The sequence below is a fragment of the Bos indicus x Bos taurus genome, chromosome 10 (genome assembly GCF_003369695.1).
Source record: "Bos indicus x Bos taurus breed Angus x Brahman F1 hybrid chromosome 10, Bos_hybrid_MaternalHap_v2.0, whole genome shotgun sequence".
Taxonomy (NCBI): Eukaryota; Metazoa; Chordata; class Mammalia; order Artiodactyla; family Bovidae; genus Bos; species Bos indicus x Bos taurus.
In genome coordinates this window covers 85,825,541-86,066,574 of record NC_040085.1, presented here as the reverse complement: position 1 = coordinate 86,066,574, position 241,034 = coordinate 85,825,541, and the positions used below count along the sequence as shown (strand labels likewise).

The 241,034-nt window shown below is 38.3% G+C and overlaps 2 protein-coding genes across 6 annotated transcripts; one reads left to right on the top strand and one right to left on the bottom strand.

The window, feature by feature from the left end:
* Nucleotides 1–19,344: 19,344 nt before the first annotated feature.
* CEP128 (centrosomal protein 128) lies at nucleotides 19,345–233,535 on the top strand. 5 transcript variants are annotated; one of them, XM_027552577.1, is made up of 20 exons: nucleotides 19,345–19,546; nucleotides 21,331–21,486; nucleotides 37,086–37,227; nucleotides 41,048–41,209; nucleotides 42,865–42,951; nucleotides 63,777–63,903; nucleotides 65,106–65,224; nucleotides 69,768–69,859; nucleotides 72,638–72,710; nucleotides 98,709–98,825; nucleotides 130,708–130,794; nucleotides 134,124–134,198; nucleotides 135,839–135,971; nucleotides 143,958–144,103; nucleotides 180,889–181,239; nucleotides 189,013–189,663; nucleotides 196,365–196,529; nucleotides 217,276–217,452; nucleotides 221,611–221,670; nucleotides 233,031–233,534. In XM_027552577.1, the coding sequence occupies exons 4-20, from the start codon at nucleotides 41,063–41,065 to the stop codon at nucleotides 233,388–233,390; spliced, it is 2,967 nt and encodes a 988-aa protein (XP_027408378.1). In that variant the 5' UTR covers nucleotides 19,345–19,546; nucleotides 21,331–21,486; nucleotides 37,086–37,227; nucleotides 41,048–41,062; the 3' UTR covers nucleotides 233,391–233,534. The 5 variants fall into 5 exon arrangements, with proteins under 5 accessions (XP_027408378.1, XP_027408379.1, XP_027408381.1 ...); XM_027552578.1 differs by lacking the exon at nucleotides 37,086–37,227; XM_027552580.1 differs by lacking the exon at nucleotides 196,365–196,529.
* Nucleotides 99,574–100,512, bottom strand: LOC113899187 (securin-like). Its single transcript, XM_027552582.1, has one exon. The coding sequence runs from the start codon at nucleotides 100,242–100,244 to the stop codon at nucleotides 99,636–99,638; it is 609 nt and encodes a 202-aa protein (XP_027408383.1). The 5' UTR covers nucleotides 100,245–100,512; the 3' UTR covers nucleotides 99,574–99,635.
* Nucleotides 233,536–241,034: the final 7,499 nt, after the last annotated feature.

Sequence of the window (241,034 nt, the reverse complement as noted above, 5' to 3'; positions counted from 1 at the left end):
CAACTAACACACACATACACACACACACTGCATGTAAGTAAATAAGCAGGGTGACAATATACAGCCTTGATGTACTCCTTTCCCTATTTGGAACCAGTCTGTTGTTCCATGTCCTGTTCTGACTGTTGCTTCTTGACCTGCATACACATTTCTCAAGAGGCAGGTCAGGTGGTCTGGTATTCCTGTCTCTTGAAGAATTTTCCATAGTTTGCTGTGATTCACACAGTCAAAGGCTTTGGCATAGTCAATAAAGCAGAAGCAGATGCTTTTATGGAACTCTTTTTTTTTTTTTCAGTGATCCAATGGATGTTGGCAATTTGATCTTTGGTTCCTCTGCCTTTACTAAATCCAACTTGCCCATCACAAGCAATGCTTATATTAGTAATCTGTTGCAGCATAATCAATAGCCCTAAAATGTATTGGCTTAAAACAACACTTATTATCTCAGAGTTTCTGTGGGGCAATTTGGGAGTGGCCTAACTGGATGTTCTGGTTTAAGGTCTAGTGTGAGGTTGCAAACAAAATGACAGCAAGGGCTGCCGATATCTGATAGCTTGGCTGTAATATTGCTAAATTCATGTATTAATTCTGGAAGCTGTTTCATAGATTACATCCAATTATCTACATAGATGAATTGTGTGGTCTGAGAATAGACAGTCTACTTTTTTCAAAGCTGGAGTCTTCTCATTTCTTTTTCTTATCTGACTGCACAGGCTAAAAACTCCAGTACAATTTTTAGTGGAAAGAATAAGGGCAGATATCATCTTGTTCCTAATCACATGGGAGAGATCATTCTTTCATCACGAAATATGATGTCACCTATGCAGTTTCCATTGCTGCTTTTTATCAAATTGAGAAGTCTCCTTCTATTTCTCCTTTTCTTAGAGTTTTTTTTAAAAATCAAGAATTGATATTAGATTTTATCAAATGCTTTTTCTTTGTCTGTTGAGATGAGTCAGCATTTTTCTTTTTTTAGTTTGTTGATGTGGTGAATCATAGAGATTGATTTTTGAATGTTTAACTCATCTTGCATTCCAGGGAAGAACCCCACTTGATCTTAATGTATCAAGTTTACTTATATTTTGATTAAATTTTCGGAAAATTGGTTATCATTTTTCCATATACGTTAACCAGTGATAATGGTCTGTTATTTTCTTTCTTTATAATGTTTTTGTTTAGTTTTGGTATAAGGATAATTTTGCCATGATAGGATAAGTTTGAAAATATTCCCTCCTCTTCAGATTTGCATGAGTTTGTGTGGAATTGATATTACTTCTTTCTTAATTATGTGGTAGAATTCACCAGTGAAGCTATCTGGAGATTGAGTTTCACCTGTTGGAAGATTTTTAACCACAAGTTAAATTTCTAAAACTAGATGTAGGGCTGTTCAGATCATCTAATTCTTCCTGAAGTAGCTTTAACAGTTTGTGTCTTACGATGGATTTGTCCATTTTATCTAAATTTTTGAATTTATGTCATAAATGTGTTCACAATATTCTTTTAACCTCTTTGTATTTGTATAATCTGGTGTAATGTCAGCACTCTCATACCTGATACCAGTATTTGTGTCTTTTCTCTTTCTTGACAATTATGTCTAGAGGTTTATCAATTTTATAAATATTCCCAAGGAGGCAAATTTTTGTTTCATGGGGTTCTCTATTTCTTTCTCTATGTTCTATTCATTGATATATGCTCAGATCTTTATTAACTCTTTTCTTTTGCATCTATTGGGTTTAATTTGCTCTTCTTAGTTTCTTAAGATGAAGGCTGGGTCATTGATTTGAGACCGTTAAAAAAATCATATTTACTGTTCTGTAGGTTTTCTCTGTAAGTACTGCTTTAGAGACATCTCATAAGTTCTGATCTCTTGTAATTCTGTTTTCATTCAGCTTACAATACTTTCTTTGTTGTCGTTGTGCTCAGTCGTGTCCGACTCTTTGCGACCCCATGGACTGTAGGCCACCAGGCCCCTCCATCCAAGGGATTTCCCAGGCAAGAATACTGGAGTGAGCTGTCATTTTCTTCTTCAGGGGATCTTCCTGACCCAATACTTCCTAATTTTTTGTTTGTTTCTTCTTTGATTTCTGAGTCATTTAGAAAGGTGTTATTTAAATTCCAAATATTTAGGTATTTTCCACATATTGTTCAGTTATTGGTTTCTGAATTTATTTCATTGTAGAGAGAGAACATAGGTTATATGACTTGACAGCTTTTCAATTTAGTGAGACTCAGAGTAAGGTATATTTTGATAAATGTTCAGTATGCATTTGAAGAAAACGTATATTCTGAATGGGTCCTACAAATGTCAACACGTCAAGTTGTTGACAGTATTGTTCAAGTCTATATTTTTGGTGATTTTCCTGTCTACTTGTTATGTTAATTATTGAGACATGGTTAGTAAAATCTTTTTAACTGCAATTAGGGATTTGTCTTTTTTTCTGTTGTATTTCTATTTTAATTTTTGATTAATATATTTTGAAGTCCTATTATTAAATATAGAAATGTTTAGAACGCTTTTATTTTCTAGGTGAATCAATGCCTTTATCATTATTAAATGCACTTTTTAATCCCTCGTGAATGCCTTTTCTCTTTACTTTTTTTCTTGTTATTGATAGAGCTAATCTAACTTTCTTTTGTTTAGTGTTACCATGTTATTCTTTTTCTATACTTTTACTTCAACCTCTTTGCATCCTTATATTTAAGGCACATTTCTTATAAAGAGCAGAGTTGGGTTTTGCTTTTAATCTTTGCCTTTTATTTGGATGGTATAGATCATTTCCCTGGAGGAGGAAATGGCAACCCACTCCAGTATTCTTGCCTGGAGAATTCCATAGACAAAGGAGACTGATGGGCTAGACTCCCCAGGGTCCTAGAGAGTCGGGCATGACTGAGCGACTAAGCACCACACAGCACAGCAGCAGGGAGCTCTGTGCTCTGTGACTACCTAGAGGGGTGGGATGGGGTGGATCATTGGAGATCATTTACATTCCCATGGGATTCTCCAGGCCAGAACACTGGCGCGGGTAGCCATTCCCTTCTCCAGGGGATCTTCCCAAACTAGGGATGGAACCCTGGGGAAGCCAATGATCCACTTCCCATCCCATAGATTATGTACATTTGATATCACTATTGATATTAGGTTTAAGTTTGTAACCTTGTTTCTTGCTTTCTATTTTTCCCCATCTGTTCTTTGATCCCTTTTTCCCTTTCTTTAACCTCTTTGGATTAATTCAGGAATTTTTTAGAATTAATTCATTTTTAATTGGAGGATAATTGCTTTACAATATTGTGTTGGTTTCTGTTACATCATCATGAATCAGCCATAGGCATACATATGTCCCCTCTGTCTTGAACCTGTTTCCCACTTCCCACCCCTTCCCACCTCTCTAGGTAGTCACAGAGCACTGGGTTTGAGCTCCCTGCTGCTGTGCTGTGCTTAGTTGCTCAGTTGTGTCCAACTCTGCAGCCCCAGGGAGAAGGCAATGGCACCCCACTCCAGTACTCTTGCCTGGAAAATCCTATGGATGGAGGAGCCTGGTAGGATACAGTCCACGGGGTTTCGAAGAGTCAGACATGACTGAGCGACTTCACTTTCACTTTTCACTTTCATGCATTGGAAAAGGAAATGGCAACCCATTCCAGTGTTCTTGCCTGGAGAATCCCAGGGACAGGGGAGCCGAGTGGGCTGCCATCTATGGGGTCACACAGAGTTGGACACGACTGAAGCGACTTAGCAGCAGCAGCAGCAGCAGCAGCAGCTGCTGCAACCCCATGGACTGTGGCCCACCGGGCTTCTCTTTCCATGGAATTCTCCAGGCCAGAATACTGGAGTGAGTTGCTGTGCCCTCTTCCAGGGGATCTTCCCAACCCACGGATTGAAACCAGGTCTCCCACATTGCAGGCAGAGTCTTTACCATCTGAGCCACCAGGGAAGCCCAAGAATACTGGAGTGGGTAGCCTATCCCTTCTCCAGGGGATCTTCCCAATCCAGGAATTGAACCAGGGTCTCCTGCTTTGCAGGCGAATTTTTTACCAGCTGATCCACTGGGAAAGCCTGCATCACAGAGCAAATTTCCACTGCCGATCTATTTTACACATGGCAATATACATGTTTCAATGTTACTCTCTCTATTTGTCCCACCCTCTTCTTCCCCCATTGTGTAATTCAGGAGTTTTTATTATTCCATTTTATCTTCTTTGTTGACTTTTAGCTATAACTCTTTGCTTGGTTATTATAGTTGCTTTAGGGCTTAGAGTGTACACCTTTAAGTTATCAGAGTTTACTAGTAAGTGATATTACACTACTTTAAATAGGGTTTAAAAACCCCACAACAGTATTAGGGCTTCCCTGGTGGCTCAGATATTAAAGAATCTGCCTGCAATGCAGGATATCCAGGTTTGATTCCTGGGTCAGGAAGATCCCCAGGAGAAGGGAATGGTTACCCACTTCAGTATTCTTGTCAGGAGGACTCCATGGACAGAGGAGCCTGGTGGACAGTCCATGGATTATTGCCGAGGTCCAGCCCTGGCTGATCCAGGGTATTTGAAGGAGAGACGGCTTCGGCGACCTATTTATTTATTTATTTATTTATCAAAGATATAAAGAGTAATAGAATGAGGATAGCTCAGTAGGAAAATTCAGTGGAGAAAAGAAGCTGAGTAGCTTGGTTTACGCAGAAAATCAATATAACCTGTCACACCAGGTTAGCTCTGACCATGGAGGCCACAGGCGCCCTCTCGAATAGCGGAAGGTGCCCCACCTTAGACACCTTTTCCAGTGGGTCTTAGAAGCCCAGGCAAATAAATGGTCGCAGAGGATATCCGCGCTCCAGATGGAGACTCAGCTGGAAATTGAGGGGAAGAATGACATGGGGAGACCAACCTTTGGTGAGCAAGGCCCGTAGCTTTATTTTCAACAGGGGCTTATATACCCTAAGTTACATATAGAGGATAATAGGGGATGCAAAGTCAGCAGTCTTTGATCCTTATCAAAAACCAGGGTTTCTTTCCTGCAAATTTATCATATACAAATGGTTTAGGTGATTTACATCATCTTCTGGCCAGAAGGCTTATTAACATTTTATGACTCTTGACAAAGACTTATCAACATAGACTTATTTTCTCTAAGAGTAATTATTTTAAGGTTTGGCGCCATCTTCCGAAGATAAAATTGCATTCCTATAGGGCGGATGTGTAATGGGTTTACAACAAAGGAAAGCGTTTATTACCTTAAGGGTCTAAAGTTACTAACACCAAGGCCACTACTTATTTTTTCTACATACCAACTATATTAATTAATACACATTCAAGGATACAATTCAGGGGATGTGAAAACTTGGCAACAGGCATTGGTTCATCAATGAAATCTTTTACTAGTTTTATTCTGACAGTTTCTAACTCTCTGAGAGGCTCTAAGCTATTTGAATATCTTAAGCTTCCCGTGCCTCTCGAGGCTGGGAGACTGTAAACAATCGTATGCATAGCTGTAGGAGTCTGGGTAAACTTGTCAGGCGAGTTAGACAGCCATCTGAGGGGTTTGGATTTAAACACTCCTAATTGCCCAGGAACTTTTATTAATTGGAGCTGTATGTTAACTCTGACAGAGAGAGCGAGATGGTGGTGGGGGACAGCCCCCAGTAAAGTCAGAGGTGAGAGCACAAAGCAATAAAGTAGGCAGACTCTGGTTTTTTGGGGGTAGATGCTCGAGAATATCTGAGGGGACTCCTGAGACTCGATCCCGCCTTTTCGTATGCCGAGCCTCCTTCCTCATGATCTTTGTCACGAGTGGAATGTCTCGCGCCGGCTCCCGGCAGATTATAGCATCTGGTCCCATCACTTCATGGCAAATAGATGGGGAAACAGTGGAAACAGTGACAAACTTTATTTTCTTGGGCTCCAAAATCACTGTAGATGGTGACTGCAGACATGAAATTAAAAGATACTTGCTCCTTGGAAGAAATGCTATGACAAACCTAGACAGCATATTGAAAAGCAGAGACATCACTTTGCCGACAAAAGATCCATATGGTCAAAGCTATGGTTTTTCAGTAGTCATGTATGGATGTGAGAGTTGGATCATAAAGAAGGCTGAGTGCTGAAACATTGATGCTTTTGAACTGCGGTGCTGGAGAAGACTCTTGAGAGTCCCTTGGACTGCAAGGAGATCCAACCAGTCAATCATAAGGAAATCAGTCCTGAATATTCATTGGAAGGACTGATGCTGAAGTTCCAATACTTTGGCCACCTGATGTGAAGAACTGACCCATTAGAAAAGCCCCTGAAGCTGAGGAAGATTGAAGGCAGGAGGAGCAGGGGACGACAGAGGGCGAGATGATTGGATAGCATCAGCGACTCAATGGACATGAGTTGGAGCAAGCTCCAGGAGGTGGTGATGGACAGCGAGGCCTGGCGTGCTGCAGTCTGTGGGGTCGCAAAGAGTCGGACACAAAAAAGTGACTGAACAACAACAACACCCATTCCAGTATTCTCCTTTCCTGGCCTTTATGCTTCTCTTGCCATACATTTTACCTATGCATAAGCTGTAAACTCTACAATACATTGTTATTATCTTTGTTAACATAACCAATTATTTTTCAAGGAAATTTAAGTCATGAGAAAAGACTCATTTAGTTACCTTTGCTGGTCTTCATCTCTGAGTGTATATAGATCCATATTTTCCACTGATGTCACTTTGATTTTGCTTGAAAGACTTTAACATTTACTGCAGTGCAGATCTGCTCGTTATAAATTATTCCAGCTTTTGAGTGTCTGAGAAGTGCTGATATTGCTTTCATTTTTAAAGGATATAATTTCTTGGTATAGGATTATAGAATGACAGTATTTTTTCATCTCAGTACTTAAGAAATATTGCTTCATTGTATTCTTGCTTGCAATATTTCCAAGGGAAAATCTTCTGTCATAATTTTCTTCTTTTGCAACATACTTTTTTTTTTCCGTTAAGATGCTTTTAAGACTTTTGTTATCACTGGTTGAGAGTCATTTGATTATCATGCTCCTTGATGTATTTTTCTTCTTATTTCTTTGCAGTATTTTTTGGGTCTTGGATTTGTGCATTTTATGTTTTTTTTTTTTAATCTGAAAACATTTCAGGCATTATTTCTTCATATACTTCCTCTATCCCCTTATCTCTCTCTCTTTTTTTTGGAGACTCCAATTATTACACTTATATTAGGCTGAAGTGTGCCACAAAGAGCTCATTGATGCTTTTTAAATCTTTTTCTATTTTTTTATTTAGACAGCTTCTTTTACTATGTTTACAAACTCAGTATTATTTTAAAAATATTTTTGTTTCTGTATTTGTCAGTACAGGGTCTTTGTCACGGCATGAGGCCGCTTGGTTGTGTCATGGCCCCTGCTTTGGGAGCATGGTGTCTTAGCCACTCGACCACCAGGGACATCTCAAATTGGTATTCTTTTTCTCTTTTGCTGAAAGAGTTAATCTGCCACTAGTCTTGCCAGTGTATTTTTCATATCAGGTAAAGTTTTCATATCTAGAAGTTCAGTTTGGGGTTTAATGTATTTTTTTCCCCTGTGTCTGTGTAACTTTCTGAACATCTGAAACACAGTAACTGCTTTGATGTCTGAATTAGTTTCTTGGGGCTGCTGAAACAAAAGCACCATGAACTTGGAGGCTTAAAACAACAAGAATTAATTCACTCCCAGTTCTGGAGGCTTGAAGTCTAAAGTCAAGGTGTTGGCAGGGGTATTCCCTCTTTGAAGCCTCCTGGGGAGGATCCTTCATTGTCTCTTCTAGCTCGTGATGGTTGCCAATAATCCTTGGTATCTCTTGACTTTCATCACTTCGATTTCCCTCTGTCATCACAAGATGTTCTGTGTGTTTCTGTGTCCAAATTTCTCTTTTCCTGTGGAGGACAACAGTCATTAGATTATGGTCTACCGTAATCCACTGTAACTTCAATTTAACTGCAAAGATTCTATTTCCACATGAAGTCACATTCACAGGTACCAGGTGTTTGAATTTCAAGATATGGAATTCAACCGATGGCAATGTTTGACAATTCTGACATGTTTGTCTGTTCTGAATCAGTTTAGCTTTCCTCTTTAAATGGGTTGCACTTTCATTTTTTTTTATATGCCTGATGACTTTATTTGGATGGCTAGTGTAAATTGTAACACTATTGGTGCTGAATTATGTGATTTCACATAAACTTGAGATTTGTCATCAGATATTATTTCCAGGTGATGCTAGTGATAAAGAATCCGCCTGCCAGTACCTGAAACATAAGAGACACAGGTTTGAACCCTGGGTCAGGAAGATTCTCTGGAGGAGGAAATGGCAACCCACTCTGGTATTCTTGCTTGGGGAATCCTCATGGACAGAGGAGCCTGGAGGGCTTTACTCCATAGGGTCTCAAAGAATCAGACACAATTGAAGTGACTTAGCATGCACACACAGGACTGAATTATTTGGAAACTTTGGTATTTTTGGATCTTGCTTTCAAAGTTTGTTAGGTGGGACCAGAGTACCATTTAATCTGTTGCTAATTACTTCCCAGCCCTGAGACAAGACTCTTCTGAGTATTTTCTACCTAATGCTCCATGGATTATGTGGTGTTTCAACCTGACAGGTGGGATTAGTCACTGCTCCTGGTCCTGTGAGTGACAAGAACATTTCCCTCCAGACTGGTAAGGTACTTCTTTCTCTAGCCTCAGTTTCTTCCCATAAATGGGATGATTCATCCTCTGCTGAACACTCCATAGGATTCTCTGGAGTTTACCCTTTATGTAGCTCTCTCCACTCTGATTTGTTCTGCAAACTCCAGCTACATTGATTCTCTCTGACCCTCAGCTCTGGTTTCCTCACTTCAGAGCATCTACTGGGTTATTTCTGAGTTCCTTCCCCTTGTACCATGGCCTGGAAATGCTCCCAAGGCAGTGAGTTGTGGCAATTGAAGGGATTACTGTGTTTCCTTGTTCCTCTGTCCTTCTTTGTCTGATATCTACTGTCTTGAAAAGCTTTGTTCATATGTTTTGCCTGTGTTTTTGTTTGATTCAGGTGTAAATCTGGTCTCTGCTACTCCTTTGCTGGGAATAGAAATGATATGCTGAAATCTGTAACATTTTGATGAAGATTTAGACAGCATAAAATTGGCTTACTGGTGATTATAATGCAGGTAAAATTTTGTATGTCAATTGGTTTCAATTTACTAAACTAGAACAAGCCTTCAGTGAATGGCTATATTCTAATAGCTTGCTTGACAAATTGCTATGACAATCAATAATGCAATTTTCTTTCCTTAGCATAGCTTTTAAACTGGGCAAATAAAAACATAGGATGATACGACGAATCAGTTTAAAGAAAGGGATGTGTTTATACTCACATTGATTAAACACACAAAAAATTCTTTAAAATATAACAGATAAATGAAAATGGCTATGGAACATTATATTTTTCCTTTTGTAGGAAAACCATTAGCATGGTCTGAATATCAGACAGTGGGATTTGGCAATGAGTTCCTCTGTGTATTTTGTCTTTTTTGGAAAGATGCCTATTAAAGTGGAACATAGGGTATATTATTTAGCACCCAAAAAAGTCTTAGAATTTTGGTTTTGTGCATTAATCGTTGTTCATTTGATCTAAATACATAAATATTGTTGTTTTATATTTGTGATGTCCTTGACAAATACTATAATTAGGAAGTATGTGACTAGAAAGACTATTATGGGATCAATGGTGCATCTATACAATGAATGGTTGAAAATGATTCTTTGAGTAGTGGGCAATACCACTATTGCAACATCTTATATTTTATTTCAATTCTTATTAGACTTTCAGTTATCTTGAACACTTGATGCATACAGAGTCAACAACCATTTATGTCATCTCATGCTGGTGTAAAGGGAGTGGTTTTCATCACTGTGTTGGTACAGAGAGAGTTTTGAGTAGTTCCCTTTAGTCCTAACAAATCAGGATGTTAGAGATTTCCTTTTTACCTTATGCATAGCATTCCACTTTGGTGCTCCATCTTCCTTCTTATGACGTATAATTGTTCTCTGGCATTATGATGTCCTCTGGGCTTCCCTGGTGGCTCAGAAGGTAAAGAATCCACCTGCAATGTAGAAGACTTGATTTGATCCCTGGATCGGGAAGATCCCTTGGAGGAGGAAATGGCAACCCACTCCAGTATTCCTGCCTGGAGAATCCCCATGGACGGAGGAGCCTGGCAGGCTATATATAGTCCATGTGGTCAAAAGAGTCAGACACGACTGAGCAGCTAATCACATTATGATGGAGCTTGACCATCTGTGATGGCTGGACAAAACCAAGCGAAATATAGTGGTAAAGATGGCCATTACTTGGGCTGGAAAATCACTAGGCGAGATGCAAGCTGTTTTTGAAGGGACATCTTCCCCTAACATCAATGGGCAGGACAGCTAGGTTCAGGCTGTGAACTGTACTTGCTTGAGTACAGCTGAGTGCTCTATGGATGAGGGCTTTCTTCCTACACCATCAGGTCAGCCCACCTTCAACCTCCCATTCTAGGGCTTTCTTCTGTTTCTTATGACATTTCCAGATAGGAATCACTTTTTTCTGGAGGGCACTGCTCTTGTCCATGATATTTGTGTCCAGATTTTTTGCTTATACCGTAACACCTTTCTGAAAACAGGGCTAGTAGCTTCATGAGTTTGTAATTTGTGTAATTGCACAGGGTCCTGCTTTCAGAAAGACCTGGATCTTAGTTTAATCCTCTGCTCTTGCCATTTTGACCTCCTTATTTAGTTCTGAAAGGGCCTCATACTGTCATTTTGCACTGGGCCCCACAACTTATCAGCCAGTCTTATCTGAGAATCTCTAGGCTGAAGTCTCAAAAGTCAAGAAGAGACTATCCTTTTTTTTTTTCCTCCTTCTTTTTCTCTTTCATTTGCTCTCCCTTTCTGCTTCCTGTGGTCACATGCCTTCTCTGAGCCATGAGCACCACACTGCTTAGCTGGCTGTGTGAGTGAGGGAGCCAAATGGACAAGAAAATACGTGGGGAAAATTTGGTTAGTAGTTTAAATATATTTTCTTGTCACATAGGAATGTTTTCTGCTGTTGTTCCAGAGTAGTGTGAATTTCAAGGTATGGGTGGCATGCAGCTTCTGCATTTCAAGCTTCCACTTGAAATAGCACTACCTGTGTCTGTCACACAACAGCTTATGGAATAGCTGTCTTCCTTTCTGTAGGGTTATCCATTCCAGGTGAGTTAGGTTATGAGGATTGTACCAATGCTTTCAGATCTAACATCATCCCAGAACCTCTTTATTGATTATCCCATCTTGATGTTTAGTGTTTGGCATGGTTCAAAAGTGTTTTTGATGAAACTGTTCAAAAAACTCGATGTGACATTAATACCTTAGGTCTCACAGCCTGGAGAGGCTTCATCAGTGTAATCTTCATCAAGGTTCTTTGAATTTCAATCAATAGAACTTATCTTAAGCTTCAAAAGGGAAGTCATCACAAGGCAGCATTACCTATTCTTTATTCGAAGCACCTGGTTAGTCACTCAGTCGTGTCCTGCTCTTTGTGACCCCGTGGACTGTAGCTTGCCAGGCTCCTCCTTCCATGGAATTTTCCAGGCAAGACTACTGGAGTGGGTTGCCATTTCCTTCTCCAGGGGATCTTCCAGACCCAGGGCTTGAACCCAGGTCTCTCACATTGCAGGCAGACTCTTTACCACTTTCAGGAAAGCCCTAGACAAAGCAATAAACAAGGTCCCAATGTTCATGGAACTGGCATTTTAGGATATCTTACTATCTATCACCTACTCTGTACTGACTGCTTACTATGGGCTAGGCACTGGGCTAAATCCTTCACACACATTAATTGATTTTTATCCTCACAACAACCCTACTCGTTAGGTACTATTCTTAGCATCAAGGTCAAACTGTAGATAGGTATTATTGCTAAGATTTGAACTTGAGTGATCCGGCTCTAGAATCTGTGCGTTTAACCACCTTTAGCTGCCTCTAATGTATCCTGAATCGGGAATATAGGATATACATATGGGGATAACACGTAATAATACACGTGGGGTTGGAACCAGGAACTTAGTTGCCAGGAAGCAAGGCTGTCTTTTCTCAGGCCTGTTTCCTCTGGGACTGCACAGTTTATTCCTGCTTTATTCGTTTGTTTCTCTCTTTCTCTGCACATGAGATTTTGTCAATCTCTCCTTGAACATTGTTGAAGATGGTCACCTCACTGTGACAACCTCAGCTTATACCTGTACATCAAGACTATTCAGGCAATGAATGAAATTCTTGTGTCCTAGTTTTAAAGGATAAGGAGAATAAATTGGCCCAAATTATTTCAGACATCTTCCCCTTGTTCAGCCATCTACAGTCAGAAAGGTAGGGACTTTGTATAATATAAACAAAGTCTTCAGGGTCCCAGTGTTGTGGGTAGGATCATTCCCAATAAGGGGGCAATGTGGGTGAAGTAAGAGCTTCCCAGGTGATGCTAGTGGTAAAGAGTCTGTCTGCCAATGCAGGAGACATAAGAGACTTGGGTTCAATTCCCGGGTCAGGAAGATCCCTGAAGGAGGGAATGGCAATTCACTCCAGTATCTTGCCTGGAGAATTCCATGGACAGAAGAGCCTGGTGGGTAACAGTCCACAGGGTTGCAGAGAATCAGACACGAGTGAAGTGACTTAGCATTGCACGTGGGTGAGGTATGTGAAAAATGAAAGGTTGCTGATGAAAGTGTGTGTTATGCCAGGATTCTGACCCCTGGAGGAGGGGATTTTGATCCAGGGTCAGAGAAGAGGCTTGAGTACTTGGAGATTTTTGTGTAGCAAAGCTTTTTTTAAGAGTATACCGGAGATAGGGAAAGCTTCTGACATAGACAGCAGAAGGGGACAGAAAAGTGCCCCCTTGCTAGTTTTTAGTGGGGTGTTCTATTTCTGTTAGAAAACTATTAATCAGATAAGAGAGACCCCTCAAGGCTGAGGGAGTTTCACCAGGCCCCTCTCCCACAATGTGCATTTTTGAGATAGGATGGCACGAGGTGTGTCATCCCCTGGCCATGAAACAATTGACATGAATACTGGTTTGTGGAGCCATTATCAGCCCAGTTCAGTTCAGTCGCTCAGTCATGTCCGACTCTGCGACCCATGGACTGCAGCACGCCAGGCTTCCCGGTCCATCACCAACTCCTGGAGCTTACTCAAACTCGTGTCCATTGAGTTGGTGATGCCATCCAACCATCTCATCCTCTGTCATCCCCTTCTCTTCCTGCCTTTAACCTTTCTCAGCATCGGGGTCTTTTCAAATGAGTCAGTTCTTCACATCAGGTGGCCAAAGTATTGGAGTTTCAGCTTCAGCATCAGTCCTTCCAATGAATATTCAGGACTGACTTCCTTTAGGATGGACTGGTTGGATCTCCTTGCAGTCCAAGGGACTCTCAAGAGTCTCCTCCAACACCACAGTTCAAAAGCATCAATTCTTCAGCACTCAGCTTTCTTATAGTTCAACTCTCACATCCATACATGACTACTGGAAAAACCATAGCCTTGCCTAGATGGACCTTCGTTGGCAAAGCAATGTCTCTGCTTTTAATACTGTGTCTGAGTTGGTCATAGCTTTTCTTCCAAAGAGCAAGCGTCCTTTAAGTTCATGTCTGCAGTCACCATCTGCAGTAATTTTGGAGCCCCCCAAAATAAGTCAGTCACTGTTTCCATTGTTTCCCCATCTATTTGCCATGAAATGATGAGAGCAGATACCATGATCTTTGTTTTCTGAATGTTGAGTTTTAAGCCAACTTCTTCACTCTCCTCTTTCACTTTCATCAAGAGGCCCTTTAGTTCTTCACTTTCTGTCATAAGCGTGGTGTCATCTGTATATCTAAGGTTATTGATATTTCTCCCAGCAATCTTGATTCCAGCTTGTGCTTCCTCCAGCCCAGCGTTTCTCATGATGTACTTTGCATATAAGTTAAATAAGCAGGGTGACAATATACATGCTTGACATACTCCTTTTCCTGTTTGGAACAGTCTGTTGTTTCATGTCCAGTTCTAACTGTTGCTTTCTGACCTGCATATAGATTTCTCAAGAGGCAGATCAGGTGGTCTGCTATTCCCATCTCTTTAAGAATTTTCCACAGTTTACTGGGATCCACACAGTCAAAGGCTTTGGCATAGTCAATAAAGCAGAAATAGATGCTTTCCTGGAACTCTCTTGCTTTTTGGATGATCCATAGTGAAGTGCAGTTGCTCAGTCTTGTCCGACTCTTTGCGACCCCATGGACTGTAGCCTACCAGGCTCCTCCATTCATGGGATTTTCCAGGCAAGAGTATTGGAGTAGGTTGCCATTTCGATGATCCATAGAACGTTGGCAATTTGATCTCTGGTTCCTCTGCCTTTTCTAAATCCAGCTTGAACATCTGGAAGTTCACGCTTTGAGAAAAGAAAAAAGTTAGTCTTTTTTCTTTTTGAACCGTTTTGAAGAAAAGCAGATTCCAAAGCAAATACATAGTTTCATTAACATAGCTTAAGAAAAACATTTCCATAAGAAAAACACATTGGTTAGCTCAAGGCAGAACCATGTGTTTTTAACACAGAATTAAAAGAAGCCTCTTTTAATTTTGTGTAGAGACGGAAAAAAAAAAATCTTCCATCTACAGTTTATTTCCTTCTGCTGCTTGGGGACCTCTGGCCTTCCTACCTGTTACCCTCTCAAGATTATCCACCACATCTAATTTTATCAAGATATTGGGTGGTGGGAGGGTCACTGATGCCAGTAATACTGCAGAGGTACAGTTTTAGAGAAATGTGTTATGCACTGAATTGTGCTTTCTTCCTTCCCTTGTCCCATATATTGAAGTGGTAACTAATCAGTCCATCCTAAAGGAAATCAGTCCTGAATATTCATCGTTAAGGACTGATACAGAAGCTGAAACTCCAATACTTTGGCCATCTGATGCAAAGAACTGACTTATTGGAAAAGACCCCGATGCTGAGAAAGGTTGAAGGCAGGAAGAGAAGGGGATGACAGAGGATGAGATAGTTGGATAGCATCACCGACTCAATGGACATGAGTTTGAGCAGGCTCCGGGAGTTGGTGATGGACAGGGAAGCCTGGTGTGCTGCATCCTGTGGGGTTGCAAAGAGTCAACTTTTTCTTCTTATAAAAAAAGTCACGACTGAGTGACTGAACTGAAGTGAACCTTCAGTGTTATGATCTTTGAAGACAGGGCCTTTGAGGAGGTAATTAAGGTTGGTGTGTATTAATTGCTCATTAAACCACCCAGGGATGGTTTAATGAGGATATAGGGGTGGGGCCCTAGTCCAGGGCAACTGGTGTCTTTATAAGAAGAAAGGCTCCAGGTTACTAACTGCCTGCACAGTGAAAAGGCACGTGAGGACAGACAGACAGGAAAATACCTGCAGGCCAAGGAAAGAGGCTTCGGGAGGACCTGAACCTGCGGACACCTTGATCTTGGACTTGAAGCTGTTAGAAATCAATTTCTGCTGCTTCAGCCATTCATTCTGTGGTGTTTTATTATGGCAGTCTAGCAAACCCAATACATCAGGTAACGTCTTTGTGCGTCTATTAACATTGCGAAAGAAAACTATGTACTGCAGGTGATAATTCTTGCGGGTTTTTCCAATTCTAAATTCAGATGGTTCAGCTTAACTGTAGTTTTGAGATTGTGTGTGTGGGATAATGTGTGCCTGTCATATCAATTAAAAGCACTAAAGGTCATTTGGGAGTTACAAGGCACATTTTGTATAAAATCGTCTTTTTTTTTTATTAGCTTTATTTTATTTCATGTCTTTTGCTGAGAATGAGAAAGAGTCTATGATCTGACTATTTTTTCTGGATAGCATATAGCATACTGCTGTATTGAGAGCACACCATATGATAGAAAGCTGTGATAAATTTAACAATGTATTTAAAAATTTCTTTGTCATAATGAACTCACTGCTGATTCTTTATCCGTAGGTCCAAGTTATATCCTCTGAATTTGCTTTATTTTGTTAATATCACTTTAAAAATGGGGTCCCCAGAATTTTGTCCCATTTTCTAAATATGATTGAACCAGAGAAGAGAAGTTGTGGAAAAATAAGTTTTTATTAATGCATCTCAAGATTTCATTAGCTTTTTTGGTAGTCAGTCTTCCTGTAGTTGATCAGACATCAGTTCATCAGGAAGTGTCTTTTTTATGTCTATGCCAGCATCTGTTGGATCATCGAAAAAGCGAAAGAGTTCCAGAAAAACATCTATTTCTGCTTTATTGACTATGCCAAAGCCTTTGACTATGTGGATCACAACAAACTGTGGGAAATTCTTCAAGAGATGGGAATACCAGACCACCTGACCTGCCTCCTGAGAAATTTGTATGCAGGTCAAGAAACAACAGCTAGAACTGGACGTGGAACAGCAGACTGGATCCAAATCGGGAAAGGAGTACATCAAGGATGTATATTGTCACCCTGCTTATTTAACTTATATGCAGAGTACATCATGAGAAATGCTGGGCTGGAGGAAGCACAAGCTAGAATCAAGATTGCTGGGAGAAATATCAATAACCTCAGATATGCAGATGACACCACGCTTATGGCAGAAAGCAAAGAAGAATTAAAGAGTTTCTTGATGAAAGTGAAAGACGAGAGTGAAAAAGTTGGCTTAAAACTCAACATTCAGAAAACTAAGATCATGGCATCTGGTCCCATCACTTCATGGCAAATAGACGGGGAAACAGTAAGAGAATTTATTTTTTGGGGCTCCAAAATCACTGCAGATGGTGATTTAATTAACCTTTAAATTAAAAGATGCTTGCTCCTTGGAAGAAAAGTTATGACCAATTTAGACAGCATGTTAAAAAGCAGAGACATTACTTTGTCAACAAAGGTCCATCTAGTCAAAGCTATGGTTTTTCCAGTAGTCATGTATGGATGTGAGAGTTGGACTATAAAGAAAGTTGAGTGCTGAAGAATTGATGCTTTTGAACTGTGGTGTTGGAGGAGACATTTGAGAGTCCCTTGGACTGCAAGGAGATCCAACCAGTCCATCCTAAAGGAAATCAGTCCTGAATATTCATTGAAAGGACTGATGCTGAGGCTGAAACTCCAATATTTTGGCCACCTGATGTGAAGAACTGACTCATTTGAAAAGACCCTGATGCTGGGAAAGATTGAAGGTGGGAAGAGAAGGGGACGACAGAGGATGAGATGGTTGGATGGCATCACCGACTTGATGGACATGAGTTTGAGTAAACTCCGGGAGTTGGTTATGGATAGGGAGGCCTGGCATGCTGCAGTCCATGGGGTCACAAAGAGTCAGACATGACTGAGCGACTGAACTGAACTGATAGAAACTTATGCATTATTCTCACCTGGGTTTGTAATAATTTGTTTCATAATCTATTTCCCTCACTTCACTGTGAACAACATGTGGGCAGAGATGATGTTGTTTATCCTCTCATTTTTTTTTTTACTGCATCTTCAGGGCCTAGTACAATGTCTGTTTCATAGAAAGATTCAGCATATATTTGCTGAGTTAAATGAATACACTTGTTTTGAAAAATTAAAATGTTAGTCAATAAATGGAGTTATTATTATGCTTCCACGTGCATTTGGGGAAAGCTTAAGGCTGTTCTGAATTACCTTAATTTCAGGATCAGGTGGAGCACATTCTTGAATACAGAATGTGTTCAGTATTGAACAGCTTGAAGATAGAAGCAAATATATAGGTAGATCTTTAGAAGAATTATTTTATATCCAAACTGAATATAAACTTTACCTCTCAGTGTGGGCCAGAGAAAATATTTGAATAATTGTAATATATAGTATGACTTTGTGTGCTTGTGTATACACACACAAGCATGAGGTTGGGGGGGATGCGGGAAAGAGAGAGAGACAAAGGGAGAATGTGCAGTGAGGAAAGGCTGAGAAGAGAGAGAAAAATTTAAAAAGGTTAGGACCCCATGTTTGAAGGTCTTAGAATCTAGTGAAAGTGACAGTCGTTCAGTCGTGTCCAACACTTTGCAACCCCAAGACTTTACAGTCCATGGAATTCTCCAGGCCAGAATACTGGAGTGGGTAGCTTTTCCCTTCTCCAGGGGATCTTCCCAACCCATAAATCGAATCAAGGTCTCCCACATTGCAGGCAGATTCTTTACCAGCTGAGCCACCAGGGGAGCCATAGAGTCTAGTGGAGGAGACCAACTGGGATCGGATTACAGTACAAAATTATTAGAATAAGGAAACTGTGTAGTTTAGAAATGTGATTTAGCTTTACTGGAGGTAGCCCGGAAAACTTTCACAGATAAAATAAGATTTGATTTTAGCCTTGAGGAGGGAAGAATTAATGGTCTTCTTCAATAGCTTTTCCTGCAGCAGGAAACGGCAACCCACTCCAGTACTCTTGCTTGGAAAATCCCACGGATGGAGGAGCCTGGTAGGCTACAGTCCATAGGGTCGCGAAGAGTCGGACAAGACTCAGCGACTTCACTTTCACTTTTCCCTTTCATGTATTGGAGAAGGAAATGGCAACCTACTCCAGTGTTGCCTGGAGAATCCCAGGGACGGGGGAGCCTGGTGGGCTGCCGTCTATGGGGTCGCACAGAGTCCGACACGACTGAAGCGACTTAGCAGCAGCAGCAATGGCATGTCCAGGGTTCAATTATTTGTTGAAGGTTTTATCATCACCTTTTCATTACTGAAACCGACATCTGTAGTGGAATATGTCTCTTTCATGTTCTAGAACGACTGAGGAGATGACAGCCTGCACTGAAGGTAGCAGCTGCCATGACGTGACAGCCACATCCACTTGGGGTTTGCCATTTGTGAACTGTGCGGCTTCAGTCGCGTCATTTGCTCTTTCCAGGCCAAAGGATTTGATTAGTTAATCTTCACTGTTCCCTTGCAGTTCTGAGAATTTGTGAGCCTTCAGAAACAGACTTTGGGGCCTGGTATAAAGGGGATCTTCCCATCTCACTGTTGGAAATTACACTTCCCTGTTCCCCACAGAGTGAAAGAAACATAGTTTGTGTATTACAACTACTTAGATTTTTTTGTTTATTATTTTAAATGAATAATTTAGACAGTTCTGATGATGCTAGAGTGAGGGCAAAAGCAGCCCTCTTAATTCTTTATCTGGGGGTTGTCTCTTACAGCTGCTACTGGCACTTTAACAAAAAGAACAGAACAAGAGGGCGCCGCCTAAGCACTCAGGTGCCCGCTAATCCGGCCTCTTCCGGGAAAGTCACCCGCAAGACCAGTCATCGGGTATCATGGGAAATGCAGTTTCTCCTGGAGTCGCTCTCTCCTAGTAACTCCTTGCTCTTGAGCATGAGGTAGACTACAACTCCCAGAGGGCCAAGCGGGAGAAGCGGGGCCCTGTACCTTCGCCGCGGCTGGGCGGCTAGTTCAAGTTGCCATAGCTGCGAGTCTGGGGAGAGCGGAGTCGGTTGCTTCGCCGCGTCTGGTCAGTTATACCTCCTGGGGTTGCCGGTGGCCGCGGGAGCCGGGTGGGGCCTCGGCAATGACCCGGCGTTAAGGACCTGGGGTCCTCTTCTAGTTCAGGTAGCTTCCCTCAGCCGCCCCTCGCCCTTTCCGTACCACTTCCCTGTCGTGTCTTGACGTTTTGGGTCCCGTTTCCCCTGGTCCCGGGGGTCGGGACGCCGGAGCTGCGCGGAAGCCCTGGGCTGGGGCCGGGGGCGGGGCGGGTCTGTGGCGAAGCTGGGGAGCCGGCGTGCCCGGTACCCCCACGCCCCCCTTCCCTCGGCATGCGTGTCCACAGTCAGGTCCTGGTCAAGGTATACGGGGAGTTTGAACTTGGTTGCCCTCTTTTCGAGGGCACAGCGCGTCCCGTCGCTAGCAGCTGTGAAGCCTGAGCTGTCAAGGAGGTCGGCCTCCTGGCGTGTGCGTTGCCTGGCCTGGCATATAATTGCTTCGTACCTGTTTTGGAGTCACAAAAACTTGCTACCCTCGGGAGCGCTGTTTATATCAGTGCCTTGTCTTCCTTTGCCAACATGGAAGTTGCCTCAGCGTCAGCTGTTAACAGTCCCTTCCAGGAGTTTATTTCCTGTCAACACCTGGACATTGAATTCCAGCTGCTCCCTCAGCGGTTTGATGGAGCTCAGTCGCTTCTGCGGACATTCTATAAAACCGCTTTGCAGCCTTATGCCAAGTATTATGTAAAGTATCTAACCCAGGGCCTATCCCCCAGGGAGGGCTCAGTGTTTGTTACTTTTTTTTTTTTATTATACAGAGCTGTGCCCGTAGACACACAGTGCAAGTTTAAGTTTTTTTTAGTACCTATACTAAAGTAGAAAGGAGCTGGTGAAATTACTCAAGTAATTTTTTTGACACATCCAAAATGTTTTCACTCTCAACATGAAGTCAGAATGAAACTGGAGATATTTCACATCCTAAAATAACTTTAAAAAATGGACTAAATGTTATGTGTATTTTATGTGTATAGCACTTTAGCCACTTTTGGCTAGTGACTGCTCTAGTAGACACGATAGCTAGAAGATTAACATTTTGGTAGTTTCATGTTGGCACAGAAATTTGTGTGTGTCCATGACTCATAGAATGAAGGTTGCTGTTTTGTTGAAAGAGTTGGCTATGCATCTTGCCTACGTCCTGTCCCATGGCATGACCTCTGGGTCACTTTGGACTCTGTCTTGACTGTTTATTTTGACTAAGAGAATACTTTTTTTTTTTTTTTTCCTTTTGGAGTGATTTATAGATGTATTCTGATCTGCTTTTTATGTGGACAATTACCAATTTTCTTGATAATTTTTTGTAGATTCTTACAGACTGCTTTGAAAGGAGTCGCAAAGAATTGAGAATATTTCTATCCACAGATCTTACAACCAAAGGCATTTTATTTTTACTTATTGCTGTACTAAGTGTTGGAAGAGCTGGGCAGTTTATAAAGTATTTCCTTTAGGATTGCTCGCATGTGGTTCATTTACTGGCTTAGAAGTATGTTTGGTCCATTAAATTCAGAAGTAACATGTTAAATTCATTACCTGCCTTAGTTAATTTACCCACTAATAGACTTAGGGATAGTACCTTTGGCTAGACTTGGGCTACAGTTCACACTAAGGGATGACCGGGGATGGGTGGAAGTCCCCAGCGAGGAGTATGCTGGCTGGGGATTGGATGTGAAGAACTCCTGTGACTTCAGTGGGGTGTTTGCATGATCCAAGAAACAGTTTCTCTGTTCTCTGATTTGATGTGATTTATTCTCTGCCATGCACACAAACTGTCCATAGGGTGAGCTTACTTTATCATTAATTGCTTAAAAAATTTTAAGGTTGTAGGTGTGTTTTACTCCTTGTTTCATTTATCTGTAGGTGGTTTGGGGAAAGTGTAGGGGCAACCAAAGATCCTCCACTTGACTAGGCCTCTTGCCCTGAACCTCATGAAGAAATGTTAAGAGTCAGACATACGTGCCTAAGAAGAGCTCTGAGCTCAGAGGACAGCAGCCCGGAGTTTGGGGGGTATGCTTTGTAAGTATGCTTCCTCCCTCCTTGAGTTTTTGAGATGACACATTTTTGTATATTTATAGTGGAAAGGAATATGTCAGCAAGTAGAACTTTAAGGGGCCGGAAACCCCTTTCAAACATGCAATATCAAGATTAAATAGGATGGTTGTACATGCAATATTACAAAAATTAAGGGGAACAGACTGGATACCTTAATGAAAGCGATAGCGATGCACCTGTTTCCATTAGACAAGTATTTGAGAACCTTTTTTGTCTCAGGCACTATATTAGGCACATTTTACATGTTTTATAGGTTTATTTCCGTGGTGGTTTAGACAGTAACGAATCCACCTATAATATAGGAGACCTGGGTTTGATCCCTGGGTTGGGAAGATCCCCTGGAGAAGGGAAAGGCTACCTACTCCAATATTCTGGCCTGGAGAATTACATGGACAGAGGAGCCTGTAGGCTACAGTCCATAAAGCAGCAAAGAGTCAGACACGACTGAGCATGCATGTACATGTGTGTATATATATGTATATACACACACACACCATATACGTATATAGTACATTTATTATACCTCTGTTCATTTTATAAATGAGATTTAGATAGGCTATTAGATTCACTTGGATTCTGGAGCCAAAAAAATGGTCTTCATCCCCAGGTCCTCTGACTCCAAATCCCAGCTGCGCCCACTACAGGAGGCTACATTGTGGTCTCTGATTGTCCTCCAATAGAGTTTGATTTATATTTAGTATTTTTAGATTGTGTATCATATAAGCAAAATTTGTTGTTATTCATCTCTTTAAATGTTCAAGGGGTTCTAGTATCTTTCTTAGTTTTTTATCCCCAAGGTTTAATGGTCTTTATGGTATTATTGAGGTAAGAGGTAATTGTGTTTATGATTTTGATTGAATATAAATGTATGTATGCAGCATGAATTGTCATTGATGGTCAGTAGGATAGTGTTAACTCAGGCTTTTCATCATGGATTTAGAATTCTGGACACTTTAGCATTTTCACGTTGCATTTTGATAGAGGGCACTTAAACATGTAGGGAAGACCCATTGGGGCCTTGTAAGAACACTTTGTTTAAGCTGTATGTGTGAAAGGTTCTTAGAATTAAAGAATATTAGAGCTGGAGTGGCCTGATAGAATAATTTAGTCCCAAAGTTTTCAGCCACAGTCATGACACATTTGGAAATAATATAAAAATAACCTAGAGTGGATTCACTGTTAACCATGTAATAATGTCACTGGCTTGATTCTAGTATGAAATGTTTCAATATATTCATACTATTCTAATAGTGTTTTTCTTTCTTGTAATAATGTATTATTATGTTAGCACAAGTTTTTCCTTATCTCTTTTAGCTGCTACATAGTTTCCCAAATGGCTAGATACATTTATTGTGTCCCTAATCAGTGGACTTGTGTTTTTTTTTTTTTTTTTTTACTATTATAAATAATTCTGCAATGAAGCTCTTTTACCTGATGGCTCAGTGGTATAGAATCTGCCTTCTAATAAAGGAGACGTTCTTTGGGTCGGAACGATCCCTTGGAGAAGAAAATGGCATCCCACTCCAGTATTCTTGCCTGGGAAATCCTGTAGACAGAGGAGCCTGTTGGGCTACAGTCCGTGGGGTTGCAAAGTCTTGGACATGACTTAGTGACTGAAAATAACACATAAGATGTATACATATATTTTGTAATACATCTTGTGTTTTCCTAGGATACTAGTCATAGAAGTAGACTCTGGATCAAAAGGTGTATATTACTTATTGTTACTTTGCCAGATTGTTCCCTAGAAAAACTGTCTTAGTTAATATCTTACAGCAAGGTATGTCCTTGTGAACACTGGTGGTGAGAGCTTTTGTTCATAGGTACAGAACAGATAAAAAGGAATATCATTATTTTAATTAGCTTTTTTTAATTAGTGAAGTATAGTATCTTACACTTTTTTTTAGAGCCATTTATGTTCTTTGAATTGTCTATCTTTTGTACCTTTTACTATTGGAATGTTCTTTTCTTCCTTTTTTGAAAAATGATAAATTCTTTGGTTTCCATATAATGCAAATATTTTTCTAAGTTTTAACTTTCATTTTCTAATCTGTTCTGGTGTCTTAATAATAATTATGAATGATCTTGAGTCTTATTAGGCCTTTATCGGATATTAACACCTTCTGAAATTTATAAAACTCTTATCTTAAAGTGAAAGGTGCTCAGTCATGTCTGACTCTTTCCATGGACTGTACAGTCCATGCAATTCTCCAGGCCAGAATACTGGAGTGGGTAGCCTTTCCCTTCTCCAGGGGATCTTCCCAACCCAGGGATTGAACCCAGGTGTCCTGCATTGCAGGCAGATTCTTTACCAGCTGAGCCATGCGTAGTGTTTGCCATGAGACAGGTGCTCATGAATGAATGAACTCATAAATGTATGAATTAAAGCTAAACCTGAATTAGGCTTTTAATGAAGAGAGACTTGTGGAAGAAATGGACTATAATTATTATTTAGAAAATATAAGATAATTTTATAGATTGTAGGAGGAAGAAAAGAGCTTGATCGTGGAAGAGTGAAGGTCTTAAAATGACAAAAATAGGTTGGCTTATTAACAGCAATTGATACAGTAAAACAATACTGAGAATGCACACTGATGGTAAAGAGTCCAGGTAACTTGGAGTGTGTACAACTTTGTAGTACAGATAAATAGTAATTGAGGAATGTAGGTAGCTGCAAATAGCAATGAGAAAATGATTTGTAATAATTCAAGCAAACCTTGTAGGTTTGATTCAGTTATAAGTTTTAACCATTGAAATGAATTTTAAATTATTATCCTTGTTTATGAGACATTGTCAAGTATTCACATTTGTACTATTTTGCAGTTTAGTCCATATTGTTTGAGAACTCAGTTAATATAGCCCATGTACCATAAGAATTATTTCATCCAACAGTTATTTAATTAGAATCACCAATTGCAAAGTCCTGTACTTTGAAGTTTGTCTCTGGGTTAATCAGTGTAATAAGGGAAGTTTAACTGTAAATTCATTAAAATTGTTCCAGCCACATGCCAGGTACTATGTTAGATGTTGAAATACATCTGTGAGCAAAGTTAATGGAGTCTGTGATGAGATTTAGTCTAAAAGGGAGACAGACAAGTAAACAGCCAGTTAGCTCTTCTGGGCTGTGAGGAGGTGGTCCAAGGTGGGGGCAGTGAAGAAATGTTCTCCAGAGAAAGTCTCCTCTGAACTGAGACTTGAAGGACAAGTAAGAGTTAGCCAAAGGAGATGGAGTGAGGAGAATGTTCCAGGTGGTGAATACAGCAGAGGTATGATGGTGAGATGAGCATAACGTATTTGAGAAATTGAAAAAAAAAAACTTTCTGTGGCATGAATAATTACATTTCATGGACATATTTAGTAATTGTATTGCTATAAATATAGAATTATAGTAATACAGAGGGTGAAAAGATTATTTCTGGCTGGAAACGGAAGGCTTCTCTGAGATTGTGTTTGACTTATACCTGCAGTGGTCGACAGCAGACGGCATTTTCACGGCATTTCAGTCAGAACTAATGATGCCAGTGAGGGATGGAAGTGGTAGGAGAACGTGGTGTACATAGTAGCTAAATGTAGGCCTTACGTTTCTATGGTTCATTTGTTAAGAAAAGGGTGTCTTGATGAGGGTCTTGAATTTCTGATTTGAGAACCTAGACTCAGCCACGTGGGCAGTGGAGTGTCAGTGCAGGTTGAAATGTATGGAAAAGGACTCACAGTTGGAGAAACCATTATAGTGGCTAGTCACGCGATAAGAAAAGTCCTGAATTCTGGATGGTGCCCGTGGTAAGAGAAGGGAGACATGATAGGAATTTGGGCCTTGAAGACAGGCTTGTGACTTGGCTCTGCCATTGGAAGCTGTGTCACCTTGGGTGCCTTGCTTAGCTTCTTTAAGCCTCTCAGGTGTAGGTCATGAGGACAGCAGTACTTACCTTGTAGGGTTATTGTCATACAACAATCTGTGATATTAAAGCATTAGCTAGTCAGCATTATTATTTCAACTTTTGTTTTTTGAAGGTTTTTGAAATTGAGATTCTTAACTGGCGTTTATATCCATACAATTGTGGTAGTTTACTGTTTAAGTGTAATTGGTCTTATATGATATTGAGCTGTTTTTCATTATAGTTGGATTCCTTTCTAATCCTATATCTTTAAAAATTTTTATGTGTACATATAAAAACATTACAAGAAAAAGTTTATGGTACACAGTTCATTCCAATCACCTTTTAAATAATTTTAGAAGTTTTTTTTTTTAAATAGTATCTTGGAAAGAACAAATCATTCTTGTTACCTCCTTTAAAAAATAAGAATAAAAAATAAACTTTTGAATAAGCATATTTATAAGTACAATGAAAGTGTATTTTAGTTAATTATTATAGAAAAGTTAAAGAGAGATCTAAAGATATAAAGTAAAAGTAGAGTTGGGGAAGAAAGAAATATGGGACTTGAGGAAGAGTGGAAGACAAGAAAATACTTTTTTTTTTTTTTTAAAGTTTAAGTCTTTAGGATATGGTTTCTGAAAAAAAAAGGATGCCTGAAAGAGGTTGTAAAGATTCCTAGTAAGAGATAGAATTATTTAAAAGTCATCTTAAAAGAGCTATAGAAAATTGGATTTATAGCAGAACATAATTAATACTTTATTATCTTAGGCTGTATTCATGATATAAACCATTAGTTTTGAGTAAGTGGGTACACTTGGAATAGTCAGGCCTTAAATGCTCTGGTTGTATGTATATGGTGGGAGAATTGTATCGTAAGAGATATGGTGAGGAAAGACACACATACACAGCCCAACATTTCAATGTGTTTGGAATTTAAATGGTGTTTTCGCATCTAAGAATGTAGTTGGAAGAGGCGGTGGCTAAGAGGAGATGTAGGTTCTAGATCTCTTAGTGTAGCTTTTTATGAAAGCACTTGTGGATAAGTGTTTTACTCAAACTTTTTGTTCCTTTAGGAACAAAAGTAAAGGGTTGAAATTATATCAGCTTTACAGGCTTCAGATAGAGATCAAAAGAGAAAATGCTGGTGAAAATCCTTGTAAGCTATAAAGCAGTATGCAAATTTGAGGTATAAATAGCAATAAGAAATATTTCCTTTCCTAAAAATTTGTAGTGTTGTTTTGTTCACTAGGAAAGTCAAGAGGAATTTCTGTTTCTGCTTTAAAAACTAGGAGGAAGAAAACAAACACGCTTTATAATACACTAAAGAAATAGCATGTTTATTATGAAAAACTTAATTTTACATGAACAAATAAATAGCCCCAAATGATATTTATGATTACTCTCTCAAAAATTGGTGGCCTGTCCCTTGTTATATCAATTGTTAATGCTTATTTTGTGCACCCTAATATGAATTTATCCTTTTTTGCTTCTACTGTTAGATGACAGTCTGAAACCAACTTGTTTTCTTAAGGAGAGCAGGCCTGAGAGGAAGCCTCAGGAAATTAACCATCTTCTGAACCAAATCAAATGACTTATTAGTAAACTATGTGTGTATATATCAATTAGCCTTTGCATAATAAATAAATCCTGGCAGGCATACAGCAATGTGCTTTTATTGTCTACCTATCTTGGCTGGACATGTTAGTCTGGGCTCAACTGACTGGTCCGCTGATCTAAGCTGGAAGTCGTTGCGGCAGCAGCCATGTATCCCACACCATCCAGTGGGATCGTCTTTGCATGTCCTGATGGTGACGCAAGAGTCACGAGGGGAGCAGGTTCCAATGTGTAGTCCCATTTCAGGTATCTGTTTGTGCCCTGTCAGCTGAAATCCTGTTGGCCAACTTAGGTCAAATAGCTGAGCCCAGAGGCAGGGAGGGTAATTCCACCCATAGTGGGAGGACTTACATCTTGGGGAGGTGAAGAGTTGGAGCCAGATTACGCAAGCAGCACTTTGTTCTGCATTTAATTTCTTTTATATACCAGAGTGGGAAAACATCCTGAGTGGTCTGCCGAAAATCAAGGCTTACTTCTCGTTCTGGTTTTGTAGTATGTAGGCTAATATGAAAGCTGTGTTACCCGATTTCCCTCCTGGTCTGTAGAGGGGAGCATTGTCTCTCGAGCATTTAACCTTGATTGATTCTTTCACAGTAGAATTTTCATTTTTAACTGGGGAATGAGGCCAATAAACTTCCTTTGTCTTGGTTCTTGATTCAAAGTAGGATTCCAAAATCAGCTGCTAATGGGGTCCTATGCCCAGTGGGGATTGCAAGGGCAAGCAGGAAGGTGCAAGACCCACTCAGGGCAGCCACTGTTTACAGCTGTGTTGCCATGGAAACAGTCTTCCCCAGTGTTGCCAGATCTTTGGCCTTTTCAAGAGAAACTGGAAATTAGATTTTTTTGGTGAAGTCTCTTTGTTTTCAAATTAAGGTTTTAAGATAACACAATGAGGGCTCTGTTAAATATGTATCGCTTGGCTGGATTTGGTCCGTAGTTCTCTACTTTTCATCCCCTGATTTAAAGAGAATGGTGTTAGGAACTCAGGGATTCTAGCTCTGTCTTTGTCCAGGCTCACCTCATGTCCATTTTCTGACAGTTTGGGCCATTATTAGGGGGTTGTGTCTACACCTGGAGGGCTTCATTATTGTCTACTTTGGGAATAGCGTAGCTTGTATTTATTCTGTTTATCTGTTAGCAAATAGCATGCCATTCTAGGGCTTAGCTCCAAGTAAGAAATCCATCTTCTGTTTGTTAGTATCCATTTCTGTCTGTTATCTTTTTTTTCCCCCTTCTTGGGTTTTTGTTGATTGTTTTTTATCTTGACATGTTTTACTTTTAATTTAATTTTGTAAACTGCCTCATTTATTTTAGAAGTGCATGTAGGTGTATGAGTCTAAAATATTTGTGTCATTCTTCTGGTGAGACAGGGAAAGAGTTATTAAGTAGCTTTATTTTCTTTTAAAGCCTTGCTAATTTTTAACAACTGGCATACATATAATTAAACAGCTATTAGTTTTGTCTCCATGCCTGAGGAAACAGTAATTTTTCATGCCATGCAGGCTTTTCCAGAAATACCCCTGCCACCTGCTTGATGGGTGCTGATCCACGTGACTCTGCCCTCTTACTCCCGCAAGGGGAGCAAAATGGAGCCTGGGGGCTGAGTCTGTCTGGTGTCATCCATGGAATAGAGGGGTGGGTGTGTGCATGTGTGTGAGAGAGAGAGGAAGGGAGGGGAAGTAGGAGGGGGAAGGCAGAGAGAGGAAAGAAGGAAATGGGTGGTAGCAACAGGAGTAAGTGGAATATCCAAAAAAAAAAAAAGAAATCTAGAATATTTGCAATATACATATGTATATATGTATGTATATGTGTATGCATGTGTTCATGCTTGATCATGTCCCACTCCATGTGACCCCATGGCCTGTAGCCCACCAGGCTCCTCTGTTCATGGGATTTTTCAGGCGAGGATACTGGAGCGGGTTGCCATTTCCTTCTCCACGGGATCTTCCCGACCCAGGGATGGAACCTGAGTCTTCTGCCTTGATTGGCAGGTGGTTTCTTTACTGCTGACCCCCCTGGGAAGCCCATATATATGAATATATGTACATATATACATAATATATATTTAATGTTAATTCTCTAGGTCAGAAGTTCTCAACTGAGAATGATTGTAGCCACGCACTTCATCTCTGCCCGAGGGGACATTTAGGAATATCTGGAGACAGCTTTAAATCTCTGCTCTGGTTGAAGGATGGGAGAGCTCTGAATATTTGTCTCTTCCCTAGTTCCTCTGAAACGATGCTTTTTAATGGACTCTCTCTGCTTTGTCTCATCCATCTGTCAAACTTCTCATCCTTCTGATGGGTGGAAAGATCTGACCTGGCTCCCCTGGCGTGTTGTCACAGCACCGAGCTCATTGTGTGCAGACTTCCAGAGGTCTTTCTCTCCCGTCGAGGACTGTGACTTAATCACTTTCCTCTTTCATTTCTAATATGGTGACAGTTCAGTGGATGGTGAGCGCATGAATCTGTTGTCTCTCTTCGATTCTATTCCTGTTACATTCCTCTTGACTTAACTGAGAACTGACTCCTGGACAGTGGACTTGATCTCTCTCTTTATTTTATTTGTTTATTTTTTTTGTGGGGAGACTAACAGCCCTTGTTATGTTTAATTTTGTTCCTGAGCGAAGGATAATAAATTCAAGTAGTAACATCACAATAAAATATTTAATTCTTCAGGAGCAGTCCAAGACGCACTGGAATTAGCTCCCTCTTATGTGTCTTCACTTAGGTGGTAATAGATGCAACTGAGTAGCCTAGACATCCTTAAGCTAAAGGTTTGATGTGAGATCTCAACCCCTCTGTCACCTGGGAAAAGGTCCCCACCACAGGGAGCTTGCCTTGGGTAGTGGGCAGGTGATGACTTGAGGTTTGGTATGAGGTGAGTCAATGGACATGAATTTGAGCAAACTCTGGGAGATAGTGAAGGACAGGGAAGCCTGGCGTCCTGCAGTCCATGGGGCTGCAAAGAGTCAGGCACGACTTAGACACTGGACAACACTCTCAGTCCGTTGGATCTCTGCTGAGTGCCAACTATGTTATTAATAGAGTTCTGGGCCTTGGGGTGCCAACATTGAATAAGTAGAGTAAGTGTCTCCCCTCATGAAACTTACGTGAGGGCTGGAATAAAATCCATACTTCTCTTAGCCTGAACCTCTCCGTGAGCTGTCTCCAGCCTTCTTCTCAGAGTTCGTCCCGTGACACCCTCCTCCTTGGTCACTGTGCTCCTGCCTTTTGCTGTTTCTTAAACACAGCAAATGCCTTCCTACTTCATGTGCTATGCATCTGTTCCTCCACCTGTCTAGGATTTGTTCCCTCCTCATGTCTATGTGAAGTTCCTTCTCATCATTAAGCTCTCTGATTAAAAGAGCCCTGTCCTGACCACTTTTCTCTAAAAAACTCTCCCAAACCAAGTTATTCTTATTTTTAAATTTTTTAATTGTAATTTTATTGGCTTACAGTGTTGTGGTTAATTGCAGGTATGCAACAAAGTGATTTAGTTATACATATATTCATTCTTTTTTAGATTCTTTGCTCATGTGGTTTATCATAGAATATTGAGTTCTCTGTGCTGTCCAGTAGGTTAGGTCTTTGTTGGTTATCCATTTTTTTTTTTTTTTGGTTACAGCTCAGAATTTTATTTGGTAAACAGATAGTACACCCCCTGCTAAGGTGTGAGGGTGGGCTAATCCCAAAGGAGAAGCCGGTTGTCTATCTTATATGTTATGGTGAATGATATGTGGTGAATTAACCATACGCCATGGTGTGTGTGTGTGTGTGTATGTGTGTGTTCATCCCGAACTCCAGACTTATCCTCCCCAACACATTTACCTGTTGGTAATCAGCCATAAGTTTGTTTTTGCTATCTGTAAGCCTGTTTCTGTTTTGTTCGTTTGTATCTTCTGAAGAAGTGAGACTCCACAGTGAATGATGCCGTACGTATTTGTCTTTCTCCGTCTGACTTCACTCAGTGTGGTGACTTCTGGGTCCCTCCACATTGCTGCAAATGGCGCTGCTTCATTCTGTTTTAAATGGTGAGTGATATTTCATTGTGCATACGTACAGCATCTTTGTCCATTCCTTGGCAGTGGACATTGAGGTTGCTTCCATGTCTTGGCTGTTTTAAAGAGTGCTGCAGTGAACTCTGGGGTGCGTGTTCCCTTTTGGATTATGGTTTTCTCTGGATTTGTGTCCAGGAGTAGGATTATTGGATCATATGGTAGTTCTGTTTTCAGTTTTGTAAGGAATCTCCATGCTGTTCTCCACAGTGGTTGTACCAATTTACATTTCTATCAACAGTGCAGGAGGGTTTCTTTTTCTCCAGTATTTATTGTTTGTAGACTTGTTGATGATGGCCATTCTGGCTGGTATGAATTGATAACTTCATGATATTTTTGATTTGCATTTCTCTAATGAATAGCAATATTTGAGCATTTTCTCATGTGCCTGTTGGCCATCTGTTTGTCTTCTTTGGAGAAATATCTATTTAGATCTTTTGCCTGTTTGATTGAGTTGTTTGTTTTTCTGATGTACAGCTGCATAAACTGTTTGTATATTTTGGAGATTAATCCCTTGTTGCTCCCTTCATTTGCAAATATTTTCTCCCATTCTGTGGGTTGTCTTTTCATTTTGTTCATGGTTACCTTTGCTGTGCAGAAGCTCTTAAGTTTGATTAAGTTGCATTTGTTTATTTTCGTTATTTTCATTACTCTAGAAGGTGGATCCCAGAAGGTAATGCTGAAAATAATATTAAAGAGTGTTCCACTTTCCTGTAAGAGTTTTATAGTGTCTGGCTGTACATTTAGGTCTTTGATCCATTTTGAGTTTATTTTTGTGTAAGATGTTAGAGAATGTTCTAATTTCATTCTTTTACACATAGCTGTCCAGTGTTCCCAGCACCACTTATTGAGGAGACTGTCTTTTCTCCATTGAATATTCTTACCTCCCTTGTCATAGACTAATTGGCCCTGGGTGTGTGAGTTTACCTCTGGGCTTTCTGTCCTGTTCATTGGTCTATATTTCTATCTTTGTACCCATACTACCTAATTTTGATGACTGTTCAGTTCAGTTCAGTTGCTTAGTCGTTTCCGACTCTTTGCGACCCTATAAACCGCAGCACGCCAGGCCTCCCTGTCCATCACCAACTCCCGGAGTCCACCCAAACTCATGTCCATCGAGTCGGTGATGCCATCCAGCCATCTCATCCTCTGTCGTCCCTTTCTCTTCCTGCCCCCAGTCCCTCCCAGCATCAGGGTCTTTTCCAGTGAGTCAGCTCTTCACATCAGGTGGCCAAAGTATTGGAGTTTCAGCTTCAACATCAGTCCTTCCAGTGAACACCCAGGACTGATCTCCTTTAGGATGGACTGGTTGGATCTCCTTGCAGTCCAAGGGACTCTCAAGAGTCTTCTCCAACACCACAGTTCAAAAGCATCAATTCTTCAGCGCTCAGCTTTCTTCATAGTCCAACTCTCACATCCATACATGACCACTGGGAAAACCGTAGCCTTGACTAGACAGACCTTTGTTGGCAAAGTAATGTCTCTGCTTTTGAATATGCTATCTAGGTTGGTCATAAGTTTCCTTCCAAGGAGTAAGCGTCTTTGAATTTCATGGCTGCGGTCACCATCTGCAGTGATTTTGGAGCCCAGAATCCAGTGATGACTGTAGCTTGTAGTATAGTCTGAAATCAGGGAGTCTGATTTCTCCAGCTTCATTTTTCTTTCTCAGTACTTTTTGGCTATTTGGAGTCTTTTGTGTCTCCATATAAATTAAAAAAAATTTTTTGTTCTAGTTCTATGAGAAATGTCATTGGGAATTTGAAAGGGATTGCAGTGAATGTGTCAAAGCTATGGTTTTTCCAGTAGTCGTGTATAGATGTGAGAGTTATAAAGAAAGCTGAGCACTGAAGAATTGATGCTTTTGAACTGTGGTATTGGAGAAGACTCTTGGGAGTCTGTTGGACAGCAAGAAGATCCAACCAGTCCATCTTAAAGGAAATCAGTCCTGAATATTCATTAGAAGACTGATGCTGAAGCTGAAACTCCAGTACTTTGGTTTTTAAACTGTGGTGTTGGAGAAGACTCTTGGGAGTCTGTTGGACAGCAAGAAGATCCAATCAGTCCATCTTAAAGGAAATCAGTCCTGAATATTCATTAGAAGACTGATGCTAAAGCTGAAACTCCAGTACTTTGGCTTTTGAATTGTGGTGTTGGAGAAGACTCTTGGGAGTCTGTTGGACAGCAAGAAGATCCAACCAGTCCATCTTAAAGAAAATAAGTCCTGAATATTCATTAGAAGACTGATGCTGAAGCTGAAACTCCAGTACTTTGGCCACCTGATGCGAAGAACTGACTCATTTGAAAAGACCCTGATGCTGGAAAAAATTGAAGGTGGGAGGAGAAGGGGGCAACAGAGGATGACATGGTTGGATGGTTGGATGGAATCACCATCCAAGTCAATAGACATGAGTTTGAGTAAACTCTGGGAGTTGGTGGTGGACAAGGAGGCCTTGCATCCTGCAGTCCATGGGGTTGCAAAGAGTCAGACATGACTGGGTGACTGAGCTGAACTGCATTGAATCTGTAGAATGCCTTGGGTAGTATAGTGATTTTGACAATATTGATTCTTCCAATCCAGCTTTGATCTTATATGAATTGGCTAAAAGGGTTTGAGGAGATGATGTTACAGAGGAGGACTGATGTAAAGAAGACAGGTGCAGGTGATAATTCTTTGTGCATGGTAGCCTCTGCTGGTGTGTTAACTTTTTCTCTTGAAGGATGTGGCAGTCGCTATTGAAGCAGTGAGAAATACATTAAAATTTTTGAACTTGGTTCATGGCTCAGCTTAAAATACATTCCCTAGCTTTCCCAATCCCCTTTAAATATCAGCGTCATTACCTTAAGGACAGCTGCCTTGGACAGGGACGGCTGAGGCTCTTGGAGGCCCCAGAAGCAATCAACCTACTTAACATGCACCAGTCAGCCTTTGTGAAATATCACCCCTGATGCTGGGTGCTTATCTTTTATGGAACAGCTTGCAAATCCTAATTGTTTTAAACTGGCTTTGAGGAAAAGAGACTTGAGAATCAATAAATTACAGCTCTCATACATACAAATGTGCATCATTATAATGAAGACAGTCTGATGGCTCTTTAGGTCAAATAACAAAAGAGGTGGACTTGAGTTTGTAGACTCACTGCCAGTCCTCTTACTGCAGGGTTGAAATTACAGGGCTGAATGCAGTTTTTATTCTCTCACAATATTCAGGTTTGCATATGGGCATTCATTTTTGATGGATAGATCCTCAGTGGGAGCGAATTGATGAGGGGTTCATTACTTGCTCTGGAGGCCGTATGTCTTCTTTATAAGGTTCATTAAAGCAGAAGCAACAATATTTATGCCTTTAAATACTGATGTGTTGGGAACAGCCAAATAAACTATTCCAAGAATGGTACCATCTGTTTTCAGACCCAGAGCTTTCTCTGTGACTCTGGAGACTTTCGCCCAAGGTCACCCGTTTTAGATCTCTCTAGATTCTTGGGAGAAGCTTAGAATCTGAAAAGCAGACAGTGTGAGTAGTCCTGCTTTCTCATCAGTGATAAACTGTACCTGGAGGTTTAAGCTGCAGAGAGTATCTGCTGCTCTTTGGTGGCTCAGACGGTAAAGAGTCTGCCTGCAGTGCAGGAGATGGGGGTTCGATCCCTGGGTCGGGAAGATCCCCTGGAGAAGGAGATGTCAACCCAATCCAGTATTCTGGCCTGGAAAATCCCATGGACAGAGGAGCCTGGCAGGCTCCAGTCCATGGGGTCGCAAAGAGTTGGACTGAGCAACTTCACTTTCTTTCTTTCTGCAGTTAAAGGAAATGCTGGTCACACATTTAACCAGGATTTAGGTGATTCAGCTCCTTTAAACTGTTCTTTAATCATTCTTCAAATTTAGCAATTCTTTCTTCTTTGTCTACAAACATCATGCTGAGATTTCTTATGCTAATGAGAATGAATTTCTAGTCCACCTGAATTTTTTTTCTTTTAACTCTTTAAAAATAATGAAGATTTTTTTCTTGAGCATGCTAGGTGTTTAAATTCTTCTTTGGAATTCAAATTGCAGTAGTGATTATTATTCATGGGCCACTTTAAATGTGTTTTATTTAGACACATTTTCCAGGTTATCAGTCTGTTCTTAATCTGCTGTCTCTGAAGGGGATCTTTATATATATATATATATTTTTTTTTTTTTTCTTTCAAGCATTGATTTTCTTTTTCTTTCTTATTATTCAATCATTGTAAGAAAATCCAGGAAGTATAGGAATGTTTAAAGAATAGAAATCGACTATAAACTTAACGTGGTAAATATACTTTTATTTTCTTCTCCCTTTGTCATCATCCTTTCCTGTTCCTCTGAATGTGTGTGTGTGCATGTGTGTGAAGTCACTTGAGTCGTGTCCTACTCCTACCCTGTGGACCATCGCCCGCCAGGCTCGTCTGTCCAAGGGATTCTCCAGGCAAGAATACTGGAGTGGGTTGCCAGGCCCTCCTCAAAGGGATCTTCCCTACCCAGCGATTGACCCCGCTTCTCTTATGTCTCCTACATAGGCAGGCGGGTTCTTTACCACTGGCACCACCTGGGAAACCCCTGAATATGTATACTGGCAATGTATATTCATATACAGACATCATGTAATGTTTATTACAAAATTGGGATTCATGCTTTGATCCCTTGCGTTGCTATTAAATATCTCCAGAAATAGGGATTTAATGTCTGTGTATTATTCCATTACATTAATGTACTGTATTTTAACTCTTATAATTTGAGATTTCAGTGCTTTTTGTTTTCCGTTATATAGTTGTGATATTTATTCTCAGCAAATATTCTTATATATAAATTTCTGTGTATATTCCAATGATTTTGTTAGGAGAAACTTTGGAAGTATTGTTAGTAGGTCAAAGGTACAAACTGCTTTTGATACACATTGCCTGCTGACATCTAGACAATTTGTATCAACTTACACATATCCACTGGGACAGCATAGGAATGTTCCTTCCCCTACAACCTGGCTAAGATAGACAGAATTATTTAAGGGAGAACAGTGGGCTATAAAAGCATCTCATTGACGATTTATATTTCCTAGGTTATTAGATAGAACAGTTTTGCATGGCCATATTTGTTGTTGTTGTTGTTTTTTAATGTGACTGCTCTCAGTATGCTTTTATCAACATGGACTGAGTCTAATGCTTTGGGTACGATCTCACTGGGGAGAAGATTTTCAGAGTCCTAAAAAAAAATCTTATTTTCATTAATGCCACTGATACTAGGATAAACAATACTTTTTAAAAACTATTTAATTGTATGAAGTAGTAATGGTCAGTGAAGAGTGTAGCATTGGCACTTACTGTTTTGTGCTTCTCCGTCAGTTATCTTAAGGGGCTCTTGGAACTATCTTCATGCCTTTGGTTGAATTCCTGGATTGGGAAGATCCCCTGGAGAAGGAAATGGCAACCCACTCCAGTATTCTTGCCTGGGAAGTCCCATGGACAGAGGAGCCTGGCAGGCTACAGTCCATGGGGTCGCAAAGAGTTGGGCCCGGCTGCGTGACTGACACTTTTTTCTGATAGTGGGGCAGCAGCCTTCTGGCGACCCTCGAGGCCACTCCTTTCTCATTTGGTTCTCTCTTCCTCCATCAGCTCCGTGTCTGGGGAGTGGAAGTGTTGACTGTTAGTAGACTGACATCTTCTGGTAAGGTTGGAACTCTGCCACTGTACCTGCCTTCTGCATTTGCCACTTAGGTTCAGGCGCTCTGTTAGCTGTGAGAGGTGTGTTTGAACTTTTGAATTGTTGGTAGTAGGTGTAGACAGTGCTAAGTTTTTTTTTTTTTTTAATCAGCAATGAAATAGTAATTGAACTTCTATTTTTTTATTATAATCAGATTCTTTAATGTCTTTAGTGTTTTAAATTCAACACTTATGACATTTATGTAATTAAAGTTCTTTCATATGCTATAAAAGCAAATGTTTTGTATGCTGTAATATGATATAAAAATCTTCACCTATATCTCACGTTGAATCTTGATATTTCTACAGGAGTTCCATCAGATGCAGGAGTTTGTACGTCTTTTATTGCTCAACGTAATTGCAATTAAAAGCTGAGGACTTTGTGAACTAGTGAAATTCATGCTGAAAAGTGTGGTTTTATCTTATTAAAAGTATGTAATCCTTAATAGGGGTAAGTGAGAGGTCTTGTGTGTGTGTGTGTGATGTGACAGTTACACATAGTTAAGCTAATGCTGTTTGCATAGTTTTAACAACAGTGCTGTATGTGTGAGCAGCTAATGCTGCTATGATTTTCTCTTTTAGATTCAGATACCCTGTATCTTCACTTGTTAATATGTTTTCAACTAACTACAGTGTGTGTTCCATTAAGAAAGACTGCGAAGTACATATGTACCTGTGGTAAAAGTATAAGAGTGCGGTGTGGAGAGTTAAACACAAAATCATCCAGGAGTTAACCCGGGGATGGGGTGGGGTGGAGCAGCGGGAGTAGTCGGGTGAGGATAGGGCGGGCAGCCGTGTGCATGCATGCGTGACTGTGTCCTACTCTGCAGCCCCATGGACAGGCTCCCCTGTCAGGCTCCTCTGTCCATGGAATTTTTCAAGAATACTGGAGTGGGTTGCCATTTCCTTCTCCAACGGATATTCCCAACCCGGGGATTGAATCTGTGTCTCCTACATTGGCAGGAGGATTCTTTACCGCTGTGCCAGTACTAGGACTTTATTTACAGTGTTCTGAATATTGGGTTGGCCAAAAAGTTGGTCAGGTTTTTCTATACCAACTAATGGAAAAACCCAAATAAATTTTTTGGCCAACCTAATATTTTATCCAAAATATTAGAAGCACACGTGTCAGAATGGGAAATAATAATATTAAGAATAGATTCTTAAAAATAATAGGGAAATAGATGATAGAAGCAGAAGAATATAATAGAAAATAGAAATAGAAAATGATAACATTCTGGTAGTAGATACATGCTTGCTTACTGTCTTAGTCTCTGTACTATTTTATATTTTACACATTTTCCCCAAATTATTTTAAAAAACATAAAAATTTCAGTTTTCACTCTTTGTAGTCAAGTTGATACTAAATAGCTCATTAGATGACTCTGATATGCCATTTATATTCATTGACAGTGCGTACATGCTAAGTTGCTTCATTTGTGTCCAACTCTATGCAACCTCATGGACTGTAGCCCACCAGACTCTTCTGTCCCTGGGATTTCCCAGGCAAGAACACTGGCGTAGGTTGCTATGCCCACCTCCAGCAGATCTTCCCAACCCAGGAGTTGAACCCGTGTCTCCTATGTCTACCTGCATTGACAGGCGGGTTCTTTACCACTAGCATCATCTGGGAAGCTCCCTCTCCCTTCACTGACATTATGTATAATTGATTATTATTAAAATTTTGATATTCAAAAAAAAATCAGGTTGTCTCAAAGATGGTTATCTTGTTTCTTGTTCTCACCAACAGCCATTATGATTGACGTCTGATTTTTCAGTGTTACCTTTTTATTCTGCCTGGTGATATCTTAATTCCAGTTTAGTTTCCAGAATTATGACTGGTTAAAATGAAACTTATTCTTTCAGATACAGAATTCTGACAGATCCAGGCATAATTATTATTTTCCATCATATAAGAGAAGGAATAAGGACATAAAAGCCTTTTTACTGTGAGGCCAGAGGTTTGATTTGTTTTATTATATGCAGCATAGATATGTTGCTGTTTTTTCCCCTAAGTGACTAATAGAGATTTCATATTGCTACTTGCTTCCCACTCTCCCTTCCTTTGGTATTTTTATGCTTAAGTGAAATGACAGGGCATTGAGGAGGCTGTAGACACATGTGAGCCATGGCCTGATGCTACCTTTAATGATTTTTACTAGTTGTTCAGACTGTTCACAAGTAGTGTTTAGGAGACAGCAGAGCAGAGCAGAATGAAGAGAACACTGAAGGTGAAGAAGCCTGGCTGAACCCTAGGTCTGCCTCCTGGGTCTCTTACTTATAATTACTGTCTGGAGTTTGACTTGTTACTTAACGTCTCTGCCTTCAGTATCCTCTATAGGTTAACTGCCCATTTTAGTAAGTTATTACTCTTTGCGACCCCACGGACTGCAGCCTCCAGGCTCCTCCGTCCATGGGATTTTCCTGGTAAGAGTACTGGAGTGGGTAGCCTATCCTTTCTCCAGGGGATCTTCCTGACTCAGGGATTGAACCCAAGTCTCCCGTATTGCAGGTGGACGCTTTACCCTCTAAGCCACCAGGGAAGCCCTAAATTGGATTGTCTATGTGAGCATTTATAGAGTACCTGGCATTGTAGTAGGCTCTCAGAAAATGTTGAAGTTTTTTTTTTCCCTCCTGTTTTCACGAAAGGAAAGTGTTGGAAAAGTCCTCTAACTTACAGTAAATGATTGTAGGTCAAGTGGCATAGACTTATGTCTGTGCTCACATGTGTGCATGGGTGTGCAGAGACACACAAGTGATTTCCTAAGTTTAAAGGTGAAGTTCGATCTAAGATTTCTTCTCAAGTTTATTCTTTTGGACTTAAGTGTGATCCTGCAAAAGTGTAGCCATACAGTTGCATCCGCCTTTGTTCCTTGTTCATGTTTCCTGATGTCAGAGGGAGCTAGGTTGTCGGCACTGTGCCTTTATGCTTGTAGACAGGAGGGGGGGGGGGGGGGCGAGAACTGAGGAGAGAGGCCAGGAAGGAAGTTGAGAGGCCTGGGCAGAGGAGAGGCTGCAGTCTGACAGCTCCTCTCTAGCACTGTCTCAGATGGGTCGAAGAAGTTGGATGTTTGTTGATTTCTTTTTTCTGATGCTACAAGTACAGACTGTATTTCACTTTGAAAAACCTGAACTCACAGCAAGCTCCCTTGCTTATCTTTTTTATTTAAATATTTAAAAAACATGAATACTTGCATTAAATGTGCTAGAATCTATACATATTTAGCAAATTCCCTCTATCCCTATGGTCATGTACTTCCCATATTCATTCACAATAAAGATCCAAAAATTTCAGAGTATTTTAGATTACGAAAGCGAGGTTTCCTCATACTGTTTTTAAAACGCCAGAAAACTGGCCATATAGATTTTAAGAAGATTGTAACAATTAATGTTAAAATAAAGATCATTAACTCTCTATTAAGAAGAAAATGAAATTATTGGAATACTCAAACTTTCACTTTTGATAATTGAATTTTCTCTGATGTTTCTTTGTTAAAAATATATTTCATTTCTTCAATTTCTATAAAAATTTTCTGAAATTGAGATTGTCTTGCGTGAAATTGTTTTTCATTAGATTGAAAATTGAGGTAAGGATGGGAAGAAAGCATATTCAGAGATGTTTCTTCTTAGGAGATTATAGTCAGGCTGCTTGACCTGTTTTGATGGAGATGTTGAAGATGTCATCTTCTCACATATTTGTTGTCATGGAATTTGTACTTCTGTGATGGCATTTAATTCGACTATATTTTAAATTAAGAGGTTTGAGAGTATTTGCTGTATAATAAATGGAATTCTCTTAGTTTATTCTGTGTGTGTTGTATTTTTATTTAAAGATGCACATGTTCTCATAGCTTAGCAGAATGGAAGTCAGACAAATATTGAGACCTTCAGGTCCTACCTTAGAGAATATCTGTGTTATTTTTTTCTTTCATTGTAGAGATACCAATCTGTATGTCTCATATACCTTAGAGTGTTGTTGGTAGGGTTGTATGAGATACTATATGCTTTGAAAATTTAGGATCATTGCACAAAACTAAGTGATTATTATTATTTTGAGTTGTAAATGTCTGAGGAATTGCTCATAAAGCAGAAAAGACAAAGGAGAGAGAGTTGCATGTGGAAATGACTTGTGTTTTCAAGCTCTGTGTTAGAAATTATGATATGGCAAAAGACTAATGTAATAAATACTTAAAAGCAAATAAAATTTAATTAACCTCTTATTTCTATGCTCTTTACCATTTGATTGACCTTGAGCTGGATTTATTTTTAAGGATTTTTATACATCAATGGCAGAATCCTCCAGCGATTCAGACCACTTCCGCTCTCGTGACCGGTTGAGGCGGTGGGCTGCCAGTTCAGTACACAGGGAAGTTCGACATCGTCCTACTGTGGATGTCACTGAGAAGGTCAACACGATAACCAGCACTTTACAGGTTAGTTTAGCAGTGGTAGCATGTGGTAGATGTGAACTAGGTTAAACTAAGAAATGGTTTAAGTCAGTGTATTAGTTTTTTATGGCACGGTAACAAATTACCATAAAACTATTGTCTAAAAAACCCAGAAATTTATTTTCTTATATTTCTAAAGGTCAGCTAAAAGCAGTATATCTGGAGGTCTGCATTCCTTTCTGGAGGCCCTAGGGAAATATCTGTTCCTTTTCCAGCCTTTTCTAGAGGCTGCCGAAATTCCTGGTCCTATAGCCCCTCCCTTACTCTTCACAGCCATAAAGGTGGGTTGGACCCTTCTTACATCATGTTACTATGCCTATTCTTGCTTCCCTTTAAGGTTCCTTGTGAGTACCTTGGGTCCACCCCATAATCCAGAATAATCTCCCCATCTCAAGGTCCTTAATTTAGTTATATCTGCAAAATCCCTTTTGCCATATAAGGGAACGTATACACAGGTTTGAGAGATTAGGACCTAGACATTTTTAGGACCATTATTCTGCTTAACACAGTCAGTAAAGATACTTGAGATATCTGATAGGTTGCGGAAATGTCTTGGGATAAGATAGTATTTCCAAATACTTTAAATACTCTGGGAGTGAAGCCAGTAGGAATTACCATAGTTTAGCTTCTTGTGGCCGTGTCTTTAGAGAAGTTGTTCCTATTTTGGGTAGGTAAATTATTCATGGATGAATGATATTGAGATGCCATTTCTGTTTAGAGGCTAGTTTTTGACAGTGTTTGGAAATTTGAGTGGGAATTTTACATGCCCTTCCTAGAAAGGGTTTGATAATGAGGTGGGGGAAGGGTATCATGTTGGGGAAAAAGAAAACTCAAATAGAATTATTTTTTTCCTACCCTTTAATCTGTTACTTCTGTTTTGCCTAAATAACCATGGATTTTGGCTTTCAGTTGGTTTGAGTTATTATGCTTAGATAAAAAGAGGCTAATTTCTGGTGGAGAAACCATAATATGCTTTAAAACTCAGAAACCTATTTCTTTTGAAACTTATTTAAATTAACATAATATTGGATTTTTGCAGTGCAGATTCTTGTACTTTTCCACTAATGAAACATATTAATAACTATATATTTGGAAAGAAATGCCTTCATTCAACTTTCAGGTGAAACCTAGCAAATTTCGTGGAAACCATTTTTATTGTAATTAGGAACAAATTTGTTTATAGCTAAAAGTTAAGGGCTACTTTATTTTCTTTTCTCTTAATCAAGTTCTAAGGTAAATAATTGAAATAACATTGATCCTCGTGATTTGCTTGTCTTGAACACAATCTACCACATTTTTCTCAAGATTTCTCTTCTATAAAGAGGGGTTGAAGTGTACAAATTGTTGACATGTACAAATTGCTGATGAGGGTTCTTATCCAATTTATGGTTTTGTTTCCAGCTTGTTATGGATAAGGACTGAAACCATTTGCTTCAGATTTCACATGAGTAAATTGCAGATGGGCTTGAGTTTATCAGTGTTAATAAGATTTATTTGATATTTATGAAGTATATTGATGTCCAACTTAATTATTGTATCAGTTGTACTTTTTGCAAACAGTTGACCTAGTTATTTGATATACTGCTAAGATTGGGGAAAACGTCATTTGGAGCAATTAGTAAAGCCCACTTTTTTTTTAGGACACCAGTCGGAACCTGCGACAAGTCGACCAGATGCTTGGACGTTATCGAGAGTATAGTAATGGACAGGCGGGGGCTATAGAACATGTAAGAATGTTTACAAATGTTTGCATTTTCTCTTACTAACCTTTTTGGAAGTTTAGTTGTTGAATATGGATATGAGATAAAGGAGATGACCATCATGAATAGCTTTAGCTTTTTTACTGGGTTACTATTTTGTAGTTTAAATTTAGGTTAGCTTATCAGATGGATCGCCAACTAGTGTGTATAGATAAGATTCTATTGAATTTGAAAGCTTTATTTATTAATTTTTTTTGGCTGTGTCACATGACATGTAGGATTTGTTCCCTGACGAGGATCAAACCATTGCAGTGGAAGCATGGAGTCTTAACCACTGGACTACCAGGGAAGTCTGAATTTGAGAGCATTAAATCAGAGGGGAAGAATTTAGGATATGAATTAAACTGAAACTTACTAAATTTGGACCATGGATATCCCTCATGGGGAATTAAGAATTTTAAGGATGGTTTAATTTAGTAAGACATGCTCATTATTTAAATAAATACTAAAACTCCATGGCCCTTTTTAGTGCTACTCCAGAGGTAACTGTTGTGACAGCTTCTTGTATATCCTTTCAAACATTTTCTGTGCATGCATAAGTATACATGTAATTGCTTTGAAAACCAGCATCCTGTAAAAAGTGTTATTTAACTTTTGTATAATAAGTGTTATGTAATTTTAATTCATTTAATGTATATCATTTTTCAGATGACACAGTAGCTCTTCCTCATTCTTTTGAACAGTTATAATATTCCATAGTATAGATGTATTTAGGTTATTGTTTGTTATTATAAACTGTGCAGCCATGACCGTTACTGTACACATTTGTTGTGTATAATCATGTATGATTCTTGGAAGTATAGGATTCCTGGGTTAAAGGACATGTGCAATTAAAAATTCTCCAGACATTTCAAAATGCCCTTTCAAGTATATGCCAATTTAAACACATGGGGATTTAATATAATTCACATGGGGATGGAAGCCGGAAAGATACCCCAGAATTCTGGGATAAAATGAATATTCTTATTTGTTTGTTTGATTTTGGCCATGCCATATGGCTGGTGGGGGGGAGGGGGGTTTAATTCCCGGAGGAGAAATTGAACTTGGTCCCTAGGCAGTGAGAGTGTGAAGTCTTAAACATTGGGCCACCAGAGAATTCCCTAAAATGAATATTTTTTATTAATATTTTGCTAATTCCATTTCTTATTTCTTTCTTTTGGAATTTGCTAACTCATCTTCTGCAAACTCTTGGGAAACCAATTAAATTTATTCCTTCATGTTTCTAATTATGAGTGTACACTCTAAGACAACAGGTACTACATGTGTGCTGTAAAACTGATTATTTTATATATATCTGTGCTGTATGGCTTAATTGATGATTTATTTTCTTTTTACAAAGCAGAAATGTAGTCATCTCATTTGCTTGTAATTGGAGGCTAATTGCTTGAGTGCAGGGAACATATTTTCTCTTGTAAGGTTTTTTTTACTACTTTCATTTAGAAATTAAACTTGGACTTTTTTGCATCTACCAGGTTTTTATGATTTATGATGTATTTGCAGATGGTGCCATAGACTTTATATATTTAAGTAGCTCATGAGATGTTTTTGATTTAATTACCATATTAATAATGGTAGTTAATTTTTTGCTCCATAATTTATTAGTAAAAAATTAAAACATTAACTAGTGGCAGAGAACTAACCTACTTTGAAAGGGAGAATATTAGATGAATTTCCCTTGGATTGAGTTATTGGGAAATAAAACTATATATTAGGGAAATTTCTGTATGGGTAAGCTTTTAAAACACAGTATGCCTTCTACTAGAATTGGGAGGCCTAGAATTGAATTGAGTTGAATTGAGTTCTAGAATTGAATTGAATTGAGTTCTGGGGGAATGGTTTTATACATGAGAAATAAACTCAACAGGTATTTCATTTCCATCTGAATTACCCGTACATAAAATGTAGAGCTGCTCATATTTAAAATAGGACATAGGAGAACAAGATTTTTTTACCTTGCACATGTGCCAAGTTGCTTTGGTCATGTCCGACTCTGCAACCCTATGGACTGTAGCGCTCCAGGCTTCTCTGTCCATGGGATTCTCCAGGCTAGAATGCCAGAGTGGGTTGCCATTTCCTCCTCTAGGAGATCTTTCAGACCTAGGGATCGAACCCAAGTCTCTTATGTCTCCTGTATTGGCTGGCAGGTTCTTTACCACTAGCACCACCTGGGAAGCCCTCCTTTTATTTTAGGCCATTCTTTGTCTGGTCTAAATTCTCCTCCTCAGTTTCTCCAAATTCTTGTTCTGTTAAAGTAGTTGGTTCTCAGTGATTACCCACTCACCCTCATACCAGAGGGGATGTCTCTCATTGCTTTATATTACAGTCCCTCGATGGAGCAGTGATTTCCAGTCTACCACCTGTAAGTTACCTGGGGGCACACCTGCCTTAATCTATGGGAAGATGTGCAACTCGGAGTATTTCTCACAAGTCAGTCTGATGGGCTTCTCAGTATAAATTGCTTTCTTATCATTAAAATATTTACTGTTATGAAATATAGCAGTAAAATGAGCATAACCTAAAAATGAGTGTATGTAACTATCAGGTGATTCATTTGAATCTTTTTATTTATATTCTTTAAGTCTTGTAAGTATATGATAGTGTTATCCTCTATTTTTAAAATTTTAATCATTGTGTGTTCTGTTTAGGAAGGGACTCTGGAAATTGATTTTTGTTTTTTGTTTCTTTTTGAGCCTGTGCTCCAGCTCATGCAAGTTCTCTTGCTGTGGAACCTAGTTTCTTTTCAATATTGTGTAGCAGATTAATTCATTTTGAAATTATTATTATTATTTTATTGAGGTATAGTTAATTTATAATATTGTATTAGTTTCTGGTATACAGCAAAGTGATTCAGTTATACACACATATTTATTAATATTCTTTTCCATTATGGTTTATTATAGGATATAGGATATCAAATACAATTCCCTGTGCTAAACAGTAGGACCCTGCTTATCTGTTTTATATAGAATAGTTTGTGTCTGCTCATCTCAAACACCTAATTTATCCCCCATCTGCCCCCTTTCCCCTTGGTAACCATGGTTTGTTTTCTTTATCTATGAGTCTGTTTCTGTTTTATAAATAACTTTGCTTGTGTCACATTTTATTTTCACATATAAGTGATATCATATTTGTCTTCCTCGTTCTAACTTACTTCATTTAGTATGATAATCTCTATATCCATCCATATTGCTGCAAATGGAATTACTTCATTTTTAATGACTGAGTAGTATTCCATTGTATATATGTATATACCACATCTTTATCCATTCATCTGTTGACATTTAGGTTGCTTCCATGTCTTGTCTATTGAAAATAGTGCAGCTATGAACTTTGGGGTATATGCATTTTTTTGAATTAAGAGTTTTTTCCAGATATATGCCCAGGGGTGGATTGCTGGATCTTATGGCAATTTTTAGTTTTTCAAAGAACATCCATAACGCTTTCTGTAGTGCTGCACCAATTTACATTCCATCCAACAGTGTAGGAGGGTTCCCTTTTCTCCATACTCTCAATAACATTTATTATTTGTAGGCTTTTGATGATGGCCATTCTAACTAATGTGAGGTGATACCTCATTGTAATTTTGATTTGCATTTCTCTAGTAATTAGTGATGTTGAGTATCTTTTCATGTGCCTATTGGCCATCTGTATGTCTTCTTTGGAGAAATGTCAATTTAGGTCTTTTGCCCCCTTTTTGGGGGGCATTGTTGGATGTTTGTTGTTGTTGCTGTTATTGACTTGTATTAGTTATTTATCTACTTCTGCTTTATTGACTGTGCCAAAGCCTTTGACTGTGGATCATAATGAACTGTGGAAAGTGCTTACAGAGATGGGAATACTTGACCACCTTACCTACCTCCCAAGAAATCTGTATACAGATTACGAAGCCACAGCTAGAACCAGACATGGAACAATGGACTGGTTCCAAATTGGGAAAAAGGAGTACGTCAAGGCTGTATATTGTCACTGTGCTTATTTAACTTTATATTCAGAGTACATCATGCGAAATGCTGGGCTGGATGAAGCACAAGATGGAATCACATTTCTGGGAGAAACATCAATAACCTCAGATATGCAGATGACACCACCCTTATGGCAGAAAGCAAACAGGAACTAAAGAGCCTCTTGATGAACGTGAAAGAGGAGAGTGAAAAAACTGGCTTAAAACTCAACATTCAAAAAACTAAGATCATGGCATCTGGTCCCATCACTTGTTGGCAAATAGATGGGGAAACAATGGAAAAATTGAGAGACTTTATTTTCTTGGGCTCCAAAATTGCTGCAGATGGTGACTTCAGTCACGAAATTAAAAGATGCTTGCCCCTTGAAAGAAAAGCTATGACCAAGCTAGACAGCATATTAAAATATAGAGACATTACTTTGCCAACAAAGGTCCATCTAGTCAAAGCAATGTTTTTTCCAGTAGTCATGTATGGATGTGAGAGTTAGACCATAAAGAAGACTGAGTGTGGAAACGTTGATGCTTTTGACCTGTGGTGCTGGAGAAGACTCTTGAGAGTCCCTTGGACTCTCAAGGAGATCCAACCAGTCCATCCTAAAGGAAATCAACCATGAATATTCATTGGAAGGACTGATGCTGAAGCTGAAACTCCAGTACTTTGGCCACCTGATGAGAAGAACTGACCCCTTGGAAAAGACCCTGATGCTGGGAAAGATTGAAGGCGGGAGGAGAAGGAGACGACAGAGATGGTTGGATGGCATCACCGACTTGATGGACGTGAGTTTGTGCAAGCTCTGGGAGTTGGTGATGGACAGGGAAGCCTGGCGTGCTGCAGTCCATAGGATTGCAAAGAGTCAGACACGACAGAGCGACTGAACTGAACTGTACTGAGCTGTTTATTTTGGAAATCCTCTGTTGGTCTTGTTGTTTGAAAATATTTTCTCCCATTTTGTAGGTTGTCCTTTTGTTCTACCTATGATTTCCTTTGCTGTGCAAAAGCTTATGAATTTGGTGTCTCATTTGTTTATTTTTGCTTTTATTTGTATTGCTTTGGTAGACTAACCTAAGAAAACATTGCTTTGATTTATGTTGGTACAGATTTTACATATGTTCTCTTCTGGGAGTTTTGTGGTTTTGTGTCTTATATTTAAACGTTTAAGCCATTGAGTTTATTTTGTGTATGGTGTGAGGGAGTGTTCTAACTTGATTGATTTACATGTGACTTTTCAGCCTTCCCAACACCACTTGCTGTTGTGTGGTGCTGTGTCAAAGGAGGCTGGGTATGACTCTGGGTATGTGGGTTTATTTCTGGGCTCTCTGCTCTGTTCCATTGCTTGATATATCTTTTTTTTTTTTTTTTTTTAAACCAATACCATGCTTCTTGATGTAGCTTTTTGTAGTATTGTCTGAAGTCTGGGAGGGTTATACCTCCAGCTTTGTTCTTTTTCCTCACGATCGCTTTGGCAGTTCTGGGTTTTTTGTGGTTCCATATAAATTTTAGGATTATTTGTTCTAGTTCTGTGAATAATGTCATGGGTAATTTGATGGGATTTGCATTAAACCTGTAGATTGCTTTCAGTTGTATGGCCATTTTAACAATATTAATTATTCCAGTGCAAGAGCATGGTATATCTTTCCATTTCTTTGTCATCTTCAATTCTTTATCAATGTTTTATAGTTCTCAGCATATAAATCTTTCACCTCCTTGGTCAGGTTTATTCCTGAGTATTTCTTTGTTTTAGAGGTGATTTTATTTTTTAAAATTTTATTTATTTATTTTTGGCTGTGGTCTTCGTTGCTGTGTGGGATTTCTCTGGATGGGGAGAGTGAGGTCTACTCTCTGGTTGCATAGCATGGGCTTCTCATTGTGGTGGTTTCTTTTGTTACAGAGCATGGGCTTAGGGTGCGTGGAGTTTTTATCATGAATAGATGTTGAATTTTGGTTAATCCATTTTAACCATTGTTCAACTGTTAAAAGAATTTTCTCCATGTTAAATATCCATTGTCTAATTGAAATTAGCATTTCTCTTTTAACATATAAGAGATTTCCTAGGAAATGAGATCAGCTATTCTTCGTGGATTCAGCCAACCTTGGATCATGCGATACTGTGCTATTTACTATTGAAAAAAATCTGCATATAGGTAGACTAGTGTAGTTCACACCCATGTTGTTCAAAGGTCAACTGTATATAAACTTATATATTTATTTTATTGAGATTTAGTTTTGTGAACATAATTTGTCAGTGAGTGAGAGACAATATAAATATTCAGTGCAATGTTTTCCTCCTGAGATGATTTCTTCAAACAAGAGAATTGTGGGAATTATTTCTGTTGGTTTTGTAAGGGTCAAGAGTCATGATCAGTCAATTTTTGGACTACTTTTTCTTGAAATGTACATGATTTTGCTATTGTTTTCTTGAATCTTTATTCCAACGCTAAATGTAATTCTTTGCTTATTATATGTGAAGGTCTTGCTCTGTGAAGAGTTGAGCAGTGTTAGAGGATTGGCAATGGGTGTGTGGTGTTTCATAGGAAAACAGCACCTACCTCTTTGGGAATTTCTGCCTAAGTTTAGTTTACAGGCTTTCTTTTTTTTTTTTTTTGGTAGAAACTCATTTAATTGTTTCAGTAGTCCTAGTGGGTAGATGCTGTTGGGGCATGGAATGGTCACTAACTTGCATAGTCTCACAGTAAGTCAGTGACAGAGCCAAGGATAGGACATTATCCCCAAACCCAGCACCAGGGTTTGTTCCTGTCATTCATTTGTGGTTACCCATGTTTTCATGATGCTGTGAATTTTTTTTTTTTTCTGAAAATTGGGATTTTGGATTCCAAGTTTGAAGAGTAATATAATTTACATTGATAAACTAGATTTTGGAGGTTATCTTAACTGATTGAAGATCCAAAGCCCATCGTCATACAAGTCATTAAGGTTACCTCTGGTACAATGTCCAGAATGAGAGTTAGATGGAACAAATGTGGAAACAGAATGGGAGGGAGTCTGGTGCTGAGCTTGGATTGGCATTGAAGGCTTGTCAAAGTTGGCAGTTCTAGCTGCCACTTAAGGCAATGTGGTGGATTCTGCAAGTTTCCTTCCCCCTTCTTCCTAAGTGATAACTGTTGATTTTTTTTTTTTTTTTCTAACTAGCCTTTCTTGTAGCCATAGCAGCTAACAAGCCATATTAAATTGGATGATATGATTTAGGATCTTTGGGTTCAGTGAACTTTATGAACTTAAGGAGGTGTCATCCTGTGTTATTTCTCATGCTGTAAATTTTTTTGGAAGTCTGAGAACATTTGGTCCAAAAAGAACCTATGTTATGAAAGTGTTAGTTGCTCAGTCGTGTCTGACTCTATGCAACCCCATGGACTGTAGCCTCCTAGGCTCCTCTGTCTATGGAATTCTCTGGGTAAAAATATTGGAGTGGGTTGCCATGCCCTCCTCCAGGGGATCTTCCCAACCCAGGGATCAAACCCGGGTCTCCTGCATAGCAGACAGATTATTTACCTTCTGAGCCACTAGGGAAGCCCTATGGCAAAGTTTTATTTGCAAGTTTACTGGGAAGATTTGGAATATATTGTACTCCTGGGTTAAATAGTACAGTTGAATTGCCTAGTGTTTAGGATATTTCTAGGACTGTATGTTACTATTCATGAGAGAACAGGTCTGTTTTTTATGTTAATGTTATAGAAATGGAATGCCCTTAAGGAATGTTCAACATGGAAAGTTAATACATTCTGCAGTAGAAATTTGGACTGTAGCTGATGAGGCTGAAGTAGTTAATACTCCATATAAAGGAAAGATACAGTTCTCTTAATTCAAATCATTAGATTCACTAAGTACATTTTTAAGGTAAAGATTGGTTAAAATATAATACTGTCAAATTAGACCTTAGAGGCATGTATTAACAGGTCATTTTTCTTCAAATTAAGCACTCTGATTCAAATTTCCCTTTGGGAATAATAGACTGTTACCATCTGGCATATGAACTTTGGAAAAATTTGAATGTTACGTAACAAAGTCCAGGTTTTTCTTCTTTTTAGTGGGTTTCAGTTGTCAGATATACATAGTGACAGCCCAGATGGATAATGTTAGATTTTTGGAGCCAGACATGAGCTACTTGTAATATTCCAGAGCCAAAGGTACTCATACCTTTCTCTCTGGCTGAGTTCTGATAATTGCCCTAAAGGTGAGAACTGTACCAACTTTTAACGACTTTAGTGTTAAGTAGTAAGAGTTTCTGGATAAGAAATTGTAATGGAACAACTGAATTCTGTTAGAACCCTCTTTTTGTTAATATATTTCAGATCTTAGGAGTTAGGTTCTTAGACCCTTATGTTTAAAATTTTATTGCCAAGTTTCCCGTGAAACTACTAGACAGAATTTTTTTTTTTTTTTACAAAATTTTGCTTTGAAACTAGTGGAAAACTGTAGACTTTGGAGTCAGACTTATTACTGAATCCTGAACTTTTTCCACTAGAAACCACTTCAGTGATTTTGGGCAAGTTAATAAACCTTTCTGAACTTGAGTTTAATCATCTGAAAACTGAACATAATTATATATGCCTTATAGAGCTAACATTTATTGAAGTAGTCATGCTGTTTTAGACTCTTGTTAAACCTTTATGTTCTTGTTACTTCTTTAATTCATCAAGTAATCCCTATCTTCAAGTGTTGGCTGTGTTCTTAATATAGCACTTGGTATTTTAGGCAGGCCTTCCCTGGTGGCCCAGTGGTAAAGAACCAACCTGCCAAGGCAGGAGATGTGAGTTCATCCCTGGGTCGAGAAGATCCCCTGGAGAAGGAAATGGCAACCCTCTCCAGTGTTCTTGCTTGTGAAATCCCATGGACAGAGGAGCCTGGCAGTTTGCAGTCCATGTGGTCACAAGAGTCAGACACGACTGAGTGACTAAATCACCACAGCACATTATAGGCATTCAGTACTTTCCTGGAATTCATTGGGTCTAACTTAAGTTTCTTTTGTATATTATTGTGACTATAAACAACATAATGTGTTATAACATTCACAGCGATAAGTGTACCTGATTATTTTGACTTCAATATGCTAAATAGGCAGCATACGTAATATTGCTTTTGCCCCATGATTATATTGCCTGTCCACCCAAAATACAATAAGGTACAATTAAAAGTACATTCCATTTTTCATGCATGCTTATTTAATAACATTACAAATATTTTATGGAAGTACTTTTAAAAAATTAAAAAAAACTGTGGTTAGAATATGTGTTCTGTATGGGCTTTGAATATATGAGATTTCATTTAAAAATAAAATAGTTACATAAATAAAGGGGATTTCTAAATTTGAAAAGTATTTGTGTGGACTTATATTTCCATAAATCAGCATGTGCAGAGAGGTTAGGGATAGCAGAGATAATGATCTTTTTGATAAATGAAAAAGATAGCAGCAGCCATTTAAAAAATACATTTCAGCAACAGATGGTGGGACTGGAAAAATATGGAATCCATAAATTTGCACTCTTAATTTTATAAAATGCCTCACCTCCTCCACCTCTTCTTGCTGCCCTCCTCCTTCTCTTTGTTCTAGTGTTAATAGTAGAAGATAAATAGGCTGTAAGGGACCAAAGGAGAGCTGATAAAATTAACTCTACAGCCAATCTGTTTTGCAGTCTATTGCCAGGTCAACCTTGACATTCTGTGGGGAAACAGTCAGTGAAGGAAAGTCAAGTAGAAAGCACTTAATTGGTGTGCCCATGGCTGTCATTATTATGTTGGACAAAATTTTTGACATCACCTCTTCTCTGCCTCTACTTCTGCCCTGGATTTTGCCAAGTTGACCTTACACTTGTAAATCAAGTACTTCAATCTTTCTTTTTTATACAACATGAATGAACTGCCTCCATAGTCACCTGTGCTGTATTCGTTGTGAATGTTTGCTAAATACTGACTTTACTTTCAGGTGAAACCAGGGTAAATGGTTAGATGAAATATTCACATGCTTCCAGTTTCTGCTCATCCATGCAGCCAAGTGGATGCAGTTAACCTATACATGACTAGATTTGCATGCATTTCTGTATAATCTGTGTTAGGGGATGTGTGTTTTCCTAGTAGGAAAATAAAGGATAATTTGGAGTAAGAAAGTATCTGAAGAAACTAAATAGGATCTTTAATGGTTTCCACAGTTTAAGCCTACTTGGAATTGCAACGGGCTTCCCTTGTGGCTCAGCTGGTAAAGAATCCGCCTGCAGTGCGGGAGACCTGGGTTCAATCCCTGGGTTGGGAAGGTGCCCTGGAGAAAGGAAAGCCTACCCACTCCAGTATTCTGGCCTAGAGAATTGTATAGTATAGTATAGAATTGTATAGGACTGTATAGTCCATGGGGTCGCAAAGAGTCGGACATGACCGAGCGTCTTTCACTTCACTTGAATTGCAACATTTAGAATTTTTACCAAGGTCGTTGTTGATTTTTTTTTTTTAGTTGTGTTTTTCATTTGTATGTAAGCTAATTATTTGAATATTTGTTACCTATTGTGTTTATGTGTGAGTAATTACTGTTCCTATTTTATTTTTGTTTTATTCCTACTTTATTATGGAAATTCCTCTTTGTGAAAGTAATGGTAGATAGTTTTTTTTCCCCTCTCGTTCAATGAGCTTAATTTTGTTGAGAATGTGAGTATGTGAGATACACTGCTTATTAGTATCAATAACTATAAGTTGACCATGGAAGTTAATCCTTGTGGCTCTTTGCCTTTTCTCATCTTGTCTTACTGAGGGCAAATTTTACTTAATATGATTTATTTCATAGGCATTTTTGATACTGTGTGTGGAGTTGGTGCCTAGTTTCTTAGCTGTTTACTGTTGCTTGGAAACCTTACCTTCCCAAAGACTGGTCAAGAGGTTTAGTTATTAATGAATTTTGGAAAGTCAGTATATATATATTTTTTTCACTGAAAGAAACAAACCAGAGTCCCAGTCCCAGGTGAGGTGAAGTTTAGCGTAACTCTTCCACTGAATACAGCTGTAACACCTTCACTGAATGCATGGAGTAGCTTTTTGAGGACTCTGAAAAGTAAAGACAGTCCTTGTTGCATGGTTTTGATGTGCATGAATTTTATTACTCCTATGTGGTCAAAATAACACCCGTCCTTAAACAATACAATTCAAGTTTCAATTAACACAACATTGTATTAATGATGAGTAACTGCAAAAAAAGGAGAAACTTTGCTGCTAGCTCTTCAGGCCACACCTTACTGTGTAAATAACAAATTGCTGCTTTTGAAGTTTGTTGCTGATTGGTTGCAGACAATGAAAAGTATGATTGTGATACTTCCCTTCTATTCCAGTGACAAACCTTGCTATTTATAAAAATAAATAATAATAATAAAGGAATTGGTCAAAAAGGTGAAAGTGTTGCAAAGAAACGAAAATTGATAATGCTAAAATGAAATTTGAATTATATTATGGAGGAGTTACACATGGGGTTATAAAGATATAGGAAGGGTGGTGGGGAGGAATAGTTAGGGAGTTTGGGATTGACATGTACACACTGCTATTAATATATTTAAAATAGTTAACCAACAAGGACCTACTGTATAGTACAGGAAATTCTGCTCAATGTTATTAACAACCTAAGTGGGAAAAGAATTTGAAAAATAATGGATACATGTATATGTATAACCGAGTCACTTCACTGATAACCGAATCACTTCGCTGTACACCTGAAACTAACACAACATTGTTAATCAGCTATACTCCAGTATAAAATAAAAAGTTAAAAAGAAATAGCTGAGAGTGAGAATAGTGGCAGTTTTGCTGTTTAAGAGTCTGTAGATGTACAGAGGAATTCAGTGAGTCTTTAGGGAATGATCTTTTTCTGAAGAGTTTCTTTAGATTAAAACATCCCATTTCTTCACTCATGTTTGCTCTTACATTCAGCATCTGTAATCATCACAATGAAAACTGCCATTTACTGGACAAACTAATCTTCCCTAGTAGTAGTAGCTAGTAGATCAGTTGTGTCTGACTCTTTGCGACCCCATGGACTGTAGCCTATCAGGCTCCTCCGTCCATGGGATTTTCCAGTCAAGAGTGCTGGAGTGGATTGCCATTTCCTTCTCCAGGGGATCTTCCCGACCCAGGAATTGAACCCCGGTCTCCAGCATTGCAGGCAGACACTTTACTGTCTGAGCCTCCCTAGGCATTGCTCTAATTATTCTACATACATTATGTTATTTCATTCTCAAAATAAAATGTTAGTCTGTGAAATAGGTCAACAGGAGCAGATGCAGAAGTAGTACAGTTGAGGCAAGTACGGGCTTTCTTCTGGTTCTTCTGAATCATGATGTTTTTAATGATTACACCCCTTATATGGAGTGCGACTGCTGCCTAGGTGATTTCTCTTCATATATTTGATTTGCAGTATACTCAGTCTTTCTGAGTTTTATATATATGTGCAATATATATATATATTTCAATTCACTGAGCTTGACTTATATTTTGTCTCAAATTAGACCTTCAAATAGAGATGTCAGAGGCCTTTCAGAGATGTTGATGAGAGTTTTTAAAATTTGCTCTTATATTGTTAATCTGAAAGCTTATAATTTATTTACTCCTTTCCAAAATGATGAGTTATTTCCCTAGCGTTCCCTACTGGTGACCAATGACGTTTTTTTTTTTCTTTTTGAGTATCATTAACTTATGAACTTAGGTGTATTGGAACAGCTTTATTCCATTGTAGTTAGTATTTTTATCGATGCCCAAATTATTTCATCTGTCACTAGAAAGAGATTTTTCAACTTGAATTGTTTGTTTAAAAGAATGTCTTAACAATTTGAATAAACTACCTTGTAAACAAATATTGCCATTCAATTTCAGTGGCTGAGTTTTATTTTTATTTCTACTGGGTCAGTTCAGTTCAGTTGCTCAGTTGTGTCTGACTCTTTCTGACCCCATGGACTGTAGCATGCCAGGCTTCCCCGTCCATCAACAACTTCGGGAGCTTACTCAGACTCATGTCCATTGAGTTGGTGATGCCATCCAACCATCTCATCCTCTGTCGTCCCCTTCTCCTCCTGCCTTCAATATTTCCCAGCATCAGGGTCTTTTCCAATGAGTCAGTCCTTCACATCAGGAGGCCAAAGTATTAGAGTATCAGCTTCAGCATCAGTCCTTCCAATGAACACCCAGGACTGATCTCCTTTAGGATGGACTGGTTGGATCTCCTTGCAGTCCAAGGGCCTCTCAAGAGTCTTCTTCAACATCACGGTTCAAAAGCATTAATTCTTCAGTGCTCATCTTTCTTTATAGTCCAACTCTCACACCTATACATGACTGCTGGAAAAACCATAGCTTTGACTACGTAGACCTTTGATATGCTGTCTATATAGACCTTTGATATGCTGTCTAGGTTGGTCATAGCTTTTCTTCCAAGGAGCAAGCGTCTTTTAATTTCATGACTGTAGTCACCATCTGCAGTGGTTTTGGAGCCCCCCAAAATAAACAATTCTATTGTTTTCCCATCTATTTGCCATGAAATGATGGGACTGGATGCCATGATCTTAGTTTTCTGAATGTTGAGTTTTAAGCCAACTTTTTTACTCTCCTCTTTCACTTTCATCAAGAGGCTCTTTAGTTCTTCTTCGCTTTCTGCCGTGAGGCTGGTGTCATCTGTGTATCTGAGGTTATTGATATTTCTCCAAGCAGTCTTGATTCCAGCTTGTGCTTCCTCCAACCCAGCGTTTCTCATGATGTACTCTGCATATAAGTTAAATAAGCAGGGTGACAATATATAGCCTTGATGTACTCCTTTTCCTATTTGGGACCAGTCTGTTGTTCCATGTCCAGTTCTAACTGTTGCTTCTTGACCTACATACATATTTCTCAAGAGGCAGGTCAGGTGGTCTGATATTCCCAATCTCTTTCAGAATTTTCCACAGTTTATTGTGATCCACACAGTCAAAGGCTTTGGCGTAGTCAATAAAGCAAAAATAGATGTTTTTCTGGAACTCTCTTGCTTTTTCTATGATCCATCAGATGTTGGCAATTTGATCTCTGGTTCCTTTGCCTTTTTAAAATCCAGCTTGAACATCTGGAAGTTCATGGTTCATGTACTATTGAAGCCTGGCTTGGAGGATTTTGAGCATTACTTTGCTAGTGTGTGAGATGAGTGCAATTGTGCAGCAGTTTGAACATTCTTTGGCATTGCTGTTCTTTGGGATTGGGATGAAAACTGACCTTTTCCAGTCCTGTGGCCACTGCTGAGTTTTCCAAATTTGCTGGCATATTGAGTGCAGCACTTTCACATCATCATCTTTTAGGATTTGAAATAGCTCAACTGGAATTCCATCACCTTCACTAGTTTGTTCATAGTGATGCTTCCTAAGGCCCACTTGATTTGCATTCCAGGATGTCCGGCTCTAGGTGAGTGATCATACCATTATAGTTATGTGGGTTATGAAGATCTTTTTTGTATAGTTCTTCTGTATATTGTTGCCATCTCTTCTTAATATCTCCTGCTTCTGTTGGGTCCATACTGTTTCTGTCCTTTATTGTGCCCATCTTCACATGAAATGTTCCCTTGATATCTCTAACTTTCTTGAAGAGATCGCTGCTGCTGCTGCTAAGACACGTCAGTTGTGTCTGACTCTGTGTGACCTCATAGACAGCAGCCTACCAGGCTCCTCCGTCCATGGGATTTTCCAGGCAAGAACACTGGAGTGGGTTGCCAATGCCTTCTAGTCTTTCCCATTTTATTGTTTTCCTTGATTTCTTTGCATTGACCATTGAGGAAGGCTTTCTTATCTCTCCTTGCTACTCTTTGGAACTCTGCATTCAAATGGGTATATCTTTCCTTTTGTCCTTTGCCTTTAGCGTCTCTTCTTTTCTCAGCTATTTGTAAGGCCTCCTCAGACAACAATTTTGCCTTTTGGTATTGCTTTTTCTTGGGGATGATCTTGATCCCTGACTCCTGTTTAGTGTCATGAACCTCCATCCATAGTTCTTCAGGCAGTCTGTCTATCAGACATAATCCCTTGAATCTATTTGTCACTTGCACTGTGTAATTGTAAGGGATTTGATTTAGGTCATATCTGAATGTTCTAATAGTTTTCCCTACTTTCTTCAATTTAAATCTGAATTTGGCAATAAGGCGTTCATGATCTGAGCCATAGTCAGTTCCCAGTTTTTCCTGACTGTATAGAGCTTCTCCATCTTTGTCTGCAAGGAATATAATCAATCTGATATTGGTATTGACCATCTGGTGATGTCCATGTGTAGAGTCATCTCTTGTGTTGTTGGAAGAGGGTGTTTGCTGTGACCAGTGCGTTCTCTTGGCAAAACTCTTTAGCCTTTGCCCTGCTTCATTCTATACTCCAAGGCCAAAGTTGCCTGTTACTGCAGGTATCTCTTGACTTCCTACTTTTGCATTCTACTCTCCTATATGAAAAGGACATCTTTTTTGGTTATTATTTCTAGAAGGTCTTGTAGGTCTTCATAGAACCGTTCAACTTCAGCTTCTTCAGCATTACTGGTTGGGGTGTAGACCTGGATTACTGTGGTACTGAGTGGTTTATCTTGGGAATGAACAGAGATCATTCTTTCATTTTTGAGATTGCATCGAAATACTGCATTTTGGACTCTTCTGTTGACTATGATGGCTACTCCATTTCTTCTAAGGGATTCCTGCCCACAATGGTAGATATAATGGTCATCTGAGTTAAATTCACCCATTCCAGTCCATTTTAGTTCACTGATTCCTAAAATGCATTCACTAAATCCTAAATCCTAAAATGTTCACTCTTGCCATTTCCTGTGTGACCACTTCCAATTTGCCTTAATTCATGGACCTAACATTCCAGGTTCCTATGCAGTATTGCTTTTTACAGCATCAGACCTTGCTTCTATCACCAGTCACGTCCACAACTGGGTGGTGGTGTTGCTTTGGCTCCATCTCTTCATTCTTTCTGGAGTTATTTCTCCACTGATTTCCAGTAGCATATTGGGCACCTACTGACCTGGGGAGTTCATCTTTCAGTGTCCTATCTTTTTGCTTTTTCATACTCTTCATGGGGTTCTCAAGGCAAGAATACTGAAGTGTTTTGCCATTCCTTTCTCCAATGGACCACATTTTGTCAGAACTCTTCACCATGACCCCTCCGTCTTGCTTCAGTTGTTTTTGCCTGATTTCAATTGAATGGAGATGAAAGAAGACCTAATATGTAAATAGTGTATTTATGTCAAGTTAAAGTGAAAAAATGTCATGTTCTATGATGCCGGTTCTGCAATGGGGGAAATAGAATCAACATTGGTATGTGGTGAGGTTTCCAAGATAAACTTTTAGAATCTGGACCATAGCGGTCAGTACAGTAGTCTGTGTGGAACACTGATTTAGTTTCTGCAAAACAGCATCATCCATCATAGTAAATTAATGTTAAATAGAATTTTTTTAGTGTTTTGCTTTTATGTAATTTTGAGTTTTATCTGCTTTTGCACATAATTAGAAGTTATAATTCTAAGGAATTTAAAAGAAATTTTATATCTTTTTATCTTTTTGTTTTTTATTCTAGGAGTTAGCAAATTGGTTTTGTACATCATGACTAGATTTTGTGTGGTGTCTGTTGTTTTATTGCTACTTTAAGTGTAGTTGTAAATTTTATTACATTTAGTTTGTGTCTTAGGTGGAGGACTTGTTTTTGCTGTGATGTTTGCAGGAGTGATTAAAAAAAATCTTTAACCTCTTTACCTTTTACAGTTCATTTTTTGATCTTTATATATTAGCTAGTTCATCTGTTCAATGGCATATGGCATATCTCTTGAGAGTTTTAAAATGAGGTTGCCAAATACTTTGTCTTAACTTTTTATTTTATTTCTGAAATGATCAACTTTACAACATCTGTTATTCTTCCTAGATTTTGGGAGTAATGTATCATTTCTCTTGTTCTGCAATATTTTCCCATATGTTCCATGGTGAGTTTTTGTTGTTAGCAGGGATTGTGTGTGTGTTTGTGTGTGTGTGTAAATTCATCATCTTAATCAGCTTTTAGTTACAGCTCAGGATTTGTTAGCAAATAAACCCACATAATGGGTTTCCCACGTGGCTCAGTGGATAAAGAATCTGCCTGTGATGCAGTAGACACATGAGACATAGGTTGGATTCCTGGGTTGGGAAGATCCCCTGGAGAATGGCATGGCAGCCCACTCCAGTATTCTTTCCTGGAGAATCTCATGGACAGAGGAGCCTGGTGGTCTGAGGTCCATAGGGTTGCAAAGAGTTGGACACGACTGAAGGGACTAAGCACAGCAAGCGTAAAAAGGATGCTGGCAAATTCTGCTTCTGGCATTTGTTGATGAGATTATTTTAGATCAACTCTCCCATGCAGAACAACTGAAAAGGTTAAAAAGTGTAAAAAATTTTACTAAACTATTAGAAAACTACCAATATAGTGGGGAATATAATAGTCAAGATCTGGCAAAAAATGAAGTCTGGAAGGAAGAGTCCTGCATTTGGGACTCCTCCTCTGTCAAGGCAGTAGCTGATCCGAAACGAGGTGGCTTAGAAGTGGATAGGATTAGAGCTATAGATAGACCTAAAGAGGCTGGAGGGACCAGAATTGGAGTTCAGGAACCCTCCAGCTTTTGACTGAGACCCCAAAGGGCGATAACCTAGGAAAATGGTGAACTGAAAATAAGAGCAGTGATAAATTGAAAATAATTGACAGTGCTGATGGGGTCGGAAGCCCAGCTTTGAACCATCTCAGTTCAGTTCAGTCGCTCAGTCGTGTCCGACTCTTTGCAACCCCATGAACCGCAGCATGCCAGTCCTCCTTGTCCATCACCAATTCCCGGAGTCCACCCAAACCCATGTCCATTGAGTTGGTGATGCCATCCAACCATCTCATCCTCTGTCGTCCCCTTCTCGTCCTGCCCTCAATCTTTCCCAGCATCAGGGTCTTTTCAAATGAGTCAGCTCTTCGCATCAGGTGGCCAAAGTATTGGAGTTTCAGCTTCAACATCAGTCCTTCCAATGAACACCCAGGACTGATCTCCTTTAGGATGGACTGGTTGGATCTCCTTGCAGTCCAAGGGCCTCTCAAGAGTCTTCTCCAACACCACAGTTCAAAAGCATCAATTCTTTGGCCATCTCAGTTCTAACAAATTAAGGCGCTTTGGGTTTCCTGGTGACCTAGGCTGATTCTCTGATAGAAGCAGAACCAAATCCCTTCTGACAGAAGGTGTCATCAATCCAGAGCTTTAAATTAACTCCACAGTTTTTCTTGTGTCTGTCACATGATTAAAAAATACTCAGGCATAAGAAAGTGCAAGAGATGACTGAAAAGCAAGGGAAAAAGAGGACCTGTAATGAACTATAAGATAACTATGATTAACCTGTTCAAGAAATTGAGAATGTTGACATAGAATTGAAAACTCTAAAAGACAAAAAATCAAATGAAAATCACAAGGATTTCCCTGATAGTTAAGTGGCCAAGACTCCATATTCTCAATGTAGAGGGCCTGAGTTCAATCCCTGCTCAGAGGACTAGATCCCACATGCTGTGACTAAAGGTCCCTCATGCCTCACATGGAGATCCTGCATGCTGCAGCAAAGATCAGAGGTCCTGTGTACCCAACTACGACTTGGTGTAACCAGAAAAAAATTAATGGAAACTGAAAAATATAACTAAAATAAGCAAACAAGTAAATTAGGAAAAAGAAAACATCAACAGATGGATTAAGTAGTGGCTTGTATACAGTTGAAGAGAGAATTAATAAATTGAGAGATAGACCAGCAAAATATATTCAAAAAGAAAAATGGGGAAATGAAAGGAGGAGAGGAGAGCATGGATGACCCATGGGATTTGTTAAAATGGTATCACTTGAATGCAGCTGGTTGGAGAGGAAGAGGAGAAGGGAAGGGGGCCGGAAAGAAAGGGGCAGGAGAAATGAGGAGACGTGACTGAAGACTTACAACACATGAAAGACATCAGGTTACAGATTCCATTTTCTCTATGAGTCAGAAGTGGAATAACCACAAATAAGACTACACATAGTCATATCATTGTAAAACTATTGACACTCAAAGTCAAAGAGAAAAATCTTAAAGACAGCCAGAGCTATAAAAGGCAGGTTACCTTCCAAAAGATGCAGTGATTAGAAATGTCAGCTGATTCTGCTTCCAAAAATATAATCAACTTTACTTCAATTAAAAAAAATAAGCTATGAAAAAAGAGGATACTGACATCAGGCTTAGCTTGTAAAGATACAGATAATAAACACAGGAAACCTTGGTAGAACTGATTCCATCACTAATTTGTGTGATCTAAAGACATTTTACCTTTTCAGTTCCTTTTTTCGTATCATAATTTGGATTTGAAGTTTTTCATTTTAACATTGTACAATTTTATTCTTGTCCTGGATTACTGATACGCTATTCTAAGTTCTCTATGTAAGACCTCTCATCTACCTGTATGTTAAACTTAGTTTCATTTTATATGTGTGTTAATTACTCTCCAGGTAGACCTTAGTTCTCCCAGGCTTCATCAGTATATTTCCCTGGATTGATAGTCTGGGCCCTTGAACTGGTGAATGTTCAGGCAGGATGGTGTCGTACACACCCCAGTGTAGAGAAGCAGGGAGCAGAGGGTATGGAAATACTAGCTTTATCTTTTTTTTTTTTTCCAGAAATGAGAGTGGCAATACAAATACATTCTTGAAATTCTAGCACTGTTCCTTTTAATCCAGGCTATTTTAACCTTGATTCTCCAGAAGAGCTATAGCCGAACAAGCAAAATGGAAAAGGATTTGCTCATTTGTGACTCATATTCTGTTTCAGCTGTACTCTTCCTTCAGCCGAAGCTACTTTCTTTCTGCACAGTTTCTCAAGGAAACCAACTTATCCCTCCATAAGTGATGTTCTACCTTTAATTTTGGCTGGATTTGGGAAGCCCTTTCCTTTCCATCACTTGTTTTATTTTGACATTCTCTTTAAAGAGTTATAGATAACTTGTTTTCTGGATTCATACATTATTTTTATGAATATTATTTTTTTATTCACCGTTGGCTAAAATGCCTGGACCAGAAGTTTCTCAGCAATTCATGGGATGTGGATCTTCCTTAGGTTTAGTCTTTTTCCTTCAGATTTTAGTTGAATCCTCTTTTTAGGTCGATAGCTCTGTAAAGCTCTGGATGTTATTCTCAGTATTAAGTGTGTTTTTGTTTGTCGTAGCTCTTTAGGTCTAAAAAGATGCCATCTTATTTCCCCTGCTGGTTAACTCTCTGCTGGTCTGAAGAGAGCATTTGGACAACTGTGATCCTAGTTCGTACTAATAGTCTAACATCTGACCACGTGGTTTTCTGGGATTTGAAGTCTTTGAATGAGTGAAAGAGATGTTCTGGTGCAGAGTTGGGCAGTGCACATTTTTTCATAACGGCAGTCACTCTTGACAACTGTTCATTTTCCTGTTTGTTACAGATCTGGGGCTTCTGAGGGAGTGTTTAGAACGGAAGAAAACTTTCTCTTTTTCAGATGTTGGCCTTTTTATGTTTCTAAGCATGGGTGGAACATCCATCTGATTTTGTAAACCCTCAGTTAGTAGACATGTCTTTTGTATTCTGGTAATACAAAGATGGAATAGGTAGGGACAGATGGTATTTAAAACCACATTAGAGTTGGCTCTTAAAATATTTATGTTTACTGTTTTTATATTTCTATTGACATAATTTAGTTCAGAATTTTCTGTGATATAAATTCTCTTTAGGAACACCAGTAGTTCAGAAATAGCTTTAAAAATCTGTAGGGTATTTGTATTTAGAAGTTTAAGAAGAATAAATCTCCTTTCGTTATATTCTTTAATTTAGTTAAAAGAAAGCTTGGAACAATCAATAGGCCAACTGCGGAGTCAACGGTTGTCGAGAAACTCAGGAGGGAGAAGTATTTCTGTTACAAGTCTGAGTACAAGTGACCTCGATGGTGTCACTGTGACAGGTAAATTTTTCAGATGTTCTGAAAACTTTTTCTTTCTTTTCTTTGTCTTAAAAATCTTCCTGAAGTACATATTGAGGACATGTAGTATTTAGACAAATGTAACCCATATTTAAAATCCTACAAATAAGGTGCTAGAAGATACAAAGTTTTACAGTGAATATTTTGAAACATGTTCAATGGGACTTTGATATTCTGAGTCTGTTACTTTGGTTCTTCTCAGGCTCTGTAGACCATGTAAAGCTTTACCTGACAAAACTTTGATTTAATTGTCTGCCTCCAGTCAAAAGAAACACAAATAGGATTTTCTGTGTGGTGTACTTTCTGGATTGTAAGTCTTCTCTTGGCTTCATAGTTCTTCAGATGTCTCATTATGAAATGCCCCGTGACAGTGGTAAGAACAGGGGAGTTGTAGCTTTTCTGTGCAGCTAGATTTCAGTGGCTGCACAAAAGGTGGTAACGCTGAGTTTGCCTGTAATTAACCTTACTTATACTTTGCTATAAGTGGCAACCCACTCCAGTATTCTTGCCTGGAAAATCCCATGGACAGAGGAGCCTGGTGGGTTACAGTCCATGGGGTCTCAAGTTGTCGGAGACAGCTGAGCGACTGAGCATACACATCCTTTCCTACAGCTCTGAGGTTCATGTTTGAATAGCGAAAACTTGTAAAAGTTTGCAGTGAAGAGAGGCAATTAGAGTGAACTTTAGTAGCTTGCACTGTTAATATTGTTACTGGTCATGATAATGACTAAAAATCACAGTTGGCTATTTTTCTTTATGTAGTTTAGTTCATTTATACTGATTTGTAAACACCATTCAGATTTTAGATAATTTGTTGTTTGAAAATTTCTATTTTTTTAGTATTATTTTGGGGAATCATAGAAGTTATTTTTATAGCAACTTACTGTTTTTATGTAAGAGAAAATATTCTATTGCTTCCTTGAAAATTATAGCCAGTTAGAATTTTTGATATGTTCTATTTTCAGGTCACTTCAGTTTTCATTTTATCGGCTTTAAGAGCAACATAAGTGCCAATTTTGTGGAATGTTACGGCCACAGCAAGATTTGTTTGTGATTGTCTGTGGGAAATAGTGTGGGTTAAGGGCACATGTGCATATCCAGGTCTGTTACGTATTTCCTGAGTGAAAGTTTAGATTGTTGCTTCTTACTTTTTTAATCCTTTCTCTTTTCTTTCTTCTGTAAAGAGAGCTACCGTTTTCCGCCTACCTCACCTCTCAAGGACTATGGGGATCAACAGGGTGTTAAACGAAATAGGTCCAAAACTGGTGTCCGATTTGTTCCGGAGACTGATGACGTGGGCCAGGTACTTTGTTCCCATTCTGTAGTCTGTATTCTTCCTATTTCTGTTTAAATGACTAACACTTGAATTTTGTGGCTGTGTTTTAACTGTTTGATCGTCACTAACTATGTACTGATTTTTTTAACGAAGTAAACTATTTTATTTTCAGTCTGTTGATTACCATCATACATTTATTTTGAGCTTTGTTATGGAGGATTATATTTTGTTTTGTTCCCTTGCTCAGGTGGCTCATTCTGGAAGCTCTGCTATGTCAGCTACTTTCTAATTTGCTTAGTTTAGTTTACTATGAGCAAATTAGGCTTTATGTGGTTAGCCTATTGATATTTTTCATAATTTTTTTCTTATTGTTGAATCGTTGATGGAGCCACCTTCTATGAAGCAGAAATTCTAAACTTTCTCTATGTATTCATGAAAGATTTTGAAAGTATTAGTTCTCTGGATATACTTTTTTTGCTTTAAACTTCTCTGCAAGATCTGAAAGTTTTTGTTGTTATTGCTTTGGGTTGCTAAATTAATAATGGCTAGGAGCAACAGACTGGTTCCAAAAAGGAAAAGGACTACGTCAAGGCTGTATATTGTATATTGTCACCCTGCTTATTTAACTTATATGCAGACTGCATGATGAGAAATGCTGGGCTGGAAGAAGCACTAGCTGGAATCAAGATTGCTGGGAGAAATATCAATAACCTCAGATATGCAGATGACACCACCCTTACGGCAGAAAGTGAAGAGGAACTAAAAAGCCTCTTGATGAAAGTGACAGAGGAGAGTGAAAAAGTTGGCTTAAAGCTCAACATTCAGAAAAGGAAGATCATGGCATCTGGTCCCATCACTGCATGGGAAATAGATGGGGAAACAGTGGAAACAGTGTCAGACTTTATTTTTTTGGGCTCCAAAATCACTGCAGATGGTAACTGTAGCCGTGAAATTAAAAGACGCTTACTCCTTGGAAGGAAAGTTATGACAAACCTAGATAGCATATTCAAAAGCAGAGATACTACTTTGCCAATAAAGGTCCATTTAGTCAAGGCTATATTTTTTCCAGTAGTCATGTATGGATGTGAGAGTTGGACTGTGAAGAAAGCTGAGCGCTGAAGAATTGATGCTTTTGAACTGTGTTGTTGGAGAAGACTCTTGAAAGTCCCTTGGACTGCAAGGAGATCCAACCAGTCCATCCTAAAGGAGATCAGTCCTGGGTGTTCATTGGAAGAACTGATGCTGAAGCTGAAACTCCAATACTTTGGCCACCTCATGCGAAGAGTTGACTCATTGGAAAAGACCCTGCTGCTGGCAGGGATTGGGGGCAGGAGGAGAAGGGGATGACAGAGGATGAGATGGCTGGATGGCATCACTGACTCGATGGACATGAGTTTGAGTGAACTCTGGGAGTTGGTAATGGACAGGGAGGCCTGGTGTGCTGCGATTCATGGGGATCGCAAAGAGTCGGACACGACTGAGCCACTGAACTGAACTGAGCAGATACTGTTGACTTTGACATCTTTGGTAGTTTTAAGATTGAGAGCTCACAGTTTGTTAGGATACTTGTTTGTATTTTGTGCTTATTATAGCATAAGATAAAAAGATAAAAGGACTAAGTCCTTTAGAAGACACCTTGTAGAAACTTTTCCTTGACTATTAATTTTTGGTAGTTGCAATTGACTAGTAGTGTTGATTATGTGATTAAACCTAGAGCAGAGAACAATATCCTAACATTACTCTTTCATTTTTTTTTTATTTAGTGCTTCTGTCCTGGGACAGTGCTTATACTTGGAAACAGTGATGAGCAAAAAACCTTGCCTTTTCATGGAGCTTACAATTTAGAGGGGGAGCTAGATACTAATCAAAAAGTATATAAATACACCCAAAATTATGATCTGAGATGTATGCTATAACAGAAAAAAGCCTAGGGTTGTGGGAGTGTTCTGTAGAGGGACTTATTCCAATTGGGAAAGCCTTCCCAAAGAAAGGCTGATTAAGCTGAGATCTGAAAGTTGATTAAGAGTCATTTGAGGTACAACCAATAGCTTGGCAGGAGGGAAGAGAGCAGCTATATGTAGTTTATAGAAGGCCATGTGGGTAAAGTATGAAACTGATACTGTGCACAGCCATGTAAGAGGGTGGCAATAACTTTAAAGAAATCACCCTGGCTCTAGTGTAGAAAATGAAGTCAGTGTGGACCAACCAGTAGGAAGGATGCCACTGTGTTCTGAGCCGATGGTCACTTGGATGAAGGTAGATTGCCGAGGTCCAGCCCCGGCTGATCCAGGGAGTTCGAAGGGGAGACAGCTTCGGCGAGTTCACTGGATACAATAGCTTTATTTAAATATTCATCAAAGATATAAAGAGTAGTAGAATGAGGATAGCTCAGTAGGAAAATTCAGTGGAGAAAAGAGGCTGAGTAGCTTGGTTTACGCAGAAAATCAATATAACCTGTGACATCAGGTTAGCTCTGACCACAGAGGCTGCAGGCGCCCTCTCAAATAGCGGAAGGTGCCCCACCTTAGGCACCTTCTCTAGTGGGTCTTAGAAGCCCGGGCAGAAGTGCAGTGGGTTTACAACAAAGGAAAGAATTTATTACCTTAAGGGTCTAAAGTTGCTAACACCAAGGCCACTACTTATTTTTTCTACATACCAACTATATTAATTAATACACTTCCAAGGATACAATACAGGGGATGAGGAAACTTGGCAGCAAGCATTGGCTCATCAATGAAATCTTTTACTAGTTTTATTCTGACAGTTTCTAACTCTCCGAGAGGCTCTAAGCTATTTGAATATCTTAAACTTCCCGTGCCTCTCGAGGCTGAGAGACTGTAAACAATCGTATGCATAGCTGTAGGAGTCCAGGTAAACTTGTCAGGCCAGTTAGAGAGCTATCTGAGGGGTTTGGATTTAAACACTCCTAATGCCCAGGAACTTATTAATTGGAGCTGTAAGTTAACTCTTTATCAGAGAGAGCGAGATGGTGGTGGGGGACAGCCCCCAGTAAAGTCAGAGGTGAGAGCACAAAGCAGTAAAGTAGGCAGACTCTGGTTTTTGGGGGTAAATGCTCGAAAATATCCAGGGGGACTCCTGAGGCTCGATCCCGCCTTTGCGTATGCCGAGCCTCCTTCCTCATGACCTTTGCCACGGGTGGAGCTCCTCACGCCGGCTCCCGGCAGTAGATGGAGTTGGAAAGAGGGCTGTAGATTTAAAAACTATTTGGTGGATAAAATGAAAGATCTTGAAATCAGATGACCATTTGGGAAGGGTGGAAATGAGTGTAAAGGAGGGGTCAAAGATGGGTCCCTTGGATTCTGCTTTGCAAAACTGGAAAATCCTGATGGCAAAACCTCAGTGAATGGTCTATTGCTCGTCTGCTGTGTTAGCTCTGCTCCTTTCTCTGGTTCTGCCTTGTTTCAGTCCGTGTCTTAGACGACCTGTAGCTCCATGTGACTGTGTACTTTCCCAGTGCCCCAGTGCCGTATTTGTGCTTCTGTTTACATATCTGTTTCTTATATAAATTCTGAGCCATTTTTACCCCAGCACAGTTTCTGGCACTCATTATCTGCTCAGTGTACGTTTGTTGAAAGAATCAATTTGGTATTTCTGCAAGTCTGCATAGCTTACTTATTTGTTATAAAGTATAGCCTACACATATGTGTATAGCATACCTATTTACCATTAAAAGTACAATAATATAAAAAATCCATGTAACCACCACCCAGACCAAGAAATAGAGGATTATAGTACACCCGAAACCTCTTAACACTCCTTGCTTCCCCAAGGGCTTTCTATATTAATCATTCTCTTGATTTGTTTAAATACCATTTTTACTACTTGTATCTTACTTAGTATTGCCTGCATTAAGGTTTATATAGGTGGAATAATGCAGTATGTATTTTCTGACTTGCCTTTTTCACTTGATGTTTTGATTTTGAAGTGTAGCTAGCTTTGATCATTTCATTTTCAGTGCTGTGTGATGCTCCACTGGAAGACTATATTGCAGTTTGTCTCCATTCCATTCTTAACGGACTTTTGTTTTCAGTGTTTCCACCATGAACAGTGCTGCGCCACACATTCTTGTCCTTGGGTCCTGGTGCATGTGGGCAAGGCTTTCTTGGCAACATGGGTTGGCACACTGAGCACATGGTCTAGTTGAATGAAACTTTACTGTAGCACAGTCACGCTCATGTGTTTAATGGCTACTTCGGTGCTGTAATGGCAGAGTTGAGTCATTGTGACAGATGCCATTTAGCCCGAGAGCCTGAAATATTTGCTACTGTACTGTTTACAGAAAAAGTTTCTGAACCACTTTTCTAGAGTGTTTGTCAAGAGTGAAATATTGCATGTAATGGTTAATGTTACATATGGTTTTAAAAACTTTTCTTTGGGAAAGAATATTTTGTATCTTTTAGAACAGACATTTGTTTTATTATGTCTTGATAACATTATAAAAATTTGTGTATTGTTGCAAAGAACAAGTTCTCCTCTCTTACTTTCAATGAATCTTCATGGAAGAATTCAAGAGACTCCTAAATAGATGACTTTGCTTTGCTTTTTTTAGTTTCATGCTTTTCATCAGTCCCTCCGAGACCTCAGCAGTGAACAAGTTCGCCTTGGAGATGATTTCAACCGGGAACTTGCCAGAAGAAGCCGGTAAAAGCTGAAAATGATTTTTGTTGAGGAATTAATTGTTAGAAGAATAAAACAGGTTCTCTAGTTGACATGTTTACAAGAGTTTACAAAAAAAATACTGTGTTTTTATACTCATATTTTAAAGTATACTAATAGAACAGTTCAAGACCCTTTGAATTTGCAATATATCATGACTCAGTATTAGAGAAGTTAATTTCATACTTTTAAAAACATTTTGTTACAATGGAATGCTGGCATTATGGAAAGAGATGTTGTTAGATATTAGTAAAGAGGTAAATATGCAAATATTGGGTTAGCTAAAATGTTCATTTGGGTTTCTCTGTAGTATTTTATGGAAAAACTCAAATGAACTTTTTGGCTAACCCAGTGCATTGGAGAGAGAGCCCGAGACCAGCTGACCGACACTGGAGCAAACATAATGTAGAATTCATCAGTGGACATGAGTCGTTGTAGAATCAGACATTTTATCTTTCAGTTGAAATCTTCAAAGGCCAGTTGTTTACATCTGTCCAGTTTTTGCAGTTGAATTTGAGCTCCCTGCATCATACAGCAAATTCCCACTGGCTATCTAGAGGCCATAGTTTTCCAGGGACATTTTATCCCATTGTAAAAGTCACAATCTGTATACAGCAATGATTAGGGAGAAAAAGGTTAATTGAAATTCATTTACCAAATTCCCTTGCTAATTCCTATTCTAGCTAATGAAATCATTCCACATGCCAGTTTTATGTTGCTATAGCAAAAAGAGTCAAGCTATAAAGGTTAAATCTATGAATATCAACGGTAGTCTGTGTAACTTTTCTTCTTCTCTATAAGGAAGGCAGGACATTTAGTAATAATTAAAGACCTTACTGTTAGCTTATTACTACTGCCACCAGTAAATAGTATTGCACACTTATTTCATGTCAGGTAGATTTAGGTTTATTTCTTAAAACAATTTTATTGAAGTGGTAATTATTGTTTTCCTCATTTTGAAATATGGAAGACTGGTAGGGTAGGTGAAAGTGTTAGCTGCTCAGTCATGTCCGACTATTTTGTGACTCCAAGGACTGTAGCCCACCAGGCTCCTCTGTCCATGGGATTCTCCAGGCAAGAATACTAGAGTGGGTTGCCATTCCCTTCTCCAGGGGATCTTTCCAACCCAGGGATTGGGTCCCTGATCTCCTGCATTGCAGGCAGATTCTTTACCGTCTAAGCCACCAGGGAAGCCCAGGGTTAAGTGAGGCATAGAAACTCAGAGTTTGACCTTGGATACATTTGATTTCAGATACCTGTGAGACATCCAAGTGGAAATGTATTTCCATGCAGCCAGACATTTACTCTGGAACCCCAAGGAAAAGTCTCCATTAGAGAAATTTACGAGTGGTCAGCATATGGAAGTGGTATTTGGAACTATGATAATGGATGATATCCAGAGGGAAACTGTAGGGAGAGCATCAAGGACAGGGAGTCCTAGGAGTTCCAATATTTAGAAGTCATATAAAAAGAAGAGCTGGCCTGAGGGCAAGAGCTAGTCAGGGATGGGAAATCCAGCAGCACATGGAACCACAAAAGCCCAGAAAGAAGTACAGTGAAGGAAGTCTATCACTTAAGATAGCTTCTTTCTGAGGAATTACTAAGGGCATACAAATGAAATAAAATGACCATTAAGAAAAAGGAAGATATAGGTTGTAAGAAATAATAAAACTTACCAAGGACTTCAGTGAAAGTAATTCCCAGCATGATAGCCATATAGCAGGTCCAGGAATTAATCACTGAATTAGAGCAGGAAATAAGTAGCCTTTGAGATGAATGTAGTTAGGAAGAATGGCATAGATTCTTAAAAGATGATTCAGTAATAAGTGGGAGAAAAATATCAGTGATGTGTTAATAAGGTCAAAAAATAGTGGTAAAGTAGAAAAAGCAAAAGCGCAGGGAAGTTAGTGATCCGGGTAGGAAGCTGACTAAAATGCGAGCATGATAGAATGTAAGGAGAAAGGATTAATTCTCTATAGTGAAGTAGTTCAGAATGGGCATAAATATATTAAGTAGGTTATACAGGTGACTAATAAAAGAACTGAAAATAGTAATAAATTTATCTCAAATTGGAGGGCAGTGTTAGTGAGTTAAATATTTCAAAACAGAGTTGAAAATATCTAGAGTTGAAAATGATGGCGGTAACCAGCAAAGTAATTAAAATGTATTAGGCGAGCATGGTTGCCAGCGGGGATTGGAACCAGATAAATGTGAGAGAGGAAGGTCTCTGCTTTTCTTTGTAAGTTTCCTGTACTAGTCGATTATTTGTCATGTGTGTTATTAATTTGATGGGAAAAAGGTAATGGGAGATAAATCAGTGGGGACAGAGTTTGTACAGTAACCTCAGATGTAATTTGATGATGAATTGCTGGAGAGGATGTGAGATCGAGAGTTTTGTCCTCCTTACCTCTTTCATTCTTCTTCATTTAAATTGAGAATTATAGTCTTTTTTTTTTTTTTTTTAAGTGAAGGTGATGATGTAGTATAGCATTATTTCTCAGAATGTAGTCTCCAGACGGGCAGTATCAGCATCACCTAGGAATCTGTAGGAATGCCTTCTTGGGCTCCAATGCAGATCTCCTGACAGAGTCTGTGTAACACGTCCTCCAGGTGTTTCATATGTGTACTCACCTCTGAGACCCACTGCAGCAGAGCATTATGTAATAACATATTGTGATATTGTAAGTATCATGAATTATGTATATTTTCTCAAATAGCTGACTTAAAATTTTTGTTGTTGTTGTTGTTTGTTTGTTTGCCTAGGTCGGATGCTGCAACAAGAAGGGCTTTGGAAGAATTGACTGAAAAACTTAATGAAGCCCAAAAACAAGATGTGGTGAGATCTCCTTGTTCATAGAAAGTTTTATTTCATACTCAGGTGCTAGGGTAATTGAGCTGGTCATAATCACAATCAGTATAGTAGATTTTAACTTTTTGTGTACTATATACCATTTTGTCTAAAATATTCATGAATTTTAGGCATTGAGGCTTGAAATATTTATAGTGGTATTATGTTAAAGATAGAATTAATTTTTAGAGTTTGGTTATGAATATTTTAAAGATATTTTAAATTTTATTGACTCAGTGATGTTGTGCTTTTATTAAATGATATTTGAGAAATACAGAATTTTTGGTAGTGACTCTGTAGCACTCTGTGAAGTATTTTTAAGTCATCTCCCAGAAGCATGTGGTCACCACTACTGCAAAGGCCTCCTTGCTCTGTTTTTTGTTTGACATGGTGCTGACTGAAAAAAAAAAAAAGCCCTAATCTTGAGTTTTATTTCAAACTCAGATTGTTGACACTCATTATTCAGTGATTTCTTTTTGTGAAATCACTATTCTTGCTGGAATTAAGATTAAAAATGAAGTATATACGGTGTCCATTTCTTTGCATCATCAAGTTGTTTTTTTTTTTTCTTTTTTCTGGAGAAAAAGTTATCAGTTGAAATGGTCACTAAACTGTTCAGTTGCAAACTTATCCATTTCAGGAGCACTGTGTATTAATTCACTCATTTACCACAAAGACTTTGAGAATAGTGGCAAAATTTTCTTTTCTTGTTTTATTGAAATTAAGAGGTTCCTAATAAAAGCAGATAATTTTTCTGTAGTTGTAATTTTTTTCCAGATGTTACTATGTGTACAGGTTCTTACATAATATGCTGAACTTATTTTGAAGTTTGAATTTATTGGCCACATATGCTAAGAGATGGATATGCTCTGTTTTCAAAGATAACAACTTAATTTCTCTTATTTTTAGTTTAAAAAGTTTGGAGGTATAATGTACTTACAGGAAAGTGCACTTATTAGTGTATAGCTTGGTGAATCTTTACAAGGTAAGCACAGTCATGAAACCACAACCCAGATCTAGAAAACAGAACATTGTCAGTGCATAAAAAGCCTCTTTATTTCCCCTCCCAATCATAATTTCTCCTTTTCTGACCATGATTTTGACTTTTGAATCCATAGATTAATTTTGCATGTTTTAGCTGTTTATATAAATGGAACCATGTAGGCATTTGTGTGTGTGTGTGTGTGTCTGACTTTTGCTGATCACGATTGTGATATTTTTGGGTGGTATGTCATGAACTTGTAGTTTGTTCATGTTTATTGGTCCTTAGTATTGCATTGTATGGATATACTGCAGTTATTTTAACATTTTGTGATAGATATTTAAGTTATCTCAAATTTGGGGCCATTACAAACAAAAACAAGACCAGGAGCTGACTGTGGCTCAGATCATGAACTCCTTATTACCAAATTCAGACTTAAATTGAAGAAAGTAGGGAAAACCATCAGACCATTCAGGTATGACCTAGATCAAATCCCTTATGATTATACAGTGGAAGTGAGAAATAGATTTAAGGGCCTAGATCTGATAGATAGAGTGCCCGATGAACTATGGAATGAGGTTCGTGACATTGTACCGGAGACAGGGATCAAGACCATCCCCATGGAAAAGAAATGCAAAAAAGCAAAATGGCTGTCTGGGGAGGCCTTATAAATAGCTGTGAAAAGAAGAGAAGCAAAAAGCAAAGGAGAAAAGGAAAGATATAAGCATCTGAATGCAGAGTTCCAAAGAATAGCAAGAAGAGATAAGAAAGCCTTCCTCAGTGATCAATGCAAAGAAATAGAGGAAAACAACCGAATGGGAAATACTAGAGATCTCTTCAAGAAAATTAGAGATACCAAGGGGACATTTCATGCAAAGATGGGCTCGATAAAGGACAGAAATGGTATGGACCTAACAGAAGCACAAGATATTAAGAAGAGGTGGCAAGAATACACAGAAGAACTGTACAAAAAAGATCTTCACGACCCAGATAATCACAATGGTGTGATCACTGACCTAGAGCTAGACATCCTGGAATGTGAAGTCAAGAGGGCCTTAGAAAGCATCACTACGAACAAAGCTAGTGGAGGTGATGGAATTCCAGTTGAGCTATTTCAAATCCTGGAAGATGATGCTGTGAAAGTGCTGCACTCAATATGCCAGCAAATTTGGAAAACTCAGCAGTGGCCACAGGACTGGAAAAGGTCAGTTTTCATTCCAATCCCAAAGGCAATGCTAAACAATGCTCAAACTACCGCACAATTGCGCTCATCTCACACACTAGTAAAGCAATGCTCAAAATTCTCCAAGCCAGGCTTCAGCAATATGTGAACTGTGAACTTCCAGATGTTCAAGCTGGTTTTAGAAAAGGCAGAGAAAAAAAAAAAAAGAAAAGGCAGAGGAACCAGAGATCAAATTGCCAACATCCTCTGGATCATTGAAAAAGCAAGAGAGTTCCAGAAAAGCATCTATTTCTGCTTTATTGACTAAGCCAAAGCCTTTGACTGTGTGGATCACAATAAACTGTGGAAAATTCTGAAAGAGATGGGAATACCAGACCACCTGACCTGCCTATTGAGAAATCTGTATGCAGGTCAGGAAGCAACAGTTAGAACTGGACACGGAACAACAGACTGGTTCCAAATAGGAAAAGGAATACGTCAAGGCTGTATGTTATCACCCTGCTTATTTAACTTATATGCAGAGTACATCATGAGAAATGCTGGACTGGAAGAAACACAAGCTGGAATCAAGATTGCCGGGAGAAATATCAATAACCTCAGATATGCAGATGACACCACCCTTATGGCAGAAAGTGAAGAGGAACTCAAAAGCCTCCTAAGAAAAGTGAAAGAGGAGAGTGGAAAAGTTGGCTTAAAACTCAACATTCAGAAAACGAAGATCATGGCATCCGGTCCCATCACTTCATGGGAAATAGATGGGGAAAGAGTGGAAACAGTGTCAGACTTTATTTTTCTGGGCTCCAAAATCACTACAGATGGTGACTGCAGCCATGAAATTAAAAGACACTTACTCCTTGGAAGGAAAGTTATGACCAACCTAGATAGCCTATTCAAAAGCAGAGACATTACTTTGCCAACAAAGATCCGTCTTGTCAAGGGTATGGTTTTCCTGTGGTCCTGTATGGATGTGAGAGTTGGACTGTGAAGAAAGCTGAGCGCCGAAGAAATGATGCTTTTGAACTGTGGTGTTGGAGAAGACTCTTGAGAGTCCCTTGGACTGCAAGGAGATCCAACCAGTCCATTCTGAAGGAGATCAGCCCTGGGATTTCTTTGGAGGGAATGATGCTGAGGCTGAAACTCCAGTACTTTGGCCACCTCATGCGAGGAGTTGACTCATTGGAAAAGACTCTGATGCTGGGAGGGATTGTGGGCAGGAGGAGAAGGGGATGACAGAGGATGAGATGGCTGGATGGCATCACTGACTCGATGGATGTGAGTCTGAGTGAATTCTGGGAGTTGGTGATGGTCAGGGAGGCCTGGCGTGCTGCGATTCATGGGGTCGCAAAGAGTCGGACATGACTGAGCAAGTGAACTGAACTGAACTGAACAAATACTCTACTGTTACCAATCTTTTTTAGTGCACATGTGCATGTATTTCTTTTGGTATATACCATGGAGTGCAGTTGCTAGGTGCCTTCCAACTTAGTAGATACTGATAGACAGATGTCCAAAGTAGCTTCACTAATTTACACTCCCGGTAGCAGTGTGTGAGAAACTGTGTTGCTTTTCAAAGACTTGATATTATTAGTCTTTCATTAGCAGCCATTGTGTTAGGTACTTACAGTATCTCATCATGGTTCTAATTGGCATTTTCATGATTAATGGTGATCAGCATCTTTTCATGTTTGGCTACTGGCTATTTTCTTTCGTGAAATGCCAGTTTTTCTTTTGCCCACTGTTTTTATTGGGTTGATTGTCTTTTTGTTATTGATTTGTGGGAGGTTTTAATAAGTTTTTACATGAGCACTTTGTCAGTTATCTCTTTTGCATCTATTGTCTCCCATTCCACAGCTGTTTCTTTGGGGTTTTTTTTTGTTGTTGTTGTTCTTAAACTCTCTTAATTTGAGTCTTTTGTTAAAATCTAATTTAATTCATTTTCCATCTTTTTTGGTTAGTGCTTTTTTGACCTATTTAAGGAATTGGTCCTTATTTTAAAACCATGAAAATATTCCCTTATATAATCTTTTAAGAGCATAGTGTTTTACCTCTCACATTAAAATCTATTATGTACTTGAAATAGATATTTGTTTCTGATGTGAAGCAGAGGTCATACATTTTATATGGATATCCAGTTGATTCAGTCTCGTTTACTGAAAGGACTACATTTCTCCACCACTTTACAGTCCTGTCCTGGTCATAAATAAAGTGTTCATACGTGCAGTCATCTGTTACTGGACTCTCTGTTCAATCCTCTGGTTAATTTGTCTATCCCAGTGCTCATATCGTACTTTCTTTTTGAATAGAGTTCCTTGTGCTATACCGTGGGTCCTTGTGGATTGTTTTATAAATCGTAGTTTTAAGTTTGTATGAACCAGCTGATTCCTCCCTGCCCAACTCATTTTTTTTTTTTTGTAACCATAAATTTCAATTCTAAATCTGTGAAGCTGTTTCTCTTTGGAAAAAAGTTCATCGGATTCCACCTAGAAGTGATATCGTATGATACTTGTCTTTCCCTGTATCCCTACATCAGTTAATATTATGTGATCATTTCTATTAGGTTGGTGCAGATGTATAATAATTGTGGTTTTTGCATTGTTGAAATTTGCCCTTTGATATTGGAATACATTCTTAAATGTGGTTATGTCATATATCATTTTAATGCACATTTATTGCTTTATGTTTCTGTGCTAATAACTTCTTGCTATTTATTTTATATGTATTTTAGACTATGGAAATGATGTTAGACAAAAAGCAAGTTTGAGCGATTTTCTTATTTGAGTTCAAAATGATAATAAAACAGTGGAGACAACTTGCAACATCAACAACGCATTTGGCCCAGGAACTGCTAATGAGCATACAGTGCACTGGTGGTTCAAGAAGTTTTGCGAAGGAGATGAGAGCCTGGAAGACGAGGAGCATAGTGGCCGACCATTGGAAGTTGACAGTGACCAACTGAGAGCAATCACTGAAGCTGATCCTCTTTCAACTGCATCAGAAGCTGCCGAAGAATTCAGTGTCGACCATTCTGTGGTTGTTTGACATTTGAAGCAAATTGGAAAGGTGAAAAAGCTTGATAAGTGGGTGCTTCATGAGCTGACCAAAAATCCACAAAATCATCATTTTGAAGTGTTGTCTTTCCTTATTCTATGCAACAATATTTTGCTCCTTGGAAGAAAAGCTATGACCAACCTGGACAGCATATTAAAAAGCAGAGACATTACTTTGCCAACAAAGGTCAACCTAGTCAAACCTATGGTTTTTCCAGTGGTCATGTATGGATGTGAGAGTTGGACCATAAAGAAAGCTGAGTGTCTAAGAATTGATGCTTTTGACCTGTGGTCTTAGAGAAGGCTCTTGAGAGTCCCTTGGACTGCAAGGAGATCCAACCAGTCAGTCCTAAAGGAAATCAATCCTGAATATTCATTGGAAGGACTGATGCTGAAGCTGAAACTCCAATACTTTGGCCACCTGAGGCAAAGAACTGACTTGTTGGAAAAGACCCTGATGCTGGGAAAGACTGAAAGCAGGAGGAGAAGGGGATGACAGAGGATGAGATGGTTGGATGGCATCACCGACTCAATGGACATGAGTTTGAGCAAGCTCTGGGAGTTGGTGATGGACAGGGAAGCCTGGCGTGCTTCAATCCTTGGGGTTACAAAGAGTCGGACATGACTGAGCAACTGAACTGAATGCAACAATAATGAACCATTTCTTGATTAGGTTGTGATGTGTGATGAAAAGTGGATTTTTTATAACAACCAGCAGTGATCAGCTCAGTGGTTGGACTGACAAGAAGCTCCAAAGCATTTCCCAAAGTCAAATGCGTACCAAAAAAAAGGTCATGGTCACTGTTTGGTAGTCTGCTGCTGGTCTGATCCACTACAGCTTTCTGAATCCCAGCAAAACCACTACATCTGAGAAGTATGCTCAGCAAATCGATGACATGCTCCCAAAACTGTAATGCCTGCAGCTGGCATTGGTCAACAGAAAGGGCCCAGTTCTTCTCCAAGACAATGCCTGACTGTACATCACACAACCAACACTTCAAAAGTTGAACAAATTGGACACAAAGTTTGCTTCATCCATCATCTTCACCTGACTTCTCACCAACCAACTACCACTTCTTGCAAGCATCTCAACAACTTTTTGCAGGGAAGATGCTTCCACAACCAGCAGGAGGTAGAAAGTACTTTTCAAGAGTTCATTGAATTCTGATGCATGGATTTTTTATACTATAGGAATAAAGAAATTAATTTCTCATTGGCAAAAATGTGTTGATTGTAATGGTTCCTATCTTGATTAATAAAGATGTGTTTGAGACTAGTTATAATGATTTAATATTCACGGTCCGAAACCACAATTACTTTTGCACCAACCTAATACTTTTCTTCTCTGTGGCTGGAAATGGATTTATGTCATCTTTATGTCTGAATAATAGTGATTAATATTACACTGTCTTGATATTCCTTTGTGAAAGGTTGTGATATGATAGAGTAAGTCCTTTTACTTTGTTCTTCAAGATTGTCTGGTGTTTTTTACTCTTTGTGTTTAGCTTAGAATCAATGTGAAATTGTTTAAAAACGTGCCGATCTTGATTGTATTACATTGTTTCTATATCAGCTTGGAGAGAATAGTGTATTAGTCAAACTAATACACTGTTTATAAGATTTATGCCTTAATTTTATTACTGGACATGGAACAACAGACTGGTTCCAAATAGGAGAAGGAGTACGTCAAGGCTGTATATTGTCACCCTGCTTATTTAACTTATATGCAGAATACATCATGAGAAACGCTGGGGTGGAAGAAGCACAAGTTGGAATCAAGATTGCTGGGAGAAATATCAATAACCTCAGATATGCAGATGACACCACCCTTATGGCAAAAAGTGAAGAGGAATTAAAAAGCCTCTTGATGAAAGTGAAAGAGGAGAGTGAAAAAGTTGGCTTAAAACTCAACATTCAGAAAACGAAGATCATGGCATCTTGTCCCATCACTTCATGGGAAATAGATGGGGAAACAGTATCAGACTTTATTTTTTTGGGCTCCAAAACACTGCAGATGGTGACTGCAGCCATGAAATTAAAAGACGCCTACTCCTTGGAAGGAAAGTTATGACTAACCTAGATAGCATATTGAAAAGCAGAGACATTACTTTGCCAACAAAGGTCCGTCTAGTCAAGGCTAAGGTTTTTCCAGTGGTCAGGTGTGGATGTGAGAGTTGGACTGTGAAGAAAGCAGAGTGCCAAAGAATTGATGCTTTTGAACTGTGGTGTTGGAGAAGACTCTTGAGAGTCCCTTGGACTGCAAGGAGATCCAACCAGTCCATTCTAAAGGAGATCAGTCCTGGCCACCTCTTGCTAAGAGTTGACTCATTGGCAAAGACTCTGATGCTGGGAGAGATTGAGGGCAGGAGGAGAAGGGGACGACAGAGGATGAGATGGCTGGATGGTATCACTGACTCGATGGATGTGAGTTTGAGTGAACTCCGGGAGTTGGTGATGGACAGGGAGGCCTGGCGTGCTGCGATTCATGTGGTCGCAAAGAGTTGGACACGACTGAGTGACTGAACCGAACTGAACTTGGTATTTTTATGCTATTTTATACTGTGTCATTTAACGTTTAAAAATGTGACAATCTTTGTCATTAGGAGAATTTTCCCTATTCAGTTCAGTTCAGTCACTCAGTCATGTCTGACTCTTTCCAACCTCATGAACTGCAGCACGCCAGGTTTCCCTGTCCATCACCAACTCCCGGAGTTTACCCAGACTCATGTCCATTGAGTCGGTGATGCCATCCAACCATCTTATCCTCTGTTGTCCCCTTCTCCTGCTCTCAATCTTAACCAGCATCATGGTCTTTTCCAGTGAGTCAGCTCTTTGCATCAGGTGGCCAAAGTATTGGAGTTTCAGCTTCAACATCAGTCCTTGCAATGAACACCCAGGACTCATCTACTTTAGGATGGACTAGTTGAATCTCCTTGCAGTCCATGGGACTCTCAAGAGTCTTCTCCATCACCGCAGTTCAAAACCATCAATTCTTTGGCGCTCAGCTTTCTTTAGAGTCCAACTCTAATATCCATTCATGACTACTGGAAAAACCATAGCCTTGACTAGATGGACCTTTGTTGGCAAAGTAATGTCTGCTATTTAATATGCTGTTTAGTTTGGTCATAACTTTCCTTCCAATTTCATGGCTGCAGTCACCATCTGCAGTGATTTTGGAGCCCCCAAAAATAAAGTCAGCCACTGTTTCCACTGTTTCCCCATCTATTTGCCGTGAAGTGATAGGACCAGCATATTTAAAAGCAGAGACATTACTTTGCCAACAAAGGTCCGTCTAGTCAAGGCTATGGTTTTTCCTGTGGTCATGTATGGATGTGAGAGTTGGACTGTGAAGAAGGCTGAGCACCGAAGAATTGATGCTTTTGAACTGTGGTGCTGGGGAAGACTCTTGAGAGTCCCTTGGACTGCAAGGAGATCCAACCAGTCCATTCTGAAGGAGATCAGCCCTGGGGTATCTTTGGAAGGAATGATGCTAAAGCTGAAGCTCCGGTACTTCGGCCACCTCATACGAAGAGTTGACTCATTGGCAAAGACTCTGATGCTGGGAGGGATTGGGGTCAGGAGGAGAAGGGGACGGCAGAGCATGAGATGGCTGGATGGCATCACTGACTCGACGGACGTGAGTCTCAGTGAACTCCGGGAGTTGGTGATGGACAGGGAGGCCTGGTGTGCTGTGATTCATGGGGTCACAAAGAGTCAGACACGACTGAGCGACTGATTTGATCTGATCTGATCTGATGGAACTAGATGCCATGATCTTAGTTTTCTGAATGTTTAAGCCAACTTTCTCACTCTCCTGTTTCACTTTCATCAAGAGGCTCTTTAGTTCTTCTTCACTTTCTGCCATAAGGGTGGTGTCATCTGCATATCTGAGGTTATTGATATTTCTCCTGGCAATCTTGATTCCAGCTTGTGTTTCTTACAGCCCAGCGTTTCTCATGATGTACTCTGCATATAAGTTAAATAAGTAGGGTGACAATGTAAAGCCTTTATGTACTCCTTTTCCTATTTGGAACCAGTCTGTTGTTGCATGTCCAGTTCTAACAGTTGATTCCTGACATGCATACAAGTTTCTCAAGAGGCAGGTCAGGTGGTCTGGTATTTCCATCCTTTTCAGAATTTTCCACAGTTTATTGTGATCCACACAGTCAAAGGCTTTGGCTTAGTCAATAAAGCAGAAATAGATGTTTTTCTGGAACTCTGTTGCTTTTTCGGTGATCCAGAGGATGTTGGCAGTTTGATCTCTGGTTCCTCTGCCTTTTCTAAAACCAGCTTGAACATCTGGAAGTTCATGTTTCACGTATTGCTGAAGCCTGGCTTGGAGAATTTTGAGCATTGCTTTACTAGTATGTGAGATGAGTGCAATTGTTCGATAGTTTGAGCATTCTTTGGCATTGCCTTTCTTTGGGATTGGAGTGAAAATTGACCGTTTCCAGTCCTGTGGCCACTGCTGAGTTTTCCAAATTTGCTGACATATTGAGTGCAGAACTTACACAGCATCATCTTTTAGGATTTGAAATAGCTCAACTGGAATTCCATCACCTCCACTAGCTTTTTTCGTAGTGATGCTTCCTAAGGCCCTCTTGACTTCACATTCCAGGATGTCTGACTCTAGATGAGTGATCACACCATTGTGATTATCTTGGTCATGAGGATCTTTTTTGTAGAGTTCTTCCGTGTATTATTGCCACCTCTTCTTAATATCTCCTGCTTCTGTTAGGTCCATACCATTTCTGTCCTTTATTGAGCCCATCTTTGCAAGAAATGTTCCCTTGGTATCTCTAATTTTCTTCAAGTGATCCCTAGTCTTTCCCATTCTATTGTTTTCCTCTATTTCTTGCCACTGATAATTGAAGAAGGCTTTCTTATCTCTTTTTGCTATTCTTTGGAACTCTGCATTCAGATGGGTATATATTTCCTTTTCTCCTTTGCTTTTCGCTTCTCTTCTTATCAGAGCTATTTGTAAGACCTCCTCAGACAGCTAGTTTGCTTTTTTGCATTTCTTTTTCTTGTGGATGGTCTTGCTCTCTGTCTCCTGTACAATGTCACGAACCTCCATCCATAGTTCATCAGGTACTCTGTCTATCAGATCTATTCCCGTAAGTTTTATTTCTTACTTCTACTGTATAACCATATGGGATTTGATTTGGGTCATACCTGAATGATCTAGTCGTTTCCCCCCTTTCTTCAATTTCAGTCTGAATTTGGCAATAAGGAGTTCATGATCTCAGCCACAGTCAGCTCCCGGTCTTGTTTTTGCTGACTATATAGAGCTTCTCCATCTTTGGCTGCAAAGAATATAATCAGTTTGTTTTCAGTGTTGACCATCTGTTGATGTCCATGTGTAGAGTCTTCTCTTGTGTTGTTGGAAGAGGGTGTTTACTATGATCAGTGCGTTCTCCTGACAAAACTCTATTAGCCTTTGCCCTGCTTCATTCTGTACTCCAAGGCCAAATTTGCCTGTTATTCCAGGTGGTTCTTGACTTTCTACTTTTGCATTCCAGTCCCCTATAATGAGAAAGACATCTTTTTTAGGTGTTAGTTCTAAAAGGTCTTGTAGTTCTTCATAGAAGCGTTCAACTTCAGCTTCTTCAGCATTACTGGTTGGGGCATAGACTGGATTACTGTGATATTGAATGATTTGCCTTGAAACTGAACAGAGAACATTCTGTTGTTTTTGAGACTGCATCCAAGTACTGCATTTCTGACTCTTTTGTTGACTATTAGGGCCATTCCATTTCTTCCAAGGGATTCTTGCCCACAGTAGTAGATATAATGGTCATTTAAGTTAAATTCACCTACTGCAGTCCATCTTAGTTCACTGATTCCTAAAATCGACGTTCACTCTTGCCATAACTTGTTTGACCACTTCCAATTTACCCTGATTCATGGACCTAACATTCCATGTTCCTATGCAGTATTGCTCTGTACAGCATCAGACTTTGCTTCCCTATTATTATTTAAAATTTTCCCTATTACATTTAATGTAAATATTGATTTAGTTTGTATAAATCTACCATCTTAGTATTTGCTTTCTATTGGTTCCACTTCTGATATTTAAAAAGGTTTTTTTCTGTCCTTTGGATTCATTAGTTTTCATTTTCCATATTATCTTGCTAATTGTACCTTGTTTGTTACTCTTTTTATAATTAATGAAAGGATTAAAACATGCATCCTAAATTTATCAAATTTATATAAATTAGCACTTTAAGGTCTTCCTAGGAAATGCAGGACCTAGGAAATCCTAACCCCATTAATCTTACTCTCCACTTTTCTGTTACTATCATGTAGTTTAATTTTGTATTCATTGAGCTACATCAGTCAGTTCAGCTCAGTCGCTCAGTTGAGTCTGAGTCTTTGCGACCCCATGGACTGCAGCTCGCCAGGCCTCCCTGTCTGTCCATCACCAACTCCCGGAGTTGACCCAAACTCATGACCATTGAGTTGGTGATGCTATCCAACCATCTCATCCTCTATCATCCCCTTCTCCCACCCTCAGTCTTTCCCAGCATCAGGGTGAGTCAGTTCTTTGCATCTGGTGGCCAGAGTATTGGAGTTTCAGCTTCAGCATCAGTTCTTCCAGTGAATATTCAGGACTGATTTCCTTTAGGATGGACTGGTTGGATCTCTTTGCAGTCCACGGAACTCTCAAGAGTCTTCTCCAAACCACAGTTAAAAAGCATCAATGCTTTGGTGGTCAGCTTTCTTTGTAGTCCAACACTCACGTCCATACATGACTACTGGAAAAACCATAGGTTTGACTAGACGGACCTTTGTTGGCAAAGTAACGTCTCTGCTTTTTAATATGCTATCTAGGTTGGTCATAACTTTCCTTTCAAGGAGTAAGTGTCTTTTAATTATTATTTTATATAGATTGTTCTTTTAGATTTACCCTTATATTTATTCTTCTTTGATTTACATTTCTTTTTGTGTTCTTTATTCCTTTCTGCATCTCTGAGATTCCACATGTGCCTTAGGAGCATACTTTAAAATTTCCTTTAGAGTGAATCTGCATATGCCAAACAGAATTCCATTTAGAATTTTATTAGAGTGCGTCATTTGGAGACAGGTCCTGTCTATATTTGTCTGAAAGTGTCTTTAGTTCACTTTCTTTGTTGAAAGGAATTTTCACTAGATATAAAATTGTAAATAGGCGGTTGTTTCTCCATTCTGTACTTTGCAGATAACGTTTTATCATTTTTTGAGTTTTGTTTCTGTTGAGAAGTCAGCCGTTTGTCTTAGTGGTGCTTTTTTTGGAGGATAATACATGTTTTTTCTTTAATTGCTTTTGAATTTTTAGTGTTTTTGGTTTTCTACAATTTTACTAGTCATGTTCTATCGATTTGTTGTTTGATGTTTATAGTTGTGTGGCTTCCCTGGCGGCTCAGACAATCATGCGTCTGTCTACAACGCGGGAGACCTGTATTCAATCCCTGGGTCGGGAAGGTCACCTGGAGAAGGAAATGGCAACCCCCTCTGGTATTCTTGGCTGGAAAATCTCATGGGCAGAGGCACTTGGTAGGCTATAGTCCATGAGGTCGCAGAGAGTCAGACACGACTGAGCGACTTCACTTATCTTTTTAAAAGTTATTTTTGCCTTACTCTCTGTCTCTTCTTTTTAGACCTCACATTTCATGTAATGTTAGAGTTTTTCAGTCTATCCTTTTTGTCTCTTAGGTTCATTTTCTATAATTTTAGAAATTTATTTCTCCATTCTTTATTTTGAATGTTTTCTGCTGATCTTTCATTTAGTTCCTTTCTTTGGTTAAATCAAATCTGTCAGAGTCATCTATTGATTTTTATTTTTAGTCATTACAGAACATTTCATTTCTAGAATTTTTATTTGTTTTCTCTTTACTTTGTAGTTTTTTTTTTTTTTTTGGCCAGAATCCTAAAACTATATACTTTTGTCTCATAACTCCCTTATTTGGACCTTTTATAGGTCTGTTTCTATTACCTCTTGTTTTCCTTGGATTTTAATCACGTTGTTTTTGCCTTCTTTTTGGTTTTGATTGGTTATTTGTGATGACAGAAATATTCATCTCTTCAGAGAAATCTTGCACAGGTAGTTTGATAATTATTATGTATGAAAGGACATGTTTCCTTTTTGTTAGATTAGACTAGGGACCATAGCAATCATGAATTACCTTATCATTTATCTTTGAGATATTTCAGTGTTACACTTCAGCACTAGGTTTTAGCTATTTTTGATTCATCCTACTGCTGGTATATAGTCCTTTAGGATTCCAGTCCAAAGTTCTGGGATGTGGGGATGGGGGAAATTTAACCCTTCCTTGAAAGGATTATCAACTTGTTTTTCTTCATTTTCAGAAATGGGCTGATATTTAAGAGAGAGAAGATAGACTGATGTCTTTGGGTTTCTTTATCTTGCATCTCGGTCTCATCTGACTTTATCTTTTAAGCTTTCTAGTGCCTTAAAACAGATATTAAAGTATTATTTTTTGCTATTTAAGTTATTTTCAGTGGGAGGATTGGTCTGAATTAGTCTATCAGGCTTCCCCGGTGGCCCAGGTGGTAAAGAAACTGCCTTCAATGTAGGACACGCAAGTTGAATCCCTGAGTCGGGAACATTCCCTGGAGAAGGGGAGGGCAACCCACTCCAGTATTCTTGCCTGGGAAATCCCACGGAAGAGGAGTCTGGTGGGCTATAGTCCATGGGGTCGCAAAGAGTCGGACATGACTGGACAACTAACACACACGTCTAGTCTGTCATTTTTAGAAGTGAAACTCCCGGAATCTTTTTATTTCTATCAAGTTCCATTACTATGTTTGCTGTTTTTATTGTACATGATTTTACCAAGTTTTTCAGCTGAGTCTTCCTTTACTTGCTACATAGGTGTATAACTTGTGAGCATGCTTTTTACAAGGACTTTGATGCAAACTCAAATATTCTTATTGTTCTGGGATCCTTGTAGATCTGAGTAAGCCATGGACATACCTAGTTGCCATGCTGGTTTTTGATGTTGTTAGACAGGTGCGATAGTTTGGAGTTTGAAATGCTAATTTGCATGATGCATATTACATTTGCTAAGTTTCACCTTTCGCCATTTTATAAAAGAAGCCATGATGAACCAAGTTACTGTGTTTATATTCCTTTCATACAGCAAATAAAATTAGCAAGTAGTATCTATATAGTGTAGAATGTTACTGTGGATCTAAACTATAAGCACCGAGTTTGAAGTTAACAGCTGAATTCAAAGAATGTCTTGAGTTCTCTCATTATTACCATGTATTAAGAATTACTCCATGTTAGATAAAAGTTATAACTGGGCAGCTAGATGTCACACCTCACTAGTGCTTAGCTCATTGGTGTGATTGGTTTATACAACTTGACTGTTTGCCGAGCTACCCAGTGGGCCCACCTCATCAGGGCACATCCTTTTATGTTGTCAAAACCTAGGAAATTGTACATACCTAATTGTGCACTTTGTTGAATTGTTTATCTACCATTTCCTCCCATCAAGTTATGATGTTACAGCTTGTTTTGTGCTTTCTGTAATTTGCTTTCAAAGCAGATTTGTCTCATAACTGTGCAGATCCTCTCAAACTTCACTTGGTTGTATGTAGTTCTCATTAAGAAACAGTTGTCTAATGCAAAGCTTAAAAAATAATATTGTTGAATTTTAGAAGGTCTTCTGAAGGCCACATGAGGTTTACTTTCAGTTTGTGCAAGGCTTAGTGTAGATTTTGTTACTCATTCCAGTTGAAGTCAGTGATTACATTTTGTAACAGTCTGACACATTGTGTTGTATTGTGAGTTAATGATAGTCTGTCTCAGGGAAGATGCAGTTTTGTTGTCTGAGCATTAAACTTCTCAGAGGCTGCAACTGTGTCCCCACCTCCAGATTTAAGTTTAAAATAAGATTACCAAAATGATGCACATTCACTGTGGAAACCTTTTAAATATTGTACAAGTACATAAAGAAAAATGACTGACTGTTCCTGTCCTCTACCAATTTCAATTTCTTTTGGTAACTGCTTTTAATCACATTTGTTGTGCATTATTCTGAGGCTACAGTTGTTTATCATGCATTTTTCTCAGTAACTGAAATATATCTTGAAAGTTTATAGAACACATTTTTCTTTGAGAGGCAGAAAGTATTAGTTCCTATCGCACATGCCAAGATCTAATTTGTTAATCCTTTGGGTGTCATAAATTTTTGTTTGTTTGTTTTCAAACTGCCCATTGGAAGGGGAATATTATTTTAGCATGATGTTTTGGGAAATATTTTCTGTCAACACTTAATCGTGATAATAAACAATATTTTGTGTGCATCATACCATAGGAGAAATTTTAGTCCATTAGTTATCTGGGCTTTATCTGGCTGAGTGTGATAGGAGTGCATATTAAGTTTGATTATTTAAAAACATTTTTATTTTGATTTCTGTAGGAAGGCCACTAAATTCGAAATGTAAACATGGATCCAGCAGCTTATGAGTTGATTATTAATCAAAGAACTCCCCCAATACTGCATTTAGAATAAAATAGTTATTGCAGAGATTACAATGGCAGCGTGTATAACTAATACTTACTGAAGTGGATTTTAAGCCAGCAGATATTATTAAAGATCTGAGGAATCAACACATTGAAACGCCAGAATACAATCCTGTGAACAGAATGCTTTTGCTTTTGTTTCATCTCTCTTCATTAAAATGCTGACTTTAAAAGCTGTCCTAACGTTCATTGTTATTCTGCTTTTTTTACAACTAAATTTAGAGATTCAGGACATTTTGATATCTTGGCAGTGAATTTGACTGATTAATATGGACTCTGGTAAAAAAGAATTTTTCAGTATTAGGCTTTTCCCTTAGGTCTCAGAAATAGAAAATAAATGTGGGGTGGCAATAATGTGTGAAGTCCTTATAATCTTATTATTGGGAATTATCTTTCAAAAGTTATAAATATGTGCTGTGTCATTAGGTACAAAGCCTGTGCCATTCTGTTTAGAACTGTTTATATTTGCTGTTCCTTTGGTCTTCTCAGTCTCAGGAAAGTGTGTAACAGTCTACCCAGCAGTCACCTAGGTTTCACTCCAGATCTTGTTTTTCATACCACACTTCCAGTCCATTATCAAATTTTGTCCTTTTTATTTCTTGCAGTCTTGCTTAATTCCTAATTCCAGTCTTGCTTAATGTCTATATCATCTAATACTTCTGTTCGGTCACTTTTATTGAGTTTACTGCAGTGGAATGCATTGAACTTGGTCTCTTGCCTCTTACAATTGTCCATATCTGTGCTGACAGTTCCCAGGTGATTTTTATTTTATTTTTTGGCCATGTCTAGAAGCTTGTGAGATTTTAGTTCCCCAAGCAGGGATTGAACCTGGGCCCACAGTAGTGAGAGCACAATGTCCTGACCGCTGGACTGCCAGGGAATTCTCCCAAGTGATTTTTAAAAGAAGTCATCACAGTGAATTTCTCTAATGGTTTTTAAAACCCTCCCTGAGATTATTCTGTTTCAAATTATTTACCATAGGCTATACTGCCTACATTATCTGGCTTTCTCTAGGTTCCTTGGTTTTGCCAAACTCATTCCTACATTTTGGTCTTTGTATTGGCTTCTGTTTTCCCATTTTTTTGCATGGCTGGCTCCCTTTTGTCACTCAAGTCTTCTGTTGATAGCCACCACCTCTAGAGTGGCCGCTCTTACTCTCCCTTTGTTGTTATTGTTAGCAATTAGCATAGTAAAAACACTTTTGTATATTGCCTTTTTCACTTAATATATTTTTGATATTGTTCCATATTAATATTTCATGAGCTTCCTAATTCCTTTCTTTTAATATTTAAAGCATTCCATTGAATGTCCCATAATTTATTTAACCAGTCTTATATTGATGGACATTTAGGTGGTTTAAATCTTTTGCTTTTATCCACAGCACTGCAGTTATTGATCTTGATCATGCACCGTTTTTCACATGGGGAAGTAAATTGGTAGAATAAATTTCTAAGAGTGGATTTGTAAGATTAAAATTTATGTGCGTTTGTAATTTGTTGCATATTGCTCAACTTTATAATTAGTATTTTAAATGTCCTCTTCTAATACTTTCATCTGAGAATTAACATTTATCGTACTCTTTTCCAAAAAGGATGAAATGTGTCTTACCTTAAAACTGCAATATGCATGAAGATAGGTTTTTCTAATTGGCCCGTTGTATTGAGTTCCTTCTTTCCTTTACCATCAGATCCCTATCTTCCTCCTCTTATGAGCCTGTTCCCCACCCCCAGCAGTTTTATCCAGGCCTGTGATGACTCAGGTACAGATGACATATCTTAGATTTCCTACGTGTCTAAGTTGTGACCATGTGACTGATTGCTGCTGCTGCTGCTGCTAAGTCGCTTCAGTCGTGTCCGACTCTGTGCGACCCCACAGACGGCAGCCCACCAGGCTCCCCTGTCCCGGGGATTCTCCAGGCAAGAACACTGGAGTGGGTTGCCATTTCCTTCTCCAATGCATGAAGGTGAAAAGTGAAAGTGAAGTCGCTCAGTTGTGCCTGACCCTCAGCGACCCCATGGACTGCAGCCTTCCAGGCTCCTCTGTCCATGGGATTTTCCAGGCAAGAGTACTGGAGTGGTGTGAGTAAAAGTGGTACATGCACCTTTTGGGTTGTCTCCTTGAAAACAAAGCCACTTGACTGAAACTTCCTCTGTCTGTATGTGGGTTGAAATGGGGTTGTAGCACTGACCCAGCTTAAACCATGCAGGTGAGGATAACAGTCTGGGGGTGATGGAACAACAGATGGAAGGAACCTGGATCTCTGAATGACCTTAGGGAAGAGAGTGGCCTGCCAGCTTATCTTACTTTCTTGTGGGCAGTAAGATGAGAGAGAAAGAAACCCTTATCTTATCTGATGTGTATTTGATCCTTTTGGAAGAGCCTAGACTGTACCCTAACTGATACAGAATATAACATAGAAAGAGAAGAGAAAGAATAGACAAAGAGAAAACTGGAGCTATCCAAATGTATGTTTTAGGTCCTTGATTATTGCTGACTTAGTTGGAGTTGAGTGACTCAATACAAATATTAACAGTAGAAAAAGGAAAATATTTTGAGCATATTAATCTCTCTGGATGATTAGATCTAGATACTTTGGTAGCCCTATAGGATGATTATATTTGTTGTTGTTCAGTCACTCAGTCATGTCCAACTATTTGCGACCCTGTGGACTGCAGCATGCCGGGCTTCCCTGTCCTTCACCATCTCCTAAAGATTGCTCAAACTCATATCCATTGAGTCAGTGATGCCATCCAGCCATCCCATCCTCTTGTCATCCCACTCCCCTCTTGCCTTCAATCTTTCCCAGCATCAGGGTCTTTTCTAATGACTGCTCATTCCATCAGGTGGCCAAAGTATTGGAGTTTCAGCTTTAGCATCAGTCCTTCTAATGAATATTCAGGACTACTTTCCTTTAGGATTGACTGGTTTGATCTCCTTGCAGTCCAAAGGGCTCCCAAGAGTCTTCTCCAACACCACAGTTCAAAAACATCAATTCTTTGGCACGCAGCCTTCTTTATGGTCCAGCTCTCATATCTGTACATGAACACAGGAAAAACCATAGCTTCGACTATACAGATTTTGTTGGCAAAGTGATGTCTCTGCTTTTTAATGTGCTAAGTTTGTCATAGCTTTTCTTCCAAGGAGCGTGTGTCTTTTAATTTCATGGCTGCAGTCGCCATCTGCAGTGATTTTGGAGCCCAAGAAAATAGTCTGTCACTGTTTCCATTGTTCCCCCATCTATTTGCCATAAAGTGATGGACCAGATGCCATGATTTTAGGTTTTTGAATGCTGAGTTTTAAGCCAGCCTTTTTCACTTTCTTCTCTCACCTTCATCAAGAAGCATTTAGTTCCTCTTCACTTTCTGCCATTCGGGTGGTGTCATCTGCATTTCTGAGGTTGTTGACATTTCTCCCGGCAGTCTTGATTCCAGCTTGTGTTTCATCCAGCATGACATTTTGCATGATGTACTCTGCATATAAGTGAAATAAGCAGGGTGACAATATACAGACTTGACGTACTCCTTTCCTGATTTGGAACCAGTCAGTTGTTCCATGTCCGGTTCTAACTGTTGCTTCTTGACCTGCATGAAGGTTTCATAGGAGGCAGGTAAGGTGATCTGGCCGGGAGAAATATCAGTAACCTCAGATATGCAGATGACACTACCCTTATGGCAGAAAGTGAAGAGGAACTAAAAAGTCTCTTGATGAAAGTGAAAGAGGAGAGTGAAAAAGTTGGCTTAAAGCTCAACATTCAGAAAACTAAAATCATGGCATCTTGTCCCATCACTTCATGGGAAATAGATTGGGAAACAGTGGAAACAGTGTCAGACTTTATTTTTTTGGGGCTCCAAAATCACAGCAGATGGTGATTGCAGCCATGAAATTAAAAGCCGATTACTCCTTGGAAGGAAACTTATGACCAACCTAGATAGCATATTGAAAAGCAGAGACATTACTTTGCCAACAAAGGTCTGTCTAGTCAAGGCAATGGTTTTTCCAGTGGTCATGTATGGGTGTGAGAGTTGGACTGTGAAGAAAGCTGAGCACTGAAGAATTGATGCTTTTGAACTGTGGTGTTGGAGAAGACTCTTGAGAGTCCCTTGGACTGCAAGGAGATCCAACCAGTCCATCCTAAAGGAGATCAACCCTGGGTGTTCTTTGGAAGGACTGATGCTAAAGCTGAAACTCCAATACTTTGGCCACCTCATGCGAAGAGTTGACTCATTGGCAAAGACTCTGATGCTGGGAGGGATTGGGGGCAGGCAGAGAAGGGGCTGACAGGATGAGATGGCTGGATGGCATCACTGACTCAATGGACATGAGTTTGAGTGAACTCTGGGAGTTGGTGATGGACAGGGAGGCCTGGAGTGCCGCAGTTCATGGGGTCACAAAGAGTAGGACATGACTGAGGGACTGAACTGAACTGAAGGTGATCCGGTATTCCAATCTCTTGAATAATTTTCTACAGTTTGGTGTGATCCACACAGTCAATGAAATTCATAAAATAGTTTATGTGTTTATTCATTTTCAATCATGCTAGTTTGTGTATGTTTTTATTTTTTTCTCAGTACTGTTTAGCAATTTCTCAATACTGACCAGCTACCTGTCTATTTAAAAATCCCTCTACCATGGATGAAATGGAGGTCTTAATAGTTAGAAATGGAGAAGAAAATTATGTGAAATGGATAGAAATTTTGTGGATGAAGTGGAATAAACATACATATTTTCTTCTTCATCAGACTCTCTAGTTTATTTCTTGGGTGAGGACTTATTTGAAAATCAATTAAAAAGTTACATTAGTTAACTATCTATGGCTGCATAACAAATCTCCCAAAACGTAGTGGCTTTAAACCTTTATTATTTCACAGTTAATGTGGATTAGGAATTCAGGTGTGGCTCTGGGTCTTTCACAGGCTACGGTCACCTGAAGGCTTCACTAGAATTGATCTTCTTCCTTGCTCATTCGGTTCCTTTTAGGTTATTGGATTGAAGTTTCAGGCCTCATGAACTGTTGGTCAGAGACCTCTTGTTTCTTTGACATGTGGTCTCTACACAAAGCATTTCAGAACATGGCAGCTTGCCTCTCTAGAGCGAGCAAGTGAGAAGTGAAAACATGCTATTAAGATGAAAGTTAGAGTTTATTGTTCCCTAATCATCGAAATGACACATCATCACTCTCATCATATTCTTTTCACTAGAAGGAAGTACTAGGGCCAGCCCGCACTCAAGGGGAAGAGATTATTACCAGTGTATGAACACAGGAAGCAGAGCCTGTTGAAACCCTGTCAGAAACAGCCTAACACAACAATTAGTTAAACGGAAAGTCCTTCAAATATGGTAACTCAGTCTCATTTCATGTACCAGTTATGGTGGTAAGGTAGATAATGGCTAAATAATCTTGGGTTTTGATTTCGGTATTTAGTTACTTGAATTGCTTACATTTTGATAGGATGCTAATAATAGGCACAGCCTGCTTTCCTGAAGTATATCAGTTGTTCAACTCATTGAATTTAATTAGAAAATTTCTAATTACTCATTCAGTGTCCAGGGGATAAAAGTTATTGAAAGGTAGGGTCTGTGGATACATCCGTGTATTGCTGTATCTCTAGCTTCTGCCTAGCATTAAGCTGGAACAAATTAGTGTCTGTATTCTTACTGAATGAATGAGTGTGTGAAAATGGAGTTGAGAATTACAAATGCTGCTGAAAAAAGGAGACTTGTATTGGGATCAGTTTTCTCATTAGTTTGTTTTGTGATTCATGGTTAATACCTTGCTTCATCTCAGTCTTTTTACAATTAAAAATTTGAGTAAAAGTTCAAAATTCTGTCAAGTCCATATTTAAAAAAATTTTTTTGACTCATACCTTTTGCCTTAATAATTATACTTAAAGATTGTATTTTGAGTTTACAAAAATAATCTTATACAGGAGTATCTGTCACAACATATGCTAGTAAAAATAAATTACAGTTATCCCATTATAAACAGGGAATTATTTTAATCAGTGGACAGAAAACTATACCTTTGCTAAAAATCAGGATATAGATTTGTTGTCATGGAAATTTATCCATGAAATGTGAACTGCAAAAAGAAAAAAATATGTATATATGTATATATGCACTGTATGTATATATATATATATATATATATATATATATATATAAACTGAAAAAATTTACAAAGCTCTAATATCCCAATTTTTGTTTAAAAATTTAAATGAAATGGATATATGTTTGACTAGTCATACACATATGCATAGAAAGATTTCTTGGGCATATACAACAAAATACTTAATGTTATTTTTTCTTCTGATAGATGATATTAACAGATTAAAAACTTTTTTTATCATTCTGTATTTATTTTTAATTGTGAAGTATATATAACATAAAATTTATCTTCTTACCCATTTTTAAGTGTTCAGTTTGTTAGTGTTATGTACCTTCACATTGTTGTCCAACCAAATACAGAAGTCTCTTCATCTTACAAAACTGGAGCTGCACCCGTTAAACAGCAGCTACTTATTCCTCCTTCCCCAGGCCCCTGCACCCACCATTGTACATGGAGACTTGAGTTGCTTCTGCCTTTTGGCTGTTGTGGGTAATGCTGCCATGAACATGGGTATACAAATAATGTCTTTGAGACGCGGATTTCGGTTCTTGTAGGTGTATGCCTAGAAATGCAGTTGCTGAGTCACGTGGTAACTCTGCTCCTTCTTTTTTAAGCAGCCACTGGACTGTTTTCCATAGTGGCCCCACACTTGTGCACCCCACCAGCGATGCATCAGGGTTTCCGTTTCCCTGCAGCCTCCCCGACATTGTTTTCTGGTTTTTGTCGATCATCGCCATCCTAATATGTTTGAGATCATTCCCTATTATTTATTTTTAATAAGTGTTGGTATTACTTTTCATATTGAGTGAGCAATGAAGGTATTACCACTTTGTAAAAATAGAATGAATTAGCTTTATTTTTTAAATTTATTTTTAATATTGTTTCTGTAACAGCAAACACTGCCTTTATTTCAGATACATTAGTAAATTGTTGGGATATTAGGGTTGATTGCTAGAATAAATTAGAAGCCTGATGCTAAAGGTGTTTTGAGGTTTTAGTAAAGTACTCAATATCATAGTAAATATCTTAATTGCTCTTGAGCACTCAAAGTTGGAAACCCAAAACTTACCAGTCTTAGTAAATGTTAACTACTAATTTTTGATGGAATATTTTTGCTTAACCTTTATTGACTAATTGAACTTATGTTTACCAATGTCTTTTCAAAAAATAACCTTATTTGAGGCATAGTTTACCATAAAATTAATCTGCTTTAAGTGTGCAATTCAACAATTTTTAGTAAATATACTGAGTTATGCACCTGTCACCATAATCTAGTTTTGTGTCTGTTTGTTCAGCCGCTAAGTTGTGTCCAACTCTTTGTGACCCTGTAGATTGTAGCACGTCAGGTTTCTCTGTCCTTCACTGCCTCCTAGAGTTTGTATAAACTCATGTCCATTGAGTCCTTGATGCTCTCTAACCATCCTATCCCCTGCCACTCCCTTTGCCTTCAGTCTTTGCTGGCATCAGGGTCTTTTCCGTTGAGGCAGCTCTTCGCATCAGGTGGCCAAAGTATTGGAGCTTCAGCTTCAGCATCAGTCCTTTTAGCAACTTTTGAGGGTTGATTTCCTTTAGGATTGACTGGTTTGATCTCCTTGCAGTCCAAGGGACTCTCAAGAGTGTTCCCCAACACCACAGTTCAAAAGCATCAGTTTTTTGGTGTTCAGCCTTCTCTATGGTCCAACTCGCCCATCCGTAAATGACTACTGGAAAAGCCACAGCTTTGACTGTACAGACCTTTTGTCAGCAAAGTGATGGCTCTGCTTTTTAATACACTGTTCAGGTTAGTCATAGCTTTTCTTCCAAGGAGCAAGTATCATTTAATTTCATGGCTGCAGTCACCATCCACAGTGATTTTGGAGCCTAAGAAAATAAAATCTGTCACTGTGTCCACTGTTTCCCCATCTATTTGCCATAAAGTGATGGGGCCAGATGCCATGATCTTAGTTTTTTGAATGCTGAATTTTAAACCAGCTTTTTCACTCTCTTCTTCCAACTTCATCAAGAGGCTCTTTAGTTCCTCTTTGCTTTCTGCCATTAGAATGGTATCATCTGCATATCTGAGGTTGTTGATATTTCTCCTGCCAGTCTTAATTCCAGCTTGTGATTTATTCAACCCAGCATTTTGCATGGTGTACTCTGTAAGTTAAATAAGTAGGGTGATAGTATACAGCCTTGATTTTCTCTTTTCCCAATTTTTAATCAGTCTGTTGTTCCTTGTCTGGTTCTAATTATTGCTTCTTAACCAGCATACAGGTTTCTCAGAAGGCAGGTAAAATGGTCTGGTATTCCCATCTCTTGAATTTTCCAGTTTGTTGTGATCCACAGTCAAAGACATTTGAATAGTCAATGAAGCAGATGTTTTGCTCCAGTTGTCTTGCTTTTTCAATGAGCCAGTGGTTGTTGGCAGTTTGTTCTCTGGTTCCTCTGCCTTTTCTAAATCCAGCTTGAACATCTGGAAGTTCTTGGTTCACGTTCTGTTGAAGCCTGGCTTAGAGAATTTTGAGCATTACTTTGCTAGTGTGTGAGATGAGTGCAGTTGTGAGATAGTTTGAACATTCTTTGGCGTTGTCTTTCTTTGAATGAAAACTGACCTCTTCTAGTCCTGTGGCCACTGCTGAGTTTTCCAAATTTACTATTGTGGTTATTCAGATCATTAAGACCTTCTTTGTATAGTTCTTCTCTGTGTATTTGCCACCTCTTAATCTCTTCTGCTTTTTTTAGGTCCTTACTGTTTCTGTCCTTTATCATGTCCATCCTTTCATGAAATGTTCCCTTGGTATCTCCAATTTTCTTGAAGAGGTTTCTACTTTTTCCCATTCTGTTATTTTCCTTTACTTCTTTGCATTGTTCATTGAAGAAGGCCTTCCTATCTTTCCTTTCTAGTCTCTAGAACTCTTCATTCAGTTGGGTATATCTTTCTCTTTCTCCTTTGCCTTTCACTTCTCTTCTTTTCTCAGCTATTTGTAAAGCCTCCTCAGATAACCCCTTTGCCTTCTTGTGTTTCTTTTTCTTTGGGATGGTTTTGGTCACTGCTTCCTTCCTGTACAATACAATGAACCTTTGTCCATAGTTCTTCAGGCACTCCATCTGCCAGATCTAATCCCTTGAATCTATTCATTGCCTCCACTGTCTAATCATAAGGGGTTTGATTTAGGTCATACCTGAATGACCTAGTGGTTTCCCCTGCTTTCTTCTATTTAAGCCTGAATTTGCAGTAAGGAGCGCACATTCTGAGCCACAGTCAGCACCAGGTCTTGTTTTAATAATCTAGTTTGGAATATTTCTGTTGCCCCAGTAAGATCCCTTGTGACCAAGACCTTTATTGACTCTATGGAATTTGTGGCAAAAGACTTCTTGTGACAGGGCTGTATATATTGCTTCTCTTAAATGAATACAAATGTCTTTTATCGTATCCTCCTATACCAAATATATGTAAATAGTCAAGTAGTGTATATTTTATTTAGGGGACTGTATAATAATACACATGAAGTGTGTTTGAATGTGAATAACTTTTAGCAAGGAAAAATCTTACATCAGAGAATAAATTCTTTCATGTTTATTTTAGAGAGTCCCAATTAAACATTTTTCCATGTGACTTGATTTTTTGATTTTTTACAGCTGGTTTATTTTTAGCACATCATAGTAGCAAAGGTTGACAAGCCCTTTCAATTATTTGCTGCATATAAACATCAAAACCTTCCAAGGCAGGTCATGGTTTTAGATAATTAAAATGAAAAAATAACTAAATAGAACAATTTATCATTCATAAAGTAATAAATACAGTTGTAGGCAAAATTGGTAATTGTCTTCTAACTCACCAGAGGGCACTCTTTTCTAGTTTATTACCTTTCACTCTGATCTTTAGACACACATTATATTTTGAAACATTTCAGTCTTTTCTGGGGTCTAGGTTTGGATTAATTGGAGACTAATGATTGTTTTCTGTTGCAACTTTTAGTGAGTATTTTTGTGACCTGCTTTATAAATGTCATTAAAAATGGTTCTACAAATAAGCCGCAGTCTTAAATGCTTTAGGCAGTAGTGTGTCTGGCATAAGCTATCTCTTCAGTTTAGTCTTTTTTTTTTTTTGCCTAGCAGCTCTATAATGGCACTTTTTTCTTTGTTTATGTTAAGGTTTCAGATCGAGTGGAGCGGCGGCTTCAGGAAATAGAGAAGGAGATGCGAACAGAAAGAGAGCTGGTGGAAAGACGGCAGGATCAACTGGGAGTTATTTCTCAGCAGCTACAGGAGGTTTGTGAAAAGTGGCTTTTCGTAATGTAAATCCTGAGGTTAGGTGGTTGTTTAGCTATTGTTAAAATGGTTTTAGTTCCTGGGTGTTGCATGTGACAGTTCAGTCCGTGTGAGAAGTGCGGCATATTGTTACAGTTCGTTGTATGTAAATGACCCTTCCTGGTTCAAACCCAGAGCCTACCCTTTTCTGGATGTATGACCTTGGGCAAGTTCCTTAACTTCTCTAGACTCGTTTCCTTTGCTGTTGTTCAGTCGCTCAGTGTCTGGCTCTTTGTGACCCCATGGACTGCAGCATGCTAGGACTCCCTGTCCATCACCAACTCTGGGAGCTTGCTCAAACTCATGTCCTTCGAGTCGGTGATGCCATCCAACCATCTCATCCTCTGTTGTCCCCTTCTCCTCCTGCCTCAGTCTTTCCCAGCAACAGGGTCTTTTCTAATGAGTCAAGTCTTCACATCATTTCCTCTGTAGAAAATGGAAATAATCATAGCATTTATTTAATCATGTTGGTGCAGGAGTAAATAAGTTGATGTGGATAAAACAGTTAACAGATTGTCTAGCTTGTGCTCCGTACATGTGAACTGAAGGCATAATTATTCAGATTCATTTTCTTTGGTGTGAACTAGGCCAGGGATCAGCACACTGGCCTGTGGACTGGATCTAGCCCACTGCTGATTTTTGTAATGAAATTTTATTGAAACATAGCCACCCCCATTCATTTTCAGTACTTTTTTTTTTTTTTTTAAACAAAGAATTGCTTTATTAATACAAACCATTAATACATAGCCAAACTATAAAGTGCTAAGAAATTTAAATATCTAAGTCACAGCAAACAGGTGGCAATTCAACATCCAGAGTCGACAGAATGCTTGAGGGAGACTGCAACAGATTAGACTCCCACAGCAGAGGAGGCATCTTCAGAGGTGAAGGGGGGCCCACGTGTAACAGCTGCTCAAGCTCCCTCTCCTCATCAAGGATCATGAGAGGCACTCCACTCAAGGGGAGGTGGGCAATCTGGTGCTCCTCAGGCAGGTCAAAACTCTCAAAATCTAATGGATTGAAGGGAAAGAATTTTTCTATTTCTGGATAGGTGTCATCTGAGGCAGGAACCGAACTTTTTGCTTTAACAGTCTTCTCAGTAATCTTTTTGGTAGAGAAAGTTGTCTGTTTCTGTTTGAGCAGTCCATTCGTCTTAACTGATTTTTCTATAGCTCTGTTGACAGTTCCCAAAGCCTTTCTTGCAGTTTTTGGCAAAGCTGGTGGAGCATCAAACATTTTGCCAACATGTGGTGTTGAAACCTGAGATCTCCCATCCAAAGCTTTGACTGAAGGCACAGACCCCAGCTTCAGCCCGTCCTTAGGAGCCACACGGATGCCTGGTTCTCCATTTTCCTTATCAACATAGATCAGAGTAGACATTCTGGATCAATGCTTGGTTCACCCACGTTCGGAGTAACCCATTTTCAGTACTTTTGTGACACAACAGGAGAGTTGAGATGTTGTGAAAAAGACTGCATGGCTCACAAAGCTTAAAATGCGTATTGACTGACTGGCTCTGTATAGAAAAAGTTTACAGATCCCTGGACTAGACTGTCGTCAAATTCAAACTGGAGGTTACTTATCCATTAGGTAATATTTTTCTTTTGTAAATGATTTTATTTATGGCTGTGCTGGCCCTTCATTGCTGCATGTGGGCTTTCTCTGGTTGCGGCTAGCAGAGGCTACTCTTCGCTGCAGTGTGCAGGTGTCTCCCTGAGGTGGCTTCTCTTGTTGGGGAGCATAGGCTCTGGGGCGCACGGCCTTCAGTAGTTGTGGCTCATGGGCTCAGCAGTTGCAGTTCTCGGGCTCTGGAGCACGGGCTCACTAGTTGTGGTGTGTGGGTTTAGTTGCTCCATGGCATGTGGGATCTTCCTGACCCAGGGATCTTCTGTTTTGGCTGGTGGATTCTTTACCACTGAGGCAATGGCTTACCAGGGAAGCCCAGGGTAATATTTTTGTTTTGAAACTGCAGACTTATAAAGAAATTGAGTGATTAGAACAAAGGAATAATGTATATCCTTTGCCTCAATTCCCCTAATACTCATATTTGCCAGACTTGCTTTATTATTTTATTTATTTATCTCCATGTGTATGTATATCTATTTTTTTGAGGCTAGTTGCTGACATAATGTAGATGCTTTTAAATCTAAATAATAGGGTGTGTACATTCTCTTCTGTTATCACAGGAGATTAACATTGGATCAATACTGTGAACCTATAGGTTTTATTAAAATTTTGCCGCTTAAAGTCTGGACCAGAAAAGTCTGGTCCAGAGTACAATATAGGATTACATAAAGCATTTGACCATCCTGTCTCTTTAGTCTCCTTTAATCTGGAATAGTTTTTCAGTCTTTTTTTTTCTAGCCAGTTATTCTGTAGAATGTCTTTTGTTTTAGGTTTGTTGATTTTTTTTTTCCTCATCACTAGATTCAGATCTTGGACTTCTGGCAGGAAACCCAGAGAACTGTTGTTGTGTTTTTCCTAGGTTATCAGATCAGGAGCCATGTAATGTTGATTTGTTCCATCACTGATTAAAACTAAACATTGATTAAGGTGTTACTTGCCAGGTTTCTCTACTGTAAAGTTACTATATTATGCTTTTTAATTATTTGTGTTATGGGGAAACTCTTTGAAACTTGAAAATAGCCTATATTTCATCATATTTTCACCTGCAAATTTTAGCATCTATTGATTCTTTCATGAAATAGTTACTGCTGTAAGTGATACTAAACAGTGATTTAAAAAATATTCTGTCATATCTATTACAGTTATCAGTTGGAATCCTACTGTCAGGAGGTGCTTTGTCATTTTCTCCACTCATTCATTCATTCGTTAATATTAGTGTAGATTTATGAATTATCATTTTATCATCTTGGTTATGTTTTATGATTGTTATTATAGGAAACTTGTGAGATTACCTTTAAATGTTTCTTAGATATATAAAGCATAAAAAAAAATTAGAAACAAGGAAACCAAAAGGTTTAAAAACAAAAGGAATGCTTTATTTTTTCTTTTACAAAATGTTTTTCTTTAAAAGTGATGTTCTTCAGATATACTTGTGTGTTCTTAAAGATCATTAGCCCTTTTAGATTGACAGATTAAATTTTTTTTTAAGTTTTAGGAAACGTGCCCATTGAAAATTAGGAATGAAAATTGCAAACCTGAAATTATAATGTAAGCTGATAGAAAAATCTGCTTTTGTTTTCTAAAAATCCATTTTTCCTCCATTTCACAAAAGGACGCATACCCTTGTTAGTTGGTAATTACTTTAAAGAGGATACTTTGTTGAATAATTAGATACAGATATGGGTAGCCTTTTTAAAAAAAAAAAAAACAACCTTGATTTTTATACATTTGTTCTCAAAGCAAATTGCATCTGGTGAGCATAGAACAGCACTGAAGAGACAATTGTTCTTTTTTGTGAGAGAAGATTAGAGAAATTTCCCGTGCTTATTTTCTACTCTCTTTACAGAATGCAGAAAATTACAAAGAAAGAGGGAGAGAAAGATTGCTTCCCACCCCTATTCTTAAGAAACCAGAGCCTGAGTATTTGCACTGTAATTGTCATTTTGACTAAAAGCTTGAACAGTCCTTTGGAATTCCATCTCTGACAGTACAATAGAGGATCACTATTGATAAGAAATGTTTAATTTCATATTTTGTCACTTTAATATATGTGGTAACCTATGTGCTTTTAATAGGTGATTTTGGATTAAACAGTGCAGTGGAAACTGGAGAGGATTAATTTAGCCTGATGCGTTTTCCTACTCCCAAGTTAAGTGGCTTAGAGTGTTCTGGAAAGATCATGTTTAAGGAGAGACAACACTTTGCTTTCTATTTGATATTAATACTTATGGATATACCTGTACTGTATGACAGTAGTAATTTATGAATTTTGTTTGTGACCATGGTGAAAATTGAATCTCCAGGTGGGTAAGTATGCCTGGACTTTTAGCCACTATATTCTTCTGCCTCCCTAAAATGTTTGATTCAATGTTAGTTCAAATTATGACAGTCAAAAGTTGTGAAGAGATTGGGAGTTGTCATTAAAAATTTCAGAATGTCAGAGATTTCTGGGTATTGATATAGTGTGTTATAGGGAGGCAGTCTGTGGTTTTGGCTAAAACCTGCTTCATTTTGGTGATCTAATGAGGTTTTAAGGTCCTCAGAGCTTTATCTGTTCCCACCTAATGAAGATCACAATATTAGTCATTGGAAATGGATTGAGGGAGAGCCACTCTCCTTTTCTTATTTAGAGTTTTTAAAAATTTTCTGCTCTTCTGTTCTTTTTTTCCCATTCCTCCTGGTCTAAGCAATAGGGCTATGTGCACACTCTGGAATTCACTTGCTTTGGTGAGCCTCAGCTGCTCATGTGCTACTGCACACAAATGTCAGATTTTCTTAACTTGGTAAGGGCCTTCCCTGGCCTTCAGGCCTCATAAGTCACATTTCAGACAACATTGTTCTCGTAGCTCAGTTGATTCTCTCTGGAGAGATGAATGTTTCATTAGTTGTGCAATAATTTTCTTTTCATATAGCTTTTAAAAATATTTATATGTTTTAAATGAAAGTATAGTTGATTTACATTGCTGTGTTAGTTTCTGGTGTACAGCAAAGTGATTGTTATTATGTTATATATACATATAGTTTTTTTTTTCAGATTCTTTTCCTTTGTAGGTTATTATAAGATATTGAAAACAGTTCCCTGGGCTGTATAGTAGGACCTTATTGTTCATCCTTTGTTTATAGTAGTATTATCCGTTCATCCCAAACTCCTAATTTATCCCTCCCCACCACCTTTTCCCTTTGGTAACCATGTTTCTGGGTCTATTTCTGTTTTGTAAGTAAGTTCATTTGTAATTGTTTTTTTAGATTCCACATATAAGTGATATCATATGATATTTGTCTTTGGCTTAGTTCTCCAGTTCCATCCATGTTGCTGTAAATGGCATTATTTCATTCTTTTTTATGGACATGGAACAACAGACTGGTTCCAAATAGGAAAAGGAGTACGTCAAGGCTGTATATTGTCACCCTGCTTATTTAACTTATAAGCAGAGTACATCATGAGAAACGCTGGGCTGGAAGAAGCACAAGCTGGAATCAAGATTGCCAGAAGAAATATCAATAACCTCAGATATGCAGATGACACCACCCTTATGGCAGAAAGTGAAGAGGAACTAAAAAGCCTCTTGATGACAGTGAAAGCGGAGAGTGAAAAAGTTGGCTTAAAGCTCAACATTCAGAAAACGAAGATCATGGCATCTGGTCCCATCACTTCATGGGAAATAGACGGGGAAACAGTGTCAGACTTTATTTTGGGGGGCTCCAAAATCACTGCAGATGGTGACTGCAGCCATGAAATTAAAAGACGCTTACTCCTTGGAAGGAAAGTTATGACCAACCTAGATAGCATATTGAAAAGCAGAGACATTACTTTGCCAACAAAGGTTCGTCTAGTCAAGGCTATGGTTTTTCCAGTGGTCAGGTGTGGATGTGAGAGTTGGATTGTGAAGAAGGCTGAGTGCCGAAGAATTGATGCTTTTGAACTGTGGTGTTGGAGAAGACTCTTGAGAGTCCCTTGGACTGCAAGGAGATCCAACCAGTCCATTCTAAAGGAGATCGGTCCTGGGTGTTCTTTGAAAGGAATGATGCTAAAGCTGAAACTCCAGTACTTTGGCCACCTCATGCGAAGAGCTGACTCATTGGCAAAGACTCTGATGCTGGGAGGGATTGGGGGCAGGAGGAGAAGGGGACGACAGAGGATGAGATCGCTGGATGGCATCACCGACTCGATGGATGTGAGTTTGAGTGAACTCCTGGAGTTGGTGATGGACAGGGAGGCCTGGCGTGCTGCAATTCATGGGGTTGCTAAGAGTCAGACACAACTGAGCGACTGAACTGAATATTCCATTGTTTATATGCACCACATCTTGTTTACCTATTTCTTTATTGATGGACATTTAGGTTGCTTCCATGTGTTGGCTGCTGTAAATAGTGCTACTATGAACATTGGGGTGTGTGTATCTTTTCAAATTAAAAAGTTTCCTTCTTTTCCAGATATATGCCCAAGAGTGGCATTGACAGACCATATGGTAACTCTACTTCTGTTTTTTTGAGGAACTTCCATACTGTTCTCCATGGTGGCTTTATATTCTGGTTAACAGTGTGGGAGGGTTCCCTTTTTTCCACATTCTCTCCAGCCTTTATTATTCTTAGACTTTCTGATGATGGCCATTCTGACTGGTGTGAAGTGATACCTCATTGTAGTTTCGATCTGCATTTCTCTAATAAATAGTCATGTTGAGCATCATTTCATGTGTCTGTAGGTCATCTGTATGTCTTCTTTGGCGAAATGTCTATTTAGATCTTCTGTCCATTTTTGATAAGGTTGTTTTTTATTTTTATTTTATTTTGAGCAGTGTGAGTGGTTTGTATATTTTGGAAATTAAACCCTTGTCGGTTACATCATTTGCAAAAGTTTTCTCCAATTCCATAGGTTGTCTTTTCATTTAATTTATGGTTTCCTTTGTTGTGCAAAAGATTTTAAGTTTAACTAGCTCTCATTTGTTTAATTTTGTTTTTATTTCCATTACCGTAGGAGTCGAATCCAAAAAGATATTGCTGCTTTTTGTGTCAAAGAGTGTACTGCCTGTGTTTATGTCTAGGAGTTTTAAAGTATCTGTTCCTAGGATTAGATCTTTAATCCATTTTGAGTTTATTTTTTTCTATGGTGTTGAGAATGTTCTAATTTCATTTTTTTTTTTTGCAAGTAGCTCTCTAGTTTCTCCAGACTATTCATATAGCTCTTTTAAATTTTGAATGGTTGTTGTCTGAACTTTTACTAACAGAATTCAAATATAGTTAAGCTTGTAACCATCAGCCTTTCCTTGTCGAACCATTGTGCAAACAATAAAGTGTTTAACATTATAGTACATTTGTCATATTACAGATTCCTTTTGGTCAGACACTTGATAGTAAAGTAACTGATAGTTAAGTTTAGTGGCATGAGGTAAGAATGGTGGTGCTAGGAACATCAAAGAAGTATTTAGACTGTAAGCCCAAATCAGAACTCTTTTGCAGGTACAAAATTTGCATAAAATCTTACATAACATTTTTAACTCGACTCTGGATATCTTGGGAATTCCTGACTTGTTTTTTTTTTTTTTAACTAGCTGTTTTTTATAAATTGAATATTACTTATTCATCTTCAGTTGAATTACATAAAATGAAAAACATGAGATAGATATTTGTATATGTTTTTTCAGAGCATTTGGTAGCATATTAAAATGCTAGTTCCCTGATCTGCCCCCATCGGGAATATTCCATACTTGAACCTAAAGTGAACCAGGTTTCTTAAGATTTAAAAGTGTTTCATGGAGAAACCCATTTTGCAGGCAGGGCATGGAATCTTAATAGAAGATAGTGAAGACTAAGTGAGGAATTCAGTGTCGTGTGGGAGCTCGGCTCAATGGTTTTCAGTCTGTGCTCTGATAGAAAACCAGATTTTGTGAGTCTCTTCAATAAAATGAAACCATATACAGAAAAATGAATTGATAGATTTTCCCCCCAGTATTTTCCTTCATCTTTTAGCATCTGTATCAATTGTGAAAAATCTAATGAAAAAATAGCTATTCATTCCTTCCCAGAAATGTCACTGTGGCTCCAGAGATGCTGAATAATATGGTACTTCAACTAAGAAAAGCCTTGGGTACTGTTTATTAATGTATTTAGTTTGGACTCATTAAAGGAGAAGCTTTCACTGAAGCCAAGAATGTCTTCCTAATGTCCTCTTAATAGCTTTACCATCTCCCTTGAGACTTCTGAGCCAGTTCAGAGGAGATCCTAGTCCAGCAAATGTTCTAACGTGGCCTCATTAAGCCTTTCTTCTGCTCTTCCTTTAGAGACTGTGCTGTTTGATTTGGAGATGTGGAAGCCCTTCTGAGGCTGCTGAATTTTGGACTCTATTCACTTACCTTTCCAAGGCTGAATTTCAAAACTTTTGTGTGGCCATTTTCTTTACCCTCTTCTTTCCATAACCAGTGCTCTCTTTTTTTGTAGGTTCCCCTACATTTTCACATTTTTTCGTAGTACAAGCTTCAATTCCCCCGATATTATTAGATCCCTTCTAAATAAGTGCACATTAAATCACCCTCATGTTGACCATCCCAGTAGCCACCCTGGGTGTTAAGAAAGACCAGTGGAAATTATAAGTAAGTGAGAGTTCAAAAATAAAAGACAAGTTCTGTGGAAAGCACAAGAAAAACTCAGAGAACGCACCTAGTTTTGCAATCCTTGGGGTATGATCTCTAGAATTCAGTACTTTGTCAGACCTAGGTGATGAGGTAGAGTTTAATAGAGAATGACACAGGTAGGGTGACACCACCCAGGGCCCCAGACTGACAAAGGGCTGAAGCCCAGAGTGTCACAGCGGCACAGCTACACATGTACTGCTCTGTAGGAGAACGTGTGTTGCAAGGTAAAATTTGAAAACTTACACTCTAGTGTTCGTGCTTCAGGGGGGCAAAATTGTGTGTAGAAGAAATTTAGGCCTTACTTTGAGCCACAATTTTTATTCTTTTATATTTTTATATTCATTATATTATATATATATATATTTTATATTCATTATTCTTAATGCCATTGACTCTTTTTCTCCTTCTTCTGCACTGATGGCTGTTTTCCTCTCTCTGTTCAGTTTCCGGTAATGTATATTATGTGAGGTAAAGTTTTTAGTCTCAGATTATTCCTGTTAATTACCATTTCTTAATGTATTATCTCTTTTAATTGTACTTGTTTTGAAAATTTTTTATTTCTAGCATTTAACATAGTATGCTCTTAATAATTATTTGTTGACTGCATTAAGTAGTGACCATACTAATGTATTATTTTGATACATTGTTTAACAGGTTTTATTTCTCATGTGGTTCTTTGTTTTTAAACTTTGTATTTAGTATAAAAAGTATTTTTATATTTAATATAAATAAATGCATAACTTCATATCATAAATTCTTACGTGATCTTTTTTTTAATGCAGCTTTATTGCTCAGGTCATTTTTTTCCTATTTCTTTCCCTCTGTTTTTCACTATAATTACTACCCCTACTCACTAAAATAAAAATAATAGTGTAAACAGCCTGGGATATATTATTTTTTTTCTTTTTGTGCTCTTAATTATGCTGGACATATATATATATATATTTATAAAATATATATACATTTGCATATACAGAGGTCTTTGGGTTTTTTTTTTTTTTTTTGGTATGTTTTTATGTTAGTAAACTAGGATTACATATATCTACGTTTCTTCACCTTCCTTTTTTCTCTCATCAGTACTCTGGAAATTCCTCCAAATAGCTGATGTGGTTCCAGCTTAATCTTTTTTTGCCATTGACAGATCTTTTATTATAATAGAGATTACCAGATTTATTTTTCCATTATTTTCTAAGTCTTCACTTTTTTATCAGCAAAATAGCTGAGAGTGCCCCCTTTCCTCCACATTCCTACTGTCAGTAATGGTTATAAATGTTTTTAATTTTTGCCAAGTTGATGAGTATAAAATGTTAACTCAGTTTCGTGTTTATTTCTATTTCCTGTTAGTGAATTTCAGTATCTTTTCACATATTTGCTGGTAGTTTTCATTTGTGCCTGTGCAAATAGCCTGTGTATAAATTTTGCTCATTTAAAAATACTGGACTGCACAGTAAGTCCTTTTTGATGATCCATTTTAAATATCATGTGTACATGTCAATCCCAAATTACTTGCATTTTCTATCAGGAATTTCACTTTTTTAATGGCAGAGGGAAGGAATCTTAAATTATTTCTTGTATGACTAATGAGTTGCCTCAGCATCCTTGTTGAATAATTTCTTCTTTTCCTTCTGGTTTAAACGCCACTTCTGCTATATAGTGTCCTGTGATATCTGTCTGAGGTCTATATGGTTTGTTCTGTTTGTCTATCCCTGAATGTGTTGTCTATCCCTGAATAATTCCTGGTAATGTGTTGTCTCCATTTTTTAGAGCTTTTACTATATTTCAGTGGATGATAATGAAAATCTCTTGTCAAGTTCTGCGAATAATCTTGCTGGTATTTTGATTTAATTGTACTAAATTGTAGATTAGTTTGAAGAGGTGTTTTCTGATGTTCTTCAATAATTTTTATAATTGGCTCTATAATGATCATGTACATCTTAGACTTACTTCTCAGTACCTTATGGTTTTTCTTTCTATTGTAATATTTTCTTTCATTGCATCTCTAATTGATATTTTGTAGCATATAGGAATGCAGTTGTTTTATATCTGGCTCTGTTATCCAATAATTTTGTTAAATGATCTTATTAGTTCGTATAATTTGTTAATAGCTTTAATGACATCCTGTCTATTGTATAGCTAATCATGTTGCTGTTCAGTCACTAAGTCACGTCCAACTCTTTGTGACCCCATGAACTGTAGCACGCCAGGCTTTCCTGTCCCTCAGTATCTCCCAGAGTTTGCTCAAATTTATGTGCATTGAGTTAGTGATGCCATCCAACCATCTTAGTCTCTGTTGCCCTCTTCTCCTCCTGCCCTCAATCTTTCCCAGCATCAGGGTCTTTTCCAGTGAGTCGGCTCTTTGCATTAGGTGGCTAAAGTGTTGGAGCTTCAGCTTCAGTATCAGCCCTTCCAGTGAACATTTAGGATTGATTTCCTTTAGGACAGACTGGTTTGATCTAATTGCTATCCATGGGACTCTCAAGAATCTTCTCCAGCACCACAATTAAAAAGCATTAATTATTCAGCTCTCAACTTTCTTTATGGTCCAACTCTCACATCCATAAATGACTACTGGAAAAACCATAGTTTTGACTGGATGGACATTGGTTGGCAAAGTGATGTCTCTGCTTTTTAATTAGCCATCTAGGTTTGTCATAGCTTTCCTTCCAAGGAGCAAGTGTCTTAATTTTATGGCTGCTGTCACCATCAGCAGTGATTTGGAGCCCAAGAAAATCAAATCTGTCACTGTTTCCACTTTTCCCCCATCCATTTGCCATGAAGTAATGGGACCAGATAGAGAAGGCAATGGCATCCCACTCTAGTATTCTTACCTGGAAAATCCCATGGACGGAGGAGCCTGGAAGGCTGCAGTCCATGGGGTCACTGAGAGTCAGACACGACTGAGCAACTTCACTTTCACTTTTCACTTTCATGCATTGGAGAAGGAAATGGCAACCCACTCCAGTGTTCTTGCCTGGAGAATCCCCGGGACGGGGGAGCCTGGTGGGCTGCCGTCTGTGGGGTCGCACAGAGTTGGACACGACTGAAGCGACTTAGCAGCAGCAGCAATGGGACCAGATTCCATGATCTTAGTTTTCTGGATGTTGAGTTTCAAGCCAGCTTTTTCAGTCTCCTCTTTCACCCTCATCAAGAAGCTCTTTAGTTCCTCTTTGCTTTCTGCCATTAGAATTGTATTATTGCATATTTGAAGTTGTTGATATTTCTACCGGCAACCTTGTGAGTCATCCAGCCCAGCATTTCGCATGATGTACTGTGCACACAAGTTAAAGCAGAGTGACAATATACAGCCTTGATGTACTCCTTTCTCAACTTTGAACCAGTCCGTTGTTCTATGTCCAGTTCTAACTGTTGCTTCTTGTCTTTCGTACAGGTTTCTCAGGAGACAGGTAAGGTGGTCTGGTAGTTAATCATATCATTTGAAGTTAAAGGCAATTTAATTTCTTTCCTTGTGATATTTTTGAATTGACTAGAAACTCAAACGCAGTGTTGAATATAAGCAAAGATAGTAAGAATCCCTTGTTTTATTCCGATATTTATAGAAATGCTTCTAGAGTGTCAACCTTATGGAAGGTGTTTGTGCCTGGTTTTGACCGCTGTCCTTTTATCAGATAAAGAACATTGGCTTCTATTTGTAGGTTGCCAAGAGAGGTTGACTTTTTAAAAAACCATGAATGAGGATTGTGGAGCTTATAAAATATTTTGGTTTTGGTTGCACTCTGTCTTTGCCGCTGCATGCAGCTGCTTTCTAATTGCAGTGCATGGGCTTCTTACTGCAGTGGTTGCTGTGGTTGCAGAGCACAGGCCCTAGGCGCGTGGGCCTCAGTAGTTGCAGCTCACTAGGAGTTAGTAGTGGAGAAGGCAGTGGCGCCCCACGCCAGCACTCTTGCCTGGAAACTCCCATGGACGGAGGAGCCTGGTGGGCTGCAGTCCAGGGGGTCGCGAAGAGTTGGACAAGACTCAGCGACTTCACTTTGACTTTTCACTTTCCTGCATTGGAGAAGGAAATGGCAACCCACTCCAGTGTTCTTGCCTGGAGAATCCCCGGGATGGGGGAGCCTGGTGGGCTGCCGTCTATGGGGTTGCACAGAGTCGGACATGACTGAAGCGACTTAGCAGCAGCAGCAGCAGGAGTTAGTAGTCGTAGGCTTAGTAGTTGTGGTGCGTTGGCTTAGTAGCTGAGGCTTGTGGGATCTTCCCGGGTCAGGGATGGAACCCATGTCCCCTGCATTGTCAGGCAGATTCTTATCCACTCTGTCCCCTGGAAAGTCCTCTCTTTTATTTAAATGGAATTGACTTTTATCAATTGATGCTGGGCTCTCTCTGCATTCCTGAGAACTTCGTTTGGCCATAATATATTATTTTTTTATACATTGCTGAGTTAATTTCCTAGTTTTTTCTTTAGTATGTTTATATTTACATTTATGGTTGAGTTAACTGATAATTCTCTTTGCATTACTCTTCTTGGTATGAAAGCAAGGTAGGTAGGTTCCTTCTTTTTCTGTCCCCTGGCTCTGTCTTTTTAAGAGGATTGTCTATTTCTTGACTGCTTGTTAAAATTCACTCACATAATCACTGATACCTGCTGTCTTTGTGGTGGCTAAGGTTTTCAACTTCTGTGTTTTTTGGATTATATAAACTTAATTTTTTAGATTCAGTTTTGTGATTATTTCAGATTGTGTAAGTTATCCATTTTGTTATGTTTTGATATTAATTTGAAGAAGCAATCATAGCCTTGCTGTATTTTTTTTCAAGATTGTTCTGAAGCTATATTCTTTTAATATTGTTTAGTTTATGTTCTCTTTTTCTTTATTAGTCTTACTAGATATAATTATTTTATTAGTTTTCATTTTGACTAGCTTTGTTTATTAATTTATCCACTTATGGTTTTAACTTTTATTTTCTGATTTTTCATTTTTAGGATTGATGTTCTGTTTTTCAGACTTGCAAGTTAAATAATTGACTTGTCTGTTTTTAAAAATTAATGCTATAAATTTATGAACAAATTACCCTATGTTTTGACATACTATTATTTTATGATAGTTTCCTTCTAAATTTTATAATTTCTATTATGATTTCTTCAATAATTCAAGACTTAAGAGTGCCTTTTGGAATTTTGAAATATATATGTATGCTTTTTTTTTTTTTTTAACACTTTTTAGTATTTATTTTTAATTTCTTTGAAATTTGTTGAAACTTCCCATTTAGCCTAGTACCATTATCATTTTTTTTTGTATTTTATGAGTAAAAAAATTAAACATTTTCCATTAAAAATTTTTTTTCTATTTGTGTTTGTGTTTAAATGTACATGAGTGACCCTACAAATTTTTCTAAGGAATTCCAGCCATAGTGATTTCCTCTCCTTGTCTTATTGGAATGTTTTTCTTCTGATTCTCAGCCTAACTTACTCTTTTTCATCCTTCAGGTTTAATTACCACCTCTTCAGAGAGAACTTTCCTGCCCCCTTTTCTAAAATAGCCCTTTTCTCCCCCATTGTTCCTTATTATGTCATATGACTTTATTTTTTAATATTAACTTGTGAAGTCACTTTAGTCGTGTCTGATTCTTTGTGACCATATGGACTGTAGTCCTCAAGGCTCCTCTATCCGTGGGATTCTGTAGGCAAGAATACTGGAGTGGGTTGCTATTTCCTTCTCCGGGGGATATTCCCAACCCAGGGACTGGACCTGCATCTCTTGTTTCCTGCATTGACAGGCGGGTTCTTTACCACTAGCGTCAACTGGGCAGCCCTTTTACTATTACCACACGTCACCTATAGTTGTGATTTGTTTACCTGTGTTGTATGTCTTCCCCTCTATATGGCATAACTACTTATGTGATTTTAGTTCTTCCTCCATTGGTAGGAACTTTGCCCATCATGCCCTTTTGCCCATCATTTCTGGGGCACATAGTACCGTGTTTATCATACAACAGATATTCTGTGAATAGTTGTTGAAAAATGACTGCTTTCAAATGTAAATAACCATTTAGCTGCATATAACATTCTTGATAGAAAGTTTCTTTCCAAGGTCTGTATACATTTTTGTATTATTCTGTGGCTCTTATTCTTGCAAGGAAGAAAGTACACATCTGCAAAGTTTAACTTTTTTTCTTGATCAGAAAAAAAAACCACACACTTTAATTGTCAGGATATATTAATAGATAAGCAGTGTCTTGTAAACTGTAATAAAACCAGGCATTAATGTATCTTTTAAAAACAGTCCTTTACTTTTCGAGTGATTTTCATTTTTTAGAAATTCCATATTGTTTTTCTGACTTAATGACTCCTGAAAATGAAACCTAAAAGTGAAAACATAACATAATAAAATAATGGCATTAAATCACTAGTAATATGGTCCATTTGTGTTAATGGTCTGTATTTCTATACAAGTTATTATGCCCTCTTGTCTTACAAGTTTTAACTTTTTTGAAGTATAATATATAACCGTTTAAAAGATTTAACCTGAATCCCATAAATATTCTTCAAGAATTCAGACAATCACAATTAAGTTTTAAATATTTCAACGTTTGAAAATGGCCATTTTGATATAGTAGGTTACTGCTTTTCAGAGTATTAATACGTTGAAAATTTAGAATAGTTGGATTTCTTCTTTGTGTCTAACAAAGTTAGATAATACTTAGCACTACACAGATTCATGAAATATAAAAGTAGGACCTGTTGAAATAATTATGGGTTTTTGAAACTACATTAATTCAGCTGTGTGGATGTGGATAAAAGGACACTTTACCAAGTTGTTCCCATTAGGGGTCAATAGCAGGTGCTTATTGGCTTGGGTTTGTGGATATTGCAAATAATGGACAGAAAAGGTTTTTCAAGAGACTTTTCAGATACAATTTTTTCTTATGCAATTGTCAAGAAGTTTTTAAGGGAAGTTCTTTTAAGGTTTCTCACATAAGTTTCATCAAGTGTTTCAAATTTAGATGATAAAAATCATAGGATTCCTGGTAATGGCATTACTGTATGTTTTTGGCCACTAGTCGTCAGTATTGAACCATTAATTGCGACACTGCAGGCATCGTTTATTAAAGTTGCTAAACTTTGCTGAAAAATGATTATAGTATATACACATTCCTCATCTCTTATGGCTCCCTAAAAGTGCACTTGGCACAAATATTGCAACTGGAAAAAAATCTAATTATTTAACTACTGCTATTTGAAACTTAAATTTGAAACAGTGTTGCTTTCTACTATTGAAAAATAAAATATGACATATGGAGTAGTACATATTAAGACATCTGCTAAATTTAACACTAAAATTGTCCTTTCTATGCCTTTTTGTTAGTTTCTTTCATACTTTCTATTCAGAGTTATATTTCCTTTCTTTCTCTCTCTTTCCCTCCCACTAAGGAAAAATCTTTTTATGTATAGTAAAACAATTAGAGACTACAATTTGAAATGAGAATTTATTTCTCTGGGATCATATAGTCTTGTGCCATTTCCAGGTTTCATATTTCTAAGCTATACAGAAGTATTCCAAAGATACAGTCTCTAAAACAGGATTTCCTAATGATTATTTTCTTCTCCTTAGTAATCACTGCCTTTGCCCCCTGTTGTCTTCTCACCCCAGTTATATTCATTTTCCACTGATATTCTAATGTTGTTTGTTTTTCATTTGGTTAATCTTGTTTGTTTTCTTTACTTGTTAGTAGAAAAGCATTTTTTATAGCTCCATCATGACTCATTGCATTTCTAGTGAATTTACATTTCTGTTTAGTACCCTGAATCCTTTTTTTCTTTCTTTTTTAATACTACCTCTGTAGGTTTATTTATTGCCCAAGAAATGAGAAACTGCTTAGGTTTTTCTAACATATCCTTGTCTGTATTATGGTCATGTTAGAATAGTATTTGCAGCTATTACCTTCTTATGTAGTTCTTTGATGGGCTTCATATGACAGTGAGAAAAAGCTACGCCATTTCATGTTTATTATCTGAGGTTGAGAAAGTGAAGCCTTGCTCTCCTGTATCCATCTTGGATGTGGAGATCAAGTTGGAGTGATGCTGTGAATCAGAACTGGAAAGCCTGGGCAGACTTGGTCTCTGGAGCCCCATTTCCTGATCCTTCCCCTTCTGACTTGTGAACTTGTAGAGAAGGTGCTAAACCTTTGTGTGGCTCATCCTAAGAGTACCTCATATGATTTATTTCTTCTGAAAAATATGGCTATTCATCTTGATAGTAAAATAATTTTAATTTTATAACTTTTTTGTATGTATCTTTTATGGCCTTGCCTTCTCCATTCCTCCCATTCTTTATATCCAGTTCATTATTAAATTTTGTCAACTCTGTCTTGAAAATATTATCTTAATTGCTAACAACTCACCCGTCTATCACTTCTACCCTGACTTATTATCTTGATCTTGTGGGCACTATTGTTTCCTGCTTGGGGTAGTGGAGTAACCTCCTTGCTTCCCTTCTTAACCTCCTTGCAATCTTTTCCCCATAGAATCAGGTAATGTTACTTCTTTCTTCAAAACCCTCAGTGCTTTCCTTATCTTGTTCAGGATGAAGTCTAAAGTCTTCAGCCTACAAGGACCCTCTGATGTGGTCCCTGCCTGCCATCTTACCCTGGTGTTCTATTGTTCTTCTGCTTTGCCTAATTACTTAATCTAGGGCAGTTACCCTGGCTTTGCTTTTCCAAGGATAGGCCAGGCACCCTTCCGCTTCTGGACATTTGTACTTTCCATTCCCAGAGCCAAGGATTTTCAACTTGGAAAGCAGTTGCATTGCATACACCATCTTGTCATTCACAGCTCTACTTCAGAAAAGCCTTATTAATTAGCCTACATAATATATCCCCCTTTTCCCTCCTGAGCTCCTTATCTGGCTGTATTTTTTTCTTTATAATACTTTTCCTTGTTTGCCATCTGTCTGCCGTCTCTCCCTCTGAGCAGAAGGTAGGCACTTGGTCTGTCGTACTCATTGCTATATCTCCAGTGCCTAAAACAGTGCCTGCCATAGGCCCAGTAAGTGTCTCTTGAATGAATGTTATAAGCTATTCATTATGAAATATTCATTTGGCCAGTACCCTCACGGACCTACCACGTGCCAGGTGCTGTGCTGGGGACTAGGGATTTAAAGGCTCTTAAAATGATCTATTGTGCTTTTGGGCTCCCAGTTCAGTTGGGAAAGTAGAAATGTTAACAATGAGTGTAATTTGGTGTGTTATTTCAGCTTTGCCAAGACTCCAGAGTAGCCCGTAGGGGAAATAGTTACCCTTTCTCTGCCCTTTGGGAAAATTTGAGTGAAAGAGATGGCATTTTTACTGAGACTGTGCATTTTCAAATCATTTTAGGCAGATCTTTTATGAATATGATTCTACTCTATTGCTTATTGCTGTGTAAGAAGCACTTTACCAATCTGTGGCTGAAATCCTTATTTAAATTCAGACCCACTATACTGTTGATTCAAAACATTGCTCTTTCTCTTATCATTTTATGCCATGCTAATTATTTTCTTCTCTCTTTTATGTTCATTACCTGTGGATTACTCTTTTTTTTGCAAGGTTAAACACTTTTCTGTAAGGTTGTGAAAAATCCATTAATGTCAACATGCTGAAAGAAAGGAAATAGATGGAAAAGGATGATTGGTTATTATGGGGTTTGTCTTTCAGAGTTGGTTGAACGCTATTTGGCACAGCTGGAAACGTGCAGGTCCCAGACATACAGTGTTCCTTAGTCTTCATTAGTCTTTCTCTTGATTTCTCTCCTTTCCTCCCACGTCCACCCACTCTCTTATTTAACCTAAGGTCTATTTTATAGGCATTGATCCTTTCAGATGACACCAAAACACTTTAAATATTCTGCCTGTAGGAAATGTTTTTTTTTCCCCTAAAGATGTATATTGTCACCCTGCTTATTTAACTTATATGCAGAGTACATCATGAGAAATGCTGGGCTGGATGAAACACAAGCTGGAATCAAGATTGCCAGGACAAATATCAATAACCTCAGATAAGCAGATGACACCACCCTTATGGCAGAAAGTGAAGAGGAACTAAAAAGTCTCTTGATGAAAGTGAAAGAGGAGAGTGAAAAAGTTGTCTTAAATAAAGCTCAACATTCAGAAAACTAAGATCATGGCATCTGGTCCCATCATTTCATGGGAAATAGATGGGGAAACAGTGTCAGACTTTATTTTTGGGGGCTCCAAAATCACTGCAGATGGTGATGGCAGCCATGAAATTAAAGGACGCTTACTCTTTGGAAGGAAAGTTATGACCAACCTAGATAGCATCTTGAAAAGCAGAGACATTACTTTGCCAGCAAAGGTCCGTCTAGTCAAGGCTATGGTTTTTCCAGTGGTCATATATGGATGTGAGAGTTGAACCATAAAGAAAGCTGAGTACATTGATGCTTTTGAACTTGGTGTTGAAGAAGACCCTTGAAAGTCCCTTGGACAGCAAGGAGATCAAACCAGTCAATCCTAAAGGAAATCAGTCCTGAATATTCATTGGAAGGACTGATACTGAAGCTGAAACTCCAATACTTTGGCCACCTGATGTGAAGAACTGCCTCATTGGAAAAGACCCTGATGCTGGGAAAGATTGAAGGCAGGAAGAGAAGGGGACGACAGAGGATGAGATGGTTGGATGGCATCACCGACTTGATGGACGTGAGTTTTGAGTGAACTCTGGGAGTTGGTGATGGACAGGGAGGCCTGGTGTGCCGCGATTCATGGGGTCGCAAAGAGTCGGACACGACTGAGTGACTGAACTGAACTGAAACTTCTTACAGAAGTTGGAAGAGATCTTGGATGTTGTCTCTTTCGACCTTATATTTACTCAGTACTTGAATTTTCATTCACAGAGCAAATTTCCTGCATGAGTGGTAGATATCAGAGACAAGTCTCTACCAGCCATGTTATCTTTTTTGTATTGGGAAATACTGAGATTAATAGCTAACCAGATTAAAGATAGTTTCATTTTGATACTATTTTTAGGAACCTATTATTTAATATACTATTTAATATTGATAAGATGAAAGTTGAACATTAGAAATGTATTCCACATCAGAGAATAGGTAATGTGTCAACTGTTAGCATGCTGCTTAAGGCCTTTGGATTCTTTTGAAGGGAGCGGTTCTGTGAGATGATGTGTAGGTGTAAGTTGTCCTAAAATTCTTACAGTCTTATTTCTAGATAATTAATGCTTATGTCTTGTTAGGCTTTTTGCTTTATTAAAAAATAATACCTAAGGCTATTATGTATTACATACTTATACTTTCCATCCTCTTTCACTTCCCCGTTTCAACTATTTTTCTCCAAAATTCTCCCATATATACTAACTTACATCTAATTATTCAAGTGGTTTTGAATTATGTGTGTTTTTCGGCATGTCCTTCTGGGTTGTTCACTGTGCTTATAGTTTCCTTGGTCGTACCCTTGTTGAAGTAAGTCCTCATATAATTTTTTGTTTCTTCTTTCCTAATCGTTTGCTCTCTAGGTTATTGAATAGTCACTAATTCTATTAGGGCCACTATGGCCTCTGCCTCATTCTTTGTTTCACCTGTTCTTTACACATCTGCTTAGGTGTTCTTGTATATCATCTCATATTCTCTTATTTATTTATAAATAACTACCCATATTGCTTCTATGAGTTGCATTTAAGTCTGACACATATTTTATGTTCATACTACATATGACTAGATCTCAAAGTAATGTTTAATCACATTTTTTTATGTGTGCTTATTTTTTCTCATCAATATTATCTCTGCAAATTATGACAAATACTGCTAACTTAAATCTGTTCAGGGACCATATGCAAATAGACATTTAATGCTATAAATGCTATGATGATAATGAAAAATGTTTGTGTTCTTGTTGACTAAACAGCTGTCTGATAATAGACTGAGGTTTTCTGAGTGCAGGACTTGTTTAATTTCTACTTTATGCTTTTCTTGAAGAGTGGAATGTTTTTATTCACATTTTCAGCAAATTTATACTAGACCATCTGTTTATAAAGCCCTTTTCCATCGTTATCAATTAATATTTATTGGGCAGCTACTGAGTGCATAGTAATATTGTGCAAACAAAGATGACTTTGCTACAGATAGGCTTATTCATAGGCTTGGTACTGTTTTATTTTGATTAGAAAAGTAAAAAACAAAACAAAACAACCCCCCCACCCTGCAATTCAAAGGCATAAAATAATATCTTCTAACTATGAACAGTGAAGGATGTTGTATATTTATAGAGCATTCTGCGCAAATACACCTAAAACTTGAGAAATTCCAAATTAAATTTCCATAATTATCTATTATCTTCTGTTTGTCAATATTTCTAACTCCATGGGCCTGCATTTAGAAAGTCAAACAAAGTATCATATTGCTCTGGGATTTCTAATAAAACTATGTGTCTCTTTTTTGAGAGGGAACTACTCAGATAAAAACAGACCCTCCACTAAGAGTGGTTGCTTTTTGAATTTGAAGGAAATCCTGGAAAGTACACTTTTTGGGCTCACATTTAACTTTACTTGCAAGATTTTTATTAAGTAAAAGGTTGCATAAAAATAAAATCCATTCCAGTAAAAGCAATGGCATTTAGGAGGGTAATACTCATTACCGTTGTTGCTTTTGAATTAAAGAAGTCAAAAGACTTGTATGTCTTTTCAGCGTACCAACTTTGTAGGCAATGATTAAGGTTTTGTTTTGCAGATTGGCAAATTTAATAATGTCTGAAGAGTGAAATCCTGATGCTAGTCAATAGGGGTTTTACTTTTGAGTTATTTTTATAGTCATGGTCGTGGATTTTCACTGATTCATCCATGGTCTCTGGCCTACTTAGTCTTCCATGTGGCCTTGGGCTAAAGTTTAGGGTAAAGACACTGGCCATGCAAGAGAGCAAAGGGAATTGGCTCTCATGGTGATTGAACCCATGACCTCGGTTGACTTCTTTGGCACAGGACATCCTAACCAGTCACAGCCTCCATAAATATGAATGTAATGGAAGCAATGAGTTTGTTTCATCATTCATCAGAGAAAATAGGTCCATAATATGTACCCATCTGTCCTACCACAGTAGTTCCTATGAAAGCTCTTTGGATTCCTGAAATCATAATCACCATATGATAAAAAGAAGAAGAAAAAAGAAAAGACATCTAGGCCATTCTCAAACAGAAGCTTTGAGTTTTATGCTGTCAAGACCTCAGGTATCTTTAAAGAACATTATTTAAGACTTTGCTTACCATCAGAAGTTATAGCAGTGTGCTTAACTACTGATAAATCTTGCTTAACCACTTGGTATTACTCTACTCTTTGAAAAACAGGAATGACTGCAACTTGTGACTCCTCACTATGTGCTTACTGCTTCAGTATGGAAAATACACGTAGTTCAGCTGGCAGCAGGGTTTTAGAATCTTCCCCTTTGCTTTCCCCCAAATCTATATGGTGTCACAGTGGTAATGATCAGTATCCGATCCCCTTGGACTTCTCTCACACAGTTCTACTTTCACTTATTTAAGTGTTTTAAAATCATAGATGTTGGTATAGAATTCTTGTTCCTTGGTTACGGCTGAAAATAAATTTCTTTGAACAATTTAAGTAATATTCACTCTGCTGTCTTTGAGTTAGATATTGGCTCAGGGATTTAGAAGATGAATGTATTGTTTTCTGCCTTGAAAAGAAACTTAATTTTTTTTTGTTTGTTTTGTTATGGTTTTTGTTGGCACAGATAATCCCCAACTGGATGAACTTAAAGGCTAAAATTTTCCATGACTTTAGCTAGTTTTCATGTGGGAGGAATCTCTGACTTGATTTAGGAAAAAACAAAATTTAGAAATTCACAGAACTTGATAGAAATAAAATCTATGTTAATTTAAATGAGTAGTACTAGTTATGAGCAATAAAATCCTGCTGTATTATGCATATATATTCCTTTTCAAAATATGTATTTTTCTATTGGTGTTTGATAGTTTTGGAGCTATGATTTAGGTTTACAGAAGAGAATTTTGGAAATAGCAGACTTTTGTCTTTTAAAAAATTCCACTCAAGTCAGGTTCCAATTATAGTGTTTTATACATACTGAGTACTTAATAATGTTTTTCTTTGATGTGAAATATAACATGTCCCTAAAGCTTTTGATTTTTTAAAATACATAAATATAAACAACTTACAACTTCAGTTTATAGCTTATGTGGTCTAATTGGCATCAAAATATGGTGGCTTAGTGGTAAATAATCTACCTGCCAATGCAGGGAATGTGAGTTCAATCACTGGATCAGGAAGATCCCCTGGAGAAGGAAATGGCAACCTTCTCTGGTATTCTTGCCTGGGAAATCCCATGAACAAAGGAGCCTGACGGGCTACAGTCCGTGGGGTTGCAAAAGAGTAGGACATGACTTAGCGACTAAACGACAACCACAATTACTATATTATGAAGTTTAAAATATTTCCTGATTTTTATTTTGTACTTACATGAACAATTATAAAAAGTAAATGACTTATGAAGTCATGAAAAGATATAGAAGAACCTTAAAGGCATATTACTATGTGAAAGAAGCTAGTTTGAAAAGATCACCGATTGTATGATTTTGACTAAATGACTTTCTGGGGGGAAAATATGGAGATAGTAAAGAGCATCAAGTTGGGGTAGAGAGGGGAGAGATGAATAGGTGGATCACAGGGGCCTTTTTTAGGATAGTGGGATTACTGTTTATCACACTATAATGATGCACACTTGTCATCATACATTTGTCCAAACCCATAGGACGTATGACAGCAAGTGAACCTTATGTAACCCATGAACTTTGGGTTATTATAATGCATCAATTTAGGTTCATTACTTGTAACAAATGCACCATTTTGTTGGAGGATGTCGATAATTGGGGAGGTTATGCCTGTATGTGGACTAAGGGTATGTGGGAACTGTACCTTCCTCTTAATTTGACTGTGAACTTAAAACCACTCTAAAAAATAAGGGTTAAAAAAAAATATATATATATATATATATAAACACAAATATATATACACATATATAAATACATACACACATATATATTAAGAGCAACTGTTATAATTTTCAGTAATATGACTTTTTCATTTTTCATTTTTACTGGAGAAAAAGAAAATATGACTTAAACATTTGTACCTTTAATATACTATTACAGACCTGTTGTTCAGTATGAGCACAGACTTGTTTTTCTGTAGTCCTGTTAGCTTACCGGTGAAAACTGTTGGTTTGTCATCCGCATATTCTTGCTCTTGTAACCAATGGCGTGCAGTTGTAGCACTGCTGAGTGACTAGGGTGAGACAGGATGGCTTATGCTCATGATTGTTTTTTGAAATTTCAGTGGCCTGTGTGGGTAATTAACATGTGACCTTTATTTCATTCCAGCTCCATCATTCTTACCCAGGCTTTGCTGGTCCATTTAAAGTAGACAAAAGGCCTTTAGTTCCTTATTTGTTCTACATTTTTGAGTGTGTTATTTTTTAGAACTTCTTGATAAACATGCCTATTGTCAAAGTTGTGGGAGTTTTTTGGTCAGATGAAATGTCTGCAAACATTTTCTTTTTCCCCTTTCCCCTATTCTTTTAAAGGAAAGACTCCTTTTTTTTTTTTTTTTTTGATTATATTTAACTGTGAGAATTCAGAAGCATCAGCCTCTAAAGAACATAAGTAGTACAAAACTCACTATGTTAGTCTTTTTAATGGAAATAGGCACACTTAAGGAAAAGAAGAAAAGTTGTTATTAAAGGTTTAAATGTGCTCTAGGGACCCTCTATTAAGGCCAGTGTTGTTGCTGTGATCTTAAATATGTAAAAGACAACCTGAATCCAGAAGCAGGGCACATGATAGCTTTATAGCTAAACTGCTTTTAAGAAAAAAAACAAGTTTTAAAGGGCAAAATAACACAGTAATAGAAATTCATTGGCTTGTGAATTTTTTTCCTCTTTATAACTACTTTTACTGGGTCAGTTTTCAATATAATTCTAAGTTGCTTGATCTAAGTCAAATGGAAAAGAAATCCAGTGTGGCCTTTCATTTTTAAAAGAGGTAGTAAATGAATTAAAGTTTGTTACTAAGGTTTAAAGAAATGACTTGTAATTTTGATTTAGTTAATGTTAAACTGTTTCTCTTTGACTGTTACCTGTGTTTCCAAAATTTAAAGTGCATTAATGTATCTATTTACTAGGTCTTAAGAGTTAGACCTCTTTTGGTCTTTCATTTTAAACTAATGTAGAAAATGTAGAAAATAGGTTCAGCGTTTTGGGCTAGAATATTGCTTGTGTGTTACTTGTTTACTGGCTTATGTTGTATAGGTAGTAGAAATAATGTTTTAAGTTAACGAGATTTCTAAATAATATGGTTGAAATAGAGTAATTTTCTTTGGGTTGCTTCTCAATACCTCACTTTTGCTCCTCCAGTGAAAACAATAAAGTTTAAGTTCTTGTTGCCTCAGTTTTCTGAGACTTAAATATCCTTAGAGGAGCAGTCCCTAACCTTTTGGTACCAGGAACCGGTTTCATGGAAGAAAATTTTTCCACATACTGGGGTTGGAGTGGGGATGGTTTCGTGATGATTGAAGCAATTACATTTATTGTGCACTTTATTTCTATTAATATTACATCAGTTCCACCTCAGTTCATCAACCATTAGACCTTGGAGTTTGGGGATCCCTGCCTTAGAATAAAAGGAGAAATAAGAAAGGCATTAGATGATGTTTTAGACATAAAGTAGAGCTACAATAGAAACATATGTTATTTTGGAAAAGTGATAAAATTAACTGGAAAGTGAGGAGGAAAGTATTATTGCAGATTCTTAGATATCCAAGAGAATTAGAGATTCTTTTATTCAACCAGCTCATATATGGAAATTCAAATTTAAAAACAAAATAGTTGACTTTCAGAAGAATTATGTTTTTCTAGGGCATAATCCTAAAGGAAATCAGTTCTGAATATTCAGTGGAAGGACTGATGCTGAAGCTGAAGCTCCAATACTTTTGCCACCTGATGCGAAGAACTGATTTATTGGAAGAGACCCTGATGCTGGGAAAGATTGAAGGCAGGAGGAAAAGGGGACGACAGAGGATGAGATGATTGGATGTTATCACCAACTCAAAGGACGTGAGTTTGAGCAAGCTCCGGGAGTTGGTGATGAACAGGGAGGCCTGGTGTGCTGCAGTCCATGGGGTCTCAAAGAGTCGGACATGACTGAGCAACTGGACTGAGGGCATAAGTCCATGTACTAGGAAACACAATTTGATTAAAGTTCAACTTACTGATATTCCTTTCACATCAAGTAAAATGACTAACATTTATACTAATTATAAGATACAAAAATTAAATACCTATTAGTATGAGAACGTAGCCTTCCTAAGTGATCAGTGGAAAAAAATAGAGGAAAACAACACAATGGGAAGGACTAGAGATCTCTTCAAGAGAATTAGAGATACCAAGGGAGCATGTCATGCAAAGATGGGCTCAATAAAGGGCGCAAATGGTATGAACCTAACAGAAGCAAAAGAGATTAAGAAGAGGTGGCAAGAATACACAGAAGAATACACAGAAAAGATCTCAATAACCCACATAACCACAATGGTGTGATTGTTCAGCTTGAGCCAGACATCCTGGAGTCCGAAGTCAAGTGGGCCTTAGGAAGCATCATTACAAACAAAAGCTAGTGGAGGTGATGGAATTCTAGTTGAGCTATTTCAAATCCTAAAAGATGATGCTGTGAAATCAAAAAAGCAAGAGGGTTCCAGAAAAACATCTACTTCTGCTTCATTGATGACACAACAAACTCTGGAAAATTCTTCAAGAGATGGGAATACCAGACCTGCCTCCTGAGAAATCTGTATGCAGGTCAAGAAGCCAACAGTTAGAACTGGACATGTAACAATGGACTGGTTCCAAATTGGGAAAGGAGTATGTCAAGGCTGTATATTGTCACCTTGGTTATTTAACTTATATGCAGAGTACATCATGAGAAATGCTGGGCTGGATGAAACACAAGCTGGAATCAAGATTTCCCGGAGAAATATCAATAACCTCAGATATGCAGATAACACCACCCTTATAGCAGAAAGTGAAGAGGAACTAAAGAGTCTCTTGATGAAAGTGAAAGAGGAGAGTGAAAAAGCTGGCTTAAAACTCAATATTCAAAAAACTAAGATCATGGCATCCAATCCCATCACTTGTTGGCAAATAGATGGGAAACAATGGAAACAGTGACATACTTTATTTTCTTGGGCTCCAAAATTGCTGCAGATGGTGATGGCAGCCTTGAAATTAAAAGACACTTGCTCCTTGGAAGAAAAGCTATGACCAACCTAGACAGCATATTAAAAAGCAGAGGCTTAAAAAGCAGAGACAGCATATTAAAACCATCTAGACAAAGCTATGGTTTTTCCAGTAGTCATGTATGGATGTGAAAGTTGGACCATAAAGAAAGCTGAGTGCATTGATACTTTTGAACTTGGTATTGAAGAAGACCCTTGAAAGTCCCTTGGACAGCAAGGAGATCAAACCAGTCAATCCTAAAGGAAATCAGTCCTGAATATTCATTGAAAGGACTGATGCAGAAGTTGTAACTCCAATCCACCTCATATGAAGAACTGCCTCATTGGAAAAGACCCTGATGCTGGGAAAGATTGAAGGCAGGAGGAGAAGGGGATGACAGAGGATGAGATGGTTGGATGGCATCATCGACTCGATGGACATGAGTTTCAGCAAGCTCCAGGAGTTGGTGATGGACAGGGAAGCCTGGTGTGCTGCAGTCCATGGGGTAGTAAAGAGTTGGAATCGACTGAGTGACTGAACTGATGTGATGAGAATGAAAAGTAATTATTTGCCAACTGCCCTGTAAGGGGATCCTGGATCCTGGTAACTTTTCTTTATGGAGTGAGGAAAGCGGGGATGTTGGACATGGTAACCAGTATAAGTGTTCAAAGTTGAGAACTGGAATAGAGCACATTGCTCTGTATAACTTGGGGAGGGATATTTAGAAGCCATTTGGGAATATCTAGAAGCTGAAAAGAAACCAAACAATGAAGCTGAAGAAAGATGGAGGAGAACTGGGGAGAAAGAGAGTTCCTGATGAGTAAAATAGGAGAATTAGGATTAGATGGAGACTTGATGAGTGTACTCCATCCACTGATATGGTCTTACATAAATTCTACATTACCCATTAATGTTTTTGGTGCAGGTAGGTTATCTGGAGGAGAGTGCAGAGGGGTTCAACTTTCTACTTAGCAGTGAGCACTGGCCTGTGAGTTAACATATCAGGAATCTGGGTTGCATTTTGTAGGCCAAAAACATACTGGTAATGTTACATTAGGTCTGATTTTAAGCTTAAATTGGTGGGTGAAATTTAAGCATACTTGCACAGCTCAAATTGTCTACCAGAATATTACTTTAGTGATTTTAAGGTATTTCCACATATTCTTTGATATTCTCCCACTGGGAAGTGGAGCTTAACTCTTCTCCCTTTGATTGTGGGCTGGACTTAATGACTTGCTTCTAACAGGGTCTGAACAGGAAAGAATACTAACTTTATGGCAGGGAGATTTGGCAGCTACCACCCTGCACTAAACAAGTGATCAAGGCTATCCTTGCTATCCTGAGTCATGTTACCATGTTCCCTACAGCGTAGCTCTGAGAAGGGCACTTACCTTTGGATATTCTGTCCCCATATTTATGAGCTCTGTCTAATTATGAGAAGACATCAGAAAAACCCATATTGAAGGGTGTTCTATGAAATATCTGTCTTGAAGATACTTGAAGTATTTTCTCTTTGAAAATACTGAAATCGTAAAAGGAAGAAAAGATTGAAAAACTTCCCCAGATCAGAGGAGACTAAAGAGATAAGATGCTCTGAAGTGTCTTGAATAAAGACCATATGATAAGTTGAATAAAACCTGTAGCTGAATGGTTTTGTAACAGTTTTGACATCTTTGTTTTGATAAACCTACCATTGTTATGTAAGATGTTAATTTTAGGGAAAGCTAGGTGAAAGATATATGGGAATTCTAAGCTGTCTTTACAATTGTACTGTAAATCTGAATTATCAAAAATAAAACCATTCAGAGGATTTTTTCCCTAAGGAAAAGTCTAAAATGATGTCTTTGGAAAACAGGAAAGGGTTATTAACTCTTTGACATAAACCCCCAAATAAATATTCATTTTCCGACATCACTATATCATAATAATTGTTTCTTTCAGAAAGAAAGACAGCTTGGTGTTTGAGAAAATGTAGTGGTTAAGAAAGGTGGGAGAAATCTGGGAAACTTTAATGTAGGTGATGAACAGAGTTGGCCAGTTGTAAACTGCAGTTGTTATTCAGGAATTATAAAGGGATGTTTATTCATCCATTAAATAACATATGTTTACCACCTAAAATGTGCCAAGAATTGTGTTAGTGTTAAAATGTGATCATGACAGATGGGGTCCCTGGCTTTCTGAAGCTTATACCATAGTGACAACAAACCTTTTGCAGTTCTCTTTGGAAATGTAAAGTTCTAGATAAACAAGGCATATTTGAATGCCTATCTATGTAAGTTAAAATGAGCATATAAATGAATTAAGCTTTTAAAAAAATTGACTTAAACTAAGGTATGTGAACACTTGGAAAATGTTAATATGTCTTTCTTGTTTGTTTGGTGTAAAATGTGATAGGATTTTTAAATTCTAAGTTTTGGAGCTCATGAGAAAAGGACAGAAATGTATTAATTCCAGTTAGTAAAATGGAAACATTTCTTCCCTGAGAATTTTTGGAGTTTGAGTTCTTAAGTAAGTTAAATTCCTTAGAGTGGCGGCATGAAGTTAAGCCAGGTTTATAAAGGTGCCTCCTTCTGTTTTCAGTAAGCAGAGGTGGAAACAGTTTGAAACATGAAGATGTACAAAATCTTACTGGAAGGACGTTAGCAGCTACTGGCTGAAGGTTGAAGAGTCTTCCAAGGTGGATTTTGAATTTGGCTTTGGAAGTGAATGACTCTCATATTTGGGACAGGCTCATCTTTCTGGAAGTTTTTTATGGCCTTAAGTGATGCCACCTGGCTTGGGTGGGCCTTCAGTGCATACCCATTTGAAATGGCTTCTGCTTAGGAGTTTGAATCCAGAAGGGGAGCCTGGGGAGCCTGACTGTTTATAATTTGATCAAACTTATCATCTGCCTGAAGAAGTCTCCTCCCTGTGGAAAAGCCCAGGCTGGTTTTTAAAAGTTCAAAGAAAAAGTATTGAAAAGATAACCAACTAAGTTTCACTTACTAAAGAAAAAAAAGGTGAGGGGTGGCTAGGTTGGAATGATGATGTTGGGGAATAAGATAGTTCAAATATTATTAAATGAATTCATGAAAAATATAGCAATAATTTGTATCTTTTTTTCTTCAAATTTTCCCTCCTTCCCTCTCCCTCTTTCTCTCTCTCTCTCTCACACACACACACACACACACGTTAGGTGGAATTAGACTGAAGAAGCAAGGAAAGAATAGAGATGCAGTAATTCTCAAATTTCTAGGATAATTTTTTCAGGAAAAATTTCTAAACACATCCCACCAGCCAAAAACAAGTAGGTTATACATATATAAGTAAGTATTATTACAAATTTTACTTAACTTACAATAAAGAACAAGTATCAAACATCAAAATCACTTGGTAGCTACCTGAAAAATGTTATGATTTGTAATACTTTATCAATTGTTAGCAGTTTTGTAATCATGATTGTTGATGTTTAATCACTGTGTCATGTCCTACTCTCTTGTGACCCCATGGACTGCAACCCACCAGGCTCCTCTGTCCATAGGATTTCCCAGGCAAGAACAACTGGAACTGGAGTGGGTTGCTATTTCCTTCTCCAGGGGAATCTTCCTGACCCAAGGATCAAACCCATGTCTCCTGCATCTCCTGCACTGGCAGGTGGATTCTCTACCTCTGAGCCACCTGGGAAGTCCCCTTTTAATGCTTTAAAAGTATCAAATTATTTAGTCTTCATATTCACTCTGTGCTTAATACTGTTATTTCAACATGGAGAGGCAATACCATTCAGGGTTAAGAGGCAGACAGCCCGAATCTACTTCCTGTCTCTGTCATGAACTAGATGAATGACCTTGAGCAAAGTATTCAATTCTTTGTAACTCCAGCTTCCCTCTTAATAAAATGGCTTTAATGATAACTCATGGAATTTTCATAAAAATTAAATATAAGTATTTAGTATGTAGAATATATTAACATTTACTTTATGTAAGAAGAAGAAGAATGCCTGACCACAGCACTCTCAAGTATTATTACATTATTTATACTCAAACCAAAACTACTCTGCATTTTTGGGTTTCCCTGCTGGCTCAGTGGTGAAAATTCCACCTGCCAGTGCAGGAGACTTGGGTTCAGTCCCTGGGTTGGGAAGATCACCTGGAGAAGGAAATGGCAATCCACTCCAGTATTCTTGCTTAGAAAATCTCATGGACAGAGGAGCCTGGCAGGCTACAGTCAATGGGGTTGCAAAAGAGTCAGACACAACTTAGCAACTAACCAACAACTCTGCCTTTTTCTTTAATTGTTTTTATTAGTGAGAGTAGGAGCCGTGCAGAGGGAGCAGTAATCTCATGGATAGGGGTCCATGGTTATTCTGTATACACATGTTTATGCGCTTTGGAGATATTTGTGGGATATGTGAGTAAATGAAATCGAAATGTGATTGATTATATTTGTTTCAAAACAACAGTTTTATCATGTTTTGCTGTTTGCCTAAAAATAATTTTTCTTTTGAGCATCATAGAACTTGTTGGAAAAGAGATCTGGAAATTTGGCTTTTCTCAATTTTGATGGTCTCCACACATGTACCTTTTTAAGTCTAAATGCTCAAAGTGTCAAACATTTTTTTAAACAAATGGATTGTTTTTTAGATGAAAGATTGCTCTTAGTATAAACTTTTTTCTCAAGTTTAATTTTGTTTTAACATAGATACAAACCAAAACAAACACTTTTGTGGTTAAGTTTTGAAGTTTGTATTTTTGTAAAGTTCCTTTTCTTCATTTTATTAAAGAGAGAAAAATGGGAAAAAAAATCAAAAGGAAAAAAGGAAGAAAGTTAAAAGGAAAAAATATTTATTAAAGAGAGAGAAAAAAAGAATACTTTTTTTTGCTGTATGTGAAGTAAGGTTTGAAGAGCCAGTTATATGTTGTGATAAAATGTCATACATGCAATAATGATGCAACCAGCATCTTTCTACCTTGATTTTTTTTTTTTCCAGAATTTGAAAAGGTAGTCAACTGGTTTTTGGTATCATATCAAGAATAGTTGAACAGATAATATAACTTGTAAATACTGTTATTTCTGCAGGCTGTAAAATTTGTTTCCAAGAAAATTGTTAGCTGTCTAAGTTCTCTGAATGTGTTATAAAATTCCCAAAGATGGGAAAAAATGAAATTAAGTCGAACTTGATTAGGTAGATTGGAAAGGTGTTTATATTTGATCCCCAGCAAAGTGATCTTAGGACTTGAGTGAATGAGCAGGTTGTAATTCATGTGTATGTTTTGGGCAATTCATAATCATCTGCCTCAGCTTCTTCTTAATAAATCCTTTTGGAATATTAATAGTGTTTATTTTCCCATTCTGTCTTTCTAGGCACTGAAGAAACAAGAAGCTAAAGCAGAGGAGAATGAAGGAGAAATGAAAAATAAGCTAAGACAAACAGAAAGTGAGAAGAGTAAAGTAAGATTCTGAAAATCGTCTTTCAAAGAGTACTAATGTTTGGGGCCACTGACGCTCACTGGATGTCCTGAGGTCATTTGCTCATTAGTGCAGCGAGGCCTTTATGTCTTGGTGTGGAATCCCTTGGCCTCAGGGCTCTGCCGCTCTCTGCTATTTGCTCTTGGAAACATGCACAGGTCGTTTGCTGCCTTGTCTTCTGGCCACTTTACTTTTTCAGACGGGGGTTAAACATGGCCATTCCTTGTTGGAGAACATTTAAAGAGCTTGACTTTGCTGCAGGGTTAGGAAAGACCTGTTGTTTAAAGGCTGAGTATTTTGCATCTGTTCATTTTCATTACAGAAGATAAAAATAAGCAGCCTCGTTCTGAAAAATCCTCTGTTCTTATTAAATATTAAGAACCTTTGCTATATATTCATGTCTGTGAACCTACAGAGTCTAGCCCTTTAGAACTGGAAGGTGATTCAGAGGCCAAACAACTCTCTTCAATTTGCAAATGAGTAGGTTTTAAGCTGAGCCCAGAGTAATAAATGATAAAGTGAAAATTTGCCCCCGCTGTAATATTCTTTATCCCATTTTTTATCTTTTCCGTTTGCCTTTGCCTCCTTTATTTCACCAAATTCCGTAGAGTTCCATGATGCGTTTCTGCTGCCTTCATGGTGGTAAGCAAGATGTGTCGGGCCATCACGCTTGCCCTTTGGGAGCTGAGACTGCTGACATTACCCAGGAAATATGACCAGGGTAGGCCCTGGTAGATTTTCAAACTACTTTGACTTCAGGGTGATTTCTTCCCTTTTTATTTAGCCATGGAAACAAGAGAACTGGTCAGGTAATATTTTGTGTGGATTCTCTGCCTCTACAGGTACTTTACAGCTGGCTTAGAGTTGACCTTTGACCAGTGTGGGCTTAGGAACCCTGACCCTCTGTGAAGTCTAAAATCCGAGTATAAAATGTAGTTGGCCCTCTGTATTTGCAGTTTAGCTACGCTTCCACACCTGTGAATTCAACACACTGGGGATCCTGTAATACTGTGGTGTTCCAGTTCAGTTCTGTTCCGTCGCTCAGTCATGTCCGACTCTTCGTGACCCCATGAATCGCAGCACGCCAGGCCTCCCTGTCCATCACCAACTCCCGGATTTCATTCAAACTCATGTCCATTGAGTGGGTGATGCCATCCAGCCATCTCATCCTCTGTCGTCCCCTTCTCCTCCTGCCCCCAATCCCTCCCAGCATCAGAGTCTTTTCCAATGAGTCAACTTGACCTGGGGAGTTCCTCTTTCAGTATCCTATCATTTTGCCTTTTCATACTGTTCATGGGGTTCTCAAGGCAAGAATACTGAAGTGGTTTGCCATTCCCTTCTCCAGTGGACCACATTCTGTCAGATCTCTCCACCATGACCCGCCCGTCTTGGGTTGCCCCACAGGCATGGCTTAGTTTCATTGAGTTAGACAAGGCTGTGGTCCTAGTGTGATTGTAAACTGTGGTGTTTACAATTAAAAAAAAAAAAAAAATCCGTATGTAAATGGACTTCTGCAGTTCTAACCTATGTTGTTCAAGGGCCAGCTCTACTTTAAAAAATATGTGATGTTTATTTTCTGGGCTGCATGTATGGTATTTAAAAAGCTTATATAATTGGATTAGAAAATTGTTTTGAAATAATAATAGGTCTGTAGAGGTTGCAAAATAAAATGTGCCCTGTGCCCTTTACCCAATTATTTTCAATGGTAACATTTTGTTTTATTGCCATCCAGTATCAAAACCAGCGAATTGACACTTGCAATGCATCCAGCTTATGCAGATTTCACCAGTTTTATTGTGTCTGTGTCGAGTGAGGCTGTGTGTGTGCTTTTTTGTGTGTGCTTATCTTATTGCCGCCACAGTCAAAGCACAGAACTGTTCCATCACCACAGTGCTCCCCTATGCTTCTCCTTAGTAGCCACCTCGACCACACGCACAATTTCTGAAGGACTAATGTATAGATAGTAGTTTGTTCAAATGAAGTGATAATTTAGGATAACTATTAAAATCGAAGCACTTAATAACATCTTAATCCAAACTTGTGATTTCACAAAATGACCTTACCCTTACAAATTGCAAGCATGTCCAGCATATATAAGCTCTGGATTTTTAGCAAACATTTTTTCCATTTGAAAGGGGAGGAAAAATGATTTTCCCTTTACAAACCTTTTAGTTCTTTGGCTGGTCTAATAATTAAATTGATATCAAGCAGATTAATAGGAGAATAAGCATTTAATTTTGTTCGTATGGGAGCCCCACAAACATACGAGATACAAAGGCAGCCAGGCAATTGAAATTGAAGCTTATCTCCCATCCTGAGCTAAGGAAAGGAATAGGGGCCTGGGACTTCAGAGGGAAGGAAGGCAGTTCAGAGGAAGTGAGGAGGGTGGGTTATGGTTAACAGATGTTTGCCCTGGCATGCAGGTATATCTTTCAGATACAGAGAGTATCTTTAGTAATAGCTCTTTTCCTGGTACAGACCCGCTTTCTAAATTTTTTTATGCAGTTAAGGGGAAGATGAAAAGCTTTTCCTGAGTCTGCTGGGCTTTGCTTACCATCAGCTCACAATAATACTTGAGCCAAAGAAGTGTACTTTGGGGTGGCATATTTTTCTCCCCTTTACATCCTGTTATATTTTTCAACTTGAAATTAGCTAGGCACAGTGACTTTGTAGCGTATTTAGTTACCTAACTGGCACATTTTCTGTGAGTATTATCTAATGGCAGTATTATTAGGGAAATTTAAAATGTCTTATTCTGAATTGAGATACTTCAAAATTTTTGAAATGTTATGAATATTGGAAATATTAGGAGTATAAGACTATTAAGAATATAAAGTAGTCACCAACTGGATGAAATATACCTTGAGTCATTGGGTGCCTGAAATTTTTATTCTAATTTAGTTCATATGATACTACATGTAGTAATTTAAAGAAAAAAATCGCTTTAGACTTTTGCATTAAAATGATTTAAAACTGAAGGGAGCTCAGAGATTGTCTTATATAAAACCCTTATTTTAGAGATAACAAAAAGGAGGCCTTTAAGGAAAGACTATTTAAACAGGTCATAATTGAGATGAAACTGACCAGAGTGCAGACCTCCTGCAGTCTGGTCTGGTTCAGTTTTTGTTATTTAATTACCATTATTTTAATGGGAGCATTGATATGTGTTTATCACAAGATGTTTATCTTTTTATATTAGCTGTAAAAGTCTGAAAACCTTTTCACTTTTCTCCTCTTAAACTATGCCTGTAATAATTTAGTTTTCTTCTGCCCCACTGGACATTTTTCCTTATCCTTTGATGAAACTCTAGCTTCAACAGGAATTGGAGCTATCTCGAAGGTTACTGAATCAGTCAGAAGGCAGCAGAGAAACACTTTTGCATCAGGTAAGTATGCAAGCTATGATAATCTGCTTTTACATTAAATCAGGATTGAGTCTCTTTCTCTATTAAATGTCTTTGTGAAAGGGCAAAAAAATTCAGGTCTAGGAAATTTTTTTTTCTTTCTTTTTTTTTAAAATTTTATTTTATTTTTAAACTTTACAATATTGTATTGGTTCTGCCATATATCGAAATGAATCTGCCACAGGCCAGCACACATAAGCAAAAGATGAAATCCTTTCAGGAAGATTCAGAGAAAGCCAGCACAAAGCACCAGCCCAAGTTCTTCCTGTGACAGTGTATCTTGCTGATTGCCGCTCCAATTTAGAAATTATCTCTCTTAGCATAACCAGTGTAAAAATGAGACTGGATGGGTAAGATACAATTTTCCCAGGAGCTTAATTTTATTAGAGGAGGCATTGGAGAGTGAAGGAGGAAGTAAAACACATAAAACAGACCTTTGCACGTTCAAGTTCCCTTGAATGTATCATTGTCTTATATTCTCGTTTTCAAGATGCTACCTGCTTCCTTTCAACCAGAGATAAGGCTTAATTTTAAAACATAACATTTTGTAGCCCATTAGCCCATAATAGTTGTTTGTTGCTTCTGATATTTAAAGTTCAGTAGCTTGAAATAGCTATCTTACATACACTGGGAAAGGGCATTGGATTTCTAACTGTCTTTCTGCTTGTGTTTAATGTAAATTGCAGTTGTACTTGCCTCTCTTTTGAGGTATGGGTTACATAACTCACTACATAATATGCTAGGTAGGCAAAGATGTCAGACATTATAGATGTTCAGGAGTAGTTTATTTGATGATTAATCCTGAAAATGCAACATGGCACCTGTTTTACAAAATCCTTAAAAACGTGTAATGGCTTTATTCTGCAGCCAGTGGTATGATGGAATTAATGTTGGCAGAGTTTAGACTTTCTTTTATGGAAGGTTATATCTATATTCAATTCCTTCTGATTCTTTTGGTTTTAGAACTCTGCCTTATAACTTCTAACCTTTTGAAATAAGAGATTTCTGTGTTTAGGTTGCCCTTTGACTTTAGCTGAGATGTTCTGCCACCGCTAACTTGTTTAATGGTCATTGGGGACTTGCCTGCTAGACTCCAGATACATGCAGATGAATAAAAGGGTACCTGACCTCAAGGAGTTTATACTTTTTTCAACAGCCTTCAGTGCTTATTTATTTTGAGCAGTACTTTGATATCAAAATGTTTTAAATTGTGATCATTTCACTTGACTTTACCAACCAATAGACTACATTCACATGAAAGAAAATAAGTGAAAAATGTAAAAACATACAGTACTTAACAGGAGGTGATTTGGGTTAATAGTAGTAGAGTAGATTGAGGTGAAAATAGGGATTTTGTAAAATGTGGTCAAATTATTTGTCATAGACACAAAGAAGGGGAAAATACCTTCATCGTGAAAGGAATAGGAATAAAGAAGTGAAGCAAGGGACTATTCCTCTGTGCTTGTCATAATGAAAGTAACTTGGTGTCAACTTGTGCTTATAATAATCTGTGGGAAGTGATTTTTTCCCTAGGGAAATAATTTGTAATAATTATAAGTTCAATTATTGTTTTCCTGATTTTAAAACTAATGAAAGCTTCACCTTTGATTATATGTATTTAGGTAGAAGAGCTCCGCACACAGCTTATGAAAGCAGAAGGAGATCCAAAGGGTTTACATCATCAAGTATCTCAGATTTCCAGGCAACAGTCAAGTCTTCAGGATGAACAGGGAGATGACTGGAGGTTTAGGAGAGGTATATTTCTGATTTGTAAATGTCTGGGGCCTTTTTTAAAAAACTTTTATTGGAGTATAGTTACTTTACAATATTGTGTTAATTTCTGTTGTTTTTGATTTTCTGAAATAATTTTCATTTTCAAAATAGCTTTTCTTCTGTTCTTTTCACCATATTCTTGATCTACTACAAGGTTTTCCAAATTAATCATAGTTTAGCATGCAGTTGTTACAAACAGACATAATTTTATAGCAGTATTGAGCAGATGGTACAGAGATTTCCTGAGTATGCCTGCTTCTTCATATCACAGATTCCTCAGCTGTCAACATCCCTCACCCCAGTGGTGCATTTGTTATAACTGATGAATTGGATATTGACACATCATTGTCGTCCAAAGCCCATAGTTTACCGTAGGGTCCACTTTTGGTATTGTGTTTTCCATAGGATTTGACAAACATGTAATGACATGTATCCATCATTATAATATCATAGTGTAGTTTCACTGTCCTTAAAATTCTCTGTGTTTCACTATTCATCCCTCTCTCCCCCTAACCTCTGACAAACACTCATCTTTTTATCGTTTCCTTAGTTTTGCCTTTTCCAGAATCTAATAAATGAATAGTTGGAATCATACAGTATGTAGCCTTTTCTGATTGGCTTCTTTACTTAGTAATTTCCTTTTAGGTTTCCTCCATGTCTTTTCATGGCTTGAAAGTTCTTCAAAAGAAAAAGAAAAACAAAACAAAACAAAACTTTTTTGTTTTGAAAGCACTGCATAATATTTCATTGTTTGGATGTACCACAGTTTATTTATCCGTTTATGTACAGAAGCCTGTCTTGGTTTCTTCCACATTTTGGCAATCATGAATAAAACTGCTGAAAACTAAACATCTGTGTGCAGATTTTTGTATAGACTTAAGGTTTCATCTCTTTTGGATAAATATCAGAGAGTGTGATTGCTCAGTCATATGACAAGAGTGGTTAGGTTTGTAAGAATCTTCAAACTCTCTTCCAAAATAGCTATATCATTTTGCCTTCTACCAGCAGTGATGAGATTTCCTGTTGTTCTGCCTCCTTCTCAACATTGAGAATTGTCAGCGTTCTGTATTTTAGCCATCCGGATAGGTGTGTAGTGGCATCTTGTTTTAATTTGCATTTTACTGATAACATGGTGTGGAGCATTTATTCATATGCTTATTTACTATATACACACACACACACACACACACACACACACACACATATATATATATATATATCTTTTCTGCTGAGATATTCATTAAAGTCTTTGGCCCATTTCTTAGTTGTTTTCCTGTTATTGTTAAGAGTCATTTGTATATTTTGGATAGCAGTCCTTTATCAGTATGTCTTTGCAAATAATATCGCACAGTTTACGGTTTGGCTTTTCGTTCTCTTAAGATTATCTTTCACAGAGCTGAAATTTTTAATTTTAATGAAGTCCAGCTTATTCCTTCTTTCTTTCATGGATTGTGAGTTTGGTGTTATATCTAAAAAGTCATTGCCAAACTGCAAATAATTCTCTTTACCTTCTAAGAGTTTTATAATTTTGCATTTTACACTTAAATCTGTGATCCATTTTGAATTAATTTTCGTGGAAGATTTAAATTCTGTGTCTAGATTCAGTTTTTTTTTTTTTTTTTGCGTGTGAGTCTTCAGTTCTAGTGTCCTTTGTTTAAAAAGACTCTTTTCCCCGTTGTATTGCTTTTGTTCTTTGTCTAAGATCAGTAGACTGTTTTATGTGGGTCTACTTCTGGGCTCTTGGTTCTGTCCCAGGTGTCTACCTGTCTTTTTTTTTTTTGGCCAGTACCACACTGTTTTGTTGGATAGTGTCAGTCCTCCAACTCTTTCCTTCTTTTTCAGTGTTGCTCTTGCTATTTGGGATTCTTTGCCACTCTTTGTAACTTTAGAATCAGGTTGTCAATATACGCAAAATAACTTGCTGGGATTTTGATTGGCTTGCGTTGAATCTATTGCTGAAGTTGAGAAGTACTGACATTTTGACAATATTGAGTCTTCCTGTCCATGAAAATGGATTATCTCTCCATTTATTTTGTTCATCCTTGATTTCTTTCATCAGAATTTGGTAGTTTTCATCATATAGATTTTGTTAGATTTATACTTAAGTATTTGATTTTTGGGCTTCTCAGGTGGCTCAGTGGTAAAGAATCTGCCTGTTCATGCAGGAGACTCTGGAGACATGGGTTTGATTCCTGGCTCGGGTAGATCCCCTGGAGTAGGAAATGGCAACCCACTACAGTATTCTTACCTGAAAATTCCATGGACAGAGGAGCCTGGTGGGCTGCAGTTCATGAGGTAGCAAAGAGGTGGACCTCACTGAGTGACTGGCATGCATGCATTTAATTTGGGGGGATGTTAATGTAAATAGCATTGTGTGTTTAATTTCAAATTTCTCTTGCTTGTTGTTATATTAGTGTCCAGTTTTAATGTCTTCTCTGCTTGATTTTTAAACCCATTTCAGTTGTCAGATCTGCTTATCTTATGAGTCTTCCTTTTAGAAAGAGCCAACAAGCCAGTTGTGGAATTTTTTAAAAATACATGCACATACATATATTGGAGAAGGAAATGGCAACCCACTGCAGTACTCTTGCTTAGAAAATTCCATGGATAGATGAGCCTGGTGGGCTACAGTCCATGGGGTCACGAAGAGTCGGACACGACTGAGCGACTTCATGACTTCACAACAACACGACATACATATGTGCACGCATGCACACACACATACGTGTGAGTGTATTTTTGTGTGTGTATTTTTACTTAAATTGGAAATCCCTATGCTTTTCACTTTCTCTTAATCTGATTTTCAATATAAATTAATATTCTATCTTTGTTTTGTTACCTGGAGATTTGGAAAAAAAAATTAATCAGATTGTAGAAGTGGTCATGAACCATATGACTGGCTTTTTTAATGTTGATTAGAAAGGCCTTGTGTTTGAAAATCTTTAGAATGTTTTTTCAGTGGAGCTGTTGATTTTGGTTGTAGAATTTAATTACTCTGGATGTATTTCTTTTTGAAAGTTTTGTGTTTAACAGAAATGGTGATATTGAAATTTTATAATGTTTTCTAACAGACTACTAAAGATTGTTCCGCTCTAAATCATTTAAATATTAAGGCATTTTACTCAAATGCCTAGATTACCATAGAAAGTGTTTGATGTTATAAATTCCCAGATTCCCTACACTTAACTCAATATGTTGCCTAAGTTAGAATTCCCACATTACCAGAAAATCTTCTGAATCTACCAGAAAATGGCAGATTTTGACATACTTGTCCTAACATATTTGCATGCCATTAAGGAGAAGGCAATGGCACCCCACTCCAGCACTCTTGCCTGGAAAATCCCATGGACAGAGGAGCCTGGTAGGCTGCAGTCCATGGGGTCACTAAGAGTCAGACACGACTGAGTGACTTCCCTTTCACTTTTCACTTTCATGCATTGGAGAAGGAAATGGCAACCCACTCCAGTCTTCTTGCTTGGAGAATCCCAAGGACGGGGGAGCCTGGTGGGCTGCCGTCTATGGGGTCGCACAGAGTCGGACATGACTGAAGCGACTTAGCAGCAAGTTCAGTTGAGTTTCATGTGGTATTGTAATTTAAACATATTTTGACATTAGAAGCTTGGAAGAAAAGCTATGACAAACTTAGTGTATTAAAAAGCAGAGACATCACTTTGTTGACAAAGGTCTGTATAGGCAAAGGTATGGTTTTTCCAGTAGTCATGTACAGATGTGAGAGTTGGACCATAAAGTAGTCTGAGTGCTGAAGAATTGATGCTTTCGAACTGTGGTGCTTGAGAGTCCCTTGGACAGCAAGCACATCAAACCAGTCAATCCTAAAGGAACTCAACCCTGAATATTCACTGGAAGGACTAATGCTGTGTTCCAGTATTTTGGCCACCTGATGCGAAGAGCTGACTCATTGGAAAAGACCCTGATGCTGTGGAAGATTGAAAGCAGGAGGAGAAGGGGACGACAGTGGATGAGATGGTTGGATGGTATCACCCACTCAATGAACATGAGTTTGAGCAAACTTCAGGAGACTGTGAAGGCCTGGAAAGCCTTGTTTGCTACAGTCCATGGGGTCGCAAAGAGTCAGACACAGCTTAGCCACTGAACAACTTTACAATTTATTTTTAAAAGTAAAATATAGTATTAAGATTATTCACCAGATTTTCATGAAGTTGTACATGGGAATTCTCATTTCGTCTGGAAAAAGATTCTATGGTACATTTGTTATGTTTTGTTGTCTTATAAAATCTAGTTATTTTTGGTGTCTTTGAGGATTCAAAGAATCTCACTTTTTTAAGCTACTTACCAGGCTTAATGAAAATCTTAAAGTTCTTTTATTGTTGTGTCAATGGACTTCTTCACCTTCTTTTAATAATTCTAGAGTTTTCATCTTTATAGAATGCTTGCATTATTTAAAAAAATTCTACGTAAGAAATTGCACTTGTCATCTTCTGCCTGCTCTTTGTTCCTCTACTCACTGCAAAATGACTTCCACTTCTGCTTCTAAAATTGACTTTGCTTAGTTTATTAGTGGTCTCCTCTGTCAAATTCAAAGGAATTTTTAATTACTTGCGTTGGTTTTTGCCCATTTGTTTCCTCTCCCTTAAAGCTCTTCCACTGACCTGATTGTTCCTACTGTTTCCTGGTTCGTCTGTCTTAGTTGTTTTCAGTCTTTCCATCTGAATCTTTTCCGTTTGTTTCCAGTTTGCATTTTAAATGTTGCTATGTTCTAGAATCCTATTTATGGATTTTCTCACTTGGTGCTTCTCCTCTGGGGTTGTTATTTAATCTTAGGCTTTAGCTATCACCCAGGAAGGATGATCCCTAAAGGGAGCTCTTCTCACTCTCCTGACCTCCAACCCTCCAGATGGAGATGCTCCTTCGGTGTCTCTGTACTGTTCCAGCATGCTCAGGAACAGGTTTACAACTGAATTCATACTTTCCTTCAAACCTGTTTTTATTTCCTCTCTTAACTGGTTAAATGTTTCTTTATCCAGATAAGCCTGAAATACAAAGAACGTCCGAACTTACTTCTCCGCTCCATATAATTAGTCTCTGTATCCTGTCTGTTTGAAGATCCTGACAGCTTTTGAAGTGGCTTCTTTCGTGTTCCCACTAACCCAGTTTAGGCATGCTTTATCTCATCTCTGTTACCCTCTTATATTATGCTAGTTTGTCTGTAATCTATCTTCTGTCCTGCTACAAAAGGGACCCTCTGAGACACAAACCCGTCATGTTATTCTCTTGATTAAAACCTCTCATAATTTATTGAATTCTTACAGGGCATCATGCTACTCATCTTCCACTATGTCTTTTAGTTCTTAGAAATATTCTATTAGAAGGATACTCTTCTTATTTCCATTTTAATGATTTTTTTTTAAAGGCTGAAAAGCAAAAAAATCGAATTCCTTGCTTAAAGTCAGATTTGTGGGAAGTAGCAAACCAAATATTTTTTCTTTCCAGGCTTGAACTCTTTAACTGCTATCCTCTACCGACCCATCAACGTTTGTAGCAAGAATTCTTTAAAATGGAGCATATGAGATAATCCTCTGGGAGGAGAGTGTCTCTAACACTATTTGTGTTGTATACTTTGTGTTTTAAGTATTTTAATTTTTATAAATGTTTCATTATATATGCATATATGTGTTATACCTTTATATATATCTACACTTAAATATTTTATGTAGGAACTTCCCTGTAGCTCAGACGGTAAAGAATCTGTCTGTAATGCAGGAGATCCAGGTTCAGTCCCTGGGTTGGGAAGCTCCTATGGAGAAGGGAATGGCAACCCACTCCAGTATTCTCGTCTGGAGAGTCCTATAGACAGAGGAGCCTGGTGGGCTATAATCCATGGGGTCACAAAGAGTCGGACACGATTGAGCAACTAACAATACGCTACTACTGCTATTTTATGTGTAAAACATATCAAAATATTATGTCTCCACATCAAATACATAGATGTGTTTTATAAAATACATATATGTGTATGTTTATATACATATTCATATATATTATCTTCATAAGTTGTATAATAATATTCATACTAACATTAATTTGCATAAATGTGTGTATATTCTAATATTATATATACCATGAAACATGTCTAGATCTATATATAGATAGCTGGGTACTATAGAGGGAGAGATGCACACACATATGCATATTTATATGGGCTTCCCAGGTGGCTCAGCAGTAAAGAACCTGCCTGCCAATGCAGGAGACTTAAAAGACATGGGTTCGATCCCTGATTGGAGAAGATTCCCGGGAGGAGGGGATGGCAACCCACTCCATTATTCTTGCCTGGAAAATCCCATGGACAGAGGAGACTGGCAGGCTACAGTCCATGAGTTCACAAAGAGTTGGACATGACTAAAGTGACTTGGAACACGTGGGTATATATTAATAAATTTATAAAAGTTATTTTTAAGATGAATGGATACATGTATTTTTCAAATGAATAAATACATTTATACGTAAAAATATGCATATTTTCAGGTTGATGATCTAGCAGGAGTGGGCAAAGGATAGCCCACTCCTTTGCCCACGCCTGCCAAATCCAGAGCCGAATCCAGACTGCTTCCTGTTTTTGAATATAGAAACTTTATTGGAATACAGCTACTCCCATTCATTTATGCATTGTCCAGGTCACTTTTGTAATATAATATCAAAGATGAGTAGTTTTGACAGAGACCATATAGCTGCAATATTTACTGTCTGACCTTTTACAGAAAATGTTTGCTAACTCTTAGTCTGTAGGCTGATTTCCAAGCTCCCTGGCAGCGCATGACTGCTGAGTCTGCTGACTCACCTTCCTCACAAGTATTAGCTATGTAGAACATGATGTGTGCAGTTACCCGAATATGAAATCCAATATTATTCCTAGGTGCTTTATGCTATTTCCTTTCCCTGAAATATCAACCCAACTTTATCTGCTTTGCTAGGTGAAATTTTTTATCTATTTTTCAGAACTAACTTTTAAACCAATTTTTACAAACTCAGTTTCTTATTAAGATAGAGTTAATCATTCTGTCCTTTGGACTGATTTTGTATGATAACCATTTACTATACAGAAATTATACAGATACAGGGAAATATCTGTATAGTATCTGAGGGTCTTCTTATCCCTGTTAAAATACTTATGCATCTTTCATACACGCTGTACAATTTTGACAGTTTAATATTTCTGAAGTTGGGATGTGTCTTATGAATGATCTGTAAATTGTATTTGCTAGTGTTTCCTTCCTTCTTTCCTTTTCTGGAAGTGAAAGTACTAGAAAAGAGTATATGTGCCAGTTTTTGACATCTTAACTTCATAGAAGTACTTTATTTATATCTTCTTCCTGTTCTTAGAATGCAAGCTCTTTGAGAAAAGGGTTTTTGTGTTTATTTTTTAAAAAGATGGTGTTACAGTGCCCTTTTCATCATATACCAAATATTTCATATTGAACTAAAAGTATATACTATGTCAGTTTATATTGTTCAGTTGTAGGTTGTTGTCTCCAGAACTAGTAAGTTAAAGGTCAGAACACAGTCAAGATTTAGCTGCCTCCTTTGCTTATGTTGCAAGAAAAGCATTTTGTTGTGTGAACTTCAGTAACTTCAGTAAGCTGTAGAAGCTTAGTTGAAAATTCTTTCAGTATTTTTGTTTTAGAGTTTGGGGGTAATATAGGGATATAACACAAATTAAAGAAAAATGCATAGAATTTTCCTGAAATAAATTATACTGGAAATCAGATAGCAGTCCAAGTACAGTATCAAAATGGGATAACACTGGATGATGTAGCTATGTATTTTAGAAAATTGTGTAAGACTTGAAATAATAGAATGGTGAGTTGGTGACAGCGACATCTAATAAGTGGATTGTATGGAGTAGAGTTAATATTAATAAGCCTACCATTTGAGAGTACATTATCCTGTGAGTAACGAACAACCATCACGCTTTACATTTTCTCTTTTAAGGGGTTGAGCGAGAGGATCTGGAGAAGCAGATGTCAGATTTGAGAGTGCAGCTGAACTTCAGTGCAATGGCTTCTGAGTTAGAGGAAGTGAAGCGGTGCTTGGAGCGAAAAGACAAGGAGAAAGTACATTTGGCAGCCCAAGTGGAGGTGACTTTGCTATGTTTAAGCCATGTTCAAAAGACTTTAGTTTTGTTTCATAGCATTGCTTAGTGAAATTTTAATATAAAGGTTGTGATGTTTTACGAACTCAAGTTTGGGTGGAGATAATGTCAAGTTATCTAGATGGTTACTTTAATTACATAGATAAATTTCTGCGGATTCATTTCTCTTCATTTGGACCTCAAAGCCAGGATACCTATGAAAGCTGCAAATATTCTTCCACTAGCAGTTGAGCCCTTCCCTCAGACAGAAGGGATCTTTCTTCTCTCAAGGAACCGCAGTTATTTGTGGTGGGTGTGGGGGAGCAAGGTGGGGGTGAAATTGGCAAAAGGCATAGCAAAAAGGTGTTACTGATATTTTTGTCTTTGGAAATAGAAAAGTTTTCAAATCTCTAGCTGTTTTGCATGAGGTAGAGGTGCGATGCCTCCATCAATTTAGAGTTGTGTAGTAGTCATGAATGATGAGTGAAGTGTAACTAGGCAGCTCCCGTTTCCTACTTGCCTTTTATCTAGCACAGATGGTGCTAGATAAAAGTAATTATCAAAAACTATTAAAAAATCAAAGGAAAGAACTTGATAAAAGAAAATGGCTTAATTCCCATTTTAATTATGTAAATTAGATCCATGCAAACATGGAGGACACATTTGGAACTAGATATGCATCAGTCTTTCTCTGTATCTGTTGTTGTTAGTGAAGTTGTGCTCCAATTGTAATAAGTAGTCACATTGGAAGAATTTCCTAAGTTATAATGAAAGGTAGAAAATTGGTGTGAAAAGTATCTAACTTTATAAAATCCAAAGGAAATATTTAATGTTACCGCAGTCTTAACTTTCTCTTTCATCTTGTCAGTGCATCAGTACAAAATATATTTTAGATTTGTTTCAGGTTCATGTTTAAAGATAATTAAACAGTGACATTTTCTTTACAAAGCCTCTGCATGTTTATTTCTTTATTAATTTTTTAATGGGAATATAGTTGACTTAGAATACTATATTAGTTTCAGCTGTACAGCATAGTGATTTTTATGTTTTTATAGATGATGTACCATGCCATGTTAATTATAGTATTATTGACTATTCTCTCTGTGACTTTTTAATTCAACTTAACTTTTTTTGGCTTAAAATTTTATATTTTATTGAGGTAATGTTGGTTCATAATACTGTATAAGTTTCATGTATTATATTTCTCCTCCTTTCCACTACATTGTGTTCACCACCAAAAATTTAGTTTCTTTTCATCAGCATACATTTGATCCCCTTTACCCATTTTTGCCTCCAACCCCGATTCTGTTCTGTCCCGTCCCTTGTGATAACCATTAGTCTGTTCTCTGTATCTATGGGTTTGTTTTTATGACTTGTGTTTTTTAACATTTCACTCGCTTTTTAAGTGGTTCATTCATTGCCTTTACTATGTATTTTTCTTTCCTAGTAAAGTACATTTTTCCTTTCATTCATTTTTCATATCTTTATAGGGCCTTTCCTTTTCCACTTAAAGAAGTTGCTTTAACATTTCTTGGAAGGCTGGTTTACTGTTGTTAAACTCTTTTTAGTTTTTGCTTGTCTGGGAAACTTTCTCTCCTTCAGTTCTGAATAACTTTGCCATGTGAGTATCACTGGTTGTAGATATTTTTTCCTTTCATCACTTTAAATAAAATATACTATGCCGTTCCCTGTAGACCTGCAAAGTCTCTGCTGAGAAATAGGTGATAGCCTCTGGGGCTTCCCTTGGATGACGCTCCAGTTTTTCTTTTTCTTTTTGACTGCCTTTAAAATTCTCTCTTTAACTTTTGCTGTTTTAACTATGCTAGGTCTTGGCGTAGATCTCTTTCATTTTGTTTGGGATTTTCTTTGTTTCTGGTTCTGGATATGTGTTTCTTACTACAGGTTAAATTTTCAACCATGGTTTCACCAAATTCATTTTTGCCTCTTTCTTTCTCCTCTCCTTCTGGAACCTCTAAAATTTGAATTTTATTATGCTTGATGTTATCTTCAGTTCAGTTCAGTTCAGTCGCTGAGTTGTGTCCAACTCTTTGCGACCCCATGAACCGCAGCACGCCAGGCCTCCCTGTCCATCACCAACTCCTGGAGTCCACCCAAACCCATGTCCATTGAGTCGGTAATGCCATGCAACCATCTCATCCTCTGTAGTCCCCTTCTCTTCCTGCCCCCAATCCCTCCCAGCATCAGGGTCTTTTCCACTGAGTCAGCTCTTCACATCAGGTGGCCAAAGTATTGGAGTTCAGCTTCAGCATCAGTCCTTCCAGTGAACACCCAGGACTGATCTCCTTTAGGATGGACTGGTTGGATCTCCTTGTAGTCCAAGGGACTCTCAAGGGTCTTCTCCAACACCACAGCTCAAAAGCATCAATTCTCTGGTGCTCAGCTTTCTTTAAAGTCCAACACTCACGTCCATACAATACTATTGGAAAAACCATAGCTTTGACTAGATGGACCTTTGTTGGCAAAGTAGTGTCTCTGCTTTTTAATATGCTGTCTAGGTTGGTCATAACTTTTCTTCCAAGGAGCAAGCATCTTTTAATTTCATGGCTGAAGTCACCATCTGCAGTGATTTTGGAGCCCCCCAAAATAAAATCTCTCCCTGTTTCCATGGTTTCCCCATCTATTTGTCATGAAATGATGGGACCAGATGCCATGATCTTAGTTTTCTGGATGTTGAGCTTTAAGCCAAATTTTTCACTCTCCTCTTTTGCTTTCATCAAGAGGCTCTTTAGTTCTTCTTCACTTTCTGCCATAAGGGTGGTGTCATCTGCATATTTGAGGTTATTGATATTTCTCCCGGCAGTCTTGATTCTAGCTTGTGCTTCATCCAGCCCAGCGTTTCTCATGATGTACTCGGCATATAAGTTAAATAAGCAGGATGACAATATAGAACCTTGATACACTCTTTTCCTGATTTGGAACCAGTCTGTTGTTTCAGGTCCAGTTGTGACTGTTGCTTCTTGAGGTGTATACAGATTTCTCAGGAGGCGGGTCAGGTGGTCTGGTATTCCCATCTCTTTAAGAATTTTCCACAGTTAATTGTGATACACACAGTCAAGGCTTTGACATAGTCAATAAAGCAGAAGTAGATGTTTTTTTTTGGAACTCTCTTGCTTTTTCAGTGATACAATAGATGTTGGCAAGTTGATCTCTGGTTCCTCTACCTTTTCTAAATCCAGCTTGAGCATCTAGAAGTTCATGGTTCACATATTGCTGAAGCATGGCTTGTAGAATTTTGAGCATTACTTTACTAGCGTGTGAGATGAGTGCAATTGTGCGGTAGTTTGAGCATTCTTTGGCATTGCCTTTCTTTGGGATTAGAATGAAACCTAACCTTTTCCAGTCCTGTGGCCACTGCTGAGTTTTCAAATTTGCTGACATATTGAGTGCAGCACTTTCAGAGCATCATCTTTTAGTATTTCAAATAGCTCAACTGGAATTCCATCACCTCCACTAGGCTTTGTTCGTAACGATGCTTCCTAAGGCCTACTTTACTTTGCATTTAGGCACTCAGTTAATATTTGTTGACTGAAAGAATATATTGCAGAAAAATTTTATGGTTATTTTTCAAAGCTGGCATTTGTTGTCTAGTAATTCTTTAAAAGCACATTCATTTCGAAAAAGTTGTCAGTATTCAAGGGGACCTTTGCTCTTTCTCACTAATTGTATTAGTTTTTGTTGGTCCAGAATATATATTTTAAGTAGTTCAACACTGGGGTAAAACAATTGAGAATAGCTTATGAAAAACCCAAATGAAAGCTACATTTGAGTTTGCATAATTTACCTTTCAAATTCCACCAAAGACCTTAAATCTCTGTGTGCATAGAAAATACTAAGTGGGATATTTCTCTCCTTCTAAACTTGAATTGAACTCATTAACCTTGATAGGCTATTTGTATTCATAAGAATTCCAAGCATCCTTGATCAGTGATTCTTTCTGATTTAATCTCAGCCTCCATCTTCCATCAACTTACTCTTCTTGAAAAAAAAATTTGACTTTTAAATTCAAGGAAGAACTTAAAAAAAGATTAAAAAAGGCTCTGTACATAATTTAGATTAAGTTTGAAAGTGATAATTGAGTGACAACTGACATGATTATTCATTAGCAGAAACTTGAGACTATAATGCTAGTATTTGCTTTTAAAAAGAGAGAAGATAGTGGAAAATAAATGATAATCAATAACAACTTTTTATGATTAGTACAGTAGAAACCGAAGGAAGATTGTTCCTTTTGTGCATGCTTTTGAGTAAACTCTTTTGATCCTTGCATTTTTTATATAAAGCTGGCCATTTTGCTATGCAGTAATGCCCACTTCAATACTACTTTTAAATTCTTTTTAGAGACCTATCATCTTACCCATCTTAATACCCCTGTCTGCAATTTCCTATTATACTTCTTTTTTTTTAATCTTAATAATTTCTTCCTTATCCAAGTGCCTGTTGTAAAATAAGGTATTATCTGAGCAGTAAGTAATTTTTAATATCCAAGTTAGGTTTTAAAGAAAACTATTGGCAGCAAAACATATAGATGAGAGGGTAAAATCATGAAATCTGGTAGAGATGAAGTCTGCCTGTATTATTAATCAGACAACTCTCACATTACGACAGTTGTTAAGACCATAGATGCACCATATCCCAAGTTCTTAAAAAATATGATTATTGACAGAGATGTGTTACAAGTAAAAACTCTAAGGCTAAATAAACCTTTACAGTTCCTGCAAGATTTAGCTTAAGTCTGAGATTTCATCTGTATGAAAATATAGAAATTTTAGGAGCTTGAAGAAAGACAGTTTTTCTGTTTTCTGTAACTCTGAGTTACAATGAGTATTTCCACAAAGCCAGAAAGCAGAAGTGAACTGAATATTTTAATTTTTTTAAACTAGCATTAATATTTATTATAATTATCATTTGAATTGGCTTTCCAGGTGGCTCAGTGGATAAAGAATCTGCCTGCAATGCAGGAGGTGTGGGTTCGATCCCTGAGTCGGGAAGATTCCCTGGAGGAGGACATGGCAACCCACTCCAGTATTCTTGCCTGGAGAATTCCTTGACAGAGGAGCCTGGTGGGCTGCAGTCCATAGGGTTGCCAAGAGTTGGACACAACTGAAGAGACTGAGCGCTTGCATGTACACAAACACACGCGCACACACACACTCACTCACTCACTCACTCACACATACACGCATTTGAATGTGGTAAATAAAAAATTTAGGAATGAAAATGTCCATTTTCAAGTTCTTAGTTTTCTGAAATCATGATCTTCTGCATCATGTTTTACATATAAATTGAATACATAGGCCTTTGTGATTCTTTGTATGTGGTGTGTGTGTGTGTGCACCTGTGTGTGTGTGCATGCATGAATGGGGTAGTGCTGAGGGAGAAAGAAACTTACATGCCTCACAAAATAATGATGTGTTGAAAACTTATGATAGCTTAATGTAGATTTACTATTTAAAGCAATTATAAATTATCGGGAATAATTATTGAAGTACTTGCTTTAGAAAAGTGGATGATATGAGACAAATGAGGTAATATCTTTATATCTCAGTGACTGATGGTTCTTCATTTCTTGACTACCACACATGCCACTAAAAGGGGGCAAAGCAGACTTTATAATAAGCAGATTTACAATGTGCATTATTCTTGTAGTCCTTATAGTTACCTTATCATTGGAGTGATTTTAATTTGATAGCATATCATTTTAGGTGGAAAATTAAATTATTTTTTAGATGCTTGTTTTCAGGTAAATTTCTACAAATGGAAATGAAATTGTACTGAGCCTCAAACCATGAAAAGTCAACAAATTCATTATACTCTTGGAAATGTTCAAATAGTATAAATTATCTTTGTAAGAAAATTAAATTATTCATACACACTAAGGAAACTTTTTTTTACTTTTTAATAATTATACATGACTAACATAAAGGTTAATGTTCACAAGTTTCTTCAAATGTATTAAATGCATCTAGTTTGTAGTATTTTACGTGGGTGAAATATATGTTTATATTATGCAGTTTTTATATTTTGGGGGAATCCATAGTGATAAAATGTTGTGTGGATCACAGTAAACTGTGGAAAATTCTGAAAGAGATGGGAATACCAGAGCACCTGACCTGCCTCTTGAGAAACCTATATGCAGGTCAGGACGCAGCAGTTAGAACTGGACATGGAACAACAGACTGGTTCCAAATAGGGAAAGAAGTACGTCAAGGCTGTATATTGTCACCCAGCTTATTTAACTTATATGCAGAGTACATCATGAGAAACGCTGGACTGGAAGAAGCACAAGCTGGAATCAAGATTGCCAGGAGAAATATCAATAACCTCAGATATGCAGATGACACCACCCTTATGGCAGAAAGTGAAGAGGAACTCAAAAGCCTCTTGATGAAAGTGAAAGAGGAGAGTGAAAAAGTTGGCTTAAATCTCAACATTCAGAAAACGAAGATCATGGCATCTGGTCCCATCACTTCATGGGAAATAGATGGGGAAACATCTATGGAAACAGTGTCAGACTTTATTCTTTTGGGCTCTAAAATCACTGCAGATGGTGATTGCAGCCATGAAATTTAAAGCCGATTACTCCTTGGAAGGGAAGTTTTGACCAACCTAGATAGCATATTCAAATGCAGAGACATTACTTTGCCAACAAAGGTCCGTCTAGTCAAGGCTATGGTTTTTCCAGTAGTCACGTATGGATGTAAGAGTTGGACTGTGAAGAAAGCTGAGCGCTGAAGAATTGATGCTTTTGAACTGTGTTGTTGGAGAAGACTGTTGAGAGTCCCATGGACTGCAAGAAGATCCAACCAGTCCATTCTAAAGGAGATAGGCCCTGGGATTTCTTTGGAAGAAATGATGCTAAAGCTGAAACTCCAGTACTTTGGCCACCTCATGCGAAGAGTTGACTCATTGGAAAAGACTGTGATGCTGGGAGGGATTGGGGGCAGGAGGAGAAGGGGACGACAGAGGGTGAGATGGCAGATTGCATCACTGACTCGATGGACGTTAGTCTGAGTGAACTCCGGGAGTTGCTGATGGACAGGGAGGCCTGGTGTGCTGCAATTCATGGGGTCGCAAAGAGTCAGACACGACTGAGTGACTGCACTGAACTGAACTGAAAGAAGATTATGAATTAGCCAAACTTTTGGCAATTCTGATTGAAAAACAGTTCTGCCTTTGGTAATGGTATTAACTTTTTGCAGAAAATATTCTCCTTTTGAGAAAAACTGTGAAAGCTGAGGATGACATATGTTTACAAATTTTGTTCGAAGTGACAGATAGTTATCTGGGCACAAGGACAAGAAGGAGCAAGTATTCTCGTAAGGAGTGGAATGCAGAGTAATGGGCCTGACATCTTCTGAATCACAAATTGAGAAGAGCTTTAGACATAGCTTAGGCCCACTGAAGAGGAAGAGCCTGGTAAACATCGTGTACTTTCAATTAGGATACCCAAATGGCTAAACACCAGGGCTCTGGGTGAACTGAAAATACACCAACAGTCACAAAAACTGTAACATAACTTTGAATGTGGTTTGGTTTTATCTGTCCCTATCTTTACCCATTTACACAAAAGTACAGTTGACTCTTGAATAACATGAGTTTGAATTGCATGGGTCCACTTATATATGGATATTTTTCAGTATTAAGTATTTCAGTACTACATGCTCTGTAGCTGGTTGACTCCATGGTGAGGAACTATGGATATGGAGGGCCAGCTATAAGTTATACTTGAATTAAGCCTCTGTGGTGTTCAAGGGTCAACTGTAAATCTTTTGGGAAAGAACATATCAGCCAGAGCCCACATATTATTTCAATAATTTGTCATACAGTATCTAGCCTTTGATCAAAACTTAGCAGGCAAATCAGGAAACAAAATCATACTATTTAGTAAGAGGAAAAAAAAAAAGAAACAGGCATATAGACTATTCAGATGTTATAGGTGTTAGAAGCCAGCTTTAATCAATGGTAATTAATATGTTAAGAAATTAGGTTTTATGATATTTAATTCTAGGAGAGAATAGGACACGATGAAAAGAAGAATCATTGGAAATCTGAGAATTGAAATATAACTAAATTAAGAGCTGGATGGGTAGATAGAGTTTAACAGAAGGTTATGCACACTTTTTCCTTATTACTCTATAAAGAGTTTTATGAGACCTCCATCCATATGTATGCTTAGGATATGTATTAATGGTATGTGGATTGGTTTTGTGTTCTGTTTTTCTTTTTAATGTATTTTCTAATTGGCAAGAAGAAAAACAACTTATGCAATCTTTCATTCAGTAAATTTTGATGAAGGGCCTGTTAGGTATTGGTTCTGGTGCTAGGATCTCTTGTCCACAAATGAAATCAACATTGCCCTCAGTAAAGGCACAATCATTGAACTCACATTTTGTACTGAAATATCAGTTTGCTAGAAGAACCAGGCCTCTTCAGCATGGATGGGCAGAATCACTGTGAGGCTTAGAATGGGGCACAGGGGTCTGGGCTTGGTGCCTTGACTCTTTGGAAGTGGTCATGAGACTGCTCCATCACTAGTGCACCAGGATGGCTCCTGCTCTCCAAGGACAGAACAGTGTGTGTCAGTGCAAACAGTCATGGAAAGACAAAGCAGCAGAAACATCTTCAAACAGAAAATGGCATTTGGTGATCAAAAATCTGAAGCAATGGTTTCATAGTTTTACAGGTTTAGTATTTTCATTCTTATGTCACATTCTTCATTTATACTTGTTTATACCTTTTAGGTTACAGGAAACTGAGATATTCTCAAGAAGGTGTTTAATGTAAGGGAGTCAAGAAATTATTTTGATAATTGCCCTGCTGGACTTCATGCAAAAAAACAAATTTCATATATGTAACTACACTGTGTCATTATTGAGACTCTTTATTCCAAAACAGAAAAACTTGAGTCAACTCTAGATGGCTGTCTTGAGTTTAGTATTAATTTCTTGGTTCAGTCATCTGTGACTACGGTGGTGGAGTCACAGGGTTTCTAGTTGTACTGTTTTGCATATATGTGTATTAGAATTGCTATTAAGCATCAATTTTATTAATTTTATTTAATAAACATCAATTTTATTGATGCTATTAAACATCAATATTAAACATCAATTGCTATTATTCATCAAAGAATGAAAACCTTCCTTTAGTATTTCTTGTAAGACTGGCCTACTAGCAACAAATTCTCTCAGTTTTTGTTTCAGAATGTCTTTAACCTCATTTTAAAAAGAATTTTGCTGAATGTAGGGTTTCAGTTGACTTTTTTTTGGCTGCACTGTGCAGCTTGGGGATCTTAGTTCTCCAACCAGGGATCAAACCTGGGGCCTGGCAGTGAAAGTGGCAAGTTCTAAGCATCGGACGGGCAGGAAATTCCCTGACTATCTTGCAGCACTTTGAATATGTCATCTCATTGATTGCTGTTGTGCATTGTTTGTCATGAGAAGTCAGCTGTTACTCTTTTGGCGTTCCCTCATACGTGATGAGTAATGTTTCTCTTATTCCTTTTAAGATTTTCTCATTTTCTTTCTCTTTCAGCATTTTACTATATATTTAGATATGGATCTATTTGTTTTTATTCTGTTTGGGGTTCATCATGCTTTTGGAAATACAGATCAATGCTTTTCTTTAAATTTCAAGCTTTCAGCCATTATTTCTTCTTGTACTTTTCCTTTCCTTTCTTTCCTTCCTTTTTTCTTTTGGTATTTTTGTTATATATATTTTGGTATTCCACATTTCTCTCAGGTTTTATCCATTTTTATTCTTTTTATCCCCATCACATTTCATATTCTATTGATTTATCTTCAGTTCTTAGATCCTTTCTTCTGCCAACTCAAATCTACTATTGAGTCTTTCAAGTGAGTTTTTCATTTTACTTATTGTACTCTACAGTTCTAGAATTTCTACTGGTAAAATAATTTCTATCTTTTTTACTGATTTTCTCTATTTAATGAGATATTTTCTTCATGTGCTTCTTTTTTTCTCCCCCATTATCTCCTTTAGTTCCTGGTACACATTTCTAATTCAGTTCAGTTCAGTCGCTCAGTCATGTCCAACTCTTTGCGACCCCGTGAATCGCAGCACACCAGGCCTCCCTGTCCATCACCAACTCCTGGAGTTCACCTGAACTCACGTCCATCGAGTCAGTGAAGCCATCCAGCCATCTCATCCTCTGTCGTCCCCTTCTCCTCCTGCCCCCCCAATCCCTCCCAGCATCACGGTCTTTTCCAATGAGTCAACTCTTCGCATGAGGTGGCCAAAGTACTGGAGTTTCAGCTTTAGCATCATTCCTTCCAAAGAAATCCCAGGGCTGATCTCCTTCAGAATGGACTGGTTGGATCTCCTTGCAGTCCAAGGGACTCTCAAGAGTCTTCTCCAACACCACAGTTCAAAAGCATCAATTCTTCGGCTCTCAGCTTTCTTCACAGTCCAACTCTCACATCCACACATGACCACTGGAAAAACCATAGCCTTGACTAGACGGACCTTTGTTGGCAAAGTAATGTCTCTGCTTTTCAATATGCTATCTAGGTTGGTCATAACTTTCCTTCCAAGGAGTAAGCGTCTTTTAATTTCATGGCTGCAGTCACCATCTGCAGTGATTTTAGAGCCCCCCAAAATAAAGTCTGACACTGTTTCCCCATCTATTTCCCATGAAGTGATGGGACCCGATGCCATGATCTTAGTTTTCTGAATGTTGAGCTTTAAGCCAACTTTTTCACTCTCATCTTTCACTTTCATCAAGAGGCTTTTTAGTCCCTCTTCACTTTCTGCCATAAGGGTGGTGTCATCTGCATATCTGAGGTTATTGATATTTCTCCTGGCAATCTTGATATGCAGAGTACATTTCTAATAGTTGATTTTAAATCTTTGTTGATTAAGTTCAACATCTGGACCCCTTGAGAGACATTTTTTATTGTCTACGGTTTTGCTTCATGTAGGTTGCACCTTCCTATTGTTTTTTTTGAACTTTATAATTTTTATTGAAATAGGACCTGTAAAGAAAATATATTGTGTTAATTCTAGGTGCTAATTAATTCACTACTTTCTTGGGTTTGTTGTTGTTTGCTTTATTATTAGTTTAGTGAAATGGCTGGAATAGTTTAGTGAAACCTATTTGCACTGCAATGTGAAGCCAATGATTCCTTTGTCAGAGGTGCCGCCTCGGATATGTGCACAGTGTCTGTGGCCGCCAAGGATGATTATTGTTTTCACTGGGAGTCTTTAATTGTCTGATTTTCTGCTCCTCCCATTAAACTCTGGATAGGGTGGCTTTGTTATCTCTCTTAGCTTTTAGCCTCTCTGCTAATTGCTAGCAGATTTTTTTTTTTTTGGACAGTGTCCTTTGGTAAAAATTGCTCTGCAGTTGACTCAGTTTAAGTTGGAGCTCTTTGCAGGGTTGGGTGTGGTAACCAGCCAGTCTTTGGGGTATTCTCTGGTCCCAAGAGGGCTCTCTGTAGCTATGTTATTACCTGAGTCTGTCTGTTAGACTTCTATATGGTCTGTTGTTTTGTTCCTACTAGTATTATGGAAACTACCAGCCTCTTAAATGCTCACCCCCAAGATGGCCATTGTTTCTGACATCATCTTTAGAAATGGATTTTCTTTCTTTTTTTTTTTTTACCTCTTAATTAATTTTATTTTATTTTTAAACTTTACATAATTGTATTAGTTTTGCCAAATATCAAAATGAATCCGCCACAGGTATACATGTGTTCCCCATCCTGAACCCTCCTCCCTCCTCCCTCCCCATACCATCCCTCTGGGTCGTCCCAGTGCACCAGCCCCAAGCATCCGGTATCGTGCATCGAACCTGGACTGGCATCTCGTTTCATACATGATATTTTACATGTTTCAATGCCATTCTCCCAAATCTTCCCACCCTCTCCCTCTCCCACAGAGTCCATAAGACTGTCCTATACATCGGTGTCTCTTTTGCTGTGTCGTACACAGGGTTATTGTTACCATCTTTCTAAATTCCATATATATGCTTTAGTATACTGTATTGGTGTTTTTCCTTCTGGCTTACTTCACTCTGTATAATAGGCTCCAGTTTCATCCACCTCATTAGAACTGATTCAAATGTATTCTTTTTAATGGCTGAGTAATACTCCATTGTGTATATGTACCATAGCTTTCTTATCCATTCATCTGCTGATGGACATCTAGGTTGTTTCCATGTCCTGGCTATTATAAACAGTGCTGCGATGAACATTGGGGTACACGTGTCTCTTTCCCTTCTGATTTCCTCAGTGTGTATGCCCAGCAGCGGGATTGCTGGATCATAAGGCAGGTCTATTTCCAGTTTTTTAAGGAATCTCCACACTGTTCTCCATAGTGGCTGTACTAGTTTGTATTCCCACCAACAGTGTAAAAGGGTTCCCTTTTCTCCACACCCTCTCCAGCATTTATTATTTGTAGACTTTTGGATCGCAGCCATTCTGACTGGTGTGAAATGGTACCTCATAGTGGTTTTGATATGCATTTCTCTGATAATGAGTGATGTTGAGCATCTTTTCATGTGTTTGTTAGCCATCTGTATGTCTTCTTTGGAGAAATGTCTATTTAGATCTTTGGCCCATTTTTTGATTGGGTCATTTATTTTTCTGGAGTTGAGCTGTAGGAGTTGCTTGTATATTTTTGAGATTAGTTGTTTGTCAGTTGCTTCATTTGCTATTATTTTCTCCCATTCTGAAGGCTGTCTTTTCACCTTGCTAATAGTTTCCTTTGATGTGCAGAAGCTTTTAAGGTTAATTAGGTCCCATTTGTTTATTTTTGCTTTTATTTCCAATATTCTGGGAGGTGGGTCATAGAGGATCCTGCTGTGATGAATGTCAGAGAGTGTTTTGCCTATGTTCTCCTCTAGGAGTTTTATAGTTTCTGGTCTTACGTTGAGATCTTTAATCCATTTTGAGTTTATTTTTGTGTATGGTGTTAGAAAGTGTTCTAGTTTCATTCTTTTACAAGTGGTTGACCAGATTTCCCAGCACCACTTGTTAAAGAGATTGTCTTTAATCCATTGTATATTCTTGCCTCCTTTGTCAAAGATAAGATGTCCATATGTGCGTGGATTTATCTCTACCAGGTGGGCTTTATCCCAGGCATGCAAGGATTCTTCAATATCCGAAATCAATCAATGTAATACACCACATTAACAAATTGAAAAATAAAAACCATATGATTATCTCAATAGATGCAGAGAAAGCCTTTGACAAAATTCAACACCCATTTATGATAAAAACTCTCCAGAAAGCAGGAATAGAAGGAACATACCTCAACATAATAAAAGCTATATATGACAGACCCACAGCAAACATTATCCTCAATGGTGAAAAATTGAAAGCATTTCCTCTAAAGTCAGGAACAAGACAAGGGTGCCCACTTTCACCATTACTATTCAACATAGTTTTGGAAGTTTTGGCCACAGCAATCAGAGCAGAAAAAGAAATAAAAGGAATCCAAATTGGAAAAGAAGAAGTAAAACTCTCACTATTTGCAGATGACATGATCCTCTACATAGAAAACCCTAAAGACTCCACCAGAAAATTACTAGAAGTAATCAATGACTATAGTAAAGTTGCAGGATATAAAATCAACACACAGAAATCCCTTGCATTCCTATACACTAATAATGAGAAAACAGAAAGAGAAATTAAGGAAACAATTCCATTCACCATTGCAACGGAAAGAATAAAATACTTAGGAATATATCTACCTAAAGAAACAAAAGACCTATATATAGAAAACTATAAAACACTGGTGAAAGAAATCAAAGAGGACACTAATAGATGGAGAAATATACCATGTTCATGGATTGGAAGAATCAATATAGTGAAAATGAGTATACTACCCAAAGCAATTTATAGATTCAATGCAATCCCTATCAAGCTACCAACAGTATTCTTCACAGAGCTAGAACAAATAATTTCACAATTTGTATGGAAATACAAAAAACCTCGAATAGCCAAAGCGATCTTGAGAAAGAAGAATGGAACTGGAGGAATCAGCGTACCTGACTTCAGGCTCTACTACAAAGCCACAGTTATCAAGACAGTATGGTACTGGCACAAAGACAGAAATATAGATCAATGGAACAAAATAGAAATGGATTTTCTTATCCTTTGTTGCAAACAACAGAACTGTTGAGCTCTCTGGTCATATGACCTTTCTCCTCAGTAGAACCTCTGTATCACTGCACTGGACCTGAATTCAGGGACTATAATTTGCTTCCCTTTGGAGTGATGCTCCAGCTCTTCAAGTATGGTGTTGGCTTAGAATGGTAGTAGTCTCTGATCTGAATTTGCCCCTTTGGTTATGGGCCCTTTACTATATTGTGTGAACTTTGGCAGGAGCAGTATAGACCTACCTTTTTGCCCTACAAGTAGGAACTGGTTGGGGGCAAGGAGACTTTTCATTTGGCCATATCTTCTTGGGTTAGCACTTCTGATCTAGATTCCTGCCCCTCTGTGGGTGAATCTGTAGCCTTAGACTGGGAGCTGGGCAGGAGGGAAGTTCTGTCTTCTTAGCTATTCTTGCCTAGAGTGTTGCTTCAATCACACTGAGCTAGGGAATGGTATATTCAATACTATTAATATATTAAATAGATTGTGGCTTAGATGCCATGGCCTCTAATTATTCTTACCAAGATTTAATTGATTTTCTTAATTAAGTGTTTCTCCATTTGCTCTGTGCCATTAGGGCAATTTCTAGATGCTTTAAATGTTTCTTCTTTCTTTTTTTTTTTTAAATTTTATTTTATTTTTAAACTTTACATAATTGTATTGGTTTTTTTTTTACCAGTTAACTGATGATTTTGTTGAGAATGGGGTCTGAAGACCATCCCCATGGAAAAGAAATGCAAAAAAGCAAAATGGCTGTTTGAGGAGGCCTTACAAATAGCTGTGAAAAGGAGAGAAGCAAAAAGCAAAGGAGAAAAGGAAAGATATTCCCATTTGAATGCAGAGTTCCAAATAATAGCAAGGAGAGATAAGAAAGCCTTCCTCAGTAATCAGTGCAAAGAAATAGAGGAAAATAACAGAATGGGAAAGACTAGAGATCTCTTCAAGAAAATTAGAGATACCACGGGAACATTTCATGCAAAGATGGGCTCGATAAAAGACAGAAATGGTATGGACCTAGCAGAAGCACAAGATAATAAGAGGTGGCAAGAATGCACAGAAGAACTGTACAAAAAAGATCTTCATGACCCAGATAATCACGATGGTGTGATCACTGACCTAGAGCCAGACATCCTGGAATGTGAAGTCAAGTGGGTGTTAGAAAGCATCACTGCAAACAAAGCTAGTGGAGGTGATGGAATTCCAGTTGAGCTTTTTCAAATCCTAAAAGATGAAGCTGTGAAAGTGCTGCACTCAATATGCCAGCAAATTTGGAAAACTCAGCAGTGGCCACAGGACTGGAAAAGGTCAGTTTTCATTCCAATCCCAAAGAAACGCAATGCCAAAGAATGCTCAAACTACCGCACAATTGCACTCATCTCACACGCTAGTAAAGTAATGCTCAAAATTCTCCAAGCCATGCTTCAGCAATATGTGAACCGTGAACTTCCAGATGTTCAAGCTGGTTTTAGAAAAGGCAGAGGAACCAGAGATGAAATTGCCAACATGTGCTGGATCATGGAAAAAGCAAGAGAGTTCCAAAAAAACATCTATTTCTGGTTTATTGACTATGCCAAAGCCTTTGACTGTGTGGATCCCAATAAACTGTGGAAAATTCTGAAAGAGAGGGGAATACCAGAGCACGTGACCTGCCTCTTGAGAAACCTATATGCAGGTCAGGGAGCAACAGTTAGAACTGGACATGGAACAATAGTCTGGTTCCAAATAGGAAAAGGAGTACCTCAAGACTGTATATTGTCACCTTGCTTGTTTAACTTATATGCAGAGTACATCATGAGAAACGCTGGACTGGAAGAAGTACAAGCTGGAATCAAGATTGCCGGGAGAAATATAAGTCACCTCAGATATGCAGATGACACCACCCTTATGGCAGAAAGTGAAGAGGGACTAAAAAGCCTCTTGATGAAAGTGAAAGCGGAGAGTGAAAAGTTGTCTTAAAGCTCAACATTCAGAAAACTAAGATCATGGCAACTGGGCCCATCACTTCATGGGAAATAGATGGGGAAACAGTGGAAACAGTGTCAGACTTTATTTTTTTTTGGCTCCAAAATCACTGCATATGGTGATTGCAGCCATGAAATTTAAAGCCGATTACTCCTTGGAAGGGAAGTTTTGATCAACCTAGATAGCATATTAAAAAGCAGAGACATTACTTTGACAACAAAGGTCCATCTAATCAAGGCTGTGGTTTTTCCAGTGGTCACGTGTGGATGTGAGAGTTGGATTCTGAAGAAAGCTGAACGCCAAAGAATTGATGCTTTTGAACTGTGGTGTTGGAGAAGACTCTTGAGAGTCCCTTGAACTGCAAGGAGATCCAACTAGTCCAATCTAAAGGAGATCAGTCCTGGCTGTTCATTGGAAGGACTGATGCTGAGGCTGAAACTACAATACTTTGGCCACCTCATGGGAAGAGTTGACTCATTGGAAAGGACCATGATGCTGGGAGAGATTGGGGGCAGGATGAGAAGGGGACGACAGAGGATGAGATGGCTGGATGGCATCACTGACTCAATGCAGATGAATTTGAGTGAACTCCGGGAATTAGTGATGGACTGGGAGGCCTGCAATTGCAGGTGTCCTGCAATTCGTGGGGTTGCAAAGAGTTGGACACCACTGAGAGATTGAACTGAACTGAGCCTCCTTACATTGCAATTTGGAAAGTCTTACTTCTTGATAGAAATTTTGTACCAATTAGGAAAAAAATACCCACTCTAACTCACAGAGAGACAAAATGATGGAAAATATGGAAACGCTTATGAAAGTTACATGGGACATAGTGAAGTTCTAATATATATGTTCTATTCAGTTCAGTTGCTTAGTCGTGTCCGACTCTTTGCAACCCCATGAACTACAGCACGCCAGGCCTCCCTGTCCATCACCAACTCCTGAAGTCCACCGAAAGCCATGTCCAAGAGTCGGTGATGCCATCCAACCATGTATGTAATTGGAGTCTTAAAAGGAGAACAGGGACAGACGCAATATTTGAAAAGACATCAGTTTATATAATTAAGAAGTGCTAAGAATTCCAAGCAGGGCAAATACAATGAAGATCACAACTAGACTTGTCATAGTAAAATTAGTAGAACCAAAGCAAAAGAGAAAGCCTCAAATGCAGCTAGAGGGGAAAGAAGACATATTACCATAAATGATCAAAATGGAAACCAGAAGAATAAAAAGATGTCTTCAAAGTACTAAAATAAAATAATTGACAGTCTAGGTCCATACCCAGTGAAAATATTCTTCAGAAGTGAAGGTGAAGTAAAGATATTTCTCGAAAACAAGAATTGATGAATTCAATTTTAGTAGACCCAATATGGTGTAGGTAATTTTTTGAAGGAGAAAGAACAAAGATGCAGCAGGGAATGAAGACCAATAAATGGGGTTAAATTTTCGGAAAAGCCTAAATGAATATTGGCCAATAACCAGTCATTGTAATATCTTATTCAAGTGATTTGGAAAATTAAAATTACATGAATAATACTGTTTTATTTGGGAACTATATATTAAGTTGAAGTGTTTTAAAATTTCTTGATTCTAAGATGAAAGAAATTGTAAAATTACTAGTCTACTTTATATATTAAGAAATGAAGGATACATATAGTAAGCTCTAGGATAAACACTAAAAGATGAGTCATGTATATATGTTTAATACAGGGAAAGAAAGTGAAAACAATTTTTAAAAATTAATTACTTTTAAAAGAAAACATAAGAGAATATCTTCACAATATTGGATAAAGAAAGATTTCTTACAAGGACACCGAAAGCATAAATTATAAATGACAAAAACATACAAATTTGATTTTGACAGTTCAAAATTTCTGCTTCACACTAAGTAACATTAGGAAAATGAAAGAAGCAAGTCACGCTGAAAGGAAGTATTTACAGGACATATATCCAGCATATTGTAGATAAATGACTAACATTAACAAGTGATGTATTTCAATTAAGACGAAAAGTCATGTGTCAAAAGAAATGAACTGTGAGCAGACCTTTAAAGCTGAACCAAAAACAAACAAAAAAATCCAATGAATCATTTTCAGTCACATTGCTCCTGCCAAACATATTGTCCTAACTATTTATTTTTATTGAGATCAAAAAATATTTTTTGCACTCTTGGTAAAATTTATGCAGCTTATTTTAAAAATTAGAAAAGAAAATATACGCAACCAACATTAGAAACAGGAAAAGTCCTATGCCTATAGATTAAAAGAGAAGGAGAATTAGAAAGAATATCAAGTGATTGCTCTAGATTAGCCCTTTTAGTAGTGATGGAGATGTTTTATGTTTGCGCTCTCTAGCACAGGTTAGCCGTATGTACCTGTTGGGCACATGAAATGAGGTTAATGTGACTAAACTTTTCATTTTCATTTTTAATTTTACTGAATTCTAATTTAAATATTGGTGGAAATTAACATGTGGCAATGTGATTCTTTGTTGTTGTTCAATGGCTGAGTCATGTCTGACTATTTGCGACCCCATGTACTACAGGATACCAGGCTTCCATGTCCTTCAGAATCTCTGAGAGTTTGCTCAAATTCATGTCCTTTGAGTCTGTGATGTAAAAACCGTCTCATCCTCTGTCACCCTCTTCTCCTTTTGCCTTCAGTCTTTCCCAGCATCAGGGTCTTTTCCAATGAGTCAGCTTTTTGAATCAGGTGGCCAAAGTATTGGAGCTTCAGCATCCATCCTTCCAATGAATATTCAGGGTTTGTTTCTTTTAGGATTGACTGGTTTGATCTCCTTGCAGTCCAAGGGACTCTCAAGAGTCTTCTTCAGCACCATAATTCAAAAGCATCAATTTTGTGGCACTCAGCCTTCTTTATGGTCCAGCTCTCATATCTGTACATGACTACTGGAAAAGCCATAGCCTTGAGTATATGGACCTTTGTCAGCAAGGTGATGGCTTTACTTTTTAATATGTTGTCTAAGTTTTTTATTGGAGAAGGGCATGGCAGCCCACTCTAGTATTCTTGCCTGGAGAAGCCCATGGACAGAGGAGCCTGGTGGGCTACAGTCCATGGGGTTGGGAAGAGTCGGACATGGCAAAAGCAGCTTAGCACAGCACAAGGTTTTTTTTATAGCTTTCCTTCCAAGGAGCAAGTATCTTTTAATTTCATAGCTCCAGTCCCCATCTGCAGTGATTTTGGAACCCAAGAAAATAAAATCTGTCACTGTTTCTACTTTTTCCCCTTCTGTTTACCATGAAGTGATAGGACTAGATGCCACGATCTTCAGTTTTTCAATGTTGAGTTTAAGCGAAGTTTTTCACTCTCCTTTTTCACCTTCATCAAGAGGCTCTTTAGTTCCTTTTCACTTTGTGCTGTTAGAGTGGTATCATCTGCATAGCTGAAGTTGTTTGTATTTCTATCAGGAATCTTGATTCCAGCTTGTGATTCATCCAACCCAGAATTTCACATGATGTACTCTTCATTGGAGTTAAATAAACAGGGTGACAATATACAGCCTTGTTGTACTCCTTTCCCAATTTTGAACCAGTCAGTTATTCCATGTAAGGTTCTAATTGTTGTTTCTTGACTCACATACAGTTTTCTCAGAAGACAGGTAAGGTGGTCTGGTAGTCTATCTCTTTTAAGAATTTTCCACAATTTGTTGTGATCCATACAGTCAAAGGCTTTTGAGTAGTCAGTGAAACAGAAGTAGATGTTTTTCTGAAATTCCTATGCTTTCTCTATGATCCAATGTGATTTAAGGTGTGATTAGATGTTGTGGTGGCTTCCCTGATAGCTCAGATAATAAAGAATCCGCCTGCAATGCTGGAGACCCTGCCCAGTTCGATTCCTGGGTTGGGAAGATCCCCTGGAGAAGGGATAGGCTACCCACTCCAGTATTCTTGGGCTTCCCTTGTGGCTCAGCTGGTAAAGAATCTGCCTGCAATGTGGGAGACTGGGGTTCAATCCCTGGGTTGGGAAGATCCCCTGGAGAAGGGAATGGCTACACATTCCAGTATTCTGGCCTGGAGAATTCCACAGACTGTATAGTCCACGGGGTCACAAAGAGTCGGACACGACCGAGCGACTTTCACTTTCACTAGATGGTGTGAAATTGGGTTCAGAGTCCTATCTTGAATTCTCATTGATACAGTAATCACACTGATTTTACTTTGATTGCCTGAATACGGTCTGGCTATATGAGGGAAAGATTGTGGTTTGGGACTTTACTGAGGGGCTGATAATAGAAACATCCCTCAGAGCCATTCCTCTCTATGCCTCCTATAGTTCAAAAGGGGATTATTATTATTTTTCCTTTTTGTGATAAAATACACATAACAGAAAACTTTTCATCTTACCCGTTTTTCAGTGTACAGTTCAGTGGCACTAAATACGTTCAGGTTGTGCAACCGTCTCAGTCCCCACCCCCACTGAAACTCTACACCCATTAACCAATTACTCCCCATTTTCCCCTCCCCCCCAACTCTGAAAATGACCATTATACTTTCTAGGATTACGTACCTCATGTAAGTATAGTCACTTGGCTTTTGTCTTTTTGTGACTATTTCACATAACATAATGTCCTCAAGTTTCTTCCGTGTTGTAGCATATTGAAGAATGTCCTCCCTTTTTAAGGTTGAATAATATTCATTTTATGTTTATATATTGCTTATCCACACATCAGTTGAGTAATTGGCTTGCTTTGACATTTGGGTTATAAATAATGTCCATGGGTGCCCAAGCATCTCTTCAAAACCTGCTTCCAGTTTGGGGTACATACCCAGGAGAGAAATTGCTGGATCATATGTTAATTCTGTGTTTAATCTTTGAGGAACCACTGTCCTGTTCACCATGGCAACTATACCATCTTATATTCACACCAACAGTGCACAGTCTTCCAATTTCTCTGATGTTTGTTTTCTGTTTTTTGTTTTAAATAGTAGCCACCTGAATGCGTGTGAGGTGGTATCTCAAGGGATGGTTAGTTCAAAACAATATTTACTTTATTTAAAGAAATTAGGCCTCTTTTATCTTGTTTAGCTTTCCTTAGCTTCTCTTTTCTCTTCCTGTCTAAAATAGAATTGATTTCTCCCAATTGCACAAGGTTATTGTTTTGTATAAGATAATGCATCTGATCTGTTCCAAATAAACTGGAACACTCTATAATGATGCAGAGCAATAAAATTAAGTGTTATGTTATATTTACTTTCTCTTCACTGTATGTCATGTAATGTTGGGAATAATATTTCTTTAGCTGAAATATGTAATTCATCTTCATCCTGTCAGCGGCCACATCAGTATTGGTAAGTCACAGGTGAATGTCTTTCTCTGATACCTGCTTTGGCCTGTTGTATTTCACAGCAAGTGTGTAGTCACAGGTTGCTCCACCTCCAATAAGGGCTGTCCCAAATACCAATCTGCTTAAAGCCAAATGGTTTTATCCTATCTGTATTCAAATCTTCTTTTCCCAAACTGCATACTTTAGTTAAATACCAGAATTGCAGAGTTAAATGATCAGTCCAATAGAGTATGAAAAAAATTAAGAAAACACAAATGTACTTTGAGATGTGTGTTCCAGGGCCAGAATTCCTCTAGTGTGTGTTTCTGGGGCCTAGATGCTAATTATATGTCCCCTTGTATTTTAGGTTCAACACTGAAGAAATGTATATTTAAAACGTTCCATGTAGTGAACATCACAGCTAATGAAACAGAAGTTAATATTTTATTTCTTCACAAAGAGATGAATGTGTTTAATTAATTGAACATTATTTTCAGTACTTTGCTTAAGCTTAGTATCATGTTTCATTAAAAAGTACAAGGAAACTGTAGTTGTATGAAGCAGATATGTTCTCATAGGATTTGTGGAGAAAATCGTTTTTAATCACTGAGAAAGACTGAGGAACCTGTTATTTGGAATTAATGTCCTTTGTGTGTCTCTGCTTCACTGGATGAGAAGAATCTGATAATAGTATATGTGGTCAAAATTAGTATGATAGAAAAGACAGAAGGTTGTATTTTTAAAGGATGACCATTTGTGACATGGTTATGACAGTGGCCCCTAACATTTTATGTCACTGATCCCTCATTGAGAATTCAAATCAGTTTTTAAAGATTATTCATATGTGTTTTGCTTGAATTAAAAAAAAAAAACGACTCAGTACATTCTACTTTCAACCTATCATGATTTAAAAAAAAAGTTTTAAATTGTATAATCCCAGTGAGTGATGGCCTAATTTAGCTGCATGTAAGTGTATTTTGGGGCTACCACACTTGTTTTGATTGATTTGAGTTCTTTTATTCCAAGAGAGTTGCCTTACGTCTTCTGACTGTGGAAAATTGATTACTTGTCTTCTCAGTATCAGTTCATAAAACACCTAAATTATCCTGAAATGAATGAGTTCATCAAGACATGCAAGAGTATGTCAAGCTAATTTCCCAATAGAGGTGAGTGGGGCATGGCTTAATTGAGAGTCTGAGAAATTCAGGTAAAATCCTATTAAATCTATTCTTTTGTTTACTCAGTAAAGGCAAAACTTTATAATATCAGTTAGAGTTTAGTGTAGGAAATAGGACTGCTTTAGGTATTTTATGCAATAGTTGTCTATGATATTGGCAACTGTGGGCCTGCCTTGGCTTCCGGGAAAGGATGGATAGCACAACGGGGGAGATTCGCTGCAGAACAGAATACATTTAAAATTTTTTGTGACCTTGCCCAGGTGGCACTAGTGGTAAAGAATCCACCTGCCAATGCAGGAGATGTAAGAGACATGGGTTCAATCCCTGGGCTGGGAAGATCCCCTGGAGGAGGAAATGGCACCCCACTCAAGTATTCTTGCTGGGAGAATCCCTTGGACAGAAGAGCCTGTTGGGCTACAGTCCATGTGATTGCAAAGAGTTAGCCACTGCTGAGCCTCTGAACACACATAGCATATAACCTGGCTGGCCAGCAGCAAAAACCCACATTAGCAAGTAAATGGTCCCTGCCTCTCTTCCACATTCTAAATCTCTCTGCGTTGCATCTAATTTGCTCTGGAACCGAGCACAAGGGAGTACTGAGCATTTGGTTTTGTAACCTCCGTGGAATTAGGGGAGTTTATTAGGAAGCAGTGCCAGGGCCTGGCTGCTATTGGGTCATACCCAATAATGCAGTAATCGGGTTTTTCTTTTAGTTGAGAAACATGACTTTCACTTCTCTTCTTTCATAGCCTTTGAGCCTAGCCTTGTGTGACTCAGTGAATGCTGGTTGAGTTCTTGTTAGACCTAATAACACATTTACAAATATGCAATGTTATATTCAATCTGTAATTTCTTTGCAGGGCTTTTTTTTTTTTTTTTTAAGCTTCCTGTCCATTTTAGTTTAGTTTTGTTGTTCACCCCTCAGTCGTGTCTGACTCTTTGTGGCCCCGTGGACTGCAGCACACTAGGCTTCACTGACCTTCACTATCTCTTGGAGTTTGTTCAAACTCATGTTCGTTGAGTCGGTGATGCCATCCAACCATCTGACCCTCTGTCATCCTCTGTCATCCTCTTCTCCTCCCGCCTTCAGTCTTTCCCAGCATCAGGGTCTTTCCCGATGAGTTGGCTCTTTGCATCAGATGGCCAGTTTTGTAGCTTCAGCATCAGTCCTTCCAATGAATATTCAGGACTGATTTCCTTTAGGATGGACTGGTTGGATCTCCTTGCAGTCCAAGGGACTCTCAAGAGTCTTCAACACCACAGTTCAAAAGCATCAGTTCTTCAGTGCTCAGGCTTCTTCATGGTCCAACTCTCACATCCGTACATAACTACTGAAAAAGCTGCAGCTTTGACTCTAAGGACTTTTGTTGGTAAAGTAATGTCTCTGCTTTTTAATATGCTGTCTACGTTTAGCGTAACTTTTCTTCAAAGGAGCAAGCATCTTTTAACTTCATAACTGTCACCATCCACAGTGATTTTTGGAGCCCAAGAAAAAATTAAATCATGTATAAATGCAATTAACTGGTCACATGGAAATGAAAATATTCCAGCATGCTGGAATAGAGTTTAATTTCAGTAAAACAAAAAATATAAAATTTTATTTTATTTTTTCTGTACTTGAGCTTGTCATCTTCCTTTTTGGGCTGTTTGTACTCCTTTTGGGTTTAATGTTGTTATTTTCTTCAGTCCGTGTTTTCATCTTGTCCCTGCTTTAAGGAAGTCATATTTTAGACTAGAATTAGTGAACAGATGCTTTGTTCACATCATATTAAAGATGACTAATTGAATTCTATTTCAAAATGATTTTCTACTTGTGACTTATTTGATGTTTATTAGCTTTAATGTCACTGTTTTTGTCCTTGTAATGAATTGAGCTTTATGCCTTAAAGATAATTTTTGCTTCAGTATATCGATTTGATATATTTAGACATTTCCTACTTTTATTCTATTGGGTTTCTAGAAGCTGTATTATAAAACAGATTATTCTGTTGTGGTTTACATGTTTTTAAATGATAAATACTATAATTAAGCACTGTGTTTCCAACCAAGGGTTTTTAAACCAAAATATTTTAGGCTTAAAATGAAGTTGTCATCAGTGCCAAGATGTAAAAGAGATATAATAGAAACACCATGTAATTTTATAGTGTATGTGTTTGCTCTAGTACACTAAAAGGTGTGTATGTATATGTACAACTGTTGTATTTTTTATTAGTAAGCATGAGCCTCACAAGTGATTATATTTCTATTTGGCTTGCCCTAATTTTTTTTCAAACATTACAGGAACAAATTATTTTGAATTCTTATGAAATGCTTTATTTGTGCGTATTTGTCAGAGGCGTCTTCTTGATCAGATTCTCTTATTAATCTTTTTCCTCTTCTTCATACTTGTTTCTGGATTCCCTGGTAGTTCAGCTGGTAAAGAATCTGCCTGCAATGTGGGAGACCCCGGTTCAATTCCTGGGTTGGGAAGATCCACTGGAGAAGAGATAGGCTACCCACTCCAATATTCTTGGGCTTCCCTGGTGACTCAACTGGTAAAGAATCCGTCTGTAATGTGGGAGACCTGGGTTTGATCTTGGGTTGGGAAGATCCCTTGGAGTACAGAAACAGCTACCACTCCAGTATTCTGGCCTGGAGAGCTCCTTGGACTGTATAATCAATGGGGTTGCAAAGGATTCGGACACGACTGAGAGACTTTCACTCATCCTCCTTTCAACCCTGTTTCTCCTACCAACACCAGTGTTAAGGACATGTCTTTCTTGATCAGATCAGATCAGATCAGTTGCTCAGTTATGTCCGACTCTTTGCGACCCCATGAATCACAGCACACCAGGCCTCCCTGTCCATCACCGACTCCCGGATTTCATTCAGACTCATGTCCATCGAGTCGGTGATGCCATCCAGCCATCTCATCCTCTGTCGTCCCCTTCTCCTCTTGCCCCCAATCCCTCCCAGCATCAGAGTCTTTTCCAGTGAGTCAACTCTTCGCATGAGGTGGCCAAAGGACTGGAGTTTCAGCTTTAGCATCATTCCTTCCAAAGAAATCCCAGGGCTGATCTCCTTCAGAATGGACTGGTTGGATCTCCTTGCAGTCCAAGGGACTCTCAAGAGTCTTCTGCAACACCACAGTTCAAAAGCATCAATTCTTCAGCACTCAGCCTTCTTGACAGTCCAACTCTCACATCCATACATGACCACAGGAAAAACCATAGCCTTGACTAGACGAACCTTTGTTGGCAAAGTAATGTCTCTGCTTTTGAATATGCTATCTAGGTTAGTCATAACTTTGCTTCCAAGGAGTAAGTGTCTTTTAATTTCATGGCTGCAGTCACCATCTGCAGTGATTTTGGAGCCCAGAAAAATAAAGTCTGACATTTTTTCCACTGTTTCCCCATCTATTTCCCATGAAGTGATGGGACCGGATGCCATGATCTTCGTTTTCTGAATGTTGAGCTTTAAGCCAACTTTTTCACTCTCCACTTTCACTTTCATCAAGAGGCTTTTGAGTTCCTCTTCACTTTCTGCCATAAGGGTGGTGTCATCTGTGTATCTGAGGTTATTGATATTTCTCCTGGCAATCTTGATCCCAGCTTGTGTTTCTTCCAATGTAGCGTTTCTCATGATATACTCTGCATATAAGTTAAATGAACAGGGTGACAATATACAGCCTTGACGAACTCCTTTTCCTAAGACGTCAAAGGCAAACAGGACAGGAGTGCTAGGCACGCTCTTGCCTTAGTGGTGTTGGTCATTGTTTCAGTTTGGGATTGGCTGTCGTGAGCATTCATTTGCTCTCTGTCTCTTTCTCTCTCTTCCCCATCCTGCCCTTGCTTTCTCTGTCTAGTACATTCAGTAGCAGCCGTTCAATCACCTTCTTTTTGTTCCCTTTGTCACTCCTTAATGTCGTTAGTTCAGGGGTCTTTCTTTTGGACAAATAATTATTGTTAGAAACCATTACTTAATTAGATAAAGACACTGAAAAGTGAAACGTAAGTATATATTTGGCAGCACAAATAGGGAAGGGAGACAAAATTTGAAATAGAGAAGAAGCAATTGCTTGCATATATCACATTTATTCAAAGTAATGGTTACATGTCTGTTTCCCCAACTCAGTTGTATGGATATCTGGAGTAGTAAAACATAGAACCATGCTGCTGATTCATTTTTGTGTCTTGGCAGCTTGGTTGTTGCTGAATGCAGTAAGTATTTATTGGACTGAATGGAAACATATCTGTATTTTCTTTAGAAAGTCTGACAAGTAGTTTGTTTTTTTTTTCCCTTTTCCTTTTCTAGTCTCTTAAATGCCACTGTTGGTTCTTGTCTATTTTAAACCAGCTCCATCAAATTCGTTGCTAAAACTAAACTCAGATGAGAGAAGAATTGGTTCTCAAAGTCCATTCCTGCTTCAAAAGGATGATCTTCAATTATTTTTAATGTTGCTATAATATTTTAATATCCTAACATTAGGATAATGTCCTTTGGTGATTATTCTTTCTCAAGCACATATCTGATCATGTTACTCCCTTGCTCAAAAACTACTGAGAGCTCAAACTGGATTTTAACATCCCCCCCAACCCTGATTTCTCAACTTATTTTCCAATCTTTTTTAGCCCTCTTGAGCATTACTGTTTCGGGGGGTGCAGGCAAAGAGTGAGTTTGCTAGTGATAGCATGCTTGTGAGAGATACAAGTGGGCAGGTGAAAAGTTGAGCTGTTACTCTTACTTGCCCGTGGGCAAGTGAGAAGTTGAGCTGTCGCTCTTTGTGAGCAGCCTCTGCTGGCTAGCTCATTCTGTGGCTCCTGCCCGTGCTGTCATTGGTCACAAGTGCTCATTTCCTTTCCACCAGTTACCAAATCTTTTTTTTCTTTACACTTTAGTTTGCCTGTTGTGTCCTTATATCTCCTTCTTTATAAGGTCTTGCTAATCAGAATATGTTCTCTTAAATTTAGTGACTTAACTCCTGTTTCTGTAGCTACCATGGTGCTTCCCACCGGCTCTCATGTTTGCCCCAATCAGTATTTCTCATTCAGTACTTTTCCTGGTTCTGTTTTAACCCACCTTATCCTGGGGTTCTTGTCTCTTTTTCAAAAAAAAGTTCTAGAAACATCTATGCATCTGGGATTGTATGATTCCTGTTCAGGATTTCCATCTGTCTTAGGAAGGAACATGGCAATTTATTTATTAAAAAAGATCGTTTGGTTGGTATCCAGTAATATGGTGAAGTGGAATCAATTTCAGTTTGAATAGTAGGGACCCTATGGCTAGTCCTTTCTCAGCTGAAAACTCGCTTCCTTATCTTGGATTGATCACTTTATCTTCCACTGCCTTCAGTTTCCTTATCTCTAAAGGTAGGTGTTGGATTGCCTCTCTAATTCTAAATTGTCTTTAGATAGTAATAAAAAGATATCCTGAAATGTGCCAGTGATTCTTCCACATGCTTTATCTAAGTGATCTCGTGTAGGTTATCATTCTTCTGTGCTGTAGATGTTATTGAGTCCATTTTATGAATTTACATGTTACTTAGGTTCACAGACTGTAAGCAGTTCTTCTAAGGTCACAGACTGGCAGCGCTAGGATTTGAACTCAAGTCTGTTAGCCATGTGCTTTCCATGGTATGCTACTGTCTCCCTGTAGGTATTACTTTTGAGGCTTTTAAGTCTAGCTGTTTTTTTCGGTACTGTTACAAGTTTTCACAAGAAGTACATAATACTATATGTGGAAATGTTTATTTTAAATTTATACCATTCACTGTAACCCACTCCAATGTTCTTGCCTGGAGAATCCCATGGACAGAGGAGCCTGGTGGGCTATGATACATAAGGTCACAAAGAGTCAGACACGACTGAAGCAACTGAACACCCATTTACTGTACCCTGGTTTATTTGGGGCCAGGTTTTCATTTTTAAATGTTCACTAAGGTGCCCAATCTTTTGTGTGTGTTGATTGTCAATTAAGAGTAGAGGAGAAATTGTATTTAATTGTATTTTAGTTACATCAGTGAACAAATGATCATTGTTACCACCTATACCATAGGTATAAGACCTTTTGTCCCTAATCCCTCATGGAAAATGTTTTAAATGTAGGCTTAACAATTCTTCATGAATATGAGAAATAGAAAGAAGGTGGGTGGAGAGATTTTTGTATGCCAGACAGAGCTGATTTCTTAATTCTGTAAATTTGCTCCATTATTCTCCTACCATATCCAACTTTTGTAATCAAAATATGTAAAATTATGTTCTTAGATGTGTGATCGGTTAAAGCTAGAGAGTATGGTGGGTCCTATCCATGTTATATTTTTAATAGAATCTCTCTTTTTCTTGGTCTAATTTGTGTTTTAATGCCTTATTCATATGAATGGGTTGTCTAGTTTTCTTAGAATTTGAATACAACCACTGCAGCTATTAAAAAGGGAGCCAGTGGCAGCCAAAGCCAATCAATTTTAAAGGGAGAGTGTTCTTTTCTACTAGCTTCTATATGCATTATTTTACAGGTATTATTTATAGTTAATTATTTTTTAATTAAGAACTTATTTAGGGCCTTAATTTTTCCTTTCTGTTTGTCCTTTGGCCATTTTACTACCTGGAACAGAGGAATTAAGTTAGTAGACCTGAGGCAGCTTTCCTCAGGAGGGTCTGCTTGCAAGGTAGGTGTTTGTCTGGCATCCAGGAACTGGAGTGATAATCATTTCTCTACACTGATATGAAATCTTCCCTAAGTAATAAAGGTAGCTCACTGTGCTTGGACATTTTGTACAAACAAATGTGGTTTCTACTGAACACCTGCTTTGTTCCTAGGAGTCTGAGATTTTGATATACAGTACTAGGCATTAGAACCCACCTGCAAATGCAGAAGACATAAGAGACATCACTCCCATCCCTGGGTCGGAAAGCTCCCCTGGAGGAGGACGCGGCAGCCCTCTCCAGTATTCTTGCCTGGAGAATCCCCATGGACAGAGGAACCTGGCGGCTATAGTCCATAGGGTCACAAAGAGTCAGACATGACTGAAGCGACTGAACACCCACACGAGGCAGATAGTACCTAAGTGACCAGGCCCTAATTAAACCTTTGGGCACTGACTCTCTAATGAGCTTCCCTGGTAGACAGCACTTCGCAAGGGTCAGAATTCATGGCTGGAAGAACTGAGCGCGTGTTGTGTGAGTCCCCTGGGAAGGAGGCTCCTGGGCACCTGGTTTCCACTGGCCTGCCCTGCGTGCCCTTTTCCTTTTGCTGGTTTTGCCTTGCTTCTTCTCACTCTAATAAGTCTTAGCATAAGTACAACTGTATGCTTCTAGTTCTGTGAATCCTAGCTGTCAGCAAACCTGAGACCCTTATACAGCTACCCATTAATATATTTTCCCATCTGAAGAAGGCAAGAGAAAAATCCATTCAAATGTATAAAGTTTTAGTAAATTGGAGCGTTCATAAATTTTTTGGTAATGTAACCTGAAGGAGATCAGAGCATGTTACCCCAAACTATGCCATGTTGGTGTATTGATTTTATTCAGCTGAGGCGCTTGAGAACAAAGGAGGTGCAGAAAAGGGGTCTGTGACCCCCTCATTGTACCTAAAAACAAGTCAGTATTTCCCACGAGGAAGGTGCCCTCCCTATACCAGGAAAAGAAGAGCATTCTCATGAAGGAAAACTGGGAGTTGATGCCAAAATGGATCTGTACAAACAAACCTAAAATAACCCTTGCCGTTCAGTGGCTCAGCTGTGTCCATCTCCTTGCAATCCAATGGACTGCAGCACACCAGGCTTCCCTGTCCTGTATTTCCTGGAGTTTGCTCAAGCTCATGTCCATTGAGTTGGTGGTGCCTTCCAACCATCTCATCCCCTGTCATCCCCTTCTCCACCTGCCCTCAATCTTTCCCAGCATCAGGGTCTTTTCCAGTGAGTTGGCTCTTTGCACTAGGTGGCCAAAGTATTGGAGCTTCAGCATCAGTCCTCTTATCTTCCATTCATTTTCCCCATAGATTTCCTAGTCACTTTTCTATTATTAAATTCCTTTTCTTTTATCTTGTCATCTCTCCACAAATTCTTTATTAACAAGTATATAAGCTCTCAGTCCTAACCACTTCTTCGGATCTTCTTTTTTGCTGTGATGGCTCCTATGTATCGGAGAAGGCAGTGGCACCCCACTCCAGTACTCTTGCCTGGAAAATCCCATGGACGGAGGAGCCTGGTAGGCTGCAGTCCATGGGGTCGCTAAGAGTCGGACATGACTGAGCGACTTCCCTTTTATTTTTCACTTTCATGCATTGGAGAAGGAAATGGCAACCCACTCCAGTGTTCTTGCCTGGAGAATCCCAGGGATGGGGGAGCCTGGTAGGCTGCCGTCTATGGGGTCGCCAGAGTCGGACACGACTGAAGTGACTTAGCAGATTAAATAAAATTCATATTCTTTTCTCCTGTTAATCTATCTTCAGTTCAGTTCAGTTGCTCAGTCGTGTCTGACTGTTTGCGACCCCATGAATTGCAGCACGCCAGGCCTCCCTGTCCATCACCAACTCCCGGATTTCATTCAAACTCACGTCCATCGAGTCGGTGATGCCATCCATCCATCTCATCCTCTGTTGTCCCCTTCTCCTCCTGCCCCCAATCCCTCCCAGCATCATGAGTCTTTTCCAATGAGTCAACTCTTCTCATGAGGTGGCCAAAGTACTGGAGTTTCAGCTTTAGCATCAGTCCTTCCAGAGAATACCTAGGACTGATTTCCTTTAGAATGGACTGGTTGGATCTCCTTGCAGTCCAAGGGACTCTCAAGAGTCTTCTGCAACACCACAGTTCAAAAGCATCAATTCTTCGGCACTCAGCCTTCTTCACAGTCCAACTCTCACATCCATACATGACCACAGGAAAAACCATAGCCTTGACTAGACGAACCTTTGTTGGCAAAGTAATGTCTCTGCTTTTTAATATACTATCTAGGTTGGTCATAACTTTCCTTCCAAGGAGTAAGCGTCGTTTAATTTCATGGCTGCAGTCACCATCTGCAGTGATTTTGGAGCTTTTTGTTAGTTTAATTCTCAGGTCCAACCACAGACTCTGAAAGGTTTCCTATAGGATTCTCAAGTTTTCCCCTCCCCTCCTGCTGGAAGGAATTCTTGGTAAAAAGTATGTTTCTGTTACTTTGGTTTGTTCTTATCTTTGATGGTACTTATATAGTGGGAAATAAATAATGGGTTAATTAAGTGATATAAAATTTAACCGCCTGGTTTAGTAGCTGAGATAATTTTACACAGTTTAAATATATAAAAGGTTCTTCAGGGTAGAAGATGCTTCCAGGAATGTATGATAGTATTGTTGGAATTGAAAATAATCATAATGGAATAAATAATAAAATTGCTTTCCATTTAGTGTTTCACGCAGTACATAGGATACTAATGTTTACTATATGTGCCTACCTTCGTAGCATTTATCCAGGCATTAATGATGTATGTGTACGCTTCACGTGTGCTCTGTGTATGTGTGTTTATTGGAGGAATTGTCTTGAGGGTTCTATAGAATAATCTTTTGATTGATGAGGGAGAAATGTTTATTATAACTAGATGATTCTGATGGGTTTTTCGAGGAAGATGGATTAAAGAGAATGTCAAAAAAGTGACTGAATAGACTCCACCAAGGAATGAGGAATGAATATAGGAAGGAATTCTCTGGTAAGTTTTACATGAAGCATGATGCAGTCAGATTGACAGGAGCAAAGCAGTAGCAACAGTTTCCAGACTCAGGGCAGCTGGAGGCTGGTTCATGCTGTTCAGATTGAAACCTACTTTCCCATCAAGAGTGATAGCCACCTTGTTTATAGTAAGACCCACCCCTTTCTGTTCACTCTCACTCACACATCCAGTCAGTGCCACGGTGTTTTCACATATTCTTCAAAGTGAATTATTGTCTGTTATCTGTTAATATGAAAGTCTGCAGTTTTAAAATGTGAGAACAAAAGGAATTTATTTTGTTAAGCCCTGGGCTTGCATTTATTAATCCTGTGCCTATTCTTGTTGCTCTGTAATTAACAGAGGATAAATAATGCTGGATTTATTTTAATTCTGGATTCAAAAGAGTTGCTGGAGAAATTTGAAGAATTTCATCTACTCTTGGGTCCTTTGTAAATTTGAGACAATCTAATTGTCTCAATCAAATTGTCTCAAACTTTACTTCTGTTTGTCAGCTTTTAAACATTTCTCTCTTGTTCATGTTCTCTTTTCTTACAGCAGCTATTTCTGACTCTCTCACTGTGTTTAAATACACAAGTGCAGCTCCATTTTTACCCTCCCTCAGTGGAGATTTACTGCTGTTTTAATAGGACTGTCTTTTTGTTAGGAGTTGGGCATCCAGTGAATTCACTTTTTTGATGTGCTAAAATTAAGATGCCTATGGGATTATCAAGTGTAGAGGGTCATTATGCAACTAGATATTTAAAAATCTGGAATTAAGATGAGCCTGGGTCTGAATTAGGAATCACTTAAATCTCTGTTTACCTACATGCTTATTTACCACCAAAGACGTTTTATAGATGGAATGATGCTTAATACTAGAACCCTGTACAGGTATCTCTATTTAAAAGTCAAATAGTTGAAGAGGCCCAGGAAAGGAGATTATGAAAGAAAAAGGAGAACTAGTGAAGAGTGTATTATGAAAGTCAAGGAAGAAGAAACACGGGAAGAAGAAGTGATTGGCAGTGTCACATGCAACAACGATAGTAGGAAAGATTTGTAGAGCCTGCTGTATTTGGCTTTAGGTTATCTTTGGGGATCTTGATGAGAGTTATTTTAATTGTGTGATCAGGCTGGAAACCAGAGCCAGTGAATTGAGAAGTGGATTGGAAATAAGATTGTGGGGCATCAGTGTGGACTGCTCTTTGCAGAAGTTTTTAACTGGAAGAGGACAGGATGCTGGTTAGAAGATCATGTCAGATTGATAAAGGTTTTTTGTTTGTTACACTTAAAAAATTAGTTTTTTGTTTTGGTTTTAAAGATGAGAATAGTAGATAAGAATGATATAGTAGGAAAAGAGAAGGCATAACTGGGGTGATGAAGTCCTTGATGGATGTGGAAGGAAGGAACCCAGGTGGGCTCATTTGTCTGAAGAAGAAAGGTCCCTTTTCCTTAACCACTGGGAAGATTTCAGGATGGTACATGTAGGAAATTTGGGGGGTGTCTTGCCTAATAGCCTCAGTGTTATTTTTCAGGGGGAGAGCTAGATTATTATGTATGCCACAGTGAGTGAAAAAGCTGGTAGGTTCAGAGAGAGCACACCAGACCAGGTAGGGGCATGCTGAAGAATTTCTGGGCACCGAGGGTGGCTTTCAGTGTCTCATCAAGTTCCCTGATACTCATTTGTGATTTTCCTTGGAGGACTCAGTAACCTGATATGGGAAATAGGAGATTTTTTCTTAGGTCCTACAGAGATGTTGGTTTTGCTATTCGAGTTCAGTAGGTGAATAGGTTTAAAAGGAGTTTGAGATGTAAGCAGGAGAGTGGCTAAAGCGAAATAAGTAAGTTAGGTTAAAGAGCCTGAATCTCAAGCCAGTAAAAGGAATCTCATCTCATCTTGGCAATGAAGAGCAAATGTATTAGGAGAAAAGGAAATTGGGCAGATGGGTAGATAAAGCCAAAGGAGGAGATAATGGGGGAAAGGGGGTTGGATATACCCTTGCTTCAAAGGTGACGGTTCTGAAAAAAAAAAAAAACCACTAGGATAGGTGTATAGGAGTGAGTGACTGTAGACACGTGGAGTTAGGGTCCATCTGGAAGTCTGAAAGCTTGGTAAAGAGTTGAAAACGTGGGCTCTGGACTCAGACTGTCTGAGTCTGAATTCTGTGCCCTTACTTCTTAGGTATGTGATCTCGGGCAAGTTGCAAGTGGTGATTGACTGTTACTCAAATCAAGATAATAAGAGTGCCTTACTTTAGTTTTATGGTGGGACGGAGTGAAGTAATTCATATAAAGCATTTGTACTATCCCTTGCCCAACTTAACTGCTCAGTAAACCTTAGTTGTAGTCATCGTCGTTGCTGTTACCATTATTACTGGCTCTGTCTCATTTAGATTGCAATTCTTTTTTTAAAAATTAATTATTTTAATTGGAGGCTAATAACTGTACAGTATTATGTGTTATTTTTGCCATACATTGACATGAATCAGCCATGGGTGTACATGTGTCCCCCATCCTGAATCCCCCTCCCGCCTCCCTCCCCATCCCCTCCCTCAGGGTCATCCCAGTGCACCCATCGAACTTGGACTGGTATAGATCTCAACTCTTATGTCACCACCTAAGAGAGACCCTCCCCAGCCACACTGTAAAATATAAACGCGTTCAAATAAATGTCCATCATATTTTAGCACCTTGTACTACCACTGTTGTAATTTAGTTGTTAGTGGGAATATCTCCCCACTTAGATTATCATCTTCTTTGGTGTTGAAGCCAGATCTTATTAACCTTTTTATAAACTATGTGCCTAACACATCAGAAGTATAACCATTTTCCTAAGTCTTTGTTGTGGGTGGAAAAATGGGATCTCTCTGTTGATGTAGAAACCACTTGAATACTGCTTGTTTAATAAAGTTGATTTCTGGTGTAGTGGTAAAACTTTTAGATCAGGGCAAAAGGGTAAACCACTATCACTAGGGTTTTCTGATCTCATTTTAGAATTTTCCACACAAACAAGTGCACAGTTCTAATTTTACTGTTTTGTTTGGAGGGATAAAGGAGTGACTCATTGCTTCCAAGCTGCGTTGGATTTAGCAAACTGAGCAAATGCAAACCTCTTGTTTTCGAGGCATTATTTATATGTTGTTGCCATAATGTCAAATCATGACTTTAATCATGAGAGAAACGATATTTAACTTGATTTGAGCCACAGTTGAGGGATGCTGAATGTGGAACTGATAATCTGCTGTTAGAGGAGGTTTGTAAGTGTTTCCAGTCTGTTTATAGGTGCTTTAGGACCGTGTAGGTGATATTTTATTGTTTGTCCAGCTCACAGTCATTTTAGCTTCCTGAACCCAATCTTACTTGAACATATGACCTTTTCGTGTTACTTTTGTAACCACAGGTATTTGAAACTAAGGCTCAGAAGGAGCAGCTTATGAGATGCATCGTAGGCACTTGTTTCTGAACTTCTCACTGGCTTCCAGAGCTTTACAAGAGTGGCTTAACGTTAATGATGATAACATTCTTTTATTTGTATAAAACGTTATATAATGTACTCTCATTTTTGAAGTTAAAAAATCAGTATTTGCTCACCACTCTTCTCAAATTAAAAATGCATTTGAATCATGATGATTTAGTGTAAGTTCCAAGTGTGTTATTGACCAACTCTGGTTTGGGGAGGGGGCTCCCCTGGTGGCTCAATTGGTGAAGAATCTGCCTGCCAATTCAGGAGAAACTGGTTCCCTCCTGGGTCGGGAAGATCTCCTGGAGAAGGAAATGGCAACCCACTCCAGTATTCTTGCCTGGGAAATCTCATGGACTGAGGAGCCTGGCGGGCTACAGTCCATAGGGTCACAAGAGTTGGACCTGACTTAGCGGCTAAACGACTGCTACCACTGGTTTAGAGAAACTAGATTTTAAGAGTTCAAGTTCTTTTCTTGAATAGGTAAGTATTCCATGTAAATTTAAGTTTATAAATTGAAAATCTGTCCTTCATTGATTTGTATAGCTTGAGATAAGTTCATCAACTTATAACATTATGTATTTCCAGTCAAATAACCTATCTATAAGTAATTTATCACTTTTAAATGGACTTTCATATTACAGTATCGTCTATACTGGTGATTCTATCATCAATGTTCTTTTTTTGTTACAGATTTTTATTTTATTATCACAAAATTTTATTTGCTGTCAGAAAGTGAAGCATTATGTATAATGGCATATAATTGCTCTGACAATCTGACAAATTCTAAAACATTGACATTTCTTTCATTGTACAAGACACTAGATTCTTACTAAAGTAATACATGTTGTTTTTCTCATCAACGAGGCTTTCTGTTTTAGTGACAGTCAATTGGGGAAAAAAACAGTTTCCCTTCTTGAATAATGCAGTAGTCTAAAAATGAGAATATTTTTATAACAAATTACTCTCAATTAATATGATCATGAAATACATGGGGAAGGATCATATTTTCTAGATGGATTGCTAATTTGATGACATTAGTGACTCCTGTTTGATGATATATTATACATCCAATGTAAACAAGAACATGTTCCTGATCCTTCACATGCTTTATTCCTAGAATTTAACCCGTGAATTGGAGAACAGGGAAAAACAGCAGCTAGAGATGTTGGATGAACTGACGGAGATCCAGAAGCACTTTGAGACATGTGATGCCAAACACAAGCGTGCTGACCTGCAGATCACGAAGCTGACTCAGCACGCCGAGGAGGCCACCAAGCAGGCCGAGCAATACCTTCTGGAGTTCCAGCAGTCTGAGGGCCTGAGACAGGAGGCAGAGAAGAGGAGAGAGGAGCTGAAGCTGAAAGCTCAGGAGTCCATTAGGCAGTGGAAGCTTAAGCATAAGAAGTTAGAACGCACGCTGGAGAAACAATCTGAAAGTCTCGATCAACTGTCAGAGAAGAATAATCAGGTACAAAAGCCACATTCCTGAGGAATGATTTCTGCTGTGACCAACCATTCACTCATTTGTCCTTTGAACAAACTCTTGAGTGCTGTGCTGTGTGTGTGACCTATCAAGAGGTTCTTGATAGAAGAGTCTCTGTGTCTTGACTATCTCAAGGTACAAAGATAAAATCTTTGTACAGCTTTTGTAGTAGTTTAACATTCTGTGGCTTTGCAGAGTTAACCCTTAAAACAGATCCACTCTCCTCATCTATTTTAGTGTTTAGTTCCCCAGTGCTCCCCGTGCTGAGTTGATTAGTCGTGTCTGATTCTTTGTGAACCCATGGACTGTAGCCAGCCAGGCTCCTCTGTCCATGGGAGTGGGTTGCCCTGCCCTAATTGGAAATTATTCTTTAATATCCAAATGGAAGAAAATCACAAAATCTTCCTTAATATCACATGTCTTTTCCTCCAGTGAATGTATTTTAAAATCTCATTTATTTGTATATCTCAACTTCAGTATTAGTTGGAAAGAAGCATTTAAGATGCAGTTATTACTGCTGGACCATTTTCTGGCAGCAACTGTAATTTTAGTTAAGTGAGTAACACTGATAATCTCACTGAGCAATATTGTCAAATCTCAAGCCTCTTGAAGACTTTTGTGCTCCTTCGATAGCAACAAAAAGCATTTCATTGATCTGTGTATACATTTAACGTCATCTTTTCTCTTGTATAATCAGTTATTTTAAATGGAATTTATGCTCCTGTGTTGATTCTCAACTATATCTTTGCATTGAATTAAACCCAGATGTTTATAAGATAATAAGCAGGAAAGTCATGATTGATTTTTATCCATGTTTAGTCTTGGTTTATCACTTCTGCATTGTCATTTGTCACTTGTCAAGAACTCTGTTTCAGAAGAATAATCATTTGGATAAGTTGACTTTCTTTCAAAAGAAAGCAAAATGTAGGGCATTTACACCTATAAAATCAATTGTCAGCACTTAAGAATGATGGATGCTTGTTTCATGACAGATGAGCTGTCATGGACACGATGCTTGTATTTTTACATACGAATTTCTTGGAGATATAAAATATGGAGAAAGTGATCACTTTTCACTGACTGTGGAATGCTTTTCACTTTAACCCACCTGACACTTAATAGGTGACTCGTTGCCCCAAGGTAAAGCCCTTCTGAAGCTTTCAGACTTGAATCTGAATTGATTTGATCCCAGGAGATTGGTCTACCTTGATTATTCTGTTGTCAGCCTGGTTTGGCAATTGGTTCAATGAGTCTGCCTATAACGGAGGTAGGGAGAGAGAAGAGTGGTTGGGGAAATTGACTGATTGAGAGCCATCTGGGGATTTTACTTAATGAGAGGAAATTTAGAAGGGTCCATGTCATCAGACAGTACCTTAATCCAGGAGAGTTTTCTCGATTGAGCTGTTTAAATATTAAAAATTGTTAAACAATCACTTCCCAGAATACTCCTGCTAAAATTATTTTTATCACTTAGCATTGCTAATGATAAGCAAAGAAGTAGTTTTAAAGTGATTGCCACAGTTAGGGTAGTATTACAATTATCACAGCAGGCATTGTAATTTCCACTTTAAAAGCCTTAAAAATTAATGCAGCATGTCGCAGTTAGAGCAATGGTTAATCAAAGAAGAAAGGGTAACAGATATTCTACTGCAAATTCAAGTGTCCAGTAAGTCTGTGATATGGAAATATATTGTAAATCACTTTGGAAAAAGTGTATCTTTAATACCTTACTGAATAATGCCTCTGAAGAATATTTAATTTTGAATAAAACAGAAAACCACGTTAGGGCAGTAGTAAGACAGTCTACTCACATTTTGTGTTTTTGGGACGAATTACTTTCCAAAAGTGACTCCAGGGTATATTTGGAAGTGTATGTTAAGGTGAAAATGATACTGGTTTACAAATAAAGCATGTTATAGAGAATGGATTAATTGTTTAATAAGTAACTTTATTGAGCCCTTTCATGTGCTCAACAGATGCAGTCTTTGCATTTTCAAAATAGTTCCTTGCCTACTTCCATCTATCTTTTTCCAGGTTCACTTATTTTCTGCTTTAAGATGTGCCACTTAAAATTCATTAGAAAGCCAAAAGCTTTTATTCTCTTAACTATTGCTCTTATTTTTTTTTTTTCCTGCTTTTTACATTACATATGAAATCTTGGTAAGATGTCAGATATATATCATATTACAAAACTGTTTCATTATTGAAGCATATGGCACATCAAATAAATAGCATATCATTGCAGAAAAAATCCAGACAGGTCAGTATGTATACTTTTCTTAAAAGACACTGACATGAATGGTTACATCAGGGAATCATGATATTCTTCAGAGATACATAGATGGCATAACATTCTATCATTATATATAACATTCACTAGAAGGCCTAGCATTCTATTGATATAAATAATCTAGTCAAGAATTATGATTTTTTGCCTTTTTTCCTTTAAAGTGCTTTTGAAGTCATTGGTTTTTATATGTACTTTAAAAATAATAAGGAAAAAATTTCAATTTGGGTTTTGATCATAATGTATGCTTTTCTGAATGTTTCCAAATTCATGTTTGTTTGTTTGTTTGTTTTTTTAACATGGATAATGGGAGTGATTCTTAGGTTGTGTTTTTTCTTATTGAATTGGCAGGATAATTGACTTGCCCATGTATTGAGCTTTTTCCTTGATAATGTTTGACTTCAAGAATCTTAAATTGCCATCTTTTCCTTCTGTGTATTGCTTTCATGCTGAGGGAAATAAAAGAGCTGTATGTAATATATACTGTCTTTTCAAATGTGAATTTCTTAATGGTTGAAAAGTAAGGAGGATCAGTGCTAAAGTGCACACTTTCTAAATGTGTGTGCAGTCTTGTCATAAGCAATTTAAGAAAGGCTAGAGTACTGATATGTTAGTATAACCCGGCAGTCTTTCTGCATGTTTCCTTCCGTGCAGAAAAATAACTTTTGTTTTCTTTAAAATTTGTCTTGTCTACCTTTTGGTTCCTTAAAAAAAAGGAAAAAGAACTGTACATACTTGATAGGCCTTTGAGGAGTTGATTCCTGTTCCTATAAATCACCATGGTTTTAAGCAGTATCATTCCTTTGGCATCACACCACCCATTTTCAATCCTCCTCTCATAATCTTCCCCTATAGCTCTTCTTCAGTGGAAACAGTGTTCAGTTAGAACATTCCCTTCCCATTTTTCCTGACTGCTACTATGTCTCCATTAAACCTCCAGTTTTCTCAAGAATTTTCACCCCTGGCTTCCCTTCAACCTGTTTCATTATATATAATTTTGCTATTATCATTGGTGATCTCCAAGTTTAAGTCAGCAGCCCATTGGTCTCTGTGTTTTTATATTTCACTAACTTCCTATTGTATAGTGACCTTCAAATCACTCTGCAGGTAATTTCTGTGGCTAAAATTTGTCATCATCTATCATTTGTGTTCAGATCTTTAGTTCTAAAATTTCAGTCTCTTATTGTCCACATTAGTTTTATTCCTTTCTCCTCTTTTAACTATTACCATCGGAGTTTCATCTTCCTACATTCCATTGGTTGACCAACTGTTTCTTGAAATCAGTTTTTTTTCCTTCTCAGACTGGACTTCATGAAAAGCTAATCTGGTGACATGTTCACCGGCATCTTCAGTTTCTTAACTTCCACCCCACACATTTTACTGATCTTCAGTCTGGGATCTACCTAACTCTCTACTTATTCTGTTGCTGCTCTTGAGTGGTACCAGTAAAACCTACATAGAATATCATGTATATTGGCTCCTCTAATGATCTTGGTTTCTTCACTGACCCCAGCTCAATTCATTCCATCAAATTAAAAAAAAAAAATTAACATAGGCCAGTTGCTAGGCATCTAGCCCTCTTCTGATCAAGAACTATTCTTCATCTGAAGGGTGAACTATGAAGACTGTTGGGGACCTTCTGAAAAATGTTACTCATTCCTAAAAAAAATACGCTAGGAGGGAGATGTCCTCCTTCTCTGAACATTATTGTGTTTGACTGTGATGCCAGAAATGGCTGAGGCTGTCCTGCGATGATCCTGAGACTGCAGCCTCATTAGGAGGGAAGGTATTGCTGAGAGCGATGCAGAGCAGTGGACCTAGAGCTCTGACATACTGGGTCTGGAGAGTTCTGCTTGGAATGATGGTAAATCACCTTGTAGTTTAAGCTAGCTTGAATTGGAGTTTTCTCTTACTTGCAGCTGAAAAAAATCCAAGCTGATATGAAACATCAATTCTCAGAGTAAGGAGCTGTAAGTGAACAAACCTAAAATGATTGACTACGTGGAGAAGTAGGGTGAGGACAGGGATGATCAGACTTTTCTCAAGGGAAAGCTGGAAAACCTTACCATGCTATTGGAAATAATTGAGCCATTGGAAGTCATACCTTTGGGTCTTGATGATGTGCTTCAGGGGATGGTATTAAGTGACCAGTAGGTTAATGACTTAGGGCTTCCCTGGTGGCTCAGCTGGTAAAGAATCCGCCTACAATGCAGCAGACCTGGGTTTGATCCCTGGGTTGGGAAGATGTCCTGGAGAAGTGAAAGGCTACCCACTCGAGTATTCTGGCCTGGAGAATTCCATGGACTGTATAGTCAGTCCACGGGGTTGCAAAGAGTCGGACACGACTGAGCCACTTTCACTTCACTTCAGGAAAACTTGAGGATGTTGGAGTCTGTTGTGTACTTATTGCAGCCGTTAGAAAACTCCCAGAAGAGAACGACAAGCACAGCTTGAAACTGGGCTGTCTAAAAGCAGAGAGAAAGATCTTGGGGTGTTGGGAGTCTGAAAATCTGCTATCTTTAGTCCATATTTACTGAGCCTGGTAATTTGAAGTCTTTCAGAGTTGGAAAAGCCAAATTGTCTATCTATGCTCAAGTTAGTCCAAGTAATAGAGGGAGGTAGGACATTTAGCAGAAATTTAAATGAGGTAAAAAAAAACAAGCCTGATTTCTCAGGCCCAGGCACTTCTACTCAAGCATTTCTCACCAAAGGAGACCCAAGTCCATTATTTTGAATTCCCTCAAGACAAAGGTTATTCAACTGAGGGCCCCCAGGAATCTCCAGGATACTGAGGTGGTGGTTAGGACACTGACATTTTCAGACACGAAGTCAATGTCTAGACAAGTCTTGGGCTATGGCTACTAGCCAAGGATTAACCAAAAGAAAATAGAAGTTACTTAGCTTTTAGTATGTATATTGCCAAAGAAATTCCAAACTTGACCAACATAGTCTGTGACTGCTCTAAGGCTGTCACTGCTGTCCTGAATTGATGTAACGCTTGGAACACTGAAGGTGCAGGCGAAACCTGGAGAGTTGTGGAGGGTGGTAGAGTCTGAGCTTTGAAGGACTCATCTTGAAACACCCCATCTCTGCTCTTTCCATCATGTGACAAAAATAAATACAGTATTTTGCAATCAAAGACATTTTATCTGCTACAATTTCATCTTGAGTACACGATTTTTACTGATAATCTTCAGGGCTGCATGGAAGTCTCTTAACTCAAGGTCAGGGGCCTATGTTATCTGTTCCAAAGGTCAATCACTGTATTTGAGCCGCCTCCCCTATTCTCAGGTCCCTCCTTATGTTAGCCTTACAGCCAACGCTGGATTCTGTCAGTTTTGTCTTCTTTAATGTGGTGCATAGAGTGACCTCCCAAAGATACCTCAGCCTAGTTTCTGGAAGCTGAGAATATGGATGAAATATCAGTACCATGATGATGTTATATGGCACGGTTGATTTTAAGATTAGGAGATTGTCTGAATGGGCCTAGTCTAATCTCAGGAGCCCTTCAAAGCAGATAAATCTTTCTGATTGTTGGGAGAAGGGGAAGTCAGAGGGATTCAAAACTTGAGAAGGATTCCGTATGGAATGTCACTGGCTTCAGAGACAGAGGAGTCCATAAGCCACGGAGTGTGAGTGGCTTTTAGAAGCTCAGAAAAACAGCTGGCCCAAAGCTAGCAAAGGTAACAGGGACCCATGTCCTAGGGGCACAGAACTAAATTTTGCCAACACCATGAATGAGCTTGGAAGTGGATTCTCCCTCAGAGCCTCCAGATAAGAGCCCAGGTTAGCTGACACCTTGATTTTAGCATCAGGAGATGGAAGGCAGAATTGCTTGCCAGGATTGACAATCTATGGAAACAGTGAGATAATATATGGGTGTCGTTGTTTTAAGCCATGGAATTTGTTGGAATTTGTTACACTGCAATAGAAAAAGAATACATCTGCCCTTGTTTAGCCACTCAGTCATGTCCAGCTCTTTTTCGACCCCCTGGACTATAGCCCACCAGGCTCCTCTGTCCATGGGATTTCTCAGGCAAGAATACTGGAGTGGGTTGCCATTTTCTTCTCCAACATCCGCCCTTAGGCTTATGATTATTTCTAGCCATTTTTCCTGCCTTAAATTCTCTCTGAAGTGAACTCTTTCCCCTGTGTTCTAGAGACTTTTCAATCTGGAACAATAGTTTATCAGTGAACCCCTCTCTTCACAGTTTTGATCACTGTCTTGCATAAGTACCTCCTGGAGACTCCTGGTTTCTCCTTAAACTTAAATCCCACCCCCTCTCTTTACTTCCCCCTTCCCAGTTGTCTTCATCACAGCCCTATGATGTAGCTTTTATTATCTTTATAAAGATAAACAATTTCTTTAAGGCCATAGAACTACTTATGCCTGGGCTGAGAATCCAGTTCTCCTGGACAGAGCTCAGCTGCTTAATCACTCCCTTTTATTATTTCTCATGTTAGCTTCATGCTCTTTCTCCCTGTTAGAAATTTGAGGAGACCATTTTTTTTGAAGTGATGGACTTATTTTATCATGAATTGTTTCACACTGAGGTGCAAAATATAAAGTATAAAAATGTCTTAAAGTATTTGCATTTTAACTCATTTCTAATTCTAAAATAAGAATCTTAATTTTTTTTTTTTTTTCCTGGGTTCAAACTATGGTAGGCATCAGTAAACAAGTACGGAGATGCTATTGGTGTCAGTGTTGGGGGAGAGGGGACAGTTTCAGCTGCCTTAGCTGTTGGCTTTTTCATTTGCATCGATGGACTGTGAGGATTAAAGGGTTAGTTCTTGGCCTTTGTCCCTGAGCAATAGCCCTAACCCCCAAAGAGGCTGGCAGAGGGTGATGGCCTTTTGGTCCTTTGACTTTTCTCATGAGTCCCTTCCCAACCTTTCCAACTCTTAAATTAACCTTATTTCTACCTTTAACTTAAAGACCTCTGCATTACATACTGGTGTGTTTCTTGTCACTAATCAAATCACATTATTTGATTAACAGTGACTGATTGTACCAAAACCTTTCTGTATCTACATTCTTCTTCACATTATCTTCCCTATCTGTTTTGAGGTTTCTCCTTTTGAAAAGTGTGCCATTGAAATGCAAATCATTGTTATTTTAAGTAACATTGTATTATTTTAATCTCTGGTAAATAATAACTGGAGTCTTTTTTTCCCATTCTTCTGCTCATTTTTATCTTACCTTTAAGTAATTATTCATGATCATGGATTGATGCATTTTGGTGATGAAAATCTGAAACATATATCTCAGTGTGGTACTACTTCAGAGCAATTGTATTTTTTCTGCCTTTTTCTAGCCTAAAAAATATTTTTTATTTAAAACTGGAAAAAATACAAAGTATTATTTTATGAAATTTTCTTCTCCTTGTGGCTTAAACTTTATTTTGTTTTCTGGCGGTGTATATGGTGAATTTTACAGTAATTTTTGCTTTCTGTTCCTAATCTGATAGATTCTAAAAGAAAAGGATGAACTGAAAAGCCAGCTTTATGCAGCGCTGCAACAAATAGAGAATCTCCGAAAGGAATTGAATGATGTGCTGACCAAGCGTGCCCTTCAAGAGGAGGAGCTTCATTGTAAGGAGCAGAAGCTAAGTGATGTGAAGTCTCATCAAGCTGATCTTGAACTGGAAGTCAAGGATTCCCTGGATACCATCCATAGGCTAGAAGGTGAATTGAAAAAACAGAATCAGATTCAAAGCCAGTTGAAAGCTGAGAAAGCTCACCTGGAGGAACAGATTGCAGAGCTGAAGGAGAGCCAGGCCAAGGACAAAGCTCAACTTCTTGAGATGCAAGAGGCCATCAAGGACTTGAGTGCCATCCGGGCAGACCTCGCAAATAAATTGGCGGAGGAACAGAGAGCCAGGAAAGAGGTCCTCAAGAACCTTTCTGACCTCAGGACACAAGCGAAATCTAAAGATGAGGAAACAGCTACAATCATTAGTCAGTTAAAGCTCGAAAGAGATGTTCATCAGCGGGAGCTGGAAGATCTCACATCGTCATTGCAGAGTGTGAAAACAAAACACGAACACAATATCCAGGAGCTGATGAAGCACTTCAGGAAGGAAAAGAGTGAGGCTGAGAATCATATTAGGACCCTGAAGGTACCTGCGCTGAGTTATCCTGATGATACTGGAGGAAATTTTCTGGTGGCTCATGAAGTTAATAAAGCGTAAACTTTTAGAGATCGTTCTGTATTCCCAAGCACTGAAGGGGAGATAAAACTAACAATAAAGAGGCGTATTCGTGCCTGTTCGGCCAGGTTGAAATGAGTTATAGCGGCCACCTGGGAGCACCTATTGCAGAGGACTGAAACCCTTTAAAAAGAACGGTTAGCTGTTCGGGGAGTTCAGGAAAGGCAGACAGAGGTGGCAGTGAGTCATGGGCCTGAAATGTGCCCACATTCAACATTTATGATCTTCTAAAATATAAAAGGCAAAGACTTGTCAAGGCCATAGAAGCTGTAACCATGGCCCCTATTAGCATGGTAACTAAAGAGGATCGGCCTGTGGGTTTTGCAAACCCAAGGCTTTTTGAGATTTACCCCTTCTTTTCCAAGTCAGAATTGCCTGGGTAAATGCGTAATTGAGATCTTGGATTTGAGGAAGTATTTCAAAGATGTATATATCATTATATTAGCAGTTATCACATGCAGGGGAGTCATCTCATAACATGATTGTCAGGAGTGTGATAAATCTATCCTCCCTTCCTGCTTTAGTTATGCATCATCATATGATATAGATTTCATACTATTTATTTTTTAATCTCCTTTTATTAGTATGAGAATTCCATGAGGATTGGGATTTGACTCTTGTTTACAACTATATCCCTAGTGCCCAGTTCCTGGAACATTAAAAATATCTTATTGAATAGGTGAATACATGCATAAATCTGTAAAGATTAATTATATTTTTTCTCAAAATTCCTTGAAATGCAACTACCATAAAAATGCTTGTGATAAAGATGAAATTATTAACTATAATTAAGCTGCACTTGTAGAATGTTTTCAGCTAATTTATTAATTTTTCTTTAGTCCTGTTTAGTCTACTGGCAGTAGTGAATTTGGAGTTATTTAAGTTGGGGTGGGCAGAGCAGAATGTGAAGCTGGAAGAAATAGGTAAGAGGCCTGCATTCTATTTCATGTAGCCTAAGACACTGTCATTTGTAAGGTGGATGATTGCTCTGTGCTTAGGAAAACAAATTAACGCCTATGAAAATGTGACATGCTGTCAACTGTAAGATAACATCGGGAGGCAGAGAAGGTAAAATGTGAAAAAGCTGTATCTTTTGATATTGGTGAAGTATGGCATAACAGTCTTTCAGTGTTGGTGAGTCCTTAAGCAAAAGCAGAATCAGAGATATGGAGAAGAGAATACACACACATATATATATATATATCGGAGAAGGCAATGGCAACCCACTCCAGTACTCTTGCCTGGAAATCCCATGGATGAAGCAGCCTGGTAGGCTACAGTCCATGGGGTCGCTAGGAGTTGGACACAACTGAGAGACTTCATTTTCACTTTTCACTGTCATGCACTGGAGAAGGAAATGGCAACCCACTCCAGTGTTCTTGCCTAGAGAATCCCAGGGATGGGGAAGCCTGGTGGGCTGCCGTCTATGGGGTTTCACAGAGTCGGACATGACTGAAGTGACTTAGCAGCAGCATATATATAATATATATATATAAATATATACACACACACACACACATATATATATGAATACATATATAGAAAATAAAATACATATCATATATTGATTGGTTGGTTGTGACAATAATAATACTAGCAGACATTTTTTTCAGCACTTAGGTTGTGCTGGTTTTATTACTGTAAGAACTTTATCTGTATTACTCATTTAATACATCATCTCTGTAGATTGTGTGATGTTAATTTCTCTCCAATGAAGAAATTCAGACGTGAGAAGTAACTTTTCCAAGATCTTACACTGGAGAGTAATAGAGGTAGGGCTTGAACTAAGGTAGTCAGATACTTGAGTTCTTAACTACATTGCTGTACTGGAAAAGATTTAGACTCTAGACTGGCTAGCTTTAGTTTTGGGTGACTAGTTGGATAATGAAGCTGTTTGTCCAGATGGATAATATAGACAGAGCAACATATTTGGAGAGAGTAATGTCAAATCCAGCTTCTTAGCATGTTGTGAGTTAGGTGAAGAGACCTTAAACTTAATCATGAAAGTCTAGGTGGAACGGTTTACTACGTAGTGGGTTAGAAGTTGAGTAAGTTGAGATTCAAGTTAGATGTTTGGGAGCCAGTAACCCATTGTTGGTTGTTGAAATCACAGGGTTTGGATGACATTATGCAAGGAGAAATAAGAGGATGAAATTCTAGAACACCACTGTTTAAGGGAAGAATCGAGCAAACTGATAAAGAGTTCTTAGGAAATACAGAACACAGAACCACATGCGACACAGGAGGAGAACCAGAAGAGAATGGTGTCTTGTAAACCTAAGGAGGACATTTCAGAAGAGTATAGTCATGAGTATCAGTGCAGCAGACAGGCTAAAAGATGAACTAAATGTGTTCGTTCCATTTGTCACAACTTGGGGGAGAAGGTCTGTGGGGAGATGTGAGGGGCTGGACCAATAACGGAGAAGGAAATGGCAACCCACTCCAGTGTTCTTGCCTGGAGAATCCCATGGACAGAGAAGCCTGATAGGCTGCAGTCGGTGGGGTCGCACAGAGTCGGACACGACTGAAGTGACTTGGTGGCGGCGGCGGACTAATAACAGAGTGGGTAGATTTCAGCAGGAGACAGGGCGTGTCTTCCTCTGAAGGTTCTGAAAGAGCTCAGTAAGCTAGGGAAGGTTGATAGGGATGGACTCGGGTTGTTGATATGAATCTTGAGTACAGCGGCTGTGCAGTGAGTTGTTCGTGGTGGTGAAGGCTGGTACCAACCGCGTGAGGCCAGTCTGGGAGCAGGTAATGTGCTCCCGCGTGGCCACCACTGAAGAAGTGTCACGGACAAGGGAACCAGAGAGTGGAGTGAAAGGAATCGATGACCACAGGCTGCTTGTTTGGTAGCAGTTCCTCGACTGGAGCTTAGATTTTCCGAGTTGAGGTCCAGGTGAGTGGTAATGCAGTGAGTTGCCATTGTGGAATGTGGGTGAAGGTGGTTGGAAGCGAATGGGTCAAATAACTTTGATGTTAGTTTGTTGGGTAGATATTTGGGTGTTCATGATGCTGTTGCGAAGGTGTTAACAGGTCACACGCCAAAAACGTCAGTGAAGAGGATGACTGGTTGGTTGGCTACCGCTAACCAGGAAGGCAGGGTCGAAATAGTGTGAATCTCAATGGAAGGCAGTGTTTTTGCACGAGGATGTGTATGTCATGATTTGTTAGGTCATGAATTGAGAAATGGTTCTTTCAAGGAACTTTAGGTTTTTCTGGCAATGTTGAAACTGCACCTTCTTTTTCTTGTTGGTATTACTGACATATTTCATATTCTCATCATCACTATGTAGTTGTGTGATAAACATGCATTCCAGCAGGAGTTAGTAATAATTTAATCAGCCCTTGCAGATTTAAGATCATCTGTGTAAAAACATCATTCTCACATTGTATTGAAAACATACTTTCTTGAGAGGGAGGTGAAGTCAGGAGGTACAGCCTGCTTGACAGAAACTGCATTTGCCCCGGGACGCCTTGGCGTATGAACAATATAGCATGCATCATAGTAGCAAGTGGACTTCAGCCTGCTGATTTGGACTGTGGAGACGTGAGACACAGCTCTGAGGAGCCTCCCTACTTCCCCCTTAGTCCCTCATTCTACCCCCAACTCCTCCCTTTCAGCCTTCAGATACCACCTGTGTTGCCTCTTTCAGAACGCTGAGCCAAGGGTATCACTTCCTGCTCAGAAACCTTCAAAACCCATTAGTATCTCAGTAACAAAGTCTCAGATCTAGTCCAGTCTTCCCTGATGTGGTCCCACCAGAGCTGTTCACACTTGGAGCCTTTTTCTGTTCCCAAACGGAAAACCATTTCCTGCACCGACTTCTCACTGCCTGCTCTTCGTCCAGATTGTCTTTCCCCCAGTCTGCAGGAGGAAAAGGGGTGCCTAACCTTTCAAGGCCCAGTTAATTTTTTACCTCTCTTATGGATTCACTGAAGATAGCCATATCTCAACTGAGGTTGAGATCAATCTCTTGCTCCTCTGTTTCCTTAGCGGTCTGTGGCGACCACTAGTACCGTCCATTTAGGCTGCCTTCTATTTTGGTGTGTTTGGGGTGTATTCATACCTCTCCAGAGGGACAGGCAGCAGGTATTAGCTGCTTAGATTTTTTTTAGTTAGTTTGTTTTTAATTTGGAAGACTAAGATGAGGGATTTTATAGTCACTCTTTAATGTGGTACAAGAGCAGCAGCATATGTGCTTAAAAGGAGACCAGGGATTGTGAGAACTCAGTCCTGTTCTCTTAAACCGAAATCACCCATGAGGGACAACCCCACCTCATGCTGTTTTATTAATATAATCCTGTACTTTTGACTCATTTATATTATTAAAAATAGTTGATAGCAGTGGTCATCATCAAAAATTTAATATGTCGAGTTATGTACAAGAGGGCTATAGATAAATAGCTCTGTAAATGTTGTATTTCTCTTTTGGCTTCACCTTAATTCATCACTTTTTCTGAGTCTAGTAAGTGCTGATACATTACCCATTTTTTTTTTCTCTGCACAAATTATATATTTTTCCCCATCAAGACCTACCCTTCTCATGCCTATTTTTTGAATTTAAATGTAAAATATTATAATGAAATGTTCTTGCTGCTATTAATATCTGAAGACTCTTTGAAGGTTATTTGAAGGCTGTTATCACCTCAAGATGATTTCAACAAAGATAATTTTGTAGAGCCTTACTGGGATCAGAAGACCAAGAGTAGAGTTGTGTATTTTTGCGATTTGCTGGCTATATGATCTTTGTCAAGTTACTTAACCTCTTTGTACTTCATCAGTAGAACAGGAACAGTCACGTCTTTCTCTCTCTCAGGGTTTTTGTGAGTGACATCACTGTGTAAACCCTAAAATGAAATGTAAGCATAATAATGAGACCACCAAAAGAAGTAAGTTCTTCGTCAAACCTAGGCATTAGTGTTCTGGTAAATGTTCTAAAACGAGTTCTCCGGGGGCAAAGAAGGGAGCCCTGATCTGTAGCATTTGCCAAGTTCAGTGATTTAAGAGCCCCCTTTTGACTGGTTTCAAGCTATCAAACATCATCACTGGACACAGAGTTGGGAGCTGAACACAGTGGCTCCCTGAGAGTCTCTGTGAGCTGGCCCAGCTCACCACTGGCCTTAGGGCAAGACTGTCTATACCCGTGCTCTCTATAAGACACAAAGAACAGCCAGGCATTCTGCTGAAGCTTAAAATCATAATGGAACAGTTTTCCTGGTGGGAGACTCTATTTTGAAAATTTATTTTTGGATAGTGAATACAGGATTCCTAATTTAAAAAAAGATCAGTTCTTTTGTTAACTCAGAGTGGCATCAGGTCTTCGCTGAATTTTGTTGGGTGAATAAGATGGAGATTTTGTCTGAAACTCACACAACGTCTTCCCTTCGGGAAACTACTTCCCATGATTATGTTCCCGTGTACCTAATTAAATCCATACAGTAAATGTGTACAAAGGAAAGAAGCAAATATATTTGAGGCATTGAAATGTATTTTAAACAGATTCTATGTAGGTGCTTGCAGGCTGTCAGTAACTGGTGGCTGTAACTAGTACTAACCGCGTTGCAGGTGCACCCAGCTGGTTTTTCAAACCTTATGATGTATGTACCTTTTAAAGGTGGTAAGGCAGAGCAGCTGAAAACATGGGCAGCAGAGAGAATTTCTGGGTTCAAATCCTGGCTGTGTTATGGTCACTGCATCCCCTTGGGAGAATCATTAGTGTTGTTCTGCTCGAGTTTCAAAAAAGGAGACAGTAATAATATCTCTCTGGGCAGGTTGTGGTGAGGATGAAATGAGGAAAAGCAATACAAAAAGGTCTTAATGCCATGCCTGACATAGAGTCAGCATCCTCACTGTTGTCCTTTCAAAGGTATTTAAGTTCACATACCTGGCAAATCTTTGTTGAATCCCCTCCACACATTATTCCTGTAATATTAGGAAATTACTAATTTTTTTTTTAAAGCTGATTCTGGTTATATTTCAAATAATAAATGAAAACCAGGCACGTTATTGCATTATTAGTACTGAAATAATCCCTGGTAAACCTCTTTTACATACTTAGTTGTTTATAGTTTTTTCACTGCTGCAATTCATAATCTTTCTAACCCCACAAGAGTGCTATTCATAATTACATTGCACAAAAAAGCACACAATTCTTTCACAGAAGACGAGGAGGTAGCTTGAAAAGGAACACTGTGACGCTCCTCTTATAGAAAAGGAAACTGATCAGGCAGTGATATGCCACAGTGTGTCCTTGTGGGGGCATTTCTCGGCAGGTAATGTCCCTTCTTTGGGTTACAGACCCCTGCTTACACCTTTATTAAGAACTTCTTATTCATCGTTGTCAGACTTGATTGTTGCATCTCTGTCTTTTATGGTTCATGTCTGTTACCTTCAGCACCTAGTGCAGTACCTTGCACTTACTTGGTTGCCCAGTTAGCGCTACACAGGGCTTGGCACATGGAAAGGATGTTTCTTTGCGTGTCTGTCTATGTGGGAAGGCTCAGAAGTAGCAAAACCTCCCGGTGTTTGCCCACTGATGCAACACGGGACTTGTCTCGTGTACAGTTTGGCTGCGGCCAGTGGACTTTGTCTTTTCTCCTTTTTTCCTCAGGCAGAAAGCTTAGAAGATAAGAATATGGCACAAGTGCAGCGTTGCCAGCTGGAGAAGCTGAAATCACAGTATGACAGGCTGACAGAGGAATTAACCCAGAATGCAAATGAGAACAAAAAATTGAAGCTAAAATACCAGTGTTTGAAGGATGAACTAGAAGAAAAGGTAAACATGTGGATGGATTCGAATTGAAAAGGCTTATTTGCATTTCTTCTAGAACATAGAAGTTAATAAATGCTAATTTTCAGCTTTCATAGAAAAGTTGTATCAGTGCCAGATACAGTCATAGAAGTTTATTAGGATGCTGTGATTTTTATTCTTTCAACAACAAGTAACCTTCTAATACGTTTTATTTTAAATTTCTAATGGATCTTAAAATAGGTATTTATAGGCAAGGTAGCAAAGAAAGGAGTTATGGTTTATTGAAGACCTACTCTATGGCAAGCATTTATGCCAACAGATTGATTTATGTGTGTTCATTTAATTCACACAACTCTTTGAGTTAGATTTTATTGATCCCTTTAACCCAAGAGGAAACCATGGTTCAAAATAAAATATGTAATGGTTAAGTGGTCATTGTGTACTAGGCACTCTTCATGCTCATAGTCATTTTATGAAATTGATACTATTAGGCTCATTTTTGAAGTTACAGAGACTGAAGCTTAAGAAGGTTGGTAGCCTGGAACATTACCAACAGACTCATTACTTTCCTATCAGTAGCTCTGTAAAATTTGGGGTGTATCTGCTGTATATCGGGGCTTTTCAGGTAGCACTAGTGGTAAAGACAAAATGGGAAAGACTAGAGATCTCTTCAAGAAAATACGAGATACCAAGGGAACATTTCATGCAAAGATGGGCTCAATCAAGGACAGAAATGATATGGACCTAACAGAAGCAGAAGATATTAAGAAGAGGTGGCAAGAATACACAGAAGAACTGTACAAAAAAGATCTTCACGACCCAGATAATCACGATGGTGTGATCACTCACCTAGAGCCAGACATCCTGGAATGTGAAGTCAAGTGGGCCTTACAAAGCATCACTATGAACAAAGCTAGTGGAGGTGATGGAATTCCAGTTGAGCTGTTTCAAATCCTGAAAGATGATGCTGTGAAAATGCTGCACTCAATATGCCAGCAAATTTGGAAAACTCAGCAGTGGCCACAGGACTGGAAAAGGTCAGTTTTCGTTCCAGTCCCACAGAAAGGCAATGCCAAAGAATGCTCAAACTACCGCACAATTGGACTCATCTCACATGCTAGTAAAGTAATGCTCAAAATTCTCCAAGCCAGGCTTCAGCAATATGTGAACCGTGAACTTCCAGATGTTCAAGCTGGTTTTAGAAAAGGCAGAGGAACCAGAGATGAAATTGCCAACATCTGCTGGATCATGGAAAAAGCAAGAGAGTTCCAGAAAAACATCTATTTCTGCTTTATTGACTATGCCAAAGCCTTTGACTGTGTGGATCACAATAAACTGTGGAACATTCTGAAAGAGATGGGAATACCAGAGCACCTGACCTGCCTCTTGAGAAACCTATATGCAGGTCAGGAAACAACAGTTAGAACTGGACATGGAACAACAGACTGGTTCCAAATAGGAAAAGGAGTATGTCAAGGCTGTATATTGTCACCCTGCTTATTTAACTTATATGCAGACTCATCATGAGAAACACTGGGCTGGAAGAAGCACAAGCTGGAATCAAGATTGCCGGGAGAGATATCAATAAGCTCAGATATACAGATTTTACCACCCTTATGGCAGAAAGTGAAGAGGGACTAAAAAGCCTCTTGATGAAAGTGAAAGTGGAGAGTGAAAAAGTTGGCTTAAAGCTCAACATTCAGAAAACGAAGATCATGGCATCTGGTCCCATCACTTCATGGGAAATAGATGGGGAAACAGTGTCAGACTTTATTTTTTTGGGCTCCACAATCACTGTGGATGGTGACTGCAGCCATGAAATTAAAAGAGGCTTATGCCTTGGAAGAAAAGTTATGACCAACCTAGATTGCATATTCAAAAGCAGAGACATTACTTTGCCAACAAAGGTCCATCTAGTCAAGACCACTGGTTTTTCCAGTGGTCATGTATGGATGTGAGAGTTGGACTGTGCAGAAAGCTGAGTGCCGAAGAATTGATGCTTTTGAACTGTGGTGTTGGAGAAGACTCTTGAGAGTCCCTTGGACTGCAAGGAGATCCAACCAGTCCATTCTGAAGGAGATCAGTCCTGGGTGTTCTTTGGAAGGTATGATGCTAAAGCTGAAACTCCAGTACTTTGGCCACCTCATGTGAAAAGTTGACTCATTGGAAAAGACTTTGATTCTGGGGGGAATTGGGGGCAGGAGGGAAAGGGGATGACAGGATGAGATGGCTGGATGGCATCACTGACTCGATGGACGTGAGTTTGAGTCAACTCCAGGAGTTGGTGATGGACAGGGAGGCCTGGCGTGCTGCGACTTATGGGGTCGTAGAGAGTCGGACACGACTGAGCGACTGAACTGAACTGAGTGGTAAAGAAGCCGCCTGGCAATGCAGGGAACATTAGAGACACAGGTTCGATCTCTGGGTCGGGAAGATCCCCTGGAGGAGGGCATGGCTACCGCCTCCAGTGTTCCTGCCTGGAGAATGCCATGGACAGAGGAGCCTGGTGGGCTACAGTCCATGTTGTTGTTCAGTCACGCACTTGTATCTGACTGTTGTGACCCCATGGACTGCAGTACGCAAAGCTTCCCTGTCCTTCACCGTCTCCTGGAGTTGCTTAAACTCAGGCTTATTGAGTCGGTGATCACATCCAACTACCTCATCCTCTGTCGCCCCCTTCTCCTCATGCAGGGTCGCAAAGAGTCAGACACAACTGAAGCGACTTAGCATGCATGCACACTATGCATCAGGCATAGGGTAGAATACTGTGGACTTTCAGCAAGTCACTACTTTTGTGACAAAGTGTCAACTAAGAATAGAAGATAGAATATTTAAACTTGTGTTCTGTGTCTTTCAGTTCAGTTCAGTTGCTCAGTCGTGTCCGACTCTTTGCAACCCCATGGACTGCAGCATGCCAGGCCTCCCTGTCCATCACCAACTCCCAGAGTTTACTCAAATTCGTGTCCATTGAGTTGGTGATGCCATCCAACCATCCCTGTGTCTTTACCAGCTTCTTGAAAGGATTTGCCTTCCAGTGTGATACAAGTCAAATAGAGAAAGGACTCTTAGCATTTGGATAATAGGATAGGGCAGGATAGACTGGGCCAGATGAATCCTATTCTTGATAAGTGTTACTAACTAACATCTGTAATAAAGGAATTATCAAGGCGTAGGGTGTCATAAAACTCCACATAAACCTCTAGAAGAAACTTTCATGCTTTGCTCTTCTTTTCCTCTGTCATTTCTGTATATACATTTACCTTTCTAGTAATTGTTAAAATCAAGGAAATAAAACTTAAGTAAACTTCGTGTTTATGATTAAATGTGCTTAAGTTGCTAAATTTAGGCCTACAACCTTGACAGTTGTTGTAGTTTAGCTCTTACGTCACACTTTGTTTTCATTATGTCTAATGTTCACAAATATTTAATGTATCTGTTTTCAGGGTATAGTTGCTTTGGAGATAATGCTTAATTTTCCAAGTTTTTCATAATTAAAATGTAGCCAGAAAGTTGTATTAACATGTTATATATTTAGTTATTTGCATTTAGGAAATAGTAGAGAAGTTTTTGATACATTGAAAGTGTAAAGGTTACCTTATTCTGCTTAGAATAAATGTTTCTTTACTATTATATTTGTGATGTTCCAGATATATCTGCAGTATCGTGCATTCATATAAATGGAACATTTGAGACTTCCCTTGTGGTCCAGTGGTTAAGACTTCGTTCTTCCCTGCAAGGGATCCCTGGTTGAGAAACTAAGATCCTGCATGCCCTATGGCACAGGCAAAATTAAATAAATAAGTAAATACATAGAACATTTACCTTAGAACAGAGTTTTTGTCAACTTTAAATTGTCACCTGCCCTTGCCATCTTCCTCTGTAAGGATTAAATCATGTGCTGCTCTGGCTGCTGACTTTCAATACCTCCCTAAGGCACTTCAAGGTAGAGATCAGGGAGGCGGCACGCTGTGCTCTGGGAAAACTGGCAGAACAGGTCTCCAGAGAGTTAGATATTTTCAGGAGCTGATTTTATGAACCCAATCCTTATACCTGCTCATATCTAGAAAAGCCCTAAATCCTTTGATGGTGACATCAGCTCCTTGTGACTAGCAGAAAGGCTTTGCAAAGATCAGTGTTTGATTGCATGAACTCCGTGTTCACCACCAGAACCAGCTATGTATTGACTTTGCCCCTACCTCTTTGGAGCAGTTGCCCAGAGCTCTCTGAGGTGCTGTTTCCCAGGCTGCAGCCCTCCATTTGCCCCAGATAAAGCTTAACTCTTATGTTGTACGTTTTTTTCAGTCGACAGTTTCTGGAGTTAGTGGTTGTATAGTAGATTCTCCCCAGCCTCCCTTAGTGGTTTCCCTGTCCACAATTTCAGTTACCTGCCACAGCAGATTACTGAAATTACCAATTTTGGACCAATTGCGGTGCAGAAAGATTAACTGGAAAATTCTAGAAATAATTCGGAAGTTTTAAATTGCACATTATTGTGAGTAACATGGTGAAATCTTCCTCTGTTCCACTTTTTTCCACCTGGGATGCCCTCTTATCTCAATCTGCTGCTAACATCCGACCAGCCACATCATCATGGCTTGATGGCCCAGAATCACCCAAAGCATGTGAGATCCTCCTTCTGAGATATTATCAGAAGGTCAGTAGTAGCTTAACGCTGTCTCATCATGTAGGCATTTTAATGTCTCATATCCTCACCAGAAGTGTGGTGAATATGGTACAGTAAGATATTTTGATAAAGAGACCACCTTCATATAACTTTTATTACAGTGGATCATTACAGTTGTCCTATTTCATTATTAGTTACTATTGGTAATCTCTTACTGTGCTGGTTTATAAGTTAAACTTTATTATAGGTATGTATGTGTAGAGCATCATCACTCTGCTCACAAAGCAGAGACATCACTTTTCTGACAAAGGTCTGTATAGTCACAGCTCTGGGTTTTCTAGTGGTCGTGTGTGGGATGTGAGAGCTGGACCATAAAGAAGGCTGAGTGCTGAAGAATCGATGCTTTTGAACTGTGGTGCCAGAGAAGTCTCTTGAGAGTCCCTTGATCTGCAAGGAGATCAAACCAGTCAATCTTAAAGGAAATCAACCCTGAATATTCATCGGAGGGACTGATGCTGAAGCTCCAATACTTTGGCCACATGATGGGAAGAGCTGACTCATTGGAAAAGACCGTGATCTTGAGGAAGACTGAAGGCAGGAGGAGAACGGGACAACAGAGGATGAGATGGTTGGATGGCATCACCAACTCAATGGACATGAGTTTGAGTAAGCTCCGGGAGATGGTGAAGGACAGGGAGACCTGGAGTGCTGCAGTCCATGGGGTCGCAAAGAGTCGGGCACAACTGAGCGACTGAACTGATGGATGTGTAGGAAAAACATGTAAAGGATTTGGTACTGTCTGCAGTTTCAGGTATCCCCTGGTGGGTCTTGGAATGTATCCCTCAGATAATTGGGGATTCCTGTAGTCCTTTGCTATATATTGAGCATCTAGTATGTGGGAGGCATTGCTGGATGCTGGGGATAAGATGCAGGTCTGAAGTTGAAAGTTTATAGTGGGATCATTAAAAGCAATATCCCTTTCGATTGTTAAAACTATTGAATATATAGTCAAGTCCTGATAATAGGTGCTGATGCAAAGAAAAGATATCTAAAGTCTAAAATGGTAAATCATCTTAAGAATACAGAGACACACACTCATACACACATAGCCTATGGGCTTACTTTTGTTTAATATATTTTGTTTACATGATTGTTGTATCCTTTTGATTGACTTAGCTGTTTTTGTTCACCTAATTTTTTTTAGTATAATTAGTTGTGAATCAAAACTTCATTGGATCAAGTTATATCCAGATAGGGTCTTTCTCTTTCAGAGGTAGTGAGGTGTTGACAGCTATGGACAGAACGTTCAGTTTAAATCATTTTCTAGCCATGTGGCATTAGGCAAGTTGCTTAAAACTCAAAGTCTCAGTTATATCATCCTTAAAACCAGTATAATAATAAATTCTAATGGAGTTAAATGTGAAAATGTATTTAAAGTGCTTGGCAGAGTGTCTGATACCTGATCAGCTATCAATTAGCAGCTACCATTATTTTATTATTGTTAAGTTACCAAGTGGATGCTAGTTAATCAGCCAAGCAATAAACCAATCGGCAAGCATTGATTAACTACTTATGATATGTTAAGGATTAAGGGCCAGTGCCGGAGTTCAGCTCCAGCAGCCAGGGATTCAACCTGAAGGGGTGAGTGGTGTTGGCGAGAGAGAAACTGAGGCAGCCTCTCAGTTTTCTTGGACTGCCTGTTTATTTCAAGCTTATGGTTTTCTTTTATACTTTTACAAAAGCATTAGGTCAGAGGCTTGATATTTTTCGTTCCCATGGACCCAGATTTATTTTTCTCCAAAAATCATTGTTGCCCCTCAAAAGGAGTTCCTTCTTCAGCAATTCTCTTACCTACTTTTTCTCATGTGTCCTTGTGAGTACACTGTAACTCATGCTAATGTCTGGGCTGCATACCACATTCCTCAGTTTAATTCTTACCTTTCTAAGTCCTGTTTGCCCCTAGTATCCTAAGCTCACTATTTCTTAGAAAGGGCTTCTACCTAATAATATCTCTAAAGTCCCTAATTTCTATAAGCTATAGTAGAATATGCTAACATTACAGCAATCATTAAATCTTTAGCTTCTAACTATTTTAATTATTCCTAAACCCTAAATTCAGCAAACTCCTTTGCCATAAACTTTTCTCACAAATGGGCCTCAGATAGCAATCCCTCCCATGGCCTCAAGCTGCGGCCTGTGTGCTCACCCTGGAACACTTTTTTGTAAAAGTCCTTGAACAAATGTCAGTGATTAACTTTATGAGTTATTCTTTGAGAACAGCTGCAGAAGGCTTTATGCCTTTTCATGCTCCTCTCAAAAACAATAAGCACCTTAATATTCTCTTCAGTCAACTCAGCCATGGAAAGGGAAAAACAAGTCAGAATCACAAAGCCTAACTCCTTCATTCCGGGTCTGTGCCTACGGAACAAAGGGAGGGGGTTTAGGGCCGTGCCTCTATTTTGTCAGTAATGCCTAACGCGGCTCCCGACAGGCCAGGGAACTGGGAATAAGACTTACTGCAGAACTATGTTGATTGGACATTTTGAGCCAGAACTGTGTCGAATCACTTGAGATGATGGTCCACAAAGGAGGAGCCAACTTGAGAAGAGTTGGCATTTCCTGTTCAACACACAGGAGGGTGGGTTTGTAATTATGTTTGCTATTTGAAGAGAGGAACCACATCATGGTTGTTTTCCTATCCCCAAGATTAGGTACAGAGCTTGACATATGGTAGGTAATTTATAAGTAATAGTTGTGGATGAAGAGATACGAATGTGTATGCATACATGCTCACATGTTTGCATGCGTGCTCAGTCGCTCAGTCATGTCCTTCTCTTTTGCGCCCTGATGAACTGTAGCCTGCTAGGCTCCTCTGTTCATTCTTGGGTTTCCCAGACAAGAATACTAGAGTGGGTTGCCATTTCCTTCTCCAGGGGATCTTCCTGACCCAGAAATTGAACCCGTGTCTCCTGTGGCTCCTGCATTGGCAGACGGATTCTTTACCACTCACACCACCTGGGAAGCCCTGCTTACCTGTTTATGTGTAGATAAAAGATGTGGTGACCTGTGGCTATAGGTGTTTGTTCATTCTCTCCTCCTCTCTCTCTCTCCCCTTCCCTCCCTCTCTTCCCCACTCCTCCTTTCCCTTTCCTTCAATAAGTGTCTGTGTGTTGGCCAGTCTGGGGAAATAAAAACAAGAAAACAGTACAAAAATATGTCCCCAGTGAAAAAAAGCCCATGACTTATATCCCAGAGATTCCTGCTCTCCAAACAGTGCAGTGAACTTGATAAATAGGGCCCAATTGAAGGATTTATAATCCTAATGAAGGGATTTCCAGTCAAAAGGGTCTCTATAGAACCATTTCTGATCAGCTTATAGATTTCGTAGGCTATCTGGGATGCTTAGCTAACTGATATGATACTTGGTTTTCTCCATTGTTATACTTTAACTTCATTTTCTATTATTAGTTTTTTCGGGAGATGTGAGTAGCTGCAATGAAACAATTAGGAGATGAATTGTGAGACAATCTAAGGCAATTGCAGTTCACAGGAACGTAAGCATTGAATAGATTAGGGTTTGCAGAAATGTGATTTTGTTCCTTCTCATGAAATCCGTTATTTAGATTGTTTGTGAAGTGACATGTAGCAACAAATTTAAAGCTATGGCTGTATTGGTTAAAAACACTTAAGAAATAATTTTCGTATATAAAATGTGGATCTTTAAAAAGATCATTATAATTCAGATTGCAAGTGTAATGATGATGCCATTTTTACATAAGCTGGAAACTGAGTTTGAGAGCATATTATTGTGACTAGCCCAACATTGCACAACTTGTGTTGGAAACAGGATATGAGCACAGATTTCTTGTATTTTCCCCTTTATTTACTGCCAGTAAAATGACTCACGTTTCTGTCTTTTCATTGATTTCTTTAGTGTTGAATTTAAATTTGTTGTTATTATAGTCAAAAGATTACCATATCCTTTCTTATTTGTTTTTAGTCTGTATAAATTTTGGATTAGAAGTCATCAGTAATTTTTTTAGAAAAATTAAAACCTGATATTTCCACATAAAAGATATCTGTGACTGGAAAAAATGAATCAGCATTGTTTAATTTTGTTTTGTTTCTAATTTGACCATCTGTTTAGGATTGTTCTTTTTCATGAGGTGAAAAAATGTATATGATTGTCAGATACCTGTTCTATAAAATAGTCACTCTGCTAAAATCACAGTTTTACATTTTTTACCAAGAACTCCTTAATAGTAGCAGGCAGAATTCTCTGTTTTTTTGTTTGTTTCTCCCCCACAAGTATGAGAAAGAAGTAGAAGTTAATGAGCTGTTGACTTGTAGCATTTATTTTAATGATTACACTTTAGGCCATTTTTAGGCAATCTATACTCTTTCTTTATCTTTTTTATATCGTGTGAATAGACTAAAGCTATAACTTCCACATATTAATTTGAGGGCAAACTTTAAACCAGACACTTTAAATAAACACTAACTAGGATACTATGAGTAATTTCCTGTCAGGTTTCTCCCAATTAAAAAAAAAAACAAAATAATAATAAAATGGTCAAATTGAAGGCAAAATTATAAATTTATCATTTGTTATTTGTAAAGTGTTTTTTTTTTCTAATTTTATTTTATTTTTAAACTTTACATAATTGTATTAGTTTTGCCAAATATCAAAATGAATCCGCCACAGGTATACATGTGTTCCCCATCCCGAACCCTCCTCCCTCCTCCCTCCCCATACCATCCCTCTGGGTCGTCCCAGTGCACTAGCCCCAAGCATCCAGTATCGTGCATCGAACCTGGACTGGCAACTCGTTTCTTACATGATATTTTACATGTTTCAATGCCATTCTCCCAAATCTTCCCACCCTCTCCCTCTCCCACAGAGTCCATAAGACTGTTCTATACATCAGTGTCTCTTTTGCTGTCTCGTACACCGGGTTATTGTTACCATCTTTCTAAATTCCATATATATGCGTTAGTATACTGTATTGATGTTTTTCCTTCTGGCTTACTTCACTCTGTATAATAGGCTCCAGTTTCATCCACCTCATTAGAACTGATTCAAATGTATTCTTTTTAATGGCTGAGTAATACTCCATTGTGTATATGTACCACAGCTTTCTTATCCATTCATCTGCTGATGGACATCTAGGTTGCTTCCATGTCCTGGCTATTATAAACAGTGCTGCGATGAACATTGGGGTACACGTGTCTCTTTCCCTTCTGGTTTCCTCAGTGTGTATGCCCAACAGTGGGATTGCTGGATCATAAGGCAGTTCTATTTCCAGTTTTTTAAGGAATCTCCACACTGTTCTCCATAGTGGCTGTACTAGTTTGCATTCCCACCAACAGTGTAAGAGGGTTCCCTTTTCTCCACACCCTCTCCAGCATTTATTATTTGTAGACTTTTGGATCATAGCCATTCTGACTGGTGTGAAATGTAAAGTGTTTTTAACTGAATCCCTGATAGCTGTTAAATCCAGAGTAGTCCTTACTTTTTCAGAGAATTGACGGAAACACCAGAGTGTTACCATGTGTGAATTACTCAGCCCGATGTTAGGAAACATGCTTAGAATGCGTCGATGGAGTGACCTTACGTCCAGCTGTGGTGGAGGGAGGGGCAAGACCCACAGATGCATGAAAGGACATTTGGTCTCTACTTTCCAGACTGAAGCAGCTTCCCTGGTGGCTCAGATGGTAAAGAATCTGCCCACAATGTGGGAGACCTTCGTCCCTTGGTGAAGGGAATGGCAACCCACTCCAGTATCCTTGCCTGGAGAATTCCATGGACCAAGCAGCTTGGCGGGCTACAGTTCATAGGGTCACAGGGTCGGACATGACTGGGTGACTAACACTTTCACACTTCCCCAGGCTGAAATGAAAATATGGAGAAGCCTCTTCCTACTTCTTTCCCATTGGCAGTGAACTCACTACCAACCATTTACAATCTAACCGATTGGTTTTAAGTGAATTTAAGGAGTGACATCCAAGTTTGTGTCTTTATGACCTCTGATTTGAATTTGAATTTGAGGCATTTCAAGTCATTTTGAAGGGCTTCCCTGGTCTCTCAAATTGTGAAGAAGCTGTCTGCCAATGCAGCAGGTATAAGAGATGTAGTTTCGATCCCTGGGTCTGGAAGATCCCCTGGAAGAGGAAATAGCAACCCTTTCCAGTATTCTTGCCTGGAAAATCTCCTAGACAGAGGAGCCTGGCAGGCTACAGTCCATTGGGTCACAGAGAGTCGAACACGACTGAGTGACTAACACTTTCACTTTTTGAGGCATTTAATCTTTTAACTTGCTGTCAGTTCAGTCACTCAGTTGTATCCGACTCGTTGTGACCCCATGGACTGTAGTACACCAGGCTTCCCTGTCCATCACCAACTCCTGGAGCTTACTCAAACTCATGTGCATTGAGTCAGTGATGCCATCCAACCATCTCATCCTCTGTTGTCCCCTTCTCCTCCCGCCTTCTATCTTTCCCAGCATCAGGGTCTTTTCAAATGAGTCAGTTCTTTGCATCAGCTGGCCAAAATATTGGAGCTTCAACTTCTGCATTAGTCTTTCCAGTGAACATTCAGGACTGATTTCTTTTAGGATTGACTGGTTGGATCTCCTTGCAGTTCAAGGGATTCTCAAGAGTCCTCTCCAACACCACAGTTCAAAGGCATCAATTCTTCAGCGCTCAACTTTCTTTATAGTCCAACTCTCACATCCATACATGACTACGGGAAAAGCATAGCTTTGACTATATGGATCTTTAACTTGCTGAGTGGTTGATAACTACAGGAGCTTGAGAAGAAAGAAGTCCTTGGAGCACTTTTCTCTGAAATCCTGTATTGCTAGTTTGGTTTCATTTCCTTGTGAAACTGTGAGTGATATCCAGAGTGTAGGAGTTAGACTGAATGATAGTATTAGTTGCTTGCGGGGTGTCAATTAGCCAAGAGGAATAGGCCGCCTAAAGGTTTCTACTGCCTGTGTGTCCGTGCTCTGCCAGATGCTCAGCAGACCTAGCTTGCCTCGTAGACCCTGAAAGGTTCATACAGTGAACGTCCAGCTTTGTTTACATGGCATTTATTTTATCACCATTGAAAGTGCTTGTTGACTCAGTCCATTTTTTTCGTTTAATATTGAACAAGCAATATTCTTTAAATTTATGATAAGCCAATATGTAGAAGGTTTTTATTGTATACATGAGTTATATTATTTGGATATTTATTTTTCCAGTTTTTTCCCCTATAGCCTTTCATAGGAATAAATGTATACTTTAGCATCCTGTAAGGAAAAGAAAAAGAGCAGAGAAACAAATTCTGTTGGTTTTCTAAAGACACTGTAAGTTTATAAACATTTTTCTGGAGATGAATGGTGCATTTTCTTCTTTTGAAAATTAAACAATGTTCCTTCCAGATGCATAATTTAAAAAACTCTAGTTGTTTGTTTCCTGTCCATGTTTTGTTTCAGAAATAGAAATGCATCAAAAGTGGCTGATTTTAAATAACTAAATGTTATTTGTTTCCAGGCATTGACTTAAGAGAAATATGTCATAATTACAAAATGGTCCTAAAGTTTAATGAATGTGTAAAATACCCTTTAGAGGCATTTTTGTTTTCAACTGTGAATATTAATTTCTAGGAATGTATCCTAACATCTTCTTGATTGTGCTACCAATGACTTTTGTATTGTTCAATATTCTCCTAGAAAAAAATTACTAAAAACCCTGAGGCAAGAAGTGAAGAGGAACTAAAAAGCCTCTTGATGAAAGTGAAAGACGAGAGTGAAAAAGTTGGCTTAAAGCTCAGCATTCAGAAAACGAAGATCTTGGCATCTGGTTCCATCAATTCATGGCAAATAGATGGGGAAGCAGTGTCAGATTTTATTTTTGGGGGCTCCAAAATCACTGCAGATGGTGATTGTAGCCATGAAATTAAAAGACGCTTACTCTTTGGAAGGAAGGTTATGACCAACCTAGATAGCATATTGAAAAGCAGAGACATTACTTTGCCAACAAAAGTCCGTCTAGTCAAGGCTATGGTTTTTCAAGTGGTCATGTATGGATGTGAGAGTTGGACTGTGAAGAAAGCTGAGCGCCAAAGAATTGATGCTTTTGAACTGTGGTGTTGGAGAAGACTCTTGAGAGTCCCTTGGATTGCAGGGAGATCCAACCAGTCCATTCTGAAAGAGATCAGTCCTAGGTGTTCATTGGAAGGAATGATGCTAAAGCTGAAAGTCCAGTACTTTGGCTACCTCATGCAAAGAGTTGACTCATTGGAAAAGACTGATGCTGGGAGGGGTTGGGAGCAGGAGGAGAAGGGGTTGACAGAGGATGAGATGGCTGGATGGCATCACAGACTCAATGAACATGAGTTTGAGTAAACTCTGGGAGTTGGTGCTGGATAGGGAGGCCTGGCATGCTGCGATTCATGGGATTGCAGAGTCAGACACGACTGAGTGACTGAGCTGAACTGAACTGAAGAATAATTTCCTTAAATGGGGTTCAGAAATTAAGTTTGAATTTCCATTTTTGGACTTCTGTTTTATGCATAACTTTCCCAAGCCTGCCTAAGACCAGGTTATAGACTGGAAAGTCTTTCTCACTCAAGTTTTAACGTGCATCAAATCATCTATCAAGTTTTCTAATTATGCCATTACTTTTTTCAGTTATCCCAGGTGGCGCTAGAGGCAAAGAACCTGCTTGCCATTGCAGGAGACTTAAAAGACATGGGTTCGATCACTGGGTCAGGAAGATCCCCTGGAGGAGGAAATGGCATCCCACTCCAGTATTCTTGCCAGAAGAATCTCATAGACAGAGGAGCCTGGTGGGCTACAGTCCACGAGGTCACAGAGTTGGAGAGTACTGTAGCTCTTACTCTTACATACTATTAGTCATAATTTCTTCCGTCCTTTGAAAGAAAGATTGTAAAGCATTTTCTTACAGAGAGGAAGGAAGTGTCTATCTAACTAAAAAAATAGCATTTTGATTTTAATCTTCTAGAAGGAATGACAGTGTTATTTTGCTTTCTAAATACATATAAAGAACTATCTTACTCTCTCACAGATAGACCTCATACTTAATGTACTGATGAGTACTTAACTCATCACAAGATCTTACTGGGTCTATCCTCAAGATTTATTCTGATTCACTTCTTACCACTGGCGGGCTGTTTACTTTTGTGACATCAGCTTACCTTGATTGTTATAATAACCTGCTAGTGATAAGGTGCTTGCCATCAGTGATTTTTACTAATTAATGTATTCCAAAAACAAACTTACTGAAACACGAGAAGTTATTTAAGTTTAGAGATTCTAGTTTTTTCTTAATTTTTTTTTCACTGTATAGTTGGAAACTACTATGCTTGGCATACAGAAAATGCAGTTAAAAAGAAAAAGAAACACTAGTGGAATGATTGGAATATAAAAGGATATTTATGTTTCAGAAAGATTTATCGATTGACTGCTATGTGAGACATTCTTTTCTCTTTTTTTTAAAAATTTACTTTTCATTGAGGTAACATTAGTTTATAACATTATATAGATTTCATGTGTACAACATTCTACTTCTGTATACATTGCAGCATGGAAGTGAAAAGTGTTAGTCGCTCAATTGCATCTCAGTCTTTGTGACCCCAAGGACTGTAGCCCGCCAGGCCCTTCTGTCCATGGGATTCTCCAGTCAAGAATCCTGGAGTGGGTTGCCGTTCCCTTCTCCAAGGGGTTGTCCCAACCCAGGGATTGAACCTGCATCTCTGTGTCTCCCGCATTGGCAGGTGGGTTCTTTCCCACTAATGCCATCTGGGAAGCCATATGGACATGTAAGTTGTTTCTATATCATGGCCGTTGTAAATAATGCTACGGGCAACTTTAGGGAAACATATATTTTCTCTGGCTAAATACCCAGAAGTGGGCTAGCTGGATCATATGGTAGTTCTATTCTTATTTTGGGGGGAACCTTCATACTGTTTTCCATAATGGTTATATCCATTTGCATTTCCATCGTCAGTGTATGAGTGGTGCTGGGATTCTGAAATGAAGAGGAATCATCTTTGCCCTAGAGGAACTCAGTTTGATGAGGAGACGCATATAGAAGGCACACAGAGTTAGTAGGTGCTGCAGCAGAAGCTTATGTAAAGTCCGAGAGGAACATATGGACAGAGTGCTTAGTATTCCTACGAACCTGGGTCACCTTCTGTCATTCTAATATTAGGTGCCTGTTATTGGACTTTAATAGCAAGTAAAAAACTTAGTTTATGACTTGACCTCATCCCCTGTCACTGAGTATTATTGGGCTCACATAGGTTGAGTTCATGCACTTTTTCAAACTGATCTGAACTATTGTTGCTTTATTCTGTTTTTATTTTTGTAATACCTATCCAGGTGTTTAATATATAGCCATAATTTAAGAAATACACACTCATGTAAGATCTAACAAATATTTGAAAAAAGTAGTTACATGTGATCGCAATCAATGTGTTATTTATTTGTTGGCTGTTTTGCAATACAGCTTGAAATGCAGGTTAGTAATTTTCTAGATTAAACTTTTTGCAAATTTCCTATAGAATCCATAATAGATCCTTTCTTTTAGTCACTCGCAGTTTCTGCCCTGGTTGGCATTTCATATCGTATCCTAGCTTTCTTGCAGCTGAGTCAACGCTGTTGGCAGAAGTAATGGGAGCCTTCTTTAGAGAGTCAGATAAATGGCTTCCAGACAGACCCAATTTTTGTTCAGGATAGTTTCATAATTTGCCTTGTAATGCCAGTGTCCCGGATTTAAACCTTAGGCATAATAGTTATCTTGAGTTACAGAAATACTCTTTCTCAAAACTTTTTAGGTAATGTGTGCAGGTCTATAGTTTCAACACACCATGCTTCTAGTCATCTTTAATTACATTGTATTAGTTTTAATTTTGGCCTTAAACTTTGATTTCTAAATTCTACCACTTACCCTCTCTCTCCACCACCCCCAATCATGTATTATAGATGGCCCTGGGGCTGAAATATTGCATGTTTATTCAGGTTACTTTTTAGTAAAGGAAAAACATTAGCTTTGTAAATTAATGATTTATTTAATGATGTGCCTGTGTTTTATTTGCTATAATGTTTCTCTTAAACTATATGAAGAACTGTTTTCATTTTATGTAATAACGGTATTAGAAATACAGTGACTTTTCTGGAACACTTAAAGTCATTGAAGGAATCTCATATGCTTTTACCAAGGAGATAAAATTTTGGATATGCTCTGGTTTTTATTGAAGTCATTCTCTTTTCATTAAGATCATGTCTCTTTGTAATCTTTATAGCCTTTGGGAATGTGAATGTTCTAATTAGAGGAGCATTTCTTATCCTTTGAATTATAGGTTCAATGATTAAGCCAGTCAACACTGTGTGTGTGGGGGGTGTGTGTATGTGCATGATGACATTGTGAGTATTATGATTTTTGTTTCCTGTCGACGCAAATGTCAACAATGTAAGCCTTTCCTGTCTTTAAGTGGAAGCATCAGGAAACTTTTGCTGTCTTCACCATGGAACCATACCTTTAATGTGGTATTAGTTATACTTTTTAACTAAACTCTAGAGGAGATTATGTGTATACAAGGTACATCTCCAGCATAGAGGAGAGTGATAGCCTGTGAAAATTTAGGGTATTGTGCCTGCTTGGTGGTTTTCCCTCTTGTTGTGGTCTACCTCCCTTTTTTTGTGCCATTGTTTCATATGTTTTCATTTGTAGTGATAAGGCTCATTCAGAAATGTTTTTGAGTTATTCCTTCTACTTTATGACTACGTTAGTCCCCATATAACCTCCTGATAACTTTTTTGAGATTTTCACATTGGCTTTCTAAACTCCAGTTTTAAGAACTCAACCTTTTGTAGCGTGTGAATAGAGAGTACTAGTAAGGAAGTCAGGGGACTTAGTTTATGGTTTATTGGCTCTTTGACATTCGTCAGGTTTCTTTGACCTTTGCTTTCCTTATGCATAAAATTAAAGGTGGGTTTATTTCCTTTGTGGCTCAGCTGATAAAGAATCCACCTGCAATGCGGAAGACCTGGCTTCGATCCCTGGGTTGGGAAGATCCCCTGGAGAAGGGAATGGCTACCCATGCCAGTATTCTGGCCTAGAGAATTCCATGGACTCTGTAGTCCATGGGGTCACAAAGAGTTTGACATGACTTTCACTTTCACTTTTGTTTTCTAAGGTGGTTCTTCCTTAGATTCAGTCACGGTCTACTGATAGCCCTCTTCTTGGGTTGTATAGACTGTTACAGTCAGCTTCATCTAGCCCCCCTCCCCTACCCCCTGCAAAGACTCTCCTTATATTCCTAAGACCCACACATTTGTGTCCTTTCACAGTGAAACACTGAACTTGGACTATCTGTGTCTTCCATATCTTTAAATAGTCTCGGAAATACCTTGTTTTACTTCTGGTTCTCTAGAAATATGGTAGCTTTTGGTTCATGTTGTTGTAGAATTACTTCTCCCTCTAATTTCACTAGAAGTCCACAGAATAGCTATCAAAGTGCCTACATATTGCCATCTGCCTTTATTAACCCATGTGGCCCCAATGAGATGGTTGATTGAGTTAATGTCAACCAGTTTAACTTCTTCCCTTAGAATTAGCTGTATTTGCCCCAGTGGTGGGTTTCTGAGGTGGCACTAATGGTAAAGAATCCATGTGCTGATGCAGGAGACATAAGAGACATGGGGTTTGATCCCTGGGTCAGTAAGATCCCCTGGAGGATGGCATGGCAACCCACTCCAGTAATCTTGCCTGGAGAATCCCATGGACAGGAGCCAGCAGGCTACGTTCCATAAGGTCGTACAGAGTCAGACACGACGTAGCACACACATGTACCACGTTGGTAGAGTTATTTCCGAAACATGAAACAGGGAAAAACGGCTAATTCTTTGGGTGCCACAGTTAGCGTTCAAATTGATATTCTCAAGGCAGAAGAACTGGGATAAAACAGAAGTGCTGAAATTTGTTGGCTCTCTGAGAATAGGTGGCTATTTATCTCATTTGCTCTGTCCCTGGCATTCAGAAGAGTGTATTGCCATAACAGGCGTTCCATAAAGATTTATAGAACTAGTGAAAAAATTAAATTACAGTTGCTTACGTACAGAGTGGAAGAGCTTATTTATTATAACTCTTAGATTTAGGGTCTTGAAGGACATGCAGAAAGGATGGAGAACCAGTATGGTGCAGCGTCTGAAACCTAATTAAAGAAAAGAACACAGACCTTTACCTGGACAGTAGAAGATTTAATAGGGGTGGAGGATTCACTTATTTGCTTTAGTTTTTGAGTATAGCACGTAGACTCAAGTGGAAAGGTTTTGCATTCATGTCAACTACTCTTTTCCTTGAAACCTGAGTTGGTCATGTAGGTAGGGGTTGCATGACCATCTGTCATAAATGTCACAGAAGGGGATCCTGAAAGAGCAGGTAGTTGAACCCACTTATTACAGGTTCGTGTGAGTTTGTAGCTCTGTGAGTTTTACTTCAAAGGGAGATTAGACATGGCATGCTGTCTTGCAGAGGATGGTGAAGTGGGTAATGAAATTTTCAGCCTTTGCTAAAGTGTTTGAACTTGTAGATTCTTTTTGACAGCATCAGCATTTCTTAAGACTATAAAAATCTGGAAATAGTTTTGTCTTCTTTTTAATGAGTCAAGTAACAGCACAGAAAAGTGACAGGGGAGAAAGGAAAGATGTCGATGAGGGAGAAGAGAAAAGAAAAATCAGTTAGAACGTTATTGTGAATCATGTGGATCTAAAGTATGAACGGTTGTTCCCTAAGTATGTCAGCCACCCTTGATAGAGTATTTTCTTTATTAACATCGCACCACAGGCCTGCGGCGAGAACAGTGCAGCCTGTTTGACTGGAGGGCTTTGTTTGTATAGAGGAAACCTAGCACGCCTCAGTGGCCTTTGAGTATATAGATCTGCATGGTAATTGATGAAATGGCCTTTACAGTGTTGAGTTTGTCTTCAAAAATGTTTAAATCACTTATTTAGCAAAGTGGAGGAGTTTAAATATGGCTGTAAATATGTTTTGTGATCTCCTAAAATTATCAGTTTCTTAAGGGAGACAGATGCATGATGAAATAATTTTATTGTAGCTTAATACATTAAAAAAACTATGGTATACATAATGTACTATGGGAACCTTCTACATTGGGAGATCAGAAATGAAAGGAGACTGGGGTTTGAAGGAGAAACTTTGAAAGATAAGAAGCATAGGTGGGTAGGTGCATAACAATACAGAGGCAAGTATCCTCAACTAGGGACTTGGGAGTAAGGTTTATTTCTAGTAAAAAACTATGAAATAATCCATTATTGTCAGAGCCAGGCCATGGTGTTAATTTTTGTGAAAGTTTTGTAGATGAAGTTAGATTTAGCAGACTATCATCTGAAAAGATACCATATGCATCAGGAGGGAGAGTGTGGACAAAGGAGAAAGGGAGATGTGCTGAAACAGTCTCCATCCAAACTCTGCCCAAGAGAATGGAACACTCTTGTTACTATGATTTGAAAGCCCTGACATGTAGTTGGACATGCCAGGCTGCCATTAGCGTGATGCCATTTAAATGTTGTTTCATGAAACAGACTCCTCTGGTCAGATTTCCAGTTCATTAAGCAACATTCTGATTATAATTTGCCTTCCCAGCTAGATTGGTCTGCAGGGAGAAAACATGCTGGTTTACACTGATGTGAGCATTCTGATCCATATGGCTGTTACGGTTCTCACTGTAAACGAATGTAGTAAACTGAGTGATATTCTAGTCTGTCCGCTAGTCTCTTATGAGCTTAATGTGCTCTACTGCTGAAAGATGACTTGCATCAGAGGACCAGAAAGCAGTGAAACTCCAGTTCCTAAGTTTACAAAGTTGAGCTCCTGGCCAGGAAGATGTACTCATGAAGGTAAACGCCTTCTCAGGACTGCTAGCTCCATTTTGAAATAACACAATTTCAGAGTGAGTTGTTCAGATGAGATGTGGCTAGAGGAGACGCATGTAGGTGTTCTTGAGAAGCTCCAAATATGAGAGAGTGGAAAGGAGGGAGATGAGGTGGGAGAGAAGAGCAGAAGACAGGTTGTGAAATGATTGTTCTTTTGTAGGGAGGGTGTTTAATTCATTTTTTTTTAAAGTAAATTGAATTGCTAGGAAATTCATGTGTGATTATTCTGCTCAAATACCATTCTGTCTTTCATGATGAATTTTCATTGAAAAAGCCTTTTGTTATTTTAAATTCAAGTTGATTGGTTGACCATATAATCTTCCTGCTTATGTTGTGTTCACTAGGGTAGGTGAAGGTCATTAGGCTAGTATGTGATGACTGAAGGCATAACTAGCCAGCCATCATGACTTTTTGGTCTATTGTTTATCCTTACAATTCTAGTAATTCTGTTCTTTTCCTCTAAACCTTGTGCAATACCACTTGAATGTCTCTAACGAATTTCTAATGAAATTGTGTAACCCTGATGATGGAGAGTTGTTTTGACTAGGGGGCGTCCCCAAGACTTGTAATCTCTTATAGGGTTCTTGAGAATCTCCTTTTCATGAAGTATATTTACTTACTTGAAAAGTAGCTCTTTCTTAGCTCTATCAAATTTTCATGACTCAAAGCATTTATGTAGCCTTTATGTATGACTGAGTTTGGAAACTTAGACCTTTTGAAATGGTGTTTTGATGAGATAAAGGTAGTAGTAACACTTTTTTTCCCCCTTGAAATGAAGAAACCCACTTACTTGACATTTTGCCTTTTCTAGTGTTTTACTAATATTTATTGAAAACTCAAATTGGTTTGTGGCGTTGGCTCTCACCCTGATCCATTAATGGCCGTGTGTGATTAAAATGGTGAAGGGTTTTTAAAACTTCTTTTTTCTTTTGGTAGCAGAATTACTGTAGTGCTTTTTGTCATGTATCTGCTCGCTATTTCACTCATTATTGTACTTCTGAATTCTCTGTTACTTGACATCAGTTAATGAGGAAGAATAATAAGTTATTTTGGTAAAGTCAAGGGACAAAGTCAGATCTGTTTTTTAATATTCTTCTTTGGGTTCATTGTACAGGTATGACATGTGTTTCTTGTCTTCACTTAATAATTAACCTCTGATTTTATTTCTTACCAATGCCTCTAGGAAAAACATATAACCAATGAAGAAGAACACCGTAGGAGGATGGAAGAGGCCAGATTGCAGCTCAAGGATCAACTTCTTTGTCTGGAGACCGAACAGGAATCTATCCTTGGAGTGATAGGAAAGGAAATTGATGCAGCTTGTAAAACGTTTTCCAGGGACTCAATGGACAAATTGAAAGTAATTACGAGTTGCTATGTGGCTTTCAGTTAGTTTCCTAATATATAATTATAATATGATTTAATGCATAGTTACCTAGTCATCACATTTTTATTCTAGAGAGTTATATGGAACAAAATAACATCTTACACTTTTTAGAATGAGCTATTTTATCTATTGCACAGTCATGGTGAAAGAAAGTATGCTGTTACTCCACTGAATTGCTTGTATCTCAGTCTGTAAAAGAAAATGTCTTACAAGAGAAAGCTTTCAAGTCAAGAAGCCTGGATTTTGAATTTTTTATTATCATAGGCCATTTTTATTGTTGTTAGTATATTACTGGCTCACATCTATTGAGTGCTAGCTATATTACACATATTGTTGTAATTACAGTATATACATTCTCTCTCTATTCTGAAACCACCCTGTCCTTTAGATACTCACATTAAATCCGTTTTAGGCAAGAGAAAGCAAGACTTGGAGGGGATAAGTAACTTGCCCCTGGCCATGTATCTGGTCTAAAGCTAGAATTAGGACTTCAAATATTGGGTGTCTAACTCTGGAGCTTAAACAAGTATCTACCATGCTATTTGCCTTCCCTGTTTAAACAAATTGCATTCTATTTAGTTTTCCTGTCTTTAAAATGGATTATTGCCACTAAATTTGTAGTCCTAGTGAAATAATAAATAAAAACAGAAGTAATCATGGATATTCTTAATTCCTTGAAGTAAGTACCTCTTTACACTCTAGGTCCTAGTACTGCTAAGTTATATACAAAGAGCATTGCAGTGCTTTGGTGTGGGATAACCACAGTACATTATAATTTAGCCCATGATTTCCCCCTGTAGTTATTTCATTTGATGATATAACAGCATTCAAATTATCATATTATGCATTAAGGTATTTTTTTTAACCTTTTCAAATATTTTGTCATTCATCTTTTTTCTCAAATAAAATATTCTTCCTTAAACTACTTTCCCCTCTTTTTTCCTGTTCTTTCTACCCATCTTTTTTTTTTTTTTTCTTAAATAATGTTTTCAAGAACATAAAATGATATTCTACACTTGTGCTTTAGGATTCAGCTTTAAAGGAAATATTTCAACTGGCAGAATTTGGTGAAGTTGATGGAATTTCTACAGTATATATTTTTGTATACATTTTTTTTTTTTAAGTTCAGATGTCAATTTGAGAGGACTGTGAGCCAAATACGAGAAGTAATTGGCTTTAGGGGAAAACTCTTTCTGTCCTGTTATAACTCTCATTTATTCTGTTCCTTGTTTAATATTGCTTTATTTTTATTTAGAACTTGTTTACATATATTTAAACCCTTGAAATCATAATTTTATCTAGAAGATTCACAGATTAACTATCGAATATTTATTCTGTGTTTAAGAATTTATGTCAGAATGGCTTGTTTTCAGTCAAGTAGAGATATAAAAATAGAAACATATGGATTGCATTATATATAAACTGTTATTTATAGACTAAAACGGGTCAATTACAAGCTAAAGCATGGTGTGTATGTTGCACATTGCTTCAATATTTTATTTATAAGATTCAAATTATCTTTCCAACATACTATTGTGAAAAGTACCCTATTCTTTAATAGGCTTTCACGAATGTGGTGATAATGGGTCTTTACACCTCTTTACCTGGAGAAAGACTAATTCAAGTCCAAGTGATGGGTGGAAAGTTAATCTATGAGAATGGAAATTCTTTTAAAAGTTTTTTTAAGAATGCATTTTTTTTATTGTGGATCTTTTTCCATTAATAACTTTTGTTGTTTCATTCCTATAAAATAAAAAAAAAGGAATACTCAAGAACATAACATTTGTTCTTACCTCACAGAAACCACCAAAGTGTTTATTAAAATTGATTTTTTGCTTTATAGTTCAGAGATGTAGGTGAGATTGGTGGTCTTTGTAAAATATTTTTAGAAATGAAGTAATTTCAATCATTCCTGGTCATTTGTTGATTTTTAAAATATTGCTGATGAAAGTGACTATTATGGAATGGACTGAATAAGAGATATGCAACAAAAGAGTCTGTGAAAAGTCTTTGGGAATGTTGGTATTATTTCTAATTATAGTTTCTTTTTTCAGCCACCATATTTATTACGTATTCCACATTAGTAAGTGCATGCAGTGTTTGAAAATCTGTTGTTAGACACTTACGGAACAATTAGAAAAGTGTCTGAATTAAAGGTACAATGTTTTCACAGACCAGTCTTTGGTAATTCTAGAGATTTTCCCCTAACACTTGGTCAGAGTATTCATTTCTTTGTAGAGCATGCAGAGGATATAGCCTTTGGATCAAGACAGATGTAGATTCAAATTGCAACTCTCCAAATTGCTAATGTATGACCTTGGATGAGTTATGTAATCTCTATTCTCTCTAAGAATTCATGTCCTATTTATAAGTTAGGTTATTATGAAGATAAAAAAGATATGGAAGGTGTACATCATAGTGTGAGGTACGTACTAAGTGTATCGTATCTTGCACTTAGTAGTGCAAGAAAGCAGGATCAACTAATGATTTCTCTCATTATTATGCAGAGAGTTTTTTGTAATGTACTCATATTGCCAAGTATATGGCTTCTGTTTCTTTAATCTTTTTATGACAAATAACTGTTATCTTAATAGACTTTGTGCTCTTGTCATAATGGACTTTGAAGTGTATTTATTGATAATTACATCTTGGTACGCAGTTAGTAGTGAAGTGATAATGGTGTTCTGTATGCCTGATATTGTGCTAACACCCATTTTATTTAATTTATACCCTGGCCTCATGAGGTAGTTTACTCACTTTATAGATGATAACCTGCAGCTTAGAGAAAAATTAAGCCGCATCATTTTATAAGTGATTAAGTGACTATTTTCTTAAACACGAAACTATATATAAATTTATAAAGCACGTTGCAAAATATAATCATTGTTTTATCTCAAATTATTTTGGTCTTTAATCTTGAGTACTGTATATTCAGGTCACTGAAGACTTGAGATGATGACATAGGTCAATGAAAAAGAGTAATAAAGAACAACATAATCAATGATAAATGGATGGTTACAAATATTCAACACAGTAGAGAGGTCGAAAAGGAAAGAAAGCACTGTGAACTAGAGAGATTAAGAAAAATCTCATTGAAAAAGCAGGAAAGGCATGAGAATCGAGTGAGATCTAGGTAATGAGAAAATGGACGATAGAAAGGTTATGTAAGACTACAGCACTCTTGTGCGTGGCATGTGGTCAGCACTCGCTGTGCATTTATCATATGTCTAAATGAATTACCTAGTGCTGTTCCTTAGGGGAGTGATGTGCACACACATCAAGAAGTGTAGAAGTATTTGAAGATAGGAACAGACACTGCATGCAGAGGGATAGGATATTTTTAAGCAGAACATTTCTAGGAAAAACTGACGCAAAACTTCCATGGGTAGCACAAAGTTCAAAGAAGGGGGGAATTGAGAAAATCTTTTGTGTTTAAAATTTTGAAGTCACCGACAAACTTTGAGTACACGTTTATCAGTAATAAGGCAGAACCAGCTGTTAATTTTATAAATGAGTTGGTGTGAAGGAACTCAGGGCATCTAGTGTAGACAACCTATTTATTGTAGAATTGTGTTACCATCATGAATTACAAAGTGATGTTGGTGTGAAGTTATATCGATTAGGTTCTGTCAGTTTTATAAAACCATTAATGAGACAAAATAGCCCTCATAGTATAAAATTGAAGAAGGAAAAATGAGACAAAGAATTAAGTTTTATGTAATTACATCCAACTCATTGTGAAATACATTATCTGGAACAAGACTGAGGAAAAGACACAAAAATGAAGTAAACTGATGTAAGTGAGGCTGCTTGCCATGCGGAACTCCATGGATCAGCCTCAGAGATTCAGCAGTAGTAGCACTTGAGAGTTGATTTATATGTGTATATGTGAGCTAAATATTTAGTGTCAATACATACATTCATACAGGGATATATATATACATGCTTAAATAAATAGGCATTAAATAAATAATGGTTTGGAACTGGTTTTATACTTGCTGTGAACTTTATTTTTAAAGCCTTAGGTTTAGAGACTAAACTTTTGGATATAATGGTGTACAATCTTCATTTATGTAAATTCATTTCAGGGGGGTACCTACTTCTAATAGATGACTTTTCTTTTTTTTTTAGGTTTTTTCATCTAGTCCTGATATTAATTATGACCCACATCGCTGGTTAGCAGAGAGCAAGGTAATTAATCTTGGAATCCTAAAGCTTTCATCATGTTTATGACCTTCAAGGCATCCTATTTGTCCTAGTCATGTATTTTGACATGTAACTGAACATAGGAAAGCCTTAATACTTCATTACTGGGAAAGATATCATGGTAATGCATTCATGAAACTGCCATGTTCTTTTAGTTTAATATTTAAAAATTAGCTTAAATATACAGGCATGGAATGAGAGAATAAATGAGAAAGTAAAACTGTTGAAACATTGAAATTTGATTGTCAGACAAATTCCACTACCTTTTCCTTGGGAGAGAAAGCTGAGGTGCATAAAAGTCAGGGAAGCTATAACCAGTCCTCATTTACGTGTATATATACTTAAATTCTGGTTCTGGAGTGTTAGCTCAAAGCTGCCAAATATCTCTGTGGCTCAAGCAAACCCTTCACCTCTCTGGATGTGTTGTTTTCTCATTTACAAAATGGGAGGAGTAAACTGTATTCTGAAGATAACTTGGTTGTTTCACGATTCTTTGACATCATGATTTAAATGTAATGGAAGGTAACAAAAAATAGTGTTGAACAATTTGTTAATTTTAACAAAAAGATTCTCCTACACTGTGGGATAGTTTTCAGCTGTCTTCATATATCAGGTCAACCTGGAAATTCATTAATTTAAATATATGGAACATTGTCATCTTATAAGATGTAGATATCTGTTTATGAAATTATCAATGCTTAAGCACTTGCATTCCTTTTTAGAATAGTTTTTTTCTGCTTTAAGTTACTAAAATGTTCCATCCTGTTTAAATTCTATATGAAAACCAACTGTACTATAAACCTCACCAATTGTATTCCAACTTAGGATTTTTTTGCATGAAAAAACCTTTAAGTTTTTACAATATCCTTATTTAAAAATATGAGCAAAATGAGGTTTTCATTAAGATACGTGACTTTCTCGGCTTCCATGGTGGTTTAGATGGTAAAGAATCTTCCTGCAGTGTGGGAGATGTGGGTTCCATCCCTGGGTCGGGAAGATCCCTAGAGGAGGAAATGGCAACCCATTCCAGTATTCTCCCTGGAGAATCCCATGGACAGAAGAGCCTGGTGGGCTACAGTCTGTGGGGTTTCAAAGGGTCAAACACGACTGAGTGACACTTTTACTTCTTTTTTGATGTAAAGAAGGGGAGAATGGATTACATGCCATGTCAGATTCACAGTGAACATTCTTACCATTATGCGTATCAGTATCAGTTAGTCGCTCAGTCACGTCCAACTCTTTGTGACCCTACAGACTATAGCCCACCAGGCTCCTCTGTCCGTGGAACTCTCCAGGCAAGAGCACTGGAGTAGGTTGCCATTTCCTTCTCCAGGGCTTCTTCCCAACCCAGGGATCGAACCCAAGTCTCCTGCATTGCAGGAAGATTCTTTACCATCTGAGCCATAGGGGAAGCCCACGATTATGTGTATTAACATTTAAATATAGCCAATCTTGTTCATTTAGCCAAGATTTATTGGTCATGTATTTTTTGTGTACAGACATTGGGGATATGTGTTAGAAAGCCATGGAAGTTAATATGGAAAATGGAATTGTAAACAAATTTTAGATATCCTTGAAATCCTTAATGTGAGTTCTATTGTTATAGAGATAGGTAAACATTGACCTGAGTATACAGAAGAAGGAAGAACTGTGGGGTTTGTGTTGGGAGAATGGAAGGGTGTGATGCTGCCAGCATGTCAGAGAAGGCTTCTGCAAAAATACGTTTCAACTCAGTCGTACAAAACATACGTAGAAGTTCTCCAGTGGGCTAAGTATAACAGTGGCAAAAAGATGAATATTTGAGTCAACAGGGATACAGCCCTGAGATTTGTGAGTAAGGTACAGGTGGGAGGTGGTACGAGAGTTTACTTTAGAAACCAGATAGTCATTAGAGAAGCTTCTTTTTTAAAAAAAATTCTTAATAAGAAATTAACAGTACTGTGATTGAACATTGAAATTTACTTGACCCTATAAAATTTTCTCTCATACTTTCAATACAGTATTCCTGTGTGTACCTCACCATTTTTATAGAAGCCAATCCTGACTTGTATTTATGCTGCTGGCATAGAAATTTTAGAATATACATGTTTTGCTGTCTCAGAATTTTTTAGCTAGAAGTTTGCTGTGCAATAATAAAGCATTTCTCTCTCTTTTTTTTTTTTTTCTTTTCCCAACTCTACAGTTCTGACAACAAGAGCAATGTACTTGGAATTTCCTTTCAAGTTAAAATCTTTATCATTTCTGAACAGAAAGTTTTCACTGCTGTTGTTCAGTTAAATTATGAGAGCCAGAGATGACTCTTAATCATAGCTCTTTAATTTGGGAGCGAGTGAGCTGTTTTCCCTTATCATTTAATGGGGTTGAACTTCCGATCAGACAAGTTTTAATGCTGCATGAGGCAACTGTAGCTCTACAGTGTAAAAAGGTCGTGATAAGCAATACTACGCTGAGCAACTGACTAGGGAGGAATTGAATCTATTTACTAGAAAGATGGCTCGGGTTATTGATGGGCTACAGTACTGTAATTCCCGTGAACTATGGCTGGACAGCCCTATACGTATTGAAGATAAGATCTGAAATCAAAGGACAAGAGCTATATGGAAAGTAGAATTGCTATTCAGCTAGTCGATGTTGACGTCTTGCAGTATTAGAAGGACCTCTGATGGCATTTTGTAATTGTTTTCATAAATCTGCCAAATGAATTTCTTCTTTTAGTGTTAATTCTAGAAGAACTAAGACTGGGTGGAAATTGTGTTCCTGTTGCTTTGTTGGCAGTGGTAACATAACATAAACGTGAAACCCGACTGAGATTTGGACCTGGCTCATAGATAAAGTAACCAATGAATCTAATAATAATGCATGACAGAGAGGGAGAGGGCTGAGATGGTTGTTAAGTAAAGCAGGGCGTTCCCATAGACAAGGAATTTGTTTTTGTCGAAAAACCCAGACAAAGCATTTAGAGGCTAAATCTTATTCAGTTTATCTGAGAATTTACTAATTAGCTACTATGCCTCAGTACTCCATTACATGCTGTGAAGATAAGAATGAATTAAATGATCCCCGGACTTCCCTGTTGGTCCAGTGGCTAAGACTTCACCCTCTCAATACAGGGGGTCTGGGTTCCATCCCCTGTCAGGGGACCAGATCCCACATGTCGCAACTAAGACCCAGTTCAGCCAAATAAGTAAATGTTAAAAAAAAAAAAAAAAAAAAAAAAGAGAAATGATCCTTCCTCTTAAGGAACATGTTGTCTAGAAAAACTGACACTTCTGTAGAGGGTTTCAATATTAGACGTAAGAGCTGTAACAGGTGAGCAGAAGTTGCCTCGGAGGCAGATGCTGTGGGTAGATCTTGCAGCCAGCCAGGTAAACGGGAAAGAATGTGCATACTGAGTAAACAACCGTAGGAATGGCCTGGAAGAGAAACAGCATGATAAATGCCAAATAAACGCCAGGTGATCTGGCAGTATTACATACACTGTGAAAACGTGAGACAGAGGATGTCAAGGATGAGGCTCCAGAAGGAGGCAGAGTTTAGATCCATCAAGAAGAGCATCATATGCCATTTTAAAAGCTTGGGTCTGCTCTGCATTTGGTGGGGGACCATGAAGGAGTTTTGAACAGGAGAGCCATATGTTCATATTTTAGAAGCATCACTCTGATAGTGATGTGAAAGGTGGATTACAGGTGGGAAGACCAAAGGAAGAAGATCAGTTAAGAGGTCTTTGGTGAGACCCAGGTCTCTGGTTGAGGTAGGGTGAAACTTCTAATTTAGGAAGTTGTAGCAATTCATTGGAAGGGACAGACTCAAGAAATATTTTGATAACAATATGCAAGTAATGTTTAATGTCATGTCAGAGGCTGATGGAGAAGGAGACATCCAGGGATTTCCATTCAGACTAGAAGACCCCAGTCAATGGTTGGTATTGGAATAGATAGGCATGTACAGTCCTAGGTAGCAAGCTAACAGAAGTATTGGAAGAGTTTCCACTACAGGAGTTAATATCCAGAAAGTTTCATCTGAACAGGAAGGCCTAAAGAGAATCAGGGACAAAGGCATAGATCGGAGTTTAGGTTCAAATCATGGAGCGAAACGAGAAGTAGCAAAGACTGTCAGTGAGAAAATAGGGACAGGCCATCAGCTGTAGAGCCAGCAGGCACTCACTTTCAGGATGGACCCACACTACTTGCAAGCATCACTCTTGATCTCAGATCTTAAGTCATCAGTTTACGATAGTAAATAAAAAAGCTGGTGTCACCTACTGCTTATCACAAGACAAGAGCCTTGGTACTCTTGTTTACAGAGCACACTTAATTCTGGGAGGCTGGTATTAATTATTCTCTGAAGGTGCACAAAGGTGAATTGACATGCTTCTTTGGCTATGGAGCTCTTTTCCTTCTTGGCCTTTATCCCACTGTGTTGAAATTCCCACTTACTCTCTTCTTGTTTCTCTAATCTGTAAGCTTTCTGTGGGAACATCTGTGTCTATCCTATTCCTTGTTGCATTGTTAGTACTTACCATAAGTAAGTAACTCAGTCATGTCCGAATCTTTGTGATCCCATGGACTGTAGTCCTCCATGCTCCTCTGTCCATGAAATTCTCCAGGCAAAAATACTGGAGTGGCCTGCCATTTCCTTCTCTGGGGCTCCTGAAGGGAAGGTTAGAATTGGACGCCTCAAGTACAAGGGAGCCCCTGGGGCATGTTCATTATCAGAGTGTTCCTTTCCTTTGTAAAGCACTTCTGACTGCCAGATTGTTTAATTGTGAGCTATTCAGGGCCCATTGCACTTCTGATGTTAATGTATTGAATATGCACCCCAAAGATCTTTCCTTTGGGATAGATGAAATATTCCTAGATGCAGAGAAAGTGCTTACCATGGGCTTGCCTAAATGCTCAATAAGTAGTTTTTATTTTTTTAAGAAAGCATTTAGACTTGCTGCATTTTCCTACTGCATTTACTTCCTCAGGTTAAGTGTCACCAATGAATAAGGAGCAAGCAGGTTAGATTTCAGAAATATATCAGATCTCAAACTGGTATTATTTGATCAATAGTATTTACATTTTAAGGTTATATATCAATATATAAAAAAATATGCTTCCAAGTTATTTAGGGGTTTTCCTATTTGGTATCATCCCAAAGGGGCTTCCCAGTTGGCTCAGTGGTAAAGAATCTGTCTGCCAATGCAGGAGATGCATATTCCATCCCTGTGTCAGAAAGATCCCCTAGAGGAGGAAATTGCAACCCACTCTGCTGTTCTTGCCTGGAGAATTCCATGGACAAAGGAGCCTGGCAGGCTACAGTCAATGGGGTGGCAAAGAGTCAGACATGACTGAACACACATGCACATCATCCCAAAGAGTCACACTTTCTGTAATATAACAAGCTCCGGGAGTTGGTGATGGACAGGGAAGCCTGGCGTGCTGCAGTCCATAGGGTCGCCAAGAGTTGGACACGACTGAGCGACTGAACTGATGTTCTATAACGTGACGAGTACTTGTTTTTCCCTACTGTTTTAGAAATAGTGTAACTGAAGCAGTTTCAGAGATCGTGAAGTTTGACTTTTTATTTTGTAGATGAGAAAGAGATCCTGAGAGTTATGAGTTTTACCTAAGGACATAAAGCTAGTTTCTGAAAAGGGTTTGGGGACCTGGAGCTCTGAACTCTGGGCTACTGTTTTTTTATTCTGATTGTGTGACCTATACTTGAATATAAACTTTATATTTATGAATATTGTCTTTTTAGTGATGTGGATTAAAAAAACTATTATGAGAAGTTTTGTTGTTTTTGTTCAGTTGCTACGTCACGTCCAACTCTTTACAACCCCATGGAGTGCAACACACCAGGCTCCCCTGTCCTTCACTATCTCCTGGAGTTTGCTCCAGTTCATGCCCACTGAGTCAGTGATGCTATCCAATCATCTCATCCTCTGTCTCTCCCTTCTCCTCCTGCCTTCACTCTTTTCTAGCATTAGGGTTTTTTCCAGTGAATCGGTTGTTAACATCAGGTGGCCAAACTATTGGAGCTTCCAATGAATATCAGGAGTGATGTCCTTTAGGATTGACTGGTTGGATCTCCTTGCAGTCCAAGGGGCTCTCAAGGATCTTCTCCAGCACAATTCAAAACCATCAATTCTTCAGCGCTCAGCTTTCTTTATAGTCCAGCTCTCACATCCGTACATGACTACTGGAAAAACCATAGCTTTGACTAGATGGACCTTGGTCAGCAAAGTGACATCTGCTTTTTAAAGTGCTGTCTAGGTTTGTCATTGGACTCACTGTATTTAATTCTTGTTGAAGGTTGCAAATGATCATCTAGTATTTTATTCTTCCAGTGTCAACAGCAAAATGTGATACAGATACTCAGGTATCTTCTTATGGTGGAAATATCCTTTAGGTCATACACAGGGAACTCACTCAGTTTAATTGGCGGAATTATTTTGTATTTTCTAAAATGAACTATAAATATAGGTATATTTCTTCTAGATGATATTCAAACCAAATAAAAAAGTAGAAAGTTTTATTGAAAGAATTACATTTTGAGGTTGATTTCAATTTTAATTTTGCAGTTCTGGGTTAATTCTTATTTTGGTAACCTAGCACATTCTAAAAAATTACTATCCTTTTTATCTCTGGTTCTTTTAATGAAAGAAGCATGGTAGTTAAAAGCAACAAAGTTATGGTTCCTGATCTTATTGCTAACTCTATCAACTATAATCTTTTTATTTGAATTTTCTATTTTTAGCTTTGAGTCATTCCTTAATGACTTCTGGTATATTATTCCACTAAAGCTCACTAGAGGATTCGTACAGATTTAAAATATCACTGTGATTGTTTTACTAGATACTTAAAAATATTCCCACCTAGTTGCAAGCTGTCAACTAAGGAGGTTAAAAAAAAAAAAACAAAAACCGATTTAAAGTTTTTTGCCCTATTTTTGTTTACTTAGCAATATTTGTTGATATAGTTAAATAAATGAGCCTATTATGTAATCTGTAAGATACTCTTGTGAGTGGTTAAATAGAATGGCGTTTGCACTGTAATTTATAGCCTTGTCATCTAATTATTGTTTGGAATTGGTGAAGTTATTCCTATACTGTGTTCCATGCTGTTTCTCTAAGATACTTAATGAAAGGTAATGGGTATTTCTCTAACAAACTGTGATTCTCTTAATTGATGATTGGTTGGTTAAATTTCTGTAAATCAATTTGTTTTCTAGGATTAACAATATATTGTGCATACTTACTCAACTCATAACAAGCATCTAACTATGACCTGTTTTTAATTTTGTATGGCAGTCGAATAAAGGCTCAACAGGAATTAACTAAAGCTGTAGGTCTTATTGTACTAGTTGGCTAGGGCTGCCGTAAGAAAACTGCTGTGAGTCAAACAACAGATATTTCTCACAGTTCTGTGGCCTAGAATTCCAAGGTCACTCAGTGCTAGAACTGATTTCTGGTGAGACTTCTTGCCTCCTAGACAGTCATCTTTCATGTGGGGGCTATGGCCATGGTTGGAAGAGCTGAAGGTTAGGAGTCAAAGAGTGTCTCTTCTTTAGAGAACAGTACCCTTAAGACCTCATTTAACCTTAATTACTTCCCTAAAGTCCCTGTGTCTTTGGTTAGGGTTTTAACATGATTTTGAGGGGAGTATAATTCAGTCAATAACACAGATCAAACCTGATTATAGATTTGTTTCAGATAACTTTTTGTTATTCTGTTTTTATCAGAACCAGTAGGAGTATTGTTATGATAAAACAGAATTTTTTTTTTTTTGGTATTCTCTCTTAACAACAGGCCAAAGATTGGAATGGAATAAGGAATAGGTAGGAAACCATTGAGAAAAAGGAAATTGAAGGTATTATTTACATTTGCTATTAAATCATTGAGAAAGAACAGATTAAACTAGATGGAAGCTAGTGATCCCCAGGACTCATTCTGTTTGGACCACTTGAGTGTTAAAAAATTGAATTGGTAGTGAATATTTTTTAAAAAATCAAGTAAGTGCATATTACCACATGGAATTTGTTTTCCTTCTGAGGCATAAGAAGATCTAATAATGCTAGGATTTCATTTTTTCGTGGTATAAAACAGAATTAAGAAGAACCATGGATATGACAGCACATCAGAAGTAGTGTCCTTCTTGCCCTTGTGTTTTGCAACATAGTAGCCTGAATGGAACTTTTCAAGAAATACAAAAGGGAACATATTTTCTGTATACTTGACACTCGTCTTTGGTAGGTATAAAGGCATAATCACTACAAACAATTTGGTGTTCATGTTTTTAGTCCTATTTTGGTTTGATGGGCTGAGCTGCAATCATTTTCGACAAAATTTATGTTTTTTAAATTACTTTATATGCCTGTCCCTTCCTTTTGAATCTTTGACATTGAGGATATCCACCTTGTTATAATATTTTCTTTCTTTGGGGTTCAGTTGCCCCAGACTCATATTTTCCTCCTAAATTTCCATTTATGTCCTCAGTTTTTATTTTGGAGTTTCACTTGTGTTTATCTCTTCTAAACCCGCTTCTCTTCTCTCTGTAGATATTCTTTAGGGGCCATTTTATCTGTTCCTATGCCTTTAACTTCCTTTACACTATTGATTTTTTAGTTTGTATCTCTTGACCATATCTCTTGAGCTTTAGATCTATATATCCAATTATTAGCTATACTTCTGTGTGTTTTGATCCTAACTTCAGTCTAATTCAGCCTAATTTAACTTCTTAACCCCTTAATCTTTGCTTTTTCTAGGTTTCCTGTTTTAGTTTATTAAGCTAAAAATTGGCCGTCAATGCCAATTCCTCCTTCTTCCTTACCCCCATTACATTTAAGTCTCATATACAAACGGTTTGGTCCAGTCCTTATTATCGTTTTTCACTTGTTTGGAGTACTGTAACAGCCTCTTGGCTTCCTGATATTTTCTCCACTCTATCTAGAGAGTATGCTTTCTAAAGAACGGTCAGTTCACTTCCTTGTCTCATATTTGTGGTTAGATGGGGATGATGGTATATCTCTCACCCTCACGCTGACTGTGTTTTCTTCCTAAATGCATTAGTAGAAAGTGATCCTTTAATCTGGCAGAATTGATTATCTTTTCTGGCTTTCTGTGCTGTGAAATTTAATTTTTTTCTTTTTCTATGACTCCAGATCAGAAGGTTGCGTGTGCAAGAGTATTTCAAAGTGGATATTGGGAAATGAAGCAGACTTAATTAAATTTCTACAGTCATAATTGGAAGTTCCATCCTCATATAAGTTGAGGACTTCCTGTATTTCAGTTCAGCTCAGTCATGTCCAAGTCTTCGATCACATGAACCGTAGCATGCCAGGCCTCCCTGTCCACCACCAACTCCCGGAGTTCACCCAAACCCATGTTCATTGAGTCGGTGATGCCATCCAACCATCTCATCCTCTGTCGTCCCCTTCTCCTCCTGCCTTCAATCTTTCCCAGCATCAGGGTCTTTTCCAGTGAGTCAGCTCTTCGCATCAGGTGGCCAAAGTATTGGAGTTTCAGCTTCAACATCAGTCCTTCCAGTGAACACCCAGGACTGATCTCCTTTAGGATGGACTGGTTGGCAGTGATTTTGGAGCCCCCTGAAATAAAGTCTGTCACTGTTTCCACTGTATTTCTTTAATACACTGTTTCCTGTATTTATCTAGTGACATACAGATAAGACAAAGGCCTACAAATTGTACAGCAAGTACTATAGTCAGATCTCATCTCTGCAGGGTGATATAACTTTAGCTTTTGTTGATCTATCTCCTCCCCCCTTTTATTTTTTATTAAATAATAGCTAAATTGAGATATAAAACTGACCTATTTAGAGTTACCATTTAGTAGTTTTTAGTATATTCACAGAGAGGTGCAGCCATCACTACATGAATTTTGGAACATTTTCATTACCCCCAAAAGACAATCTGTACTATTAGCCATCAGGTTCTTAACATATCTGCCCATCCCACCCTCCTGGTAGCACTAGTCAGTAAGTAATCTGCTTTTATCTCTATAGATTTGTCTGTTCTGGACATGTACTATCACTGAAGTGAAGTGAATGTCCAACTCTTGGACCCCATGGACTGTAGCCTGCCAGGCTCCTCTGTCCATGGGATTTTCCAGGCAAGATTACTGGAGTGGGTTGCCATTTCCTTTTCCAGGGGATCTTCCCAACCCAGGGATTAAACCTGCTAAATGAATCTATCACAGCTACTTTTAATAAACTGGGGCATGTCCAAACAGCGTTTTAGACTTCTGGAGGCTTAGAATATTCTTGCTTATGATATGTACTATTCAGGGAGATTGTCTGTTAGCTTAATCACATTTACCCTTCTAGTTCACAGCTTCCACTATTTTGCTTCTTATTGAGGTGAAGACTGTTTAGATTATTTAAAGTCAACTAGCAGGTGGATCGGAGAAGGCAGTGGCACCCCACTCCAGTACTCTTGCCTGGAAAATCCCACGGACGGAGGAGCCTGGTGGGCTACAGTCCATGGGGTCGCTAAGAGTCGGACACGACTGAGTGACTTCACTTTCACTTTCATGCATTGGAGAAGGAAATGGCAAGCCACTCCAGTGTTCTTGCCTTGAGAATCCCAGGGATGGGGGAGCCTGGTGGGCTGCCATCTATGGGGTTGCATAGAGTCGGACACAACTGAAGTGACTTAGCAGCAGCAGCTGGATGGTACTCTCACTTGGGAACATCATAAGACCCAACTGAAGTTTTGTTATACTAAATGTGAAAGTTCTTTTCTCATCCCTGCTTTAAATATTTAAATATTAGTGTTTGTGAGGTTAGAGTCTTTGGAAAAGAGAGTTGCTTTAATTAAATTTCCTAGTTTTAAATATGGAAAAATGCTGACTTGATCTGACTCATGCTGTATAAAATCTCTCTCTCTACCTGATTAGCAAGACCCTTGGGTATATACACTTTTAGAAACAAAGTTTAGGAATTTTATCTTATTTTTTAATCCCTGAAATAACATTCTCTTTTATAAAAAGTTTTTCTAGGTCTATTGTGGAGTGCTTTGGATTTTCAAATATTTGTACTAAGCTAATTAGGGGATTAATTGTATTGCAACATGAAGTTTAATAGGCTAAACTTTCTGTGGTATTGCCTTTCCAAAGATGATAGAGCATACCAAGTATTTTATAAAAATCCAAGAAAATAATTTTCTGCACGAGCTTTTAACTGATATAAACCATTATGCAAATTTAAACATTATGGGTAATTTAAAATTTTGCTTAACTTCATTAGTTATTGTCTGAATTTAGATTATCATGACTTTGTCATGTTTTGGAATGCTACTGTTTTCTAGATTTTTAAAAATTAGAATAAATGTCATATTTTTAGACTAAACTTCAGTGGCTCTGTGAGGAGCTGAAGGAGAGAGAAAATAGAGAGAAAAGTCTACGGCACCAGCTGATGTTGTGCAGACAGCAACTCAAGAATGTGACTGAGAACAAGGAAGCTGAGCTTCAGTGTCTCTTTGAACAGATAGAAAGACAGGAGCAACTTCTGGAAGAAATACACCGAGAGAAGAGAGGTATGTTAATTGCTCTTTCTCTTTTATTTTTCTTTGTTTATGTTCATGAAATCTTAGGGTTGGGAGAAAAATATTCTGTTTCTCTTGCCTTCAGTTTGAACTACAAAATCTCCAAATTCTTCTCCTTTTCTCGTCTCTTGTCTCCTTATCTTCATTTTTGGGTCTGAAAGAGAGAACTGTTTCTCCTTGAGAATTTCTCCTTTAGCTCCTGTATCCCTGCTGCATACATTTCTGTCTTTTGGCCGTTTGCAAATGCTAATTAGGTAAGTCATGTTTATTCTTCCCTAGTAAGATGCTAAAATTTATATTTTACTTCACTAAAATACCCATTCACTCAATTAATATTTACTTTGTATCTATTTTCCCAAATTATTGAAGTTGTCAAATTTATTGACTTAAAGTTTTTTGTAATAGCCCCTTTTTAATTCTTTTAGTTTCTGTAAGATCTATGCTGATGTCTCTTGTTATATTCCTGGTATTGTTAATTTGTTTCTGTTCTTTTGTTTGTATAAGTCTTGCTGGGGGTTTTATTAATTTTGTTACTATTTTCAAAGAAACAGCCTTTGATTTTTAATTTTTTCTATTATTTGTCTTTTTAGTGTTTTATTGATCTATATTGTCATTTTTATTTCCTTTCTTTTACTTCTTTTGTACATCATTTGTTTTTCTCCTGGATTCATAAGTTGGAAACTTTATTTTAATCTTTATGTTTCTCAATGTAGTCATTTAAAATTGTAAATTTCCATCTTAGTAATACTTGAAGTGCATTTCACAAATTCTGATGTATTGTCCTTTTATTATTACTTAGTTTCATTTAGAAGATATTTCCCTTGTGATTTCTTCTCTGACATGTGGAATTTTTTTTTTTAAAGAAGTTTACTACTTAGTTTCCAATTATGTAGAATTTTATAGATATTATCAGTTTCTAAACTTGGTACCCTTGCAGTTGTAAAACATACTCCATGATTTCAATTCTTTTCTGAGACTTGTTTTATTGCCCGAAATGTGGTCTCTGTTAGTAAATTTTCCATGTGCACTTGAAAATAAGTTATGTTCTGCATTTATTGTGAAATGTTCTATGAAAGTCACTTATGCTAAATTGTTTCACATTGTTCTGCATTTCCGGTGGTTTCTATATGCCTACTGATATTGATTATTTCTATCAATAACTGATAGAGGATTTTTTTCTATCAATAACTGATAGAGATATCCAGCTATTTTGAGTGTGTGAATTTTTTTTCCTCCAAATGTTTCGAAACTCTGTTGTTAGATCCCATTTTGATATTGATTGTGGAAATGCATCTAATTAGGAGCCTATTTTAACAGTCTCAATAAAAGCAAAAGAGGGACTGACAGAGGACATTAGTAGTGGCAACAAATGTAAGATACTGTTGAGGAATTAGTGCAAGATTGAACAATGTAGGTGAATGAGAGAAGAGTCACAGGATACTCAAGGTCTTAGTGCTTTTGCCGTTGGGAGAAATAGAATGTTGGGAAAGAGGGGCTGATTTGTTGGGAGACCAAAAAGGATCATGTTTTGTCTATTCTTTAAAAATTATAAAAAGTAAAAGTCTCAGGAATACCCAAACTTTTGTGATAGAGGGATGATATGGTAATTTTTTGACTTGCGGGTATAAGATGTATGAGTGCTCTCTGTGATCCAGAAATAATGAGGACGTAATATGGATAATAGACCCGTTCAACTTCAGCTTCTTCAGCGTTACTGGAGAAGCTGAAGTTGAATGGTTCTATGAAGACCTACAAGACCTTTTAGAACTAACACCCAAAAAAGATGTTGTTTTCATTATAGGGGACTGGAATGCAAAAGTAGGAAGTCAAGAAACACCTGGAGTAACAGGCAAATTTGGCCTTGGAATACGGAATGAAGCAGGGCAAAGACTAATAGAGTTTTGCCAAGAAAAGGCACTGGTCATAACAAACACCTCTTCCAACAACACAAGAGAAGACTCTATACATGGACATCACCAGATGGTCAACACCGAAATCAGACTGATTATATTCTTTGCAGCCAAAGATGGAGAAGCTCTGTACAGTCAACAAGACCAGGAGCTGACTGTGGCTCAGACTGTGAACTCCTTTTTGCCAAATTCAGACTTAAATTGAAGAAAGTAGGGAAAACCACTAGACCATGCAGGTATGACTTAAATCAAATCCCTTACGATTATACAGTGGAAGTGAGAAATAGATTTAAGGGCCTAGATCTGATAGATAGAGTGCCTGATAAACTATGGAATGAGGTTTGTGACTTTGTACAGGAGACAGGGATCAAGACCATTCCCATAGAAAAGAAATGCAAAAAAGCAAAATGGCTGTCTGGGGAGGCCTTACAAATAGCTGTGAAAAGAAGAGAAGCGAAAAGCAAAGGAGAAAAGGAAAGATAAAAACATCTGAATTCAGAGTTCCAAAGAATAGCAAGAAGAGTAAGAAAGACTTCTTCGGTGATCAATGCAAAGAAATAGAGGAAAACAACAGAATGAGAAAGACTGGGATCTCTTCAAGAAAATCAGAGATACCAAAGGAACATTTCATGCTAAGATGAGCTCGATAAAGGACAGAAATGGTATGGACCTAACAAAAGCAGAAAATATTAAGAAGAGAAGGCAAGAATACACAGAAGAACTGTACAAAAAAGATCTTCACAACCCAGATAATCACGATGGTGTGATCACTGACCTAGAGCCAGACATCCTGGAATGTGAAGTCAAGTGGGCCTTAGAAAGTATCACTACGAACAAAGCTAGTGGGGGTGATGGAATTCCAATTGAGCTATTTCAAATCCTGAAAGATGATGCTGTGAAAGTGCTGCATTTAATATGCCAGCAAATTTGGAAAACTCAGCAGTGGCCACAGGACTGGAAGAGGTCAGTTTTCATTCCAATCCCAAAGAAAGGCAATGCCAAAGAGTGCTCAAACTACCGTACAACTGCACTCATCTCACATGCTAGTAAAGTAATGCTCAAAATTCTCCAAGCCAGGCTTCAGCAATATGTGAACCGTGAACTTCCTGATGTTCAAGCTGGTTTTCGAAAAGGCAGAGGAACCAGAGATCAAATTGCCAACATCCACTGGATCATGGAAAAAGCAAGAGAGTTCCAAAAAAACATCTATTTCTGCTTGACTGACTATGCCAAAGCCTTTGACTGTGTGGATCACAATAAACTGTGGAAAATTCTGAAAGAGATGGGAATACCAGATCACCTGATCTGCCTCTTGAGAAATTTGTATGCAGGTCAGGATGCAACAGTTAGAACTGGACATGGAACAACAGACTGGTTCCAAATAGGAAAAGGAGTTCATCAAGGCTGTATGTTGTCACCCTGTTTATTTAACTTATATGCAGCATACATCATGAGAAACGCTGGACTGGAAGAAACACAAGCTGGAATCAAGATTGCTGGGAGAAATATCAATAACCTCAGATATGCAGATGACACTACCCTTACGGCAGAAAGTGAAGAGGAACTAAAAAGCCTCTTGATGAAAGTGAAAATGGAGAGTAAAAAGTTGGCTTAAAGCTCAACATTCAGAAAACTAAGATCATGGCATCTGGTCCCACCACTTCATGGGAAATAGATGGGGAAAGAGTAGAAACAGTGTCAGACTTTATTTTCCTGGGCTCCAAAATCACTACGGATGGTGACTGCAGCCATGAAATTAAAAGACGCTTGCTCCTTGGAAGGAACGTTATGAGCCACATAGATAGCATATTCAAAAGCAGAGACATTACTTTGCCAACAAAGGTTCGTCTAGTCAAGGCTATGGTTTTTCCTGTGGTCATGTATGGATGTGAGAGTTGGACTGTGAAGAAGGCTGAGCGCCGAAGAATTGATGCTTTTGAACTGTGGTGTTGGAGAAGACTCTTGAGAGTCCCTTGGACTGCAAGGAGATCCAACCAGTCCATTCTGAAGGAGATCAGCCCTGGATTTCTTTGGAAGGAATGATACTAAAGCTGAAACTCCAGTCCTTTGGCCACCTCATGTGAAGAGTTGACTCATTGGAAAAGACTCTGATGCTGGGAAGGATTGGGGGCAAGAGGAGAAGGGGACAACAGAGGATGAGATGGCTGGATGGCATCACTGACTCGATGGACGTGAGTCTGAGTGAACTCCTGGAGTTGGTGATAGACAGGGAGGCCTGGCGTGCTGCAATTCATGGGGTCGCAAAGAGTCGGACATGACTGAGTGACTGATCTGATCTGATCTGAATATGGATAATGAACAACAAGCCAAGCCTGTTATAGTTGCATACGTACACATGTATTATTAGGAAGATAAGTGTTTTCTTCTGTTTTCTGGGCTATTTTAGGGCTGTAGGTTGGAGCTAGGGTGTTCCAAAAGGAGATGAAATCTACTGAGAAGTTATTGTCATGGACCTCTTAGAAGTGTAGTAGTTGTTGACTTAGAAATTCTTCATTGTTATGAATGGCAGCAAAGAAAAGAGTAGAGAGATATAAACTGCAGCAGAGAAGATTTAGCTATGATATTTTAACTTGTGTAAGTAGTTATTTTTAGTAATTTCTTAATAAACCAACCACTGCCTACCTTCTTAATATTCTGATAGCTCACTGCTCCTGTGTGTGGCAGTTTTCCTAGGTAAGAATACATGCTTTGAAACTATGAGGTCTACTAAAAGCTAAAATTTTTGTACATGTTAGAGGCATTTCTTTTGTCAGAGACCCTTAGAAGGAGGGATATCTATATGGTATGATTTAGCTCCCTTCTTGCTTATGAAATGCTGATTAGTATGAACAAATATAGCAGATAACTTTATTAAAACATTTTTTTCTTAAACTGAAATTGTAAACTCTTAATTAAACAAAGAACCCATCTTTGCTTTCCAGGCACTTTATGATTGTGACTGACTATTTAGTGTACATCATTTTTCTTTCTGAAGTAATTAAAAATTCACATGGCCTCTTAAATTCCTTTCCCTTAAAGATGAAATTTTGTCTTCTTACCCAGTTTCTCTTTTGGGTAGGTCACGTGCTTATTGGGCTTTGTTGGAGTCACTGGGATCTTCATCCATTCCCTCCACTCTGACAGATGCAGTGCCTAGAAAGGCGACATTCTTGGTAGCCTGCACTGTGAATCCAGGCTCTCAGATCTGTCCTTTCCTGTCGTATACCATTTATTGCGACTGTAATACATGTAATGATGAAATAAAGCATTATGAACAGCCTCTTTACAAGGGAGTTACCTTTTCTGAATAAAGGGAAAGGTACTAATGGAATGTGGAAGAAGGGAAATAGTCCTTCAGCTACTTCAGAAGGTATATTTTTGCAGCAGAGGACTGTCGCTCAGGTTGTTTGTTTGATTATTTCTTATGAGCACCTGTTTGTTGGAATAGCAATGAAGTGGGCTGGCAAGTGGGCAGTGGGAAAGGTTGCATCATTGCCGTACCTTTGTTTTTTTCCCTTAGTTCAGCTGTTTTAAGTCTTATGTTAGCATAGACTGTGGCTGTGGCCAGCATTCAGAGGACTGTCTTGGGACAGAAACATCTTGTTTCTTGCCTCAGTGAGTTTGGGGATGACACACAATTGAGAAATGTGTTTAGTTGAGTGTATCCACTGGATGGAGTTTCTATGAAGGTAGTGATTTCGTTATTTTGTTCAACACTATGTACCCCAGTGCCTGAGAAGAACTTGGCACATGATAGATACGTCAAATGTTTGCTGAATGAGTGAATGGATGAAAGAACATTAAAGGGGCACAGTTGATAAGGGAGCCATAACATCTGTGTTCAGTGAAAGAAAAAAACACAATGTACATTCCAAAATGAATTCTGCAAAACCAAATTGCAAATCAGCAAATATTTGGCAGACGTTAAGTAATTTAATTAGAGTGGTTTGCATTTTTGTTATGGCACTTTGGGATTAGGTAACAGTATTTGCCTTTCCTAATATTTCAGTTATGTATTCCATTTTACAGCAGAAGTATTTAAGCCATTTATATTTTTATTCATTTTGTGATCATATTTTCTAGGAGATTCCTGATTCATTTAAAGCATGCTGTAATGTTATTAGTGGTCATTCTTGTCTCCTTTTGTACTATAACGTGGGGTAGCTCTCTGGTATTGCACGTGAAAAGAAATTTTAATACCTGAGTATCAAAAAGAAAATAAACAATATAAAACATGTTGTTTATATCTAAAGTAGTTTCAGTCCTTAACAGTAGAATGAATATAACTTTTAGAGTATAATTTCTATTTGCTACTGATCATAGAGAAGCTTAAGCGTGATTATAAATGTTGAGTAGAAGGATCCAGGAATGGGAGATGTTGAATAGGTGAAAGAAAGGTTAATTGGTATAGCAGGAACCCAGAAGATGTGAGAGTGAGTGGGGTCAAAAGTAAAGGTAGAGAAATGAATCTTAGAAAGAACAAGGAGAAAACATAGACATTTCTTCTTCCATTACTGTTTTAGTACTTTGAATACATTGCTGTTTTGGGTAGTTTAATTTATCACAGTAAGTTTTGTAATGGTTTCCTTATTTTGACTGTTAGCTCCTCAACATTTGTGATTGGATATAATTAATCTTTGCCTTGTATATATTCAATGCCTGTTTGGAGAAGAGGATGCAAGGAATGAGCCAAAGCTACTGGATTTGCCGTGTTAGACTTTGGAAGACCTGTTTTAGTAGAAGCCTTAGGAATTTAAAGCCAAAACGTTTCTCATAGTTTTTTTGTTTGCTTGCTTGTTTTGTAAAATATCCAAAGGATGATTAACACTTGTCATTCAAGGAATAGAGTCAGCTTAGTGATGAAACTGGTACACTGTATATTCCTATATATGGCTCTGAGGATGAGTATTTTTACTATATGATAGAGATATGATTTAGTATTTTTCAGTTTTATGAAACTTTTATTCTATTCAAGGCACGTCCACAGGTTCTCATCTACGTGATTCGCTTCCACCAGTAGTGATCTCAGTTTTTTAAGGATTTTCCTTTGATTTCCCAGTGTTCTGAATAACTCCTTTTAACTATTTTCTCTGTTTTCCCTTGTCCTTTTTCTGAATTTTTGTACCATTTCTGTGTTGATGGCAGAATAAAGAACAATTTCTTAGAATTCATTTTTGGGACAAATACAAGGGCGGGACCTGTGAACCGAAAGCATCTTTCCTGGAGTGAAAATGAAGAGTACTTTCGCTCCAGTACTCTTTCCTAGTATAGGGAAACATGGGGTTGTATCATTTATGCTGTGTGTGTGCATTATGTATTTATTGGTTAAGTTTTTCTCCTACTTGTGATTCATAGTTTATTTCCCACATTGTTTCAACCGATTTTTTTTTATTTGTCTCATTGAAAGAATATTTGGCAGTCATGCAACTTATACAAATGTTAGTCATTATCTAGTCTAAGAGCTAGGAAAACCAACTTTTTTCTATTGCATGTCAGAGTATAATTAAGCATTCTAAATTAAGAGATAATCTCTAAGTGTAATGTAATTTATTTGGATTCTGGTTAATTAAAAAGAATCTATTTAGCACTTTATTTTACATTTCACCAGTTTGTTTAGAAGTTCAGTGATCTTGATCATTATAGATAATGAAAGAATTTTAATTGATTGAGGAAATTATTTAAACTTACTAAACTATTATTTTGTTTAATGTGAAGTCATATCTTCCCTCATGTATTTTCAGATTTTCTTCATAATTATTTTCAAAAACCAATTGAGAAACAGTGGGTTTTAAAAAAATTATATCCACTACTTGAGTAAAATCAGAAGTTTGTTTTAATCTTAGTCCTTGTTTTTGCTTATATATGTTTCATTATAATAATTTTATTTCTCAT

Coding starts and splice junctions, on each gene's coding strand:
- CEP128 (XM_027552579.1), top strand. CDS start 41,063: ATGGCAGAATCCTCCAGCGATTCAGACCACTTCCGCTCTCGTGACCGG. Junction 69,860..72,637: donor GAACTTGCCAGAAGAAGCCG/GTAAAAGCTGAA, acceptor TTGTTTGCCTAG/GTCGGATGCTGCAACAAGAA. Junction 130,795..134,123: donor CAGAAAGTGAGAAGAGTAAA/GTAAGATTCTGA, acceptor ATGAAACTCTAG/CTTCAACAGGAATTGGAGCT.
- LOC113899187 (XM_027552582.1), bottom strand. CDS start 100,244: ATGTCTACTCTGATCTATGTTGATAAGGAAAATGGAGAACCAGGCATC.